Raw genomic sequence first — 288,358 nt, 5'->3', positions numbered from 1 at the left:
ACAAATATACCTATCTGATTTTATCAGAGATGGCATCAATAAGCTGCAAGCATTCTCCAGACACATTCTGATGTGTATGTGGCCAGTCTATCAAGAGAAGAGCGAAAAAGTACTCTGTGACAGCATCTGCTAAAATGTGTTAAGCCTACAAGGCATATTTCGGCATGCCTTTAGGGGGTCAAGAGAAACTCATTGCAATAAAAAAAACTGTAGAAGATAAGACGGAAAAATTTTACTTGCTTTAATAGTAAGATTTTATATTATACAAATTTTAGACCTTATAAAATTGAAATATCTTTATTTTTTATTTTCAATAGTATAAAAAATATCATATATAAAATATTTTGCATGAACCTGTTACACATTAGTTGTGGATGAAATAAGTTTATTCTTCATAATAACAAATTTATTTTGCTCTTCTGCAGGAAAGTACAGAGGGGAAAAGAGAACCATGAAGTTCGCTATTCCAAGAATTTGGCGTGAACCCAATGACCACTCAAGCAATTGCTACTTCTGCTTTGTAGTCCCTTCCAACCGTTGGGCTGGCAAGAATGCATCTGCTATCATGTATCCGGACCTTCCATCATCCATCGCTCCTGTTCCACATTGCCCTAAACTCATCTACCCACTCCGCCAAAGACAAAGCATCCATTCTCAAGATGCAGCAGCAACTCCGAATAGGAGTTATGTTGAAGATCCATATAACAATTTCAGAGGTGCAGCTGGTGCGAGAAACCCATACTACCCCAACCAAAGAGACCCCAATGACTTGATCAGAGATCTTGGTCTAACAAAGTCAAATGTTGAGACTATATTTGGGGGCTGATACATGAAAGTGATTTACATTACAGTCGCAAATCTCGAAACACTATTCACTTCTAAACATTTTTGTGTAACTTTAGTATAAATAAATGTAAATTTAGATATATATTTTGTTTTATTCAGTCCTTATGTAAATGAAAATGTGCAAATTTACATAGAAAATAGAGTAATTTCTAAATTTCATTATCCAGGTCACAAAAACAAAATTTGAAAGCAATAATGGCCATTTTCTGTACTATTACAACATAAGCAATTAAGAAATAACACATACTATTCAGGAACAACATTTGCGTTACATATAATATTATATAGTAATAAGTAATATATTTATCCAAACCTCTTACTAATCAGTTTAATTGTGTTGTTTTTATAAGGGATTGTAATTTTAATATATTTATACAATTCTCGGTTTGTCTACCATTATTCATCAATCACATTTTATGACACAAAATGCACAGCGAAAATATTTATGTAATCGAATTTTAACATTTGTTGGTTTTTATTTGTTTTTTTTTTATTAATAATACGGCTCAACACGCAATGTCCTCCTCGCCATACATGTTTACCATTTCAAATGTGACAACCAATACCATTTCTCGAGGGATAGAATAAGTCCAGAAACTGCCGGTGGATGAACGTTGACTAGTTGTTTCCATCTTGTCTATCACATTGAAATTATGGATGTCTTAAGCAGATAGCTAGAGTAGCTTTGTGTGAAATTTCGCAAACAAATAAATATCGGGGTATCTGTTGTGTGTACCGAGGCGAAGTGATAAGCATCTGAAGAGGTATTGATGACTCACTGCGGAACAGCGTAGATGTTGATACCAGAACAGTAGAAACTTCAAACTTCATAACAAAAATAGTTGCTTTCACACTCGAGTAAGTTCTCTGTTGTGCTTCAAGATGTCCACTGGCGATATGAGACAACCAAATGTTTATCACCTGAACTGTTTGTAAGTATTTTAATGCCATTATTCATAAGCATCGGTTATCGTATTAAGTAGTATAAAGTTAGATGAATGTTCAGTAAAAGTGTTAATTGAATTAAAAAGTTAATGTATCTGAAGAGATGTATGTTGGATGTAATCATTAATTATATGAAAAAGTTAATGCAGAAATATTCTTGAAATCTTATTCTTTGACTATTTCCCTTTAACGGTAAATCTTTGAGTTGGTGCCTGTGTGTTCCACACGCTTGCTAAATCCTCACTATAAATAAATAAATTGTGTAACAGGTGTATTATTCGAAGGTCTAACGATTAAGCTGAATCAGCCACTATAAGGTAAGTGAAAGGTTACGAAAGCTATCTACGCTGCAATAACAAAATGGAAGCAGGAAGAATCTTGTTCTGCTTAACGTTTCACAACCAAATTAACGGGAATCAATTCCCCATGCTGCTGTCTCCATGTAGTATGATGTAGCTGTTGCACATGAATAACATTATCATATTCCTGTATACACATGCAATCTGTAGGCAAGTCATGACCCTCTAGTTGAAGTACAACCCATAGACAGGTCTGTCGTACAGTAGTTACAAACACGTTCGTAATGTATTAAAAGTACTTTATTTCAGGGATTGAAAATATAATGAATATCGAGCTATCTGCTGTGTCTACGAGGGGAATCGAACCTGTGGTTTCAGAGATGTAAATCTTAAGATGTGTCGCTGTGTTACCGGAAGGTATTATATATTCATTATATATATTCATAAAATAAATATTAACACCAGAAACACAGAAACTTCAGATTATATTATTGAATATTTTTTGATAAAGCCCCAAATGAGACATCGCGAGATATTTTAAACGTGTAAGAGAAGTACCATACAGTGAAGTATATAAAAAATGATGATTATATAACGACGTGACTCAATAGAAACATGTTAAGAACGTTTTCACTGAATGTTTAGACTGTAACGAGCTGACGCTGCAAGGGTCAGTAAGCAGGTTATCCAAGCTATGGACACTGCATTAATTAAACTAAACAGAACCAGGAAGAATTTCGGTCTGTCTGACGTTACACAATCAAGTCTACGTAAAACAATACTCTAACCTAGCTTACAGTTATGATTATGTATATAGACTAATATCTGAAATATAGCATTAATATTTAAACATTTATTAATGTGTGAACTACTGGTAATTTAACAACCGTGTTAGTCCTGATGTTGTTGACAGTATTAGTGGTTCACTAATATGAAAATATAATTTTTGCTGTAAATTCTAACTTTACCACCTTAGAGCACACTTCATAAAATATATATCTACATACACATCAACACATTACACTATATTACAAAAAATAAGTACATTTATCAGCCAATAAGTAGTGCTTATTTCATGAAAATTCTGAATAGTTGGATAGAATCTTGCATTAAAAACGTTACTAGAATATGGTCTATAAAATATAATTGCAGTCAGTCTAACGTTAAACAAATAAAATTAGATCTGGTAGATGTTAACAAACAACTTAAAAAGCAAGTTGATTCTCTTTAAATTTAAATTGATATAAACTGTCAGGACACATGAAATACTGTTAAGCAATAAATGTGATTATATGGAACTCATCTTGGTCCAGTTTAACAGTTTTTGTATCAATTGTTTACCTTCAACTCCATTACAAAAACTAACGATTCTGACACTGTGAACCCAGCCTATTACAAGTTATTACATTTTATGCCTTTAGTATGAGACACTGAAAACTAGACACCTGAAAATATCCAGGTATTCCGTGTCTGGAATATTCATAACCGTGTCTCTGTCAACAAGTCTAATAAAGTGACAGCTAAGTCTATGGTCATTGATGGAAGGATAGAATAGGGGTCTGTCATAGCTATTCCAAAATGCTGACATATATCGACGGTTCATCTACATTTTCAGTTAAAGCTGTAAATATAAAGTTTTCCTGTACAAAATGAACGTCACAGAAAGTCGTTATAATTACACAGAAAATAGATAGTAAAAATTGTTCCACTTTCAGTCACGTCATCTCTTTAGGTATCAATATGACTTCTGAAAGATGGATTTCAGTGTGACTGAAGCATGACTGTTATTGGTGTTGGTTTCCAAAAAACGGTATTATCACAATCGTTAAAAGTAAACACCCGTTTCAATGAAAATTTATCGAAATGAAAGTAGAGTAAACCTCTTGCAGGATCAAACATACTGGTGATATAGTGGTAATTGTTTACTTTAAATTTCTCTCAAAGCTACCTGAGGGTTATCTGCGTTAGCTGTTCGTAATTTATTAGTAGGAAAAGGAAGCTAATCATCACCACCCACCGTTAACTCGTAGGTCACTCTTTTAGTAACGAATAATGGGACTGACCTTCGTTTTATTACACCTCAATGGGATATTTGAAATTATATCTTACTGTGACATCATTTAAAGTTGTCATTATATCTATGACCCTCCATTACAGATAAAACATACAGATAAGTTATGGTAGTAAATGTTTTTTTTTCTAAATAAAGCAAATAATTCAATTTTGGAATTTACATAGGATGAATATATCAGTTTACGTCACACGTACCAATGTGTACTTAACATTATTTGAAGCCATAGATCAATGGTTGATACTCTTGTTCCGGGTCTTATCCTCTTGAGGGACGGAACAGAAATGACAGGAATATTACAGGGTTAGATGTTTGCAGGTTTTTACCCATAAAACTCAAATATCGATACCCGTGGTAGGCAATGAACAAATAGCCCTTGGGTCTCTTCGCGGTTAATAACACCATGAATCAAATTTACAATAAATGTCATGTGTAGATATTTTAAGAAACTACAGCATAGCTACTCTTTTGTTTTTTTTTAAGGTGAAACAAATTATAACGAAATATCTCAAAGCAGTTGAATCGTTTATTCGGTAAAAGAGAAAGTTGTTAATACATATAGAGTACTTGATAAAACAAATATGAAAATATATGAAAATATTTTCTGTAGTTAATTATTTGGTTTTATTTACACATCATGGTTTTGTTTATATTTCATAGCTGATTGGATTTAAGTTTCATCTAAACTATTATGTTAATATTTGTGTTTTCTTTCCACTAGATCTTTAATATTAACATACTGCTGTATGTTTATTTGTATTTTACTTTGATGACAGTCATAAAAAATTCAATTTCACTGTATGTTTAATACATTGGATTCCCTGTTGACGAATATATTTTATCAGAACACATTACTTCACATTCACATTCAAGTTAACATTTTACAAACCATCTCAATTTTGTTGTTAACAAATTAATGATCACCTCCGTAATTTTTAAAACAAAATTTGTAAACTAATTAAAGCTTTTATATAAAATGTTATATTTCTATAAGTACTTTATATCACGACCTACACTAAAGTTTAATTATAAAAGCAAAAAACAATAAATATCAAGTATTTACTAAATATAAGAATAAAAAAAGATTTGTATTAATCAGTATTGATGACGCGATGATAATTAAAATGTGAATGGTCAATATTATATAAATAAACTATTAAAGAATATGTTATCATTAAATAACTAATCAACCTTTAAATAGTAAAGCGTTAATCAGAAATTATTTATTAATTATCATATCATTTCTATATGCAAACCTACATATGGCTTTATACGTCTGCCTGTATACAACCATGCGAACTATTACATAATATGACATAATGTTTAGAGCCAACAAGTAACCTGTTGGTCCATCTCGACTGTTCCATTCTCTAAGCTAAAAAAATATTTATATAAAATAATAATAATCTAAAGCCAGTCCGTATCATTCATATATCTATCAATCATTATTTTAAACTAACTCAGATTTACTACCTCCAAACATCCGAAGGCATCCCATTCCATAGGATAACCACCGTATAAGAAAAATAAAATTGTCTTAGCTGAAGTCAGCTTCAATCTTCCCTAATTCTGTATTTGTGTCTCCTATTTCTGTATTTCTCGTTATTAAATGTTAAAAAGGTTGATACATGAACATCATTAATTCCTTTTACAATCTTGAACACTTCAATCAGATCTCCTCTAACTCTTTTGTTTTCAAGAGAAAACATTTTAAGGACCTGCATATCTCCAAGGTGTGACGTCATAAGTTAGGGACGTTTGTTATAAACTTATTCCTTTCATCGTGAAGATCAGATATCACGAAAGTTTCAATACGTCATAGTGTAGTCGCTTTTTACAAGTTGGCGAAGCAGTATTAGAACTATGCGTCTTATATGATATTATTTTTAGGCCTGTTGTATTTTAAGTCTACTCTCCTTTTATAGTCCCTTAGGTGTTTTCTAGAATTGAAAAAATATATATAAATAGTACTCCAACTTTTTTCTTATTTGGAATTTCGCGCAAAGCTACTCAAGGGCTGTCTGCGCTAGCCATCCCAAATTTAGTAGTGTAAGACTAGAGGGAAGGCAGCTAGTCATTACCACCCACCACCAAGAAAGCTACTCTTTTACCAACGTCACATTATAACGCTTTCACGGTTGAAAGGGCGAGCATGTTTGGTGCGACAGGGATTCGAGACCGCGAACCTCACATTACGAGTGGAACGCCTTAACCCACCTGCCCATGCCGGGCCAGTACTCAAACAAAACAATACACACCATATAATTTCTCAATGACATGTTTCACTCAATCCACTGCTTTTCAGATTTACTGGGATACAATGTATATAGTAGTGACGAAAACGCTTTTCTTTCAAGTCATTTGGTATAATAACAATTATTATGTTATGGTTAGCAGTGGATATGTCGAACATAGTGTGGTTGGAAAACAATTATTATATGTCATTCTGATTAATGAACATCCCTAATGAGTAAGTATATTCTAAGTAACTTACCTGTGATTTTGTTGAGTATAATATTGATATTTGTATCTGTTTAACACAGTGGTAAAGGATGTTATGAGACCTGAGATTTTCAATACTGGAAATGTGTTAGATATGAGTAGAGTTTGTTTGAATTTCGCGCAATGTTACACGAGGATTATCTGTCCTAGCTATCCGTAATTTATCAGTAATAGACTATAGGGAAGGTAGTTAGTTATCACCAACTACCACAAATGAGTAGTTTAACTAATCTCACAACATAACGTTCTGGAAGGTCGAATGTGTTTTGTGTGACTGGGATTCGAGCCTGGAAACAAATATTGCGAGCGTTGAGTATCTGTGAGATATTTATTATATTATACTCTTTTAGAGTAAGTATAAAAAGTTAGTTGGTTGTAGTCAATATTGGCGTATTGTTGTAACCGATGAGTCAGTATTGTCGAATTGTTGTAACTGATGAGCCAGTTTTATTGTATTGGAGCGTGTGAGGATTGACTGTGCGACAGGTATATCTCTCGCGTTCACGTTAACAGAACAGATTTCTGTGGTTAAATATTATAAAACAGGAGTGAATGTGAAGTTAGTATTATGATATATTATATCGGTAACTGGTATTATATTTGTTATCATTATAATATTACGTCACAGATATAAGGTGATTATTATAATTTTACAATACATCAATAAAACTACTATACAGACTACTTACAAATCATGTAGTGATTTAAAAATCTCATATTATTGCTTCGTGGGTGTAGTAGATACTTTAGTGTTTTCATAAGGTTTTCAACTTCAAAACACGTTAGAGTTAACTGGAAGTAAAATATTTTAATTATATTTGTAATGTCACTATCACTTGTTTGCGGTATCGTACAGGTTGTCTGTCGTTTCTGAAGTGATTACACTGATACTACAATATACGTGTTTTAGTACCGCAAAAAGCCTGTGCTAATTATAATGTTATTGCAACATTTTTCTGATAATTATACTAATTCTGAAACACTTTTACTCTAATTCTAGTAGTACTACAGCAAGTGTGTTCCTATTATATCATTACTAGAAGTTATATGTAGTAACATACGTATTGCAACATGCATATAGTTATTGTACGATATCATAATTTTAGTCAGTATAGCAATAATTCGAAGCTACTATTTTGGTTACACTGGTGTATTGTTAATGAAATGACAAATAATTGAATAATGTTGTTTTATAACCGTTTTATTTTGTCGTTTTTTATTAATTATCAACACTAAAATAGTACCACGTATTAAGAAAGGTTTGAAGTTTTTTTATTTTTTCGCTATCATAAGCAATAATTATATTTATTTTACTAATGTAAAAATTTGTTTAAATCTTTTCTAAATTCACTGTTTAACACGATTTTAAAAAGCTAGTTACACTTAATATTAATTAATTGTATTTATATCATTATTTTATCTAAATATGTTTGAACAGATAACTGTTTTATCCAGAAAAACCCCGTCATTTTTCACATTATATGACATTTATTTATTTTTCTCGCAATATATCAAATACTAAACATTTTTATATAAATTGTGCAGGTTTGTTATAAAATGTCTTACAACGCATTACCTATAATAAATAAGTTATCCTTTGGTTATTCATGACACTGTTTATTTCTGTTTATGCGTCAGAGAAACACTATAGCACTATTCCAGAACTTGATCTCTCTGAGTTTAACTGATATAGAATTTCTGAACAAACTCTGTAACAACTTCGCTGTCATAATCCAGGTAAATCTATACATACGAAATAACAGAATATTTTCAAGTCAATGTTTCACGAAGTATTACCAGTGTCGTTTTAAGTACATTTCTCAAAATAGACTCACATTTTTCTATTCTCTGAATAAGATTTCTAATAATACTCTATTAGCTTATTGATCGTGAAGATAATTTTCACGCATTGTTGAAAAATGTTCAACAGTAAATGTTGTAGTGCAGTTATATTAAAAACTGAAATGATATACTTCCTAGCTTGACGTTTAAAACAAAATATTATATTACTTTAGTACAGTAAGTAGTCTCTGTGGTTCTGTGAAATTATAAGCATTGTAATTGAAATAAAGTATATTTAAACAGTTTAATAGCTATGTGTAACTGACCTAATCAATGACATTGGATACGGATACATGCCATGACTAAAATAAAAGTGAAATAATTAAACACTATCGGACTTATACAGTTCTATAAAAGAGATAGAAAACTGTGACGTCAATGTTAATTCACATAGAATAACACTGGGAAGATAGCGCGTGAAAATGTTAGGAACCAAACTTAATATACGTCATCAAGTCATGAAACCGACAGGTAAATTTACAGAAATATCAAACATCTCACGTACCAAGCAATCATTTTAATAAGGATACTTCGGGTTTTATTATAAAATATAAAGAAATTTTATTTTTACGTTATTAAAAAAAAAACACATATCAGACGTTGATAGCTCATGACTTAATAACTTGATATTTGAAAACTTTAAGAAGTGTATGGTATCTATTGTTACTGGGCCTCAATTTTTTTCAGACTGATTAAGATGTTCTGAAGGAGGTTAACACCCATTTATTCCTACAAACTTTCAGTTGGAAGCTGGTATCTGACAATTTGATTTCCTAAAGTTCTAACGTCAACATAATCTTTGTTTATATTTAACCATAAAGCTACACAGTGGACTGTGTGTGCTGTGCCCAACTCCCGGTGTTCATTTTAATGAAGAACAAAGTCAGTATTTTTGTTATGTATCCATCTGAACTGTGACTGTTTGTTGTTAAGTATAAAGTTACAGAATGGGCCAAATGTGATCTTTCCACCACAGATATTGAAACCCAAATTTTATCGTAATAAGCCATAACACTTACCATTGAACAATGAGACGTGTCTCACTTTAAGTGATTTAACATGTTTTATAGAGATATATTTTACTGTAGTTATTTCGTACAGATTCTACACGCAGTAAAACATATATTTTGTTTCTCTCTGTTAGGATTTATCAGTTTAATTGTATGGTTTGATTATAATATATTGTAATATTTAATATATTTATCTGTTTGCCTTCCTTTATTTATCAATCAAATTTTAAGACAAAATATTCAGCGAAACGTAATTCGAGTAATCGAATCTCAAACATTTTTTAAATGGAAGTGGTTTTTCTTGGTTATGCCTGTTATGAACTAGTGATTAAGGTGTTTGTCTTCCAAACTGCAGATCGCGGGATCGAAACCCATCGCTAAACATGTTTACCATTTCAACTGTAAATGAGCTATAATATTTGACCCATAGTGTAATCATGGTAGAAAATTTGGAAGTATGTCGGTATTATTTGTTTTGTATTGTAAATATACAACAACAAGAAATGATCAATAATATTCATTGGTGAAACATGGTTTTGGAATCAATATGCATTTATTTCATATTATTTTAACATAACAACTACAAAATTAATAAAACTGTTTAATGTTTAAGTTTTTAAGAGGTTTTCATCAATTATATTGCCAATAGATAAATTTATTGTTACATTTTCATTGATAACCATAAAGTTTTTACTTCAAATAAACATTATTATCAACGTAAAAATATTTGACTGTCGAAGTACTTCTGTTTTTTAGATACAGATATTCAGCAAATTATTTACGTGACACACCTGTTTATGTCAGTGTTACTGTTGCGATACTATAATCAGTGTCAGTCTGACTAATGTGTTATATTATGGTTGTATAATTGTGGTGAGTCCTTTTTCTGGGGGTCAAAGTCGTGTAATAAAGCCAACTAGTTGTGTTGCTGTTGGTTGAACAAAGTTTAGGACTGACACTTGGTCACCTTTGCTACTCTCTCCATGTAAAATAATGTGACCGCTGTACCTGAGAAATATCATCATATTTCTACTATATACGTGCAATGTGTAGTCAAGTCCTGGCTCTCTAGTTGAATTACAACCCGTACAAAGGGCTGTCAGACAGTCGTTAAGATAGACTTAGTTACAAAAACATTCATAATGTATTAAAAGTATTTTCTTTCGGAGAATGAAGAACATCATAAATATCAGGATATCAGGAGTGTCTACTGCAGGGAAACGATCGTCTAATTTCAGCTATGTCAATCTGAAGACGTATCGCTGTTTCACCGGAGTTCATGTTGGATATTAATACGAGAACCACAGCAGCTTCAAACTATGAGTTTAAAAAGAAGCATTTTTAATAGAGACACCACCAAGTCTACCTAAAACAATACTCCATCACAGTCCACGGTTATGATAATATTTATAATCTAGTATCTGAAATCTAGTATCAATAAACTTTTGTTAATGTGTGAAACAGTAATAATATAATAATTGTGTCAGTTATAATGTTTTAACTGTATTGTTTTGTTTGTTTTCAAATAGGATCAGTACTTCACAAGTATGAAAATACGACTTTTGCTAAAAAGTGTCATTTTAACACATTAGACCGCCATTAGCTATATATATATATATATCCACATGCACATCAACACATTATATTATCTCAGACACTGTAGGTGGGGCTTGTTTCATGAAAATGTGACTGTTTGAATAGAATACTGCATTAATAACTTTACTAGTATACGGTCTATAAAATAGAAATGTAGACGCAGTGTAACGTTTGAATTCATGCATTATGTCGTTAAACAATTAGATATAAATTATAAGCCTAATACTCATAGATTTGGTAGACGTGAACAAACAACCTAACAAACTAGCTGATTCTCTTTAACTCATCTACGTTGGTCCAGTTTAACAGTTTTTGTACAAGTCATTTACCTTCGATTACGAAAAAAGTCTGACACAATGCACCTAACCAGTTACAAGCCATTTGGACATTTCAAATTGCTAACATTTTACCTTGTACCGACGGATTATCTAAATCTTCACTCAAAGCTGTAAACAGAAAGTTTTCCTATACACAATGTGGTATTACGAGTCACCATGTTTACATCTTGAATAACAGATAGTGTAACTGATTCCGCTTTCTGTCGCATCACCTCTATAGGTGTCAGTGTGACTTCTGTGAGATCAACATGCTTATCAGAGTGACTGAAGCAAGATTGTTATTAATGTCAGTTTTGTATAAACGATATTATTACAGTAGTTTATGGTAAACAACAACTTCAACGAAACATTATTGAAACGTTATCGAAATGAAAGTCAGGTAACACACAACAGATAACACATTCCAGTGATATAGTGTTAATAGGTTTGTTTCAGTTTGAATTTCGCTCAAACTACATCAGGGTTATCTGTGCTAGCCGCATTAAATTTAGCAATGAAAAACTAGAGGCATCTAGTCATCATCACCCACCGCCAACTCTTGGGCTACTCTTTTACCAAATAAAAGAGTGATTGACTGTCACATAATAACGCTCCCACGGCTTAAAGATTAAGCATGTTTGGTAGGACGGATATTCGAACCCAAGATCCTCAATTTGGAAGTCAAGCACCTTAACCACCTGGCCATACCGAGACCCTAGTTCTGAGATGCGTGATGTAACCACGGCCTAATCATGCGGTGTGTCTTTCACGACCGTTAATCTTTCGAATGTTTTGATATATATCAAACTTCCTTGGATCTTAAGAAATGATCTTACATATTCCAATGTATTAGCAACGATGCCGTATTAAACAGGATATCTATAGAAGTTTATATAGATACATTGAAAGAAGTATGAACATATAAGGCTTGTGGTTGTTTCTATGTTTATTTGTTTCATGGAATAGCAAGTACAGTTCCTACACATACATCGCTGTTCAGCTTTAGAAACTGAAAACAGTCCTCAGTTTTCTTAACTTCGCTCGATAAACGGTGGATAATGTCTCACTCAGGGCCCGGCATGGCCTAGCGTGTTAAGGCGTACGCTTCGTAATCTGATGGTCGCGCCAAACATGCTGGTCCTCCCAGCCGTGGGGGCGTTATAATGGTACGATCAGTCCCACTATTCGTTGGTACAAAAGTAGCCCAAGAGTTGGCGGTGGGTGGTAATGACTAGCTGCCTTCCCTCTAGTCTTACACTACTAAATTAGGGACGGTTCGGTGCAGTGGGCTAACAACCTACTCACTTATATAAATGTTCATGAAACCGCAAGTGATTGCGGCCCTACGTTCCTTGACGGAATCGAGTGGTGAATGAAGGAATCAATGTCTCACTCAAGCGTGGCATGCTAGAGTAGAAAGCAACTAAAGTCATTTTCAAATAACGCTAAAGAAAGTTACTTAATAAATAATTCAAGTTTACATAATAGAAATATTTATCATGGAATAAGATGAGTAGGCCTGTCTGACTTCGAACAGATGAACCCATAGTTGTGACTAAAAAAACTATCAATTTTACATTGAATTTCTACAGAAACGTACAGAACTTTTACAAGTTGTTATATAGTATCCTGCCTAAACTGTACTGGTTGATAAACCATACGTCTAAATAGTAACCTGTTAAAGTTCTGTCAGTCGTTAAACTACACATATATACAGAAATTTGCTGAGCTTGTATCAGTGGTTAAAACATGTATATATACACACAGCTAATCTCTCAGCAGTCGCTGAATCTTACGTAATGTCTCTCAGGACAGATTTCTCCCACAGTTTTAAACAGATAGCTAAGAGTGGTTTTCTTAGGGACTTCATGTGGGTCGGTGAACGGGGTGCAAAAAATGGAATTTTTTCTCTATAATTTTGTGTGTATATACATGCGTATGTGTTTATGTGCATTTTTCTGAGGTCACGGTTTATAGCTTTCGTATTAGATTTTCAAAGGGGTTCGTGACCCAAGAAAGGTCTGCTGGTCAATAGACCTCGTCGCAAGTTATTGAACAACGCTCTTCTGACCAAAGACTTCGATTTGACCACCACAGTTTTACAAATACAGTCCTCAAAATGCGAAGCTTCTTTATTGTTGTTTTTCGACAATTTCACGTGACTCAGAAATCCTTTGTTTCTCAGTTTGAACACACAAACCTTTAGTTACACCCCACTCAAGTCAAAAAGTAAAAAAACTGGGTTTCGTTATTTACTGTTTTAGATTATTCCGAAAATACAAGTATACGAAATTATGGTTGCTCAGAGCTCATGCGAGACGATTTTTGGTGTCGGTATGAATTCTGCGAGATCAATATAGGTGTGGAACTGATCTGGTTATAGTATTATTAAAACATCCACTTTAATGTGAAAATCGAAAAACTTCATTAAAAGTTAGTGCTGATAAATGTTACATAAATCAAAATATAGTAATTAAATACTGTAACTGAATGGCATAGCCAACCTGTAAAATAACACATAACAATGATATAACTGAAACTAATAACTACCATGGAAAACAATGACTACTAATGATCAACTGGATGTTATGAGCAGTGAGTAAATAGATACTCAGGATCATATTTGATATAACAACAACTTTAATAATGTCACAAGTTAACATATTAACAATGTTCTACTGATATTGTTCTCAGCTTTTAAACAGCAAAACACATACAAAATATTTTAGTATAATGGTATGTGAAAAGATCGCTTTCAGAAAATAATAGACGTTTCTTTTATAACAAGATGTTTTTTTTTAATTTTCATTTTCATTGCGATTATTTATGTAGGAACGTAATCACATTCCTCTAATGATAGGTGGAACACAATAACAACACTGATATAGAAAACTTTATCCCCAACAATACGAGACGTCCATGATTGATATTTCTGCACGTATTACATAGTTCTTTCGTAATGTCCACAGTACTTGAAACATAATCTGAATAGAAATCCGATAGTATGAGGAAATTTCCTTTTTTTTCTTCCACCAACACTACATAACAAGCGACAGTCGTTAATATCAACATAATACTAACAAAATGAAGAATAGAGCTCTTCTCGCTGCTTTTATTTTTTTGACCTGCTGTATTTGTTACGGTGGATCACAGAGAAATACATGACTGAGTCGTTTATATTGTAGTAAGTACAAATCATCTTTGTGTTGTTCTAATGACGGTCTGTGCTAATTAGAGAAATATGTAATGATAATACGATAATTTTTTATTATATGTAAGAATGTACCAAGACATTTGTGCTAGACATAAATAATAATATTTATTACGGCGGATCACAACATAATAAGCTCTTACTTTTTTAACTTGTGATAAGTACGAATTATCTTTGTATACGTAAAAATGGCTTATATGAGTAGAGAAAGCATTATGTAGAGGAGTGATGACCGAAGAAGGTCGAAACGTTATTCGATCCTCTACATAGTGCGTTCACTATCCATACCAGCCGTTTCTACACATATACTTTTTTCTACAAGTGGGTTATCTCGTCATAATGAATTATTTTTGTGTTCTTTTAATGATGGTCTATGTTGATTAGATAGATTTCTAATCATAATACGATAACTTTTTATTATATGTAAGAATGTACCAAGACATTTGTGGTAGACATAATATTCATAAAAACAATCGAGTATTTATTGAATCTATATTTATAATTACAAATTGATAATTTCACAGCTTACAGTTCTTCCAACTAACATCCACGTTGTTTTGACAATTTACAGACGTTTTATTGTTAATATCCAAAATGTCTTCACACTACAGTTCTTGTAGTGAATAATAGTTTTTTCGCAGTATACATTCCATGGTGTTAATAGCTGCCATACTTTCACAATGTACAGTTCTTGTTATTAATATCGACAATGCCTTCACACTTACAGTTCTGGTGTTGATATTCATAATTTTTCACTGTTTATAGTTATTGTTATTAATAATTAATACTTTCACAATCATTTATAAATTATTGATTAGTCTAATAAAACGTGATGAATGATATAATTCTAATTTCGTCCAGATAACAACCACCTTACGTTCACAGTGTACAGTTCCGTTATTAATATAACAGTGTTTTCTCAATTCCTTATAAGTAATTTGTTAATCTAATAAAACACTGCTGATGAATTCACTTAGAGTGAATTTCATAACATCAAACTCTATCTATATAAACCATGTTCTACAATAACAAATGTTATGGTGTGAATGGATATAGCGAAAGTATGCATGGAATACTTTTATCATTCATTCTTCTAACGCCTAAACATTTCTAAAGGACTAAATAAAGAATGCTATGTTTGAAAAATAATAGGCCTAACAGTAATATTTTGTAAAAATAGTATAACTAAAAATTTACAACGTTTCAGATGAGGATGTCAATAATAAAACAAGAGTGAAGCGTTACGAATGTGTTGTGAACACTTCATCTGTAACTGAAGTGAGTATAACATTACTATTTGTATTTTTTTAGCACAGTGGTAAATAATGTTATGTAGACTGAGAATTATAATATCAGAGATTTGTCGGAAACACGTAGAATTTGTTCGGTTTGGTTTTTATGAATTTTGAACAAAGCTACGCGATGGTTACTCTCACTGAATCTCCTTGATATACCAGTGATAGATTAGAAGGAAATCAATTAGTACCCACTGCAATAGGACTGTACTGATTATATTTACACTGTAATATGCATGTGCTTATGATATTTATAATATAACATGCATGTGCTGATGATATATATATTATAACATGCATGTAGTGATCATATTTGTACTATATTATATTTGCAATTACTATAGCAGTACTTCAGTGCTTCTGTTGTGGTTATGCTAGTGTATTGTAATCCAAGTAACGAATAATTGAATATTGTTGTTGTATAAATGTATTTTCTTTTATTTCTTAAATATTTTTGTCATGTATTATGGATAATGAGTGCGGGTGGGTGTTTTTCTAATAGCAAAGCCACAAAGGGCTATCTGCTCAGCCCACCGAGGGGAATCGAACCCCTGATTTTAGCGTTGTAAATCCGGAGACAGATAATGAGTACACTTATGTTATCAAAGTGCAAAATGCGTTTCAATCTCTTCTGAATACATTATTTAGCACGATTCTAAGGAGGCATTTACATTTAATATAAAATAATTTGTGTTTCGTTATTTTATACACACATACTTAAATAGATAACTGTGAAAAAAGTATATTTGCTTAACTATTGTTTTCAAAGAAATTCTTGCCTATTTCTCAAATTATACGACATTTTTCTTGCAAAATATAAAAAATTGTACACATTCTTTTCACACGTTTTTCTGCAATATCTGTTACAGCGTGATAACTATAATAAACAAGTTATCTTGTGTTGTTTATCACACTGTTTATTTCTGTTTATACGTCAGAGACGCTATAGAACGATGCCTGAACCAGACCATTTCAACTTTATCAAATGTATATCAAAGTGATTCGAGTGGTGCAAGACGATAAACGTTTTTTATCTTATGAAATGATAGTATATAGACCAAATTATACTTAAGAAGTCTTATGCCGCAGGTAACTCAGAACTCTAGTTTCGAGTTATTTAGATTAAGAAAGCTTGGTGAATGATAGCAAGTATTACTCACTGAAAGTTTGTATATATAACTTTAAGTTTAAAAACGTGCTGGCGTTGTTTAACTTTGAACATACTAACCTTTATAACCTTTTATTCCCAAGGGAAATTGGAGGTTAACATAAAAGATTATTGTTTAGAGATATATAACAACATAAATGGGCTTATGATAAAGATGTTTAATGTAGCCCTTTAAATAAAAGAGAACAAGTCTTACCCTTTTGTTTAAACACAAATGTGGCAAGTGTTGTAATTTATTTTTATGTTTCTTAAAGGCGTAAAGACGTGTGAATACAAAGTTCATAATAATATTTCATAATCTAATCAAATCTAATGATTTGATTTTATTTGTATTTGAAAAGGTTTTCCAATTCAGTTTTATATGTCAGTTAGAAACTTCATGCTCAGTTTAAACGTGTAACGGTTCGAGTAATATGTCAAACATATTTTCGTATCAAGTGAGTAATATAAATCGATATGATTTCTAAACATTAAATGAATAATTTTGACAACGAGTAATTCCATATTTTATCCAGTACAGAGACAGAGGTTTCTTCAAATTGTATTCTTGGTAAGTTTATTTCATTATATATAACTATGAGTTACGCAAAATTAAACAAAATGTTAGTTTATTTTAACCAAAAACGAGCCGAAACAAAAATAAATAACTCTTCTATTATTAACTATTAGCTCTGAATCATAATAAATATGTCAAAATATTTGTTCTCGTAATGATAATCTAATCTCTAAAATTTATTGGAAAAATTTTTGTATAAATTTAAACTTTATATTTTGTTTTGTAGTTTTTCTCTCCAATAATTTAACATCTCACTTATACAAATCTATACAGTTGTTGTTCTTTTTTATGATAATCCCTACATCGAACCTAACAATGTGTATGCAATGTTCATTATCGTTGTTTTTGTTTCTACAAATAATTTAACTTAATATTATGTTTTCTTTTTTTAATACAGAACTGTGTAAAGCAGAAACCATGAACAACTCACTCTGTTTTCGAGATTGATGCTAAGAAAAAATTGTTTAATTCAGATCTAGTTATTTTATTGTTCTGTATTCTTCGGTAAACATACGTTCTGTAGCTTACTGTAATAAATCCTAAAATGTTCTTCATAAACAATGTGCAAATACTTCTTTAATTTAAATTAAAAACAACTGTTGGCCAGCGACAAATTAAGGCTCTTTATGTTTTCAGCCTATGCATTTCCAGGATATCGGAATGAATGAATAACACAGTTTTTCTTCCAGAAAAAAAATATTACAAACAAAAAACAACTCCAAGTTTCCTCTCAATATCAAATTCGTTTTCTTCGAATTGGTAAAAAATAAAACAAGAAAGAAAAATCATTTGATTTCCTCATTTTAACGTATTTAATGAGATGTTCTTTTTTCTCACACTTATTTATCTGCTTAATTATCCAATACATTATTTCAGGATCTTCAGTTTCTGTGTACCTTATTCAATTGATAAGATGGAAGCATAAAAACTATTGATATTTATGGAATTTTATGCATTGTTTTATATTGCATATAAGAGTTGTAAGCACAATTCTTTGATGTTTATATTTTTACGATGCATTTTCTAAAATACTTAAAATTAAATTAGTATTTATTAGTTGTATTTTAGACTATAAATAATAATAAAAACTTCAAGGAAACTTAAAACAATATCAATACTTAAAAGGAACCGAAAGAGAGCGCTCTTCGATATGAAGTTTGTACGTCAGCAACACCAAACTATTATTGGGTTATTCATTCTTTTAAAAAAGGACCACGTACAAAATCAGCCGGAAAGTAATACCTAAATTAATTGTTTATTTAATGTTGAAAGCAGGTTCCAGTTTGAACAGTTGTTTTGGTACCTTTGTTATTCAAGTCCTTTTATTTTCATCAGAGACATCCATGGTACATGTCAGGTTTCCGTGAAAACATATTATGTAAACTCGATTATGATTCTGTTACATAACTAGTTTGAAGTTTTTACTGATTATTGTGTAATATAGTCAAAACCAAATACATCTGTACGACTTTCCATGTTATTGGAATGATAAGTCGGACTATGTTGTTATTAAGCACAGATAGCTGAATGTGTTCTGACCACCATGGGTATCGAAACCAGCTTTCTATCAGTGTAAGTCCGCAGACTTATATGCAAATCAAAATATGTGTATATTCGTTTTTATCTGTCTGTTGCGTATCCTTTTTGCCACTGGAGGTCCAAATTCAAACTACTAACATTGTGGTTCACTTGGGTCGTAAATTTATTCGAGTTACAGTAACCATAGCTCGGATTTGGCTAAAACCTTTTGTGGTTGCTACAAGACACTTGGGGATCGTGAGTGCGGCATAAGAATGGCAGTCAAATCCCACTATTCGGTTACACATTAGTTGACTAAGAACTAGTCTATCCTTTCGAAACTATGAATAGCTGAATTGCTTTTGTATAGCGTTACACATAAATTCTAAAACATGTGAAACCAATTAGCATGTTTGAGCATTTAACTGCAATGCATTCTTCTCTGTATATCATTCTACCTATATGTCTTCGTGATTGTATGTCTGTCATGTATATATAATCCTTCTCTACCTATATATGTTTCTCCACATAACTATACGCCTGTGCGTCTGCTAACTTGCATACCATCTGTCTAAATGTGTATTTGTGCCTGTTTATGTGTCTTACCATATATAGATACACACATATATATGTTTACACTTATGTATCTGCCTGTGTATTTGCCCATTTGTATATTTATCTACCTCCATGTGATCTGTGCACCTTTCCACCTACATATCTTTGTGCTTACCTATCTACCTGCCTATCTGTCTTACTATCTGTACGCCTGTTTTTATCTAATTATATATCTTTCTCCCTAATTTTTTCTCGGAATATATCTTCCTACCTTTGCATCTGTCTTCCAATATATCTGTTTCGTATACATCCGTCTAAATAGATATCTTCCTGCTGTACATTTGTTTACCTGCATATTTATGTCTGTATATACATGCATATGCTGGTTTCTAATTTTCTGTCTGTATGTGTATCTAACTTTATATATTTGCCTATATGTCCCTTTTTTCTTGAACAGTAAATATTTTATGTGCAGTGCAGAGGTTTGACGTGAGATATATTGGAAATTCATTCTGTTTTCATAATCTATAAGAGAAACATCTGAAACAAGATACTTCTCAGGTCGTGCAGGTTAAAGAATCACGCGTGCTCCTGTGTTATCTTTTGAATATGAAATCAACTTCATGTGAGAAAAGAACTGGATAGAGGATTTCAGCGAGACCTCAGCAAGGTTCCACTGATTGTGTTATACTCAATTAAAGGTGTAAAAGTGGGTGTGACTGAAGAATATAAGGACTACCATCATGTCCATGATCCCAAGAAAAGAAATTACTTCCATTGTACACAGATTGGAAAAGGATCAACATAAAAGAGAAAGGAAGAATGCTCGACTCTATTGAGAAATGTGATGAAAAACACTCCCAAGTAAAAAGAGCGTTATGATGTGAGAGGAAAGAATTTGTCAAACTTGATAAGCCATCTGCCGGTTAGGATGGAGCTAAACACAGCCAGTCTTCCTTGTAAGAAAGGGTTCACAGACCTGGAATAAATACCCACCTGATTACAACCACCTTACTTTCGCAGTCTACAGTTCTGTTGTTAATATCCACACTGTTTTCTCAGTTCCTTAGAAGTAATTGGTTAGTTTAATAAAACACTACTAATAAGTTAATTTGGAGTTACCCTCTGCCATAAACATCTTCTAGTCAACAGTTGCTTGTCAAGGGTTATTTGAAGTTTCTATCCTTCAGCCAAGAACACCAATCAAAACGTATTAAAATTACAACTATTTACTTGTAAAAAAGCTACATGATTTCTATTTACTTAAACAGTTCAGTTATTATTACAAAGTATATTTCTTAATTACACAACAAGAACAGACAGAGCGATCTGTAACTAGAATAATATTTTATTTTTACCCAACTTATGCTCTTACAAAAACACACACATGATCATGAATGCAATAAATCTCAGGACGTTTTCCAGAATGCTTGTTTTACCCACTTCATCGAATTAGATTCTTGAACTGGAGTGCTTGACGTAAGACTGTTGTCACGAACGTTTTAAACGTAAATATTTTGTCCTGTCAATTCATGATCAAAACTGTCTTTTTCACTGTTCTCGGGTAATGTGTTATTAATTCATATAACAGAAAACAACAACAAAAATGTATGCGAGATCAAGATAAAATACTCATATCAGTTTATTTATTTCTTTTGAATTTCGTGTAAACCTGCATAAGAGCTGTATAATTTATCTAACTAGAAACAAGGCAGCTGTTCATCACTACTCACCGCCAACTTTTGAACTAATCGTTTACCAAATATGGCAGTGTTTGTTGGAACATTAAAACACCCAACTGCTAAAAGGGCGAGCATGGTCAGTGACACAGGGTTTAGAACCTCCGACCCTCATATTACCTGAACTCCATTGAAAAGAACCCCCTGCTTTCTTTCATTAAGCCACTTTTCTATACCATTACATAGCTTATCCCCCACAATAATATAAGAAAAGTAAAAATATTGACATAACTGTCCTTTTGGTAAGTTTTTTTTTTTGTTATATATATGTGTTTAGAGAGAGAATATTAATACTTTGAATTACGCAAAATAAAACAAAATATTATAACCAAAACAAAATTAAAGCTGCTATTATTAACTGTTAACTCTGAACTATAATAAACATGTCAAAATAACTTATATAATAACGATGGTTAATATATTTCATTATATTTTTTGTTCTGGTTATAATTATCTAATTTCTCAACTTTATTTTAACGATTTTTATACAAAAGTAAACGTCATAAATTTTATTTCGCTTTTGTCTTATAGTTTCATCCGTATAAAAATTTAACCTTTGACTGATAAAAATGTATACATTTGTTGTTGTTTTTAAGATAATGCCCATACTTGATATAACAATGTACATGTAAGTGTTCTTGATTGTTGTTTTTGTCTTTACAAATAACTTTGTTTTAACAAACGTCTCAATATTATGTTTTCTATGTTTTCAATAAAAAACTGTTTAAAACAGAATATATGAACAGCTTATTCTGGCTTCAAGACTGATGGTAAGTAACAACTGTTTAATTCAGATATAATAATCGTATTGTTGTTTATTCTATGTTTAATAAATGTTTTGTAGTTTAACTATAGTGAAATCTAAAATGTTCTCCTTAAACAAAGTGCAAATACTTACTTGTTTAATTTAAATTAAACTACCATTTGACGGCGACTAATTGGAGTTCTTTTTTTCACAATATGCATTTCCAGGTTAGCGGAATGAATGAATAACCCAGTCATTCTTTTAGGATAAAAACCAAAAACTTCCAATTTTCTTGTTAACATTAAATTCCTTTTATTTTATATAGTAAAAATAAAAAAGGAAGAACAATTTTTTTATATTCTTCTTCTTTATTATTAATCCGATGTTGTTTTTTTCTCACATTTTGTTCATCTGTTTCATTATCCAATAAATTATTTCAGCATCTTCAGTTTCTTTGTGACTTGTTCAACAAGTCTGGTTTGCTTTGAATTTCTTGCGAAGATAAACGAAGACTATCTGCGCTAGCAGTCCCTAACTTTGGAGTGTAAGACTAGAAGAAAGGCAACTAGTCATCACATACCACCGACAACTGATATTTGGGGATTCAAACCTGCGATTCACGAATTACCCTTGTTTAACTGATAGAGTACAAACATTGTACTCTTGAATTTCGTGGAATTTGGTGCATTGTTTTATGTTACATATAAGAATAGAGATACAGTCCCTGAATTTTGTATTTTTACGCTGCATTTCCTAAAAATACTTAAAATTAAATTCATACTTATTAGTCAAATTTCATAGAACAAATAATAATATTATAAACTTTAAGGAAACTTATAATAATATTAGTATTGAAATGTTGAGTAACTGGAAGAGGACGTTCTTTGATATGAAGTTTATACGTCAACAACATCAAAATATTACTGGGTTGTTTCTTATTTAAAAAAACAAACTTTTTTAAACTTATTTGTTTAGTTAACGTTAAAAACAGAATCCAGTTTGAAGAGTTTTTACAGTACGTTCCTTTCTCAAGTTCTATAATATGCATCTGCAGCATCCATGATACAAGTCAAGTGTTCCTGAAAATGGATTATGGAAACTCGCTTATGTTAACTGCAGCAATAAAATCCGTATCCATTATAAAAACCCTAAAGGGGTAAAATTTGTATCCAGATAATAAACATCTATGTGATTACAGTTATTCATTTCATGAGCATGTTATCCCGATCTCTACCATGAACAAAATGGTTTAAATCAAGTGATGGTGTGAAAAGTGAAAGAAAAAAGTAACATTGGATAAGTGGGCTCTGTACGAGCTGACTGTAAATCAACAAAATTGGCGTTATGAGACCTGTCAAGGATGACGCTCCAAAATCTGAATGAAATGGAAATCGAGGTTCTGTATCATCCACCTTATTCCTCAGACCTTTCCCCAACATATTTTCATTTTATCGAGAATTTTCACAACGTTTTGAAAAATAAACGTTTTTAAAACCAGACACCTGCAGAAAAGCTTTCAGGGAATTTTTAACATGGCAAATAGTGCTTACTTTGATCAAAGTATGTTTTATAACACTTGTTTATACTTTTCCAAACTTTGCTGTTCAAAAACGACATTTATTTTTTGGACAACCTAATACAAGACATCTAAATGTTTTATGCCTTCAATATGAGGCACTGAAAACTAGGTAACTGAAAATATCTGAGTATTCCGTGCCGGGAATCTCCATAACCGTGTCTCTGTTAATAAGGCTGATGAAATGACAGCAAAGTCTGTGGGCTTTGCCGGAAGGATAGAATATGGGTCCGTCATAGCTATATCAAAATGCTGACGTTTATCCTTGTCACGATGGCTCACCTAAATCATCAGTTAAAGTTGTAAACAGAAGGTTTTCCTGTACAAAATAAACGTCACAGAAAGTCGTTATACTTACAGCGAAAGGCAGCTGGTAAATATAGTTCCGTTTTCAGTCGAGTCATCTCTTTATGTGTCAATGTGACTTCTGAGAGATTGATATGGATGTCAGTGTAACTGAAGCGTAACTGTTGTTGGTGTGAGTTTTCTAAAAACGGTATTATCACAGCCGTTTAAATTAAACACGGATTTTAACGAAAATATATTGAAACGAAAGTAGAGTAACCTTCTTGCAGGAAAAGCCATACCAGTGATATAGTGTTGATTGGTTTAGTTTACCTTGAATTTTGCTCAAAGCTACTTGAGAGTTATCTGTGTTAGTAGTGAAAGACTAGAGAAAAGGCAGCTAGTCAACACCACCCACTGTCAACTTTTGAGCTACTCTTTTACTAACAAACAGTGGGACTGATCGTGGCTTTATTACATCTTTGTACCTAACAGAGTAGGCATGTTTTGTATCACAGACATTCGGTTCCGCAACCCTTATATTGGAATTTGAGTGCCGTACCCATCTGGCCATGCCGGACTAATATAGTGTTAATGATTAAAAATACAACAATACAAAGACATTATTAAATACAATTAATTTCGTAAATTTGACAAATGGCCCGGCATAACCAGATGGTTAAGGCACTCAACCGGAAATCCGAAGGTCGCGGGTGCGAATCCTCGTCACACCAAACATGCTTGCCCTTTCAGCCGTGTGGACATTATAACGTGAATGTCAATCGCACTATTCGCTGATAAAAGAGTAACGTAAACGTTGGCGGTGTGTGGTGATGACAAGTTGCCTTCCATTTGATCTTGCACTGCTAAATTAAGGATAGCTTGCGCAAATAGTCCTCGTGTAGCTTTGCGCGAAATTCAAAACAAACCAAAATTGACAAATATAAATACATTCATCATCTTGTTTTTAGATTGGTCAAGAATCATTGTAGTGAAAATATTTCAGACAAAATTTCTGAAACAGTTCCAACTGTTTAAAGACTTCAATATTTAGTTGGGATTTTGTTACATTTTTTTCCATACAGCATGATAACAATTTTGATAAAATCTTGTGACAAATAATATATGTATGATTTGAGTTATGCATAATATATAAATAATCTGAACACGTGAATGAAATACAAATGAATTTCTTCTGTTGTACATGTAAAGTACTTTTCAAATAAAAAAAAATTAAAGCTCAAATGGAGGCAAGCCATCACGTGACAACAATGACATAGCGCTATTGTGTAACACTATCATTGCATTAAAAGGTTTCACTAAGTAAGAAACACGCAAAGCGATTTTGAATGGAAAATCTTATATGTAATCCGGACTTCTCAAACATAGGCCTTACTAACGATATGAGATTTATAACGTTTGATTAAAAAGTTTGCGAGAAAAATTTCAGGCTGACAGATAGTTAAATACAAGTTATATAATTAATATGACTTAATTTAAAGGTGTTATTTATATTATTTTTCAATTAGAGTTCTTGAATAATTAATTTCAAGGATGATTCACCAGAAAGAATCAATTATCCACGTAGAAATGACTTATATCGGTGAATTTCAAAGACTGTCACAGGTAAGAGGATATGTACTGTAATTGCTGAAAGACAATGATAAGTATAGCAAATGTAAAAGGTAAGTAATTAAGTCACCCATAAATCAATAAAATCAGCTACAGAAGACGAAAGTTAAAGCACGTGGTCCCACATGGTCGGTCAGTCAGATGATGCTTATAAAGCATCCCTGTATCACAGTATAGGACATTGATGGCAGCAGCCACGCAAGATTAGCGATTATTTCTGTACTTGTTTTCGAAATCCTAATGCTTTCACTGATACGTGCCTCGATATGAATAAACGAGCAGCAAGGACGATAGAAGAATTTTCCTATTGGTTAAAAATGCGCGTGACAGCTTTGTTTCTTTTTACCATAACGTCTTGTGTTTGCCAGCTTAAAGCGACTATCGGTGTGATTCATTTTGTTATGACAGTCGGACATTTGATGAAATGTCACTTTTTATTTCCAAGCGGCTAGCTGCTGGCGGGCCGGACAAAATGACCTCGAGGGCCGTAGTTTGGTGACCCCTGCACTAGAACATAGATGAAAGATACAATTGACGAAGGGAGATTAAAGAGGAATAGCAAAGATGTAGTTTTTGTGGTACACGTAGGGACCAATGATGTAGATAAAGGAAGGAAAGAGATGGTGATTAATACATACGAGGGTTAAAGGTATTTGGAGAAGGAATCCACAACTTATCTTGTAAGGAATATTACCCAGAATTAACTGTGGGTATGAAATTATATGTAATTCACTTGGGCTAAATGATAGGGTTATATTGATATGTAAAAATGAACAGATTGACTGGTTGGACTTAAAGGATCAATTCAGTGTAAAATGGGAGCTCTTTGGAATGGGTGGTTTACATTTAAATAGGATATGGACTGGCCTGTCTGCTAAGAATATTTGCTCAGATGTAAGGGAAAGATTAAACCATGAAGAGAGCCATGATAAACTAAATGAAAAAAAAAATAAGAGGCTGAGAAAACTTTAACATAAAAATTGGTACGAAACTTGCAAGGATAGGCTTAATTGTAGTATTGTAATGCTAGAAGTATAAAAAATAGAATTTATAACAGTGGCAGCGCCAGGATATTTTCGTTGGGGTGGGGGGCTGAGGTAAACTGTGGAGGGGCTTCCCATGATGCCATCAATATGAAGGATAGATGGTAAATTATAATAATGTAAATACCAAGGTACATTTCAGAAAGGTGTGCTATTTTGAACTGCGTTTTCAATGCAGTTTTCATTGGAAACTGATACTCTGATTAACAATTCATTATTACAAATTAGAAATAATCTGTTTATGAAAATATGCATATATGTAAAAGAGGAAGCTCACCTAAATTCAACCCATGGTAATACATAATAATAAAAAAAACAATATTATCTTAGATTGAACATTTAATATACCATTAAGAGTAAAGCTACAAATCAAAAGAAATATAACATAAAGACATCGTTTACATAGCAGAAACGAATTATCCTATGTAAAGTTAATACACTCTGAGGAAAATTAAGGTCACTATCAGGCTAACTATCTTTCAACATGTTGTGTTTATAGTCAATATTACTTCAAAACAATGCGCCTGTTCTGATGATTGGTAGCAAATTTTGAATGACTGATACACAATGCAAAATGATCTCACAGAGGACACAACACCGCTAAATGCTTCATAGTTTTAACCTATACACAATACACTTATACATGCATGCTATGTTTTACTTCATAAGTGTTTTACTTCACATGTATTAATTAATATATTCAGAGGGATTTTAAGTTACATTGTTACATTACATTCTTAAAGTTTATCTGCAATTGTTCTCTAATTTGTTTCACACAACTATTTAAAAGTTATCATATTTTATCAGAATATCTCACCTTTATGATTGAAACTTTTTATATTTATTATTCATTTAAAATAATAACATTTGGTCAATCTACAATCTCGCAATGCTGAAAACAAATTATATCTAAGACAGCTCATATCCTTATGTTTTCATTATCAACTTTGATGGTTATTTTTAGGAGTCGGAGGACAATGGAAAAATTCCATACTTATAAAAATTTACTAATGTGTTCATGAGCTATGTAATAGTGGTTGTGGATTTATCAAGTGGAAACTAACACATGCTCTCCATTGAGAGCCATTGTATGGGTTTTCTGTACATTAAAACATAGCTGGCCACAGTACAATGTTTTATCTCATTAGACAGGACTTAGTGTACAAACAGTACTGGTATATATATATATTTTTTTTGTGGTCATAATCAGCTATATTTTCTGAGTAGTTCTGATACATGCTTTATTACATAGTGGGGTTTAACTACTTTGCTTTGATGATTATGTTGAGAATTTTATTTCCTGAAGAAAGGTAATTATAGCCTTTAGGTGTTAATGATCTTCCTTATCTGGTGAAACATAAATGAAGTGATCATACTGTATATCTTGTTATTTAGTGACATATGAGTTTAGTGCATTATCTTGTCACAGTATTTGATTTTTGTCCTGTTGAGATGTTAATCCTGTGTTTTTTATCATGAAAATTCTAGTCAAAAATAGTAATATCTAGATATTTTCAAACATTTGTTAACTTTTCATAAGTCTATACAATCACTGTCTTCAGCGATTTTTACTCATGAAAAAATTTGAAGGAACTCAGCATTAACACTTTTATGCCCCTGTAGAAGTGTTTTTTATGCATAACATCTGGCTCATGAAAGCAAGAACTTGTTTATCCTTTTTAATGCTACTAAAATACTAGGGTGTAAACGTTTGATCATTTTTTAGATTTTGTGATGTCATTAAAACTTTTAATTATTTTTCCATTATCTACAATTTTTTGCCCTCTTGTGAATTACAAAAAAACAATGTGCTTATTACCTATGAAGGAGTTTCTAAATGACAAGGTTTATAATTTTGTTGTTTACTGACAATAATTATATTTGCTCAGGCTGCAAGCTAAGAAGTGATACATTAAATTAATTTTGATTCTCCTTTATTATATTTATAAAGAATACTTGATTATGAGTTCCAATAAAAACTGCCAGGTTTATCAGCAGCTTTACTTAAAACCTCTAGATACCTATCTTGTAGCTTAATATTGGAAATTGTCACTACCACAGCAGCTTCTTGGATATAAAACATGACAATTCTCAGTCAGGTCTTCAAAGAAATCTATGCGGTCTTAATGACATTTCGTAAGTCCTGACATAATGTGATTGGGATTAACCTGTTGCCACTTGCTGGTAGTATTAGCATTTGGTTATTAGAGAGACTTATTGTTCTTACCATACATATACAGTAAATGCCATTGAAATAATGCACTCTATGTAATTTCAGATTACTGTACCTATACAAGCGGCTGTTTTATATAGGGTGAAATTCTCCTGTAGGGTTAAGAACCTAAAAGAACAAACCAACATTTACTATTATGGAGTATATATAGCTGCAAATCCACAGTATGACTTAAATGAGTCTTACAAATCATAAATGATCAAGTCTGATTGTAAGCACATGTCTGTAATGGCAGATTCATTGCTCTTGACTTTAAGCCTCTGTCCCTAGAAATATTTCTTGAGATGTCTCTGAACCAAGTGGTTTAGAAATAGTAGATATTTTATTTTTACCTAAAAACATTGGATGAATTTTTATTTCTTAAAAAGTTGTAGAAGTTGCTGTTTGAGATATGTTTTTTGTAGAAAAGACAAATAGAAAGTTCACTTGTATAAGTTTTATTATTAAATGATAAAGATAAAAAAACAAACAAACATGCAAATCAGGTACATATTATAGTGATGTAAGAAAAACACCAGGTAAAAAATTTAATTTAAGAAAAAAAACAAAATATAGGAGTTTGAAAGTGTTTACAAGAGGATAACTTTTTGTTTAATTTTTAAAGTATAATAAAGAGAACAGACTACTAAAATTCATTATTGTACTGATAAATTGGAATAACTGAAACGGTTCACTTACCATTTCAAACAATACAATAGTTCTCTTCCACTAGATGGTTGGTGTTTAACCTTCAAGTCCTCTTTACCTCAAGATTGATATCTGCAATGCAAAACATTTATCTCCTCAAAGTAGTACATCTTTTTTCTTGATTATTTAGTGAAAGTGTGAACAAAGAAAGCATACTCATATCAAGAATTTCAACTTACATTCTTTGTCCAGTGAATAATGTCACCTCGTTACCTTTATTCACTGACAGCATTGGTCATCAAACATTTTCAATCATTATCATTTATGGTCAACCAGGAATATTTTAGTTGTAACTCATTTAGCCTGGATTCTGTATACAGTACTGAAATATACCTAGGAGTGCAAGAGAACTAAAGATAAAACAACTAAAATAAGGCAAGTTAGTAAATTTCTGGACCTCATATTGCATTCAAGACATTGTAAAAATCAAGTAAGTAAGATTGAGGCATAATTGTTAGTGTTCCTAAGGTCTTCTAGACAATATATGTTAGTTAATCATAAGGAAAACAAGATTTTAGGTTGCATGCAGGGAAATGCTGAGTAAAGAAGAGTAAGAAGTGATCTTATGAAAGGTTATAAGATTATCTGGGAGAATTGATGGGATAAAAGATTCTAATTTCTTGTGATTATGATTTTATAGACAATAGGATGAGTGGACACATGTTTAAGATCTGAAAAAGAGAGGCTAGGCTCTAGTTGAGACATTCTATTTTTCTAACATGATGAAATGAATTGCAATCAGCAGTAGTGGAGGCCATAACTACGTTGAGAGATCTTAACCTATCATTAAAATCCTTTTCTGTCTCTAGAATAATCCTAGTAGCTCTCCTCTGAACTCTCACCTTTAATTTAATATCATTTCTTAGATAAGACAAAATCTGTATACAATTTTCCACAGGAAGCTTAATTAATGATGTGTATAGATAGAGAATTTTCTCTTTTGACTTGCAGTGAGCATGCCTATAAATATACCAAAAATTCGTCAGACTCTAGAATTTTTCCACCCTTAAAAGTGAGAATAACTAACTGATACTTTTCAGGACAACCTTTATTTTCCCATTTTAAAATTGGAATAACTCATGCATACTTCCCAAACAGTACTGCTTCCTCTCACCCAAAACTATTTTTATATTGAATTGCCCTCTAAGCATTGCTAAAATTTTGTTTGTTGATAGAACACCAATCTGTTATATCCTTTTGTTTGTGCCATTTCAAAACATGTGCATATCATGTGACTACCAACAACCAATTATACTGTACCATCTATACTAGAGCAGGTAGTTCCTCTACTAATATAGCACAATCTTCACTTTTTTAATTGGCATTACATTGTATGGATGTGTATTTACATTGCCCTGTGTGCTTGCTTCTTTGTTTGACATTACAGTGTATAGATATGTATGTACTTTGCTCCATGTGTTTGCTCTTTCATTGTGACTTAAAATGTGTGCTTTCAAATTGTAGTAACTCAATGGGACTCAAATACCTTTTTGGATTTCCATTGACTTGACCATCTCCTCCTTTTCTAGGACTCAGATTTGAAGTCTTTAATCCAGTGATACGTTTGATGTGGTAAGGCTGTATTCCTCCTTGTAGTCCCTGACATCTTGTTTGTCTCATCTGGTTGTTCCCATTCAAGCTTCACTGGCTCACGTTCCCCATGCCCCTTCTTCCTCTCCCTATTCCTTAGCCACATTTTCCCCATTCTTTCAGGGACCAGCAGTATAGGTGCTGAGATATACATATACAGAGTAGATGTGAGGAAAATTACAACATATCTCAACTGTTTGGCATATCTTTACAATGGATTTGTAAATGGGTTCTGTCAGAAAGTCTCTGTCTTCAGGTCCTCTCCTCCTATCTTCCTCTCCAGTTTTCTTCCTTTTTTTCAGGATCATGTCTTATCCAGTTGTCTCATCATATTAGTTTGGAACCTTTCACAGAAAGTAGCTAGCAAACAGGTCATGCCCACTCATCCAAGATTTTACTTCTGTCTGTTTGTTCTCCCCTAAAAGATGGGAAATTGGAAGCCCACCATAAATCTGTCATGGCTGAATACCTTTCTTGAGAACCTCAGTTCACCATAGAGCCCTATCTCTCCTTTCAGTGGGTTTTTTTTCTGGGACCCTGGATGACCAAGTTTGATGAGACAGATGCCTATTTTCATATTCTTATACTTGAAGGATCATGTTGTTTTCTTCAGTTTACCCATGTGGAATTTGCCTTTCATTTCTGCACACTGCTGTTTCATCTGCCTTCAGCTTGTTATGTGTTTTGTCAAGTGGTTCACCCATTTACTTCTTGTCTTCAGTTACTAAGTTTTTGGACTCCTCATTACATATTACATAAACAACTGGCTCTGGTTCTGGCTCAGGCTCAATCAGTCTCTCACACATGATTACTTCTTTGAGAAGCTACCTGTGTGGGATTTATAATCAAGTTAAAGAAGCCCCATCTAACCCCTTTATTCATTTACTGTTTTTTTATAATTCCCATTTAAATTGGGACTAGCTTTCTCCAGTTTGGCGTAGGTATATGGAGCAGGCAGTCACAAAGACAGTACATTCACCTTTTCTTACTGCATGAGATGTTCTATCTCTTTTGGGGACCTGAGCTTCCTTGTAAGCTCTCATTCCCTTGGGTTAGGTTCACATGTGTTCCCTTCAGTGGATGCATATCAACCAATGGAACTTCTCCCATGATCCCTTGAATTATTTGTCTCCCTCCTTCATTAGATCGGGACTGACCTTGCATGGTGGGGTTTCCATTCCTCTGTCTTGTTCTGATGCTCACCTGTTCACAAATGCTTTCTTGGCAAGTTAATGAGCTTCCTTCAAGTTCAATAAGATTTTGTGGCAGTAGTCACTCATGGAAATTACATTCCATATCAACCTCCTCAAACTTTTGGCTGTTTTTTAGGATGTATCTCATTTCCTCTTGCTCTTCCAGAGATGGCTGGTGATGTCTCATTCTGACATTTCCGCTGTTGTTGGCCATATCACTAAACAAAGGGAAACCAATTCCTGGTCTCTGTGCTTTCAGACACTTGATCTCCTGTAGTGGGTCCATGATTACAATTTAATTATTTTGGCATATCATGTTTCCAGAATTATGAATCTGATCACTGATCGCTTGTCTCATCCTAACTAAGTTCTACCTGTAAAGTGATTCATTCATCTTTCAGTATTTAGTGTATGCGTTTTTGGTTAGAAACGCCACATATAGATGCATCTGCCACTCACTGTAATGCCACATTACTTTCTGTTCGATCTCCTGTTCCACACCTTTTAGCTCTCTGGATGCATGTGTTCAGATAGAATTGGGGAGGGAGCTTTATTCATATGCCTACTCTTCTCTCAGACGAATTACTAGGGTCACTTTCATTGTTTCTATCACTTCTTGCTGTGTTTTGTTGGTTATTGCTTTAAATTTATTGGCTAAAATGTGGCTCTCTCTGCTCTGGTTCTTACTGGAACAGCAGCCATTGTCCTTACTTTTGTATAGATTGCTCCTCCTACAACCACAATCATGCATATTTCATCCAAGGATCACCAAATTCCATATTCACGCATAGAATTTGCATTCTCCCTCACATACTCACCCGCACCATTGGTCTTCCTCATTGTTTGTTGTACCAGAGATGTTGACCTACCTTCAGATAGTGGTACTGTCACTGTGGCTTCTGTCCTTCTGTTCCTCATCTTTCCCAGCTTTTACTTGGTTGTTTGAATATGGTTTGTCTATGGCAATGGTTGCTAGTTATTAGGCTGTTCTGACGATGGCCGAAGAAAGTTGAAACGTTGTTTGCTCTTCTACATAAAAATTTTCTCAACCCAAACGAGTCGTTTTTACATATATATTTTTTCTCTACAAGTGGGTTTTCTCGTCATCACTGATTGTCAAATATTTAATTTCTTCCAGTTCTGTAAGGCTTTCACCTCCTTGATTAATTTTTTCTCTTCTGTTCTTTACAACTTGTTTGTCCTCCATATCCTTTTCTTCTTCCAGATTGTGATCTTAGTCTGGATATGGATTGTCTTCTCTGTCTTATGTGTTTCTTTCATTGTTATGTGTCTTGTGCTGTCTCCTTTTGTGGTTACCGTTCCTGCCTATTTATTCCCTGACATCCCTCTCTATCTCGGGGCCTACCTCCTGTTAATCTTTCTGACTGGGTTCAGCAACTCGTATGGCTAGTGTATTCTGATTTCTTAATAGAATGTTGCTGGTTGCATGGTGTTTCATTGCATCAAATCAGTCACTTAACTATGTACTTAGCTGCATGAATTTGTCAACGTACAGAGGAGATCATTCAAGCAGGTGCGGGGTCGGCTTTCAATACACATATTGCACGCACTTTTCATGACTTGGCTATGTTTTTCTTTTTCACGTATCATCTTCCTCCTGTAGCAATTCTCCAGACATCTGTTCACCCTTGACTGGGGTAAGTTGATCTGCTATTATCTTTTTCAGTTAATATACATCATATCTCAGTGTCCCACCTAATGGTGGATGTTTTCTGAACTGATATGGTTAATATTAAGTCTTTGTACTAAATATGTATATTTCTAAGTGCTCACTGTAGAGATGTGGTATTTCTGTAATACCACTGGATGCCATCCCTTTGGTATATGTGTGTACGTGTATATACCAAACTTTTATTTTCATTTTATTTTATATAAAAGACCATCACTCATGGACTTCATGAGTAAAGCAGATGGGGATTTTTGCTCATTACCACTGACTCATGATTCTTACAATTTGGGTCTTTCTGCTTTTTAAAATAGGGAATTGCATACATCTATTGCATAGTTTCTAGTGTGATGTTCCTCCAGACTCCTCAGTGTATTTTCACTCTCTTTCTTCTAGTGGAGAATGATAGACTATAGAGGATTTCTCCTGAGTGGGATTGCACAATAGAAGAAATGGCACTCATAATTTATAAGTACTCAATCAGCAAGGAAATGACTGTCATCATTATAATTACTGAATAAGGAATAATATACTGTTCTGGATCCAAGGTACTTCCCCAAGATGTTTTATCCGGTTGGACTGCACTTTACTTACTCAGTAGAATTACAAAGTGCTTCCCCTGTATGTTTTTGTCCAGGTGGGCCACATATGGACTATATCTATATATCTTAGGTGCTTCCCCCAGTGTTTTGCTCGAGTATACCTCATTTGTGACCTCTGTATCTTATGCAAGGCCCTTTCATTGGTTGTTTTCTGACCAGATAGACCGTACTTAGCATTATCTGATGTACCTTAAGGTGCTCCCTGCAGATGTTTTTACCCTGGATGGACTGCACTTGGCATATTCGTATACAATTTACAGTCCTTTAGCTCTAGTCACTTATTATTATATCACATTATCTGGTACCTGACTATAACTAATTATTCATGTAGCACATGCTATGTCTCACTACATATGTGGATGAATAATGTAGTCTCTGCTAACAACGGACTGATCCCAAATTACCAGGGTGCAAATAACCTAGTTGCATTGCGCCATAAAACGCGAAACCCACCCACCCATCAAAATTATCAGAAAAAATTCATTACACTAAATAAGTGTAATGAATACCCTCTTTTTATGATCAAAATATTAATATACTGAAAATATTAAACTAAAATAAATGAGTGTTTCCAACTATTACGTTTTGGTCATTTCAATTATATGATCAAATCTTTACGTGATATGTACAGACAGATGATTCTACATTATATAAAAGTGTCTAATACAGACAGCTATCGCTCAAGCACATTGAAGTCTAAACTTGTCTAATACGTCGGCTCCCATATCGCAGTTTTAGAGCAAACATTTGGATCAAAGTTTGTTTATCTTCAGTTTCTCTTGATAATGTCATCGGAAAACTTGAACAACTGCATAAGAGAAACATCTTGATACACCCTGTTGAAGTATTTCTGTTGTTTTTGTGCATTTTTATTTTTGTTTTGTTAAAGATAGAAGTTCGTTTGTTCGTTTGGAGTTAAGCGCAAAGCTACACCATTAACTATCTGTTGTTTTTTTTCACAGTCCGCAGACATATCACAATCCCACTGGAGAGCATACTTCAACACACAACTAAAATACTTAGAGCTAATGCCAAATTGTGCTGAAAGGACGCACTAGTTATCAATTATATCGATGTATCACTTGATTCAGCTTTGAAACTAATTCTTCAACATGTCGGTCACTTCCGTTGAACTATAACCTGAGTGGACGAGACAGCATAAACTATCTATATTTCACCAGTAAGAAAGGGTGGCTGAAGGTAAGTAAAAAATTAAGATTGACGCACTCGAAAATTTTGCAGAGGAAAGCGTTTCATCTTCCATTACTGACGAGTAAGTATCTCAAGCACCATCTATAATAACAATGTGAAAATGTCTGAAACTGATCTAGTAGAAGATAGAACAAAGATGTTCCTAACAAACAACACAACACTTCTAAGGCTTTTCATCCAACACAGTATGTCTTTATGTAATATTTCTGAAGAGTTTCTCTTGTTACATTGATCAACAGAAGTGTACATTTTACCAAACTATCAATTTCTCTTCTCGATGACCATGGATGACCAGTTACCACCCATCAGGGCCAGCACAACTCTCTGACCGCAGAAGATGAACTAATCAGTTTTATGGGGTTTTAACAAGTGCTACGACCAACATTGTTATTGTGCCAATAATTATCTACCTAGCTACCTTGTGTACACAGGATCTCTGTAGAAATGTTCTAGAACAAAGTATCTCACTCAGTGTGAAGAAACCAACACTTCTAAATCAGATGAATAAAGTATAAAACTCAACTTTATCTTATTTTCACGAACATTTCTAGTGACACAGTTCATTCTGTTGCTGTTTTTATACTGAAAATGAGCTTAGTTCATACTTTTGTTATATATTTTATTCGTATGTTCAATAGTTTGCACCAAAATAGAATTTATCATTAAACCATTGTGTAAAGATCCATAAATGTTGACGCGTGCATGATCTTGGAAACCTATTAATTATCTATAAATGGAGAAAAACTGTAGTTGCTATTGTTACCGATATGTAGTGTTCTGTATGTGTCAAGATATGTTTGGTACTATCACTTATTGAAGCTTATATATATAACTCGGTTCATGTATTCTACACTTTATATCAGTCTGAATTATTTGAGAACAAAAGTATTCAATTGCTATTCATTCCTGTTCTGTTAATGTTCTGCGTGCAAAGTGGAATATACATAAATCATATATCAGTTATTTGAGGTTGTACATAAACCTGGACACATTCTGCCAGCTTAACTAATGTTATTTTGAATCATATGTGAACAAGTAAGGGTTTGCAATTGTTGCTTAACCTTGTATATTCATTATTTTATATTCAACTAGTTATTTGTCTTCATAAACGTAATTTGTGTGAAACCATATACACACCTTGATTCCTTTAAGGCCTCAGATGGATAATACGGCAGCGTATCATATGCATGTTCGTGTTTTTTTGGAATAAAATACCCAATAAACCATTTACGTATTTACTACTTGCAAAAGTTTTTGAATTTAAAAAAGTATGTTTATATAACTTAATAACATAACTCAGAATTGTTTGCTTTATGTTTAAGTTGCATAAAATAAGCACGATCTGCCGCAGGATTTTAATGTCCCCTCATGATTCACTGAGGCTTAATATACTAGTTAAGATTTTCCTTTATCTTAATTATTTCTATAACCACCTCAATGCACCAATTTTTAAATGATTTTTATTTTACTATTTTCCAATCTTAATTCAGTCCAACATTTTTTAAAAATAAATAGTTTTACTTTAGCTTCTCTGATTCGATTATTTTATTACTGTGATTTTTATCTGAATCTTTTTCAGTCTTCGAATTATGCAGTATTCTCTGTTTCTGTTTCCAAAACTTAGTTCACTTCAAATGTTTGGAGCTCCCAAGTTTATGTTGAAAATGGTGTACTGAGTAAGAGAGATAAAAATGATACTTTTCTATAGACCTTTACGAAGCAGAATAATTAGATTTAAGAACTATATGGCAAAAACTGGCCGATTTTGAGTCAAATCTAAGACATTGTACTTCTGTACACACCCACACTTTCCCCTTACTATGTGTGCAAAGTTTAAGGTTTTCTTCTCTTGGGTGCATTGCAGTCACACATACAACTCATCATAATGTTAATGGCTAACTCTATGGAAACAATAACTAAATCTATCTAACTAAGTTATCTAGCTCAGACAGTTCTTCTTTCAGTTTGGCTTTTGAAACATGTAAACAGATAAACTGTTGTGTCATGAACCGAAACCAGAAGTGTGTTCGTCATTAGTTTGGTGCCAAATCTTCTCACTATTTCCATATGGTCATTCCAACATACTTGTCATTCTGAAAGTCCACGGATCAACGAAACAAAAATGGTGACCAGAAAATGAACAGGTCCAGTGAGGTAAGAGATTGTACATTTCCACTAATGACAGCAACAGAAACAAACTCCTACGGTCAAGATTCTAAAGGTTGTCTTGTGGTCTTTCTACAAAACACGGTAATGTTTCCTTTTTTACCATTCAATAACTTTACTGGTGCTGTCTTCCTCATAGTTACCGGGCTACTGAAAGCTACATCTTGTAATATTTTTTAGAGAAACACGGTAAGCCAAAAATTAAAGAAAAAAACAGATAAAGAACTAACTATATCTTAGCAACGAATGACACCATGTGAACTAGATGTGCTTCCAAACTGAAATTAAAAGCAACAAGTATTTTTATTTCTTGCTTATATAGTTCATATGTCATGCTATGTTCTGGCCAACAGAATGCATAATTCTTCTTGTGATTCATGGCATGCGCGCGTTTTACTGATTTCTGGTAATCGTCTGGATAAATAGTGACCTATGTTTCTATCTCTGGTATTTGCATAGGTAAACAATCACCTGTGTTCTGATCGCTAGCATTTGCCTGGATAAATACCATTGTGTATTACGATCCTTAGCAATTGCTTGATTAAAAATATGCTCAAATTACGTTTTCTCACAATAAATAGTAACAAGTGTTCATATCTCACTCTACAGTTTTAAATACATTGTTCCCAAACTTTTAATCTGTAACAGTTGGGGATTGTAAGTGATGAAATACATCCAGATATTAGCATCATGATTACATTAAAATTTAACATTAATCATTCTCGCTAAACATTCTCCTTCTATAAATACACTATGAAACTAAATACGCACGTTTCGAACCCAAGAACCTTTATTTTGAGATCAAGTAAAAGATTAGAGGTCGTGAATCGCTGGGCTGCACTCTAATTTTCTAATAACTTATGTGCAACTGTTGTAGACTTGATATGATTCGGTATTTAAGGCGCTCGACTCGGAAACAAGGGTCGCGGGTTTGAATACCCGTCACCAAAAATGCTTGCCCTTTCATTCACAGGACATTATATGCGACGGTCAGTCCCATTATTTGCTAGTAAAAGAATAGTCCAAGAGTTGGTGGTAGATGATGTTTAGCTGTCTTTCCTTTAGTTTATGGTTGCTAAATTATGAAGAACAAGTAGAGATAGCCCTCGTCCTTCTTTTTGCACAGTAGAGATAGCCCTCGTCCTTCTTTTTGCACAATTCAAACTAAAGCGATATGTCTGTGGATTTAGAACGCGGGACATTAGGTTTCGATACTCCTGATGGGTAGAGTACGGAGAGCTCATTGTGCAATTTTGTGCTTAACTCCAGCGATTTGAAACCACATTTTATGTGTGTTCTATCCACCGCTAGGGGTGAATTTCGCAACTATACCACTAGAGGGTAAAAGCAAATCGAGTTATATCGTATTATTGGAGTATCTGGAGCTGCTCTTATGAACATGTATTTAAATATGCTGAGTTATTTTTATTATATCAACCATATTAATACTTATTTATCTAACTCGATAATTTGATTAAAATCAATAAAAATAACAATGTACGAGAAAAGAATAAAAATTTGCTAAAGCTATTTTAATCAAAGAAAAACCAGACACATTTCTTTTACTTTCCGCATGTGTTTTGCATGACATATTAAAGTTCCAATAAAAAATTCCCTACCTTTTAGTGTTATGATTCCTGATGTGTGGCAAAGTGCCGTTTGCAGCCAATTCTGTTTTTATTATTGTTTCATTTAATGAGGAACTGATTTATTATTATTTGCAACACAAGATAAAAGAAAAGTTGCCGATACCAAACGTTTTTGTAAAGTCATCGTATAGTTAACGCAAGGAAAGCAAAAGATACGATTGAAGCAAGCCTATATAATTGATGGAGTGGAGGTGCATATTCGAGATAAACAACAGTCTTTTTCAGTTAAGGTGAGTTAGAGAGTAGGTATAAATACGTAGAAGAAAGAGAGAGAAAGGGAAAAAGTACAAATGAAAGGCTCCAGGAAATTTTGAAATCATTTTAACACACAGTTGATCGTGGACAGAAATATTAGAAATCGTCACACAGAGAAGAAATTTAAATAATAGATATCTGGGTTACACATTACCAAAAATCCGCCTTTTTCAATTTGAGACCAGTTGGTGTTCAGTTTGCTTGCTATATTGATCATTTTGACCTCTGAGAATGTGGACAGGTAGGCATTGTTATTTACCGTACAAAGCTGCATCTCTTCCCCGAGTCGAAAGTTTGTAGCTTTAAAGATGTGGCAGTGCATAAAGAACAGGCCCACAGAGAGAGTCTCTTCGTTTGTCTGTTTCGAATTTCACACAAGGCTACACGAGGGTTATCTGCACTAGCGGTCCATAACATAGCAATGTAAGACTAGAAAGAAGGCAGTTAATTATCACCACATACCGCCAACTTTTGAGCTACTTTTTACCAATAAATAGTGTGATTGACCATCACATTATAAAGCCCCCACGGCTGAGAGGACGAGTATGTTTGGTAAGGCATTGATTTTAATCTGCGATTCTTAGATTGCGAATCGAGATCTCAAACCATCTGGCCACACCACAAAGAGAGAGAGAGAAATAGAGAGAAAGAGAAAATCGTACTTTTATAAATATATATATATATATATAAGCGCATAGATGAAAAAACAATAAACTAAAGATATAAGAATGCTTATTTCTTTTCGAAACATGTACACCCTAGAGTAAAAGACAAAATAAAATAAAAAACATTATTTCATAGACTGTTTAGGCAGAGTATTAGTGCTGAATCTAAGTTAAATGGACGACAACTATTCTAGAAACAAAAGTGTGGAGGAAGAAGTTTCGATATAAGATTTCACCGTCCATTCAACTTAGTTTCAAAAAATATAATAGTTTGTGGGTTAAGCTTGACCTAGTGACTTACATTTGGGCAATGCATCTAAAGATCCATGGTTCACGTCTCACCTAAATAAAAGCACGCCAGTAGTTATAATAGTGACAGTGAGATAAAAAAATTCGAATAGAGCAATTCCAGAGTTGATAGTAAGTACTGCTCATATCTATCTATCAGTTCAAAATTAGGAAAAGATACCACAAAGACCTCTTGCGTACTTATGTTCAAATATCCAAATAAAAGAAAATTTCGTCTTGTCACGTCCATAATATACTCTTCAAAAAAAGAAATGCAAAAGGCAAATTTTGAGACAAATTGTTAACAAGTTTATTCCGGGTAGTTCTGTATGACATGTGTGAAACTTTGCACATTCACTGCTGAACATCCATACTCTGCAAAGGCGAAGTTCACGCTCACTAGTTGAAGTTTAACGTCACTCAACGTCAATAACGAGTATGCCCTCCCGTGAGCATCAATAACTGCTTGGCATCTCCTGCCCATGGAAGCGATGAGATGACAAATCACATCCTGTGGAATAGCTGTGCACTCAGCCTGCAAAGCTGCTGCAAGCTGAGGTAGAGTCTGCGGTTGAAGTTGTCACCGTCGCAGACGTCGGTCCAACTCGTTCCAAAGATGTTCGATGGGGTTTAAATCTGGTGATCTGGAGGGCCATGGAAGAACGTTGATGTTGTGGTGTCTCAAGAACACAGTGGTGAGTCGGGCTGTGTGAGGACGGGCGTTGTCATGTTGAAAAACGTCGTTGACGTTTACCATGATGGGTTGCACATGGGGCCTAAGAATCTCGTCGACGTATCGTTGAGCCGTAAGATTTCCTCGAATTTGCAAAAGGTCTCTTCTGGCATTGTAGACGATGGCAGCCCACATCATGACGCTGCCACCACCAAATCTGTCAACTTCCTGCACACAGTTTGCTGCAAAACGTTCACCTCGGCGACGGTAAACACGGGTCCTTCCATCCTGCCTACGAGGCATAAAACGTGATTCATCGCTGAACCAAACATGTCTCCATCGTCGATGAGGCCATACCCGATGTGCCCGAGTCCACTGCAGCCGTGTTTAACGATGTTGCTGGGTGATTTTGACGCCTCTAACTGGACGTCGAGGTCGGATTCCTGCATCTCGTAGACGGTTGCGTACGGTCTGATCGGAAATCCTACGCAGCCCTGGTATGGTTGAGGTAGTAGACGTTGCAGTGGTGGTCCTATTCCGAAGGTGACGTAACCGGATGTAGCGATATTGTGCGGGCGTGGTCACACGAGGTCTGCCAGATCGTGGACGGTCACGAGTTGATCCATGTTGTTGGTGTCGATTCCATAGCCTTGTGATGGTGCTTGGGTGAACATTCACAGCTCTGGCAACATCTGATCGAGATTTGTTTGCATCCAAGCAACCAATGGCGTTGTTGCGTTGTGCTTCAGTCAGTCTTGGCGTAACTGTATTGCGTGTCGGTGGCTTAACACTGAGCTATGGAAACCGAGAACTCGTCACTTTTATAGGGATTTTTCACATGTTGCACTTGCAGAAGATGCAGATCTCTCAAACAAATTTATTGGAAACGAATGCGTGTTGGCGAAAAATCCGATGTTGTCCTCCGTTTTCAAAGTGCACAACTTTTATTGTCATTTTGGTCTGACAATCAGTGCCTTAACACGTGTAACATCACATACTATGAGCTTGTAACGCTATTACATATATTTCTCTTTAAAATAAAAAATATCCCTTTTGCGTTTCTTTTTTTGAAGAGTATAGTTCAGCAGGCTTACCACACTAAAATAAGGGGTTCGATTTCTCGCTGTACACAGAAAGTAGATAGCAAAATATGTAGCTTTGTGCTCACCTAAGAAACAAACAAACAATTGTATTATTACATTTCACTGTCGACACCACATCGTTAAAAATAATAATAAACCATATTTCCAGCTGCAAAATTTAAACTCAAAACAGTGTTATTAGTTACTTTCTTAAAAATAATGATAAAAATCTTCAGTAGTTGGCTCTGTTCACAGATGAAATCATAGTAAACAAGACCTTAACCGTCACAAACTCACTTCGATTTAAATTTATTACTAAATCATTGTTGCATCTGATAGATACAGCACCATGCAATTTTTTTTTCTGAGTTGTTTAAAGTTTTGAAATTATAAACAATAGGTTTGCCATTTATTTTGTTTTTCTGTTTTGTAGCGGAAAAAAGAAACCGCGTGTATTAATGTGTTAATTCAACTGCATTTTTATTCTTTATTGGAAAAACAGCTGTTCAATCTTAACTGAGGAACCAACACATTAAGTAGATTTTTCTATGACTGTCGTAGTGTTAGAGTCGCCTTCTAGAGGTAAATTAAAACATAGTTTATCGTTGTTTTTCGTGTATCGGTTCAAACGATTGGTTTACTTTATTTCGAATTTCGCGCAAAGCTACTTGAGGGCTGTCTGCGTTAGCTGTCCCTAATTTAGCAGTGATATACTAGAAGAAGAGCAACGACTTAACGACACCTATCGCCAACCCTAGGTTAGTCTTTTACCAGACATGCTCGACCTTTCCGCCGTGGAGGCGTTATAAAGTGACGATCAGTCCCACTATTCGTTGATAAAAGAGTAGCCCTAGAGTTGGCGGTGGGTGATGATGATTAGCTGCCTTCCCTCTAGTCTTACTCTGCAAAATTAGGGACGGCTAGCACAGCTAGCCCTCGTGTAGCTTTATGCGAAATCAAACAAAACAAACAAACTAACGTAAAACAACTCAATAACGGCGATAGCGAACACACAACTTGGTTCACACTATCCACGTGACTTTCTTTTGTCTGATTATGCTGTTGAAACAACTTTAATCACTTCACAATGTCTCATACTAGTAATCTAGCTTCAAATGAAAAAGAAAACTTAGAACTCTAGGTATTCTTCGCCTAAACTATTAAACCTTTTGATGCCAATGCTATCTTTAGGACCCGCAACTCCTACTACCGAACATTTAAGTTACAAAATTAAAAATATAGTTGAAAACAGTATTTATGTTCTTACACCTACACCAGATGGCTCAAAGTGGCTTTGTTTTAAATCCAACAAACAAATACATTTCTTCACACCTTTATACTTTATATAATAAAGTTTACGCTTGGGAGTAATATTTTCGAATTTCATGCTCTGTTCAATCTATTATGCTGAAAATTTAACTTAATCCTACACTACGTACAAGTTGTAGGTAGATTCTGTGATAGTGTTTGCAAGTCTTGTATGTATACTTAGGCCTATTGAGTGATACTTACGAACTATCGCTTAGATCGGAAAGCTTAGAAGCACGCCCATATTAAAGATGTACATTATGGCTACTGAAAAAGCCTACATCTAGGCCTAATTATGTAATTCGATTGGTAAGAACACGAGAATCACAAGAACAAACACAATTTGTATGCCTGTGATGCAACAAAACAATTCAACAGATCAAACTGTAGGAGGGATGATTGTATGCACCATACCCCCCACCTAAAATGAAGGGAGAGTGTATCCCACCCATCCCACCAGGGTCTACGCCCCTGGAGATAAAGGTAAGTATACCATAAATAGGTTGAAACATTGCGATATGACACCTTATGTATGCAAGAAACACACTGGAACAGTTATGATATTCCAAAGCATAAGAACATATGGAATGTTAATATATATATAATGATTTTTGTGTTGATGATAGAAATGGAATATCTATATTAGTTCGAAAAAGTATAACTATCACAGTTAGTAATATATATGATGAGAATAACAATGGTCGTATGTTGGGTATAGACTTTGTAATACAGAAAGTAACAGTATTCGTATGGAACATTTACAGCCCGAATGTTTCCCATACGCGATACCTATTTATTTGAAGAATTGCTGACAAAATTATCTAAAACCAATATAATATTTCTGCTGGGGGATTTCAATTGCGTTTTGGAAACCCATATGAATAAAGATCTTCTGACTTCTTATGACGATATATCCCGCATTAGTTTGATAGATTGCAGGAGCTAACATAAACTAGTGAATGTGTGGATAACATTCCATCCCACGGAGAAGCAATATACATGGAAAAGAATCAAGATAAAAATATTCAGTCGCGGTTAGATAAAATTTTACTTTCCAATATCAACATAAATAATGTGAAATATTGTTACATCACTGTGTGCACATTTACAGACCATGGAGGGAAGTAACATGTGACCTTGATTTTCATCGGTGACCCTGAAGATCTGGAATTTGGACTCTCGATAATTCGATCCTAAGAGACGAGGAGAACCGAGTGTGTGTATAATAAAGCCACATCAGGCTATCTGCTGAGTCTACCGAGAAGTATAGAGCGTGTGTATAACAAAGCCACATCAGACTATCTGCTGAGTCCACCGAGGAGTATCAAGTGTGTGTATAACAAAGCCCCATCAGACAATCTGCTGAGCCCACCGAGGAGTATCGCAGGACGATAAATCGTATTATTGATATTGTAGTGAAGCTTATCAATAAATATATTTCGATGATGAAATGGTACGATCAACTAAGACACAAATTTATTGTATATTTAAAAGGATATTCTATCCGATAAAAATTTTCGACAAAAAAAGGTTAACAACTGATATTTGTGTCTAGTGAAGGCTAAACGTACCAGAAACATTGTAAGAATTAAGGTCTTAGAAAAACAAGTAAAAAAATTGAATATAAGAAAACAGCAGGTGCCTTCTTAAGAGCAAAGAAGGTGAAAAGAGTTCCAAATATTTTTTCAGAGTTGAACACCAAAGACAGGAAAACATCATATATAAATAGTTTAGTAGATGAGGAATGTCATGTTTACAATGACCAACAAAATCTACAGGACTATATTACAAAATATTATACAAGTTTATACAAGTCTGACCAATTGTTAGAACAGGACATGAATAATTTTATATGTGTGTCATCCACTTGACCTTATACAGGTCAATGTTGGAATGTCCTATTAGTATTATGGATATACAGGAGACCTAAGTGCCCTTAAGACAGGCACGTCATCTGGGAGTGATAGGCTAACAGTAGAATTCTATCACATGTTTATGCCAAGATTTATTAAAGAATTTCGTCTGCTTATATCGGAAACAGGCCCGGCATGACCAAGCGTGTTAAAGCGTGCAACTCGTAATCTGCGGGTCATGAGTTCGAATCCCCGTCACACCACACATGCTCGCCCTTTCAGCCGTGGGGGGCGTTATAATGTCACGGTCAATCCCACTATCCGTTGGTAAAAGAGTAGCCCAAGAGTTGGCGGTGAGTGGTGATGACTAGCTGCCTTTCCTCTAGTCTTACACTGTTAAATTAGGGACGGCTAGCACAGATAGCCTTCGAGTAGCTTTGTGCGAAATTAAAAACAAACAAACAAATGTATCAGAAATCCACAGAACTGGTACTCTACCAGAAAGTATAAAACAAGCGATTATAGTTTTATGCTCTAAAAATGGAAATCGTCAATATCTAAAAAAAATGGCGTCCAATAACGTTTTTGAATGCTGATTACAAGGTTGTCGGTAAAATATTGGAAAACGTTTGTCAAAAAGTCGTAAATGGCTTAGTTTCTCCCCATCAATCTGGTGGAGTAAATAAGAGAGAAATTTTAGATAGAACTTTGGTTTTAAGAGATGTCATTCATTATGCCAAGAATCAGAAAGAACAAGGAGTTCTGTTGAAGATTGACCAATCCAAAGTATTTGATCCAGTTAATCGTAAATATTTATTTAAAGTTTTACGCACTTATGGATTTAGCAAATATTTTATTAAATGGGTTATAATATGTTATTTTGAAATATTTAGTCGTATTAAATTTAATGGTTTTCTCACGTCACTAATACCAATAGGTAGAAGAGTACATCAGGGTTGTTTGTTTGTTTTTTTGGAATTTCGCACAAAGCTACTCGAGGGCTATCTGTGCTAGCCGTCCCTAATTTAGCAGTGTAAGACTAGAGGGAAGGCAGCTAGTCATCACCACCCACCGCCAAGTCTTGGGCTACTCTTTTACCAACGAATAGTGGGATTGACCGTCACATTATACGCCCCCACGGCTGGGAGGGCGAGCACTCCCTCGACCCGCGACCCTCGGATTACGAGTCACGCGCCTTACGCGCTTGGCCATGCCAGGCACAGTACATCAGGGATGCGTATTGTTAGTCCTGTTCTACCTTTTAACTGCAAAACAATTTCACTACAACTTATTGTATCGTAAACTTGTACAAGAATACCTATAACAAATAAGGATATTTGTCTTCACTTTCAGCATGTGGATGACACCACAATTACGGTAAATTATGTTGTTGTTTTTAATATATGTACAACAGATTTTCTAAAGTTATGAAAACGCTTCAGGATCGAAAGTCAACTGGGACAAATCTAAAGTTTTATGGTTAGGTTACTTTAAGAATAGACGTCCAGCTGATGCGACAGGGTTCTCAATTTCAAAAAAACTTTTAGTAATGTATGGATTTATAAGCTGTAACGATAAAAACGACATGGTTGAACTTAATTGGAATAAGTGTTTAAATAAAGTACGAAAAGTCATCATAACTGGTTAAGTAGGAAATTATCTTTCATAGGTAAGGTATTAATAATTAATTCATTAGTATTATCGATTGTATGGTACATCCTGACCGTTATACCAATGTCTGACAAATATATATAGAGATTCAAAACATCAATATTACGTTTATTATGACACGATAGTATTAATTTCGTTCCTTATGAACATATCCAGTGTTGCTAATGGCGACTTGAAGTTATATGATGTTAAATTGAAGAGACAAGCATTTCGAATGAAATACATATGTAATTATCTAAGCACTACCAAATATAATGCAGTATTGTCTAAATTTATATGGATATCTAAAATTATATTGGATAGTTTTTAAATGTCATATTCAACCAACATATATGAAAGATATGCCATTGTTTTACAAAGAATTATTGTTGGATTGGCCTGATATAGGTAAACCAGGTTCTATATTTCCAGATAGTCTACAAGGTATTATGAAAGAACTAATATTTTTAGATCCACACATTAAAATATTTGACGGTAATTATTTGTACAGTAAACTAATAATTAAAAGTGATATTGTTTGTATTAATGATTTGTGTTATGAAGTAATGCCAAGATTTTTTAAACATACTATATTAATTAAATGTTTGCTGGGAAATCTTCCATCTTTAGCAAATATCACAATTAATAACTTTGAAAGATATTTTCAAACATTATGGAATGTTATTCCTCAGAGTTGGAAAAAAGCGGTCGAGAAGTTTACCTATTCACCCGAATATGGTTTGAGAGTGTTACCACATACAATTTACGTTCAAGTTAATAATAAGTTGATTGATGCTGCCAATATCTCCGTAAAAATTATTTATAAATATCGTCAAAATCAATTAACTAATAACAGAGTTAAATTTAGTTGGGATCTACTGTTCAATGTTATCGAGGCTCCACAATGGCGATCTATGTAGAAAAGTGTATATTCAGAGTATAAAGAAAACCTAATTTAGGTTTATATAGATCATTTATTTTTATATAAATCATTGATAACTAATACGAAAGAACAAAATATAAATTTAGTAGATCATGACAGTTGTTGTATTTGTAGCAAATTTAGTGAAACAATTGAACACCTTTATATGGAATGTGAAGAAACAATGTTTCTGTGGAATTACGTTAAGAATATTTTTGAACTAATCACAAAGAAGCCTGTTAGTATTAAACAATTTAAATTAACAATAATATTGGGATATCACAATAAAGAAAAATTACTACAACCCATAATGTGTTAATCAGTGATGTCGAGAAACCCACTTGTTGAGAAATTTATATGCAAAAACGGCTCGTTTGGGTTGAGAAAATATTTCTATGTAAAAATATGTAAAATATTTTCTCAACCCAAACGAGCCGTTTTTGCATATAAATTCCATAATGTGTTATGCCATCTCGTTAGTCAAATATGCTATGTTTACATTTAGGAAAATAACAAGAAATGGTAAAACTAAGCCTAATCTTTTTTGTATATTATAAAGCCAAACTTAAGAATAAAATATATTTTGAGGTTCAAGTTCAAAGACAATGTACAAATGTTTATCCACTGGAATGTGGGTACAGGTGTAGCAGAATTACAAGAATGTGAAATACAAATCTAATTACCATATAACAAAGTAGTTTATTTTTAATATGAAAGTGAAAAGTTTTCTGTAGTATGAAAATATTTTTGTAAATGTTACATGTCTGTGTGTATGTATTTCTGTATATATCTACATATGTATTGGTTTTTATCTTTCATCTTGAATGAGAGTAATAAAAAAGCACTCGCTTCGCACGTAAGATGCACCGGGATTGATACCCGGCGTTTCCAATCTATCATTTTCGAAAGGTTCTATAGCTACTGGACTTTCATTCCGTAAATAACTGTCTGTGTGTTATGATTTCACAAGTGCTTTAAAATTACTTCTCAAAAACAACAACAAACAATATCCACAAGTTTCTTAGTCCAGAGTCAGTATTACGTATCAAGACATAAATGTTTAAGTTCAGTTTTTATATAAAAAAAAAGGTTCTATTGTTAAGTATTATGTATTATAAACGTACACACTTTGTTTCCTTTTCAGTAAATCATAAGTCAATGCTTCTATAGGCCTTTCTTTATTTCTTTTGCATGATAAAATTCCCTGTCACTTAATATGCTGTCATCCAGTTATCGATGACCCAGGCCTTGCTGTTTAGGATTTAGTTAAGTTTACACACAAGGACTTAACAAAACTTGAACGCTAGCCCTTACAATTTAAATATTTATAAAGCCATTGTTTGAACTCCTTAAATTTACTGCTTCCACTTCATTCGAAGACAAACCAATTCAAAGACTAAGTGACCTCTTAGAAAAACAAAATTGTCTTGGCTGAATATCACCTTAAGTCTACTGTAAGTTTATATTTGTATCCGCTAGTGTTATCATTAAGTAAAACAAGATAATACATCAGCAATATTCACACCTAACAGTCTTAAACCACTCAACCAAATTGTCTTCAACCATTCTTTTTTTACAAGAGAAAAACACACCACAGATTATAGCCTGTAATTGTAGGATAACTTTTTCATCTCAAGTATAATTCTAGTTGTCTTTCTATGAAATGTTTCCACCAACTCAATGTACTTTTTAAGGTATGTAGTCAAAGACTAAACACAATACTCCAAATGTGGACAAACCACTGACCTATACAATTAAATTATAGCCTCTTTACATTTATATTCAATATTTCTGTAGATACAACCTAAAATCCTATTTGCCCAACCACTAGAAACAGCAAACTACTTGAATGGCTTTAGAGACTGATCGACTATTACACTAATATCATTTTCTTTCATAACCTTGTTTAGGTTATTAAAATTAAAACCCATTTGTAACTTATTTGCACAACTCACTAATTGATCTAAATCCTTTTGTAAAGCAGCAGCAACACCAAAGATCTTGATATCATACCATATTTAAGTAACTTTTTTACCATTCTTTCATCTTTATCATTAATGTAAAACAAAAAGTACAATGGTCCTAAGACTGAGCCCTGAGGTACACCACTTTCAACATTAATTGAATTTCACTGATCTCCATTTATAAGAACCCTCTGAATAATTCCATCATATCTGCTGTAAAGACCACATGTCTACAGCTTTTCTCTTGCCAGTACTAGTGATCCAATGGTTGTTCCGTCCTTTTGGTGTAGTGTCCTCTTCCAAGTTCACTGAGATTGGTTACTTCGTAGTAACATGAATCTTACTGTTTTATGGGAACAACTAAACCTTTACTTTCATCAAAGTCCACGACAGATATTTACTCTGCTATTGACTCTGTGTAAAGAATATAGCCTAAGAAACTTAAGACGTCTTTTGTACATCAACCACTTCTGTTGTTAACAGTGTCAGTTTCACTTACATCATAAGTGTCTACCATACTACCCAATTGGATCATAAAGGGTTGGACTAGCCTATCACATTGAATAACCTTCAATGACCACAACTTTGAATTTTACACGTTTGGTATTTGTCTTTTCTCTTCTGGGAGCCACACTACTACTGGAAATATTAAGGTTGTCCGTGAACACAGCTTCACGTGGTGAGTGAAACCATTCACATTAGTAAATAATCAACATGGGACTGACATGAATACACCTCCTTCTAGATACTTCAGATATGTTAAAGAAAGACAGATAACACAAACTAACATTAAGTCTTTTTCCCTAATAGGATTCTTTAGACTTATAAAATCGCGAGATTCCAAGACGTACAGTTAACTCTGAGTTGGTCATCGCTGTTAACAAGATAAAGTGATTAGATAATTTTGAAATAAAATATCACAAAGAGGAAGAACTGTAAACATGTTTATTTGGTTATAAACCGACAGACTTAACTGTTTTATCTCATGGTGTGGAGAAGATGAATATTACTCTGTATTATTAGTAACAACACTGTTAACTTTACATCGTTATTTAAGCACACAAGGAACATACAACCGGTAGTAGGAAGATAAAACAAAAATGTTTTATATATACCAGATTGTTTTCATACACCAGTTGAGGTGTTTCTTTTCAGAAGTTCTAGATTTGGCTAATAAACAATAAGTTTCTAAACATTTGAACGCAGTGATAAGTTAATGGAAATACATTACATTGTACTTGTTTCTCTAACTAATCAGTCTAATTGTATGGTTTGATTGTAATAAAGTGTAATATATAATGTATTTATCCAAGTCTCTGTTTGTATCCTTTTATTTATCAATCAAACGTTAAGCCATAAAATGCTCAGCTAAACGTTTTTCTTGTGTTCGAAACTCCATGTTTTTTTACTGGAAATAATAAGATGTTAGCGACGCCTAACATGACCTAGTGATCAAGGTGCTTGTTTCGTAATCTAAAGATCACTGGATCGAAACCCATCTTAAACATGTTTGCCATTTCTACTTTGAAGGCGTTAAAAATGTGACGGCCAATCCCACTTTAGTCTGTCGCTTCAAGAATTAGGGACGAGTAAAGGAGACATCTGTGGAAGAAAATCAGTAAACAAACCACCTGTTAATAACCCATGATGTATTCATGGTAAAAAAATTGAAAGTTTCTAGTTATACTTTGCTTTGTTTGATGGATTTAAAGCAAAACAAGAACAAATGTTTAAAAAATGATTTATTGGTAAAAGATTATTTCGGAATCAATAAGTTTAATTTTGTGTTAAAAAATCAATGTGTTTAATTTTTTCTTTAACGTAACCACTTCGTAACCACTATTTTTATGGGTTTCAATGGTTTAATGGGTTTCATTACTGCAACTGTTATAGATGTCACTGTGACTGGCTTGTTTCTATATGTAGGTGTCAGAGTAACACAGAGGAGACCGTTATAAAGGTTATGCACCTGGCCGGCTTTGTTTATTCCGCCATACAGGACCTAATAACAAATTCATGAAATAATAATGACCCCATTTTCAGTTAAATACTTAGAACTGAATCGCGTAATAATACCAGTTGGTTGTGATGCTGTTGGTTGAAAACATACAGGGTTGACCTTTGGTTATCTTTATTGGTGTCTTCATGGAGAATAATGTGGCTGCTGCACGTAACATTATCACATTCCTGTTATACACGTACAACGTTCAGTCAAGTTCTGGCCCTCTAGTTGAACTACAACCCAAACAAAAGGCTTTCGGACAGTCGTTGTGACTGACTTAGTTACAAACATATTCGTAACGTATTTAAAGTGTTTTCTTTCGGAGAATGAAATTATCATGAATATTGTGCTATATGTTGTGTCTACCGAGAGGAATCGAATCACTGGTTTCAGAGATGTACATCTGAAGATGCACCATTGTTTTATCGGAAGACATCACGAATATTAATATTAGAACCACAAAAGCTTCAAAATCAGAGACATTTTTTGATACATACCCAACCAAGCCTAACTAAAACAATACTCCATCCCAGCCCACAGTTATTATTATATATATAGGCTAGCATGTGAAATATAGCATCAATATGTAACTTTTGTTAATGTGTGAACTACTGACAACTTAATAACCGTGTTGGTCCCAATATTTTTACTATTTTACTGTCAAACAGGATCAGTAGTTCACCAATATGAAAATATAACTTTTGTTATAACTTGTAAGTGTTGAGTCGTTTTAACACATTAATTACACATATATGATCAACACATTATATTATCTCAGAAACTGTAAGTATACTTAGCAGCCTGTAGGTGGTGCTTGTTTTACGCGAAATGTGAATATTTGGATAGAGTCATACATTAAAAACTTTACTAGTATATAGTCTATAAAATAAAAATATGTACATGCAGCGTAACGTTAGAATACAAGCGTTATGTAGATAAACAATTAGATCTAGATTCCAGGTCTAACGTACCGGCACAGCCAGGTGGATAGGGTACTCGACTTGTAAGCGGAAGAAAACGGGTCGAATCCCCGTCACAACAAGCATGCTCGCATTTTCAGTCGGGTGGAAGAGTTATAAAATTCGTCAATCCCAGTACTCGTTGGTAAAATAGTAGTCCAAGAGTTAACGATGGGTGATGTTAACTCACTGCTTTCCCTCTGTTCTTAAACTTCTAAATTAGAGACGGCAAGCTCAGATAGTCTTTGTGTAGCTTTGCACGAAATTTTAAAAACAAACAATACAGGTCTAACACTAATAGATGTGGTAAACTTTATCAAGTAATCTGACAAACAAGTTGACTCTCTTTAGGTAAAGAAAGATATCAACCATCAGCACACATGAAATACTGCTAGGTAAGTAAAGGTGATTATATAGAACTTATCTAGGTCCAGTTTAACAATTTTTGTACCAGTTCTTTACTTTCGACTACATTACCAGAATGAACGAGTCTGACACTGTACACCCACAAAACATCTAAACTTTTTTTACCTTCAATATGAGGCACTGAACCCTAAGTAACTGAAAATATTTAGGTATTCTGTGTCTGGAATGTCCATAACTGTGTCTCTGTGAACAAAACTAATGAAACGGTAGCTAATTCTGTGGTTATTGTTGCAACGTTGGAATAGGAGTTCGTCATAGACATTCCAAATTACTAACATTTTACCTTATCTACATCATCAGTCAAAGCTGTAAACACAAAGTTTTCCTGTATGTAATAAACGTCACAGAAACTCGTCATACTTACACACAAAATGTCGGATAATGAAACTAGCTCCGCTTTCAGTCACGTCACCTCTACAAGTGTCACTTGTTTGTTTGTTTGTTTGTTTATTTTTGAATTTCGCACAAAGCTATTCGAGGGCTATCTGTGCTAGCCGTCCGTAATTTAGCAGTGTAAGACTAGAGGGAAGGCAGCTAGTCATCACCACCCACCGCCAACTCTCAGGCTACTCTTTTACCAACGGATAGTGGGATTGACCGTCACATTATAACGCCCCCACGGCTGAAAGGGCGAGCATGTGTGGTGTGACGGGGATTCGAACCCGCGACTCTCAAATTACGAGTCGCACGCCTTGACACGCTTGTGTTGATAGTGATATCTATTATGTCAAAAATTTGTAAAGAAGTACAATAAAAAGTGTGAAAAACTATCTCTTTCTGACGGGTCACTTGATAAGTGTAGTGTGAAAGTCCTACTGAGCTTCCTTAACATTAGTGTGGTTACCGAACATCTACTGTCGTTAATGGCTTGAAAAATGGATGTACATACTCGAAAACAAGAACGAAAAAAAAAGAGAGCGATGGAGTCGAATATATAAATCAGTGGTTCTCAACCTCAGTAGCGGCGCCAGGGGTGAGCTTGGGGGCTTCAGCCCCCCAAAATGAGCCAATCCCCCTCAGCACCCCAATATTGTTACCTACATATATTCATAAAATATGGAAAACACAATCGTCGTTGTTGCTTAACAGTTAACATCATTAATGTTATTCTTATGATTAGTTAATAACTGACCAAACAATATTTCTAAACAATTCTAGAATGAATTTTAAAATAGTCATTGGGCTATTTAGAAGTGCCTAATTTAATCTAATGTAGTAGTTACATTATTGTAACAGGTGCTTGTCACACTTATGATAATAAGAACAATATCACAATCACAGTTTGGCCTGTATGAATAATGTGAACTGATGAAGAAACCAGCCTTTCTGTGAAGGTCAACTGGGTGGAATTTAGGTGAGCTTCCTCTTTTACATATACGCATATTTTCATAAACAGATTATTTCTAAGTTGTAATAATGAATTATTAATCAGAGTATGAGTTTCCAATGAAAACTGCATTGTAAACGCAGTTCACAAATAGCACACCTTTCTGAAATGTACCTTGGTATTTACATTATTATAATTTACCATCTGTACTTCATATTGATGACATTTTGGGAAGCCCCTCCACAGTTTACCTCAGCCACCCCTCCAACGAAAATATCCTGGCGCCGCACATGCAAAATATGCAAGAACTACAGTACGGTTATTTATATTAACTATTTTGTAATGTTTTAAATAATATAGTCATTAACTACGATATGGTTTTTATATTTACAGTTCTGTAATATATAAAAAAAACACACACAAGAAGTACGATATGGTTATTTATATTTAATTTGTGTAATAATTGAAATAAAACACAACAACTACGATATGATTATTTATATTCAGAGTTCTGTAATGTTTCAAATACAATAAACAACTGGTACAGTATTGTTACTTCTATTTACAGTTCTGTAATATTTAAAGTAAAATAAACAATAACTATGGTATGGTTATTTATATTTAAGATCGGTAATGTTTCAAATAAAACACATAAGTATAGTATTGTTATTTATATTTATAGTTCTGTAATATTTCAATTGAAACACACAGCAAGAACAGTATGGTTATTTTTATTGCAGTTTTGTAATGTTTCGAATAAAACACACAATAAGTACAGTGTGGCTATTTATATTCAAGTTCTGCAATATTTGGAATGAAACATACTACAAGAACAGTATAATTATTTATATTTACATTTCTGTAATGTTTCAAATAAAAAAACACAACAAGTACAGTATGGTTATTTATATTTACAGTTCTCTAATGTTCGAATAAAACACATACCAACTATATTAATGATATTTATATTTAGAGTTCTGTAATGTTTGAAATAAAACGCACAATAGTACAGTTTGTTTATTTATATCTACAGTTTTGTAATGTTTTAAATAAAACACAAAAATTACAGTATGTTTATTTATATTTAAAGTTATGTTATGTTTAAAATAAAACACCCAACAAGAACATATTGGTTATTTATATTTAAGTACTCTAATACTTAAATTAAAGCACACAAAAAGTACAGGATGGTTATTTATATTTTAGTTCTGTATTATTCTAAATAAGACACACAACAAGAACAGTTTATTTACAGTATTTAATGTTTCAAATAAAACACACAACAAGTTCGGTATGGTTATTTGTATTTAAGTTCTGTAACGTTTGAAATAAAAAACACAACAACTACGATATGATTATTTATATTAGCAGTTCTTAATTTTTCAAATAAAACACACAAAAAGTAAACTGGAGTTATTTATATTTACAGTTCTACATTTTTTTTAAAAATAAAACACACAACATGTACAATATAATTATATTTGCAGTTCCATTATGTTTCGAATAAAACACACAAAAAGTTTAGTATGGTTATTTATACTTACGTTCTGCAAAGTTTCAAATAATACACTCAAGAAGTATGGTACCCTTATTTATATTTAAGCTCTGTTATGTTTTTAATAAAACATCATCTACGATATGATTATTTATATTTACAGTTCTCTGATGTTTCAAATGAAGCATACAACACGTACAGTGTGGTTATTTATATTTACAATTCTGTAATGTTTGAAATAAAACACACAACAATTATAGAATACTTTTATATATTTACAGTTCTGTAATGTTTCAAATAAAACAGAACAAGTATAGTAGAGTGTTTTATATGTATAGTTCTGTAATGTTTCAAATAAAACACACAATAAGTACAGTATATGGTTGGTTGGTTGATTGATTTAGTGTTTTATGGCACAAAGCAGCTAGGCTATCTGCGCCAAACATCTGGTGAAAAGTTAAAAATAAATTTAGTAAAATTCACAAAAGAAAATTAAGATAAAACAAAACAAAGTTTATAAAAACACATAAATAACATACAACCAATGTTTACATCTAGTCTACAACGTCGAGAGAAAAACTACAGTAATTCAAGTTATAAAGGATTTTCTGTTGCGTAACTTTATTAATCATGACTCGTCTCGAAGACTAACAGGTAGGTACAAAAACACCATTAGTCACCTGAAGTTTGGCTTTCCAGTCCTGGTTCCGAGTTATTTGACGTTATGACCATTTTCAAAAAGGAAAATAATAAAAAAGTTTTAAAAGACGTGTAGCAAAATTATAATAATAACTCACCAGAATGACTAACAGGTAGTTCAAACAACATTGTTAGTCACCTGAAGTTGGCTTCTGTAGTCCTGGTTTTGAGTTATTTAATGTTACGGCCAGTTTCTAATTTCAAATCAAACTAGATGAACTGTGATTTTTAAAATGGAGTCACATTAAAAAGGTGTAATGTTTAAATTAAAAAAACTTAAATGGTATTGAAAAGATTAATGGCTTTTCAAAAACTAAAAACATTACCAAGGTGGACAGTGTCACCATCACCAATAACCTGTCTAACGTCATGGACAAACCTTGGGACAGAACGTGTTGAAAATGGTGCCATCGTTGAGAATCGTAACGATGAAAAGAAAGTAAAATGTGGCATATTGTGACCCGAGTGTTACAAAAACGACACACTGCATCACTTCCAGATAAAAGAAAACGATGAGTTAAAAAACTGTGACCAATGCGAAGTCTAGTTAGAACAACTTCCTCTTTCCGATTCTTACGGAAGCAAGACGGCCAAAGTCCAATAGAGGGTTTTATTTGGAAAAGCTTGTTTTCGGGTTGCTCACTCCAAGTCGACTGCCAGCTGGCACGGAGCCGAGCCTTGAACACAGGACCATAGTCCATGTATGGAACAGGCACAGCGGTGATAATGCCAGAACAGATAGATTTAGCTGTAGTGTCGGCGAGCTTGTTCCCGCGAATACCAACGTGGCCTGTTATCCAGAAAAAACTGGATAGAAGTAGATGTTAAGGAGAAATGGGCCATCGGTTTTGAATATCGGCGCGAACAGGGTGTGAACTCACATGAAGCGATTCCAGGAAAGGTAGAGAACTAAGCGAGTCAATATAAATAGTGTAGTTTGAGAACTGCTTAGCTTTTATGTGATTCAGGGCAAGAGAAATGGCATACAGTTCAGCAGTGACTATAGAAGCTGCAGAAGGGATTCTGCGCGCAACCACCAAACCACAACAAACCATGGCAGAGCCCACACAGTCATCTCATTTAAAAAACACACGCACACACAACATGTATTGTATGGTTATTTATTATTACGGTTGTGTAACGTATCATACACTGCTTGAAATAAAACACACAACAAGTACAGTATTGTTATTTATATTTATAGTTCTGTAATATTTCAGTTGCAACACACAGCAAGTACAGTATGGTTATTTTTATTTACAGTTTTATAATGTTTCGAATAAATTACACAATACGTACAGTGTGGTTATTTTTATTTGCAGTTATGTAATGTTTCAAATAAAACACGAAAAAGTACGATATGGTTATTTATATTTAAGTTCTGTAGTGTTTCAAATAAAACAAACAACATGTACGGTATGGTAGAACTGTAACATAATACAGTTTTGTTATTTATATTTACAGTTCTGTTAAGTTTCAAATAAAATACACAACATTTACAGTATGGTTATCTATATTTTAATTCTGTAATGCTACAAATAAAACACATAACAAGTAAAATGTGGTTATTTATATTTTAGTTCTGAAATGTTTTAAATAAAACACACAACAAGTACATATATGGCTACTTATATTTACATTTCAATAATGTTTGAAATAAAACACACAATACGTACAGTATGGTTATTTATATTTACAGTTCTGTAATGTTTGAAATAAAACGCACGACAAATAAAGTATTGTTATTTATATTTACGTTCTGTAATGTTTCAAATAAAACATAAAACAAGTACAATATGGTTATTTATATTTTCATTTCTGTGATGCTTTCAATAAAACACTGGCCTGGCATGGCCAAACGCGTTAAGGCGTGCGACTCGTGATCTGAGGATCGCGGGTTTGCATTCGCGTCGCGTCAAACATGCTCGCCCTCCCAGCCGTATTGGCGTTATAATGGTACAGTCAATCCTACTCTTCGTTGGTAAAAGAGTAGCCCAAGAGTTGGCGGTGGGTGGTGATGACTAGCTGCCTTCCCTCTAGTCTTACACTGCTAAATTAGAGACGGCGAGCACAGACAGCCCTCGAGTAGCTTTGTGCGAAATTCCAAAACAAACAAACTTCAATAAAACACACGACAAGTATAGTATGGTTATTTATATTTACAGTCCTTTAATATATATGTAAAAACGGCTCGTTTGGGTTGAGAAAATTTTTTACGTAGAGGAGCGAACATCGTCAGGTTCACAAAAAAAGGAAGAGGTAACTGACGGAAGCTGACCACATGTTTGAAGAGGGTTATGTAACTGAGTGTCGGAATGTAGAGGGCGTGCTTAGATGTTTGAATATATAATTTTAAATTATTCATTTTATTATTTTTAATATAGGTATAAAGGTGTTCCTTTGTATTGGTTTATTTTGAGTGTGAGTTGTTGTATAAGTAAGGCTTCTTTAATTTTGCATTTCTTTATATTTGTTTCTTTATTTAGTATTTGAGTATTTTCTATGGTTATGTTGTGTTTATTTCACTTGCAGTGTTCGTAAACGTGTGAAGGCGACTTTTTATGTTCTTTGAATCTTGTTTCCATTTTTCTACTTGTTTATCCAATATAGAAGTCGTGGCAGTTATCACATTGTATTTTATAAATAATGTTGGTGTGGTGTTTGTCAGTATAGTTTTTACATTGTATATACCTTAGTTTTATGCCTGGTTTTTGAATAAATTTGGTATTCACAGGAATGTCATATTTTGTTACTAGTTTTTGCCAAATGTTGGTTATTTTTCTGCTGATGTCGGGAATATATGGTGTGCAGCAGTATATGGTTTCGTGATTTTTTGATTCGTGAGATATATTTACTTTTGTTGGTTGATTTTGCTTTCTGTCTAGGTGTGTGTGTATAATGTTTTCTACGGTTTGTAGAGGAAACTTATTGATGTTGATGAAGTATTGTTTTATTTTGTCTAATTCATCGTTAATTTTATCTGGTGAGCATAGTTTTATGGCTGTGTTTATTTGGTTTCTTAGTGTGTTGAGTTTTTGTTTTGTTTCATGTGCTGAGTCCCAAAAAATGTATATTCCAGTATGGCTGATTTTTCGGTGGATTACTGTTTTAGATTGTGTATTGGTTCTTGTAATTTTGAGGTTAAGAAATAATATTTGATTGCTTTCTTCTTGTTCACACGTGAAGTTGGTGTTGGGATGTATAGCGTTAATGTGATTGAAAAAATTAAGTGTGTGTTCTGTAGACGTGAATCCCGCAACCGTGTCATCTACATTTCTGTACCAGTATAGTGGTGGATGTAATGCTGTGTTAATTGTTTGTGTTTCAACTTGTGTCATAAAAATATTGGTTAGAACTGGTGATACTGGGTTGCCCATGCTTAGGTCATTAGTTTGTATATAGTTGTGGTTGTTGAACATGAAGTTTGTCTTCATCGTAATGAATTCTATGAGGGTTGCTAATTGGTTGCTGGGAATATCTATAAATGAGTTAGGGTCTCGGATATAGAGTTCTAAAGCTATCTTGCAGACTTCAGCGGTTGGAACTTCTGTAAAGAGAGATATAACATCGAAACTGGCCATTAAAGCTTTCTGATTAAGTTGATTAAGATTAGACTTGAAATTAAAAGAGTCTTTGATGAATGAGCTGGCTGATGTTACATATTTGGAGAATGCCCATGCTATGTATTTACCAAGATTGTAATTAAACGATTCATATGTGGACATTATGGGTCGTAATGGACAATCTGATTTATGAGGTTTGGGGATGCCGTATATTTGTGGTGTGCGTGAGTCGGTTTTGCGTAGGTAGAAATAAAGTGTTTGTGAAATTGTGTTGGCATTTCTCATTTTTAGTGGTATTCTGTTTAGTTGCGTTTCGTGTGTCTTTGTTAGATTTGTGTGTATTGGTTTAAATTTGTTTGTGGTTGATAGGATGTTCTTCATTTTTTGGATGTATTCATTCGTGGTCATTACGACTATAGCGTTTCCTTTATCTGCTTTTAGAATTTTTATGTGTTTGTCTTGTTTTAGGTTTTAATGGAATTAATGTCTCTTTTTGTAAGGTTGTTTTTTAGTTTTCTGTTTTGTGAAATTATGTTGATGGTTTTGTGAGAAAATTCTTTGAAAAAATCGTTTAAGATGTTGTTTTCCTGAAAACATATATATTTTTCTCTACAAGTGGGTTTTCTCGACATCACTGATTACAGTTCTGTAATGTTCCTCATAAAACAGACAGCAAGTACAGTGTGGTTATTTATATTTAAGTGCTGTAATGTTTCAATTAAAACATAGATAAAGTACAGTACGGTTATTTATATTAACTATTTTGTAATGTTTGAAATAATATATACATTAACTACGATATGGTTCATTTATACTGATTATTTCAACACTGTTTGTCTTCAAATTCACTGTCTGTTTCGACACTATTAGTCTTCGATTTCATTGACTGTTTGAAAAATGTTGATATTCAATTCCGCTAGCTTTTTAACACTAAAAAACTTAAATTTCACTCTCTGTTTCAACAGTGTTGATCTTCACTTTCATTCTCTATTTTAATACCACTGGGCTTCAATTTCACTGACTGTTTTAACACTATTGGTCTTCACTTTCACTGACTGTTCCAACACTGTTGGTTTTTAATTTCACTGACTGTAGCAACACTATTTATCTTCAGTTTCACTGTATGTTTTCACATTTACTTCCATTTCAACACTGTTGGTCTTGAATTCCACTGACTCTTTTCACCCTGTTGGTCTTCACTTACACTGTATGTTCCAACACTGTTGGTTTTAACTTTCACTGTCTGTTTCAATGCTGTTGGTCTTCAGTTTCACTGACTCTTTAACACTATTCGTTTTATATTTCATTGCCTGTTTCAACATTTTTGTTCTTCTCTTTGAGTGTCTGTTTCGACACTAATGGTCTTCAATTTCACTCTGTTTCAACAGTGTAGTCTCAATTTTCAGTTTGTTTCAACAGTCTTGATCTTCACTTTCACTCTATATTTTAACACTACCTGTTTTCACTTTTGGTGACTCTTTCAACAGGTCTTCAAATTTACGGTCTTTGTCAATAATGTTTGACTTCACTTTCACTCAATATTTTAATAGTGTAGGTTTTCAATTTCATTGGTTTTTATCAACACTATTGGTCTTCGATTTCACTGACGGTTTGTGCAGTGTTGGTGTTCAATCTCACTCTGTATCAACAGTGTTGGTCTTCACCTTCAATGACTGTTTATCAGTGTCGGTCTTCAATTTCACGGTCTGTTTCAACAGTTTTGGTCTTCACTTTCACTGAATATTTCAACAGTGGATATCTTTAATTTCACCGTCAGTTTCAGCACTGTTGGTTTTCAATTTCACTCTGTTTTTGAACAGTGTTGGTCTTTAATTGGACTGTTTGTTTCCACAGTGTAGGTCTTCAATTTCACTTTCTCTATCAACACTATTGGCTTCCGATTTCACTGACGGTTTGAACAGTGTTGGTGTTGAATATCGCTGTGTTTCAACAGTGTTGGTCTTCACTTTCTCTATATATTTAACACTGCTTGTCTTCAATTTCAATGACTATTTCCTCAGTGATAACCTTCATTTTAACTGTTTTCACACTATTAGTATTCAATTTCACCGGCTGTTTCAACACTTGATCTTCACATTCATTGGCCATTTTGACACTGATGGTTTTCACTTTCACTTTTTCAAAACTGTTCGTCTTCAGTTTCACTGACTCTTTAACACTGTTGGTCTTGAATATCACTGTCTGCTTCAACCCTACTGGTCTTCAATTTCAATGTCTGTTTTAACTCTAGGTGTTCAGTTTTACTGTCTATTTTCACCCTGTTGGTCTTCACTTTCACTGTATGTTCCAACACTGTTCGTCTTCAGTTTCACTGTCTGTTTCAACACTAATGGTCTTCAATTTCACTCTGTTTTAACAGTGTAGTCTCAATTTCCACTTTGTTTCAACAGTCTTGATCTCTACTTTCCCTCTACATTTTAACACTACTGGTTTTCACTTTCAGTGACTGTTTTGATATTGTTGGTCTTCAATTTTATGGTGTTTCAACAGTGTTGGTCTTCACTTTCACTGAATGTTTCAACAGTGGATATCTTTAATTTCATCGTCAGGTCTTGAATTCCGCTGACTGTTTCACACAGTCGGTCTTCACTTTCACTGTGTGCTCCAACACCTGGTTTTCAATTTCACTATCTGTTTCAGCACTGTTGGTCTTCAGTTTTACTGTTTTAAAACAATTGGTCTACACTTTCACTTCTGTTTCAAAACCATTTGTCTTTAGTTTTAGTGACTGTTTTCACACTGTTGGTCTTCACTTTCACTGTGTGCTCCAACACTAGATTTCTACTTTACCGTCTTTTTCAACACTGTTGGTGTTCAGTTCAACTGTCTGTTTCCACACTGTTCGTTTACACTTTCACTTCAATTTCAACACTATTGGTCTTGAGTTTAACTGACTAATTTCACACTGTTTGTCTTCACTTTCGTTGATAATTTCAATACTGTTGGTCTTCAAGTTCACTGTCTGTTTCAACACTATTGGTCTCGACTTCATCGACTGTTTCAACACTGTTGCTTTTTAACTTCACTGTCTCTTTCAAAATTATTGGTCTTCAATTTCATTCTGTGTTCATTACCTGACATTGAATTTCACAGACTGTTTTAACACTATTGATCTTCACTTCCACTGACTGTTCCAACACTGTTGATCTTCAATTTCACTCTGCCTTTCAGTACTATTTGTCTTCAGCTTCACTGTTGTTTTCACACTGTTGGTCTTCACTTTTACTTCCATTTCAACACTACTAGTCTTGACTTCCATCTACTGTTTCAACACTGTTGGTCTTCAATCTCACTGACTGTTTTCACACTGTACGTCTTCACTTTTACGGTCTGTTTCAACAATCTTGGTCTTCACTTTGACTTCCATTTCAATACTATTGGTGTTTACTTCCACTGTCTGTTTTCACACTCTTAGTCTCCACTTCCACTGGCTGTTTCAACACTGTTGGTTATCAAGTTTACTGTCTGCTTCAACACTGTTGGTTTTCACTTTCACAAATTGTTTCAAAATGGTTGGGCTACAACTTCACTGTTTTAACACTGTTGGTCTGCAGTTTCACTGGCTGTTTCAACACTGTTGGTATTTAATTTCACTGTCTGTTTCATTATTACTGGTCTTTAGTATTACTGTCTGTTTCAACAGTGTTGATCTTCACTTTCACTTTACATTTTAACACTACTGGTTTTAACTTTCATTGACTGTTTCAATAGTGTTGGTCTTCAATTTTACGGTCTGTGTCAACAGTGTTGGTCTTCATTTCCACTGCTGTTTCAGTGTTATTGGTTTTCACTTCCACTGTCTATTTTTACACTGTTGGTCTTCACTTTCAGCACTGTTGGTATTCACTTTCAGCACTATTGGGCTTCACTTTCACTGACTATTTCAACAGTGTTGATCTTCAATTTTTACTGATTGTTTTCATATTGTTGTTCTTCAATTTCATTGTCTGTTGCAACATTACTGGTGTTACGTTTCACTGTCTGTGTCAACACTGTTGGTCTTCATTTTCAATCTCTCTTTCAACACTATTGGTATTTACTTCAACTGGCGTTTTTCAAATTATTGGTTTTCACTTTCACTTCTGTTTGAACGCTGTTGTTCCTCAGTTTAAGTTACTGTTTCAACAATGTTGGTCTTCAATTTCACTGGCTATTTTATTCCTTTTTTATTATGCTGTTGAGACTTCTCGCTGCTGAAAACTCATATTTGTAGTGTTCTGGTTACTGAAATCTTACGTTCGTCGTGTTCTGGTGAAACTTCTCGTTGCTGAAAACTCATGTTATAGTTTTACTCTGGTGAGACTTCAGCTTACTGATAACCCACATTTGTCATTCTCTGATGGGACTTCTGGTAACTAAAAACTCCTGTTTGTAGTGTTCTGGTGTGACTTATGGGCAGTGAAATCTCATATTTGTTGTGCTTTTGTGAGACTTCTGGTTACTTATAACTCATGTTTGGAGTTCTCTGGTGGGATTTCTGGTTACTGAAAACTCATATTTGTAGTGTTGTGGTGAGACAAAAGGTAAGGAAGTGTACAGTGAAGGATCAGGAATAGACAGGATAACTGTGTGCTGAGCAGCTAAACTGAACTCAATTGGTCAGCTTTCCAAACATGTCCCAAATATTCCAAAGTCTCTAAATCCAGATAATGCAAGTGAGAATAACTATAAGTTAGAATAAAAATATAAGTAAAGTGAGTGCGTTAAAGAAATTTGGGTTTTCTATGCTTGATTTTTGTATAGGAAGTGTTCTGCTAAGAGCCACTTAACAATAACTTACCGTTACGTCACATGTTGATATGTTAATGATAGTGTTATTAATTCATAACAAGTTAGTGTAGAATATCCTGTTTGTTGTCAACATTATTCGTACCTGTTCTTTCGTTATTTAAAAAAGTTAATGTTGAACTTTGACTTCATCCGCTTTTTCAAACTCAGAGCGAGAAAAGGCCACCACAAACAGGAGACAGAGATAAATTGATGGACAGACACCACTGTTCATGATATATATAAAATAAGTAGTGCATAATGTTCTCTGTCCAATCACATTCAAATATTGTCTGCAGCTACTTTCAAAGCCGGTCTTCACTAGCTGTTGTGCAGATCCATTCTGTAATATCATACAAGAGTAAAATAAAAAGATTGTCGTTAGTAAACCACTGAGAAAATTGTACAAAAAACGAAACATGAGTAATTAGTTAACAAATACAATCATACGATTTGGAATTAGGAGTTAGAAAAACAATAGGTAGATTATCTACTGGAGAAACTCGTGAGAGTTTACATGTTAACAAACATGAAAGTCTGGGATTGGTGTTACTTCTTCTTTGTGACATGCACTGAATGAATGTTACAAAACTAAAGAGTCTAAAATATTTCTGAGTAAAACTGTTAGTATACATTTAGAATTATGTTTTACTTAAAGTTTAAAAGTTGATACGTGGGTTGTGCAGCCAACATCTGGAAGGTGCTCCCAAATCGGGGTAGTATAAAAAAAAGCAGTTAGAAAGATATATTAAAAAAACAAAAAGATAAAAAACATAGATAATTGCTTTTTATAACTCACAAATTATGTTATAGTTCAAAATTAGTTTTAACACCATATTACGCATTGGATTTTTCCTGACTAAAAATATCCGAATTTATCTTTATTCATGGCTTGTACATATTTCACGAGTGAAGACGGAAAAGCCTGTTATATTAAAAAATCCGAACGCCATCTAGTAGTACGAGTTAATAAAATATTGGATTGTTCATGAAAATACTCGGAAAAGTTGAGTAACTCATAGTTTTCGTTTATAAGGCAAAATAGTGAAGAAACAGGACACGAACTTTAAAATATAATTATATTTTGTAAGGCTAACACTGATCTGGAATTAGTACTTAAAGAAACCATCCATATCAAATAACTTTAACCAACACCGAATATAATGTAGTCTTCATTAAAATAGCACATTTTAAAATATTTACAGCATTTTTATTGTCAGTAATTTACTTTCTATGTATTTTAGTTTTGTTTAAATTATTATTAATTCAGCAATATATCTTATTTATTTAGTTAAAATTATGTATTTTTTATTTTGAATACTGAAGTTGGAATATGTAAAATATTGAAAATTTTATCTGTCTCAGGGTTCGAAATTTTCTATTTAAAGCCAAACATGTCCGTTAAAAAATCAACTTTGACTGGCACTTTCCCATCTATCATCGGACATCGTGACCGTTGGTCATATTCCTAACATATCGGACACAAATACATCGTCCCCTCAAAAATAAGTGAGGCAAAAGCTGTGTATGCACAGCCCAAAGATTTTGCTTAAAAGTATATTCTATAATGAGTGGAAAATAACTTGTACAATTTAAGATTTAATTCAAGAAAAAAAAAAGCAAATTTTAAAAGACAGTCGTGCACGCTCACAAAATGCGCTTTTTAGGTCGCCTTATCCGTGCTGTCCCAGATAGTCACGTGGCTGCCAAACATTCACGACGATCTGAACACGGCGTCTGATAGTAAAAAAAATGGGAAAGTCTCACGATCTCTTTCAGTTTGGCTTCACGAGCAAGACTAGTGAATCAGAAGACAAAACTACGTAATCCTGAGTAAAAAAAACCCAAGCTTGTTGCACCAAGCCCAAGTGTTAAAGCAAAAACTGTTATCGCTAGTTCTGGCGCTAAGCCTACTCGTCGTTTCCAGGATGAATGGAATAGAGGCCGACCATGGCTGGAGTATAACAACGCTACCGGACTGATGTTTTGCTCAATTTGTCAGGAATATGACCAATGTAGCGGAAGGCAGAAGAACATCTTCATAACAAGATCTTCCAACCTGAGAGCAAGTGCTGTTGAGGAGCATGAAAACAGTCGCACCCACAGTCTAAGTTGTCAAGCTAAGACAGCAAAAGAAACACCTGATTTAACTCCCATGATGAAAGAATTGAGCAAAATTAACCAGACTGAGAAAGATCGTTTGCTTGTGCTGTTCAGGGCTGCCCTTTATATGGCTTTGAATGCCAAACCATTCAGCGATTTTCAAGAGCTTCTGTTGCTGCAGGAGCACAACTTTCGTATGAACTTAACAGAACATTACGCCAATGACAAACAAGCAGTTATCTTTACGAAGCATATTGCAGAAACAATTAGAATTAATGTCAGATCTTGTATGCACACCTCATTATTCTTTGGCATTATGACTGACGGTTCAACAGACACTGCCAACATTGAGCAGGAGATAGTCTATGTAAGATACTTGGACAGTGACTGTTACCCAGTAACCCACTTCCTGTGTCTGCAGTCAGTTAAGAAGGCTGATTCTGAACATTTGCTACAGGCACTTAGTTTAGGTAAAGGTTTCTTAATTACCTGGGATGAGAATTTTCTGGATTTATCCTGAATTCCTAATTAAGAAAAATTAAAATGGACAATATTTCATGTACATGTGTGTTTTAATTCAGGTTTACATTGTCATTTTATTATTAATATATATCAGTGAAAACTCAAGCATTTTTCAATTGATTTAAACCAAGAAGAACCACGTATTTATCACTGACAGAATTGGAGCTTAACCTAGCACAACTAGCGTAACAGATAATGGAACAATTGAATTTTCCAAAGTACAAATTTACATTTTGTTGTTTTTTACAGAAAGTAACTAATATTGTGTACTAACGTTTTGTACTTGCAGCATTGTCCAGAAATGGCAAATTTCCCGACTGTCTTGAATCAATTGTATGCCTGACAGCTGATGGGGCAGCTGTCAATTTTGGCACAAATAAAGGGCTTGTCAACAGACTGAAGGCGCAAAAACCTTATTTGATAGGGATCCACTGTGTCAGTCACAGATTGGAACTTGCAATTAAGAAGACCATCAAGGACATCCCTTACCTTGATAGTATCCAAACCTTTTTAGAAAACCTATGGACGTTTTATGACAATTCGCCACAGAACTGGGCTGACCTCAAAGAAGCTGGAAAAGCCATCAAAAGGGGACAGGAACCTAGTGGGTGGCCACAAAGAGCGTGCTCTGGAGTCAGTTTCTCATCACTGGCCAGCTTTAGCAGAGCATTTGTATGAAGTAAAGCTGCATGACAAAGGGGAACGTGTACAGAAGGCTGCAGGCTTATACAGTACTTTGACAAACCTTAAATTTATCCTGTACATGGACAAACTCTTGGCAGTTCTGCCTGTTTTGACATCTCTTAGTTCAAAATACAAGACAATTCTGCTACTGTTAACATTGTTTCTGACAAACTCACTGTTTGCAAAGAGAAGCTGGGCAATCTGAATCATGTTGAGAGATCCCAGAAAATTGTTAAAGAGCTCACAACATGTGAACAAACTGGCACGTGGTTACTTAGAGGAAAGGTGATTGTTATTAGTGGTCAGACAAGAGCCAGAGGCTCAAAAAGTGCCACAAAGAGACAGTTGCTCAATCCGTGGTTGAAGAAACTGCCATCTTCATAGGTAAAATTGTCACATATCTGAATGAGAGATTTGAAGAATTTTATAAGTATTTTATTGGTGTCTTTCAAATTTTTGAACCAAGCAACTGGCTTAAAAGCAAGGACGTATTGTCATCTTATGACCATAATGAACTCCAGACACTATTGGACCACTTTGGTGCTCTGCTAGAAGTTAAGGGTTTCAACATTGCAGCTGATATTTGCCAAGCTGACTTACAAGAGACACTGCTCAAAGCCACAAGATTTGTCAAATCAGATGAGTCCCTGGCTAGTAGTGCAAGTGGATTGTAAGCCCACATGTTAAGTCAAATTACTGTTGAAGACGGTGAACCTTTCCCTGGATCAACAGTGTTGGCCTTGGTTTGCTTCATGCAGGTGATTTTCGTGTCATCTGCTGAACCAGAACGTGGATTTTCCCAGATGGCAGTTATTAAGGATGAGTGGCGGTCCAAACTAATAAATGATTCTTTTAATAACTTGATGACAATAAAATTCGCTAAGAATAAGACCTGTGATCTTGCAAGAACAGAATTACTATGCAAGTCTGTAGAATCCTGGTGGAAGGACAGTAAAAAAAACAGATGATTTGTGAGTCCACATGGAACTCACACACACAGAGACAATAGAGACACTGAGTCTACATCAGCTGATATCTTAATGCTGGATGACTAAAAATACCAGTTTGATTGATGTGTCATTTTTAATGGATACAAGGCTTGTTGCCACTTGCTTTGAAATAATTTTTCAGTGCCATAAATAAAATGATTCTGTTTTATATAATAATTGTTTCTACTTGATTTTTTGCTTTCGGTAATGTCCAGTGACAATTTTGAGGTGTCCTGCTAAAATTTCAAATGTCCGGCAAGTTTTACTGTCCAGCAGGACATGTGTCCTGCTGAAAATTTAGAATATTTCTACCCCTGCTGTCCCCTTCTGTTATATCAAAGTATTTCTTCATCTTCAATATAGTTATACTATTAATCGTCAAATATCGTTTTCCTTCGATACACTGATTGCTAATGTCTTGAGATGACCATATGTAAATGAACTGTATGCTGTGCCTCTGCAAAATTAAAGTTCAAAAAGAAAATCTTGAAATTTGTTTTCTTTCAGAATGCAAACTTTGATACATTATTCCAAAGTTTCTACATTTTAATGAACGAAACCAAACTGAAAAATTCGTTAGCTTATCAGATTTGTCTAGAGACTATTGGTTTGTTTGAATTTGGCTAAATGCTACACGAGGGCTATCTGCTATAGCCGTCGATAATTTAGCAGTGAAACAAAAGAGGAAAGGCACGGGGCCCGGCATGGCCAAGCGCGTTAAGGCGTGCACTTCGTAATCTGAGGGTCGCGGGTTCGCGCCCGAGTCGCGCTAAACATGCTCGCCCTCCCAGCCGTGGGGGCGTTATAATGTGACGGTGAATCCCACTATTCGTTGGTAAAAGAGTAGCCCAAGAGTTGGCGGTGGGTTATGATGACTAGCTGCCTTCCCTCTAGTCTTACACTGCTAAATTGGAGAAGGCTAGCAGAGATAGCCCTCGAGTAGCTTTGTGCGAAATTCCAAAACAAACAAACAAACAGGAAAGGCACCTAGTGATCACCACTCACCAACGACTGTTTCATAAAGGAACTGTTGGATTGATTGTAACAATATACCGCCTAGTCACGCGTCATAAAGGGTGAGCATGTTTGGTAGAGCAAAACTTGGATCAAGAATTTCGAACACAACATCAACAGAACATAAATTTTACTGGAAAAGTTCAAAGTGCACTGTACTAACCTTAGAATCGTTGATACCAGTGTTGATTACACCAATGTACTAAACAAGTGGAACAAATGGAACGAAGACAAATTGCTCGACGTGATCATGTCCAAAATTGAGGCTGAGTTGACTGACTAACAGCATTCAATCCTAGTGACCAGATTGTTAATCTATGTAATTATAACATAAATAATCAGTGTAAATTAGTCCTATATAAAATTGTTATTTTAACTAAAATGACAACTTGATCAAAATATTGCTTATTGTTGTAAACTCTACCACATTATCAATTCTCCTCAATTGTGTGTCATCCAACGTGAGAAAATGTTCCAGACACAGCTGAGAGAACTTGGAAATAGAAATGTCGTAAACATTTTAGTAATGATGATACGACATCAGGTGAGCCATCACAGTACATTAGGTTGCTGTTGTGGGTTATATAATTATAATTATCAAACTTTACAAATATCACGAACTAAAAGCAAAATTAATTAATAATACAACAACATAGTATAAGTTATGTATTAACGACTATAGCATGATATATTGTTGAAGATATATATTTTTGGTAAATCCAATATATAGAATTACGTCATATTTTTAATATTACTATAATATGGCGTTTATATCTGTATCTATCTACCGAAACAATAAATACATTATGGCAGATCTATCAAATGGCACCACAAACAAAAATCTATTTAAAAATTCCCACTTTTGGTATTCTAAATTCAGACAATTATAAAAGTAAATACGATACTATAACATTCCTTTCTTTATCACATATAGAATGTTAAGTTCTCTCCTTGTAACAAGAACCCAGCTTTCACCAGGACTGAACCTAAAGGTTTGATTGTATTTTTATCGATGTAATTTATAGTTTTAAGAAATGGAGTTTAAAAGAAAAAAAATCTTTTTTTCAATAAACGATAGCACGTTTATCAAATAGAAAATGACCGTTTCTATCAACACGGTCGAACACTTTTCCCCTACTACACTTACCGTAAAAAGAATTTTTTTTTTCTCAGAAAATGTTCACTTTTTCTAAATTTTCCAGCACGGCGTTATCTAAAATAGCCCAATATTTGCTAACCCTAATTGCTTAGCCTCTCACAGGTTGTAGAGTAACATGAATGTCACTTACCAATTGTTTAACTTTTGTTTCTCATTCAAGAATTTAAATCAGAGTTATATAATGATCTTACGTGAATATACATTTAAATTATTTATACAAAACCTTATACCTAGAAATTGTACTGGCCGAAATACCCATGAAATGCAAGGTACGTTAGAATACAAAATGGTTCTTTTTCTTCGCACAGTTCGGTTCTCACTTTAATATGTTGTCACCTTAGTTACTACACGCAAATATTCAATAATATTATGGTTCCATTTTCTTGTCATCTTTCTCAGTTTGTATTGGTTAGAAGCGTAGCAATACTTGTCAATCAATTGTTATAAATATATGACGTACGAGAAAGAGAAGGAAAATGAAGATAGAAATATAAAACAGATAAATACGGGATAGCAGTTGGAAAAGACAGATGTTCAAAGTGGAGTTATAAAAAAGACAATTTCTCCTTAAAACTTATTTAACAAATTGTATCTAGAGTATGAATAAAGGGTCGTTATTCGCGATAACGTGTATAACAGTTTGTTGGTGTGTATTTCAGAGCAAAACGTTTGAGATGTGACAAGTCATACATGTCGTCTGAAGATTTACATATGTGTATGTGTGTGTGTATTATACAGTCGTATTATGTGAAATATAAAAATATAAAGAATCACAAAATGTTTTATAATTAGATTAAAGTACACAAATAGATACTACAAAGAAACAAACATATAAAATTGAAAGGATACACAAGTTACTACAAGTGATAAAAACAAATTGTCAGATTTTGTGATACTCTAGACTAAATGTGTCAAAATGGTTTTAGTTTTCTATGTTTGATGTTCCATGCCTGTATTGGAAGTGTTCTGTTAAAAGCCACTCAACAATAGCATACCGTTACATCACATTTTAAAATGTGAATGACAGTGTTATTAATTCCTAACAAGTTAGTGTAGAATATTCTGTTTGTTTTCAACATTATTCGTACCTGTTCTAAGGTTATTTAAAAAGTTAATGTTGAACTTTGACTTCGTCAACTTTTTCAAACTCAGCGGGAGAAAAGGATACCATAAATAGGAGACAGAGATGAGCGGACGGACAAACACCACTGTTCACGATGTATATAAAACAAGTAGTAAATAATGTTCTCTGTCCAATCACATTCAAATATTGTCTACATCTGCTTTCAAAGCTGACCTTCACTGATTGGTGTTGATATTGAATTCTGTAATATCATAAAGGGGTACGATAAAAAGTCTGTAGAAAGTAAATTACTAAGAAAATTGTGCCAAAAACGAGGCTTGACTATTTACCATGTCAAGAAAAAAGAATTAGTTAACAAATACAATAATAGGATTTGGGATTAGGAGTTAAAAAACAATAGGTAAATTGTCTATTGTTAAAAACACATCCATAGGCTGTGGGATTAATGGTTAAAAACAATAGGTAAATTGTATACTGGGGAATTTCGTCAGACTTTACATGTAAACAAACATTAAAGTCTCGATTGGTTTCTCACATCTTTGTGACTTACACTGAATAAATCTAACAAAATTATAAAGTCTAAAGTATATCTGAGTAAAACTGTTCGTACAGATTCATAATTATTATTTTTATTTAAAGTTGTATGTTATTCAGAGGTTTCAGTAAAGTAGTCAACCAGGAATGTACGTTGTTCAGATGTATCAGTGAAGTAGTATGCCAGGTGAATTAGTGACCAGGCATGCATGTTGTTCAAAGGTATCAGTAGTCAACCAGGCATGTATGCTGTTCAGAGGTATTAGTTGTCAATCAGGTATGTATATCGAACAGACGTATCAGTAAAGAAGTCAACCAGACATGTATGTTGAACAGAAGTACCAGTAAAGTAGTAAACCAGGCATATATGTTTTTCAGAGGTATTAGTAAAGCAGTCAACCAGGCATGTACGTTTTTCAGATGTATGAGTAAAGTAGTCAACCATGCATCTATGATGTTCAAATGTACAGGTAAATTAGGGAACTAGGCATGTATGTTGGTCAGATGTATTAGTAAAGTAGTCAACCACATATATGTTTTGTACAGATGAACCTGAAAATTACTCAACCAGGTATTATGTTGTTCAAATGTATAAGTAAAGTAGTCAACCATGTATATGTTTTGTACAGATCTACCAATAAACTAGTAGACCAAGCATATATGTTGTTCAGGTGTAAAGTAGTCAACCAGGCATGTATGTTGTTCAGACATATCAGTAAAGTAGTAAACTAGGTATGCGTGTTGCTCGGTTGTATCTGTAAAATAGTCAACACGGCATGTATGTTGTTCGGTTGTATCTGTAAAATAGTCAACACGGCATGTATGTTGTTCAGATGTATTCAGATGTACTAGTAGAGTAGTCAACCAGACATATATGTTGAACAACAGTACCAGTAAAGTAGTCAACCAGGCATATATGTTGAACAACAGTACCAGTAAAGTAGTCAACCAGGCATTTATGTTGTTTAGATGTATCAGTAAACTAGTATAACAGGCATGTATGTTGTTCAGATATATCAGTAAAGTAGTCAACCAGGCATGTATGTTGTTCAGATATACCAGTAAAGTAGTCAACCAGGCATGTATGTAGTATAGATGTACCAGTATGCCTAATCGCATAGTTGAGTGCCCTTAGTGAAAATTACGGTTCGCCTGCCAGGGCAGTTCAGGGTGTAAATTTGGCCCTTCTCTTAGCTATAGGTTAGCTAAAATTGGGGGGAAAACCTTCTTGTGGTTCCATATACGGCACTGAAGATAGCAGTTTGCCCTTGTTTTGACAGTAAAATAACTATGTTTTATTTCATCAATGACTGAATAACTTACCTTGTCTGTTTCTGTATTTAATTAATTCAAACACTAAATATTAAAAATGTGTCGATAAAAGAGTAACATGCAAGTACTTACCGTGAAGAACTCGAGAGGACTGTATCGATACGACTTGTGTATCTGTATGAAATTTGGCAAACTTTCAGTATACATAATATATATTTGTTATGACATTTAGTGATTCAATAAAGATGAACATTGAGTAGTACATTTGTCTTCATTTGTTTGATAAAAAATGTTACCTGCAAAGTAAAACTTACTTTGTATGTAATGCTATTAAGTAACACAACAAATTATCAATGAGAGAATGGACATACAAATATTTTTATCGTGGTTTTGAATCGTGTGTCGACGACACCCGTGAACATCGATCAAGAAAGCTCCTTTCGGCTATGATCTGTCCAGCAGTGTCTTGAAAGCAAAAGCAATACATTCCCAATGCTTCGTCACACAGTTGAGTGCGCCAAGTTTATTTTACAAAAGTCAGACAACTAGTAACATTCACTTTACTCTGCAACCTGTGAGAGGCTTAGCTTCTTTGTTTAGAATTAAGCACAAAGCTACACAATGGCAGAGATGCCAACCATTACGATTTGAGCGTAATCGTTACAATTTTGGTGCATACATTACGACTATACACTCATACAGACAAATATTACGACTTGTTGCAACTCCCAAATAATTACATGTTATATAGGCCTATACAATAAAGTAATAAACTGTTCCCCAAGGGCTTGGAAGGGGTGAAAAGAAAAATTCTAGTGAGATACAAATACATTTTGATAATAAATAAAAGAGATAGTCCAAATGGCTACTTGTGATAATCATGTTTGTGCTTGAAATAATAAAAATATTTGTATCTCCAATGTTTACCAATAGTTTGAGTGCGGTACTTCTCCATACTGGGTACGTGGGGGAATCCATAGTTACGTCATCAGTGCTTATCAGCCAATCAGCGCTCGCGTAGATGGTTATTTCTCGTTTTCTAAGCGACATAGAAAGACCAATGCGATCGTTCACAAGATGGAAAAAAAGAGGCCTTGTTCACCAGATTGTCTTGTTTCTGGAAAATCTAAAAGGACTAAAACTGTGAAAGGGCTCTGTCTACAATCATTACGCTCAGTCATTTGAAATAGTTGGCATCTCTGCAATGGACTATCTGTGCTCTGCCCATGACGGGTATCGAAACCCAGTTTTTAGTGTGTATGTCCGCAGACATACCACTGGGGGTCTTAGGGTTTGCACATACTGGGCTGTTTTAGATAGCGTCGTACTGAAAATTTTCGAAAAAGAGACCATTTTCCAAGACAAAAAATATTATTTTTTACAGTAATTAATGCAGTGGAAAACTGTTCTCATTGTGCTAAGCAAACATTATTTTTGGTCTATTAAGTATGAAATATACAAATAGAGAGAACCACAAATGATTTAAGATTAGATTAAAGTACATAAATAGATGCTACTAAGAAACAAACATTTAAAGTTGAAAGGTATACACAGTTTACTAACAGTGAAAAAAACAAACTGTAAGATTGTGTGATACTCGTGGTTTTTTAAACTATGCTTCATGGAGCCCTTGAAATCAATGTATTTCTCATTTACTTTCTATGTTTTAAGAAATATAACGGCCTGGCATGGCCAAGCGCGTAAGGCGTGCAACTCGTAATCCGAGGGTCGCGGGTTCGCGCCCGCGTCGCGCTAAACATGCTCGCCCTCCCAGCCGTGGGGGCGTATAATGTGACGGTTAATCCCACTATTCCTTGGTAAAAGAGTAGCCCAAGAGTTGGCGGTGGGTGGTGATGACTAGCTGCCTTCCCTCTAGTCTTACACTGCAAAATTAGGGACGGCTAGCACAGATAGCCCTCGAGTAGCTTTGTGCGAAATTCAAAAACAAACAAACAAACAAACAAATATAACTAAAATGTAAACATTATTGAATAAATAGTAATATGCATGTGTATATTATACAGTAACGCACGGCAGCCGAAGTAGTACAGTTTTGTAGGCAAATACGTAGTTAGGCCTATTGCATTTGTGTTATTGTCTAAAGTAAGGTAAATTTAACACCAAATTATACCACCTTCAAAACTTGTCAACTTTAAAACAAGAGGATAGTAAATTTTATGAGCAAGTGCACAAATAACACCTTCATACACATATGCTGCGAAATTCGACAGACATAAAATAGATGAGCAGTAGCACTGAAACACCTGCGACCTCAGATCCTACAGTGTTTACTGAACCGACGAAACTTTGAACCATATAATAAATATTTTCACACATTTTAATTACAATTTTATTAACCTTGGAAATTTCGTTTGTAAGTGTTGTAGGAAACATAAGACGCTTAGTCCAATATTCGACCTTTCACTGGGAATGAACGTGAAAATGTGATTATATCTTTAATGGTGTAATTTATGTAGTTTAAGGAATGGATTTTCAACAAACGATAACACATTTAATAGATAAAAAATGCAGTTCATATAAGCACAATCCGAACACTTTTCGCCTGTGGTACTTGCTGTAAAAAGAATCTTTTTTTCTTATAAAATATTCACTTTTACTAAAGTTTTCAGTATAATGCTATCTAAAGCAGCCCAATGTTTGCTAACCCTAATTGCTAAGCTTCACACAGGTTGTAAAGTAACGTAAATGTTACTTACAAGTTGTCTAACTTTTGTTTCTTACTTCAAGAATTTCATTCAGATTTATACAAAGAACTATGTGAAGATACAATTAAAATACTTGTACAAAACGTTATACCTACAAATTGTAGTGGCCGAAGTATTCATGAAATGCAAGGTGAGAAACTTTTGACCATAAAATTTAGTTCTTTCTTCGCACAGTTCGATTCTTACTTTTAGATTTCGTCTCCATATGCAAATATTCAATAATATTTATGCTTTCATTTTATTGTTGTTTTTCACAGTTTGTATTCGTCAGAAAAGAAGCAATACTTGTCAATCAGTTGTTGTAAATATATGACGTAAACGAAAGAGAAAGAAAGACACAAATATAAAACACATAAGTGAGGGATAGCAGTGGGAAAAGACAGATGTTCAAAGTTGAGTTATAAAAAAGACAATTTATCCTTTAAAGTTAGTTAACAAATTGTACCTAGGTTATAAATAAAGGGTTGTTCCTCGCGATCACGTGTATAACGGCTTATTATATTTCAAAACAAGTTTTAGATGTGACAAGTTTTATTTGTCGTCTTTAACCTTATATATATATATATGTTTGTATTATATGAAATAAAAATTTTGAGAGAACCACAAATGTTTTATGATTAAATTAAAGTACACAAATAAATGGTAATAAGAAACAAAGATTTAAAGTTGAATGGATGTACAATTTACTAGAAGTGATAAAAACAAATTGTAAGATTGTTTGTGATACTCTGGAGCAGGGGCGGCCAAACTTGTTTGGTGTAAGAGCCACATACGATAAACTTCAGATGTTTGAGAACATGAACAAATATTACACACACGTTTTTAATGTTACATACACATTGTGTTATGTAAACTGTATATAAATATTAATAAATGCATTATGTAATGATATTTATTAATGTGTATAGTTTTCAAACTGTTAATTTGTATCAGTTTCAATAACCACAAAGTACACCCGCACACACACATATATATACCAAATGTTTTCAAAATCCTGGCTGATTATTACTTCAACTATATTGAGCGTACTTAATACGGAAACATCTAAGAAAAATATTCAAATTTGCAATAAGAGATATTTTAATTAGATACCACCTAACAAAATTTTAGTCTTGTCATAATATTTTTCTAACAGAGACATTCACACAATTATCAGGCTATTCACTGCTAGTAGAGGTCTTGTGAGTCCTTGAAATTCTGACTGACATATTGTCAAGGCTGTACGAATTAGCTCTGGCAGGTGTTAATTTGTAAGGATTGCACGATGCTTCAACTTCACAAACTTCATTACAGAATACAGTGATTCACAACAGTAAGTTTTGCTGAAAATTGAGATGAGTCGCACACGGGCTTCCTTCAGGTCAGGATATTTTATTTCTGGAATTTGCTTCCAGAACTCAATTGTAGAATGGGATTTATGGGTCATATTTAGACCCGGGTCCTCCACTAGTTCTATTAGTTTCATTTCCACAGCAAAGGATTCTGTAACTAGTTCGAGAATTGGATAACCATCATTGATCACATCAACTATGAATGAAGGTATAAGAAAGGTGAAGCAGGGCTTCTGCAAGTCCTCAAACCTGTGTAGGATATTATCAAGAAGTCCTTGTAATTTATCTTTGTATTCTTCCAATTTGTGGCTTTTTATTTCAATATCAAGGAATGTATTTACTCTCTTTTTGAGATTGGGAAAGTAATTGAAGTTTCTTCACAATATGTCTCTTTAAAACAAATTCTTATTTTGTTCTGAAAGTTGAAAATTGTCTGAGTAAGATTAGAAACAATATTATCCTTCCCTTGTACTGCTCAGTTGAGAGTTTGCAAATGATTCATTATATCATTATGTCAGTAAGGAAGATTAGATCTTGCATCCATTCATAATTTTCCAGTTGAGAATGGAATCTTTTCTTTTCTTCAAGAAAAGTAAAAATAAGTTCCATCAGATCCACAAACCTATTTAAGACATTGCTGGTTGACAACCACTTCACAATGCAAAAGAAAGAGACATCACTGGGTTTATCTTCAAGTTCCAGTTCTTTAATAAAACCTTTGAACTATCGGTGGATCTTCCCATTTAAGCGTATGGAATTGACAATTTCACAAACATTTAAAGAAGCATCAAAAACAAATTAATAAATGTGTTTCTTTTGAATAAACCTATTTGTAAAAACTATGTGATTTGAAAACGATTAATAATTATAGAATTTTTTTCATTTTCAAACTGTGATACATGCACATACACACAAAAAAATTTCAAATGTTTTGTGACAAAGTTACTTTTAAAGTTTCGTTTGTTTCAGAAGATTTCACGCAAAGCTAATCAAATAAGGTTCTACGCATAGCCGCTCATAATTTTGAAATGATAGACTAGAGTTTGCTTATTTGATATCTGAATTTCGTATAAAGCTACACGAGGGCTATTTGCGCTAGCCTTCCCTAAGTGTAAGATTACAAAGAAGCCAGCTAGTCATCACCACCCATCGCCGACTCTTGGACTACTCATAATACGACTGTGATTCCAGCCCTCGACATGCACTGCACGAGAAGAGCGCACTAATCACCTATTCATGCCAGGTCAATAGATTAAAGCGAAGGCAGTTAATTAATAGTAAACCAATGCCAAAGTTTTTTTTTAAATTAGTGTTGTTTAAAAAAAGTAAGGTGTTTTGATTGAAATTATTGTAGATACGAAACTGTATGGGGATCGGAAATTGGATGGCTCCTTCTCATGTCTTACTGAATCACTATGTCAAGTTTGGTGCTCTTTTATCAATAAATGTGGAAACGTTTAATAAACAGATGTACACGTATAGTGACGTTTATTTAAATAGAAGATGAAGGTTCCAACTTACCCCTTCATGACTTTCCTCAAGTCATCGTACGTCACTGTGCCAAGTTTTGTGTTTATTGATCAAGAAATGGAGAAACGTGGAAGGAAAAATTATTCAATGACAGTTACTGTGTTTGTAAATACAGTGTACTTGGCTGTTGTCGTTTATTGATAAAACAATGTATTACGTAACAATAATTAAAAAGTAATGCTTTTTCTTCACAGTGTATGTGAACATTTTGTGAAGGAAGCTGACGTCATCAAATTATGAGAAGCAAAAGTATGAAGATGAAAACAGAAATTTTAAGCCAGAATGTGAGGAAAATTTTGCATTCACTGTTAAAGGAGGTAAATCTTTGTATATTACCTGCAACGTGTTACTAAGTCATTACAAAGCCAGTAACTTGAAACGCCACTATGAAATAAATCACAAAAACTTTTCATCTGATTATACACCTAAATCAGAATTACGGAAAACGAAGTTAACTGTTAAAATACCATTAAATAGCCAGCACAAACTGTTTACAATATTCAGTAAGGAAGTTGATACAACGACTGAAGCTAGTTTTGTTATATCATGGAATATTGCTCGTACTAATCGCCGATATTCTGATGGTGAATTTGTTAAGAAGAATATAGCTGAAGCTGTTGCAGTGTCACATCCAAATAACACAAAACTTCAGTGATTAATAGCACAACCAGTAGCTTCACGCTACACTACAGAGTGACGTATCTCCCAGATCAGTACTGAAGTTGCAAGCAAACTGCAAAATGATTTAAAGAATTCTCTTGTATTCGTTTGTTTGTTTTTTGTTTTTGAATTTCGCACAAAGCTACTCGAGGACTATCTGTGCTAGCCGTCCCTAATTTAGCAGTGTAAGGCTAGAGGGAAGGCAGCTAGTCATCACCACCCACCGCTAACTCTTGGGCTACTCTTTTACCAACGAATAGTGAGATTGACCGTCACATTATAACGCCCCCACGGCTGAAAGGGCGAGCATGTGTGGTGTGACGGGGATTCGAACTCATGATCCTCAGATTACGAAGTACACGCCTTAACGCGCTTGGCCATGCCGGGCCCTCTTGTATTCAGCTTAGCCCTTGACGAATCTACAGACATACAAGACAACCCACAACTGGCGGTATTTATTCGTTATGTTTCCTCTGATGTAACCGTGAAAGAAGAGATGTTGGACTTACTGGCATAAAAAACAACAACTCGTGGTGTTGACATTAAATATGCGTTTGACAGAGCCTTAACAAATGCTGATATTCCACTAGGTAAACTCGTCAGTGTTGCAACAAATGGAGCACCCGCAATGGTGGGGAAAAATGCAGGATTAATTCCACTTATGAAAAGTGGGCCCGGCACGGCCAAGTGTGTTAAGGCGTTCGACTCGTAATCCGAGGGTTGCGGGTTCGAATCCCGGTCGCACCAAACTCTGGGGGCGTTATAATGTGACTGTCAATCCCGCTATTCGAATTTAAAATGTAGTCTACCACCTCCCAGTCTGGTGTATCTTCAATCTCACCCCCCCCCCCCACTTAAACAAAATTAAAGTTAAAGATAAACTAAATTATAAAAAAAAGCTAACTGGCCACTATTTGAAACTGTCATAAACCAAACTTTACCAAGTGAAGTACTAAATTTTGCCGCGGATGCATCAGATATAGATGTGTATAGTCATATAATCTCTGAGTGTCTGAAACATGCAGCCAACAGCTCGGTATCGAAACAAAAACACTTCACAACAACACACTCATGGCAACCACATCAAGAAATAATACACCTAATAAAAGACAGAAGAAAAGTACACAGACGGTATATACAAAATCGAAACCCCACACTAAAAACACTGTAAGAAATAAAATAAGACATCTAATCAGATAACAAAAACAAGATAGTTGGGACACCTTCTGTTCAGAACTAAATCTCAAAACATATCCAAAACAATTCTGGACACACTTGTAAAGATATACGAATACAGGAAAAACAAACAAAGAATACTCATCACTCGAACTAGATGGAAAAACAGCGTACACTAACATAGAAAAAGCTGGTATATTTAATAAAACACCTAGAAAACACGTTCAACACACATCATGAACCAGACATGAACAAATACTTCTATAATAAAGTCGATAACTTTATTGATCACAACAAAACTATATACTTGCCAAAATTCCCAGTAAACACATTAATAAAACCAGAAAAAACAATAGACTGGGGCACTCATCAACTAATAAAAGATATAACAGTAGAAACAGTATCAAAAACACAAAAACAAAGCTCCTGGAGATGATGGTATCCAATCCTCCTAAAACACAGCACTCAGAGATTATATGAGCACCTAACAGCCTTATTTAACTTATCATTATCAGCTAAATATATCCCTGTTTCTTGGAAGGAAGCAGTAATATTAATGTTCCAGCAAGAAGGAAAGCAAGCGAATAAACCAAACAACTACCGCCCAATAGGCTTTACCTCAAGGAGTTATTCGCTGGCTATACAACTTCCTGGAAAAACAGAACGTGTAAAGTAGATGTGAATGGGGCCCATTCTAGGTCCTTTTCACCCGAAGCAGGAGTCCAGCAGAGAGGGGTAGTTAGTCTTATATTATTTATCATGTATGTGAGTAATATGCCACTGTCGGACCTAAATTTAGGTTTTGCATCACAGTTTGCTGACGAAATAGCAGTCGGGAAAAGTGTCCCCACTCCTTCAATTGCAGCAACAAACCTCCAACCAGTCCTAAATAATATAGAAGAATACTGCCAGAAATATAGAATAAAAATTAATATTCCGAAAACCGAAATAATATTATTCAGCAGATTAAATAAACAAACAAACAAAAAAAAGGATCCACCCAAGTTATACATGAATAGATCACTTTTACTGACTGCTACTTCTGCTAAATTTCTAGGATTAACTTATGATACCAAATTAACGTGGATACAGCATACAAACAATATCCTGATAAGAATTTGAAAAAGAGCAAATTATGCAAGTCTTTCAGGTAAAAAATCAAGGAACATCACCTGATAATAGAATACGCATCTCCTGTCTGGATAAACATAACACAAAAACAATTACAGAAACTACAAAAAATACAAAATTCAATCTTAACTTCAGGTTATAAAGTACCACGTAGTACTTCATGCACAAGTATACAAACACAGAAACAGTATCTGAAAGACTCTTGCATAATGCACTAAACTATTTTAATAAGGGTCGCGGGTTCGCGCCCGAGTCGCGCCAAAACATGCTTGCCCTCCCAGCCGTGGGGGCGTTATAATGTGCCGGTCAATCCCACTATTCGTTGGTAAAAGAGTAGCCCAAGAGTTGGCGGTGGGTGGTGATGACTAGCTGCCTTCCCTCTAGTCTTACACTGCTAAATTAGGGACGGCTAGCACAGATAGCCCTCGAGTTGCTTTGTGCGAAATTCCAAAAACAAACAAACAAACCTCTCTCCTATAAATATATATTTAAGAAATACAAATCAAGCTGGTCACCATGCACTAGACGCTTAAAACTAGTTTTATTTTATTGTACCTTACTTTATTTTTATTTATTTATTTTTTAATATTTTATCATTATTATTATTTCATTTATATGGAGAAAAAAGATTATGAATATACAAGTGAAGAAAAAATAAACACACAAGAACACAAATGGAAATATTGAAAAAAAAAAACAAAAACTTTTCAAGACTATGCATGGACATTGCCCTGAAATGGGCCTGAGTACGGTGTAATACTCTGGCCCAAAGTTCTACCCAATAACACACACTAAAGAATAAACGATATCAAAGTTAGGGATGGAGGAAGAGGTCTCGTGCACCTGAAACTCCTGGGTATTCAAAAAATCAACATATCTAAATACCCACACAGAAGAAGCAAGCAAAATGTAGTCTATGTGGTGTTGTCACAAAAGCTACTTGACTGTTATTGGCCAAATTGATTCAAAGGTGAAAGTTGTGAAATCAGGAGGCATGCCTGAGTTGGGATATGATTTGTAAGTGTAGTCATTGAAATTTGTAGTTAACGTTAATCACCTGATTCTTGTTAATTAATTTTTTTTATGTATTACCACACTAATATATTGTTAATCTGCGCTTACTAGAATATCTTTGATATGCGGACATATTTGATACTTAAACTTTAAAGAAAAGATAGATTATTACTCAGAATCCGATTCAAACTGAATAAATTCGGATGTCTTATTCGATTTCGAGCCAAATTTAGCTATCTGGAAACTGAAGTGACACACCAACTTGTTATATATATGTAGGCCTCTTGTGTCCAGATTTAGATTTAATTATAATTTTAAGATGTAAATGTACATAATGTAAGTTGTTAGTAATAAAGCGCGAAGGTAGTTGTAACAATGTGATAAAAATGTAGTAATAATTAAGAGTTTGTTTGTTTTGAATTTCGCGCTAAGCTACTCGACGGCTATGCGCTCGTCGCCCCTACTTTAGCAGTGTAAGACAAGAGGGAAGGCAACTAGTGATCACCACCGACCGCCAACTCTTGGGCTTCTATTTTACCAACGAATAGTGAGATTGACCGTCACCTTATAACGCCCTCACGGTTGAAAGGGCGAGCATGTTTGGTGCGACGGGGATTCGAACCCGCGACCCTCAGATTACGAGTCGAACGATTTAACCCACCTGGCCATCCCATGCCACTAAGTAAGAGTAAGACTTAAGATAATTTGAATTAGGTTGGTTAAGAATCCCAGTGGTAGTGATACTATATTAACAATAATTTGAGTAAATGAATAACATATATTGCCTATAACATTTACATGGCCATTTTTCTATATTTTTATGATTTGAATTTTGTTAGTTTAGTTCTTGTAAATTAAACCATGAATTATGATGTTCTTGCTTCATGCTTGAGGTTTAACAAATAGCTTAATATTTAGTATTAAATATTTGTACTGACAGTACAATAATGTTTGATACTTAGAAGATTTTACAATGTTGATAAAGTGTTTATTTTCTTACTAATTTGTGATATTGCTTGTGAGGTTTATGCAATTTTTAAAGGTATTATCTGATGATGTTAATCATTTTAATATTTTTGTATCATTCCGAATGAAACTTAATTATTGTATTAGTCGGAAGAGTTTCAGAAGTGAACAAAAATTTGATTAAGTAGGAAAAAGAGTATGGTATAAAGTATACATCATTTGATTAGAATAAACATTATAATTTCTTTTAAATTTCTTAGTCTTATTTTGAGACCTTTGATATTTATATGTATCAAAAGCTTGTTTATATACTTCGGGGGGAACTGCATAGGCTTAAATGGGGAAACCTTAAAACTTGCAAGTTATACCTTTTTCTTTCATTAATGATACATTAGTAAAGGCAGAAATTGAATATCAGTAATCATAGAAATGACGCATGTTAGTTTGTTATAACTCGAAAACAAATTAAATAAAAAATGCTGCATTGACTGAAAATATCCCAGGGTACAAGCTACTGTGTGGCATCATAATATGAACCCTAGGTTTTGGAGGTGACTGAAGAAATAGGACCCATATTGCAGTGGGAAGACACTGTCTATCAATCTCAACCTCCATTTACCAGACTCATTTAAGAAATAGAGTTGTAATAGATATAGAATTAGAAACGGAAGTTAGGACAGTGAGAAGTGGGTGCTCAAGCCCACAACTTCCTACATGTGAAAACAATGTGGGACATGTTTTTACACATAAAAACTACACACATGATTTATAAAATACAATGCAACAACTGCCATAACTTCTATATTGGGGAAACAAGCAGAAAAATGGAAACTAGATTCAAAGAACACAAAAAACACCTTCACACATTTTTGAACAGTACAAATGTAATGAACACATTATCATAGGAGACATCCAGATGCTAAGTAGGGAAACAAATGCAAAATCAAAGAAGCCCTACTTATACAACAAATAAAATTAAGCCAATATAAGGGAATACTATACTAATTAACAACCTTACATCCAACTGCAACACCAACTCACAATCCTGTACTTGTTTATACTCTGATTTCTAAGACGTGTCCAGCATTGTTCAGTTGCAAACTTTCTCTATTAACCTGAAGGTTTCCTAGGAAGGCCAAAATGTTGTTCTCCACTTATTAAAAGTGTCAATACCCATTCTAACTATTCTGAAATACATTTGTGTTTCAAGTATGTTTCTTGTCATCAAAAAATCTTAATATCAACTAATAGTAATAATTTAATGATTCATTTAAGTGACTGTTTATTAATATTTTACATTGCACTAAAAATATTCCAGAGTACAAACTAGAGTGTGGGATCATAATATGTACCCTAAGTTTTGGAGGTGACTGAAGAAATAGGACCCACATTGCAGTGGGGATACATCATTTATCAGTCTTAATCACCATTTGACAGTCTCACATAAGAAATAAAGAGTAGCAATAAATATAGAATTGGAAATTAGGAGAGAGAGGTGTGGGTGCTCAAGTCCACAACTTCCCACATGTTTTTGAGTTATAACAAACAAGTATAATGAGAGGTTTAGCTTTGCTGTTTTTAATGCAGTCCTTCCTTCTGATTTTACACATTTCACTATTTAACTTCATTAAAATGTATTTATTTTCACTAATACATATTAATGATTGTGGTAAAAATACTGACAGAAACAGGTTGTACATTCATGTTGCATAACTAAAGTTGTTAGTGTAAAATTTTATAAAATCACAAAAAATGAAAATCAAACAAATTCAAATATTTGGAAAGACTTGAGACCTACTAGAGCAATTACTGTGATGATAAGATGATGCTTTTGAGAAAGTCTTTAATTTAAAAGGTTTAATGAGTGAACATGAATTTGGAAAATGTTTTTCACTGATAAGATCAACAGGAGAGTTGTTTTATGGAGGATTAGACACTTGTTCTGCAAATATTAAGGCTAATTTGTGACACCTTTGCTATTTTTCTTATAAGAGCAAAGAAAATTAATTAGCTTATTAAAATACACTCTATGATTTCAAAAATTTAAGAATGGGTTTCTCATGGTGAAACATACTATCTCATGACATCCATCATAAGTATGGTCTTTTATTGTCTTATCATCCTTACTTTCAGACATGGGATGACACAGAATTTTGGGAGCGAGTCAACTTGTCAACTAAAATTAAGCAGAAATGGTTTTTGTTGGTATTAAGTTTTGTAGTCAGTGAACAAATTCTCAATATCTTGTACATATGTGAACAACTATTTCAGTCCTTATCATGAAGCTAGAAACAATTAAGGAATGTTATAGAGAAAAAAGTATTTAAATGTGATTGTTTGGAAATTTTTGAAACATTCTGTTGTGTATTTGATTTGGGGGAAGGAAGTGAGTTTCTTCTGCAAGTTGAATTTTAAGTTTAAGAATTAAGAGGATTTTCTAAACTTTCAGTAGGTGTGAAAAAACCTATTTTACATCATACGTATACAAAAATTGCATTATTAGGGTATTGTTTGTTTATTAAATATAACCTTCCAGTGTCTACAAACAATTTGTGGTCTATATGGAAATGACTTCAAGTTTCCCTCTTCATATTATTGTAGCATGTATTTTCGTGCCACTCGATGCTAAACAACTGAGAGAACTGTTTAGAACTGGAAAATGTAATTGGTTACCTTCAAGCAGCATCTACATTGCTTAGGTTTATGCAGTCTAATCAAAACTATGACTAAATCAGTTGTAACTATAATAATAAACTAATTGCAAATAGAGATAACAACTTTCTCTATTTTTGGTAATTATATTTATCCAAGTAATAAAAATGTTACTTTGTTTGCTGCTGAGCACAAAGCTGCATAACTGACAAACTAAATCATGAACATCCAATAATATTAAACATTTAATAATAAATATGTTTTAATGTATAGTTTATCAACATGCATGATTAATAAAGTTCAGTTCAATTTTGAATATAACTTATAAGGTGCACTTCAACTGAGCTTAGACTGCATGATTAACCCATCCTCATGATTCAATTCTTCCATTCTTGAAGTCATCCTAGTAGCTCTTTGAATACTTTTGAATAAATACTATCCTTTCTTACACAATAAGAACAGGATTGTAACAGAAACTGAAGTGACCTTAACTAGTGCACAGATTGTTTGCAAGTCCGTTAATAACAATATTTTGCTTTCTCTCATCCAACCTTTCTATAATCTCGCAAATGGGAGTTTTTAAAACTCTTTGGATGCTATCATTGGATTTATCTGACTTGACATTTAAAGCTGTTTGGTGTGACAAGTGGATTTACCCAATGGTGTTGCAAAAATATTTCCTAATGGTGCAACAGTTGGGTTACCCACGTATCCTTGTAATTCCCACACTAGTACTGGGTGCGCATACATCATGAGAAAAACGTAATGCTGTGTAAACACACATTTTATTGTTTCCCAGTATCACTGAAATAACAAAAAAATTATTTTGCAGTTTGTGAAGTTTAAACTGTAGATCTATTTCTGTAATTTGAAACTTTAAGTTATGGTTCTTGTTTCTATTAAGAATCAAAGGAGTTACTTTGAGTTAATTTGCAAGTTTACTGCTGTGAGGAACTTTTTTGGCATGCTAATATTATTTTATTTATGAAACAGATTGAGCTTGTAATATGTTTAGATTAAATTTCTGATTTGATATAAATGTGCTCTTTTGCTTCCACAGTTTCTAAATGAAGATGAAATGAATTCCGACTTTGAAAAGTTTTCGTGTATTCCAAGTGTTTTAACATATTATGTTAAATTATTATCATATTTTAAAATTATTTCACATACAATTAAATTATGATTTGCCTGTTTTTTTAACCATTAAAAATGTTTAATGTGATTGTTTCACTATTGCTCATGAAAAGTCGAAGCAAACCTTAGAATAAACTTTAGTATGAAAGTGGTTTTTTTACATTAAGAAGACTTTTTCATTTTTTAAGAAAGAAATATGCCATCTAAGTCCAGCTGTTATGCAGTTCTTGAAAAGCAGTACTCACTCCATGAAACTATAGGAAGAACAGGTATGCATTGGATTCATATAGTTTTGGAAATTAAGTTTTGAAACTGTTTGAAAGACTATTTGTTCTACAATTGAAGCATAACATCTGTAAACTAGTGTTCATGTGTATTGACATAAGGTCATAACTATTTATTTAGTAACGAGTGCATGGAGGGGTAGCACTGTTGGTTGATCAGCATGCGCCCAATCTGTCTTTGCCACTGGACACATCCTTGGAGAACGTAGCAATCCGTGTTTCCTTGGGTCATACCATCATTATTTGTTCTCTCTACCTGTTGTCTGGAGAAACCTATGATCAATTGGACCTTGATCCTTTGATTGAACAGTTGCCATCTCCCGCTTTAATCCTGGGAGACTTTAATTGACATCATCCCCTCTGGGGAAGCGCTGATATTGACAGGAGGGGTTGCTCTGTAGAGCATATACTCTCTGGCCACAACTTATCTCTTTTCAATACTGGTTCTTCTACTTATTTCCAAACACCAAGCCAGTCCTTTACTGCTATTGGTCTCTCAATTTGCTCCCTTTCATTATTCTCCCATTTTTCATGGAGGGTTAACAATAATCCACAAGGCACTGATGATTTTCCTATAATCTTGAGAGAGACTAACCGTGGTTAATGCCACACGACCAGCGTGTTCCAGTGGAAGCTAGATCATGCAAACTGGCCCTCTTTCACTGCTCTCGCAGAACTTAATCCTGCCATCGTTTGTCAGCTCTCAATAGATGACTGTCTGGCAGCAGCAACTGACTGTATTGTATAAGCAGCTGCTCAACGTATTCCTAAATCCTCGATGCGTTTTCCACTATATCCTTGTCCGTGGTGGAATTCTGCCTGCCACATGGCACAGAAGACTCAGAAATGGGCCTGGGATACTTGCTGAAGATATTCCACACTCCCAAACTGCATTGCTTTTCGGCAGGCCCGTGCACATGCTTGTTGGGTAAGACATCAAAGCCAGAAGGATTCTTGGATTAAGTTCAGAAATGACATATCTTCTACCATCTGTTTCAAAGTCATATGGGACGAGATTTGAAAGGTCAGTGGGCAATATAATTGTGTTCCTCTCTCAATCTTGCCGTCTGATGGCAAGTAACTGATACCCTGAGCATCGCTGATACTCTAGGTGAAAGCTTTTGCTGGGTATCTAGTGCTTCTGCTTCTTCTTCCACCTTTCCTTTCGAGGTGATTGTCTCTATAACTATAATTGTCCTTTTACACAGGTGGAACTGAAACTGGCCCTTCATTGGTCTGGCAGTACATTGGTTGGACCAGATGATGTACACTATGACATGCTGCACCATCTATCTCCTGCTTCTCTTGATATTCTTCTAATTGTTTTTAACCAGATCTGGCAGGAGAATGTTTTTCCTAATGCCTGGCACCAGGCTATTATCTTACCTTTCTCTCTAAGCCTGGGAAGGATCCCAAGATTCCTTCAAACTACCATCCAATTGCTTTGACGAGCTGTCTCTGTAAGGCCTTAGAGAGGATGGTTAATGCTCGTCTTGTTTGGTTTCTCGAATCAAAGAACCACTCGCCTACCCAGTGTGGGTTCCGATGACAACACTCAACCATGGACCACCTGATTCGACTTGAAACGTCAGTCAGAGAAGCTTTTCTCAAACAACAACATCTTGTATCAATATTCTTTGACATTGAGAAGGCTTGTGATACAACATGGAGGTATGGCATGTTACGAGACCTCCATATGTATGGGTTACACGGCCATTTGTCATTTTTATTAAACAATTTTTTTAAAGGACAGGTGATTCCAAGTTTGTGTGGGTTCAATACTTTTCTGTTCTTTTCTTGGAGTCCCTCAGGGCTGTGTTCTGAGTTTCACACTTTTCAGTATAAAAATTAATGCCATCACTTAAACTTGGCTTTTCAAAAATTATTTTGATGCTACAAATTTAGATGAAATTAAATTTTAAAAGCATTTGCCCTAAAAAAGGATTTTTGATTAAATTCTAACAACATACATAGAAATTAATATGCATCCAGTAAATTCACTCTTAAAAAACCTTGCACCTATATATATATATATATATTGTATTGTAATAATAACATGTAATTGTTTTTTGCCTGTCTTTTTTTATTTTCTTATTTGTATGCAGTGGACAGACATCCATATTCACAAATAATGTTATCCTACTAGTAAAGTGAGTGAAAATTTGATGAAATATATAAAGTTGACATATTAAGTCACAGTCTTAAACTTATAACATTTGAATTTATGTTTGGAAACTTGTTTACAAAACTTCCTTGTAAACAAAATTTTCTATATTTGTGTGTAGTAACAGAGATACTAGCTTGGTGGATAAGTATAACTTGTATAGAGCTTTCTAAAGCTCACTGAGATAGAAAATTGGCTCAGCTAAGTGCAAATCTGAAAGCTATCTGTTTTTTTTTTCAAATTTTGTTATTGTAAGGTGTATAGTGTTGTTACATTTAATAAACAACAACAAAATAAAAATCAAACTTCTTCAAAGCCTCTGTTTGTATGTAATTATTATTTAAATATGGTATGAGAAAGATTTAACACCAAACTTAAAAAACTAAGTAACATTATGTGCTAGTGAACAAATTTTATGCTGTGTCTTTTTGTGTTAGTATTAAAATTCATGTGTGGATTAAAGGTAAAAAAAAGTAGTTATATTTTTGTGTCTTTATTTTTTCTTTCAGGTAAATAAAAAGTATTATATTTTGTCAGAAAATGAGATAGAAAAATAACACTTTCCATTTAATATATATTAATTAGAGCATAACTACTATTTTATAACTTTGATCTTCATATACATATTCAGAGTAAATGAAGGGATCATTTGTATATAATTTTTGAGATACAAAATCTTTGAAAATGAAGAATAAGTTTTTTTATAAACAAGTACTTGTGTTGAGCTGTACCTCATGTTTAAATGTTTTAAAGCTGTGTTTTCAGGTAATCATCCAGATAAATTATGATTCTAGCCTGTCTAAAAGTTCTAGTTGGATTATACACTCCTTTCTTATATGTGGTAAAGCAGAATTTTGTATTATATCAGTGGTGTTGTGTCATGACTATTTGCATAAACAGAAACAAGCTTCAACAAGCTGGGCATTGTCTATGTGAATTGAACCATCTGCCAAGATTCTATGATTTTGAACGTATGTTAGGACACTCTTGTAAGTGGAATATAAGTTAATTTCTATAGTTTTTAGTGTCTGCTTAGATTCATGTAACTTTAAGAAGTTTAAGCATTTCAAGTAACTTGTCATTCAGTTTGTTGAAAAATTTTTGGTACCATTCAGCAGTTTAATTTAACCAGCATTTAGTTATCAGCATGTTAAGGTAATTAAAAAGCAACACTAGCCAAAATGAATAGTGATATTTATACATATTTAAATAGACCAAAATTTCCATGTTAGTTGCAGGCAACTCACTGAGTTATTTTTTGAGTCTTGAAAGTTTAAGTTGTCTTTATTAATAATTAAGTAAAGCAGGTGAAAGTAATTTGCTTCAGTTTAAATAATTCAAGTTTTGAATAAGGCTTAATAGGAACTGAGATTGTCTTTCTATATGTATATTTTAATTTATAATACATTTTCATATTCCTGTCTTTTAATAATAAGTGAATATTGTTTTTGACTGTGTGATGTAAATGGTAATGTATAATTAAAAAAAAAAAGGAAATGGGATATAAACATTGTTTAATGAAATTTAGTCAACTTATTCTAACTTTGGTAGTGAGGAAAGCTGTAGAATACTAGTGAATAAAAGGCTGTTACTGATGGAATTTTTGGCAAGCCATAGTTTTAGCATAGTTTGTTGTATACATAGAACAAACTGAAAGAACCTTAAAATTTAGAATGAATAAACATAAGTAAAATGTTGGGAAAAAAAAAGTAATTCCTACATGATGTGAACATGCATATTATATCAGTTTTATCATTCATTGGAAAAGAACTGTTATTTTTGATCAACTGAATGAAATAACAGCTGGAAATATCAAATCATCTACAAAAGAAATGAAAGTGAAAGGAATTATAAATAAAGATAAAGGGTTGGCAAGTCAACCAGTATATGAATGGTATTTTTTCTGAAAGATCAGTGTATAAATTAAGTACCTACATGATCAGTAGCTTTTTACATATTTATGGTTTGCATGTGAAATACCTGGTTAGAAACTATATAAACTTTCAGAGAAACATTGATCACTTGAGTGCCTTAATTAAACTGTACCCTTGTTATTTGTGAAGTACCTGAGGGTCAGTGTTGGGCTTTTGTTCTTTCATGTTTACATTAATTATATTACTGGAAGCATGTCATGAGAGTTTACTGAGTTATATTCAAAATTTAATTAAATTACTTTTATTATCATGGCAAATAAACTTGGTATCAAAATGTAGCTTGTAATACAAATTTGGAAACTATATAGTTTTAATTTTTTAGTTTTATAAGACAACATTTAAAAATGTCTTCAATTTTCCATTGTTTCAGAATTATGATATTTTCCCTTTAAGTATTTCCCCTTTTCTTATTTCTTGACCACTTGTCCAAGAAGTACAAAATTTAACATACGTTGCTCATTATAATATTGTTATTACTCAGACAAAGTATAATTTTTTATAGCCTTCAATCTTATTTGGTTACAGTGTAATAAACTAGAAAATCAAGCCCCTTTAGCCATGCCCGTACATTATGTTTTCTCTTTCACAAGTTTCCAATATTTAGTTTTCTTTGATATTTAAAACTATATTACCTATAACCAATAGAAATCCAAATATTTAATCTAACACACTGCATATCATGTTGCATTGTTTTCTGTATAGCAGTTTGTCTATTTTGCTTCCAGTGCAAATTTTATTCCCTGAGGAAACACATTGGCAAGTTTAGCTAAATTTTTATTGGGTCTTATTAAACAGTAAGAAAGTATGAAAAATTTGATAGACCTTGGACAGCATGTTATTTTGTATTCTTTGTTGCATTTGTGATTAACTAACAATCATTTAGTGCAGTAATACCATTATAATAATAGTTAGTTTTAATTGAGAGTTGAAAACAAAAATACTCATTGAAGTACAATATTTCTAGTTTTTCATGTGTATTATTTATATAAGTTTTAGATTAGGTTAAATGAATAAAAAAAAACATTATTATTTTATTATTATTAGTTAGACACAGTTTATAGAGCAATAAAATTTAAACATAAATATACATATATTGTTAAGGGCTTAAAGCTATTTAGGATAAAGAAATGTGTCATGAAGTCATTCTAGAAAATAAAAAGGGCAATATGTTTTCATGGTATGTGAGGTGTAGAGTTAGAATGGGGAAAATAACATAAAACGTAAAGTTTTACTGAAAAAACACACATTGAAATTCCAATGCAATTGCCCACCCTTTCTCACAGTTATAGCTATTTTTCATATGATTTCCTTCTAGTGCACAGATTAGCACTCACTACGAGCTATGAATTACTATCTAATTACATGTGCATGCCATGTGCCTCAGTTGTGTTTGTGTGCAATTTAACATTCAACAACCCTTCACCAATAGGAATGTAACACATCCCCCTATTGCAGCTGATTCCCTCTATGCAATAAACTTAATTTTCACTTTTTGTTTTAACGTGACAATGTCAGACATTTTTATTTTATAGTGTGGTATTTGGTGGGCTTCCAGACACCTTGGAGTTCCATGTTGTATCAGGTAGATTGCACAGTTTCCTTACTTTTCATTGCCTCAGCTTTCTCTTTCATCTCTTTCACCAGTTCCTTCTCTCTTGACCATGTCAACATGTTATGCTGTTGTTCACTGATACCTTGTATGATGTCTCCAATTCCGGTAACTACTCATTGGATTCAGATTCTACTGGAGCCAGGTTTGCTTATATTTCAGAAGTGTGGGAGACTTTTACCACTAACTCATGGATTATTTGCATTTTGTGAGAAGGATTGAACCACCTTTTTCCCACATTTCTCATGTAATCCCCTATTCTAATTTCTTCCCCCTATTGAGATCCCATTTTCTACTAACATCTCACAAAAGCAGTTAAAAACCTTCTTATCAAAGGTGTCATCAAACAGTTTTGTCTTGTGCTTTAAGGATTCTATTCCTGAATTTGTCACCCCTAGAAAAACTGGCTATTGGTGTCCTGTTTTCAGTCTCTTCCATTTCAATTTCTTCCTTGATATTTCTTGACCTACCATGGAATTCTCTCTCTCAGATTGACCTTTTTTCCAGGGTTTTGGACATGACAGTTATGAAGCATTCCATCAACTTATTTGTTGTTTTACACCACCCACTTAATGTGGATTCCTGTACATGGTGAGGGGACCTCCCAGAGAAGGTTCTGTTCTTTCAGTTTACCTCCTCTGGGATCTAAACATCCACCCACATGTTTGCTCTGCTTGGTAACCCATGAAAGGGAGGAGAGAATCCTGGTGGTTGAGGGGTCAAACACTAACATGCCACTTTGGCCCTGAATTCCTGTAGATGGGCAGCCTTGGGATGGCCCTCCTTGGGTCAGTCAGCTCGTCCACTTGGGCTCGGGTCAACCAAGTACCAGTGTTGGTTGTTTTAAACAGCTGTTGTGGACATTGTATGTATCTGATGCTGGTGTTTGGGTATAGTGCTCATGAAATCCTGGCATTGCTGCACTGTCCTTGTTTGGCATTGTAGTGCATCCACTCGTTGAGCTTTGGAGGGTGGTGGTTAGTGGGTATCAAAATATTCCTTTTTTTTATTATGGATCCTCCAAATAAAAATTTAAATGAAATAGTGAAAAAACAGTGTGTAGGTAAACTACCATGTCTTGAAGATTCTGAAGATACCATGTCTTTGGCTCTCCAAAGTCAGTAAAGAAGCTTTGCCCTGGAGACATATTGGTGGAAACATTCACATCTCTACACAGTGAACTCCTCTTACATTCAAAAGCGATTAGGGATATACCTATTGAGGTTACACCTCATGCTACTTTGAATTCATCATGAGGAGTTACTGTTGAGAGGGGTTTGAAGAACATCCCAGAGTCAGAGATACTTGCAGGTTTCTCCACTCAAGGAGTTTCTGCAGTGAGGCATATCTCCACTCGTAAAAATGGAGTTACATTGCCGACCAATATCCTCATTCCGACATTTACATCACTACGTGCACCTGCCACCATCAAGGCAGGTTATCTTAATTGCAGGGTACGGCTGTACATTCCAAACCCTCTCCAATGTTACTACTGTCAGAGGTTTGGTCACTCAAAGACATCACATTACATGTGCTCGTTGTGGTGGCAAGGACCATGATGCCTATGAGTGTGAAATGGACCCACATTGTGTCAATTGCAATGGATCTCACTCGTCCTACTTTCGTTCTTGCTATAAATCATTGGAAGGAAAAGAGGTGCAGCGTTTGAAAACAATTCATAACATTACTTATCCTGAGGCTAAAAAATTGCTGTCCACCACTTCATCTCAGACATATACTGCTACACTTTGTTCCACAACTACAGCGGGAATGCAGACAAATGTTTCTGTGCCTCCAAGAGAATTGTTCTTAAAATAAATGAAAAGCCTTTTGACCTCTATGGTTTAAAAAGTTGATGAATCAACATATACACCCATCTCTGTCCCTTCCATACATTCCAACAAACCCCAAGATCCACATTGTTTGGTTCCAGATACAGGCTTTTCTTCAGATACCTTTTCTTCTCCCACCCCAAGATGCAAAACAATAATTCATTCATGTCCTCAGTCACTGGAATCCCCTTCCAACAGCAAAGATGTGCCCAATCAACCCAAATAAGGACAGTAAGGAAAAAGGCGTGGTCGTAAACAGAAGTGTTCTCCACCCAATTTGCCTACACATCATTAAATATGGCCAATTGATAGAATGGAACTGTTGAGGTTTATATTCTAATCTGGATGACATCAAAACACTGATTGCTTTCTACCATCCTGTATGTCTTTCCTTACAGGAAACATTTCTGAAACCTGCTAATACAGTTACCTTTCGGCATTTTTCTTTGTACAGAAATGACAGGCTGTGTGATGGAGGGGTGGCCCTGTTGGCTGATCAGCATGTGTCCACTCTGTCTTTGTCACTCAACACAGCCTTGGAGGCCATAGCCATCTGTGTTTCCTTGGGTCATACTATCACTGTTTGTTTTCTCTCTACCTGTCACCTAGAGAGACATATGATCAATCAAACCTTGATACTCTCGTTGAACAGTTGCAGTCTCCCTTCTTAATCCTGGGGGACTTTAATGGACAACATTCCCTGTGGGGAGGTGCTGTTGTTGATAGGAGGGGTTGCTCTGTAGAGCATATGCTCTATGATCACAACCTGTCTCTTTTCAATACTGGTTCTTCCACTTATTTTCACACACGTAGTCAGTCCTTTACTGCTATTGATCTCTCACTTTTCTCCCCTTCATTATTCTCCAATTTTTCATGGAGGGTTGACAATAATCCATGAGGTAGTGATCATTTTCCTATACCTTTTGACAGAGACTGGCTGTGGCCGATGCCAACCAACCCGCATGCCCTGGTGGAAGCTGGATCAGGCAGACTGTTCCACTTTCACTGCTGTTGCAGAACTTGATCCTGCCATCGTCTGTCAGCCATCAATAGACGACTGTGTGGCAGCAGTAACTGTCTGTATTATACAAGCAGCTGCTCAATGTATTCCTAAAACCTAGACATGTTTTCCACTATATCTTCGTCTGTGGTGGAACCCTGCCTGCCACATGGCATGGAAGGCTCACACTTTCAAACCGCATTGCTTTCCAGCGGGTCTATGCATATGCTAGGTGGGTAAGACATCAGAGCCAGAAGGAATCTTGGATTAAGTTCACAACTGGCATACCTTCTACCACCAGTTCCAAAGTCACATGGGACAAGATTTGAAAGGTCAGTGGGCACTACAATTCTGTCTCTACCTCTCAATCTTACTCTCTGATGGCCAAGAAGTAGCTGATATTCAGAGCATCACCGATACTCTAGGTGAAAGCTTTTGCCGGGTATCTAGCACTTCTGCTTGTTCCTCCACCTCCTTGGCCATCAAGACTCAGGCTGAGCAATCACCTCTTTCCTTTTGAACTGATTGTTTCTGTGACTGTAATTGTCCCTTTACATTGGTGGAACTGAAACTGGCCCTTCATTGGTCTGGCAGTATATTGGTTGGACCAGATGATGTACACTATGACATGCTGCTCCATCTATCTCCTGCTTCTCTTGATATTCTTCTAATTGTTTTTAACCGGATCTGGTAGGAGAATTTTTTTCATAATGCCTGGCACCAGACTATTATCTTACCTTTTTCTAAGCCTCGGAAGGATTCCAAGATTCCTTCAAACTACCGTCCAATTGCTTTGATGAGCTGTCTCTGTAAGACCTTAAAGAGAATGGTTAATGCTCATCTTGTTTGGTTCTTCGAATCAAAGAACCTCTCGCCTACCCAGTGTGGGTTCCGATGACAACCCTCAACCATGGACCACCTGATTTGACTTGAAACATCAATAAGAGAAGCTTTTCTCAAACAACAACATCTTGTATCAATATTCTTTGACATTGAGAAGGCTTATGACACAACATGGAGGTATGGCATTTTGTGAGACCCACATATATATGGGTTACATGGCCATTTACCCATTTTTATTAAATATTTTTTAATGGTCAGGAGATTCCAAGTTTGTGTGTCGGTTCAACACTTTCCCCTTCTTTTCTACAGGAACTTAGAGTCCCTCAGGGCTGTGTTTTGAGTGTCACACTTTTCAGTATAAAGATTAATGTCATCACTGAAGAACTCCCTCGCACTGTTGCAAACTGGCTCTATGTCGACGAATTTCACATCTTATGTCATTTGTTGAACCTGAGATATAGTGAGCGGCAGCTACAAACTGCCCTCAATCATGTACTTTAGTGGACTATGGCAAACGGCTTTAATTTCTCTCTCCCCTAAAACTGTTTGCATTCACTTTTGCCACCAATGGGGTATTCACCCTGATCCTGTATGCTGTATCGGTGAAGATTTGCTGCCTGTTGTCCCTGAGACCAAGTTTTTGGGGCTTATCTTTGACCGTAAGCTGACCTTTATACCACACATTAAGCAGCTACAGTTCAAATGTACAAGAGCACTGAACATCCTCTGTGTCCTCTCTTCCACCAGTTGAGGAGTGGATCGATGTTCTATGTTAAAGATATATCATTCTCTTATTCGATTGAAACTCAACTATGGATTACTGGTCTATGACTCTGCGAGACACTCGGCCTTAAAGATGCTGGATTCCATTCGTCATCAAGGACTTCAGCTCTGCACTGTGGCTTTCTGCACCTTCCAGGTTCAGATCTTATACGTAGAGTCTCATGAATCTTCTTTGCACCTTCTCCGTTTGCAACTGTCTTTACTATATGCTTCGAAACTTCGTTCCTTACCAAAGCATCCCTCCTGGAGTTGTGTTTTCCTTCCTCAGTGGGACATACTTTTTGAGAACAGATGATCTGCCATTGCTCTTTTTGGCTTTCATTTCCAGGCAGAGTTGGATGAATTGGGTAACATAAGACAGTGTTATTGGTGATGGTGATACTGTTTACCTTGATAACGTTTTTAGTTTTTTAAAGGCCTTTAATCTTTGTAATGACATTTAAGTTTTGTAATTTGTACATTAAACCTTTTTTAATGTGGTTTCCTTTTAAGAATCACAGTCTCTCTAGTTCAATTTGAAATTAGAAACTGGCCATAACATTAAATAATTCGACACAAAGACTGGAAAGGCCAACTTCAGGTGACTAACGCTGCTGTTTGAACTACCCCTTAGTCATCGTGGCGAGTTATTATTAAAATTTGTCTACATGTCTTTTAAAACTTTTATTTCTTTACTTTTTGAAAATGGCCATAATGACACATAACTCTGAACCAGGACTGGAAAGGCCAACTTCAGGTGACTGATGGTGGTTCTTGTACTTACATGTTAGTCTTCCTGCTGGGTTATGATCATTACCATTATGCTACAGAAAGTCCTTTACAACATTTCTGACTGTAATTTCTCTCTTAACATTGTAGACTAGATATCAACATTGGTTTAATGCTATTTATGTTTTTAAACTCTGTTTTGTTTTACCTTCATTTCCTTTTATGAATTTTACTCCATTTACTTTTACCTTTTCACTGGATGTTATCCTTGCTGCTTTGTGCCATAAAACACTAAATCAACCAACCAACCATATGAAATTAAATATAGTCATATTGCTTCAGATTCAGTCAGTAAATCAAACCATCCCACCCATCCACCCAAAAAAAATATATTTACCAAAAAGTTTTGCCTATTTCAAAGGCTTCTTCATGTTACTGAAGGGAGAAGAGTTATGACATTTATAAAAAGATATTATACACCTAATGCAGAAAATGCTAAATCACATGTTTATTGCAAATTTAAACACTTTGTATAATCTTATTTGAAAAGAGACCAGAAAATACAGAGAATGGTGTTTCTGATTGTAAATATTTCTGGGGGAGTATGCCTCCGGATCTTCCTACCTTAAGGTATTGTGCCTAAAATATGGTGTAGAGTTATAAGTACACTAACAGGATTACCTGCCTGATTCATTAGTATCACCCACTTACTCGTAAACATATTGTAAACCTTGCCTGTTGCTCTTTTCTGAAGAGATCTTAATATAACCTTTCCATTCCTGTAGTAATTTTAGTAACTGTAGTGTGAACAATTTACAACAAATCAGTGTCATTACTCAGACAAAGCTCACACAATATTTCAAGTGAAGACTATTGAAGATCAACTAGTGACTTGAATAGAAAGATAACTTCTTCTTTTTTATTTGATAATCAGTTCAAGTTGCATCACCCTGAACACTATTCCTTCTTGTATAATTAGACCAAAGCTGTACACTTTTATAAGTATTTGGTGGATCAGAGCAAGATATATTGATTATCTTTCTCATGAAGTCGTTTGATCCTAGAGGCACTTGACACCTTGTAATTCAGGAGTTACTTTTTATTTCATAAATGTTTAACAGAATTTGAATTAATAACGTTTTCTTTAATAATGTTTTTATGTAAACCACTAAGATTTTCTATACATAATCTTTACCCATAGAAAAGGATTTTAAGATTATAAAATTTATTTATTTTATTATAATTTGTTCAAAAAAGATATATGATTTGATATAAAATTGTAGAAAGACTTGCCAACATTATGGTTAAGAATGTAACTGAAATATGTCTGAGATACTTAACCACCTCAATACAAAAGTATCCAATACCAAATAATTAGTAGTAAACTGTATTTTAACAAAAAGATTAATTATGGGACATTGAAAAACAAACTACATATTATGTATTATAAACATTCTCCCTGATTTTATTTCTCACTTATGTTTAAAATTAGTGTAGCAAATAAATTTAGAGAAAGTAATTTTTTACAGCATCCAATCAAAAGCAATTTTCCTGATGAAGTCACTGGTGGTGTTTTATCAAAAGTGAAAAGAAAATTAGGCTTACTAGAAGTTTCCAAAATGGTAAGTGTATCTAAGGAATTTGAAAAAAAAAAAGCACTTCAAACTAAAACATTTAGGCTACTGATTGTGATTCACATACATATTCCATTATCAATTAAATTATAGTATATTGAGCCTGTATATGGGCTTGGTCATTCTGATCAGTTCTGTAATATCCATTTAACGATGAAACTACATAAACTACTCTAATGTTCTAAATATACTAAGTCTATCATCATGAGTTTTCGCAAATGTTTATGTAGACATTACAAGCTTTTTATAAACGGATACTATATTTTGAGTAAATTGCTTTTGGAAAACATTTATCCATTAATTTATGAATTCTTTATTAAGTAATTCTGAGTAAAGTGTGATTTTTCATGCTAAGAACAAAATTACTTATGTTCACCTTATGGTTTTCATGTTTAATTTACATTACTCATAATATCTTGCAAATGAATATCATTTTTGTTATTTTTCATAGAACTTTATACTTGCTCTCATCTTCAATACCATAACACTAACTGTAATGAAAATAGCAAAAAAAATGTTGAAAGTACAAAATAACTGCAGATTCTGAAATACAATTACAATTCTTATTTTAGCAAAGCCTTAGTTTTCTAAACATTTCCTATTTGGCTGCTTTTGATTTTATTACTTTAAAATGTCTTTCTGACCCAATATAATGATATAACTGTCAAATATACACAGTAGTGAAACATAACCAACTGACTGAAATACAAAGTGTACAAGAGCACTGAACATCTTCCATCTCTTGTGGAGCAGATTGATTTTTTGTTCAAAACTGGACTATTTGTCTTTTATCTATGTTTCTGCCAGGACCTTGGCCTTGAAAGATGCTGTACCCTATTCATCATCTGAGACTTCAGCCCTGAATAGGGCCTTTCTACACTTCTCCAGTTCAGAGTCTGTACACTGGGTTCTACTAGCTATACTTTTTGGGAATATACAGTCTGCCATTCTTCCTTTCAGTCACCATATTTAAGTGCAGTTGACCGAGGTATGTCATAGATTGATGTTGCTGTCTCCACTGATCAGCCTACCACACTGTTTTATTACCACCTCTGCCTGTTACCTTTCTCTGAGTCATCTGAGGTAGATTGAAACTTTCAACTGTTTGTACTATTTTCATTGCCAAACATATTTTGAACCATTCTTCCATTCCCAATTATACAGATGATTTGAAATCAGTCAAGTCTATGGGATCTGCCATGGTTTGTTGTAGCTAGGTGGTTTTGTACAAAATCCTCTCTACAGTTTCTGTGTTCACTGTCATGTTGTATGGCATTTCTCTTGTTCTGGATGATATAGAAGCTACGCAGTACACTTACTGTACTATTTACACCAACTCTCTTAACTCTCTACTGGTCAGAGAATGCTTTGTGTTAATTCTCACCTTGTTCTCACAATATTCAACACTGGCTGGCCTATTTTTCTTCTATCTTCTATTCACATCCAGTTTTCCTGGATAACTGTCCATGTTGGTGTTCACAGGAATGAGTTCACTAACACTAAGTCAGTCTGTTCTGGTGATATCACTGTCATGCTTGTTCTGTACATGAACTACAGTACTATATTCAAGGCTCAGCTTCATACCAGTTGGCAGTCATCTTGGAATGAGCAATGTCATAAGTTTTACTAAATTAAATCTTCTGTTTATCTTTAGCCATCTTGTTTCAGTAAGGATTGGAAGTTGTCCTGGCTAGGCTATGCACTGTCACAGTTTAATAACCAATAATTGTTTTTTATTTGGGAATGATCCACCAATATGTGGCTTTTGTGACATTCAAATCTCAATAGTTTACATTTTACTGTTGTGCTGCTATGAATCTGAGTGATGGTGCCATTTTAGACATGCATTTTTCACAGGTTTACCTCTGACCATGGACAATGTCATTATCAATGGTGACACTGTCGAACCTACTTGTGTTTTCATATATTTATGGGACATTGGCCTTTTTAATTCTATTTAAGTTTTTTAGCTGCCTTTGGAACATTATTTGGTTTTTAACTTTATTTTTAATTTGTATAATATTTTACTTTAGTATTTTTACCACTTATTTGCGCAGATAGTGTTGTTGCTTTGTGTCATAAACCACCAGTTGACAAACCAATCAATGATAAACTACAGTTATGAAAAATGTGAGTGAATTTATGTACTTTATCTATAAAACCTTTTTATGATGGACAAATTCTTCTGTATCAAATAAGTAAACATCGTAATATAACTTGTTTGGAATATTCCTATTTACAAATTAAAATATTATAACTTTAATAAAAGTTTAACACAATTAATGATGGTGATATCTAAATCTAATTGGATTACTTTATTTTTAGCAGAAAAGTTTTTTCTAGAGTGAGCTCTGGTATATATTAAGAAAGCTGTGCCCAGAAAACCTTAATAATTTGATATAATATTATCTATATATCTGCACAGCTTTACTATAGTCTGTCTAGTAAGGTTTGCAATGTAAGGAAATTTTGGTCTAAATAAATATAGATCTGCAGCATGTAGACTGAGCTTAACACTCATTGGAGTTTCTTACCAGTTTGAATACATGTTGACCAAATTGCGTAAATGTATTATCAAGTAAAAATATCATGGCCTGTGAAAATGTACTTAACAGAAACAGTGGTAATTTTTGTAAGTGGTGTGCCATATACAGTCCTGTGTTTACAGATGCAGAAAAGCCATAAACTTAAGTAATCCAAAAACTAAAATATTTCATCAAACTTCCTAATTTTATTAATAGGAAAATTGGTGTAAAGATTACTGAACTCAAAAGTTTATACTGTCACAGCTTCAAAGTTTTTAATTTTCTGTTAACATTAAGCAGAATTACCATTGATTACACATTGAGTGATACTTGTTCTCTTTTACTCTCTCTCTTTTTATTTTTAATAACATTGTATTATTTCTTTAAAAGTTGTTTGATATAATTCAGACCATTACCTATAATAATTGACATTTCCTTGGTTATAGTTTTTTATTGCTGTAATAAAACTTGTATTTTTATAGTATTTTTATGTAATTTTAGAATCTAAAGTAATGCAGGTTTAACAATATTTGGTCTGAACAAATGTATATTAAAATCTAATGAAACAGAAATTTCAGTTTTATTGTTTATGAACTTTTAATACCTGGATGTTTTAATGTATTTGAATTTGCTAAGCCTTGTCATATTTTACACCTGGAAGATATAAAACAAAATGATATTTCTAGGTTTTATATATGCATTTTAAAACAAGTAAGTATTGCCAATTACTCTATCAATATTGCAGCATTCCACTGTGACTTGTAAAACTTACTAACTAATCTGTATTTTGGTTTAAAAAAAAAAAGTACTGTTCTTTTGGATAACATTTTTATTTTTTCCTTCCTATTAAGATGCAAAACAAATACTCTTGAAAACTTCCCACTTTTTGAAGACTGAGTGAACCATGTGGATGTCAGTATTTTGATATTTCAGATGATTATTCACATGTTAGAGGCAGAAGTAGGTGTACATAAGCAGGTATTTACAAAAAATGAAGATTTGGGCAGTACCAACGATATTTGATTTGTTAAATTTAGTGATAACTCTGGAAATAGAAAAGATAGGAAGTTCTTAATTTACACTCTAGCTTTTCAGTATTGGTAATTTGAGTTTTTAATTCATTAGAAACTATAGTTGTTATATTTTAACATCACAAACATTTATTATCTACCAAAGCTGCAATCAACATACCAGGTGGCACACAAAATTTGTTATTAAAGAACTTTGTTGTGAAACTTGTCTTTAAATTAAGAAATTAATTAATGTGTAATTCTAAAATTTGAATTATAATCTGTAATGTGACACCAAACTTACTGAAGTACATTCATAAAATTAGGTCACTAAAAGTTCTAATGTAAGTCTACAAAGATGATGAAAACCCCTTTGATACCTGACTATAGGAAGACCTGTAGTGAGAGGGTTAATTAATTTACCCTTTAAACAGCAACAAAGTCCATCAGACCAATCTTATAACCATTTTCACTTGTCACAGTTTACGTACCACTAACTTCTAATATGTTAATTGTGTCTTCACAAAATTTGGTAGACTTTATTAAATATTACAAGGCTTTTGCACGTGAAAAACCAAGTTTTTTAATGAAGTAATTTTTAATAGTTTAATCTACCAGGGTTAAAGGCTCCCTTTTTACAGCCCTTACATTACTGGAGTGAACCACATGAGCTTTGTTCAACTGAACAATATTTGAATTCACATTAATGTCCTGTATTGACATACTCTCTTATTCTAAAATTTAAAATTACTTTATTCAAACTATGAAACAGCCCATTATTTAGCAGTAAGTGCAATACTTATATTCCTGTGAAAAGTAAACTCTTGGGACAGGAACAGTTTCATTTTATAGATAGAGTGAGTAGTGAATTTTAGGATAATAATATGCAAAGTTTTTTTTTTCATTTTTGTGGCATTACTCATTGAAAAAGCAATTTATTTGACAAAATGAACTTCAGTTTTTGATTGCTGGAAAGAAGATGTAAATATATCAGATGTTTTGTTGAGATGGTTGTAAAATATTAAGAAAATTAGTGATAATAGGCTAATAAAATAATTTTGTTTTTATTTTATCAAATAACTTATTTTAGTGAAATAGTGCACCCAAGAAAAAACTGTGATTGCTATCATAATGACTTGATGAATTGAGGTTTTAGTTGTGATTTGTGTAAAGGATGTGTATTTCAATTTTGTAATTGTTTCTGGAGTGGTTTATTTTGATTTTAGTTTATATGAACCATTTTATTTGGAACCAGTCCTAGGCTTTGGTCCTGTCAGTGCCTACTTCTCTCACTTTATCTCCCAGTCTTCTTTCTTCTGTAGCAATCCTGAGATTTTGTATCTCATCATTTCAATCTCCTTTTTTCATACATTACCTTTCTTGTGTTTTTTTTTTTTTATTGATCCTCTGTATCTTCATTATTAACAGGGAAAATTATAGAATTTGTCTCCCACTTTACTCGGGACTGTTATTCAAGTCTTTTTGTTGTCCCTATAAAGTTGGGGGTTTTTCACCCTGTCATTTCTTTATCATCTCTGAATCACTCTTTTCATTATTCCTCAGTTCTGTGTGTACAGCTTTCTTGGTCTGTATTGTACCCTCTTTTCCAGGCTTGGTTTAACCAAGCTAGATATTTCAGATATCTTTCCCCACATTCTTATTAACAATGCCAAAGCCAGACCGCCCCGAGTTTACCAAATTCTGTAACAACGTGACTACCAGATTTGAGGTAAATATACTCATGAGAATTAACAATTATTTTCAAGACAATGTTTACCAAAGCATTACCTGTTTGTTGTAAGAATATTTTTCAAAATAATTTCAAACTTTTTTCTCTTCTGAATAAGCATTCTAATAACACGCTGTTTGTTTATTTTCCACGATAATTTTCAGGCACTGAAAAAATTCAAGAGGAAATATGATAGTATCTTTGGATGAATAGCCAATTATGCATGTTTGCACTAATAAAATAACAGTAAAGATAATACAATAATACGATTTGTTTCATTTATTGTTTGTATAAGTACAAAGTGTTTCTAGTGGCACAAGCTGTTTGATAAACGTTGCTTTTTTAATCTTGTGAAATGAAGGTACATAACTCAAATTATACAAAGATCATGCCCCAGTTTCGAGGAACGCAGATTAACAAAGCTGGGTGAATGATAGCAAATAACGGTCAGGGAAAATTTTTTTATATAACTCTTAAGTTTAAAAACGTACTGGTATAGTTTATATTCGAATTCACTTACCTTTATAACATTTTATTCCCAAGGAAAATTGGAGGCTATTCAACGTTAAGGGTAATTCAGAATTTTGTTTTGCAAATGTAGATCGTACAATGATTATATTGTCACTGATTATAATTTAGAAGTATATATTAACACAAATAAACTTATGATAAATATGTTTTTTTTTTCTTTGGGAATTTCGCACAAAGCTACTCGAGGGCTATCTGTGCTAGCCGTCCCTAATTTAGCAGTGTAAGACTATGGGAAGGCAGCTAGTCATCACCACCCACCGCCAACTTTTGGGCTACTCTTTTACCAACGAATAGTGGGATCGACCGTCACATTATAACGCCCCCACGGCTGGGAGGGCGAGCATGTTTAGCGCGACGCGGGCCCGAACCCGCCACCCTCGGATTACGAGTCGCACGCCTTACGCGCTAGGCCATGCCGGGCCTAATAAATATGTTTAATGTAACCGTTTAAATAAAAGACAACAAATTTTACCCTTTTTCTTGAATTTTATTTCAGTTTTATATTTGTTTAGAGAAATATACGGTAAGTGTTGTAATTTATTTTTATGTTACATAAAACAGTAAAGACGTATAAACACAAAGTTCATAATAATGTTAGATAATCCATGGGATGAACGATTGGTTAAATAACTTGATTCTCTTTGTATTTCAAAAGTTTTATATGTCAGGTCGAAACTTCGTTCTAAGTTTAAAGGTGTAATGGTTTCCGTAATATGTTAAACGTATTTTCGTATCACATCAATTATATAAATCAATATGAATTCTAAACATAAAATGAACAGTTTCGACAAAGAGTAATTCCATTTTTTATCCAGTACAGAGATAGAAGTTTTGGTCCAACTCTATACTTCGTAAGTTTATTTTATTATATGTATTATTACTATGAATTACGTAAAGTAAAACAAAATCTTACTTCATTATAACCAAAAATAAGCCGAAACAAAAAAAAAAAAAATAACGCTGCTATTATTAACAACTAATTCTGAACTATAAGAAACATATCAAAATAAATCACATAATACAAAATTAAATTTTATCAATTTTACTTTGTTCTGTCTTACAGTTTTACCTCTGTAATAATTTAACATATATATATATATATATTTATAATTGTTTTTTTAACAATTCCTACACTTGACATAACAATGTTTGTTTGTTTGTTTTGGAATTTCGCACGAAGCTACACGAGGGCTATCTGCGCTAGCCGTCCCTAATTTAGTAGTGTAAGACTAGAGGGAAGGCAGCTAGTCATCACCACCCACCGCCAACTCTTGGGCTACTCTTTTACCAACGAATAGTGGGATTGTCCGTCACGTTATACGCCCTCACGGCTGGGAGGGCAAGCATGTTTAGCGCACGCGGGCGCGAACCCGCGACCCTCGGATTACTAGTCGCACGCCTTACGCGCTTGGCCATGCCAGGCCCTACATAACAATTATATATTCAAACATCTAATACCGCCCTCTACATTTCGACACACAGTTACACAACCCCTTCCAAACATGTGGTCAGCTTCCGGTCAGTTACCTCTTTCTTTGTGAACCTGACGATGACCGAAGAAGGGCGAAACGTTGTTCGCTCTTCTATGTAAAATATTTTCTCAACCCAAACGAGCCGTTTGTCCATATAAATTTCTTAACAAGTGGGTTTCTCGACATCACTGATTCCTACATAACAATGTATAGGTAAGTGTTCACGATTCTTGTTTTGGTTTTTACAAGTGATTTAAATTTGCTTTAACAAAACTTCTCAATATTATATTTATTATTTGTTGAATACAGAACTGTTTGAGGTAGAATCACGTTATTCAGGCTTCGAGATTGACGGTAAGAAACAATTGTATAATTCAGATCTAATAGTTATATTATTGTTTATTCTATGGTTAAGACATGTTCTGAAGTTTACTATAGTATAACCTGAAAATGTTCTTTATAAACACTGCAAAAATATTTACTTGTTTAATTTAAATTAAACTACCGTTGGCCGGTGACTAATTGGGGATCTTCTTTTCACTCTATGTATTTCCAGGTTAGCGGAGTGAATGAATAACACAGTTCGTCTTCCACGAAGAAAACAAAAAAAACTTCAAAATTTTTGTCAACTTTTAATGTCTTCTGTTCTAATTAGTGAAAAATAAACCAAGAAATAACAATCTTTTTATTTTTTATTTCTATATTATTAATCAGATGTTGTTTTATCTTACTTTTGTTTATCTTTTTAATTATCCAATAAATTATGTTTGCATCTTAAATGTTCTCATTTTCTGTGTGCCTTGTTTAACTGACAGAGTGGAAATATAAAACCTTTTGATATTCGTGTAATTTGGGGTATTATTTTATGTTGCACCTAAGAAAAGATGATACAGAGATACAATTCCTTGATGTTGTGTTTTCACGTTGCATTTTCTATTTTTTAAAATACTTAAATTTAAATTAATATTTATTTACTTATAAATCAGTATTTATTTAGCTTGTAACAATATTAGTATTGAAATTTTCAGACTCATAAAGGGCGTTCTTCAGCTGGAAGTTAGTATGTCAGTAACATGGTTTGTTCTTTGTTTAAAAAACAAACAAACTTTATTTACAATCAGCTTGAATTTAATGTACGCAACTTAACTGGTTAGTCAATGTTAAAAACAGAATACAGCTTGACTAGTAGTTACAGTAAGTTTGTTATTCAAGTCTTATAAAATATATCAGCAACCTCCTTTGTACAACCCAAGTGTTCCTGAAAACGAAACGCTTCAGGTAAGGTAAACATTAACAATGAAATGTATATCCATTAAAGAAAACATAAAGGGGTGGATATTGTGGCCAAGAAAGAAACATATTATTATTGGCATATTTCTGTTATTCAAGACTTTTCATGCTTTCGTATTTCGTGTGGCTGATATATTAATATCAAATAATTTATTAAAAGACTTGCTTGCACTATAAAAATTTGCATATTATGTGAACTTCGAGAACATACTCGAAATAATTCACATAGAATATTTAGATTATTTCTGACCGGATAAACTTTAATAACAGAAACAACTGAAGTAATGAATGATTCCAGCGATTCTTGTTATCTTTTGTTATCCCTATCTGTATTATGATTGGTCAGATAGTTATAGGAACAAAAATAGTTTAAATCAAGAGATGGTGTGAAAAGTGACAAAATGTAACATTGCAGGTTTTTTCACTGCTACATAACTAGTGCAAGGTTTTTACAGATTAACATGTAACAAGTCGGACAATGCTGTTATTGAGCACAGATGGCTGTGTGCTCTCTGCCCACCACGGATATCGAAAACAGGTTTTCAGAAGTAAAATCCGCAGACTAATATAAAGAAAAAGAGTATCTATATGTTCGTTTTTATTTTTGTGTCTGCATATCCGCCGTGCCACTGGAGGGCCTAATTGGAACTACAAAAATTGTGGTTCACTTTGGTCGTTAATTGACCCACTTTACAGCAAGCAGACCTCGGATGTGGCCGAGATCTCTTGTGGTTGCTATAAAAAAATTTGGGGAATGTGGGTGCAGTATAAGAATGACAGTCAAATTCCTCTATTTGGGCACACATTAGAAGCCTAAGAACTGAGGGTGAGAATCTGATGTCTAGCTACCTTTACTCTTGTCTATCCTTTCAATACTATGAACACCTGAATTCCCTTTGTATAGTGTTGCACAGAAATTCCAAAACTTGTGAAACCAATTAACTTATTTGAACGTTTAATAGCAATGCATTCTAGCGTTCAATATATTAATCTTCCTGGCTGTATATCGGTCTTCCTATATATTTACTTCGCTGTATGTCTGTCTACGTACATATCTTTCTGTACGTATATATATTTTTCTATATAAATATATGCCTGTGCGTCTGCTAACTTGTATATCGTCTGTCTAAATATATATATGTTTACCTGTTTATCTGTCTTACCACAGATATATGTCTACATTTATACTTTTCTGCCTATATACATATATTCCCATTTGTATATTTGTCTACCAACATGTCTATTGATTTGTGAACCTTCCTACCCATATATCTCCATATTTACATATCTAAATGGATGTCTATGTGTCAAATTATACGTTCGCCTGTTTGTATACTTATCTAATTATATATCTTCCTGCCTAATATTTTTTCTACGTTTTTACCTACTTCGTGTATATTTGTTTAAATATATATCTCCCTGACTGCACATTTGTCTACCTGCATATCCGCCAATATGTATATTTCTATATGTTCGTTTTTATTTCTCTCTGTACATGTGTCTCACTTTATATATTTGTCTACCTGTATACAATTGCTTGCCCGTGCACATGCTTGCCAATATATTTGTTTCATTTTAATAGAACTTGTTAGGTAAACCGTTACTTAAAGAAAATGATGAGTGTGTGTGAGTATTGGTTTATATAACTGTCGATCCCCTGTAACGATATTCACCAGATCTGGTTTACATCCTCTGAGGAGTAGCCTAAGGGTGTCAGTGTTTGAAATCAGATCGGGTACATTATTTAGCATCTGCTCTGTAAAAGCGGATTTTCTCGGGGTAGTTCCGTTTCTCTTTCCCTCCAGCTAATTTAAAGGTAATTAATTTACACATGCCCGACAACACTAGACCATGAAAAGGGGCCGTCACGTTATTGTCGAATATTATCGTGTGACAAACTTTCAATCCTCTGCTGTCGACCATTTTTCTCTGACTCCATCTACAAAATTCTAAGTTTAATTTCCATTCCTGAAGTAACCTGATGCAAAACTTAAACTTCCATGATAATATTATTATTCTGACTCGTAAGCAGGACGAAGGGGAACACCAATAGAAAGAAACGTTTATTTAATCCTCAGGTTCTCACTATTCAAAAAATTCATGAAAATGAACAGTATCTCATACATATTGATCTCATTAATTAGGAACAAATTAAGGTTTAACAAAATTTTCATAAAACAGACAATACGAACAATCTTTACATAGTGTACCTTGTGAAACAGTTTTGTGAAGACGTGCACGCTACACTTCATACAGCGGTAATTAAATGGATTTACAACACTAAAATCAGGGGATCGATTCCTCGCGGTGGACTCCGCCGGTAGCCCGATGTAACTTTGCTATAAGATAACACATACACACAGTTAGAATAAATATGCATCATATTTAACAATTTACCATAACGGGTATTATAGACACACTTCACATAATCATAATTTAGAGGTTATTCATGTTCATGTTTTAAACTTGATGTTTCACAGAATACAGCTGCTGTCATTCGTGTAGGTGGACCTCTTCTAATGTACAAAAAACAAAAGTCTTATAATTGTAATAATCCTTAGGATGTATAAATAAAAAAAAATCATCAAAAAACTCAACATTATTATTTGAAGTGACACCTGACTGTCTATAATCCACCATATTTATTTCTATATTCAGCACATAATGACTTATAATTTCGACGAATCATTTTAACCCACACACGAAAATATGCTGTAAGCAAGCATACACTGAGCATCTATTTCCTGGTTGTAAGAAGGGATTGGAAGGTCAATATTATGAGCTTAATTACTGAATTTTATACTATTCAATACTAATATTTAATACCTATAAAATTATATATACTTTTCTAAAAAAGAAACGCAAAAGGCAAAATATGAAACTAATTGTTAACAAGTTTGTTCCGGGTAGTTCTGTATGACATGTGTGAAACTTTGCACATTCACTGCTGAACATCCAAAGTCTGCAAAGGCGAAGTCCACGCTCACTCGTTGAAGTTTAACGTCACTCAACGTCAATAACGAGTATGCCCCCCCCGTGAGCATAAATAATTGCTTGGCATCTCCTGCCCATGGAAGCGATGAGATGACGAATCACATTCTGTGAATGGCTGTCCACTCAGCCTGCAAAGCTGCTGCAATCTGAGGTAGAGTCTGCGGTTGAGGTTGTCGCCGTCGTGACGGTGTGAAAAGTGAGAAAAATAACATTGTTTTTTGTATTTATCATTGCATTTATAGATGTTAGTACGTTATAATGGAACACGTACTGAAAAGAAATAACAACACAGGGAAAGCTCAGTTTAAAAATATCCGTTATATCTGTACTTAGTCACGTAGAATCTCATATATGAATATGGTACTTAACTGTGTAACGTTTTTATCGATTAACGTGTGAGATAGTATCACCTTTTTTGACTCACAATTACATCTGCAAGACCTCCTACGTTATTATAATTACAAGTCGGGCTGTGTTTGTTTTTAAATACGGGGGGGTATATGTTTAATTCCCACCTCGGGTAGCAAACCCCAGTTTCTAGCAGTATAAGTCTCTAGACTCATATACAGACAAAAGTATCTGTATATATGTAGGTTTTTATTTGTCTACGTATATCTACTTCACTACAAGAGGGCCTAATTTGGACTTTTAAAGTCGTGTTTCACTTTAGTCGTAAATTGACTCGATTTATAATTACCAAAACTCGTGTGGCCAAGTGGTCAGTATGATCGAATTATGATTTCTAGAGCTCTTGTGGTTGCTATAAAAACTCGTTCCAATCATTTAGCGTGGGTGAGCTGTGAGAATGACAGTCAAATCCCACAATTTGTTCACACATTAATAAACTGAGGATGAGCAACGTATAGCTAGTTACCTTCCCTCTAGTCTATCCTTTCAAAACTATAAACAGCGGAACTTCGTCTGTAACTCAACTACTAAGTGTTATTTAGTTAGATTTGTAACCATATAATAAATATTCATCATAGTTTACAATTTACCATAACATGTACAATAGACATAATTCACATAAACGTTATCTATAAGTTATGTCCACGTTTTAAAGTTGGTGTTTCACAGTATACAATTCTTGTCATTCATGTAGGTAGACTTCTTATAATCTGTAAATATTGTTAGTGATGGACATATACAACTTTTCACAGATTACAGTTTTATTTTTTTTATAAGGAATGTACATTTCTTCTCTACAATTTACAATTACTTTTGTTAATGGACGTTTTCTTCGAATTCAGAATTGGTATCGGTAATTTTCGATAAACAAGCTACGAAGACCAAAACTTTTGTTCGGTAATTAATATTGATAATTTAATAAACCATTGTTACGTATGGTAATTAAAACACATTGAGTTAAAACATTTATACAATCCTCCTTAACCACATATAGTGACCGTTAAAAGTACATTAGTAGATGCTTAGTGTAACTTAACATCTAATATAAATCACTGAAGAACGTGATGCTGTTTGTAGACTGAACAAAACATCAAAACAGTCGAAATATGTAAATGATGAATAGAACGGAATGACAAAGATTACAGCAATAAAGAAACAACAATAATACCGAATAAGTTTATTAACAGAAACTAACAACGAACCCAAACTAATGACGAAATATTGTAAAGATGTTGAGTAGGTTCTATTAAAACGGTTTTGGAGATTCACCACGTCGTTACAGTACATGTTGTCACATTTTCTCAAACTCTCTCTTTCGTGGTAGTCCTAATGCCCCAAGTTGATCACTATTTATCTGTTCTCCATTAAGATAAAAAATACAACCGTCATGGTAATACAAATCTCTGATCTGATCACTTATTTATGCTCAGAGTTTATGAATATTTTACGTTGGAAAGAGCTGTTTCAACCCTTTTTTTAACAGTTTTCTATTTTCGGTAACGACAAACAATGTTAAACATTCTGATACACACCGTTCCACCGCGGATTTATATCATGTTTGTCACATGACGTTCTGATTTCCATCATCATAATTCTTTTAATATAGCTGTTATCTAAGGAACTTTTAAACACCTTGTATTAACTCTAGAGTGAGATGAAACTAACGGTAACAAAACTAACAATTCTAACTGAAGTTTATCTGAAGTCTTTTTACACTTTGTAGTTGTTGTTGGTGAAAAAAAAAATCACTTTGTTTTACTATTTGAGGTTCTTATATTTATTGAAGATGACTTCTCACAATTTGAAATTCCTGTTATTGTTAAATATGGACATTTTTTGTTTATATTTAGTTTACAGTTTTTATTGTTTGTATAGCTTTACAGTGATTTCTTAGTGCTTTGTCAAGAGGCCTAAAATGGTCAGGTGATTAAGGCAATCTGGGGGTCGTGGGTTCGTAGCCCCATCCCATCAGTTGTGCTTACTCCTTCAGCCGCGGGGTGTGTTATTATGTACTAATTAGTCCCCCTATATGCTAGTAGAATGAGTAGCCCAAGTGTTGGCGGTTTGCAGTGATAACTAGTTGCCTTTCCTCTAGTCTTACGATGCTAAATTATGGACAGCTTGCGCGAAATTTAAAACAAATCAATCATTTTCAAATAGTAAAGCACTTCACTCGTAATCCCATTATTCTTTGATAAAAGACTAGCCCAGAAGCTTTCGTGTAGCTTTGCGCGAAATTCCAAAACAAACAAACATATTCGTAATGTATTGAAATTTGGTTTCCAAAGAATGAAAGTATAATAAATTTAGGGCTATATGCTGTCTCTACAGAGGGGAATCAACCCTCTGGTTTCAGCGATGTAAATCTTTAGAAGTTAACTGTCTCACCGGGGGACATCATGAATACTAATATCAGAAACTTCAAACTATAGGCTTGAACATTTTTTGATACAGCCTCAACAGAGACATTGCTATATATTTTAAAAGTCTGACAGAAGCACGATACAGTGAAGTTTAGATACAAAAGTACATTAAAATTGATGATTATATAACGACGATGACTCAAGAGAAACACGCTAAGAAAGTTTTCACTGAATGTTTAGACTGTAAAGAGCTGACTCTATCAGGGTCAGTAAAAGGGTTATGAAAGCCATGGGCGATGCATTAATTAAACAGTACCAGAAAGATAATCGGTCTGTTTGTTTTGGAATTTCGCACAAAGCTACTCGAGGGCGATCTGTGCTAGCCGTCCCGAATTTAGCAGTGTAAGACTAGAGGGAAGGCAGCTAGTCATCACCACCCACCGCCAACTCTTTGGCTACTCTTTTACCAACGAAAAGTGGGATTGACTGTCATATTATAACGCCCCCACGGCTGGGAGGGCGAGCATGTTTGGCGCGATTCAGGCGCGAACCCGCGACTCTCAGATTACGAAGCGCACGCCTTAACGCCCTGGGCCATGCCCGGCCTATCGGTATGTCTAACGTTACACATGTCTAAAGTTATAATTATGTATCTAAACTAGTATCTGAAATATAGCATTAATACTTAAACTTTTATTAATGTGTGAACTACTGGTAATTTAACAACCGTGTTAGTCCTAATGTTTTTAACAGAATCAGTAGTTGACTAAAATGAAAATATAACTTTTGCTGTAAATTGTCGCTTTGAAACATTGTGCCACCGTTAATAACACATATATCCATATATACATACATCAACACATTATATTATCTTGGAAATTATAAGTACAAACATATTCGTAATGTATTAAAAGTAACTTTTAATAGAGTGAAAATATAATGAATATCAGGCTATCTGCTGTGTGTACCGTAAGGAATCAAACCTCTGGTTTTAGAGATGTAAAGCTAAAGACGTATTTCTGTCTCACCGGAAGACATCATAAACGTTATAACACATAATACCTTATATATAACTGTTGCTGTAAATTGTCGCCTTAAAACATTAGACCACCATTAATAACACATATATCCACATACACATCAACACATGATATTATGTCAGAAATTGTAAGTATATTTAGCAGCATACATGAAGTACTTGTTTAAGGAAAATTGTAAATACTTGAATAGAACCATGCATAAAATACTTTACTTGTTTATGGTCTATAAAATATAAATGCAGGTGTAGCCCAGCGTTAGAATTCCTGTGTTATGTCATTAAACAATTAGATCTATATTACATGTCTAACAGCGATAGATCTGGTAGACATTAACAAACAATCTAACAAACAAGTTGATTATCTTTACATTTAGAGCAATATAAACTGTCAGGACACATGAAGTACTATTAAGTAATAAAGGTGATTCTATAGAATTTATATGCGTCTATTTCAACAGTTTTTGTACCAGCTGTTTACCTTCAACAATATTACAAAAACTAACGATTCTGACACTGTGCAACCAGCCTATTACAAGGTATCAAAACTTTTTATGCCTGGAAAATGAGGCAATGAAAACTAAGTAACTGAAAATATTTGGGTATTCCGTGTTGGTATCATTCATAACCGAGTCTCTGTCAACAAAACTAATGAAATGACGGCTAAGTCTGTGGTCATTGCAGCAAGGATAGAATACGTGACCTTCAGAGCTTTTCCAAAATGCTGACATTTATCCTAGTGACGATTGTTCAGCTAAATCCTGAGTAACAGTTGTAAACAGAAAGTCGTCAAACTTATACCGAAAGGTAAATAGTAAAAATAGTTCTGCTTTCAGTTACGTCATCTTTTTAGGCGTCAATATGACTTTTGAGAGGTCAATGTGGATGTCAGTTGGATTGAACCTTTTTGTTCAGTAAAAACAGTATTATTACAGTAGTTTACAGTAAACCCCCACTCCAACAGAATGAAAGCAGAGTAAACCTATTTGAGGATAAGAGATACCAGTGATATAGTGTTAATAGGTTTTGTTTACTTTGAATTTCGATCAAACCTACCTGAAGGTTATCTGCTTTAGCTGTCCCTAACTTACATGTAAAAAAGGCTGGATTGGGTTAAGAAAATTTTAATGTTGAAGAGCGAACAAAGTTTCGACCTTCTTTGGTCATCGTCAGGTTCGTTCCTCTATATAAAAAAAAAAAAAAATTTTCAACCCAAACCAGCCGTTTTTACATATATATTTCTCTTCAAGTGGATTTTCTCGTCGTCACTGTCCATAATTTAACAGTGAAGGAATAAACAAAAGGCAGCTAGTCAATACTACCCACCGTCAAATCTTGAGCTACTCTTTTAATAACGTATAGTGGGACTGACCGTCGCTTTATTAATCTCAATAGCTAAAAGAGTAACCATGTTTTGTAGGACAGAAACTGGAGCCCGCAACCCTCAGATTGAGAATCGAGTGCTGTACTTATCTGGTCATGCCGGACTAATATAGTGTCAATGATTATTTTTCATGTCTATTACATACTTCCATTAAGATTTAAAAATTGTTTGATAGAATCTTTAAAAAGCCTATCTAATAAATAAACAAAATACAAAGACATGATTCAGTATTATTTCTTTATTACTTAAAACAAAATTTAGAAGTTAATTAAAGTTTTCATATAAAATGTTGCATTTTTACAATGGTTTTATATGACTACATCCACAAAAGATTAACCATAAAACCAAAAACAATAAATATCAAGTATTTATTGAATACAAAAATAAAAAAAGATCAGTATTAAAACGTGCCCTCTGTTGTTGATGACGCGATCACAATTAAAATGTGATTAGTCAATTTAATATTAATTAAGTATTAAGGAATATGTAATCATTAATTTGCATATCTTTTAAACCTAATTAATTAATCAGCCTTTAGATAGTAAAGCGTCAATTAGAAATTAGTTATTTATTGTCATATCATTTGTTTATGCACATTTGCAAATGGCTTCACACTTCCGCCTGTATAGTACATTGTAAACTATATACATAATATAACACAATGTTTAGGGTCAACAAGTAACCTGTAATAATTTAAAGCCAGTTTGTATCATTCATATATCTATCAAGCATTATTTTAAACTTACTCAGATTTACTACCTCCACAACATCCGAAGACATACAATTCCATCGGCAAACCACTTTATTTGAAAAATAAAAGTGTCTTAGCTGAAGTCAGCTTCTATTTTCCCTAATTCTGTATTTGTCTTCCCTACTTTTAAATTTCTCGTGTGAAAAATGCTGAAGCATGAACATTATCTTTTACAATCTTAAAAACTTCAATCATATCCTGTCTAACGCTTTTTTCTTCAAGAGAAAAAAGTTTTAAGGATCTCAGTCTCTCCTCATATAAAAACCTCTTGATCCAAGATACCATTTTAGTAACCCTCATCCGAATCATTTTCAACAATTCAATATCTTTCCTTAGGTAAGATGCAAATATTTTATATGTTGCCTAACCAGTGGCATATACAATGAAATTATAACAATTTTTCACTTGTTTTTATTATTTCTGTTGATATGACCTAAAATCCTTTTTGCCTGACCACCGAAAACAGCATACTCCTTTGATGGTTTTAAAAACTGACAGCTGCCACACCAAGATGCCTTCTTTTCATGAAGCTATTAAGGTTATTTGAACTATTTTGCATTTATTACAATTAAAAGGCATTTGTGATTTATTTGTCAAACTCACTAAATTATCTAAATCTTTTTTTTAAAGCAGGATCATCATCCTAGATCTTGATATCATCAGTAGATCTTAGTAATTTATTGACCATTCCTTGACCTGTGTCATGAATGTAAATCAAAAAGAGCAATGGTTCTGAGATTGAGTTCTGAGGTACACAACTTACAACATTAATTCAGTTTTACCAAAATAAATTTAAAACAAAGTGGCTTTCTTCAACCAAGCCACTCTTCTGTAGAATTAGTTAATTTTTACCTCACACCTATAAAGATAAGCTTCTCTACAATTCTTTTATGCAGCACGTTGTCAAATACTTTCTGAAAATCCAGATACACAATACTTATATAAACCTTTACTCTCATATACGTATGCAGAAACATTCAGAAAGCACATCAAAAATATCTAAATCAAGATATTCCCTCAGTGAAACCATGCTAACTAGTCGAAAAATTCTAAATTTGCAAATTATCTTCAATGTCAGACTAATAGGCCTATAATTACTTGAAGAGTTGAGTGAATTAACCAGTTTCAAATTAGTACTTGTTCCCTATTCAAAGACTTAAAAAAATAATGGCAAGTGGCTCACATATCCAGTCATTTATCTGTATTAAAAGTAAAATATTATCTGTTCTAGTAATTATTTTCGTTTTACCCAATTTCATTTCAACAAGTTTTATGTAATTGTTGTCTTCAACTTAGTTTTCATCCATCAGTTGAAGAAGTTAAGTAATACTGCTTAAGTTATCATTTGTAAAAATTGAAGAAAAAGTAGAATTTAATAACCTAGTCATTATATAATCATCAGACGAAAGCCTTTCTTTACCATCTTTCAAGGATCCTATCCTCATCCTAACATTCTGTTTACCCATAACGTACTTTGAAATCCTTACTGTTAATACTTTCTTAATCTTCTGTGATATTATAAATATTCTATAACACCAGTAAGTTTAAAATTCTTACAATTATGATGCTTTTCTTTAATTTTATGTTTTATAGATTTTGTGAGCGAACCTGTTTCTCTACTTTCAGCTACCTTTTTCTCTGTACGGAATATATTTGTTTAAAATATTCAGAATATTTCTCTACGAATTTTCCACATTTTCTATGTGGCTCCAAATAACTTAGCTGCCCAATTCGCGTTTCTTGTTGTTAAATTTGGAAATTTCTCTATGCAGTAAAAAATCAAACCTGATACAAAAATGATCACTTATATCTAGGTGTTTCAAAAGATCAACTCTACCAACCATTTCTACTTTAGAAGTTAACAAAGAATCTAAAATAGAATTATTTCTATTGGTTTTTTTAGATAATTAGTAAATAAATCCATCTTGAAGATATTCCAGAAACTTTTCTTCTTCTCGTTTGACTCTAGTTTTTCACAACAAATATGTTTGAAATGAAAATCACTAATAATTATGTTTTCATTAACAGCTCGAATCTTAATCTCTCTGTAAAACGTCTCAATAATTTCATCAGTTTCATCTGGTGGTCTGTGACAAGTTCCAACTAAGAGCTTTTTCCCTTCTTATCCACTGACAGAAACTCAAATGGCTTCAATTTCTTTGCTATTATCCTTAATATTCTCAATTTAACATGATGTATCTCATGCTTTACACATATACAGGCTCGGCATGTCCAGGTGGGTTAAGGTGTTCGACTCGTAATCTGAGGGTCGTGGGCTCGATTCCCCGTCGCATCAAACATGCTCACTCTTTCAGCTGTGTGGGAATTATAATGGCACGGTCAATCATACTACTTTGAAAAAGAGTAGGCCAAGAACTGGCGGTAGGTGGTGATGACTAGCTGCCTTACCTCTAATTTTCCACTGCTAAATTAGGAACGGCTAGCACAGATAGCCCTTGAGTAGCTTTGCGCGAAATTCCAAACAAAACCCTTACTCCTGAATTAATAGTCTTTGGAAACATGTGACATCCTTTCCCACTTTAATGTATACCATCCACTCTAAATTTCATTTCCACAATTAGTTCCATTGCCTTAATATTTAAGAACGTCTTATTCATATTTATTAGCTCCTCTGACTTACTCTTCCATATATGGTTAGCCTCTACGTGTACAAAAAATATTGCATAATTGCCAGCCCCATTCGTAATATCCCTTGCCGCGTTAGTTATATTTTCCACTTGTGCACTAGGGTAGCAAAATTTAATTCTTTTTTTTTTTCGTATTTACCTCTCAGACTTCATTCGCTGTGTCAAAGAATCACCCATAAATATAGCATCTTTAAGTTCATATTCCAATCCTTTTACTTTCCCTCCCTCCTATAGTTCCCCTTCTATATTAGCTAATGACTCAAACCTGTTCTTCAATAAAATAAGGTCTCTGCAATTAAGATCAATTTTAACCATAAAATTATCCTTTCTAATTGGTGCCAGTGTGACACGTGTAGGACTTATGAAAGTAAGTGTGATTGATTCGGGTCTTTATGGGTTTCAGTGTGACTGGTGTTAGTCTATTATGGGTGTCAAGGTCTGGCGAGAGACTGATATTCGTGTCAGTGTTACTGACGTGAGACAATTATGAAGGTCAGTGTGAGGTTTACGAGATTAATAAGAGTGTTAGTGTGACGGAAGAGAGAGTGTTATTGTTTTCCGTTGGGCACAAACAGTAATAGTACTCAATGCAATATTTTATGTAAAAACAACTTTAACAACGTTCTTCTACTGATAGTGTAATTAGCTTTTAAACAGGAAAACACGTACAAAATATTTTAATGTAATGGAACATGAAAAGGTCGCTTTCACAAAATAATAGACGTTTATTTGAATAATTTTTTTTTTTTAGTTTTCATTTCATTGCCATTATTTATGTAAGCACATGAACATATTTCTATAACGATAGATATAACACTATAACATCAAGGATATAGAAAACTATATCTCTAAGAGTACATAGTTCATTCGTAATATCCACAGTACTCGAAACACAGACTGAATAGAAATCAGATAGAATGATGAAATTTTCTTTTCTTTCTCTACCAACATCATATAACAAGTAACAGTCGTTAATATCAACATTGTACAAACAGAATGAAGAATAGAGCTTTTCTCGCTGCTTATTTTTTTCTGACCTGCTGTATTTGTTACTGTGGATCATTGTTCAGTTTTACATTTTGTGATAAGTACGAATCGTCTTTGTGTAGTTCTAATGATGGTCTTTGTTGATAAGATAGATCTGTATCCATACATTAGACACATTTTTATTATATGTAAGAATGTACCCATAATCTTCTCATAGAGACAATTCTCGTAAAAATAAACGAGAACTAATTGTAACTAAGATAATGATAACAGAATGACAATTTCACTGATTACAGTTTTTGTTGTTAATATCCACGGAACTTTCAAGGTTTAAATTTCTTGTTGTTGATAATTGTCATAGTTACAGGATGACACTTCTGTTGATTATATCAATCTTGTTTTCACAGTGTGCAGTTCTGTTGATAATATATATGGTGGTTTACAAAGTACAGTTCCTGTTATTAATAAGCTATACTCCCACAGTCACCTATGTATTATTGATTAGTCTAATATGAAGTAATAGATGATTTACTTTACCTTACTTTCACGCTGTACAGTTCTGTTGTTAATATCCATAGTGTTTTCTCAATTTCTTATAATTAATTGGATAGCCTGGTAAAACACTACTAACAAATTCACTTGAAGTCGGTCTCTACTATAACCACGTTCTTCTAATCATTCAGCCAGAAGCTGCTTGTCAAGGGTAATTTCTAGTTGTTATGATACAGTCAAGAACACCTTCTAAACGTATTAAAATTACGACTATTTACTCGTATGAAAGCTACTTTATATCTTCATGGTTACTGTAGCAAGATATAAAACAAGAAGCACAGTTTATTTGTTACCACAAAATAAGTATATTTGTTAATTATATGAAAAGAAAAGATAGAGTGATTCAAAATCTAGAATAATATTTATTTTTACCCAAAGTATGCCATTACTATACACTCACATGAGCATTAATACAATAAACTTTAAACCTCAGGACTTTTTTCCACAATGCTTGTTTTTCCCACATTGTCGAAGTAGATTCTTGAACTGAAGGGCTTAACGTTAGACCATTGTCACGAACGTTTTTAACGAAAATATTTAGTCCTACTCAATTTATGATCAAACTTTCTATTCCATTGTTTTCGGATGATGCGTTACTAATTAATATAACAGAAAATAACAATAAAAACGTTAATCAAGGTGAGATTTCGGGTAACAAAAGGTTAATATGTAAAACAGAACAAAATGAAGCAGAGAAAATACAGAAAATGGAAAACAAATGTATGAGAGATCATGATGAAATTCTCATATAACAATAATACTCATATCAGTTTTTTCTTTTAAATTTCGTCCAAATTTACATGACGACTATCTAATTTAGCGATGTAAGACTAGGGACAAGACAGCTATTCATCATTACTCACCGCCAACTCTTGCGCTACTCTTTTATCAAAAATGGTCGTATTTATAGTTGCATTATAATGAACAACTACTAAAAGGGCGAGCATGGTCGGTGTGACGGGGATTAGAATCTTCGACTCTCACATTAAGTGTTAAATGCCTTTAACTATTTGGCCATGCCGAGCTAATAATATAATAATGTCCAACACAGTAATAAAAAAAGAACAATATTTTTTGAGAAATAACAGTAATAGTTCAACCAGTTTTCTCAAAAATGTGACTGAAAACATGTGCATTTCTTATATTAGTTGTTATACCAATGAATCTTTTTGATGTTATAATATGACAACCCTTGCATTCAAGGTACCATATTTGTAACCCTTTTCTAAACCATTTTCAAAAATCTAATATCTTTCCTATACCTATTTCGTATATGGCCTAACCAATGACTTACACAATACCATTTATTTGTCCCACTCAATAAAGGATCTAAATCCTGTTGTAAATCAGTAGCATCCTCTTCACACCCATTAACACCCAAGACTTTAATATCATGTGCAAATTTAAGTAATTCATTTACCCTAGTTTCAACTGTGTCATTAGTGTTAATCAAAAAGAGCAATGACCCTAAGACTGAGTCCTGAGGTATATCACTTGTACTGTTAATCCAGTTTGACTGCACTCCATTGATAACAGCCCTCTGCGTTCTTCCATCCTGCCGCTCTTCTACACAATTCCATTATTTATCCTCCACACTTGTAGATACAAGTTTCTTCACAAGTCTTCAAAGTGGAACTTGGTCAAATGATTTCTATACATCCAGAGAAGCCAAATCAACACATTTATCTTAATATCCGTAGGCAGTGAAAATTTCAGACATGGAACTCTACCTATTGAAACCATATTTTACAACATCAACTGTTATTGTGTGAACGTAAATGGATATGGCGAAAGTGTGCTTGAAATACTATGATCATTTATTCTTCTGATACATGAAAACGAGAGTGAAGCGTTACGAATGTCTTCTGAACAATTCACCTCTGACTAAAGTGAGTATAATATTACTATTTGTTTGGTTTCGTTTATCATGAATTTTGATCAAAGCTACACAAAGGCTACTTTCGCTGGCCGTACTTAATATAGCAGTTAGGGATTATAGGTAAGGCACTTAGCAAACACTGCAACACGACTGCACTGATTATATTTATACTGTAACATGCATGTGCTCATGATATTTGAACTATATTATATTTGTACTGACTATAGAGTACTTCAGTGCTTCTGTTGTGGTTATACAAGTGTATTGTAATCCAGGTGACAAATAATTGAATACTGTTGTAGTATAAATGTATTTTCTTTTGCTTCTTATGTATTTTTGTCACGTATTAAGAAAGATTGTTTAATACGGTATTATAGATAACGAGTACACGTGTTTTGTTAATTTGTATAAATGTCTTCTGAATTTATTATTTAGCACGATCCTAAAGTGGTAATTATCTTTAATATGAAACAATTCTTTTGGTATTATTATTTTACGTACATGTAAATGTGAAAAATAGAATATTTCCAGAACCTTTTTATCAAAGATATCCATGTCCATTTCTCAGATTATAGGGTATTTTATCTTGCTTAATATCAAATTATTTAGATATTTTTAACACGTTTATGGGTAATATCTTACAGCGCAATAAGTATAATAAATAAGTAATCCTTTGTTTTTATGACACTATTTATTTCTGTTTACACGCTAGAGAAATGTTACTGAACTATGCAAGAACCAGACCGCTCCGAGTTTATAAATGTAGAACTTCTGAACAAAATCTATAACAACGTGACTTGCAGATTCCAGGTAAATCTACACATTCGAATTAACAGGTTATTTTGAAGTCAGTGTTTATTCAAGCGTTGCCAGTTTTGTTTTAAGTACATTTTTCATAATAATTTCAAAATTTTCTCTTTTTTTGAATAAGTGTTTTAATAATACGTTTGTTTATTATTTGCCACGGTAGTTTTCAAGGACTGATGAAAAAAATTGTGAACAGAAAATATGTTAGAACCTTTGTGGGAATGGCTCATTATGAATATTCGCACTAATGAAACAACAACAAACACAATACGATAGAATTCTTTGTTTTCGGATCTTGATTATACTTTGTATCAGTACAAAGTGTTTCTTGTGGCGCAAGTTGTTTCGATAAACGTCTTTTATCTTGTGAAATGAAAGTATGTAAACCAAATTACCCTTAACAAAGTTAATGCCATAGGTAACTTAGAACTATAGTTTCGAGTAATTTATATCAACAAAGCTAAATGAATGATAAAAGCTTCGGTCAGTGGAGATTTGTATATATCTTTAAGTTTAAAAAAACATGCTAATGTTCTTTAAATTTGAACATACTCACCTTTATAACCTTTTATTCTCAAGAGAAATTAGAGGTTATTCAACATTAGAGATAAATTCAGAATTGGGTTTTACGAAAGTGGATCTTACAATGGTTGTATGTTACTGATTATAGTTTAGAAAAAATGTATTAACACAAATAAACTTGCGATAAAATAAAAGACAACGAAATATTTTTTGAACAGATCTGACCCTTTTTTTCAGTTTCAAATTTGTGTAGGAAATGACCTGGTAAGTGTTGTAATTTAATTTTACGTTACATAAAACAGTAAAGACGTATAAACACAAAGTTCATAATAATGTTAGATAATCCATGGGATGACGATTGATTTAATAATTTGATTCTCTTTGTATTTCAAAAGTTTTTTTTTTCAATTCACTTTTTTATCTCAAGTCAAAACTTCATTCCCAGTTTCAAGGTGTAATGATTTCCGTGATATGTTAAACATATTTTCGTAACAAGTAAATTATACAAATCAGTATAATTAGAATAAAACAAAGAAGCAATGTAACTTTTTTTTCACTTTTTACACCATCACTTGATTTAAACTATTTTTGTTTCTATAGCTATCTGACCAATCATAATACAGGTCGGGATAACATATTCATGAAATGGATAACTGTAATCACGTAGATGTTTAATATCAGGACACAACGTTCACAGATTTTGGTTTCTTATTATGGATATAGATATGATTGTGACAGTTTACATAATCCGTTTTCAGAAAAACTTGACTTGCACTATGGATGCTGCTGATGTATATTATAGAACTTGAATAACAAACGTACTATAACAACTGTTCAAACTGGATTCTGCTTTTAACATTCAATAAAAAATTTAGTCAGGAATATTACATTCTAGCTGATTGTAAACACAGTCTTTTTTTTAAATAAAGAACAACCGAATAATGGTTTGATGTTGTTGATGTACAAATTTCATATTGAAGAACGTCCTCTTTCGGTTACTCAACATTTAAATACCAGTACCGTTAAAAGTATTCTGATAATAAGGATGGTTATTATACTTTATTATATTTTTTGTTCTGGCTATAATTATCTAATCTCTAAAATTTATTGGAACGATTTTTAATAATACTTTTTCACAAAATATTAGTTTCAGGGTTATTATTTTTAAACATTTCATTCTTTTAATCTTTTAGAAATTTTAATGTATTAGAAGAATAAATGATCATAGTATTTCAAGCATAATTTCGTCATATCCATTGACGTTTACACCATAACAGTTGATGTTGTAAAACATTGTTTAAATAGGTAGAGTTCCATGTTTAAAATTTTCACTGCATACGTATATTAGGGTAAATGTGTTGATTTGGCTTCTCTGGATGCATAGAAAGCATATAATAAAGTACCACTCTGAAGGCTTCTGAAGAAATATGTCTCTTTTAGTGTGGCGGGTAAATTATGGAATTGTATAGAAGAGTGGCAAGATGGAAGAAAGCAGAGGGTTTTTATCAATGGAGTGCAGTCAAGCAGGATTAACAGTACAAGTGATAAACCTCAGGACTCAGTCTTAGGATCATTGTTCTTTTTGATTAACACTAATGACACAGTTGAAACCAGGGTAAATGAATTACTTAAATTTCACATGATATTAAAGTCTTGGATGTTACTGGGTGTGAAGAGGATGCTACTGATTTACAACAGGATTTAGATCCTTTAGTGAGTGGGACAAATAAATGGTATTGTGTAAGTCATTGGTTAGGCCATATACAGAGTGTTGTGCTCCTTACTATTGGAAAGATATTAGATTTTTGGAAATGGTTCAGAAAAGGGTTACTAATATGGTACCTTGGATGCAAGGGTTGTTTATATTATAACATCAAAAAGTTCATTAGTATAACAACTAAACTAAGAAATGTACATGTGTTTAGTCACATTTTTGAAAAAAACTGGTTGAACTATTACTGTTATTTCCCAACAAAATATTGTTCAAAAATATTTTTAAGGGAGAATATTATTACTATGTTGGACATTATTATATTATTGGCCCGGCATGGCCAGATAGTTAAAGGCATTTAACACTTAATATGAGGGTCGAAGGTTCTAATCCCCGACACACCGACACTTTTAGTAGTTGGTCGTTATAATTCAACGATAAAAGAGTAGTGCAAGAGTTGGCGGTGAGTAATGATGCATGTAATCAGTGAAAGTGTCATTCTGTAATCATAATCTTAGTTACAATTAGTTCTTGTTTATTTTTACGAGAACTGTCTCCAAGAGAAGATTCTGGGTACATTCTTACATATAATAAAAATGTATTCAATGTATGAATACAGATCTATCTTATCAACAAAGACCATCATTAGAACTACACAAAGATAATTCGTACTTATCACAAAATATAAAATTGAACAGTGATCCACCATGAAAAATAAAGCAGGCCAGAAAAATAAAAGCAGCGAGAAGAGCTCTATTCTTCATTCTGTTAGTATTATGTTGATATTAACGACTGTCGCTTGTTATATGGTGTTGGTAGAGAAAGAAAAAGGAAATTTCATCATTCTATCAAATTTCTATTCAGTCTGTGTTTCGAGTACTGTGGACATTACGAATGAACTGTTAATGCTGTTAATGAAGTCATAATTATTAGTGATTTCAAACATATTTATTGTGAAAAGCTAGAGTGAAACAAGAAAAAGAAAAGTTTCTGAAATATCTTCAAGATGGATTTATTTACTAATTATCCAAGAAAACCAATAGAAATAATTCTATTTTAGATTCTTTGTTAACTGAAGTAGAAATGGTTGGTAAAGTTGATCTCTTGAAACACCTAGATATAAGTGATCATTTTTATATGAGGTTTGATATTTTATTGCATAGAGAAATCAGACATAATATTTCGATTCCAAATTTAACAACAAGAAACGCATGATGAAGGAATGCAACATAAATTATCTCTTGCGAATTGGGCAGCTGAGTTATTTGGAGCCACATAGAAAATTCGCAGAGAAACAGTCAAACTGGATTGACTGTTTGATTAAAATTCTGAATATTTTAAATAAATATATTTCGTACAGAGTAAAAAGGTAGCTGAAAGTAGAAAAACAGGTTCACTCACAAAACGTATTAAACATAGAATTAAAGAAAAGGATCACAATTTATATAGAGGAACGAACTTGACAATGACCAAAGAAGGTCGAAACTTTGTTCGCTCCTCAACTTAAAAATTTTCTTAACCCAATCCAGCCTTTTGTACATATAAGTTAGGGACAGCTAAAGCAGATAACCTTCAGATAGATTTTATCGAAATTCAAAGTAAACCAAACCTATTAACACTATATCACTGGTATCTTTTTTCCTCCAAGAGGTTTACTTTACTTTCATTTTGTTGGAATGGGTGTTTACTAGAAACTACTGTAATAACACTGTTTTAACTAAACTCACGTCAATAACAGTCATGCTGCAATCCTATTTACATCCACATTGACCTCTCAGAAGTCATATTGACGCCTAAAGAGATGACGTGACTAAAAGCGGAACTATTTTTACTATCTATCATTCGGTATAAGTTTGACGACTTTCTGTTTACAACTTTTACTCAGGATTTAGCTGAACAATCGTTACAAGGATAAATGTCAACATTTTGGAAAAGCTCTGAAGGTCCCGTATTCTATCCTTGCCGCAATGGCCACAGACTTAGCCGTCATTTCATTAGTCTTGTTGACAGAGACTCGGTTATGAATGATACCAACACGGAATACCCAGATATTTTCAGTTACTTAGTTTTCAGTGCCTCATATTCTAGGCATAAAAAGTTTTGATACCTTGTAATAGGCTGGTTGCACAGTGTCAGAATCGTTAGTTTTTGTAATATTGTTGAAGGTAAACAACTGGTACAAAAACTGTTGAAATAGACGCAGATAAATTCTTTAGAATAACCTTTATTACTTAATAGTACTTCATGCGTCCTGACAGTTTATATTGCTCTAAATGTAAAGATAATCAACTTGTTTGTTAGATTGTTTGTTAACGTCCACCAGATCTATCGCTGTTAGACCTGTAATCTAGATCTAATTGTTTAATGACATAACACAGGAATTCTAATGCCGGGCTACACCTACATTTATATTTTATAGACCATATACAAGTAAAGTATTTTATGCATGGTTCTATTCAAGTATTTACAATTTTCCTTAAACAAGTACTTCATGTATGCTGCTAAATATACTTACAATTTCTGACATAATATCATGTGTTGATGTATATGTGAATATTTGTGTTATTAATGGTGGTTTAATGTTTTAAGGCGACAAGTTACAGCAACAGTTATATATAAGGTGTAATGTGTTATAATATTTATGATTTCCTTTGGTGAGACAGAAATACGTCTTCAGCTTTACATCTCTAAAACCAGAGGTTTGATTCCCCACGGTACACACAGCAGATAGCCCGATATTCATTATATTTTCATTCTATTAAAAATTACTTTTAGTACATTACGAATGTGTTTGTACTTATGATTTCTAAGATAATATAATGTGTTGATGTGTATATGGATATATGTGTTATTAACGGTGGTACAATGTTTCAAAGCGACAATTTGCAGCAAAAGTTATATTTTCATTTTAGTCAACCACTGATTCTGTTAAAAACATTAGGACTAACACGGACTGTTAAATTACCAGTAGTTCACACATTAATAAAAGTTTAAGTATTAATGCTATATTTCAGATACTAGTCTACATACACAATCATAACTTTAATATGGGTTGGAGTATTGTTTTATGTATACTTGATTGTGTAACGTTAGACAGACCGAGATTCTTCCTGGTTCTGTTTAATTAAAGCATCGCCCATGGCTTTCATAACCCTCTTACTGACCCTGATAGCGTCAGTTCGTTAGAGTCTAAACATTCACTGAAATGTTTCATAACGTGTTTATTTTGAGTAATCGTCGTAATATAATCATCAATATTTAGAAACGTTTCACAAGGTTACAATCAAAATGGCGTTCGTTTCCTCTCGATGATCAGAGTTTACACACATTGTGGAGTAAAAACTAAAATACGTTGTAAATATTTCTCAACACAACTTTATCACAACAAATAATTATTAAAACTACTGATCATTTCGATGAATTTGTTACTTATTTTTACGATTCGCTCCAAGACATACAAGAGTTATTTACGATAGTGTTCCATAAATAAAAAGTGCACGGCCAACAGCATCCTACGTCAACTAATGGCAACACGTAATGGTTTTTCCATTATTCAAGAGAACTTATCTTTTGACCATAGTAGATGAACCTAATAAAAAGGTATAAAAACAACAAATACAATCAGTTCTTTTATTCAAACGCAAATTAAACGGTATTTTGATATTGTACGTTTTTTTCTTATGATTTAGTGCATGACCAAACAGAACAGATTACACGATAACAAGCCTTCAGTACAAGTTGCGACTATTAGATCAGAAACAAGACCGAGCTACAAATCAGAAAGAATCTCAGAGTCGCAAAAACCACATTAACACTGAAGCTGACTAATCAGAAAATCGACACTGGAATGTGGACACCCCGTTCTGTATGTTGATTGCAAAAGCTTACAAAAGTTCAAGCAAGGAACGCGAGAAGTTGACCACTCAAATAAACTGGTTCAGTAACCAAGCTCTACAACACCACACCTTGAAGTTTTCACACGAGCTCATGCGCAATTCAGATGTTTCAAACCAGATTTTGAAAAGATAAAAACTCACTGTCCCAGAACAAGGGACATCTTTTTACGAGTATTAAAGGTAAGAACTAACGACAAATGACGTGTCCCACATTGTATAGGTGTTGCGACACAGTATAAAATAGAAACCAGTACGTTCCACTTGAGAGAGAGAGAGAATAAAAGACAAAAACGTCTTTCTGTTTACACTTAACTATACGTGCGGCTAACCATGCAAATACATGACACGTTCTCTTCGACTTTGATTAAACTATACTTCTAAACCTTACTGTGGTACAAACAATTTAACTGAGTTAGCGACGAGCTTTTGCAGGACTTATGGCTAAATTTGGTTCGTTTAAAATTGTACATAAAAACTGGCTAGATAAACTTTAACATCATAACTGAACGGAATAAATCGATGTAAACATTCATGAAAAGAGACTGGGACAGAAGAACACATTTATTGAATGAATTAAAATTTTTCAGAATATCTTTTTATCATTATTAAAAATAAAAATAACTCTTAATTATACGATTTTTTCAGATGGAAGCTTCATGGCTAATGCCACTAAAATTCTGGGTTCTATCCTCCCCATTGGACAAAGTGCAGATAGCATATTATGTAGATTTGCTGTAAAACAATACCACTGGATATAAAGAACGACTTTTTCTATTCACTGTGTCTGAAAAAAACTTAAAATTGTTTTTCAATAAAGGTTTCTGCGAAAGAAATAATAACGACATTATACAGGGAAAAAATGTGAAGGACAGCAATAGAGATTAGAAAAAAAATGTTCAACCACACGCACATATTGGTTTCTTATGGAATAACAGTAGATGTCATTTTTCTCTCTAATGATGTTTTATTAAACTCTCATCATTTACTGCGTGTATTATATCCACTAAAAATAATTTGAGAAAGAAAATACGAACGAACGTAATATTAAAAATAAAGCATGAAAACATTCAATTTTTATTTCTCTCTTTCGTACACGCTCGACAAATCTCATCTCAGCGCTTTAGTTTCCAACTACAGGTTTATTTGTGAATAATTAAGGTGTAATTAAAAGTTATAATTTCTATTCTTTCCCGTGTTCAAGCACCAGTTGTCACAAACTCGTTAATGTTTTGTCAAACAAGATCACAAGTTCTTCGTCAGTGTAGACACACAGTAAATAAATTCCTGCAGTTGAGTGCGAGTGGTTCGCCCCGTTGTTATCAGTATCCTCAAATAAAAATTTAAGTCGGTACAATTACTGTTGCGTTTATAGACTTAATTTTCTTTGGTATGAACATTCTAGAGGAAATTGCTGCTATCAGAATTGTGTGACCGGTGGGACAGCGGTAATTCCGGACTTAAAGTTAAAATTCAGGGTTCGATTACCTTCAGTGTACCTAGCAGATAGGTCGATGCGGAGTTGCTCTAAAAACAAATCAAATCAAACAAAAAAAGCTTTCAGCATTTAAACAGAAATGATTTGCGATTTATTAGTAATAACATGAAAGAAAATCGTGAAGGTTTGGTTCTCAGGTACACTGGCAGCCAGTTATAGGTAACCCTACAGATGTGGTATTAAGTACACTGACAATTATTTAAGCATCAACCAGTATCCACATTCAGGAACTAAAGTACAGAGTAAAGTTTGAAATAGGGAGAGAAAACTCATGTAAACAAACATGTGAAATCTTCATTCACCAAACTGCACTCACATATTACAAAATTGGCGAACTTTTCTTTCAGTTGGTTTTAACTCTTGGTGGAGAAGCTTTGTAATAGTTGTTTTGAAATAGGAGAACAAATGATCATGAAATACGCATTTTTTAATCAGCTGGAGAGTCTATACGTAAAATACCATAACTCAAAGCTAGGTATTTCAACAAGTATTCCGAAACTTGTAGGGAGGAGAGCCTCTATCCAAAACTCGTACCAATTTGAAAAGCTAACTGTCCCACTCTTTAAAATAGGTTTATTCAAACTGGGGTTTGATGTTCATGTTTACAGAAACTAATGAGATTGTTTCATAAATATTAATAGAAACAAAACTTCTACAACAAGCTACATATCTCGACACATTGTACAGGATTCTGAAGTAAACAGTAATGTAAATAATGTTGGACTTATTTCCCAATCAGTGATAAATTTACATTTTAAATACACACTCACACACACATTCGATACAATCTTATATTTTACTGACTTTCGAACTTTAGATCACGTGTTGGTACTCTGTCATATGAGAGGATCAGGTTTCAGGTTTGCAGCCCGTAGTGGTTCAGCGTTAAGTTTGGGGCTTATTATGCTAAAACTGAAGTTATTATACCAGGTTTGAGAAGATTATGGATAGCCTATTGTGTAGTTTTACGCTTATAAACCTTCAAGAAATAAAACCTTTCTCACAATACCTAATACTAGCTTCATCTGTATGTGAACACTCAGACAATTAATTAAAACTTATAATATTCTATTCGAGCTTTACAAGAGATGTGTTTATAACACGATTTTACATAGTCAATTGCAACAAAGAATTTAGAAACCAATACGCCAAAAAACTCTTCAACATTAATTTTGGCAGTTTCCAAATGTCTCCGAAGTCGTCCAACTTTCACACTGATATCTTTACCAGAAAAGTCAATGACAATATGAGTCAAATCTGGCATTCACTTCCAAAGTTCTTTTTCTGTTGTTACAACTATTGTTTGGATGAATAATAACTAAGAGTGACAGAATTTGATCCATCGCCTTTGAACAAGTCTCCAGTTCTTGATGAAAGAGATCAAGATATTCAAACATAGCCCTTTTTACTTAATGTCAATGTGAGACCAGCATTCTTTGCTGTCTCTCCTGGTATACTTTTTCGGAGCTTTACTCTCCCTCTTCTCTCCATAGAAATGTCCATATCCTCACATAATTTTTTCTTCTTGTCAATTGCTGCTTGATAACCTTCATCATTAGTTTTTTGAAGCTTCAACCCTGCTCCCTTGGTCTTTAATTTCTCCGTGCATGAGAGATGCTGCTCAGAAGTCTCATTGTCAGACACCTTTTGGTTTAGTTTACATCTTACTTGAAATCCAATGACAAAGCTGGATGTTCCAATTCATTTGTCATCAAGAGCAAACAGTCTGCAGCAAAAGAAAACAAACTTCCTTTTCATGGAACGTGAACCATTCACGTTCTCAAAACATTCTCGCCTTTTGGCAAAACCTTATAGAACCACGCAGTAGTAAACTATCGACTCTTCCCTTTAGTCATCCCTATGTTGGAAGAGTTCACTTACCCTCTTAATAAAACCAACTCAATCATTTGAAACCGGAATTGGCCAAGCAGCGACATCAGAATAAAATAAAAAATTATATGTCTTTTTTTGTTCATCAGAATCTTCCTCCTGTTGGTGTGGACTTCTGCTGGCGTCTTCTTCCTCTTCATCAGTTTCGCGGCTTTTAGAAGAGGAATTGCTACATCAAATCCTTGCTTTCATTTCCATTTGAATGCTTTTGTGAAGATGCTTCTTGTATTTACTCTTCACATTCACAAAGTTGAATATCTTCAGAATTTTCTCCTATTGCACTTGATGTAGGCAGTGTCAAGTGAACAAGACTTGGAATGTCTATTGCAGCAAGCTGGAAAAACACAACAAACTGATGACTAAAACGTCAATAAAAGTTCGTTTATCGATGTAGTTTTTATCAAACATTTAATTTTTCGTTTGTAAATTTTATATTACCAATAAACTTTTATTTTATAGTTTAAATTAACATCAAGTTTTGTAACAGTTTCAACGTTTTAAATTTTTGTTCTTACTTTGGCGAATTATTCATTTGGTTTTAAAACTTGTACTGGTATTTTAATTCTACCGATAGCACCTCTCTCCTGCCTGTCACCCGGGATAGACTGTTTTATTTATACCACCCTTAGTAGGCCATTGGATAAGGTAGTATATTGTAAATTTCTAATCGCTTGAGCAATTTTGTATAACGTGCTTGTAAGACAACAACAACTCAGCTAACAAATGTAAAACCCAACCATTAAAACTGAAATTTTTAGTTTAGTTAAAAACATACGGTAAACAGTTTTTCAGTGAATAGAAAATCATTTTGATTGTGCCATGGCAAGTGATAATGAAGTGGCAAAAGAATTATCAGCTTTTTAGTATAACCAGTATCAGAAGAGATACACATCTGGTTCGTAACGAACCTTAGGACAAGCCAATCATTGCTGCACAAGAACAAATGCTTTTGAAACAGTTCAGTTTATTCATTAGGATATTTAATAGCAGTGTATCTTAACGTGTAAATTCCTCTCAGTGTATTACTTTCAACCACTAATGAGAAGTTATTCAAAGTTAAAATTTGTTTAAACCTCATATTGTCAGTTTCCCAAGGATGCCACAGAAATGACCACAATGTTTATTTTAAAGAGATGTCGCAAAGAAGTTGGACTTGCTGAAAATTTTATTGGAATTTGCAGGCTTTTTAATGTTGTAACTATTAAAGTGGCAGTTATTTATTTTATTCTATTTGTGCAAAGTTATGTGCATTTCTAAATATGTATAACTTAAACATCGATATTAAAATAGATATATGATAATAAATTTATCACACAAGTTATAATATGTTTTATGTGAAATGTGCCTTGAGTTATACATATTTAGAAATGCACATAACTTATACTGTTAAATGTGTATTGCGAAATTCCCGCCTGTTCACTAAATTTGTAGAATATTTTTGAGTGTAAGAATAAGCAATATACGTTGTGTTAAAGCACTAGTTGTATCATCAGTACTGTAAAGCAAGCTGAAATTTCTAGAAACTCTCAAGCTTATAAAATTTACTAAACAAAGCGCGCCAAAAAACAGTATGCATTTTTGGTTTGATACAGTTGGTATACTATAAATGTCAGAAGGTATAACTGTGATTAATACTTGCAAATCAGAAAAAGTACAAATATTTGACCAAAACGTTTATAGATTTTTAACATTAAAAAACCGTTTAATTGCAATGGATTAACACCAGACGTTAGTATTTTTACGAAAACATTGTACAACTTCAGCGGTGAAAAACTCGTGTGTGATTACCGAAGAGGTAGCTAGCTACTCGTTAATGAAGTGAATTGTACCTCCATCAACTCAGATTTATTTTGCTCATTGTGAACAGTCAATAAAATATCCAGTTCCTGACAAAATGGAAGACTCGGTATTGTTTGTAAATTAAAATATACAAATAAAATATTAAAACATAAAACTGTGTATTAGTTTTGCTAGAAATGATTAAATTTTATACTTATCGACATTAAATTGTCTGAATTACAATTTAACTCAATGATATGCTACTTGAAATCGTAATATCAAACATAGACTGGATGCTCATCCAAGATAAATTATGGTACGTATCCAATAGACAGCAAATCTTGTGAAACATTTCCTATAAAGACGTTAATATTTTCTGTAAATTTTAACAAGTATGAAGTTGTTTCAATTGCTAGGCTCATTCTAGAAGACGTTGAAAGAGTGCAAGACGGTTTGCGAGTGTCTTGGCACGCAGTACATATTGCTTGTTTCATCAGTTTCTAAACAGTGGCCTAATCAGTCATTCCTTTGTAAGCTAAGAGATGACAATTTGTTTTGTTTTTGAATTAGCTGAACTCGCTGTTTATTATGGAGTATTGTAAGACTAGAGGGAAGGCAGCGACTTTATCACACCCACCACCAACTCTTGGGCTACTGTAATCAACGAATAGTGGGATTGACTGCACATTATAACACCCCCATGGCATGTTGGATTCCTAAGTGATGACACGTGATACTGTATGTTTCGTTACCGTTTGAAGTGTCAATCTTACTAGGAAGGTTAATGCTCCTCCTTTCTTTATGTATCAGCTTCAGGGTCAAGAGCTACGAGCTGAAACAGCTTCCTTCCAGGCACAGTGAAAACAATTTACAACACGGGTGTAGTTTAAATTGTCAAGGACAGTGACTAGCTTTGATGACACTTGAAGTACACCAGCAAGACTGTACCTTGCACTAACAGCTAATTATTTTTGTTGTTCAACTGTTATAATGAAGAGTTGTGGTGTCACTGTTATTCCAAAATTAAGTGACCGATTTCTGTTTCGAACAACAGCTGTTTTGCATCTTACATTCTAAATCTGTGCTTTAATTTTGACATTTAAACTTTGAAGGGAATCCAAGGCACTTACAGCATCTGCACTTTAAAACACAAAAACACTGAGAAAAAAGAATTTTGATACTAAAATTCTTTTATTCATAACATTTAAGTACGTGACAAACTCAGCACAGCTTCTAATTTAAATTGTTTTGTGTGATCAGTTAAACGATATTCAGTTCAGTTTTAACGGATGTAATTTCAAAAATGGAATACACCACATTACGGGCACATTGTGTAACTACGTTTACATGCATAGAGTGACAGGACAAGAACTACTGAGACCACACTTCTGCACGTTTTTCAATTATTAACGACACCTGCTTGGCTTAAATTAGTTCTAGTTTATTATAATATTCAAGTGGTACCTGTTAAAAAATACGAAAATTTATTTAGCAAAATGAATGATCTATATTCTAATTTAAACCTAGCTTAGCTCTGTTACAATATATTCATTTTTCACTGTAGCTTATTCTACGATAACTAACGTGTCTTTTACTCTTGGCTCTTGAATTAGTAATAGGAGGAAAACGGAATTATTAGTTTTACGACAACAAACTTAACGAAAAAATTTCGTGTTTTTAGGTTTAATTTTTTAAAGGAAAGACTTGTGAAATCACTTTGAAGTGGTATGGACATTCACTTTGGGAAATTCTAATTGAATAGAATAGTGTATCAGTTTCAAAATATTTATTATTAAGAGAAGAGAAGATGAAAGTTGTGCCAGTCAAGAGGAACACTATGGTCTCCTGACATTTGTGTACAGTACAAAGTGTTTCTAAATTACAACTTTATTTATTATGAGTTATGACAAAGTGATTATATAAAAGTGTGATAAAAACAAAAAGCTTCTCTCCCCTCTCACGATAGGCTTATAAGACTAATAATCTGGTTTAAATACACGAAGTTGGAATAGTACAGACAATCTATCGTGCAGCTTTGCGTTTTACAGCATACAAATAAAAGATTTAAAAGCTTGAGAACTTTGGAATAGAAATTTGCTCATTTAATACAGAAAAAAAACAGCTCATTCCAGGTTAAACAATGGACAAATCTGTGAAAGTCTCAGATTTTGTATCTTTTTAACCATTTTAACAGGTCAATAATCAATAATAATGTGTTGTTCTCGGGTCTGTTGACATAAATTGGTTTACGCCAACTAGCTGCAGTGTTATTGTTGTTTTAGTTTTTTTTTCTTCTTTTTCCTCACGTGCTGATTCGCTTGCACATTCAAAATCACACAATTATACAGGTTTCGTAGTTAATATGTTTATATACTTCTTCAAATGACTTATAAACACTTAAGAGTCACTGTATATCGACAATTAAAAGGATCGAAAAGTGTCCTACCTTGGTCTCTGAGCAACGGTAGAAACGGAAGTTTCTCAGTACATGAGCGAGACAGAGTTTAGCTTCTAACAAGTGTTTATGTGTTTTTTCGTACAGCAAAGCCACAAAGAGCTATCTGCTCAGCCCACCGAGAGGAATCGAACCCCTAATTTTAGCGTTGTAAATCCGGAGACATACAGCTGAACTAGCGGGGAGCGGCTTCTAACAAAGCGAATCTCATTCCCAAGCAGTTCCTGTGACCAGCACCAAATGTTAAGTAAGTATCAGGGTGACGACGTTTCTTGTTCTCTGGAAGGAACCTACAATAAAACCGATGAACGTGATGTTTAAAATATAAATAAACTATTTTTAGTTTACGAAACACTGAAGTGGGGGACATTTTGATGAATACTACAAAATTGATTTATCAGAATCGAAGAGGTTTAAGAAAACAATGACATCATTCCATAAGTCACCCGGATTACCGCTGGAATCTAATGTTGCAACGCCATTTACTAACTTATTACTGGCATATCTCTCATTTTTAAATGATATATGTTGCCCAAATTATTAATAATAATATTTTTATATACCTTAAAGGAAATACTTCGACATAGAGGAGAAAACGAACCTTTCCGAGTCGAAGATGTTAGGCTCAGGATAATACTTTGGGTCATGGTGAATTGCGTAGATAGGAATTTGGACGATGGTCCCTTTTGGTATCGCGACTTCCATGTCTCCTAACTCTTAGTAAATGTTAGCCCTTCTCTCGAAGCTGGTGAGGATATGAAAATGTAGTTACATAAAAATAAATATGTGTCACCTGAATATTTTTCATTAGAACAGTTTAACTTATAACTCTACTTACAAGGAGGCGATTGTGTGGAGTCGTAACGTCTCTGACAAAACACAATCAAGGTAGACCATTTTCCCTATCTGTTCGTAGTTAATTCCACCCTGAAAATAAACAGTTTGGTTTTCTCACATATCTTTGTAGTAAACTTACATATCAGGTGCATCGAGGCAGCTGTGGTAACAAACGAAGAAAAAGAATGAAATATTACCAGTTGAAAATTTTCAGTGACGACTACAGAATAGAAACGATTATGTAAAATCGACGAAACTTCAGAAAGAAAATTAAACAGTGTTCAAACATGTAAAATACACATTTGTTTTTATACTGAATGTTTTATCTCTCATAAGTAAAACATATTTCACTTTGGTGCTATTAAGCTATAGATATTAGACACACATATGTCAATATAGTACTAGAAAATAAAGCGCAGTGCAAATATTTTATCAAACGAACTACAGATTAAGATATTCATTTAAAAGATACTATAGTTACTATGGGTCTTTCAAACTTAATAGTGCAATATAAACATTAAAATATACCATTGTAATAGGAAGCTTGAAATATATATATATATAACAAATGGGGCCCCGGCATGGCCAAGCGTTAAGGCGTGCGACTCGTAATCTGAGGGTTGCGGGTTCGCATCCCCGTCGCGCCAAACATGCTCGCCCTTTCAGCCGTGGGGGTGTTATGATGTGACGGTCAATCCCACTTTTCGTTGGTAAAAGAATAGCCCAAGAGCTGGCGGTGGGTGGTGATGACTAGGTGCCTTCACTCTAGTCTTACACTACTAAATTAGGGTCGGCTACCATAGATAGCCCTCGAGTAGCTTTGTGCGAATTGCAAAAAACAAACAAACAAACAATATAACATATATATATATATATTAATTAAGTTCCGTTGCACTACAATGTTCATGACAAAACTAACTGTCAACATACAATAATGTAATGTAAGTATATATATGTATTTGTTATTGATGTCTGTCGCAACACATACATGAACGTACCGTGTAAGCTGTAAAATTATGCCACTTGTGTGAGAGCATAAATTTTATTTTGAAATGAAAACGTCTTCGGCCATATCACCCAAAAGCATAGGTGACTTTCCAACTTAGACAAAACAATCAAAACAGATACTAAATTAGAAACAAGGTAACAGATTTAATAAGGACCAACAAATTTGAATTTTTGCTGGTAAGAAAAACATTAAACTTAGTATTTCTTTTTTCTATATTCACGTCTATTATATATACCCACACACATACACTAATATCTTCACATTATATCAGTGCCTTAAAATTTCTCGAAGACGTATTATTCAAAATTCACTCACTTCTTGGTTAAATTAAAACTGGTTACAGACGTAACTTACGTGTTCTTCCCAGATGTGATCAATTTCTTGGATCAGTTTCTCTTGGCACTCTTGGTTGAGAGCCAAACAAGACGCACAGTAGGTTAATGCACTGGCTGTTGTGTCGTAGCCAGCCAGGAAAAACAATATGCTATTGGCCAAAATGTCATCTCGTGTCATAACTACGAAAAAAACATCGGGAAACTTTACAGAGAAGAAAGCGATGCTATACGTCAGTTTTCACTTATCGTTCTGTTTCGATATTTTAGCCTGCCGTTTTCAAACAGTGCACAGTTGATTGATATTTATTAGAAGATAAACTATAATGACAACAATTTTTTGAAATAACGACTCGAAATATTGCAAGTAAAAAAAAATCAAAGTTCACTAACTAGATTTAGGTATTCTTTACCTCAAGGTCAGTTTAATATTATTTAGAGAAATAGAAGAGAGGTTTGCATACTTCCTCTTACTACCACTCATTGTATCATGTGAAAAACTTGATAACCAAAGTTATTAGGTTCTTCTAGCGAGAGTTATTCTGGTGTACATCATATGGATCACTTCGCAACTTGAAACGGACCCCTAAGTAATATCCTTCTACGACAGAATATTAATTTTAGTTTTTTGTGTTTTTTTACAGTTGCAAACTTTCAGATGTCTCAAAGGGGAGATATTAAAATAAACGATACAAACAAAACAAATACATATTCAAACACATTCTTGTTTTTACCAGTTTTTCCCGTTTATGCTTTTATACTAACATTTCTTTCAATCAGTTGACGAAGAATGTCTTAATTTTCCTTTCGTTAAATTCCCTCATAAAAAGAAACATTTTTGTTATTAAAGTTACTTTTAAATTTAACCGTTCAACATATATGTAGACTGATCATTCGATGTTGATTCCAATATCAAATATAATAAATTATCAATAATTATAAATTTTCCGGTAATTGCCAGGTTGTTGTTTGTAATTAAACACAAAGCTACACAGTGAGCTATCTATAGGTATCAAAACCTGGACTCTAACGTTCTAGCTTCGCATACATACAGCTGTGCCAATAGGGGGCCTATCGAACAGAACCACTTTGATACATTCTACTGTTAACTGTTCAGAAAATAGAACACACACACAAAACTAAGAGATTCTTAATTAAAATTGCAATATCCACAACTTTGCCAAAACTCCCATGAAATATTCTAACATTTTATAGAGTATCTAATTATTCTACTTATGTTCAGTTTTACTTGTACATTACAGAATGAGAAAATTAATCCACACTTTGAAACAATGTTGTTTGTGTATGAGTAACTATATAACAAAAGTTTGAAACAATACGATTTTTTTTTCATGAATCTACATGGAACTTTTAGGACTGCAACTGAAAGCCAGAAAGTTATTTATTTATTGTTACTGTAATGCTACACTACAGGTAGTAAGCACTCTGTCTAGTATAGGGTATCAAATCTCGCTGACCCAATAAAGGATATTAATGTAGTAATACTTAATCAACGGTAGATTTCAGGTTGTGTGAATCTAGGTGCTAATAATTTTTGTGGGCTCTACATCCCATGTAATTTTACATAGAATAAAACTATCAATGGGCCTACATTAAGACCATGGGATCTTGGGCTCAGCCCCCTCTAGCCCTTACCAAAATAGATCACTGTACTTAATGCCAACAATATAGCATTATTTTAGAGTAGTTGTTCAAACTGATATGAAAGTAATAAATAAGTTTACTCTAACGTTTGGATGGTTTTACCATAAATTAATTATTCTCATCTTCATAGCCATATTCACTGTCCATTAAATTTGTGACTTTATCAAGGACATCTTGAACTTCTTGGGTAGACTGCTGAGCATTTAGCATGAGCTGAAGAAAATCATTTCGTTTCTACAGAAAGGAAAAAAAACACACTTCTAAGAAGAGTTCTAGATGAAGGAGAAAATATAATATGTGTATAGTTACAACTATCACGGATACTGTAATTTCAAATCCTCCCAAAATGTGTGAAGTTTAAAGTTACAGGAAATAACTTACAATATACATACATACATACTTACATACAATATAGTGTGTATTGTAACTTGAATTAAATAAAAAATTAAGATTATACCCGTTTAATAAAAGCAAAAAATGATTGTAAAGAGGAAAGTTACTTGGACTTGCTCTTTATAGCAAGATTACAAACATCTGATTGCTTGTATAATCAAAGTATACAGTTTTACTTCAGACAGGATGAAAGGGCATTCTCCTTATGTAATTAACCTTTTATGTTCTATAAGCAAGAAACTGGGAGGTTGACAAATAATAATAACAATAATAATGTACTACTCCTGTTTGAGTACACCCTGCTTGCTTACCAGAGTTATTTTGTGTACTAGAAATACAATTTCCCAGTGCCCGTTTCAAAAGTGCAGTCGAAATATAATCCATAGGAGTTATGTCTAATGTCTCGACCAGTGTTCTCTTTGTGGGGAATAGCATTAAAACCAAATTCATTACTCAGATGCTTGAGATATTCAATGATTGAAAAGAATATGTTTCTGAAGAGAACTATCTTATTGAACACACACCATGTTAACACGATTTCCATAAGACCATTCTTTATTATGTTATGTATTATTGTTTGGGAAATATTGACGGATCTTTCTTTGACCTTAGTATTTGTGGGTTCTTACCTATTACAGAAAGCTTTGTTGTTTTTTTTATTCTTTTTAAATTTTTGTGCAGAGCTAACAGAGCATTATCTGTGCTAGTCATTCCTAATTTTACAGTGAAAGACTGGAAGGCAGCTGGTAATTTCGGCCAACCGCAAGTTGTTTGGTTATTATTTTATCAATGAAGGATAAGGTGGACCATCACATCATAACATCCCCACACCTAGGGAGACACGTATGTTTATAGGACAGAGATTAGAACTCCTGACCTGCAGATTGTAATTACCATAATCACCAAGCCACGATAAGCCATTACAGAAGGTAACACTGCTGGGATATGTTTTATTGTAGGGCTTTATGTACATGTCTTAACTTCAAGTTGATACACATACTACTAATTTTTTTAATAATGTCTTTAAAATATAAATGTTATACCCACGTTGGAAATTCAAAATATCCCCTCTGAGCATCTTTATGATGTTCACATGAGAATATTTTACCCCAAAATATTGTTCAATATTCAGTGACATCACATTATCCACAAAACATGAATTATTTTCAAAACGTATTTCTTATACATTCCAATCCACCTAGAAAACATGTAATTTGTTGATGCCATGAGATTGAGTTCTATTGGTAAAAATCGTTTGAATATAATGTACTCAATCCTCTGTATACACAAAGAAAAACAATAAAGATGTTTAAATATCGATCTTACCTCTTTCTGTTCTTGCCTGTATTCAATAATTTGATTGCTGACATTTTTGAAGAAGTCAATAATTTCTTTGCTAATAAATCTGATACCAAAAAATCGAGCTAATTTCGGGTTGATAACTATTAGAAGAAAGAAATGCAGAAAATCGAAACATTTTAAGGTAATTAAAAGTAATAGAGACACGCAACACATTAATTTTTACTTAAAAAGCGTAACCGTGCGCTTAACACGACACTTTAAAAGTAAAGAAAATTTAAAGGAAATCTAATCAAAACTAGTATTTACTTTATCTAATTTATATAAAAAATATTCAATAATGTATTTATGCACATCACTAGAAGGAAATTTATTAAATTATTTATAGTGGTAAAGATAAGCACTTTATCTCGCTTTTGTTGACAACGATAAAATCAGGGGTTCGATTCCCCTCGAATGACTCGGCAGATAGCCTAATGTGTCTTTGCTATAAGAAAAGGACGCATGTACTCTTTCTTTCGCCTTTAAACCACGTTTATCTAAGATTACAGTGACCCCTAGCGATTTAGACGTTTTCATGTGTAGCTCAGTCTTTTTCGTCTATATCAATATTTTACGAAATAAAAATTCTTAATTTTCTATATATGTGATTATAAGAGCTATAGAAAACTATTTCTTACGCCCTAGAACTTGCGTAAATGTGATGTCTCTGTTGAACTGTGTTCGTGCGTAAGTAACGAAAGGGTTGTCAAGGTTTTTATACGAATCAATACGAGTTCCAAAGGCACAAGTTGCAATGGTATCCATGGTAAAGGCGCCAAACAATCTAAGGCATTTTACAAAGAGCACATTTTCAAAAATAAAACACACATAAAACTTTGTATAAAGATCTAATAAATATCATCCCTATTACTATAGTTTTTTTTAATGTTTAATGATCAACATAATCGGTTTCCGAATAAAATCCAACTGGTTGAAAGACAAATACATTTAGTATTACCTATTTATATTTTCATACTTTCGCAATTAAGATTGTACATGGGTAACAATTAACAAGGTATATTCACAATGTTCAACTTAGAATACATGATGCTAATTGTAGAACAATATAATGCAATATAATTGCTAGCAGTGGTTTTTCACTTCACGTGGTTATTCATATGAAATTTCACAATATTTAATGAATTACACCTGTCAAAAGTATTTATAACACCTAATTTTAACGTAATATTTCAGTTTCAATTGCATCACCATGTCCCAATAATTAGGTTCCATTTCTAGGACATTTGATGTAATGACATCAGATTATGTCAACACCCCAGCAATGTGGACCAACCACATATAAACAAATAGAAATGTTTAACTTAAAACGTACTTTATTATTTGTATGTAATTCCTAGATGGAGAGTTCAAAAACCCAAGTTTATTTTACGATTCTACATGCCTGTAGTAAGTTGTTTCAAAACGAGCCGTTATAAACATTACACACGCACTTACATTGTTCATGTAGTTAAGTGATTTACCATGACAGAAGTGGTGTTGAAGTTTACTCTAAAAACCATCTGTGGCGGATTTATATACGAGTTCGGTTTAAATATCTTTTGCATAACATGTAATATTTTTAAAGATGTGCTTATATTATTCCAAGTGTATTTTTGTAGTTTAGGGACCAGCTGTACAGTACTTAGATGACAAGATATTCGTGTTGTACGGATAGCACAGAGTTCTAACGAACCTTTTGCAGTCAATAACTTTATTTTCATTGGCAGCTTCCTCAAGGTTTCGAATTAAGCTTTTCACAGTGTCTTCAACGAGCTCAGTCATCTAGAAGTCCCAAACAACACTGATTATATAAGATGAAACATTTACAGAATATTAAAAAAATAACGTAAAAAATCAACACCAGAGAAAAATAAAAGATGTAATACACCAGGTTTCGCACGATCACTTCACATCTATATGATAAATTCGAATTATAGGGAACTGAAGAAAGACAGTTACCAGAAACTTCGATGTATTCATAATTCTTCAATGTTCTATAATGCTTTTCGCTCACTTCTCATTCTTAATTTAATCCCATACAACAGTTTATTTATTTTCACCGACATATAGCAGAAAAGAAAATTAAAATTACAATATATCGAGTAAATAGACATTTTTACAGTAACACATGACTAATAATGATACCTTTTTTATGTTACTGGGGCTGAATGTTGGAGAAATGACACTTCTGGTTTGTTTCCATTCTTCCCCACACTGGATTGATAGAAATTTGCTGAGAATGGGATCATCAGCCGAAAATACCTGAATCAAAGTAAAATATAAGAAATTCTAGAGGTACAATGGCAATAATCCACTAAAAGACAAACATACGAAGGAAAGAAAGGAGTCTTAGTAATAACATCTTATTTTTTCAGTTATGATCGACATATTACAGGAAATAAAAAAAAACTAGTCGATTTTTTACTAGAGGAGTACAGCCATGTGCTGTAAAACTGGTAGGTTTCATTGAATTCGGTAGAAAAAGTTTGAAACACAAATCATAGTGTTAGGTTGAACAGAAATAAACGTTGATTTTGAACTGCGAAGACAGTAAAAATATAAACCAGTGTTGTAAAACCTGCTTTAAACAAAGTAAGCACTATTTGCTTCAACACACTTTTGCCAACATGTAACGATGCTGCTTACGCCCTTGATATAGAAATCAGAGTTTCTATGATCAAAATTTCTTGAAAGTTTCTCTGCAGCTGGCTGGTTTTGAAAGCGTTTATTCGTTCAAAAAGTTGTCAAAGAACTCGAAAAAATATAATTCTGTAGGAAAACGGTCTGGGTAATAAGGTGGATGACGAAGAACCTCGATTCCCAATTCATTCCGTTTTTGCAGCGTCATCCTAGACAGGTCTCATTACTACGATTTTGTTTATCTTCATTCGACTTGTACAGAATCCACTTATCTACCTTTTTTCCTCACACTCAGGTGGTTGGCAGTAGTTAATTTGCTTGTCCCTTGCTTTTTCTGCATTCTCACATATTGTTCTGCGAGGGTCTGTCTCAACTGCTTTCCTCAATGTGTCTTCGACTGAGGATAGCTTCCTTCCACGACCTTCGTCGTCTTCAAGACTTTCACTTCCATGTTTAACCTTTTGGAACCAACGCTGAACTGTACGTTCAATAACACAAATATGGCAAAATGCCTGACTGATGTTCCGTCTTGTTTCAGTAACTTTTCGTCCAAGTTTGAAGTCATAGAGAAAAATCAGACTAAATTCATTTTTTTCCATGTTGCCTTGCGGTTGCGAAACTTACTCTGTGTAGAGTTGAAACAGCAAACAATTAAGACACCTTGTAGGAGACAAACGTTGGATTAAACCAACTAACCAAAGATAAGTTACTCAATATTCAGCTTCTAAATGTCATCGGAGAATTCCGACATTTATTTCTGGACAACCTAATATTTCAAATAGAAAAAATTACATAAACAGGTACAGAATTTATTAGGTGTTGTATGAAATCGCTTTGATTACGATTTGTTTAGTGTCAGCATTAAACATGAGTTGGGTGACACTTTTTGGGTTACAAACTGACATCAAACTCACACTTCTAGTATAAAATTAGTTACGCAGATTGTTTTAAAAAATCATAGACTTAGAAATGGAGTTATTATTTAAGTGAATAAATCTGTAAAGAAACCAATTATTAAATCTATTCCGCATATAAACTGTAAACTTATATTTGAAAAAGCACTGATTAAAAACAAATCACTTTAGACATATGACGTACAATAAGTTAAAATTATACTACGTAAAGAAAAGTGTCACGTAATTTATGAACAGATAAGACTAAATTACACGAGTTAATATTTTAAATAAAACGATTAAGGTTAAGTTTTCAACGACCGGATTAGAGCCGCTTTTATTTAACATTAATATCTGAAGACAACGTTAAGTTCTGCCACTAGAGGTGCAACCATTATTTGTTAAGGAGAAAGGTAAGAAAACACAGGAGCCAGGTAACTGGTTGAGAAATCATATTTTAGATGCTACAATAAATGGTTGTTTATGTAAAGATGGCGAATAAAATATTTACTTACTCGACGATCGATGAAAGCATGAAAATCCTTGATCGTAATCAACTTTATAAGGTCTGGATCTCCCATCACTAACACTGGGTTTGTTCCTTCGAATTTCCTTGAATACATATTTCAAGACTGTTGATTATAATCACTTACATAATAAAACTAGTGAAAAAGTAATTCAGTTTTCTTATAAAATCTATTTTTGTTTTTCGAAACGTATGGAAAATTGAAGATGTTTGGCTCATATTTTAAAAGTTAAAATACGTTATTAATGTGTAAACAAATTATTATAACAGTCGATATCTGTCAGTATTTATTAATGACCAAAATGAATGAACGAACTCAATTAACCTTCTGCCTTAACACGAGTCTCGAATGATACTTAAGTTAAATTTTTCAGATAAAGGATGTCACAATCTTACTTCAATTTAATCTACTCTTTGTGTATTCACGAGTTTTAAGTTACATTGGAGACATCCCGTAACGATCACTAAATATGAAGTTTATTTTTACAGGTGGTGCAACTGTCCATCGTTGCACTCTTGATTACTAAGTTATTATCATCAATTTTATGTTGTGTGTGTATGTGTAATTTAAGGGTTAGTACAAATGAAGAAACATCAAGCACTTATTGAGAGTATGCGCAGTGGATACAAGCTTCACAAATTAAGCAGATACACAAGATGGTTATTTTTCATATTTCTTAAAAGAAATTGATACAAAACACTGACTTTTTGTGTATACATATATATACGTTTTGGAAGTAAAACTGTGTTCTGTTGGGTTCTGTTGCTCAGCGTAACGTCTGAAGATCATTATATAAAAAACAGGGTTTCAGTACCTGTTTTGAGCACAGGACATCTAACACATTTTGTAGCTTTATGCTTGAACAAACATTCAGTTAGAAAGTTTATAATTTCATAATATAAGTTGTTTAAATACTAGAACTTCACATATAAATTGTTAAATTGAAATATAATTACTGCGCATGCTCTGTGTCGCTATACGACTGGGGTAATAACACTTAATTGAGTAACATGGGCAACGGTCTTCTCTATTGGAGAGGGTCTTGGGCATATTAGAGACAATAGCAACAAAATTATACAATTACGAAACTTGATTTTGTAATATATATTGATATTTAAAATACCTGTCGTACCAAACGTTTTATACATACATACCTGATTACTATTAAAAGGACTGCATTTGATATATTAACAAGTTTTATTAATTAATACGAGCATCTTTATTTAACACTAACCCGATACACTATCAAATGGAGGCATTCTTCTTTAAACACGATATATCGAAATAAAATATTCAAGTTCTGTAAAACACCATGTTTTACTGCTACCAAATGAATTAAACTGAACTATACCCATAAATATTTCCATATTTATTGTATCTTTCTTCCTCTACTTCATGAACAGGCTGGAATGGAGAAAAATATTCAGGTTGTTAAACACTTGAAGTTTGAGTTTTACGAAGAATGAAAACAAAAAATTAGCATGTAAAAATTGTTTAACTAAAATCAAATATACGTTTGTCTGTTAAATAATTCACTTGCCAGTTTGGTTAAATTTTATTTTATTTTTGGTTGTGCTGTTTACTGTTCTTAAGCTCTTATACAAGGTGTTCGAAAAGTCACTGTGCACTAACATATTTAATAACAAACATGTTTCAATACAGAATACAGGAGGAAAACATATATGACAATTATAAACAACGTTGAAAGTGACCACCGTTGTTATCAATACAGGCCTGGATCCTTCTTATTTTGTTTCTAAACACCGCAATCAGTTGCTGGCTTAAAAAAGACTGAATAAAATATGAATACAAATCTGCACAGTGACTTTCCGAACACCTTGTACATAAAAAGTTCAAGTATGGATGAAGAAATGACAATTGTAAAAACTCACATTTTATCTTTATACCAAATGATAATGTAATATGACTAACTTGCTCAAGTTATACAGAACACTTTCGTATGGATATCTGTTTTCGATCTCTTTTATTCCCATTCTTTTACAAAGGCCAACATTCCTTGTGAAATACCTAGGAAGTTACAGTAGCAACGTTATTAAGGATACCTCACGTATCAAACGTATCCATTTACTGTACACAACGCAAGGATTTAAACAGTAACTCATGATACCTTATTCAATGTTGTAATGTTGTATAATAAATTATTTATTTAAAAAAATATTAGAAGCTTTCTGTAAATAGTGTTCAGTTGTAATAAATTTACGAACCCACGCTAGAAACGTGTCACAAGGTTACAATCAAAATGGCTTTTGTTCCCTCTGGATAATTAGAGTCTACGCACGTGACTACTTACAGTACTCTACATAAATTTTCCAAACTTACATAAATACAGCTGCTCGTATAAAAACAACAAATACAATCAATTCTCTTATTCAAACGCAAATTAAACGGTATTTTGATATTGTAAGTTTTTTTCTCTTATCATTTAGTACATGACCAAACAGAACTGATTACACGACAACACTTCAGTACTAGTTGTGACTATTAGATCAGAAACAAGACCGAGCTAGAAATCAGAAAGAATCTCAGAATCAGAAAACCCACATTCACACTGAAGCTGCCCATCAGAAAATAGACACTGGGATGTGGACATTCCGTTCTGTATGTTGATTGCAAAAGCTTACAAATGGTCAAGCAAAGAACGCGAGAAGTTGACCACTCAAATAAACTGGCACAGTAACCAAGCTCTACAACATCACACCTTGAAGTTTTCACACGACCCCATGCGGAATTTAGATGTTTCAAATCAGATCTTGAAAAGACAAAAACTCACTGTTCCATAACAACGTAGTATTTTTTAGTCCCACATTGTATCAGTGTTGCGACACAGTATGAAATGGAAACCATTTCACTTGAGAGAGAGAATGAAAGAAAAAAAAACGACTTTCTGTTTACACGTAACTGTGTGCGGCTACCCACTCGAGTTATGCAAATACATGACACGTGCTGTTCGACCTACTTGATTAAACTATACTATTAAACCTTACTCTGGTCAAACAAATTAACTGAGTTAGCGACGAGCTTGTGCAGGACTTAGGGTTAAATTTGGTTCGTTTAAAATTGTACATAAACAACTAGCTAGATAATCTTTAACGTCAAAACTGAACGGAATAAATCAATGTAAACAGTCATGAGAAAAGACTGGAACAGGAGAACACGTTTATTGAAAGAAACAAAATTTTCAGAATATCTTTTTATCATTATTAAAAATAAAAATAACTCTTAATTATACGATTTTTTCAGATGGAAGCTTCATGGTTAATGCCACTAAAATTCTGGGTTCTATCCTCCCCATTGGACAAAGTGCAGATAGCATATTATGTAGATTTGCTGTAAAACAATACCATTGGCTATAAATAACGACTTTTTTCTACCCATTTTGTCTGAAAAAAAATTAATTTTTTTTCAATAAAGTTTTCTCCGAAAAAAATAATAACAACATCATATACAAAACAAATGTGAAGGACAGCAATATAGATTAGAAATAAAATGTTCAACCCCACGCACATATTGGTTTCTTATGGAATAACAGTAGGTGTCATTTTTTGTCTCTATTAATGTTTTATTAAACTTCCGTTGTTTAGTGCGTGTATTATATCCACTAAAAACAATTTGAGAAAGAAAATCCGAACGAACGTAATATAAAAATAAAGCACGAAAACATTCAATTTTTATTTCTCTCTTTCGTAAACGCTCGACAAATCTAATCTCAGCACTTTAGTTTCCAACTACAAGTTTTTTTGTGAATATTTAAGATGTAACTAAAAGTTATAATTTCTATTCTTTCCCGTGTTCAAGCACCAGTTGTTACAAACTCGGTAACGTTTTGTCAAACAAGATCACAACTAATTCATCAGTTTAGACGCACAGTAAATAAATTCCTATAGTTGAGTGCGAGTAGTTAGTCCCGTTGTTGTTGTTTTTTTTTTTTTGGAATTTTGCACAAAGCTACTCGAGGGCTATCTGTGCTAGCCGTCCCTAATTTAGCAGTGTAAGACTAGAGGGAAGGCAGCTAGTCATCACCACCCACCGCCAACTCTTGGGCTACTCTTTTACCAACGAAAAGTGGGATTGACTGAAACATAATAACGCCCCCACGGCTGGGAGGGCGAGCATGTTTAGCGCGACGTGGGCGCGAACTCGCGACCCTCGGATTACGAGTCGCGCGCCTTACGCGCTTGGCCATGCCGGGCCAGCCCCGTTGTTATCAGTATCTGAAGTACTAAAATAAAAATTTAAGTCGGTACAATTACAAATGCGTTCATAGACTTAATTTTCTTTGGTATGAACATTCTAGAGGAAATTACTGCTATCAGAATTGTGTAACCGGTGGGACAGCGGTAAGTCCGGACTTAAAGTTAAAATCATGGTTCGATTACCTTCAGTGTACCCAACAGATAAGTCGATGCGGAGTTGCTCTAAAAACAAATCAAATCAAACAAAAAAGGCTTTCAGCATTGAAACAGAAATTATTTGCGATGTATTAGTAATAATATGAAAGGTTTGGTTCTCAGGTACACTGGCAGCCAGTTACAGGTAACCCCACAGATGTGGTATTAAGTACACTGACAATTAGTTAAGTATAAACCAGTATTCACATTGAGGAAATAAAGTACAGAGTAAAGTTTGAAATAGGGAGAGAAAACTCATGTAAACAAACATATGACATATTCATTCACCAAACTGCACTCACATATTACGAAATTGGCGAACTTTTCTTTCAGTTGATTTTAACTCTTGGTGGAGAAGCTTTGTAATAGTTGTTTTGAAATAGGAGAACAAATGATCATGAAATACGCATTTTTTAATCAGCTGGAGAGTCTATACGTAAAATACCATAACTCAAAGCTAGGTATTTCAACAAGTATTCCGAAACTTGTAGGGAGGAGAGCCTCTATCCAAAACTCGTACCAATTTGAAAAGCTAACTGTCCCACTCTTTAAAATAGGTTTATTCAAACTGAGGTTTGATGTTCATGTTTGCAGAAACTAATGAAATTGTTTCATAAATATTGATAGAAACAAAACTTCTTCACAAGCTACATATCTGGACACATTGTACTGGCTTCTAAAGTAACTAGTAATGTAAATAATGTTGGACTTATTTCCCAATCAGTAATAAATTTACATCTTCAGTACACACATATTCACATATTAGATGGATCTTATATTTTACTGACTTTCGAACTTTGGATTACGTGCTGGTACTCTGTCATATGAAAGGATCAGGCTTCAAATTTGCAGCCCGTAGTGGCTCAGCGTTAAGTGTGGGGCTTATTATGCTAAAAGTGAAGTTATTATACCAGGTTTGAGAAGATTATGGATAGCCTCTTGTGTAGTTTTACGCTTTAAAACCTACAAGAAAGAAAAGTTTTGTCACAATACCTAATACTGGTTTTATGTGTATGTGAACACACAGACTATTACTAATAAGTATTGCACCAGTATATAGGGTTAGGTTTACCTGTAGAAACAAAGAATGGAATAATTATACGTTTTTTATATTTACTCTTTACTATGGAAATCAGCTTGGACGTTTTGATGAAACTTCAATCGTCTGGCTGGTGTGTAGAAGTGAGGAGGTGCACACAGTCAATAACAACTACAAGGAGGTTTAAGCTTATTAAATAACACATAACATCCAGCTGTCGAACCTGTAAGTTGCTGTTGATCGTTATTTGTTTAATGAGGCGTAGGTTAATAGATATCCATTGTAGAGTAGTGTAACACAAATAATTTAATTCAGAACTCTTAACGTTTGTGTGTATACAAGAATCACAATAAGAAACATACTCAAGGTAACATGACAGTTACTCACCAATGTACAGCTAAAAGAGCTGCAATAATGTATACCAGCCAGTTGGGGACAAACAGAAACCCTAGTATCTCCATGTGTCAAGAATCTCCAATGTGTAGTTCTGTCTAACTGAACTCCTTCTATACCTGTGAAACTATACCTACATGTACATATAATACTATATAAATCGTTTATAAGAAAACTTAATTGATGACATTCATGAAACGACATACACGTCGTTTTATACACTGCTCAGAAAGGAAATGGTTCGAGTTCATTATGCGTTGAAGGGGTGTTTATGTACTTGAGGGGATATAAAACAAATCGTGGTTTTGTACATTGTTACAAGAAATAGTACAACAAAGAGAAAAAGTAGTTCAGACAGAAATGGAAATAATTTATTTGTTTTGAATTTCTCTCCAAGCTGCCAGAGAGCTATATGCGCTAGCCGTCCCTAAATTAGCAGTGTAAGACTAAAGGAAAGCAAGATAGTTATCACCACACACTGCCAACTCTTGGGCTACTCTTTTAACAAAGAATAGTGAGATTGACCATCACATCATAACGCCCCCATGCCCGAAAGGGCGAGCATGTTTAGTGTGACGGGAATTCGAACGCGCGACCTTCGTATTACGAATCGAGCGCCCTAACCATCTCATCATGACAGGCATTTTCAGTGATGAAACATCGAAGAGTTATTACAATATATTATGTTTTCCCAGTTGTTTTTTCTTTAAAGGACGAACACAAAATTTGAAGAACTGAGAAAAGAGCTGTAACTGAACGTTGAACGCTTGATGAGGAGAAACCTACTCGAAATTAAAAATGTATCTCAGAACGATTGGTATGGGTATTAACACTTTCACTGATAAGGAGAGGACAAGATTTTTTAACCTGAAGGTGAACTAGAAAGGTCGAAACGTTGTTCTCCTTATCAGTAAAAGTGTTAATATCCATACCAGCAGTACTGAGATACGTGAATGTTGAACTGATGTCGAAAAACCAAATAACAAAGAAAGACTAACAAGAATCCGCCTTCTGAATCTAGGGCTGCGGTTCTTCTTCCCGAATTTCCCTATTTTACAGCACTACAAATCTTGGTTCGATTTCATTCGGTGGATTCATCAAATGGTTACTATGACTTTTCTGTAAACCAAACAAATACGCCATCTTTCAAGTTCAGCCAAAACTTGCCAGAACATTTCATCCTATTTACAGTTAACCCTAACTCACAAAGCAGAACTTCAGTTAATGCAGTCTTATAGGGTCAGGCTCACTAGCAGAAACAAAAAACTCTGTTCGTAAAAATGACGTCATTATGCTCTCAATGGAATGTGTTCACTCACTGATCCTAAAAACAACATTGTGATGTTATTAATGTAAAGTGTTAACTTATCCCATCTAAAACGACGTAACAATACCATTATCACAAATATTAACTCACTGAATCTAAAAATTATTTCATAATGCAAATAATGTAAAAAGTTGACTCGATGTATCTAAAAGCAACATGACACAAATAATGTAAAGTGTTTGTTTGTTTTGAATTTCGCAAAAAGCTACACGATTGTTATATAAGCTACTCGTTCCTAATGAAGCAGTGTAACACTATATCGAAGGGATTGACGATCACGTTATAACGTCCTCACAGCTGAAAGGATGAATATATTACTAAAAATGATGTTATGATGCCATTAATGTAAAGTGTTAACTCACCGTTCCTAAAAATGACAATTAATGTTAAGTTTGTTCGTTTGTTTGTTTTGGAATTTCGCACAAAGCTACTCGAAGGCTATCTGTGCTAGCCGTCCCTAATTTAGCAGTGTAAGACTAGAGGGAGGGCAGCTAGTCATCACCACCCACCGCCAACTCTTGGGCTACTCTTTACCAACGAATAGTGGGATTGAGCGTCACATTATAACGCCCTCACAGCTGAAACGATAAACATATTACTAAAAATGATGTTATGATGCAATTAATGTAAAGTGTTAACTCACCGTTTCTGAAAATGACAATGTATGTTAAGTGATAACTCACTATTACTAAAAATGACATTATGATGCAATTGAAGTACTATACTAATTCAATATTCTTAGAAATGACGTTATGATGCAATCAATGCAAAATCTTAACTCACTGTTATTAACAATTCAGTCTATGTTCACTATCTCAATACTGCATCTTAATTTGATATTTATATTTTACATGTGCGTTTTTATAGAAACAAAAACTTCGCCTCATGATGAACACGAAGAAAACGGACTGTTTTAAAACAATTTGTAAAGTAATTGTTTCTACATCAAAAGTGTTCGTTATTTGGAGGACAGCTGCCAGTTTCAAACGTTCATATATTTAATGTTTTGAATTTTTGAACTCTAGTAAGGAAAACAATCTCTTATTTTTAGTTTAAAATTTCAGTATCCTGTTCAGTCAAAATTAATACAGAATAACCATAGTTATAATGAGATTATTGTGATTTAGAAGTTCTCGGTAATAGCTACTCAACAGGTCAAAAATACACGGGTATATATATGTAAAAACGGCTCGTTTGGGTTGAGGTTCACAAAGAAAGAAAGAGGTAACTGACCGGAAGCTGATCTCTTTCTTTGTAAACCTGACGATGACCGAAGAATATCGAAACGTCGTTTGCTCCTCTACGTAAAACATTTTCTCAACCCAAACGAGCTGTTTTTACATATATATTTCTCTACAAATGGATTATATCGACATCACTGATTATAAATACACGGTTAAGATTTCTCAAAGTGTGTGAAATTTTATTATAATGTATTTTTGTGTGTTGTGAATGTTAACATGATAGATTAGAAATAAAAGGAAAACGATTACATACCATACACTTACAGAAGTAGGTCAGATTTCTAAATGTCGATTACTCATCAAAAACTGACCAAACATCTTGTAACAGATAGATAGTTTAAACACTAGAGACCAACCGAGTAAGATGTTGTATATATAAAAGTACATTACAAAAATTGATTAATTCATTCTTTATAGTTTTAAGGAAATATAAATGAAAACTTTTGGTGTTTGTTGTTTTACAATCTCCAACGTCATGCATTCAATATTCTAATAGCTGTAATTTTTCACATTCCATGTTAATTAGTGATATATTAAGTAACTTTGAAACAAAGGAATGTGTTATTGATTTGTTTCATAAAATTGCAGTTGTATCAACTAACAATCAAGTTTTGAGGTTGTTTACTTACATGTTCACCCTGAATCCACGTAACCAATCAATGTGTAGGAAAAAAATAAATTATGTGGTGTATACTAAACTGAATATTTTACAGGCATTCTTAATATCTGGCTGTGTTTATAGTCAAATGAAATAAGATCCCTCTTGTGTAATTATTTTGAACTACTGTTTTTACTAGTCCTGCTACTAAAAGTAAATAGCCTTTGTATAATTATTTTAAACTTCTGCTCAAAGTATCCCCAGATAGGTTGAACTCACTCACCTTTTCTCTAGAAATATATAAAATAAGAAATAATATTTTCTCTATTAAACGACGTAATTACATGTTAACTCCGTCCTTGCACCCCGCTAGTACAGCGGTATGTCTCCGGATTTACAACGCTATAATCCGGGGTTCGATTCCCCTCGGTGGGCTGAGCAGGTAGCCCTTTGTGGCTTTGCTAAAAGAAAACACACACACACACACACACTCCGTCTTTACTAGTAGTGAACTTTTACATACTTCATTCTAATCCAAACTAATAATTCGTTTGATTGTACAAATGTTAATTCACTTTATTTACTGTATATTGATTACACAAGGTCATTTTCTGAAACAGTCTAGAAAGTCCGCCGTTCAATAGAAAACCACGGCTTTCACCTAACCATTTTACAATTACCTACTCACTCTGCTCGTTTATTAAATTAATTACTTTGTTTTACTGCCTTTATAATAAAATTACTGTTTTGAGAAAATAACAGTTTGTTATGTTGAAAATCACGCAGCCAACATTGTTTTTGTACGACGATAGGATGAAGATGTCCCCTGCTGGTGCAGACTTGAAAGTCTGAAGGTATGGTGCACTTACCAGATGTAAGCTACCTTGAAACAATGTGAGATAAACACTGATATAAGTTTGTTTACTAACTTCACTGGTAATTTACAGTTCTTTCGGCAGAAGGATTTGCGATACATTATTATCAGAGTATATATTTTTCTATCGGTATTAAATATCAAAATTGGATCTATGCAATTTAGTAATTAAGTTCACAACACACGGATAGTCTTTTTCGCAGATATATACATTAAATTTTATAGTATTAGTGACAACAATATAATATTGAACACAAGTTTTGTTTGAGGTGTTGATAATTCATAATATATTTTTAGACGATATTTAAGATTTAAACTCAGGTGGAAATATGGTAAGTTTGTTTTGTTTGTTTTTTGGAATTTCGCACAAAGCTACTCGAGGGCTATTTGTGCTAGCCGTCTCTAATTTAGCAGTGTAAGGCAGCTAGTTATCACCACCCACCGCCAACTCTTGGGCTACTCTTTTACCAACGAATAGTGGGGTTGACCGAAACATAATAACGCCCCCCACGGCTGGGAGTGCGAGCATGTTTAGCGCGACTCGGGCGCGAACCCGCGACTCTTAGATTACGAGTCGCACGCCTTAACGAGCTTGGCCATGCCGGGCCAGAAACGGGGTAAAATTGGACACTGATCAAATTAGAGTTTGCACATGAAACAGATACAGGTAACAATGCTATAAATATTTTTTAAGAAGTGGAAAAAAAAACACATTAAAACTTTCATGGCTTGATACAGCGACTAACGATTCCTTTCTTTTAACTACGAAATAGTTACGTGCTCAGCGAACACATGTTCATTACACTTTTTCCTGTGTCGCATGGAATGATCCATTGAAATTTATAAATTATACTATGCCAAGTGTATAAATAAATATACCGGAGTACAAACAGTCAAGTGTCACTTTAAATAATAAGAATGAGTTTTGTGATGATATTTTTATGTAAAGATCACAAGGATTATTAAAATAATATGACTTTAGTCTGGTTTACCACACATAATGCGATTCTTGCATATGGTCACAGTATAATTTCTCTCTCAGAGAAAATCAGTTTTAACATACCAGCGTTCCACGTAAATAAATGTTTTTTTACTTCTTTCTGAATAACGTTAAAATCACCTTGGGCAACAGTAAGAACTTCAAAACGTATGGTTAAGGTCTCTTACTGATCCGAAGTTTCATCACTAGTCATAATTTCTTGTAAATTGTACTTTACTTCCAGCAATGCGTGATTTTGTGTTTCATCTAAAGTAACTTTCGTCACCAGTTTTCTATCATTCTGTAAATCCAGAGGAAAGAAGATAAAATAATTTATTGTTGGGTATCATCTGAAGTTAATAAAAAGTAATTATTAATAAATTCTTAATATTAAAAATAAGGTATGAAAGTTGGTTTAAATTATGTTGTTACATAGTTTGAATACATCCGAATAAACAATTATATCCACTGACTGTGAAATCGGGATTTACCCTACGGGCACCACAGAAAAGTGCTCTTAAACTCCAATAATGGAGAATATCCTCTTCTCGAAATAATCGCTAATCTTGCGTGACTGCTGCCATCTATGTCTTATACTGTGATACAGGGATGCTTAAAAAGCATCATCTGACTGACCGACCATGTGGGACACGTGCTTTAACTTTCGTCTTCTGTAGCTGATTTTATTGATTTTTGGGTGACTTAATTACTTAGGTGTTACATTTGTTATACTTATTATTGTCTCTCAGCAATTACAGTACATATCCTCTTACATGCTAACATGTGACAGTCTTTGAAATTCACCGATATAAAGCATTTCTATGTGGATAATTGATTCTTTCCAGTGAATCAGCCTTGAAATTAATTATTCAAGAACTTTAATTAAAAAGTAACATAAATAACAGCTTTAAATTACGTCATATTACTTATATAACTTGTATTTAACTATCTGTCAGCCTGAAACTTTTCTCGCAATTTTTTTATTCAAACGACATAAATCTCATATCGTTAGGAAAACCAATGTTTGAAAAGTCAAACATTACATATAAGATTTTCCATTCAAAATCACTTTGCCTGTTTGTTACTTAGTGAAACTTTTTAATGCAATGATTGTGTTACATAATAGCTCTATGTCATTGTTATCACGTGATGGCTTGCCTCCAATTGAGCTTTAATTTTTTTTATTTGAAAAGTACTTCTCAGGTACAACAGAAGAAATTCATTCGGATTTTATTCATGTGTCCAAATTATTGATATAATATGCATAACTGAAATCATACATATATTATTTGTCACAAGATTTAATCAAAATTGTTGTCATGCTGTGCGGAAAAAAAATGTAACAAAATTCCAACTAAATATTGAATTCTTTAAACAGTTGGAACTGTTTCAGAAATTTTGTCAGAAATATTTTTACTACAATGGTTCTTGATCAATCTAAAAACAAGATGATGAATGTATTTACGTTTGTCAATTTTGGTTTGTTTTGAAATTCGCGCAAAGCTACACGAGGACTATTTGCGCTAGCCATCCTTAATTTAGCAGTGCAAGATTAGATGGAAGGCAACTTGTCATCACCACACACCGCCAACGTTTAGGTTACTCTTTTATCAACGAATAGTGGGATTGACTTTCACGTTATAATGTCCACACGGCTGAAAGGGCAAGCATGTTTGGTGAGACGAGGATTCGCACCCGCGACCTTCGGATTTCCGGTTGAGTGCCTTAACCATCTGGCTATGCTGGGCAATTTGTCAAATTTATGAAATTAATTGTATTTAATAATGTCTTTGTATTGTTGTATTTTTAATCATTTACACTATATTAGTCCAGCATGGCCAGATGAGTACGGCACTCAAATTCTAATATGAGGAACCGAATTCCTGTGATACAAAACATACTTACATGTTAGTTACAGAGATGTAATAAAGCCACGATCAGTCCCACTGTTTGTTAGTAAAAGAGTAGCTCAAGAGTTGACAGTGGGTGGTGTTGACTAGCTGCCTTTTCTCTAGTCTTTCACTACTAACACAGATAACTCTCAAGTAGCTTTGAGCAAAATTCAAGGTAAACTAAACCAATCAACACTATATCACTGGTATGGCTTTTCCTGCAAGAAGGTTACTCTACTTTCGTTTCAATATATTTTCGTTAAAATCGGTGTTTAATTTAAACGGCTGTGATAATACCGTTTTTAGAAAACTCACACCAACAACAGTTACGCTTCAGTTACACTGACATCCATATCAATCTCTCAGAAGTCACATTGACACATAAAGAGATGACTCGACTGAAAACGGAACTATATTTACCAGCTGCCTTTCGCTGTAAGTATAACGACTTTCTGTGACGTTTATTTTGTACAGGAAAACCTTCTGTTTACAACTTTAACTGACAATTTAGGTGAACCATCGTTACAAGGATAAACGTCAGCATATTGGAATAGCTATGACGGACCCATATTCTATCCTTCCGGCAAAGCCTACAGACTTAGCTGTCATTTCATCAGCCTTGTTAACAAAGACACGGTTATGGACATTCCCAGCACGGAATACTCAGATATTTTCAGTTACCTAGTTTTCAGTGCCTCATATTGAAGGCATAAAACGTTTAGATGTATTGTATTAGATTGTCCAAAAATAAATGTAGTTTCTGAACAGCAAAGTTTGGAAAAGTATAAACCAATGTTTTAAAACATACTTTGATCAAAGTAAGCACTATTTGCCGTGTTAAAAACTCTCTGAAAACTTTTCTGCAGGTGTCTGGTTTTAAAAGCGTTTATTGTTTAAAAAGTTGTGAAAGTGTTCGATAAAATGAAAATATGTTGGGGAAAAATCTTAGGAATAAGGTGGATGATACAGAGCCTCGATTTTCAATTCATTCAATTTTTGGAGCGTCATCCTTGACAGGTCTCATAACGCCAATTTTGTTGATTTACAGTCAGCTTATAGAGATTCCATTTATCCAACCTTTTGTCTTTCTAATGGCACACAGGTGGTTGTAAATGCTTGATTTCCTTGTGCCTAGCTTTTCTGCAAGCTTATGTACTGTTGTGCAAGAGTCTGTCTCAACTGCTTCTCTTAATGTGTTTTCATCTAAGGTTTTAATGTGCATGTGGATATACGTGTTATTAATGGTAGCCTAACGTGTTAAAGTGATAATTTACAGCAAAAGTTTTATTTCCAAATTTATGAGCTCCTGATTCTGTTAAAAACATTAGGACTAACGTGATTAATAAATTACCAGTAGTTCACACATTAATAAAAGTTTAAGTATCAATGGTATATTTCAGAAACTAGTTTATACACATAATCATAACTGTTAGCTGGGTTGGAGTATTGTTTTATGTATACTTGATTGTGTCACGTTAGACAAGCCGAGATTCTTCCTGGTTCTATTTAGTTAATGCAGCGTCCATAATATACGTAACCTTTTTACTGATCTTATAGAGTCAGCTCATTACAGTCTAAACATTCAGCGAAAACTTTCTTAACATGTTTTTATTGAGTCTTCGTCGTTATTTAATCATTAATTTTTATATACTTCACTGTATTGTACTTTTTTTACACATTTAAAATATCTAGCGATGTCTGAGTTTTGACTGTATCAAAGAATGTTCAAGCCCTTAGTTTGAAATTTCGGTGTTTCTGGTATTAATGTTTATGACGTCCTCTTGTAAGACATCGATACAATTTCAGATTTACATCGCTAAAACAAGAGGTTCAATTTCCCTCCTTAGATGCAGCAGATAGACCGATATTTATTATATTTTCATTACCTAAAAGAGAGTACTTTTAATACATTACGAATATGTTTGTAACTATGTAAATCCAAACAACTGACCGACGGTCCCTTCTATGGGTTGTAGATCAACAAGAAGGTTAGGACTTGACTACACATTGCACGTGTTTAACAGGAACATGATAATATTACTCATGTGCAGCAGTCACATTATACAACATGGAGACAGGAGCAAAGATGGCCAAAGGTAAGCCCTGTACTTTGTTCAACCAACAACAACAAAACCAATTGGCATTATTACACGATGCTGTTCTGAGTATTTCACTGCCAGGGTCACTGTTATTTTACTAATTTGTTCTTTCATCCAATATGGCGGGATAAACAAAACTGGTCCAGCGCACGATCGACGTCACGTGCATAACCTGTGTTATAGTCTTGTAAACGTTACCTTGACACCCCTAAAAGTCTTGTACAATCAACTAACACCCATAATATAAACAGATTTAATACTATTTCCATATCTTTGTTTGTTTCCGTTTAATATATATTTATATATGATTTAATTGGAAAACAACATAATTTTGACCAGGAACGTTTGTGAATTTTGAACATTTCAGACTCCAGTCGATACTATTTCTACAAAAACATGAGGAAAAACCTTACGTCAAGCCAAATATTCGTGTCAAGTGAAGTGTATGTATGTATGAACATAAAAGTAATTTGCGCTTCCTGATCAATTACAACTGTCCTGGTGCATGACGTCATTTAGTTTCAAATAATTTTGATGACTTAATATTGTCTGTTAGTTTGTAAAACTCTTGTATATAAATCGTTATTTGTAATAACATTTATTATAAATTGTATTGTTATTTTTATATTAAAATATATTTGTGTTAAAAACATATCATCATACATATCCAGATTTAGTTAAGTTCTAAATTAAGATTAAACTTTCCGACTATTTGAAATCGTAATACGTAACACCTGGAAGATGTAACGCAAATATAAACAAGTTATTTACAATCTTCTTTTCTTAAGACAGTTACGTTTACACCCGTGTGCTGTTAATTAGAAACAATATGTGTGATAGGTTCTGTTTATGAATTTTTCTAACTTCTGGTAAATAAATATGTTTAATTTTCATTGTCATATTGTTTATTAGATTCAATTAAAACTAAAATTTGTAACGTATTCTACAGGTGGCAGTGTTTTTGTTTTAATTATAATTTGTTTATTATCTTTGTTAAATGAAAGAAAATCTTATTGTATTTAACGACGGCTAATCAACTCTGATTAAGTGTTTTATTTACTTTTAACATGTTAATCACCGTTACATTACAGATAGGATGTGTTTATTATTCAAGTGAGTTTTCGGCTTTAAAAATGATTCAATGAATTGTTTCAATGCTTAAGTTAGAATGTTTAATTCTCTTTAACTTCAACAACTATCACAATTTATTTTGAATAAATTTCTAGAGAATTCCTTAGTTCAGACTAATTAGTCATGTATCTATAAAGTCTGGACCCATATTCAGGAGAATGCAGTCATGTTTGTAGAAGTTTTCAAGAACATGAGACATTTCTTTGAAGTTACCTTTATTTCTAATATGCAAATTAGCCATACCGATAACGTTACACAACATGTGTCAGAATATGTATATGTGTCTATTTCAATATATTTTCACACAAAAAGTGTAGTAAAAAATATGTTTGTTTTTCCGATATAAACACCAAAGTCTAGCTAATACTATGTCAGGATATGAGCGACCTAATATATAGTTTGAAAGTGATGTTGTATTTAGGTATCTTCCGCAAAAGCTGTAAGTTGTCTTAAAACAACGTGTGGTGAACAGAAGGATTTGTGAAATGTTAATGTAGAATATATAATTTTTTATCAGTATTGGACCGTATAGAATTCAGTAATTAAGCCCACAATACAAAGATAGTCTTATTCGGTTGTACAAACATGAAATTTTATTGTCACCACAAAAAGAACATAATATTGAACAAAACAATATATATGTAAACACGGCTGGTGAGGGTTGAGAAAAGTTTTATGTATAGGAGCAAACAACATTTCGACCTTTTTTGGCCATCGTCAGGTTTCCTCCTCTACATACAAATTTTCTCAATCCAAACCAGCCGTTTTTACATATATATTTTTTGATAGAAGTACGTTTTCTCGTCATCATTGATTAAGCAGAACAGTTTTATTTCCAGTATTGATAGTAATTCACAACAACTTTTAAGACCATATTTAAGTTTTAATCTCAGACGGAAATGAAAAAAATTGGAAGTATAAGACACTGATTTATGTCATAAATATTTTTAAAGCAAAAAAAACACATTAAAACTTAATAAACTCGAATATTACTTTACATTATGCTTTGAAACATTCACTGTTTAACATAGCGACCAACGAATCGTTACTTACAACCAGGAAATAGTTAGTCGCTCAGAGTATGCTTGCTCACTAAACATTTTTGTGCCGTTTAAAATGATCCGTCGAAATTATAGGTCATAATGTGCTGAATGTAGAATTAAATATACTGGACTATAAACACCTGGTGTCACTTCAAGTAATAAGGTTGAGTTTTTGATAATGTTTTATTTATACATTCCAAGGATTATTGCAATAATACGACTTTTGTTTCTTGTACATTAGAAGAGGTCCACCTACACGAATGACAACAATTTCCAAGTGTGTAGTTACAAACATTCTCACAGAATCCTACACCAGAAACACCATAAAAAGTGTTAATAGACACATATATTATGTGCAAATACTTCCATTAGGAATACGAATTGTGGTGTGCATTGTTACATACGTTTTCACAAAATCGTTTCACAAGGTAAGATGTAAAGATGTAAAGATTGTACGTATTGTCTGTTTTATGGAAAATTTTTGTTAAACCTTAATTTGTTCCTAATTATTAACATCAATATGTATGAGATACTGTTCGCTTTCATGAATTTGTCAAGTTGTGAGAATCTGAGGATTAAATAAACGTTTCTTTCTGATTGGTTTTACATGTTTTAAAATGTATGTGTAACGCTATACAAAGGGAATTCAGGTGTTCATAGTTTTGAAAAGATAGACGAGCGTGAAAGTAGCTAGACATGAGATGTTCACCTTCAGTTCTTGGGCTACTAACGTGTAATCAAATTGTCATTTGATTTTAGGGATTTGACTGTCATTCTTATAGCGCACCCACGTTCTCCAAATCTTTTTTATAGCAATCAGAAGAGCTCTAGGCCACATCCGCGGTCTGGTTACTGTAAATCGAATTAATTTAATAAATTTAATAAAAATTTAATAGTTCAAATTAGACCCTGGAGTGACCCAGCGGATATGCACACAGACACATAAAAACGAACATATACATACATGTATGTAAGTTACACTGCGAAAAACATGGTTTCTACACTCCTGGTGGCCAGAGCTCATATAGCTGTGCTTCATAACAACAGAGACCGATTTATCATTCCAGTAACGTGAAAAGTCGCACAGACGTATTTGTTACTCTATTTCACATGTTAATCAGTAAAAACGTTACTCTAGTTTCGAAGCAGAAACATGCGAGATTCTGAGATACAAAATACACATATAACGGATATATTTTTTTAACTGAACTTGTCCTGTATTGTTATTTCTTTTCAGTACGTGTTCCATTGTTAAGTATGAACAGCCATAGTGCAATGAAAATAAAACATACAAGCAATGTTACTTTTTTTCTTTCACTTTTCGCACCATCACTTGATTTAAACCATTTTTCTTCAAAGTACAGATCGGGATAACATGCTCATGAAATGGATAACTGTAATCACGTAGGTGTTTAATAATGGTTTGATGTTGCTGACGTACAAACTTCACGTTGAAGAATGCCATCTTTCGGGTACTCAACATTTCAATACTAATATTGTTATAAGTTTCCTTGAAGTTTGTTATTGTTAATATTTGTACTACGAAACTTTACTAATAAGTACGAATTTAATTTTAAGCATTTTTAGGAAATGCAACGTAAAAATACAAAAATTCAGGGATTGTATCTCTATTCTTATATGTAACATAAAACAATGCACCAAATTCCACGAATATCAAGAAGTTCTATGTTTGTACTCTATCAGTTAAACAAGGGTAATCCGTGGGTCGCAGTTTCGAATCCCCATCATACGAAACATGATCGCTCTTTCAGCCGAGGGGCGTTGTAATATGTAGTCATTCCCACTATTCCTTGGTAAAAGAGTAGCCCAAGAGTTATCCGTGGGTGGTGATGACTTGTTGCTTTTCCTCTAGTCTTACACTGCTTCATTAGGGTCTACTAGTGCAGATAGCCTTCGTTTATCTTCGCGAGAAATTCAAACCAAACCAGTTACACAAGGCACAAAGAAACTGAAGATACTGAAATAATTTATTGGATAATGAAACAGATAAACAAAATGTGAGAAAAAACAACATCGGATTAATAATATAGAAAAATAATATAAAAACACTGTTCTTCCTTCTTTTATTTTTACTATATAGAATAAAAGGAATTTAATGTTGACAAGAAAATTAGAAGTTTTTAGTTTTTATCATTCCGCTGACATGGCAATACATATATTGAAGAAAAGAACCCGAATTAGTCGCCGTCCAATGGAAGTTTATTTAAATTACCATTAAACAAATAAGAATTAAACAAATTAAACAAGTATGTATTTGTACAATGTTTATGAAAAACATTTTAGGTTTTACTACAGTTAGCTACAGAACATTTCTTAAACACAGAAAACAACAACAATACGATTATTATATCTGAATTAAACAGTTGTTTCTTATCATCAGTCTTGAAGCCAAAGTAAGGGGTTCATAGATTCTGCATAAAACAGTTCTGTATTGAAATAATAGAAAATATAATATTGAGACGTTTGTTAAAACAAAGTTAAGTTATTTGTAGAAATAAAAACAAGAATCACGAACACTTAAATATACATTGTTATGACAAGTGTAGACATTATCTTAAAAACAACAACAAATATATATATTTTTATAAGTCAAATGATAAATTATTATAGAGATAAAACTAAACAAAAAGAAAATAAAATTTATAAAGTTTAATTTTGTATAAAAAAATCGTTCAAGTAAAGTATAGAAATTAGAAAATTATAACCAGAACAAAAATATAATGAAATATAATAACTATCCTTATTATATGATTTTGACGTGTTTATTACAGTTCAGAGTTAATAGTTAATAATAGCAGTTCGGTTTGTTTTTGGTCATAATAAACTAACATTTTGTTTTATTTTCCATAATTCAAAGTATTAATATTCTATATATATATATATAATAAAATAAACTTACCAACAGAACATTTATATCAATATTAATAATTTTCCTGTAAGCTCTAAGACTGTTCAGGAAGGAAAATGGAGATTCTCTTTGCCCAAACTATTGATTTAATCTTTAGAAATCATATTGATTTATGTAATTTACTTGATACGAAAATACGTTAACATATCACGGAAATAACAACACCTTTAAACTGAGCACTGATATATAAAACTAAATAGGAAAATCTTTTCAAATATAAACAGAATCAAATCATTAAACCATTCTATCATCCCATAGGTTATCAAATATTATTATGAATTTTATGTTAATACGTCTTTACTGTTTTTGTAACATAAAAATGAATTAAAACACTTACCGGCCCATTTCGTACACTAATTTCAAACTGAAATAAAAAGTCAAGAAGAAGGGTCAGATTTGTTTAAAAAATCTCTCGTTTACTTTTACTTAATTGGTTACATTTTACTAATTTTTCATAAATTTATTTGTGTTAATATATACTTCTAAGCGATTTTCAGTAACATTATAATCATTGTGCGATCTACTTTTGTAAAACATAATTCAGAATTTATCTGTAACGTTGAATAAGATCCAATTTTCCTTGGGAATAAAAGGTTATGAAAGTGAGTGTGTTCGAATTTAAACTACACCAGCATGTTTTTCAAAATTAGAGATATATACAAACTTTCACTGACCGATACTTGCTATCATTCACCAAGCTTTGTTAATCTATGTTACTCGAAACTAAAGTTCTGAGTTGCCTGCAGCATAATACTTCTCAATTTTAATTTGATTTATATGAGATAAAAAAAAAAACGTTTATAGAACAAGTTGCATTACTAGAAACACGAGCTACTGATACAAACGAAAAACTAAATGAAAATATTTATAATAAGCTTCCACACGAAGGAACTACAATTGTTCCTCATGAAATTTTTTTTTCAACAGTGCCTGAAAACTTTCTTGGCAAATAATAAACAAACAGCATGTTATTAGAACGCTTATTCAGAGAAGAGAAAATTTTGAAATTATTTTGGAAAATACACTTAAAACAAAACTGAAAATGCTCAGATAAACAATGACTTGAAAATAATCTGCTAATTCGTATGTGTAGATTTACCTGGAACCTGGTAGTCACGTTGTTACAGATTATGTTCAGAAATTCTGCATTTGATAAACTCGGAGCGGTCTGGTTCTGACATCGTTCTATAGCGTTTCTCTGACGTATAAACAGAAATAAACAGTGTCATAAAACCAAAGGATTACTTATTTGTTATAGTGATGGCGCTGTAAGAGATTTGCAACAATTGTGTAAAAAATATGTATTTGATATTTTGCAAAATAAAATGTCATATAATCTGAAAAATAGACATCGATATCTTTGGTAAAACAGTCCTGGAAATATTATATTTTTCACAATTACATATTCAAATATATGTATATAAATTATTATACCAAATGAATTGTTTTATATTAAGTAAACTTAACTGCATAGAATCGTGCTTAATAATGAATTCAAAAGAGAATTCAACAAATTTGCATTATGTATAATATAATAATAAGGTATTAAAACATATAAGAAACAAAAGATAATACATTTATACAAAATGAATACACGTATTCACACACGTTACTATAGCAGTACGTAACTACAAATATAATATAGTACAAATACCATAAGTACATGCATGTTATAATATAAATATAATCAGTACAGTCGTGTTGTAGTGTTTACTAGTTGCCTTACCTATAATCTGCAACTGCTTTTTTAAGTACGGCCAGCGAAATTAGCCTTCGTGTAGCTTTGCTCAAAATTCATAATAAACCAAACCAAAGAAATAGTAATATTATACTAACTTCAGTCAGAGACGAATTGTTCAGAATGCATTCGTAACGCGTCACTCTTGTTTCTTCAGCAACATTCTAATCTGAAACATAGCAAATTTTTAACTGTACTTTTTTACAGAATATTAGCGTTAAACCTAATATTTTTAAACATTGCATTTTTTATTTAGTCCTTTAGAAATTTTCATGTATTAGAAGAATAAATGATTGTAGTATTCCAAGCACACTTTCGCAATATCCATTGCCGTTCACACCATAACAGTTGATATTGTGAAACATGGTTTATGTAGGTAGAGTTCCATGTTTGAAGTTTATCACAGACGAGAATAATGGTGTTGGTTTTATGAATGTAGATTCTAAGAAAACATTTGACAAAGTGTCATATTAAATGTTTGGGAATAAACTTGACTTTATTATTGTGGGGGATACATTATGTAATCGTATAGAAGAGTGGCTTAATGGAAGAAAGTAGGGGGTTCTTATTAATGGAGCTCAGTCAAAATGGATTAATGTTGTAAGTTATATTTCTTAAAGTTCAGCCCTAGTTCCATTGTTCTTTTTGGTTTACAATAATAAAACAGATGAAAGAAGGGTAAATGAATTACTTAAATTTGTACATGATATTAGAGTATTCGGTGTTACTGGGTGTGAGCAGGACGCTGCTGATTTACAACAAGATTTAGATCATTTAGTAAGTGGGACATATAAAAGGTATATGGGTTTTAATTGTAATAAATGCAAGATAATTAATCTGAATTATTATAGTCTTAATTATAAGCATGATTTGGATGGAAATAACATTAAAATTTCATGAAAGAAAAAAAATTTGGTGTGATGGTTGATCAGTCAAAGAAGGATTTTAGATTATATCAACAGAAATAGTGAATGAATACAAGTCTAAGGAGGTTATAATTTCATTGTATAGGCTACTGATTTGGTCACATACGGAATATTGTGCTCCTTACTTTAGGAAATATATTGAATTGTTGGAAATGGTTCAGAGGAGTGTTACTAATATGGTACCTGGGATAAAAGGGTTATTATATTATAACTTTTATTAAAAAAGTTAAGTAGTATAACAACAGATATAAGAGATTTACATGTTTTTGACATTTTTCGTAACATTTTTGGAAAACTGTACACTGTGAAAACAACAATGATATAATCAACAGAACTGTCACCCTGTAAACATTGTAGTTATTAACAACAAGGAATTTAATCCTTAAAAGTTCCATGGATATTAACAACAAGAACGTAATAAGTGAAAGTGTTATTCTGTAATCATAATTTTAGCTGCAATAAGTTTTCTTTTATTTTTACGCGAATTGTCTCTAACAGAAGATTCCGGGTACATTCATACATATAATAAAAATGTGTCAAATGTATAGATACAGATCCACTTAATCAACAAAGTCCATCATTAAAAGTGTCAAAAGATAATTCGTACTAACCACAAAATATAAAATTGAACAGTGATCCACCGTAACAAATACAGCAGAACAAAAAATAAAAGCAGCGAGAAGAGCTCTATTCTTCATTCTGTTGGTATTATGTTGATATTAACGGCTGTCGCTTGTTATTGGTTGAAGAAAGAAAAGGAAATTTTCTCATACTATCGAATTTCTATTCAGACTGTGTTTCAAGCACTGTGGACATTACGAAAGAACTATGTAATACGTGGAAATGTATTAATCACGGACGTTTCGTATTGACAGGGATAAGGTTTTCTATATCAGTGTTGTTATTGTGTTCTACCTATCATTAGAGGAATGTGTTTATGTGCGTACATAAATTATGGCAATGAAAATGAAAACTATAAAAAACATCTTGTTATAAAAGAAACGTCTATTGTTTTGTGAAAGCGACCTTTTCACATACCATTACACTAAAATATTTTGTTTGTGTTTTGCTGTTTAAAAGCTGATAACAAGCTGATTGAGGATCAGATTTCAGTTTTTGGCTAATATGGAAGGGGAACTATAGGAGGAAAGAAAAATAAAAGGAGTAGATTATGAAGTTGAACATATTATATTTATAGGTGATTCCTTGACACAGCGTATGAAGTTTGTACGAAAAAAACAAATTAGATTATGCTATCCTAGGGTACAAGTGGAAAACAATTGACAGAGCAAAAGATATTATGAAGGGGCTGTCAACTTTGCAGTTTTGATTGTACACGCAGAGGCTAACCATATATGTAAGAGTAAGTCAGAGGAAGTAATTAATAAATATAGGACGTTGATAAAATCATTTAAAGATAAAGGCCATAGAATTATTGGTGGAAATGAAATTTGGAATAGATGGTTTACATTTAAGTAGGAAAGAACTATTAACTGAGATGTAAGGAAAGTTTTAAATTAGGACTGCATAGTGGTGAGGGCAAAGACAAACTAAATGAAAGAAAATTGAGATATAGATGAAAGTTTAGCACAGAAAATCTGTATAAAAGTAGTTTTAAGAGTAGGCTTAGTTGATACTCTTGTAATGCTAAAAGAATAAGATATAAAATAGATTAATTTAAAACAGAAGTAGGAATAGAAGGTTTTTATGACAGAAATTTCTTTATAATAGATGGTTATATGTTATTTAATAGGGACAGAGTAGTAAAGAAAGGGGGTGGTTGTATATGTAAAGTGTGAGTTACATTATGCTGAAGTTGAGAATATTAAGGATAGTAGAGGAGATTGAATCAGTTTGGATTTCTGTTTGTGGATGAAAAGGGAAAAAGCTCTTAGTTGGAACTTGTTACAGACCACTAGATGAAAGTGATGAAATTATTGCTAAACTTTACAGTGAGATTAAGGTTTGAGTTGTTAATGAAGTCATAATTATTGGCGATTTTGATTTTAGACATATTTATTGCGAAAAGCTAGTGTCACACAATGAAGAAGAAAGGTTTCTGGAATCTTTTCAAGATGGATTTCTTCACCACTTGTGTAAGGTAACCAGAAGAAATAATTATATTTTAAATTGTTTGTTAACTTTTAAAGTAGAAATGGTTGGGAGAATAAAGATTTTGGAACACCTAAATACAAGTGATCGTTGTTGTACTGGATTTGATGTTTTATTGCACATGGAAATCAGAAATAATGATATTTTTACTACAAATAAAAAAAAATACTTGAAGGGATGCAACATAAATTATCTGTTGTGAATTGGGAAGCTGAGTTATTTGGAGCCACTTATAAGATGTTGTTAATTCGTAAAGAAATGTTCTGAATATTTAAACAAATATATTTCGTACAGAGAAAAAAGGTAGAAAAACAGGTTCGCTCACAAAACGTAAAAAAACATACAGTTAAAGAAAAGCATCACACTTGTAAGAATTTTAAACTAATTGGTGTAATGGAATATTTATAATATAGAAGATTAAGAAAGTTGGTCAAACAGAAAGTTAAATCATCGAAAAATGTATGAAAAATTGGCTGAAAACAAGAATTAACAGTAAGGATTTTAAAGTACGTTATGGGTAAACAGAATGTTAGGATGGGGATAGAATCCTTGAGGGGAGATAAAGGAAGGATTTCATCTGATGATTATATAATTACAAGGTTATTCAATTATACCTTATTAAATTATTCCTCTTATTCAGATTTAACGAGATATAACGAGAAATGTAACAGTGGAGAACACAAATATAGTACTAGGGAAAATATAAACTGTCTTCTGCTGAGACAATTTTATTTTTCAAATAGCGATATTCTTTTCGATGTTGTAGAGGTGGTAAATCTGAGTTAGTTTAAAAGATATATTTAAAAGATTTAAAAGATTACACAAATTCTGAAATTGTTAAAATAAAATTGGAAAAAAGGACAAGATTACTGGACCACATAATATTTAAACTTTAAAGTAGTTCAATGATTTGATATGTGAGCCACTTGCCATTATTTTTTTATAAGTCTTTGAATAGTGAACAAGTAATAATTAGAAACTTATTATTTCACTCAACTCTTCAAGTAATTTTAGGCGTATTAGTCTTATATCAATTTGCAAGTTAATTTATCAAATTTAGAATTTTTCGACTAGTTAATATGGTTTCGCTAAGGGAAAATCTTGATTTAGATATTTTTGATGTGCTTTGAAAATGTTACTGTATATGTAGATGAGGGTAAAGGTGTATGTAAGTATTGTGTATCTGGATTTTCAGAAAGCATTTGACAAAATGTCTCATAAAAGGCTTGTATAGAAGTTTATGTTTATAAGTGTTAGGTATAAACTAACTAATTCTACAGAAGAATGGCTTGGTTGAAGAAAGTAGAAGCTGTTTTAAACTGATTTCAGTAAAACTGAATTAATGTTGTAAATGGTGTACCTCAGGATTTAGTCTCAGGACCATTGCTCTTTTTGATTTACATTAATTACATAAATAAAGGAATGGTGAAAAAAATGTCTTAAATTTGCTGATGATATCAAGATCTTGGGTGTTGATCCTGCTTTACAGAAGGATTTAGATCATTTACTGAGTTTGAAAAGTAACTTATAAATGAGGTTTAATTGTAATAAGTGCAATGTAATTAGATAATTTGAATAACCTCAACAGCTTCATGAAACGAAGGGATTTTGGTGTGATGATTGATCAGTTTCTGAAACCATCAAAGTAGTCGGTAGTAGGTCAAATAGGATTTTAGGTTGTATCTACATAACATAGTTATAATTTCATTTTATATATCACTGTTTCGGCCACATATGGAGTGTTGTGCTCCTTACCTTAGAAAAGACATTGAATTCTTGGAAATGGTTATAAAAGGGTCATTAAATTGATGTCTTGGATGGAGAGGTTGTTATATGAAGAGAGATTCAGATCCTTAAAATGTTTTCTCTTTAAGAACACAGGTTAAGAACCACTGATCTAGTGGAAAGGAAACACAAAGTATAACATCATTGTTTAGATTAAACTTTGTATAAATCCATTCAGCTAAGAAATATAAACAAAATCAAGAGGTATAAATAAAACTAAATCACGAACTACAGAGGATATCCTGATGTATTACCATATTTGTTTTATGAAGTTATCTGTATGTATTAATACCTTTCTCTTTCAGTGATAACACGATACAACTGTTTTTGGATATTTCCTTATTGCTTGTGTCATTTAAGAAAAACAACAACAAAAAGAGTTGTTATGCTGTAGTTTCTTAAAATATCTGCAGATGGCATTCGGTGTACATCTGGTTTTTGGTGTTATTAATAGCGAAGCGACACAATGAGCTATCTGTTTTCTGCCCATCACGGGTGTCGATTTTGATAAACTAGCAGATTTCTAAAACTGTAATATTCCTGTCATTTCTGTTCCGTACCTCAAGAGGATAAGACCCGGAGCAAGAGTATCAATCATTAATCTGTGGCTTTAAATAATGTTAAGTTCACACTGGTACATGTAAGGTAAACTTATATATTTATTCTGTTGTTCGTAAGTTAGAAAGTAGAATTATTTGACTTTCTTTATTCAAAAGAGAATAAATCGGATTTTATTCACGTGTTCAGATTATTTTAATACGCATAATAGAATTCATGTTCGTGATACAAAATTTTATGAAAATTGTAAGTATGCTGTATGGACAGAAATCTAAAAAAAACTACAAAAATTGAATCATACAAACAGTGAATAGACATTTTGTCGGAAATATTTTCACTACAATGGTTCTTGAACAATCTAAAAACAAAATGATGAATATATTTACATTTGTCAATTTAAATACAACCATGTACTGAAAGTATAAATAAATAAATAAATTGTATTTAATCATGTCTGTGTATTGTTATTAGATGAATTTGTTTAAAATATTGTCACAAGCATTTTTTAAGTCTTAATGAAAATATGTGATGAACATAAAAAATAATCTTTAACACAGTTTTAGTCCAGAATGCCCAGATGAGTAGGGTACTCAATTCCCAATTTGATGGTCGAGGGCTCGAGTTCCCGTCCTGTAAAACATGATTATTCTTTAGAGCCATTGAGCTATAATAAAGCGACGGTCAATCCCACTATTTGTTAGTAAAAATGTAGCCAAAGAGTTGACGGTGGGTGATGAGGACTAGCTACCTTTTCGTTACTAAATTAGTGACATCTAACGCTGATAACCCTCAGGTAGCTGTGGGCGAAATTAAATGTTAATCCAACCAAATAACATTGTATCATAGGTAAGGCTTATTCTGCAAGAGGTTTACTTTCATTTCGATATATTGTAATTTAAACGACTGTGATAATACCATTTTTAGGAAACTCGCATAATAACAGTCACGCTTCAGTCACACTGACATCTATATTGATCTCTGAAGTCACATTAACATCCAAAGAGATGATGTGACTAAAAGCGGAACATTTTTACTAACCACCTTTCGGTGTAAGCATGACGACTTTCAGTGACTTTTATTTTATACAGGTAAACTTTCTGTTTACAGCTTTAACTGAGAATATTTAGGTGAATCATCGTTACGAGAATAAACGTTAGCATTTGGGAATAGATATGACGGACCCGTATTCTGTCTTTCTGGCAATGACCACAGACCTAGCTCTCACTTCATTAGCCTTATTGACAGAGACAGAGTTATAAACTTTCCCGACACGGAATACCTAGATATATTCAGTTACCTAGTTTTTAGTGCCTGATATTGAAGCATAAAAATTTTAGATACCTTGTAATAAGCTGGTTGCACAGTGTCAGAATCGTTAGTTTTTGTAATGTTGTTGAAGGTAAAGAATTAATACAAAAACTGTTAAATTGGACCTAGATGAGTTCTATATAATAACCTTTACTGCTAAATAGTACTACATGTGTCCTTACAGTTTATATCGTTCTAAATTTAAAGAGTATCAGCTTGTTGTTAGATTGTTTATTAACGTCAACCAGATCTATCAGTATTAGGACTCTAATCTAAATCTAATTGTTTAATGACATAGTGTAAGAATTTTAACGTTACTATACATCTACATTTCTATTTTATAGACCATATACTAGTAAAGTTTTTAATGCAAGATTCTATCTAAGTATTCACAGTTTTCATGAAACAGGCACAACATACAAGCTGATAAATGTACTTACAATTTACGATAATATAATGAGTTGATGTGTATGTGGATATGTTATTAATGGTGGTCTAACGTGTTAAAGTGACAATTTACAGCAAAAGTTATATTTTCATATTAGTGATCTACTGATCCTGATAAAAACACTAGGACTAACACGGTTGTTAAATTATCAGCAGTTCACATATTAATAAAAGTTTAAATATTAATGCGATATTTCAGATACTAGTCTGTATACATAATCATAACTGTGAGCTGGGTTGGAGTATTGTTTTACGTTGACTTGATTGTGTAACGTTACACAGGCCGAGATTCTTCCTGGTTCCGTTGAATTAGTGCAATCTCCACAGCTCCCATAACCTTTTTAGTGACCCTGATAGCGCCAGCTCGTTACAGTCTAAATATTCAGCGAAGATTTTCTTAACATGCTTCTCTTGAGTCATCGTTGTTGTATAATCACTATTTTTATATACTTCTGTATCTGTAAGTAACTGCATCGTCTTTCTCTCATACATTTAAAATATCTAGCGATATCTCAGTTGGGGCTGTATCAAAGAATGTTCAAGCCCATAGTTTGAAGTTTCTGTATTTCTAGTATTAATATTTGTGATGTCCATCGGTGATACAACAAAATGCCTTCAGATTTACATCGCTAAAACCACAGGTTCGATTCCCCTCGGTAGACACAGGAGATATCCTGAAATTCGTTATATTTTCTTTCTCTCATTAAAAAGCAACTTTTAATGCATTACGAATATATTTGTAACAATATCAATCCCAACAACTGTCCCACAGAACTTTCTATGGGTTGTAGTTCAATTAGAGGGTCAGGACAACACATTGCATATGTGTAACAGGAATATGATAATGTTACTCACGTGCAACAGACACGTTATAGTGCATGGAATCAGCAGCATGGAGTATTGATTTATATGAACTTGGTTATATAATATTAGACAGACTGAGATTATTCCTGGTTCCGTTCAATCAATGCGTTGTCTAAAGCTTGCAAAACCTTTTACTGATCTTCTAGTTGCTGATTCGGTTTAGTCGCTAGAGATTCGACTAATACCACCTGTAACACAACTGATTTATTTTTAGTGAGGACGCAGTGGGCGTATGGTGCACACAGACACTTACTCGAAGCTTCACAGTTAAAGGAAAATAGTCTGAGACTACGATTTCTAGAATACTTCTGTATTAACGTTTTCCAAAACTTAATGGTTACATCCAACATACATATCTTCAAATAGATAAAAGTTTTAGTTAAATTAACACATTTAGTAAACAATCATTTATCTTTATACTACTTAATACGATAACCGATGCTTAGGAATAATAGCATTAAAATACTTACAAAGAGCTCAGCCGAGAAACAGTTGTTTTTTTCATATCGGAAGTGGATATGTTGAAGCAGGGCAGATAACTTAGTCAATTCTGAAGACTGGTGCTAAGGTGTCATTAAATTAATGTTAGAGATGGTTTGAAGTGTGTTTAATTATATGTCACACGATAAAACAAACACACTAAATATTTAGATATCATGCATCATCATTGCTCATTCCATTCGTGGTAGTCATGTGACTTGCTCAGTTGTCCATTTTAAATAATTTTAGCATAACGTATTTCACCATTTCTAAAATAATGTTAATCTTAACTTCACGTAGATCCATATCCAGGATTTGAATGGTAAACAGGAAATAAATTCAACAATTCCTATATTCCTCACAAATGGATACGTTGTATCTGTTCCAAACTAAACTAAGGTAATAAAATTTGAGGCGAAGATGGCGGATTAACTGGATTAGAAAACATTCCTTGAAATTTATTATTAGTTCTTTGAAAAAAAGTCTCATAAATGATAACTTGATTTTAAGTATTTTAGACAATGCAACGTGAAAACAGACATGAATTTCTTTCATAAAACTGTTGTTGGAATATTTTATTTTTCACAATTATTTATTCAAGTATATTTATATAAAATTGTGATACAAAATTAATGGTTTTACATTGAGTATAATTACATTGTTTAGAATAGTACTAAATAATGAATTCAGAAGAAATTTAAACGAATTTTATACATTGATAAATGCATGTAATCTTTATCTACAATACCGTATTAATACAATCAATAAAAAATAATACATTCATATAACAACGATATTCAATTATCTGTTACTTGATTTACAATAGAAGCGTGTTCACTGATGTAATCCCCCTCGGTGGGCTGAGCAGATAGCCCTTTGTGGCTTTGCTATACGAAAAACACAAACACACACTGATGTAATCAGTACCGTCGGTTGCAGTGTTGACTGGCTGTCTTCCTTATACCACAACTGAATAAATTTGGCCAGCGAAGGTAGCCCTTTCTTATATTATAATTCTCAATCGACATAACATTATTTACCATTGTGCTATAGAAATACAAATACTCACTTCGGTCACACATGTTCAATACACTTCGTAACGAGTCATTCTTGTTTCTTTATCAACATTTGTGATCTCAAACATGGTACATTTGGAATTATAATTGTATGCTTTATTTAGTCTTTTAGAAATGTTCAGGTGTTAGAACTATGAATTATAATCGTATTCCAATCACACTTTTGCCATATCCATTCAGAAAATAATAGGTGATGTTGTAAAAAATGGCTTATATAGATAGAGTTCCACGTTTTTTATTCTTTCACTTTGCTTGAAGTAAACTTAAAATATCAAAATAATTGTCAACAGGCCTCGGCGATAGTTATGAAAATTCGTTTATGAAACGTTATCGTAGGTGGATTAGAAGTTGCTTCCCTGATATGTAATTGTAAAAAAATGCAAAAACAAACACAAAAACTGCAAAACACAATGCCGAAAATTTGCACGTATCTTCTCACTTTCAAAATAACATTCATGAAAAATTTGGAGAAGACCCACGAACGCCTGTTTATTCTAGTAACATGATTAGAGTATTAACGTAGGCCTAAACCGATTTACAACAGTTTGAAAGCACTTTAAAATTCTGGAAACGTTGAAAGGAGGAAATAAGCTGATTTTTTAAAACTCAACGGACCGAACACCGAAGTATTTTTACATACTAATTTAAAAGAACCTAAGAGAAAAGAATTGTGATATATTTTCGAACAACTAGCGTTTCACGTACTCGACAAAATTACTGCACAAATTATAGAAAAGTAATAATGGAATGATTTTTTTTAAGATAGAATAATTTCTGAAAGCAGGATAATAATGACATTATATACGTAACAGATGTAAAGAACTGTAAGACAGAAGAAAAATAGTTCGACACACTAACAAGTAAAGATTTGTTTCTTCTGGAACAACAGTAGATGTATTTTTTTCATATGATAACCATACACAATGACATGTGAAACTTCCATCGTTTATTGCGCATTTTAAATCCACTGAAAATAATTCGAGAAAGGAAACCCGAAAGAGCGTACTATAAAAAATAAAGCACGAAAACATTCTAATCTTCGCACTTCAGTTTTCAAGCACAGGTTTTCTTGTGAATATTTAAGATATGATAAAAGTTATAATTTCTACTCTTTCTCGAGGTGAAGACCTAGTTGTCACAAACTCGGCAATGTTCTGTCAAACAAGATCACAAGTATATCGTCAAACTAAACTGTACGGTTATTGAATTCCTACACTTAGAGTATGTGTAGTTAGACCCGTTGTTATCTGTGTTCGGAGTACTTAAATAAAAACTTATGTTGATACAATTACAGTTACGTTCACGGATTTCTTTTGGCTTTGTAAGTAATGATAACCTTTAAAACATTTGTTAGTAGTGTGTTTTGTGTTTTGTTTTATAGTTACAGCTTCTAAGTAAGAAAGAAATACATAAGATACACTAAGGCAACGAAACAGTACGTGCAGGAAAAACACAAGGCGGTACATAAACTGTATTGTTAACCATGTTGTTAATATTCAGAGTTGTCTGATCGGTGGGACAGCGACGAGTCTAGACTTACAATGTTACAATGTTGTATCAACGGAAATACTGAATACAAGTCTAAAGAGGGTATTAATTAATTCTACAGATTACTGGTTAGGCCTCATTGGGACTGTTATGCTTTTTATCTTGGGAAAGACATTGAATTGCTAGATGTGGTTCAGAGGAGGGTTACCAAAATTGATACCTGGAATGGAAGAGCTGTTATATGAGGAGAGATTAAGGTTCTTCAAATTGTTTCGTTTTGAAAAAAATATGGGATAAAGGGGATCTCATTGAAGTATTTGAGGTTGTAAAAGGAATTAATAATACTGACGTATCAACATTTGGTAGGAAACAACAAATCTACAATTAGGTAAAGCAGAATCTGTCTTCAGGTAGAACAATTTTGTTTTTTTAAATAAAGTCGTTATCGTATGGAACGAGTTTTATTCGGATGTTGTGGAAGCAGTAAATTTGAATGAGTTTTAAGGAAAGCTTGATAGATATATAAATGATAAGGACTGGTTTAAATATTTTTAAAATTTATTTATTTAATACTTTTATTGTGGCTCAGTAGATAGGACAGCTGATATGGACCAACAGTTCCGGCCCGGCATGGCCTAGCGCGTAAGGCGTGCGACTCGTAATCCGAGGGTCGCGGGTTCGAGCCCGCGTCGCGCTAAACATGCTCGCCCTCCCAGCCGTGGGGGTGTATAATGTGACGGTCAATCCCACTATTCGTTGGTAAAGAGTAGCCCAAGAGTTGGCGGTGGGTGGTGATGACTAGCTGCCTTCCCTCTTGTCTTACACTGCTAAATTAGGGACGGCTAGCACAGATAGCCCTCGAGTAGCTTTGTGCGAAATTTCCAAACAAACCAACGGTTCCCTTGTTGTTCCTAAATACTGCGTTATGCTAGTGTGTTTATTGTCACCCATTAGGCCTTAAAATGTCTGGATTGAGCTGAACGCGACGTCATTAATGAACATGGCGAATAGATGTGCGGTTGGAATATTATAATTATACAGTTTTATAATTCTTGAAAATTCCTAAGGGACTACACAAAGAATGTTGTGTCTAAACATCTGACAGGCCTGATACTAATATCTCATGACAAGTATAGTTGTAATCTTGCTTCACCATCTTGTAAAAGACGTTTACATAAAGACATATTGAAATTTTGCGTGATATTTGGTCTACACTATACAATAAATAAGCTTCAACAAATGTTCGTAACTAATAGCTTCACGACTCGAAGAAAACATTTGTTTTTCGTTACGTCAAAACTATCTTAACATAAAAAAGTTAATTAGTAAAACAACTAATAGAAGAGATTTACAAGCTTTTAGTAATATTCTATGTATCATAGAATAATATTCTATGAGTGTCTTATTTTTATGTGAGAATATAACTGTTATGTTACGATATTGATATGAGTGGCCCGGCATGGTCAGGTGGTTAGAGCCGTTTTACACGTAATGTGAGGATCTCGAGTTCGAATCCTCATTATACAGAACATGCTCTTCCTGTCAGCCGTGAGATTATAATTGTAACGATAAATCCCACTATTCATTGGTGAAAGACTGGTTCAAGAATTGACAGTGGGTGATGATGACTAGCTGCTTTCCCTTTAGTCTTTCCCTGCTATGTTAGATAGCCCCAAAACAATGAAACAGACTGACCTGAGTATTATTATTTAAAAGGAAACATTTTGATATGACTATTTCATCTTGATGTCTCAGACATTTGTCTGCAATTTTTATATATTTTGTTCTGTTTTACATTCCCGCTTTCGGTTACCTGAAATCTCACCTTGATTAACATTTTTGTTGTTATTTTCTGTTGTATTACTTAAAAACACCTCATCAGAAAACAATGGTAATAAAAGTTTGATCATAAAATGATATGACTAAATATTTACGTTCAGAACGTTTGTGAGAACAGTCTTAAATTACGCAACCAGGGTTCAAGAATACACTGTCTAATTGGGTAAAACAAGAAGTGTAGAAATAAGTCCTGATGAGTTTATTGTATTAATACTCATGTGTATGTACAGTAATAACATTGGTTGAGTAAAGATAAAATATTATTCTAGTTTCAGATCAATCTATTTATTCTTAGCATTTCATTAATAAATATACTTATTTTGTATTAGTAAACAAACAGTGTTTCTTACTTTATATCTCGTCACAATAACTAGATAGAAATAATGTAGCTTTCATACAAGTAAATAGTCGTAATTTTAATGAATTTTGAAGAGTATTCTTGAGTGTATCATAGTAACAAGAAATAGCCCTTAACGAGCATCTTCTGGCTGAATAACTCGCGGAAGGTGCATGGTTGGAGACTAACCCCAAGTGAATTAATCAGTAGTGTTTAATTTGACTAACAAATTACTTATAAGGTATTGAGAAAACACTTTGATATCAAAAAGAGAACTGTGCACTGTGAAAGTAAAGTGGCTGTGATCTGGACGAAATCAGAATTAAATCGTCCAACACGTCTTATTAGACTAACGAATACTTTATAAATGATTGTGAAAGTAAGAGTTATTAACAACAATAACTGTAAACCGTGAAACAACATGGATATTAACAACAGATTGTGAAAACATGGCAGCTAGTAACAACAAACAATGTCCACTGTGAAAACACTAGGTATATTCACTACAAGATTTGTAATGTGAAGATATTGTGGATGTTAACAATAAATTATCTGTTAACTGTGAATACACCGTGGATGTTAGTAAAAAGAACTGTAAACTGTGAAAATATCAAGTTGTAATCCTCAACAAAGAATCAATGAATACTCAATTATTTTTACGGGAATTATGTCTAGCACAAATATATTGGTACATTCTTACGTATAATGAAAAAATATCGTATTATCATTACAAATTTCTCTAATTAGCACAGACCATCATTAGAACAACACAAAGATGATTTGTACTTACTACAATATAAACGACTCAGTCATGTATTTCTCTGTGATCCACTGTAACATATACAGCAGGCCATAAAAATAAAAGCAGCGAGAAGAGCTCTATTCTTCATTCTGTTAGTATTATGTTGGTATTAACGACTGTCACTTGTTATATAGTGTTGGTGGAAGAAAGAAAAGGAAATTTCATCATACTATCGGATTTCTATTCAGACTGTGTTTCAAACACTGTGGACATTACAAAAAAACTGCGTAATACGTGGAGATGCATTAATCACGGACATCACGTATTGTTGGAGATATGGTTTTCTGTATATGTGTTGATATTATGTTGTACCTACCGTCAGTAGAATGCGTTCATGTGTGTACATAAATATCGTCAATGAAAATGAAAGACATACAACAATATTGTTACAAAAGAGACGTCTATTATTTTGTGAAAGCGATCTTTTCTTATTCAACTACGTTAAAATATTTTGAACGTGTTTTCCTGTTTGTTTGTTTTTTGGAATTTCGCACAAAGCTACTCGAGGGCTATCTGTGCTAGCCGTCCCTAATTTAGCAGTGTAAGACTAGAGGGAAGGCAGCTAGTCATCACCACCCACCGCCAACTCTTGGGCTACTCTTTTACCAACGAATAGTTGGATTGTCCGTCATATTATACGCCCCCACGGCTGGGAGGGCGAGCATGTTTAGCGCGACACGGGCGCGAACCCGCGACCCTCGGATTACGAGTCGCACGCCTTACGCGCTTGGCCATGCCAGGCCATTTTCCTGTTTGAAAGCTGAATACAATATCAGAAGAAGAACATTGTTAATTTGTTAAATTATGACATTATTAAGTTGTTTTTATATCAAATATGACATGGAGTGTTAATTTACCTACTGCCCATGATATCCTGTTGATCATTACCAGTTATTGTTTTCCATTGTAGTTATAAATTTCAGTTATACAGTTGATATATGTCAGTTTTGTATCTTCATACCTATTTTTATTTTTATATATCTATTTGTTGGTAAAAGAGTTACCCAAGAGTTGGCGGTTGGTGGTGATAATTAGTTGCCTTCCTCTTGGTCTTACACTGCTAAATTAGGTAACGCTTGCACAGATAGCCCTCGCGTAACTTTGCGCGAAATTAAAGAAACAAACAAACAAATGGGAACTAGAATACAAACACAGGAAGGTAAATAACATGTCATTCATACCTTACATCAGTCTAACAAGTTAAAGTAGAAATTATCTCATAAATTAATATATTTGTTTAATTTAAAACTAATTGAACACCTATATTCAACGAACACCACTGTCCCAATATCATAAACATTTACAAGATATGTTAAGAAATTTGAATATTTATTAAGAAAAATTAATAAATTACCTTTTACATGATAATAGTATATAAATGTAGTAAATCAAAGTTCTCTTGTGATTTTTGCAAATTATCTGTAGTATTTTGTTTTAACAGGATTTTAGCTATATCACACAGCAAATCTTAACATGTAACATGATTCTGGAATGAGCTAAAACCTTATTTTTTTGCGTTTTTAGGTTGAACTACAATTTCCTACAGAGTTTTACGAAAACATTCGCAGAGTTAGTGACCATATTACAAGTTTGATTTCCTTAGTATACAAAAGTAAACTTATTCTTAAAAGACGCACTTACAACGTTAAAATCAGGGGTTCGAAATAAAATACTTAAAAAAAACATTATGTTTGTAAATCATCAATCACGACTCTCCGACAGCCATTTGTGTGGGTTGTTTGTAGTTCAACTGGAGGTTGATGACTTGACAGTGTTAACCCACGTGCAGCGACTACATTATTTTACATGGAAACAGCAGCAAAGATGACCAAAGGTCAGCCCTGTATTTTGTTTAAGCAACAGCAACACAACCAATTGGCATTATTACACGATTCTTTTTATTTAAAGTAAAAACTCTATGATTATGATTAAATATGTAACAAAAAATTTACGTTTTGGCAATATAATTAACCAAAATCTCTTAATAATTTAAACTGGATTATAGTTTTATTGATTTTATATATGTTATGTTAAAAATAATATCAAATTAATACTTACTGATTTCGAAATCATGCTTTACTAATGAATATTTTTAACCACTTGTTGTTTCCTTTTTCTATGTATTTATCATACAAAAGTCAAAGTACAACTGGAAACTTCCAAACTTTCCACCATGAGTACATCATAGATCGTTAACAGGTTGTTTGTTTGCCGTTTACTATAGTCGTCCCTAATTTTTGAAGTGATAGACTAAAGGGAAGGCAACCACTCAATATGTACACACAGCCAATTATTGGTTTGCTGTTATCCCACGTAAATTGGGATTGACCGTCACATTGAATAGCACCTTCACAGTCGAAATGGTAAACTTGCTTAACGGTGGATGTCGATCCCGCAATTTGCAGACTGCAAGACAAACGTCTTAATCATTGGGTTATGCCACGCATCACTAACAAAAACATTTCCAGTAAAAAAATTACTCGAATTACGTATTGCTGAAGATTTTATGTATTAAAGTTTGAATGATAAATAAATGGAGTTTAATAGAGACTTGAATAAATAAATAAAATATTACAATGAAACCATACAATTAATCTGATTAGTCAGACAAGTGGATAAATACATTGAATATTACAATATATTATAATCGAACTGTGTGTGTGTGTGTATTTTTTTTCTTATAACATATTGGGTTATCTGCTGAATCTACCGAGAAGAATCGAACCCCTGATTTGAGCGGTGTAAATCCGTAGACTTACCGCTGAACCAGTGGTGGACTGATAAACGTGATTAGTGAGACACGTAGATAAATACACTGAATATTACAATATATCATAATCAAACCATACCAGTTTATACTGGTTAATCCTAACAAATAAAATCAAATATATGTTATTAAATTTTGTTAATTTAACATATTTAACGTAACACACCATTCACTTAATAAAGTTTTCAAATATCAAGTTATTAAATCATTAGCTATAATTGACTGAAATGTGTTTACCAGAAACAACGCAAAAATAAATTTCCTTTATATTTTTATAACAAAAAAAACAAAGTGTCCTGATTAGAATGATTTCCTGGTATGGGAGATGTCTGATATTTCTGTAAATTTACGTGTCGGTTTCATGATTTGGTGACGTATATTAAGTTTTGTTCCAAACATTGTTACTCGTTATATTTACATTGTAATTCTCAATAAATTAACATTAACTCATAGTTCTCCATTTTTTTTTCATAGAACTGTGTAAGTCCGACAGTGTTGTATTGTTTATATAACTTTATTTTAGTAACATCATCTGTCTGTATACAATGTCATAGTTTATGCCACTCACCCAAAGTTACTAAACTGTTTGAAAATATTTTCCTGAATCACAATGCTTATAATTTTATAAAAATTGTCCATTATCATCAGAGTAATAGATAATATACAATATTAACTAAGTGGTACATTTCAAGATGTTGTTTATTCTGTCACATGTATGGTAAGAAAGTTTTTCATATAAAGAAGATTGATGAAATGATTTTTCTGTTAAACTAGCTGCGTGTAAAATTCAGTTGGCAAATATTATTCTCCATATGTATTTTCTGTCAGTTATATCTACGTTATCATGGATAAATCATATATAATAAATAGTATATCAACTATAAGTCTTTGTCTGTTTGTTTGCTTGTTGAAGAGCATAGTCACATTGAGTTATTTGTTCTCTCTACCGCGGGAAATCGAACCCAAGATTTTAGTGTTGTAAGTCCATAAACTTACTGCTGTCCACATGGGGACTAATCATTGCTGTGTCTGTTTGTATCTCATTCGGTGCCAGGAATTCTATTACTGTGTTAAAAAACATCGATGTCATTCAATGTCACAGATATTGTTTGGTTGACATTTTATTATACGTTATTCTCTACTTTTATTGATAAGTTATTATTGATGTTGGTATCTATTTATTAAACATTAAGGACAATTAATTAGTGATATTGTGTAACTATTTAGAAACATACTGACTATTAGCCACACCTAAAACGTCTGAAAAGAAAGGTGTTAAAAGCCATTTCTTTTGATGTTTAAAACAATCTGATATTTGATACAATTTAATGTCAGTTTCTTGCTACCGGTTGCATATTATTATGTACTTCAGTAACGGTGTAAAGCTAACAATGAATTTGATAATCGTACATGGTGCTATTCATTTCTCTTCATGACGAACCTAATGAGCTAAAAGAGTTAAATATTCCGGTTAATAACAAAAAAAAAATGTTTAGAGTTCTTCAATTTTTGTTATATCTTATAAAAAAATTGTCTAATCACTTTCTATTGTTAACAACGTTGGTCGACTCAGAGTGAACTCTACATCCGGAGTGTCGCGTCTTTTAAAACTCTAAAGAATCCTATTAGGGAAAAGGCTTAATGTTATGTTGTCTTATCTATATTTTCTTAACGTGTTTGCGTCACCTAGAAGGATGTGTGTTCATATCAGCCTCGTGTTTATTGTTTTAATAATATGAATGACCTGACTCACAATATCAAGGTGTGTCTGCGGTCAACTTTACTATTTCCAGCAGTATTGTGGCTTTTAGAAGAGAAATGACAAATACCAAAACATGTAGAAATAAAAGTTGTGTCCATTTTAGGTTATTCAATGTAATAGGTTGGTCTAACCTTTATGTTTCAATAAGAGCTGTATAATATACACTTATGAGGTAAGTGAATTTGGCACTATTAACAATAGAAGTGGTCAAGGTACAAAAGCAATTGCAGGGTCCGGCATGCCCAGGTTGAAAGGCGTTCGATTCGTAATCTGAGGGTCGCAGGTTCAAAATCCCATTCTACCAAATATGCTCATCATTCCCGCCGTGGGAGCGTTATAATGTTATCGTTAATCCCACTATTCGTTGCTAAAAGGGAAGCCCAAAGGTTGGCAGTGGCTGGTGATGACTAGCGGCTTTCTCTCAAGTCTCACACTGCTAAATTAGGAAAGGCTAGCGTAAATAGCTCTCATTAAGCTTTCTGCGAAATTCAAACCAAATCGTTTTCGTATTCATAAAAATATGAAGTACTCGTATTTATATATGATTGAACAGATGAATTCCAGTTCTAATTGATGGTAAACAATCAACAAGAGTTTGTTCAACGGGGAAGAAGAGAACAAAATAATGCTATTTTAAAACTTACTTTTAGTCTAAAATATTCGTAGGTGTTTCATAAATAACTGTTCATTATACAATATTAAAATTTGATCAGAACAAACTACCTACAATTAGGTCAAAAATAAAAATTAATCCGTGAAAGAGTATGTCTGACTAAATGTAGTGTTTTTGTATTATTACCTATAAACATATGAACGCATTGTTTTGAAAGTTATTATGATATTTTCTACCGTCATTAGACAAATGTCAAACACATTGTTGAGAACGTGCTTTGTTTTCACTATGAGAAAAACCTATACACTGGACTCAGACTTCGAGATTAAAGAATTTTCGGAAAACTAAGTATATTTTTAACAAACCAACATATTAAGAGAGTTAGTCAGTTAAAGTAAGTTAGAAAACAACAAAATATATCTTACTTATAAACCCATTAAACCACAATATATTATTTTTATCAAGATTACTCTAACTAGCTGTATAATATATCCAGAGATTACTGGGTTCAATTAATTTATCAGCCAAACGTGTTTCATTTAAATGCACATCGAAGTTCTTGAATAACAAAAATATGCTAATAAATAATTCTTTTTTCTAAGTGTGTCGAGTATCCTTCGGGGCCCTCTTCTGTGAGATACTAAATATACAATTAATATGTATTGCCTAAGCATTACGTATGCGAAAAACATTCACGTTACGATTAACAGTCAAACTGTATCCTGTTTTGTACATTTACTAAATAATGTTACATATGTTACATTCTAGTTTATTGTAAACACTTTTTAATGAAGAACAACCAATAATGGTTTGATATTGTTGACGTGAAAACTTTATATTGAAGAACGCCCTCTTCCGATTTCTAAACAATGTCAAAAGATTTCTTGTTCTATTATTTTTATTTTCTTTGAAAACTGTCTCATAAATATCAATTTGATTTTTAGTATTTTAACTAGTAAAACGTAAAAACACAACAATCAAGGGCTAGTACATTCATGTCATGGATACAAGATAAAAGAGCATATGAATCCCACGATTATAAAAGGTTTTACGTTTCTACTCTATCAGTTAAACAAGGCAAACAGAAACTAATAACATTTAAGATACTGAAATTATTTATTAGACATTTAAAGGATGAACAAACTGTGATAAAAACAAATCCTTTGTTTTATGATATTATAATTAGTAAAACTGAAAGTTTTCTTGTTTTATATTTGCTCAATTAAAGAAACAATTTCATATTAATAAAGAACTTTTTTGTTTTTGTTTTCTGGAAGAAGGACAATACTATTCATTTCACTGTATGGAAAAACAACAGAGGGGAAGAACGAGCTCTAAGTAGTCGCTGACCAATGGTAGTTTTATTGAAACGTGGTGTAAGTTTTGAGATAGTGTATTCGAACATTTTATTGGGTGTCTGTTTTCTTATATAAAAGCCACGTCGGGCTATCTGCTGAATCTACCGAGGGGAATCGAATATCTGATTTTAACGTTCCATATCCGTAGACTTACCACTGTACCAGCGAGATACTAGTGCTTTAATTTCACAAGTTCCAAGTCGTTTGTTAACCACGGAATAAAACAACGATATTATTATGAGACATGAGTTATATAACTGTTTTCTTTACCATAAATCTTAAAGCCAGAGTAAGTCATTCAAGGAGTCTGGATTAAACAGTTCTCTATTTAAAAAAACAAAACGAGATGAAGTTAAAAATGTTTGATAAAGCAAAATTAAATCAATTGTAGACAAAAAACCAAAGTAAGGAATACACACATGTACATATTGAATTGTTATAAAAAGTGAGGGCATTATGTACAAAATAATAACAAATGTATACGTTTTTATATTTACATGTGAAATGTTAAATTATCGTAGAAATAAAATCATAAACCAGTTGAAAATCACTTTCTGTAACAAAATGTATTATATCACATTCAGGTTTACTATGATATATATATATATCAGCTACATTTACATTTCTTTGTGACGAGAAAGTGACTTATCTATATATCATGATGAAACGTTTTGTTGATTTGTTTTTTGTCGTAAAAATTCACAAACGATCTGTGTCACTCGTCCCTAATTTTGAAGTGACAGACTGTAGTGAAGGCAGCTAGTGAACATCACCAACTGACAAGCCTTGGACTGGTCTTCACAAACGAATACAGAGATTAACCCTCACTGTTTATCGAGTTATCGGTTGAAAGAGCGGCCATATTTGATGACAGTTTTCGCTACCGTAAATCGAAGTTTGGTAGTCAACTGTCAGGTCGATCGCGAAGATATTATCTTAGAGAACATTTTAATATTAAACCACATAATAAAAGAAGATATTATCTATTGTGTTGTTCAATCATGAAGAGAAGTGTCCCTTCACGTTTATATTACAGCGTTGACAACGTTCTTGAATAGAAATGTAGAATGTCCTTACATGTGTTTTACTGTTGTTCATGTAAACGATTCGTGGAATACTGTTCTTAGACACCCAATATTTCAACGATAGTTAAAGGGTTAAAACAGGCATTTATCTTAAACCTCTACCTAGTCAAAGCTTGTAACTACAGTACTACAGTTAATAGGTTTACGGCAGAAAATTTACGATACGAAACGTTTCATCGTATTAATTACTACGCCAATTATATTAATTATTTCTGAATAATTTCTGAAAAGAAACTATATATTTGTAAAGAGAATCTATGTTATAATATTACGCAACATTATGTATCATACCTTCAATATTTTAGGATCTGAATGTCAAGGAAAAGGTTCAACAGTTGCATCCCACAAAAATTAAACACCAATTTGATCCAAAGAAATAAAAGCAACAAAATGTTCTTAAATAATAGTAAATAGCTAAATAGTCTGGAAATTTTTGAAATGAGCAGAATCAATAAAAAACAAGTTCAGTAAAATATAAACGACCAAACCAACTTAAGCTCCGCCCCACTCATATCAAAGTAATGTCAAAGTTACTTCCGGGTTTTCCTTTAAACAAATATAAACCTATTTACAAACCCGTATCGTCGTCCTGTGTTGATCCAACAAGCTGTAAGTAGGGCGGACATAAAGCTTCGACAGCCACTGTCAAATAACCAATCATGAAACACAAAGGTCTATTAGCGCGGCCCTTTCATACTTTCTCCTAGATGTGACATTTTTCAGTTTCATTCACAAATACAGTTATTGTTATATATCTCAAAGTAATCCACATGAAACACGATGTTATTAAAGACTTTCAAATTTCATGGCCCCTAACATTCACAAACAAGCTGAAGAGGGTCACAGTTCTCTGACCTCTCCAGGACACGATTTTTTTTTTCCTAATATTCCAACACCCACCAAGGAGGTTAGAAAAATTTTACATACATTGCTATAAACAGGTTTTAGTAACAAGAGACTGGGCATATACGTGTTGCAGTACTACTAGAATTAGAGTAAAGGAGTTTTAGTATTAAACTAATTAGTACAGAATTGTTGTAATAGAATTATAATCAGCACAGACTTGTAGAATTAAAACACGTGTATTGAGTACTAGTGTTACCACTACAGAAATGTCAGAGTACCCGTACGCTCACTGTAACAAGTGACAGTAACATTATAACTGTAATAAAAAACCTCATGAAAACACTAAATTATCTACGACACCTACCAAGTTATAATACTAGATTTTCAAATATAGTACATTATTTGGAAGTAGTCTGTAAAATATTTTTTATAGATGTATTGTAGAATTTGTTAGGAAGAAAGGTAAGAAAACACAGGAGCCAGGTAACTGGTTGAGAAATCGTATTTTAGATGATACAATAAATGGTTGTTTATGTAAAGATGGCGAATAAAATATTTACTTACTCGACGATCGATGAAAGCATGAAAATCCTTGATCGTAATCAACTTTACAAGGTCTGGATCTCCCATCACTAACACTGGGTTTGTTCCTTCGAATTTCCTTAAACATATATTTCAAGACAGTTGATTATCATCACTTACATAATAAAACTAGTGAAAAAGTAATTCAGTTTTCTTATAAAACCTATTTTTGTTTTTTGAAACGTATGGAAAATTGCAGATGTTTGGCTCATATTTTAAAAGTTAAAATACGTTACTAATTTGTAAACAAATTATTATAACAATCGATATCTGTCGATATTAATGACTAAAATGAATGAACGAACTCAATTAACATTCTGCCTTAACACGAGTCTCGAATGAAACTTAAGTCAAATATATCAAATAAAAGATGTTACAATCTTACTACAATTTAATCTACGTTTTGTGTATACACGATTTTTAAGTTAAGGTTACATTCGAGACGTCCCGTAACGATCACAAAATATTAAGTTTATTTTTACAGGTGGTGCAACTGTCAATCGCTGCACTCTTGATTAATAAGTTATTACCATCAATTTTATGTTGTGTGTGTGTGTGTGTATGTATGTGTGTGTGTGTGTGTGTAATTTAAGTGTGAGTACAAATGAAGAAACATCAAGGACTTATTGAGTGTATGCGCAGTAAATACAAGCGTCACAAATTAAGCAGAAAAACAAGATGGTTATTTTTCATATTTCTTAAAAAGAATTGATACAAAACACTGACAGAACTGGAATTAATATCTTTTTTTTACTTTTTATGTATACATATATATACGTTTTGGAATTAAAACTGTGTTCAGTTGGGTTCTGTTGCTCAGCGTTAGGTCTGAAGATCATAATATAAAAAACAGGGTTTCAGTACCTGTTGTGAGCACAGGACATCTAACACATTTTGTAGCTTCATGTTTAAACAAACATTCAGTTAAATAGTTTATAATTTCATAAGATAAGTTTTTAAACACTTGAACTTCACATATAAATTGTTAAATTGAAATATAATTACTGCGCATGCTCAGTGTCGCTATACGACGGGGGTAATAACACTTACTTGAGTAACATGGGCAACGGTGTTTTTTTTTTGGACGGGGTCTTGGGCATATTATAGCCAATAGCAACAAAATTATACAATTACGGAACTTGATTTTGTAATATATATTGATATTTGAAATACCTGTCGTACCAAACTTTTTATACATACATATCTGATTACTATTAAAAGGACTGCATTTGATATATAAACTAGTTTTAATAACTAATACGAGCATCTTTATTTAACACTAACCCGATACACTGTCTAATACAATGTAGACATTCTTGTTTAAACACGAAAAATCGAAATAAAATATTCAAGTTCCGTAAAACACCATGTTTTACTGCTACCAAATGAATTAAACTGAACTATACCCATAAATATTTCCATATTTATTGTATCTTTCTTCCTCTACTTCATGAACAGGCTAGAGGGGAGAAAAATATCCAGATTGTTAAACACTTGAAGTTTGAGTTTTACGAAGAATGAAAACAAAAAAATAGCATGTAAAAATTGCTTAACTAAAATCAAATATACGTTTGTTTGTTAAATAATTCACTTTCCAGTTTGGTTAAATTGTATTTTATATTTGGTTGTGTTGTTTACTTTTCTTAATCTCTTATACAGAGTATTCGGAAAATCACTGTGCACCTATATATTTAATAACAAACATGTTTCAATACAGAATACAGGAGGTAAACATCAATGACAATTATAAACAACGTTGAAAGTGACCACCGTTGTTATCAATACAGACCTGGATCCTTCTTATTTTGTTTCTAAACACCGCTATCAGTTGCTGGCTTAAAAAAGACTGAACAAAATATGAATACAAATCTGCACAGTGACTTTCCGAACACCCTGTAGATAAAAAGTTCAAGTATGGCTGAAAAAACGACAATTGTAAAAACTCACATTTTATCATTGAACCAAATGATAATGTAATATGACTACCTTGCTTAAGTTATACAGAACACTTTCGTATGGATATCTGTTTTCGATCTCTTTTATTCCCATTCTTTTCCAAATGTTGGAATGTTGATTCCTTGTTAAATACCTAGGAATTTACAGTTGCAACGTTATTAAGGATGCCTTTCGTATCAAACGTATCCATTTACTGTACACAACGCAAGGATTTAAACAGAAACTAATGATACCTTATTCAATGTTATAATGTTGTATAATAAATTATTTATTTAAAAATATTAGAAGCTTTCTGTAAATAGTGTTCAGTTGTAATAAATTATCGAACCCACGCTAGAAATGTGTCACAAGGTTATAATCAAAATGGCTTTCGTTTCCTCTAGATAATTAGAGTTTACGCACGTGACTACTTACAGTACTCTACATAAATTTTCCAAACTTACATAAATACAGCTGCTCGTATAAAAACAACAAATACAATCAATTCTTTTATTCAAACGCAAATTAAACGGTATTTTGATATTGTAAGTTTTTTTCTCATCATTTAGTTCATGACTAAACAGAACTGATTACACGATAACAACACTTCAGTACTAGTTGTGACTATTAAATCAGAAACAAGACCGAGCTAGAAATCAGAAAGAATCTCAGAGTCAGAAAACCCACATTCACACTGTAGCTGCCCATCAGAAAATAGACACTGGGATGTGGACATTCCGTTCTGTATGTTGATTGCAAAAGCTTACAAATGGTCAAGCAAAGAACGCGAGAAGTTGACCATTCAAATAAACTGGCACAGTAACCAAGCTCTACAACATCACACCTTGAAGTTTTCACACGACCTCATGCGGAATTTAGATGTTTCAAATCAGATCTTGAAAAGACAAAAACTCACTGTTCCATAACAAGGTAGTATTTTTTTAACGAGTATTAATGGTAAGAACTAACGACAAATGGAGTGTCCCACATTGTATCAGTGTTGCGACACAGTATGAAATAGAAACCATTTCACTTGAGAGAGAGAAAAAAAAACGACTTTCTGTTTACACGTAACTGTGTGCGGCCACCCACTCGAGTTATGCAAATACATGACACGTGCTATTCGACCTACTTGATTAAACTATACTATTAAACAGTACTCTGGTCAAACAAATTAACTGAGTTAGCGACGAGCTTGTGCAGGACTTAGGGTTAAATTTGGTTCGTTTAAAATTGTACATAAACAACTGGCTAGATAAACTTTAACGTCAAAACTGAACGGAATAAATCAATGTAAACTGTCATGAGAAGAGACTGGAACAGGAGAACACGTTTATTAAAAGAAACAAAATTTTTCAGAATATCTTTTTATCATTATTAAAAATAAAATTAACTCTTAATTATACGATTTCTTCAGATGGAAACTTCATGGTGAATGACGCTAAAATTCTGGGTTCTATCCTACCCATTGGACAAAGTGCAGATAGCATATTATGTAGATTTGCTGTAAAACAATACAATTGGCTATAAATAACGACTTTTTTCTATTCACTTTGACAGTAAAGTTTTCTCCGAAAAAAATAATAACGACATTATATACAAAACAGATGTGAAGGACAGCAATATAGATTAGAAATAAAATGTTTAACCACACGCACATATTGGTTTCTTATGGAATAACAATAGGTGTCATTTTTGTCTCTAATGATATTTTATTAAACTCTCATCGTTTACTGCGTGTATTATATCCACTAAAAATAATTTGAGAAAGAAAATTTGAACGAACGTAATATAAAAAAATAAAGCACGAAAACATTCAATTTTTATCTCTCTCTTTCGTAAACGCTCGACAAATCTAATCTCAGCACTTTAGTTTCCAACTACAGGTTTATTTGTGAATATTTAAGATGTAATTAAAAGTTATAATTTCTATTCTTTCCCGTGTTCAAGCACCAGTTGTTACAAACTCGTTAATGTTTTGTCAGACAAAATCACAACTAATTCATCAGTGTAGATGCGCAGTAAATAAATTCCTATAGTTGAGTGCGAGTGGTTAGCCCCGTTTTTATCAGTATCGGGAGTACTCAAATAAAAATTTAAGTCAGTACAATTACAGTTGCGTTCATAGACTTAATTTTCTTTGGTATGAACATTCTGCTGCTATCAGAATTGTGTGACCGGTGTGACAGCCATAAGTCCGGACTTAAAGTTAAAATCATGGTTCGATTACCTTCAGTGTACCCAGCAGATAGCTCTATGCGGAGTTGCTCTAAAAACAAATCAAATTAAACAAAAAGGCTTTCAGCATTGAAACAGAAATGATTTACGATGTATTAGTAATAATATGAAAGAAAAGCTTGAAGGTTTGATTCTCAGGTACACTGGCAGCCAGTTATAGGTAACCCTACAGATGTGGTATTAAGTACACTGACAATTAGTTAAGTATAAACCAGTATCCACATTCAGGAAATAAAGTACAGAGTAAAGATTGAAATAGGGAGAGAAAACTCATGTAAACAAACATGTGAAATCTTCATTCACCAAACTGCACTCACATATTACAAAATTGGCGAACTTTTCTTTCAGTTGGTTTTAACTCTGGATGGAGAAGTTTTACAGTAGTTGTTTTGAAACAGGAGAACAAATGATCATGACATACACATTTTAAAATCAGCTAGAGGGTCTATACGTAAAATACCATAACTCAGAGCTACGTATTTCAACAAGTATTCCGAAAAGTGTAGGGAGGAGAGCCCCTATCTAAAACTCGTACCAATTTACAAAGCTAACTGTCTCACTCTTTGAAATGGGTTTATTCAAACTGAGGTTTGATGTTCATATTTGCAGAATTTAATGAAAATGTTTCATAAATATTTATAGAAACAAAACTTCTATACAAGCTACATATCTCGACACATTGTACTGGCTTCTAAAGTAACCAGTAATGCAAATAATGTTGGACTTATTTCCCAATCAGTAATAAATTTACATCTTAAGTACACACATATTTACATATTAGATAGATCTTATATTTTACTGACTTTTGAACTTTGGATTACGTGTTGGTGCTCTGTCATATGAGAGGATCAGGCTTCAGGTTTGCAGCCCGTAGTGGCTCAGCGTTAAGTTTGGGGCTTATTATGCTAAAATGAAGTTATTATACCAGGTTTGAGAAGATTATGGATAGCCTATTGTGTAGTTTTACGCTTTAAAACCATCAAGAAATAAAAGCTTTCTCACAACACCTAATATTGGCTTCATCTGTATGTGAATACACAGACTATTAATTATAAGTATTGCACAAGTATATAGGGTTAGGCTTTCCTGCAGATAAAAAGAATGGAATAATTATACGTTTTTATTTATTTACTATTTGCTATGGAAATCTGCTTGGACGTTTTGATGAACTTCAATCGTCTGGCTGGAGTGTAGAAGTGAGTCAATAACAACTTCAAGAAGGTTTAAGCTTATTAAATAACACATAACATCCAGCTGTCGAACGTGTAAGTCGCTGTTGATCGTTTTTTGTTTAATGAGGCGTAGATTAAAAGATATCCAATGTAGAGTAGTGTAACACAAATAATTTAATTCAAAACTCTGAAAGTTTGTGTGTATACAAGAATCACAATAAGAAACATACTCAAGGTAACATGACAGTTACTCACCAATGTACAGCTAAGAGAGGTGCAATAATGTGCACCAGCCAGTTGGGGACAAACAGAAACCCCAGTATCTCCATGCCTCAAGAATCTCCAATGTGTAGTTCTGTCTAACTGAACTCCTTCTATACCTGTGAAACTATACCTACATGTATATATAATACGATATAAATCGTTTATAAGAAAACTTAATTGATGACATTCATGAAACGACATACACGTCGTTTGATACACTGCGCAGAAAGGAAATGGTACGAGTTCATGATACGTTGAAAGGGTGTTTATGTACCTGAGGGAAAATAAAACAAATCGTGGTTTTGTACATTATTACAAGAAATAGTACAACAAAGAGAAAAAGTAGTTCAGACAGAAATGGAAATAATTTATTTGTTTTGAATTTCTCTCCAAGCTACCAGAGGGCTATATGCGCTAGCAGTCCCTAAATTGGCAGTGTGAGACTAGAGGAAAGCAAGACAGTCATCACCACACACCGCCAACTCTTGGGCTACTCTTTTAACAAAGAATAGTGAGATTGACCATCACATCATAACGACCCCATACCCGAAAGGGCGAGCATGTTTGGTGTGACTGGAATTTCAACGCGCGACCTTCGTATTACGAATCGAGCGCCCTAACCATCTCGTCATGACAGGCATTTTCAGTGATAAAACATCACTGAGTTATTGCAATATATTATATTTTCCCAGTTGTTCTGTCTTTAAAGGACGAACACAAAATTTGAAGAACTGAGAAAAGTGCTGTAACTGAACGTTGAACTCTTGATGACGAGAAACCTACTCGAAATAAAAATGTATCTTGGAACGATTGGTATGGGTATTAACACTGTCACTGATAAGGAGAGGACAACATTTCTTTAGCTGACGGTGAACTAGGAAGGTCGAAACGTTGTTCTCCTTATCAGTAAAAGTGTTAATATCCATACCAGCAGTACTGAGATACATGAATGTTGAACTGATGTCGAAAAACCAAATGACGAAGAAAGACTAACAAGAATCCACCTTCTGAATCCAGGGCTGTGGTTCTCCTTCCCGAGTTTCCCTATTTTAAAGCACTACAATTCTTGGTTCTATTCCATTCGGTGGATTCAGCAAATGATTTACTATGACTTTTCTATAAACCAAACAAATACGCCATCTTTCAAGTTCAGTCAAAACTTGCCAGAACATTTCATCTTATTTACGGTTAACCCTAACTCACAAAGCAGGTAATGCAGTCCTATAGGGTTAGGCTCACTAGCAGAGACAAAAAACACTGTTCGTAAAAATGACGTCATGATACGATCAATGTAAAGTGTTCACTCACTAATTCTAAAAATACACATTATGATGTTAATAATGTAAAATGTTAACTTATCCCATCTAAAACGACGTAATAATACCATGAAAACAAATATTAACTCACTGAATCTAAAAATTATTTCATAATACAATTAATGTAAAAAGTTGACTCGATGTATCTAAAAGTCACATGACACAAATAATGTAAAGTGTTTGTTTGTTTTGAATTTCGCGAAAAGCTACACGATTGTTATATAAGCTACTCGTCCCTAATGAAGCAGTGTAACACTATATCGAAGGCAGCTAGTCATCACCATACACTGGGATACTCTTTGACCAATGAATAGTGGGATTGACCATCACGTTATAACGCACTCACAGGTAAAAGGATGAATATATTACTAAAAATGATGTTATGATGCAATTAATGTAAAATGTTAACTCACCGTTCCTGAAAATGACAATTACTGTTAAGTGATAACTCACTGTTACTAAAAATGACATTATGATGCAATTGAAGTACTATAATAATTCAATATTCTTAGAAATGACGTTATGATGCAATCAATGCAAAATCTTAACTCACTGTTATTAACAATTCAGTCGATGTTCACTATCTCAATACTGCATCTTAATTTGATAATTATATTTTACATATGAGTTTTTTTTAGAAACAAAAACTTCGCCTCATAATGAACACGAAGAAAACGGACTGTTTTAAAACAATTTGTAAAGTAATTGTTTCTACATCAAAAGTGTTCGTTATTTGGAGGACAGCTGCCATTTACAAACGTTTATATATTTAATATTTTGAATTTTTGAACTCTAGTAAGGGAAACAATATCTTATTTTTAGTTTAAAATTTCAGTATCCTGTTCAGTCAGAAATAGTACAGAATAACAAGAGTCATAATGAGATTATTGTGATTTAGAAGTTCTCGGTAATACCTATTCAACAGGTTAAAAATACACGGGTATATGCGCTTCGTGATCTGAGGGTCGCGGGTTCACGCCCAAGTCGCGCCAAACATGCTCGCCCTCTTAGCCGTGGGGGCGTTATAATGTGACGGTCAATCCCACTATTCGTTGGTAAAAAAAGTAGCCCAAGAGTTGGCGGTGGGTGGTGATGAGTAGCTGCCTTCCCTCTAGTCTTACACTGCTAAATTAGGGACGGCTAGCACAGAAAGCCCTCGAATAGCTTTCTGCGAAATTCCAAAAAACAAACAAACAAACATTGTGTATGTTTATCATAAGAAAAAAAAATCTACTGTTATTCCAGAAAAAAAAAACATCTCTACTTCTTTGTGTGTCGAACTCTTTTCGTTTGTCTTACAGTTCTTCACATCTTTTCCGTTGATAATGTCATTATTATCCTGCTGTCAGAGATTATTCTATCTTTAAAAAATAATTTATAATTACTTTTCCCTAATTTGTGCAGTAATTTTGTCGAGAACGTGAAACACTAGTTGTTTCACAATTCTATTCTCTTTGGCTCTTTTAAATTTGTATGTAAAAATACTTCGGTGTTCGGTCACTTTAGTTTTAAAAAATTAGCTTATTTCAACATTTCCACAATTTTAAACTACTTTCAAACTGTCGTAAATCGGTTTAGGCCTACGTTAACACTCTAATCAAGTTACCAGAATAAACTGATGTTCATGGGTCTTCTCGGCGCGAAGAGGATACTTTTTTGTTTGTTTGTTTGTTTGTTTGGGAATTTCGCACAAAGCTACTCGAGGGCTATCTGTGCTAGCCGTCCCTAATTTAGCAGTGTAAGGCTAGAGGGAAGGCAGCTAGTCATCACCACCCACCGCCAACTCTTGGGCTACTCTTTTACCAACGAATAGTGGGATTGACCCTCACATTATACACCCCCACGGCTGGGAGGGCGAGTATGTTTAGCGCGACGCGGGCGCGAACCTGCTACCCTCGGATTACGAGTCGCACGTCTTAATATGCCAGGCCAACGAAACTTAACTCCTAACAAAATATTTAGTAGTTGTTAGGTTAATAGACTTTTGGCTTATCCTATTGACATTTTATTTCTTTTCTTTTTTTCACTTAAACCATTAACTGTATTTTCAAATAAACATGCATAATATTAGAATAAACGTTGTAGTGAAATTTCCCTACTTAAATTTTGACAAATACTGAAATCAGTATTTAATTTTCTAGATATTCGACAATAGATGACACCAGATTTTAAACACCCAAGATGTATCAAGTGAACGATCAAATAATTTTTAATCCATTATTTATATCTTATATTAGACAAAGAAACCTGGTGTTCTGATTATTGCAGCAACAAATAAAAAATTATGTCACTGCTGCTTTGCTGATAAAAATAAACTTGTTATGTTTTCATACATATTTATGTTTCAATAATTTCAAATGAAATACAGACATTTGGTCCTAAGTAATAACAACATGTTTGTGTCATGTTCGGCATAACACATTCAAATCCGTTCTGAAATAACAGCAATATTTTTTCCCAACAGTAATAACTTTGGTCTCATTTTCTAACCTAAATATAGGTCATACAAAGTCAGTTTGGTTGCTTTTATAAAGCAACGTTTGTATAAAAATGTTTAACCCTGAAGCTAACTTTACAATTTTAATTTAAATAACTGAATATAATTTGAATTCATATAAGCTGTTTGGTCACTTAAAATTACAATAATGATATAGTAAGTCCCTAGTTAGGTCTGGAAGTAGGAGTTTCTTTTATTGTACGCCTGCTGGTGGGACAGCGGTAAGTCTTAAGAGTTCTAACTTTAAATTCAGGGGTTTCACTCCTCTAGGTGGACATAGAAGACAGTCACAAATGGATTTTCTATAACTAAACACACACATCTTTCGGTCCAAAGTGAAACTCCTTTCATGTGTTACTTAAGTACCCAGTGACGAAAAAAATATTTTGGAAATACGTAATGGTTCAGCTACTACCACTGCAAATAAACATAAAGTATGAAAATGTTATTTCCGTATGTATTACACAGTGTTACCTAAGTAATTATGTTGTGAAAGGCTATAATCAAATAATGGATGAAAATAAATGTTAATAGACAAGAGGTACCTTTTTAGACCATTGTTTTCTTTGGTGACAGGACTGGAACCTGCGACCCACAGATTACATATTGAGTACCCAAACCTACAGGAGATGAAGTAAATATCTTATCATCTTTGAACAACTGTTATCTTTGTAAGGAATTTCCTATTATGTATTTATTTTAATACTGATATTTGTTTTAGTTAAATATATATTCAGAAATGCGTGTTTTTCGGTCATATAAAATCGTACCACGTAACACCAGAAATATGTCACGTAACTCTAAACAAGTTATTTAAAATCTTCTTTTTGTAAAACAGTTATATTTACTCCCGCGTACTGTTCAATTAGAAATTAAAAGTTTGGTGGGTTTTGTTTGTGAATTTGTTTACTAAAATTTGTAACATTTTTAATAGGTGGCAGTTTTTTATTTTAATTACATTCTGCTTACTATCTTTGCGAAATGAAAGAAAATGTTATAGTATTTAACGACAGCCAATCAGCTCTGATTAAGTGTTTTATTTACTTTTACCATGATAATCAGCCTTAGATAGTTTGTCTTTATTACCCAAGTACATTTTCAGGTTTAAAAATGATTCATACAAAAAACATAGGATGAAGATGTCCCCTGCTGGTAGTCTAAAGGCACGGTGTACTTACCAGGTGTAAGCTACCTTGAAACAATGTGAAATAAACACTGATATAAGTTTGTTTACCAACTTCACTGGTAATTTACGATTCTTTCGGCAGTAGGATTTGCGATACATTATTATCAGAATATATATTTTTCTATCTGTATTAAATATCAAAATTGGATCTACACAATTTAGTAATTAAGCTCACAATACACGGATAGTCTTTTTCGCTGATATATACATTAATTTTATAGTATTAGTGAGAACAATATAATATTGAACACAAGTTTTGCTTGAGGTGTTGATAATTCATAATATATTTTTAGACGATATTTAAGATTTAAACTCAGGTGGAAACGTGGTAAGTTTGTTTTGTTTGTTTTTTGGAATTTCGCGCAAAGCTACTCGAGGGCTATCTGTGCTAGTCGTCCCTAATTTCGCAGTGTAAGACTAGAGGGAAAGCAGCTAGTCATCACCACCCACCGCCAACTCTTGGGCTACTATTTTACCAACGAATAGTGGGATTGACCGTACTTTATAGCGCCCCACGGCTGGGAGGGCGAGCATGTTTGGCGCGACTTGGGCGTGAACCCGCGACCCTCAGATTACGAAGTGCACGCCTTAACGCGCTAGGCCATGCCGGGCCAGAAACGTGGTAAGATTGGACACTGATCAACTTGGAGTTTGTACATGAAACAGATACAGGTAACTATGCTATAAATATTTTTTAAAAGTAGAAAAAAATATTAAAACTTAATAAAATCGAGTATTACTTAATATATTAAAACTTTCATTGCTTGATACAGAGACTAACGATTCCTTTCTTTTAACTACGAAATAGTTAAGTGCTCAGCGTACACTTGCTCATTACGCTTTTTCCTGTGTCGCATGGAATGATCTAGTGAAATTTATAAATGATAATATGCCAAGTGTATAAATAAATATACAGGACTGCAAACAGTCAAGTATCACTTTAAATAATAAGAATGAGTTTTGTGATGATATTTTTATGTAAAGATCACAAGGATTATTAAAATAATATGACTTTAGTCTGGTTTACCACATATAATGTGATTCTTGCATATGGTAACAGTATAATTTGTCTCTGAGAGAAAATCAGTTTTAACATGCCAGCGTTCCACGTAAATAACTGTTTTTTACTTCTTTCTGAACAACATTAAAATCATCTTGGGCAACAGTAAGAACTTCAAAATGTATGGTTAAGGTCTCTAACTGATCCGAAGTTTCATCACTAGTTGTAATTTCTTGTAAATTGTACTTTACTTCCAGCAATGCGTGACTTTGTGTTTCATCTAAAGTAACTTTTGTCACCAATTTTCTATCATTCTGTAAATCCAGAGGAAAGAAGATAAAATAATTTATTTTTGGGTATCATTTGAAGTTAATAAAAAGTAATTATTAATAAATTCTTAATATTAAAAATAAAGTGGGAAAGTTGGTTTAAATTCTGTTGTTACATAGTTTGGATATATCCGAATAAACAATTATATCCACTGACTGTGAAATCGGGATTTACCCTACGGGCACCACAGAAAAGTGCTCTTAAACTCCAATAATGGAGAATATCCTCTTCTCGAAATAATCGCTAATCTTGCGTGACTGCTGCCATCTATGTCCTATACTGTGATACAGGAATGCTTAAAAAGCATCATCTGACTGACCGACCATGTGGGACACGTGCTTTAACTTTCGTGTTCTGTAGCTGATTTTATTGATTTATGGGTGACTTAATTACTTACTTGTTACATTTGTTATACTTATCATTGTCTCTCAGCAATTACAGTACATATCCTCTCACATGTGACAGTCTTTGAAATTCACCGATATAAGTCATTTCTACGTGGATAATTGATTCTTTCTGGTGAATCATCCTTGAAATTAATTATTCAAGAACTCTAATTAAAAAATAACATAAATAACAGCTTTAAATGAAGTAATATTAATTATATAACTTGTATTTAACTATCTGTCAGCCTGAAACTTTTCTCGCAAATTTTTTAATCAAACGTTATAAATCTCATATCGTTAGGAAGGCCTATGTTTGAGAAGTCCGGATTACATATAAGATTTTCCATTCAAAATCACTTTGCCTGTTTGTTACTTAGTGAAACATTTTAATGCAATGATAGTGTTACATAATAGCGCTATGTCATTGTTATCACGTGATGGCTTGCCTCCATTTGAGCTTTAATTTTTTTTTTATTTGAAAAGTACTTCTCAGGTACAACAGAATAAATTCATTCGTATTTTATTTACGAGTCCAGATTATTTACATAATATGCATAACTGAAATCATGCATATATTATTTGTCACAAGATTTTGTCAAATGTGTTATCATGCTGTACGGAAAAAAAATGTAACAAAATCTCAACTAAATATTGAATTCTTTAAAGAGTTGGAACTGTTTCAGAAATTTTGTCTGAAATATTTTCACTACAATGGTTTTTGGCCAATCTAAAAACAAGATGATGAATGTATTTACATTTGTCAATTTTGGTTTGTTTTGAATTTCGCGCAAAGCTACACGAGGACTATTTGCGCTAGGCATCCTTAATTTAGCAGTGCAAGATTAGATGGAAGGCAACTTGTCATCACCACACACTGCCAATGTTTGGGTTACTCTTTTATCAACGAAAAGTGGGATTGACTTTCACGTTATAAAGTCCACACGGCTGAAACGGCAAGCATGTTTGGTGTGACGACGATTCACACCCGCGACCTTCGGATTACCGGTTGAGTGCCTTAATGGCTATGCCGGGTCATTTGTCAAATTTACGAAATTAATTGTATTTAATAATGTCTTTGCATTGTTGTATTTTTAATTATTAACACTATATTAGTCTGGTATGGCCAGATGAGAACGGCACTCAAACCCCAATATTAGGGTCGCGGAACCAAATTCCTGTGATACAAAACATGCCTACTCTGTTAGTTACAGAGATGTGATAAAGCCACGATCAGTTCCACTGTTTGTTAGTAAAAGAGTAGTCAAGAGTTGACAGTGGGTGATGTTGACTGGCTGCCTTTTCACTAGTCTATCACTACTAACGCAGATAAATAACTTTGAGCGAAATTCAAGGTAAACTAAACCAGTTAGCACTATATCACTAGTATGGATTATCCTGCAAGAGGGTTACTCTACTTTTGTTTCGATATATTTTCGTTGAAATGGGTGTTTAATTTAAACGACTGTTATAATACCGTTTTTAGAAAACTCACACTAACAACAGTTTCGCTTCAGTTACACTGACATCCATATCAATCTCTCAGAAGTTGCATTGACACATAAAGACATGACGTGACTGAAAACGGAAATATGTTTACCAGCTGCCTTTTGGTGTAAGTATAACGACTTTCTGTGACGTTGATTTTGTACAGGAAAACTTTCTGTTTACAACTTTAACTGAGGATTTATGAGAACAATCGTTACAAGGATAAACGTCAGCATATTGGTATAGCTATGACGAACCCATATTCTATCCTTCCGGCAAAGCCCACAGACTTAGCTGTCATTTCATCAGCCTTATTAACAGAGACACGGTTATGGACATTCCCAGCACGGAATCCTCAGATATTTTCAGTTACCTAGTTTTCAGTGCCTCATATTGAAGGCAAAAAACGTTTACATGTCTTGTATTAGGTTGTCCAAAAATAAATGTCGTTTCTGAACAGCAAAGTTTGGAAAAGTATAAACCAGTGTTTTAAAACATACTTTGATCAAAGTAAGCACTATTTGCCGTGTTAAAAACTCTCTGAAAACTTTTCTGCAGGTGTCTGGTTTTAAAAGCGTTTATTGTTTAAAAAATTGTGAAAGTTCTCGATAAAATGAAAATATGTTGGGGAAAGGTCTGAGGAATAAGGTGGATGATACAGAACCTCGATTTTCAATTCATTCAGTTTTTGCAGCGTCATCCTTGACAGGTCTCACAACGCCAATTTTGTTGATTTACAGTCAACTCATACAGAACCCACTTATCCAACCTTTTGTCTTTCTAATTGCACACAGGTGGTTGGAAATGCTTAATTTTCTTATGTCTAGCTTTTCTGCAACCTCACGTACTGTTGTGCAAGAGTCTGTCTCAACTGCTTTCCTTAATATGTTTTCATTTAAGGTTTTAATGCAAGATTTTTTCCAAATATTCCAAATTTTCAGGAAACAAGCACAACTTACAGGCTGATAAAAGTACTTACAATTTTTAAAATAATAAAATGTGTTGTTGTGTATGTGAATATATGTGTTATTAATGGTGTTCTAACGTGTTAAAGTGATAATTTACAGCAAAAGTTTTATTTTCAAATTAATTAGCTACTGATTCTGTTAAAAACATTAGGACTAACGTGATTCATAAATTACCAGTAGTTCACACATTAATAAATGTTTAACTATTAATGGTATATTTCAGATACTAGCTTATACACATAATCATAACTGTTAGCTGGGTTGTAGTGTTCTTTAAGGTATACTTGATTGTATCACGTGAGACAGGCCGAGATTCTTCCTGGTTCTAATTATTTAATGCAGCGTCCATAATATACGTAAATCTTATAGAGTCAGCTCATTACAGTCTAAACATTCAGTGAAAACGTTCTTAACATGTTTCTATTGAGTCGCGTCGTTATATAATCATCAATTTTTATATACTTCACTGTATTGTGCTTCTCTTACACGTTTAAAATATTTAGCGATGTCTCAGTTGGGCACCCCAAAGAATGTTCAAGCCCTTAGTTTGAAATTTTGGTGTTTCTGGTATCAATGTTTATGACGTCCTCTTGTAAGACATCGATACGTTTTCAGGTTTACATCGCTAAAACCAGAGGTTCAATTCCCCTCCTTAGACGCAGCAGTCAGACCGATATTTATTATATTTTCATTACCTGAAAGAGAATATATTTAAACACATTACCCTTCTATGGGTTGTAGATCAACAAGAAGGTTAGGACTTGACTACACATTGCATGTGTTTAACAGGAACATGATAATATTACTTATGTGCAGCAGTGACATTATACAACATGGAGACAGGAGCAAAGATGGCCAAAGGTGATGCCTGTACTTTGTTCAACCAACAGCAACAAAACCAATTGGCATTATTACACGATGCTGTTTTGAGCATTTCACTGCCAGGGTCACTGTTATTTCACTAATTTGTTCTTACATCCAATATGGCGGGAAAACAACACTGATCCAGTGCATGTACGACGTCACGTGCATAACCTATGTTATAGTCTCGCAAACGTAACCTTGACACTCCTGGTAGTCTTGCACAATCAACCCACTCCCATAATATAAATGGATTTAACACAATTTCCAAATCTTTGTTTTTTGTTCAGTTTAACATATGTTTATAAATGATTTAATTGGAAACTATAGATAATTGACCAGGAACGTTTATAGATTTTGCAATTTCAAACTCCAGTCGATACTATTTCTACGAGAACATTAGGAGAAACCTTACGTGTGAGGAGTAGAGCAAGCTAGTATTCGCGTCAAGAGAAGTGTATGTATGAATGTAGTATATTAAAATATATTTGTGTTAAAAACATATCATAAATTTCATACATACCCAGATTCAGTTTAGTTCTAAATTAGGATTAAACTTTCCGACTATTTGAAATTGTAATTCGCAACACCTGGAAGATGTAACGCAAATATAAATAAGATATTTACAATCTTGTTTTCTTAAGACAGTTACGTTTACACCCGTTAACGTTAATTAGAAACAATATGTGTGATAGGTTCTATTTATGAATTGTTCTAACTTCTGGTGAGTAAATATGTTTAATTTTCATTGTCATATTGTTTATTAGATTCAATTAAAACTAAAATTTGTAACATATTCTATAGGTGGCAGTGTTTTGATTTTAATTATATTCTGTTTATTATCTTTGTTAAATGAAATAAAATCTTATTGTATTTAACGACGGCTAATCAACTCTGATTAAGTGTTTTATTTATTTTTAACATGTTAATCACCGTTACATTACAGATAGGATGTGTTTATTATTCAAGTGAGTTTTCGGCTTTAAAAATGATTCAATGAATTGTTTCAATGCTTAAGTTAGTATGTTTAACTCTTAAACTTCAACAACTATCACAATTTATTTTGAATAAATTTCTAGAGATTTCCTTAGTTCAGACTAATTAGTCATATATTTTTAAAGTCTGGACCCATATTCAGGAGAATGCAGTCATGTTTGTAAATGTTTTCAAGAATATGAGATATTTCTTTGAAGTTACCTTTTGTTTTCTAATATGCAAATTAGCCATACCGCTAACGTTACACAACATGTGTCAGAATATGTATTTGTGTCTATTTCAATATATTTCCACACAAAAAGTATAGTAAAATATGTTGTTTTTTTAAATATAAATACCAAAGCCTAGCTAACGCTATGTCAGGATATGTGCAACGTAATATTTAGTTTGAAAGTGATATTGTGTTTAGGTATCTTCCACAAACGTTTTGTAAACAGAAGGATTTTTGAAATGTTAATGTGGAATATATAATTTTTATCAGCATTTTACCGTATAAAATTCAGTAATTAAGCCCAAAATACAAGGACAGTCTTTTTCTGTTGTACAAATATGAAAGTTTATTGTCACCACAAAAAAAACATAATATTGAACAGAACAATATATATGTAAACACGGCTGGTTTGGGTTGAGAAAAGTTTTATGTATAGGAGCAAACAACATTTCGACCTTTTTTGGCCATCGTCAGGTTTGCTCCTCTACATACAAATTTTCTCAATCCAAACCAGCCGTTTTTACATATATATTTTTTGATAGAAGTACGTTTTCTCGTCATTACTGATTAAGCAGAACAGTTTTATTTCCAGTATTGATAGTAATTCACAACAACTTTTAAGACCATATTTAAGTTTTAATCTCAGATGGAAATGGTAAAAATGGAAGTATAAGACACTGATTTATGTCATCAATATTTTAAAGCAGAAAAAAAACATTAAAACTTAATAAACTCGAATATTACTTAACATTATGCTTTGAAAAATTCACTGTTTAACATAGCGACCGACGAATCGATACTTACAACCAGGAAATAGTCAGGTGCTCAGAGTATGCTTGCTCACTAATCATTTTCGTGCTGTTTAAAATGATCCGTCGAAATTATAGGTCATAATGTGCTCAATGTAGAAATAAATATACCAGACTATAAACACCAGATGTCACTTCAAATAATAAGGTTGAGTTTTTGAAAATATTTTATTTATACATCCCAAGGATTATTACAATAATACGACTTTTGTTTCTTGTACATTAGAAGAGGTCCACCTACATGAACGACAACAATTTCCAAGTGTGTAGTTACACACATTCTCACAGAACTCTTCACCAGAAACACCATAACAAGTGTTAATAGACACATATATTATGTGTAAATACTTCTATCAGGAACACGAAATGTAGTGTGCATAGTTACATACGTCTTCACAAAATCGTTTCGAAAGGTACGCTATGTAAAGACTGTTCGTATTGTCTGTTTTATGGACAATTTTTGTTAAACCTTAATTTGTTCCTAATTATTAACATCAATATGTTTGAGATACTGTTCGCTTTCATGAATTTGTCAAATAGTGAGAACCTGAGGATTAAATAAACGTTTCTTTCTAATTGGTTTTACATGTTTTAAAATGTATGTGTAACGCTATACAAAGGGAATTCACCTGTTCATAGTATTGAAAGGATAGACAAGAGTGAAAGAAGCTAGACATCAGATTCTCATCCTCAGTTCTTGGGCTACTAATGTGTGATCAAATAGAGGGATTTGACTGTCATTCTTATAGCGCTCCCACATTCCCCAAATGTTTTTAAAGCAACCACAAGAGATCTAGGCCACATCTCAGCTCTGGTTATTGTAAATCGAGTTAATTTACGACCAAAGTAAACCATAAATTTAGTAATTCGAATTAGACCCTTGAGTGACTCAGCGAATATGCAGACAGACAAATGAAAACGAACATATACATACATATAGAATTTTATCTGTATATAAGCTACACTACGAAAACATGGTTTCTATACTCTTGGTGGCCAGAGCTCATATAGCCATCTGTGCTTAATAACAACATAGACCGATTTATTATTCCAGTAACGTGGAAAGTCGCGCAGACGTATTTGTTACTCTATTTCACATATTAATTAGTAAAAACATTTACTCCAGTTTTGAGGCAGAAACATGCGAGATTCTGAGATACCAAATACACATATAACGGATATATTTTTTTAACTGAACTTGTCCTGTATTGTTATTTCTTTTCAGTACGTGTTCTATTGTTAAGTATGAACAGCCATAGTGCAAAGAAAATAAAACATACAAGCAATGTTACTTTTTTCTTTCACTTTTCGCACCATCACTTGATTTAAACCATTTTTCTTCAAAAGTACATATCGAGATAAAATGCTCATGAAATTGATAACTGTAATCACGTAGGTGTTTAATAATGGTTTGATGTTGCTGACGTACAAACTTCACATTCTTTATAGTTTTAAGGAAATATAAATTAAAACATTTTTTTCATAATCTCCAAAGTCATGCATTCAATATTCTAATAGCTATAATTTTTTCATATTCCATGTTAATTAGTGATATATTAAGTAACTTTGATACAAGGAAATGTGTTATTGATTTGTTTCATAAAATTGTATTTGTGTCAAGTAACAATCAAGTTTTGATGTTGCTTACTTACATGTATCCCCTGAATCCACGTAACCAATCAATAAGAAGTCAAAAAATAGATTATGTGGTGTATGATAAACTGGATATTTTACAGACATAAGACTTTTTGTTTAACTCATTGACATGTTCTTTCTTTTTTCAGTTCAAACATTAACTGTATTTTTAAATTTACATTCACAACATGAAAATACACGCTACAACGAAATTACCCCTCTTAAAATTTGTCAGCGTCAAATTCTTAAACTGACATTTAATTTGCAGATATTCGGCAATAAATGCCGCCACAATTTGTAATCAATTTATACATATCTCATATCAGACCCAAAAACGTATTATTCTGCTTATTGTGGCAACAAGTCACAAATTCTGTGACTGCTAGTTTGTTGGCAAAAATATTGTTGTGTTTTTCGTACATATTTATATTTGAATAGTTTCAAATTAAATACAGATCTTTGGTTCTAATTAATAAGAGAATGTTTGTGCCATGTTCGGCATAAGGATACTGAAATCCCTTCTGAAAGAACCGGAACATTTTTTCCCTGCATGTAACATACCTAATCTTTTTGACCTAAGTACAGGTCATACAAAGTTTTTATAGAAGAATCAGTTTGAATGTTATGATCCTCATATAGCAATGTTTGTTTCAAAATGCTTAACTATAAAGCTAGCTTTACAATTTCAATTTAAATATATATCATATTAACGCATATAAACCGCGTGCTGTGCGTCAAATTACAATAATAATGTAGCAAGTCCCTTTGCAGATTTCAAATTAGGGATTTCTTTCATGGTGCGTCTTCCAGTGGGTCAGCGGAAAGTCTGGAATATACAACGTTGAATATAGTGGTTTGATTCCACTCGGTGGACGAAGCAAAGAGCTTGATTTGGCTTTGCTCTAAGAAAACACACACACGCACTCAGGTGTACATAATTCACAATAACCTTTTAGACCATATTTAAGATATAAACTCAGGTAGAAACGTGGTAAGATTGGACTCTGATAAACTTGAAATATATAAATAAAACGGACTCAGATAATTATGTTATAATTTTTGTTAAAGCATAAAAACCACATTGAAACTTAAAAAATCGAATATTTATTTTCATTATACATTGTGACTATCATCTTTTGGTAGTACGACTGACGAATCTCAAATTTCAACGACGAAATAGTTCCATGCTCAGTGTATGTTGCTTACCACACATATTCGTGTGTTGCATGAAATAATCCGTTCAAATTTATAAATGATAATGCGCCAAGTCTATAAATAAATATACCGGACTACAAACCGTCAAGTGTCACTTTAAACAATAAGAATGAGTTTTGTGATGATATTTTCATCTATAATCACAAGTATTATCATATAATATAACTTTCGTCTGGTTAACCACCAATAATGTGATTCTTGCATACGGTAACAGTATAATTTGTCTCTCAGAGATTAACAGTTTTAACAACCACAAGAAACAATAAGATAAAGTTATTTATTAAAGCTCTGACTTCTACGTTTAATTTAGTTTCTGATTTGCTAAGAATTTGTAGGTGAAAGCGAAAGAGGTGTATATTGTAAATGCTTAACCATCTATATCTCTCACAACAACGGTCGTTATGTAATTAATTAGACTGAGTTTAGCATATCATCATACAACACTTACAAGACCTAATGTATTGTTTGCTTTACTTGTGACTATCATCTTTTGGTAGTACGACTGACGAATCTCAAATTTCAACGACGAAATAGTTCCATGCTCAGTGTATGTTGCTTACCACACATATTCGTGTGTTGCATGAAATAATCCGTTCAAATTTATAAATGATAATGCGCCAAGTCTATAAATAAATATACCGGACTACAAACCGTCAAGTGTCACTTTAAACAATAAGAATGAGTTTTGTGATGATATTTTCATCTATAATCACAAGTATTATCATATAATATAACTTTCGTCTGGTTAACCACCAATAATGTGATTCTTGCATACGGTAACAGTATAATTTGTCTCTCAGAGATTAACAGTTTTAACAACCACAAGAAACAATAAGATAAAGTTATTTATTAAAGCTCTGACTTCTACGTTTAATTTAGTTTCTGATTTGCTAAGAATTTGTAGGTGAAAGCGAAAGAGGTGTATATTGTAAATGCTTAACCATCTATATCTCTCACAACAACGGTCGTTATGTAATTAATTAGACTGAGTTTAGCATATCATCATACAACACTTACAAGACCTAATGTATTGTTTGCTTTACTTTTCTTCAGCTCTTGTGGTGATCGTAGGTGCCTCACCAGTCTGTTTTCTGTTTGGTTTCTTCAAACTTCTACTGCGTGGCGTATTACTTATCGCGAAGCCATTGATGGGTGATTTTATACACATGGCTACAATATCACTCTCTTCTGTTCACCCACCACTGGTTTTCGACTTCTACTGGTTATTATTATACTTGTCGATTACATTCCCTCCATGGGCTTCCATGTAATGTTCTGCCAGCTTGATAATCCCGTTCATGTCTTTCGCTGCTTTCTCTTTTAGGAACAATGACATATCAGAAAGGCACATGGCCACATAGTAAGTACATCTTGCAGTGTTTGAAAACTGTCGTCATACAAAACACTGTCAGTTCATGTTGTAAAGTATTGTCGTAGTTATGTCACATATTGAAATACAGTGTCTCCAATGTCAGGTATGAATTTTTTGATTTTCTGCCAAAAACCTTTCTCAGTAAGTTCATAGCATTTCAGTAAGGCCACTTTTAATTTTTCATAATCCATGTACCTTATGATGTCATGTCTGCATATACCTACTTCCAGGCCTTTCTCTGCGAAAATTGTACTCGAAAATGGTTCATCATATTTGGGCAACTTGAGTTGGCTAACCCTGATCCTATTTTTATTCTTGGGTCCTCTATCTTTCTGTTATATTGAGCTGGATGATCGCATTTTGTGCTCTAATTTTCCCTATTTTCACTGTCCGCTCTCTCTCACAATATTCCTTCTAAATTTGTGCTCTTATTTTCTTTATTTCAAACTTTCCTTTCTCCTCTTTTCTTCTTTTTCTTGTTGTTGTTTAATAAATTCTGGTAGATCAGCACCTTTAAGCTGTAGTCGCTTGTGCCTTTTGATCCCCTATAATCAAATTTATTTGATATTGTTAGATAATGTGATTGTGACCTTTACAATATTTTCGGTATTACTAGAGCTATACATATATAGATCTTTTACCCGCTATTTTTTACATCATATTCTATCACCATTTACCATTTGGCTGGCTCATCATGACAGGTTTTTAAGACCGGATATTTTTAAATTGGTGTCTGCGACTTCTTGGCGATAAATTACAATAATAGACAAACAACAGTTACGTATTATAATTTTGTGTGTTTTGTGTTTTTCGTTTAGCAAAGCCACAACGGGCTATCTGCTGAGCCCACCGAGGGGAATCGATCCCTGATTTTAGCGTTGTAAATCCGTAGACGTTCCTCTTTACCAGCGGGGGCATATTATAATTAATTCTGGACGAATCTGCAATTTATTATCTTACGTAGGTCGCGTTATATGATTTCAAATAAATTGAAATCTTAATTCAAATTTAGAAGTTAACTGAATGTCAGTATGCATCATGTTTATATTTGTTAACAAGATTGATACACAGAAGTTTCTGTATTAACATAAATATATATTAACAACAAAATAATGTATAATAACAGTTATCACAAACAGTTATTACAAATTTCAGTTAAAACAACAATACTGGTATTTTACCTACACACATCGTATATTGTTAATTCTTACACTCGAATATCTGATACAAATTCATAGAATAGTTACTTGTATTTCTAAATATATATTAAACTGAAAGAAAATAGATATTAAAATAAATAGAAAATGTTAAATCTGTTGCCCAATACAAAACTTACTTGCATTAATATAATATATTGAAATAAGTCAACCGTATGTACATATATTCATTACACTGGTGATTATCGCAATTGTATTCAAAGGCGGACCACTTATTTTAGAGCACAGTTTGAGAAAATAATTATTCAGTCTTCTCCGTTATAACAATACAGTTTGTGATAATTTCACTTAAAAGATTCGTATACACTCTTTATGGCTAAACTCACAGTAATTTACTCTAGCTCTATCACTAACTAAATTTTCAACTCATATTTATATTCCATTATAGGTCTAGAACTTCTTCACACAATGAAATATTATGATGCAAATATAAGAACTTCTAAACGTACATTTAGGTTCTATAACTGATCCAAGGTTTAATCTATCTTTAGTCGTATTTTCTGTAAATTGTGCTTTACTTCCTCAAATGCAAGATTTAGATTTTAACTAAAGTAATTTTTGTCTCCTTTTTTCTATCATTCTGTAAAAATAGAGAGAAGACAAAAGAACTTGTTGTTGTGCATCATATGACATTAGTGAAAAATAAGGATTAATTATTAATTAATTTGTAATATAAATAAGAGAGAATGGCAGTTTGTTTTAACACTTTTGCTATGTAGTTTGAATAAATAATTATATCCACTGACTGCAAAATTGAGATTTTACTCCACGGTTACCAAAGAAATGTTTTCCTGATCTCCAACATGGAAGAATACCCCCTGAAAACAATTGTCAATTTTTGGTGCTGCCATCTTTGGCCTATACCGTGAAGCATGAATGTTTATTCGCATCAGCTGACTGACAACGTAGTAACACGTGCTTTAACTCTCCATGTTTTGTAGCTGCTGATTTTATTTCCTTATGCGTGAGTAACTAAGTTACGTGTTACATATGTAACAGTCACTTTCAGGAATTACAATATATATCCTCTTATTGGCTAATTTATGAGAGAGGCTTTGTAATTTGCAGATATGAGGCATTTGTATGTGGATAATTGACGCTTGAAATTAATTATGCAGTAACTCTAATTAACACGAAACATATATAACAACTTCAAATGAATTCAGATTATCTATATAAAAATATGCTTGTAATTGACCGACGGTCCGTTTGAAACTTATCTTGCAAATTTCTAAATCAAACGTTATAAATCTCATATTGAAATAAAGGCCTTTCTTTGAGAAGTTTCGTTGGTAAAAAGAGTAGCCCAAGAGTTGGCGGTTGATTGTGATGAGAGTTGCCTTTCATCTAGTCCTAGCTGGTTGATATGTAAGATATGTAAAATATAGAAAAGGGAATATAAACAGGGAGACAAACGTAAGCGTAAACATATACATATATATATAAATATATATGTGATAAGATAGATAAACAGGGAAACATATACATATTTAGACAGATAATATACAACTTAGAAGACATACAGGCATATAGTTATGTAGACAAACTATTGAACTCTCCAACAAGTTAATTGATTTTACATGTTTTAGAATTTTAGTGTAACGTTACACAAAGGGAATTAGGCTTTTCATAGTTTGGAAGGGATAGACCAGAATGAAGGTAGTTAGCCACGAGCAGACTCATTTGAGCCATTGATGTGTGACCGAATAGTGGAATTTGATTGTCAGTCTTATAGTGCACCCACGGTTCCCAAATGTTTTTATAACAACCACAAGAGCTTTTGTCTGCACCCGAGTTCTGGTTATTGTAAATCGAGTCAATTTACGCCCAAAGTGAACCACAATGTTAGTAGCTCGATATGGGTCCTCCAGTGCCACAGTAGATATACAGACAGACAAATAAAAACGAATATTTGCAAACTTTTATTTGTATATTAACCTGCGGACTTATACTGCTACAAACCTGGTTTCGATATCCGTTGTGGGCAGAGCGCATGTAGCCATTTGTGCAAAATAACAGCATAGTCCGACGTGTTATTCTGGTAACGTGGAATGTCGTGGAGACGTATTTGTTAGTCTATTTTACATTTAATCAGTAAAAACGTTACACTAGTTTCACTTTTCACACCATCACTTGATTTAAACTATTTTTGTTCCTATAGCTATCTGACCAATCATAATACAGGGCGGGATAAAATACTCATGATATAGATATGATTGTTACACTTTACATAATCCGTTTTCAGGAAAATTTGACTTGTCATACGGATGCTGCTGGTGTATATTATAGGACTTGAATAACAAACGTTTGTTTTGTTTTGAATTTCGCTCAAAGCTACTCGACGGTTATTCCACCCACCGCCAACTCTTTGGCTACTCTTTTACTAACGAATAGTGGGATTTACCGTAACATTATAAGGCCCCCACGGCTGAAAGAGCGAGCATGTTTGGCGCGACGGGGATGCGAACTTTTGATCCTCAGATTACGAGTCGCACGCCTTAACACGCTTAGCCATGCCGGGCAGAACTTTGAATATCTTCTGAGTTTTCCCACTACTACCCCTTCACAAGTTTTATTTTTTATCATTTTCCTCCTCTTTTGCTTACGTCATTTCGTTACGACAAATGATTCAAGACTATCGTTACACTTGCAACCAATACAAACTGTGAAGAAAGACAACAATAAAATGGAACTACAGTGTTACTGAATATTTGCATATAGTAACTATTATTAAAATAAAAGCCAAACTTTGAGAAAAAAGATAATTTTAATACTGATATTTTTTTCTGTATTTAATAAATACTTGATATTTATTGTTTTGATTTAATGATTAATCTGTTGTGGATGTAGTCGTTTAAAATCATTATAAAGATATAACATTTTATATAAAAACTTTAATTAACTTCTACATTTTGTTTTAAAGTTATAAATTAATTGTATTTAATCATGTCTTTGCGTTGTTGTAATTTATTAGATTGGTTTTTCTTTAGATTCTAACAAACAATTTTTCAATGTTATTCAAAGTTTGTGATAGACATTAAAAATAATCATCAACACTATATTAGTCCGGCATAACCACATAAGTACAGCACTCGATTCTCAATCTGAAGGTCGCGGGCTCCAGTTTCTGTCGAACAAATCATAGTTACTCTTTTAGCTATTGAGATGTAATGAAGCGACAGTCATTTCCACTATACGTTATTAAAAAAGAGTCGCCCAACATTGGACGGTGGGAAGTGTTGGCTTGCTGTCTTTTGTCTATTCCTTCACTACCAAATTAGGGACAGATAAAGCAGATAACTTTCAGGTATCTTTGAGTGAAATTCAAAGTAAACCAAACCTATTAACACTATATCACTGGTATCCCTTATCCTCCAAGAGGTTTATTCTACTTTCATTTTGTTGGAGTGAATGATTACTGTAAGCTACTGTAAAAACTGTTTTTACTAAACTCACACCAATAACAGTCACACTGACATCCACATTGACCTCTCAGAAGTCACTTTGACGCCTAAAGAGATGACGTGACTGGAAGCGGAACTATGTTCTCTATCTACCGTTCGGTATAAGTTTGACGACTTTCTCTTTACAACTTTTACTGAGGATTTAGCTTAACTATCGTTTCAAGGATAAATATCAGAATTTTGGAAAAGCTCTAAAGGTCCGGTGTTCTATCCTTGCTGCAATGACTACAGACTTAACCGTAAATTCATTAGTCTTGTTGACAGAGATTCGGTTATGAATAATCCCAACACGGAATACCCAGATATTTCAGTTAAATAGTTTTCAGTGCCTCATATTCTAGGCATAAAAGGTTTAGATACCTTGTAATAGGCTGGTTCCACAGTGTCAGAATCGTTAGTTTTTGTAATATTGTTGAAGGTAAACAACTGGTACAAAAACTGTTGAAATAGCCCCAGATGAGTTCTATATAATCACTTTATTGCTTAATAATATTTCATGTGTCCTGACAGTTTATATTGATCTAAATGTAAAGAGAATCAACTTCTTTGTTTACGTCTTCCAGATCTATCGCTGTTAGGCCTATAATGTAGATCTAATTGTTTAATGACATAACACAGGAATTCTAACGTAAGGCTACACCTGCATTTATATTCTATAGATCATATACAAGTTAAGTTTTTTCTGCAATGTGCTATACAAGTATTCAAAATTTTCATGAAACAAGCACTACATATAAGCTGCTAAATATACTTACAGTTTCGGACGTAATATAATATGTTGATGTGTATGTGGGTATATGTCTTATTAATGGTGGTCTAATATTTTAAGGCGACAATTTAGAGCTACAGTTATATATAAGGTATTATGTGTTATAATATTTATGATGTCCTCCGGTGAGACAGCAATACGTTTTCAGCTTTCTAAAACCAGAGGTTTGATTCCCCACAATACATACAGTAGATAGCCCGATATTCATTATATTTTTCATTCTCAGAAAAAAAAAAAGACTTTTAATACATTACGAATATATTTGTACTTATAATTTCTAAGACAATATAATGTGTTGATGTGAATGTGGACACATGTGTTATTGTGGTCTAACGATATATTTTCATATTAGAGAACTAGTGATTCTGTTAAAAACATTAGGACTAACACAGTTGTTAAATTACTAGTAGTTCATATATTAATAAAAGTGTAAGCATTAATGCTATATTTCAAATACTAGTCCATAAACATTATCATAACTGTGGGCTTGGCTGGAGTATTGTTTTATGTGGACTTGATTGTGTAACGTTAGACAGACCGAGATTCTTCCTGGTTCTGTTTAATTAATGCATCGCCCATGACTTGCATAACCCTTTTACCTACCCTTTTAACGTCAGCTCGTTACAGTCTAAACATTCAGCGAAAAGTTTCTTTACATGTTTCTCTTGAGTTATCGTCGTTATATAATCATCAATATTTATATACTTCTGAACCTATGCTTCACTGTATCGTACTTTTACAATATCTAGCGATGTCTCTGTTAGGCCTGTATCAAAAAATGTTCAAGCCTATAGTTTGAAGTTTCTGATATTAATATTTATGATGTTCCCTGGTGAGACAGTTATACTTCTACAGATTTACATCGCTCAACCCAGAGGGTTGATTCCCCTCTGTAGAGAGAGCAGATAGCCCTTTATTTATTATACTTTCATTCTTTGAGAAAAAAAGTTTAATACATTGCGAATATTTTTTTTTGTTTTGGAACTTCGTGCAAAGCTACACGAAAGCTCCTGGGCTACTCTATTTACCAAAGAATAATGGGATTACGAGTCAAGTACTTTACTATTTGAAAAAGATTTATTTGTTTTAAATTTCGCGTAAGCTGTCCGTAATTTAACATCGTAAGACTAGAGGGAAGGTAACTAGCTATGACTACCAACCGCCAACGCGTGGGCAACTCATTCTACTAGCGTATAGGGGGACTAATCGGTACATAATAACACACCCCTCGGCTGAAGGAGTGAACACATTTGGTGAGATGGGGCTACGAACCAACGACCCCAGATTGCCTTAATCACTTAGTCATTTTAGGCCTCTTGACAAAGCACTAAGAAACCACTGGAAAGCTATACAAACAATAAAAACTGTAAACTGAATATAAACAAAAAAAAAATCCATATCAAATAATACCAGAAATTTCAAATTGTGAGAATTCATCTTCAGTAAATATAAGAACTTCAAATAATAAAACAAAGTGATTTTTCTCACCAACAATAACTACAAAGTGTGAAAATACTTTAGATAAACTTCAATAACAATTATTAGTTTTGTTACCTCTAGTTTCATCTCACTCTATAGTTAATACAAGTTGTTTAAAAGTTTCTTAGATAACACGCTGTATTAAAAGAATTATGATGATGTAAATCAGAACGTCATGTGACAAACATGATATGAATCTGTGGTGGAACGGTGTGCATCAGTATATTTAACATTGTTTATCGTTACCGAAAATAAAAAGCTGTTAGAAAGGGTATGTAACAGCTCTTTCCAACGTAAAATATTCTTAAATTCTGCACATAAATAAGTGATGAGATCAGAGATTTGAATTACCATGACGGATGTATTTTTCGTTCTTAATGGAGAACAGATAAATAGTGATCACCTTGGGGCATTAGGACTTTCACGAGAGAGAGAGAGAGTTTGAGAAAGTGTGACAACATGTACTGTAACGACGTGGAGATGCTCCAAAGCCATTTTAATAGACCCCACTTAACATGTTTATAATATTTTGTCATTAGTTTGAGTACGTTATTAGTTTCTGTTAATGAATTTATTTGGTATTATTGTTGTTGTTTTTTAGCTGCGATTAGACAAATAAAAACGTACATATACATATAGATACTTTTGTCTACAGACTTATACTGCTAAAAAGTCGGGTTTGATAGCCGAGGTAGGAATGAAACATAAAAACAAACACAGCCCGACTTGTGATTACAATAACGTAGAAGGTTTTGCAGCTGTATCTGTGACTCAAAAAGGTAGGCTGTTTTACACTTCAATCGATAAAAACGTTACACAGTTATGTATCATATTTATATATGAGATTCCAGGTAACTAAGTACAGATATAACGGATATTTTTAAACTGCACTTTACCTGTGTTGTTGTTTCTTTTCAGTACGTGTTCCATTATAACGTACAAACATCTATAAAACCAATGATAAACAACAAGAAACAATGTTATTTTTTCTCACTAATATATACTAATATAGAGTATAATCAGTGACAATATAATCATTGTACGATCAACTTTCGTAAAACTCAATTCTGAATTTACCTATAACGTTGAATAGCCTCCAATTTTTCTTGAGAATAAAATGTTATAAACGTGAGTGAATTCGAGTTTAAACTGTACTAGTACGTTTTTAAACTTAGAGTTCCATAAAAAATTTCCCTCACTGTTATTTGCTATCATTCACCCAGCTTTGTTAATTTAAGTTCATCGAAACTGAGCTTTGTTAGTATAATTCAAGTTATGTACCTTTATTTCACAAGATTAAAAAAAACGTTTATCGAATAACTTGCGCCACAACAAACAATTTGTACTTATACAAACCACAAACAAAACAAACGGTACTATCGTATTATCTTTGTTGTTGTTTTATTAGCGCAAACATTCATAATGTACTATTTATCCAAAGGTACTATCATATTTCCTCTTGAAAATTTTTTTAACAGTGCTTGAAAACTACTGTGGGAAATAAACAAACAGCGTATTACTAGAACGCTTATTCAGCAAAATAAGAATTGAAATTATTTTGAAAATTATTCTTAAAACAAACTGGTAATGCTTGGGTAAACATTGTCTTGAAAAATATTCTGTTAATTCTTATGAGTAGATTTACCTGGAATCTGGATGCTAAATTATTACAAAATTTGTTCAGAAATTCTACATTTGATAAACCCGGGGCAGTCTGGTTCTGGCAGAGTTCTATAATGTTTCTCTGACGTATAAACACAAATAAACAGTGTCACTAACAACAAAGGATGACTTATTTGTTACAGTTATTGAGTTGTAAGAGATTTGCAACAAACGTGAAAAAATGTAATATAATTGATGTTTTGCAAGAACAAAATGTCGTATAATATGAAAAATAAACATTTATTTCGTTGATGAAATAGTTCTGGAAATAATCTATTTTCACATTTTTTTTTACTCAAGTATAAAATACTAATACAGAACTAATTGTTTTATGTTAAGGATAATTACCACTTTAGGATCGTGCTAAATAATGAATTCAGAAAATATTTAAACGAGTTTTATACATTAAGAAATTAAGTATAATAATTATCAATAATACCGTATTAATACAATCTTTCTTAATACGTGCAAAAATGTGTGAGAAATAAAGAATACACTAGAATAATCACAACAGAAGCTATAAAGTACTGCGATAGTAACTGGAAGTACAATATTGCACAAATATCATCAGAACGTGCGTGATATAATACAAATATTATCAGAACGTGCATGATACAGTTTAAATATAATCTGTCACTGCTGTATAAAGAACGCGCATCGAGGGTAGCCATCGTGTAGCTTCGCTCAAAAGTCATAAGAAACCAACGCAAACAAATTTTTCGCGTGTCTAACACATCTCTAATATTATAATTTTCAGTCGAAATAACATTCTTTACCACTGTGTTAAACAAATACAAATAGTAAAGTAATACTCACTTCAATCACAGACGAATTGTTCAGAAGACATTCTTAACGCTTTATTATAGTTTCTTTTGTAGCATACCGACCTGAAACAGTGTAAATTTTTAATTATACTTTTTTACAAAGTATTAGTGTTAGGCTTAATATTTTTTAAACATTGTCTGAAAGCGATCTTTTCATGTTCCATTACATTAAAATATTTGTCCGTGTTTTCCTATTTAAAAGCTGAATACAGGATCAGTAAAAGAACATTTATAATATGTTAAATTATAAGATTATTGAAGTTGTTTTTATATCAAGTATTAATTTACTTACTGCTCATGACATGCAGTTGATCATTAGTAGTTATTATTTTTCATGGTAGGTATTAGTTTCAGTTATATCACTGTTGTGTGTTATTTTACAGGTTGGCTATGTCATTCTGTTACAGTATTCAATTACTATGTTTTGATTTACATAATTGCAGTGACATTTATAAGCACTAACTTTTAACAAAGTTGTTCGATTTTTACCTCAATATGAGTTCGTTAAAATGAATGTTTATAATACCATAACCAGATCAGTCACACACCTATATTGATCTCGCAGAATTCATAACGACACCCATAATCGTCTTGCATATACTCTGGACACCCATAATTTTGTATACTTGGATTTTCGGAACGATTTAAAATAGTAAATAACGAAACCTTGTTTTGTTTTGTTTACTTTTTGACTTGGGTAGGGTGTAACTAAAGGTTAGTGGGTTCAGATTAAGGATTTCTGGGTCACGTGAAATTGACGAAAAAAACAAACAAAATAGAAAATACGTATTTTGAGGACTGAATTTGTTAAACTATGGTGGTCAAATCCAAGTATTTGGCCAAAAGGACTTTGTTCAACAACTTGCGATGAATAATATTGAGTAGCAATCTTTCGAAAAGTCCAGTGCAGCTTAACCTTTCTTGGGTCACTAACCCTATTGAGAATCTAATACGAAAGGTATGGACCCTGTTCCCTGTAATATGCACGTAACTACATACACATGTACATACACTGAAAATAAGAGAAAAATATTCAATTTGTTGCCCCCTGTTCACTGACCCCATGTAGCCCTTAAGAACGCAACGTTAATCTATGTGTTTAACCATAATATTAGAACACTGTATTTGAGAGAGACTTCACAAACACTTTACTAAAGAGCACTATATTTGAGTTTGATTTTTAACAATAGTCCACTGTAGAACACTATTCTCGAACAGGAGTTTGCGCATAGTTTGCAAAAGAACATAACGATTGAGGGGGAGTTTACTTGGTAGAAGTGAAGCGACATTCCCAACTAAAGTGAGTACATAAGCTGTTGTAATAAAGTGAGTTCATACGTTGTTTTTAGTGGTAATATAAGTACTTTTCATTGTGTATTACACATTGTGTAGAATCAGTTTATTATTGCTTAGCATAAACTCAATTGGTACATATTCAACAATATTCTGTGATATTTATATTACTCAATATGTACTAGTTGAGTTTATGTTAAGGAATAATAAATGAAGACATTTTTTTTTCTGCACCAAGAGTTTTAGACTTTTAAAAATACAATAGTGGCAGTTTAATATTGTATTATTAGGTACTGCAGCCGTTTCACGTTCTTTCTTTATACTATTGTCCATGTGGCCGAATGATTAGCATCTACATCTGTGCACAGCAGGTCTGAAAGTTGGACTTCATGCTTGGCACTTTCACCTGCTGGTACGATATAAGAGTGATAGTCAGTCCCGTTACTCGTTTCTAAGTTATTGTGGTGGCGATTACTATTTAATGGCTCATATTCCTCTGATTCCGTAATTCAAAAATCAAGGACAGTTACAGCCACACAACATGGATTTCTGATATGATTTTTGACTACGTGCGTATAAGTAGCATTCCTAACCCTAGAGGTTTTGATGAACCATAACTGATTGGCATACTCAACGTTGAAATTATCCACAGTTTGATAGATCCTCTTAAGAGGGAGTCTTTGTGAGTTACATATCATTAAACTAGTTAAGTCAGTTTCTTCTGAGATTTATTGGTTGTATAATAAGATGTCATTCACAAAGAATGATAGATTAAAACTTTCTCATTTTAATGGTGTTACTTAACTGATCATACAAATAAAGAAATCGACAAGAATGATCAATATGACGTGATTTTTGCTTTTCTAAATCTGAAAGTGAATATTTTCACTAGAACGGATGACATCAAAGATTACGCTGGAAAACTGATGACTGTTTTCAGTTTCTGAAGCTGAACAGTGGTGTATGTGTTGGAACTGCACTTGATATTCCACAAAATAAATAAAGAGAGAAACAACCACAAGCCTTTTAATTTATTTGTGTGGTGGCAGATAGCTTAATGTGGCTTTGCTCTAAGAAAAGACACTTGTGTGAACTTCTACAGATATCCTGTTTCGTACGACTTCGTTGCTAATACGTTACAATATGTCATACGAAACAGGCTTACTCTTTTAACCGTAAGGTTTTTATGAAGTGACGGTCAATCCCAATATTCGTTGGTAAAAGGGTAGCCCAAGAGTTGGCGGTAGGTGATGATAACTAGCTGCCTCTAGTGTTTTACTACCAAATTAGATACGGCTAGCACATATAACTTTGATGTATATTTGAATGAAATTTAAACTAAATCATACCAATTAACCCTATATCATTGTTATGTGTTACCCGACTTTCATTTCGACAACGTTTCAATCATCATTAGAACAGCTCACCACTTTCTGTTTGTATATTAGCTTTTAAGCAAAAAGAACTACACAATGAAACTCGCCACTGGTATCGAAACTGTATCTTTATTGTTCCAAGACTTGAGACTTACAGCTGAGCCACGAGCGCTATTTTTTTCATAACAAGTCCGACTGTAATATGTTTGTATGCTAGTCTTGAGGCTATTATATTTAAAAACTGTAGAAATACACCATACGGCATTTGGATGTTGCAGAGAATCAACTGAACCTGAAGTTATCTCCTCCTGTATAGAAATTAACTCATTCAACTTGGTACTCTCTGTGATGTCGACCCAGAGCTGTGTTTGTTTTACTACATAAAAGCACCGTCTCTATGGAGCTTTGAAAACCTTTCGACATTTCTGTTCTCATTGACTTCGTAATCATTAAAGTGCGGAAACTCAATGGTCAAGTGATTAAGTAATTGGCATTAATGAAGGGGTTCCCACCTATTATAACAAGAAGCAAGTAAGTACAAGTTCATTTATGACAAACCCAGAAGTCACTGTATTGGAGTGTATTGTGATAAACTTAATATGAAGCTCATAAATTGATATTATTGTATGTTACGTTTTTGCATGATGTAGTGATGACGTATGACGTCTGGAAATTCTTCAGGTATCAAGATTCGACGTTATGTTTCGGATTCTATAGAAAGTTGTTATACATGTATACTTTTTAAAGCATTATGTAACGAAATTATTATGTGTATCTGTCACGTCTAGATTTTTTTACAAACTTGGGATAAAACATTAAAATAATATAAGTATCATCGAGTTAGTAAGCAAACAAGTGGCCAGTAAGCTAGTAGGTGAGTTAAGCACTGTACATTTTTTGTACAAAGTTTGTTCCATGAAGAGTCTTGTAATGATATTCACATCATACCAATAATGTCACGTTTTGAAGAAATAAAACATTTTTTTAAAGAGCTTAATAGTATTCAAAACTTTAATGACCACACATAACACTGTTATGTGTGAAAGTTTATTTGTTTGTTTTTGAATTTCGTGCAGATTTATTCGAGGGCTATCTGCGTTAGCCGTCCTTAATTAACAGTGTAAGACTAGAGGAAAGGCAGCTAGTCATCACCCCACACCGCCAACTCTTGAGCTACTCTTTTACCAACGAATAGTGGTATAGATCGTATTATAACGCCCCACGGATGAAAAGGCGAGCATGTTTGGCGCAACGCGGATGCGAATCCGCGACCCCCAGATTAAGAGTCGCACGCCTTAACACGCTTGGCCATGTCGGGCGTATGTGTAAAAGAAATGGAACTTCAGTAAAACCTACAAATAAAACATATAAACTGATATTTACAGATTACCATCAGTTATGTTGTGCCACGTGTTTATGGGATGGCGAGAAAGACTCACAAAATATACTCCAGATATAACTTCAATTTTGTCTCTCCACTGAAGAAATATGTTAACGTCCGACTGACTCAGTAAGAGCAACGTTCTGCTTTTGTGCGACATTAGATCCCAGGTTTAAACTTTACTGGTGTTTAACTAGAACTATTGTCTATAAATCCAATCGAGCTCTCCTGCAGCATTAAATCAAGAAACTCTCTACAACATCTGGTCCTGCAACCATAGAACCAAAAGAGGGATGTTCCACCCTTGGAAGAAAAAAAAAGCTACATAATTTATTTGCTTCCTCCAAGACACCAGACGCCTCATCTTTAGATTATACGGAGTTGAAGACCTACCTCGATAGTCCTCACATTGCTAAATAAAACAACTTTCTAGATTATTGGAAGAACCATGAAAAACACTTTCCTACACTATATCTACTAGTTAAACAATGGACAGACATATATTCTTGTTCTGAAACTTTGTTATTGGAATTTGAAAAATAAAGTTATTGAAATGTTTATTATCTGTTAATTTTTTGTTTGTTTCATTTTGCAAAACAAAATGTTTGATAAAATAAAGTGAATAAAAGTGCCTATGTTTATTGTCTGCAATTTTAACATTATTGTATATTACCTGACAAGGTGTTCATGAATACATCCCTGTGATTCGTTTTGGAATATTTTACATTTTTGCTGCATCCTTTTTGTATTCATAAAAATATGAAATATTTGTATAGGTATTTGATTGCACAGACGAATCCCAGTTCTAATCGTTGGTAAATAATCAACAAGAGTTTGTTCTACAGCTAAGAGGAGAACAAAATCATACTATTTTGAAACATACTTTTATTCTAATATATCCGTACGTGTTTCATAAATGACTGTTGATTATTTTTTTTAACCTCCGATCAGGTGACAAATAAAAATCAACCATGGAAAGTATATGTCTAATATATACTTTTTTGTATTATTACCTATAAATATATAGGTCAGCTATGACAATATTTTCAGCCATCAACAGACGAAATGTCAAACATGTTGGTGAGAATATGCTTTCAATTCACTATAAGAAAAACCGAAACATTGGACTCAAACTTCGAAATAAAAATAATTCTGAATATTTTTATATTTTTAATTTTGACGGAAGCATGATACAGAATTATTACAATGTAAGCCATAGACATCTGTCAAAACTTAAAATTAACTTTCTAGAAGCTTTTTATGTTAATTTTCTAAATATCTGAAGAAATTGTTATGTTTACTATTATTTATTTGTGATTACTTGAAAAATTTACTCTTATGATTTTCAGACATAAAAATCCCTTATTTTGAAACTGATGTATTTTAGTTATCATTATATGAAACAGTAAGAGAAACTCGTGAATATTTTAGGTAAGTCATTTAAACAGTGTAAAGTATTTAAAATGTATTATTTAAGTTCACATGATACGTATATATTTATATTACAACAAATGTTTTAAATTAATATATCAGCCAACATGATTCATTTAAATGCTCATCAAAGGTCTTGAATAAAGGAAATATTCTGAAATAGTTTTCCTTGGTTTGTTAAGTATTTTACGGCGCTCTATTTTGTGAGATTGTATCTTACACTGGACATTAAATATACAATTATTATGTACAGGTACAAGAAACCTGCATATTGCATATAACAGTCAAACTGAATCCTGTTTTAAACGATTTCCAAACAATAATGTTTTATTTGTATATATATTAAATTCCAGCTGATTGTAAACAATATCTAATAAACAACAACCAACAGTGGTTTGATGTTGCTGACGTATAAATTCCATATTCAAGAACGCTTTCTCCTGGTTTCTAAACTCTGTCAAAAGTTCCATTGTTTTATTCTTTTTTTTACAAAACTTTCTTTTAGAAAACTGTCTCTTAAATACCAATGTGAAATTAGATGATTTAGACAATAAAACGTAAAAACACAACCATCAAGGGATAGTATATTCATATCATGGATGCAAGATAAAACAGTTCACGAATCCCACGAATGTCAAAGTAAAACAAGACACACAGAAACTAACAACATTTAAGATGCTGAAATCATTTATTAGACAATTAAAGGACAAAAAAATATGAGAAAAAGCAAATCCTTTATTTAACATTTTTCCTTTTAATTGCTAAAATAGTTTTTTTTATTTTTCCTTTTCTTATTTTCATCTTTTGAAACTCTACTCAAATAAGTGGTTGAGTCTAACAACGCAAAATACATATTTTTTCTTTATGTTCATTGGCTTTAAAATTTTGGCCAGCCGTGTGTATATATATCAGTTACAATTATATTTCTCAATAAAAAGACTATTTTAAGTAACTTATCTGTATATCTTGATGAAGCGTTTTGTTGATTTTCTTTCTGTCGTAGCAATTTACAGACGGTCCGTGTCAGCCGTCTCTAATTTTGAAGTGATAGGCTGTAGTGAAGGCAGCTAATGAACATCACCAACTGCCAAGTATTGGACTAGCCTTTTCCAACAAATAGAAAGATTAACTGTTGCAATATAACGAGCTCACGATTGAAAGAGTGACCATATTTCATGACAGGTTTCGCTCACGTGACTGGCAGGTTGTAACTCGAGCTCCCTTCACACCAAACTTTGTGAGATCCACCACGAAGAAAATATCTCAGACAATATTCTTATGTTAGTCCACATAAATAGAATATATTATGTATTGTGTTGTTGAATCATGAAGAGAAGTGTCCCTTCACGTTTATACCACAGCGTTGACAACGTATATTAATTGAAACGTAGAATGTCCTTATCTGTGTTTTATTGTTGATTTGTGGAATACTGTTCATAGACACCGAATATTTCATCAATGGTTACATGGTTTAAACATGGATTTTTCTTAATTCTCTACCTATTTCGGCTTGTTACAACAGTTAATAGGTTTACGGCAGAAAATCTAAGATGCAAAACTTTTCATCGTATTAATTACTCTTCCAATTATATTGATTATTTCTGAATATTTTTTACAAGACAACTACATATTTGTAAAGACAGACTAAAAGTTATTTTTATAATATATTAAGCAACATTATATATCAGCCCTCTGATATTCTAGAATTCGAATATTGCGGAAAATATATTCGATATTTGCATTACACTTTACTGAAACTAAACACCAATTTGATCAGGAAAAACAAAACTGCAAAATTTTACATTTCTTAAACAGTATTAATAAAAGACACAAATGTAAAAAAAAATTTAAACGACCAAACCAACTTAAGCTCCGCCCTACTCGTACATGTCAAGGTTACTTTCAGTATATTGTAAAAAACTATGTTGAACAGCATATTATCAGAAGTCTACTTGTGTTTAAATATATATAGTAACAAACTATCATCAACAGCAATATTATCAGAAGTCTACTTGTGTTTAAATATATAAATAACAAATTATCATCAACAGCAATATTATCAGAAGTCTACTTGTGTTTAAATATATATATTAACAATCTATTATCAACAGCAATATTATCAGAAGTCTACTTGTGTTTAAATATAGATAATAACAAACTGTCATCAACCCCAATATTATCAGAAGTCTACTTGTGTTTAAATACATATAGTAAGAAACTATAATTAACAGCAATATTATCAGGTGTCTACTTGTGTTTAAATATATACAGTAAAAAATTGTCATCCGCAAAAAAAGAAAAATCCTCACAATTCTACTTATGATAATATCCATTTTCAAATTATCATCAACAACAATATATTTAATGTACGACCTATTCTCGTAAGTCTCATTCAAGAATTTACATGAACTATAGTTATCAATCTGTTGTGACAAGAAATGTATTAACAACATTTTCATTTATATAGTTTCATTTCACCAGATGACAAACGTTTGTTTCAAGTTGCACCACAAGTAACACTTAGTAGTAATACACACTATTCGTTAGGTACGAAAACAAAGAGTATTATATTACCTTTTTTATTGTTGTATTGAGACAAATATTCATGATGGGCTATGTATACTAAGTTCACCGTGTGAAATCATACTCCACAGTTTAACCAAAGAGGAAATAATCTGAGACAAAGATTTCAATAATACTTCTCTATTAACTTTTTCATATAATTAATGGTTACATCCAACATGCATCTTTTCAAATACATTAACTTTTTAATTTAATTAACATTATTGTTCTAAATGTTTATCTAACTTTATACTACTTAACATGATAACCGATACCTAGAAATAGTGGCATAAAAATACTTACAAAGATTTCAGCCGTGAAATAGTTTGCTGTCTGATATCGCTAGTGGACATGTTGAAGCAGGTCAGAGAAATTACGTGAGTGTGAAAGTAATTATTTTTGTTGAATGTTTGAAGTTTCTGCGGTTCTGGTATCAATATCCACGCTGTCCTTCAATGAGTCATCAATACGTCTTCAGATGTTCATCATTTGACTTTGTTAGACCAAGATCTCTAATCAAGTCATTGAGGTATCTTTGGTTGGGGTAGTATGGGTTTCTCTCACCAGCTGCACCTCTGAAATTGTTGTATGGATCTTCAACGTAACTCATATTCTGATTTGCTGCTGCATCCTGAGAATGGTTGCTTTCTCTTTGGTGCACAGGGGCGATGGATGATGAAAGGTCCGGATACATGATAGCAGATGCATTCTTGCCAGCCAAACGGTTGGAAAGGACCACCAAGCAGAAGTAGCAATTGCTTGAGTGTAAATTCTATGTAAATTTTCACATTTTCATTTACATAAGGTCTGAATAAAGCAACATATGAATCAAAATTTACATGTATTTATACTAAAGTTACACAAAAATGTTCAGAAGTGAATAGTGTTTCGAGATTTGCGACTGTAATGTAAATCACTTTCACGTATCAGCCCCCAAATACAGTCTCGATATTTGATTTGTTAGACCAAGATCTCTGATCAAGTTATTGAAGTCTTTTTGGTTGGGGTAGTATGGGTTTCTCACACCTGATTGGGTTCACGCCAAATTCTTGGAATAGCGAACTTCTTGGCTCTCTTTTCCCCTCTGTAACATCCTGCAAAAGAGGAAAATAAATTTGTTATTATTAAAAATAAATTTATTTCATCCCAACTAATGAGTAAGAGGCTCATGCAAAATATTTTATATGTGATATGTTTTATACTATTGGAAGTTAAAATATTAAAGCTATTTAAATTTTATAGGTCTAAAATTTGTATAATATAAAATTTTATTATTAAAGCAATTAAAAATTGTCCGTCTTACCTTCTGGAGGTTTTTGCAGTGAGTTTCTCTTGACCCTCTAAAAGCATGCCAAAATATGCCTTGTAGGCTTAACACATTTTAGCAGATGCTGTCACAGAGTACTTTTCCGCTCTTATCTTGATAGACTGGCCACATACACAGCAGAATATGTCTTGAGAATGCTTGCTGCTTCTTGATGCCATCTCTGATAAAATCAGATAGGTCAATGTGTTCACTTAGGCAGCTGGAACTAAACTGAAGTTGTGAGTGGTGAGCCCCTGTATATATATTGGTATGGAAAGTTCGAGAAAATTCTTATAAGTTTTACAACATTCTACAAAGTTCTTGAAAATTCTCCATCAGCTACTCAGCTCTGAATCTTCCTGGAAAATGTCATTTCATTACCCATGTCACAAAAGCAATGTTTGATGAGAAAAAAATAGGTATTTGGCATTTACTTTAGGCATAAGTATTTAGGAAATAACATTTTCTGCCCAGGAACAAGAAAAAGTAAAAATGTTGTTGCATAGTGTTATTATCAAACCTTACAGTTAAATTGATTAGTCCAAACAAACAAAACCCAAAATATGTTATTAAATTTTGTTCTTTTCAAAATAACACTGTATTCATTTTTTCTGTTTTCTTTGTCCTATAATCTGTAAGAAATAACTACAGTAAAATATTTCTCTAAAACACGTTAAATCATTCATGGAGAGACACTTCCGATTGTTCAACGGTAAGTGTAAGAGCTTATGACGCTAAAAAGTGGTATCGATACTATTAACAGGCAGAGCACAGATAACCCATTGTGTTACTTTGCGCCTAAATTGAAACACATAGAATGAAGCATTGTGAAGGATTAGTAGTAGTTTATGTTTGTATTATATTAACAGTGTCAATGATACACACATAATTGGTGACATCTGATTGTTGCAAGTTAATCGTGTAATTTTCTTGTATTTTTCTGTATATTATGCTCTTTATGAACCTACTTTAAGTTTAAAATATCCATAAGAGTTTCATATATTTATGTCAATCACATAATACTAGCTGTATTACTTGTCCGTTGGGAAGAAGGAATAAAAACTCGTTAGTAACAAAGGATTCTATTATGAGCTTATATTTTGATTCTTATGTAATAAACATTAAGTGCCATAACAATATATAAAGATACCAATGGTGAAAAGAGAAAGATAATGTTTTGAATAATTTTATAAATATCAAATTAGATAGGGGAGAGACAATCACCATTGTGACCTTGTTAACCTGTATCACCGTGTTAACCTTTGCGGATTGAGTAGTTTTTGGAAAATAGATCAAACTACCTACATGTAAGTCAAAAATAAAATAAATCTGGTAAAAGTATATCTAACTGAATATACTGATCTTGCATTTTTACCTTTTTGATGAAACAATTTTTTCTTAACTCCAAGTCTCTCAATAAATGTTAAGTAGTAGTCAAAGACAAGGCTGCATCAATGCATCCACTAGCCATGCAAACAGTGTCACTCTTATAAAACACCTATAACTGAAAGAGTGGGGGATATTTTTAGTATGACACGGGTTAGACCCTGACTCGCCATTTTAAAAATCCAAAGCTTTACAACTAGGATAACCTGGAACCAGGTGTACGCAGTTAATAAAAACTTCAGTGGTGTTACAGCTCATTAAATACTACATAACGTCCAGTCTTTGAACGTATAAATCACTGTTTATCATTATCTGTTTAATCAAGTAAAGATTAACACATCTCCATAATAGGAGTGTATCACAATAATCTAATTTAGAAGTCTGCAAATTTATGTGTATAGTAGAATCACAATAAGAACAATTACTCAAGGTGATATGACATTTTTCACACATACACAGCTAACAGAGCTGCAATAAAGTACACCATCCATATGCGGACTAAAAGAATCCCTTGTATTTAACCGATGACATACGTGAGAAAACACCGTCGTTTTACACATGGCGCTGAAAGAAAATGGGTCGGGGTTTATAATGCATTGCAGGGACGTTTATGTATATGAGAGAAAAGAAAACAAATCGTCGCTTTGTATATTCGTACAGGAAATAGTACAAGAAAGAGGAAAAGTAGTTCAGACAGAAACAGAAAGGATTTATTTGTTTTGAATTTCTAGCCAATCTACACTTGAGCTATATGTGCTAACACTCCCTAATTTAGAAGTGTAAGACAAAAGGGAAGGCAAGTAATCATCACTTCTTATCATCCACTCTTAGACTCCTCGTTACCAAAAAACAGTGGGATTTACCTAACTTTATAATGTACCTCATTTGGAAGTTCGAGCATATTTCGTGAGACGGAGATTCGAACCCTCGACCATTATATTACAAAACGAGCGCCCTAACCGTCTAATCCTTTTTAGGCCTTCTCAGCGATAAAATATCGCCAAGTTATTACAATATTTTCCCAATTTCTTTCTTCAGATATTTTGACAGAAAAACTGACAAGACAAACGAGCACTAAATGTACGTTGTAGTGATGTTGAAGAGTCGAATAATAACGAAGAAAGTTTTTATTTCGAAAACCAACGAAAATTCGCCATTTGAATCCAGGATTGTGGTTCTCCTTTCTGAGTTTCCTTGTGAGACTGTGGTAAGTTCATGTATAACCAGCGTTAAAATTATGGGTTCGATTCCATTCGGTGGATATAGCAAATTGTTTAGTATGGCTTTGCTAAACCAAACAAATACGTCTTTTTCCTAGTTTCATCAAAACTTGCCAGAACATTTCATATTATTTACAGCTAACCCTAACTTACAAAGCATATCTTCAAGTAATGTGTCATCTTATAGGGTTAGGCTTACAGGCAGAAACGAAGGACACTGTTCCTAAAAATGACGTCACGATGCGATTAATGTAATGATTAATTCACTCACTGATCCTAAATGGCGTCATGGTACAATTAATGCAAAGTTTTAAGTCACTCTTACAAACAATTCAGATAATGTTAAGTGTTAATTCACTATCTCAAGAATGCAAATTAATATGATAATTATATTTTACGGTATGCATATAGACTGTTTTAAAACAGTTTGTTAAGTTGGTGTTTCTACATCAAAAGTGTTTGTAATTTGGAGAACTGCCCAGTTCCACACGTTTATTAATTTAAAGTGTTTTAAATTCTTGAACTCTCGTAAGGGAAACAATCTATTATTTTTAGTTGAAAGTTTCAATATCCTGTTCAATCAGACTTAGTACAAAATAATCATGATCAAGATTTTATCACTTTAAGCACAAAAGCACATGACTACACTGAGAATATTGACGTCACGTTAATCGCCATTGCTTGCGTTAAATGGAAGACGTCTGCAACGTTTAACACTTAGCGAAATAATGTAGGCTAAAGCCATGCAGTAATTTTACTTTTATGCGTTAACCTTGTTATAATTATCTGGCAGTCTTTGAAAACTGTCTTCACACAATACAGAGTCAGTGTTGGGAAGTATCGTCGTAGTTATGTCACAAATTGAAATACAATGTTTCCATTGTTAGGTATGAAATTTTTGAATTTCTGGAAAAAACATTTCTTAGTAAGTTCGTAGCATTTAAGCAAGACCACATTTAATTTTTCATCGTCCATGATACCTTCTGACGTCATCCCTGCTTGCAGGCCTTTCTCTGTGAAAAGTGTACTCAGAGAGACCGCCTGGTCATTTGTGTCTCAGTTCTACCTTTATACAAATCTTTCTCACCTAACCTGAAAAGCATCCATGTTATCTTTAAATTCATCATATTTGGGCAACTTGAGTTGGCTAGCCCTGATCCTTTTGTTATTCTTGGGTTCTCTATCTTTCTGTTATGTTGAGCTGGGTGATCACATTTTTCTTATTCTGTCTATTTCAATGTCCGCTTTCTCTCACTTTATTCATTCTAAATTTATGCTCTTATTCTGTTTATTTCCAACCTTTCCTTTCTCTTCTTTTCTTCTTTCTCTTGTTGTTAAAAAAAATTCTTGCAGATCACCATCTTTAAGCCCTAGTCGCTTGCTCCTCTTGGACCCCCTCTTATAAAATTCAGTTGACATCGTTAGATAATGTGTTTATAATCTCTACAATATTTTCGATACCGCAAGAGCTATACATATATAGATCTTTTTGCCGCTGTTTTTTACATCATATTCTATCACCATTTTCCATTTGGTTGGCTCATCATAACAGTTTTTTAAGACCGGACATTTTTAATGTTGGTGTCTGCGACTTGTTGCGTATAAATTTGAATAATAAACAAACAACAGTTACGTGTTATAATTAAACTTGGACGAATCTGCAATTTATTATGTCACGCAGGTCGCGTTATATGATTTCAAATAAATAGAAATTTTAATTCAAAATTTGAAGTTAACTGAATGTCAGTGTGCATCAAATTTATATTTGTTAACAAGATTGATACACAGAAGTTTCTGCACTAATATAAATATATATTAACAACAAAAAAAGTTTATAATAATGGTTATTACAAACAGTTATTTCAAATTTCAGTTAAAACAACGATACTGGTATTTTACCTACAGACATCGTATATTGTTAATTCTTACACTCAAAAATCTGATACAAATTTATAGAATAGTTACATGTATTTATAAATATATATTAAACTGAAACAAAATAGATATTAAAATAAATATAAAATGTTAAATCTTTTACACAATACAAAACGTACTTGTATTAATATAATGTATTCAAATAAGTCAGACTTATGTACATATATTCATCACACTGGTGATTATCGCAATTGCATTCAAAGGCGGTCCAGTTATATTAGAGTACAGATTGACAAACGAATTATTCTGTCTTCTCTGTTATTACAATACAGTTTGTGAAAATTTCACTTAAAACATTCGTATACATTCTTTACGGCTAGACTCACATTAACTCAGTCTAGATTTATCTCCAACTAAATTTTCGACGCCAATTTATATCCCATTCTAGGTCTAGGACTTCTTCACACCATGAAATATTATGATGCCAATATAAAAACTTCTAAATGTATGTCTAGGTTCTTTAACTGAACCAAAGTTTCATGTATCACTAGTCGTAATTTCTTATAAATTATGCTTTACTTCTTCAAATGCGGGATTTAGAATTTGATCTAAAGTAATTGTTGTCTTCTTTTCTCTATCATTCTGTAAAAATAGAGAGAAGACAAAAAACATGTTATTGTGCATCATATGAGATTACTAAAAAATAATGATTAATTTTTAATATAAATAAGAAAGAATAACAGTTTGTTTTAACTATTTTGCTGTGTATAATTATATCCACTGACTGCAAAATTGAAATTTTACCCCACAGTTACCAAAGAAATATTTTCCTGAATTCCAACATGCAAGAATATCCCCTTCAATGAAAACAATCGTCAATGTTTCGTGCGTGCTATGGCCTATACCGTGAAACATGGATGTTTGTACGCATAAGCTGACTGACAACGTAGCAGCATGTGCTTTAACTCTCCGTGTTTTTAGCTGATTTTATTTCTTTATGGGTGAGTTACTTACTTACGTGTTACATTTGTAATACTTATCAGTCACTTTCAGAAGTTACAATATATATCTTCTTACAGGCTAATATATGACAGAGGCTTTGTAATTCGCCGATATCAGGGGTTTGTATGTGGATAATTGACACTTGAAATTAATTACGTAGTAACTCGAATGAACACGAGACGTATATAACAACTTCAAATGAATTCAGATTCTCTATATAAAAATTTGCTTGTATTTCACCGTAGGTCCATTTGAAACTTATCTTCAAATTTCTTAATCAAACGTTATAAATCTCATATCGATATAAAGGCCTTTCTTTGAGAAGTTTCATTATCATCACGCGACGACTGACTTCCATTTGATCGTTAGTTTTTTTTTATTTTAAAAGTTCTTCACAGATACAACACTCGACCCGAAGGTAACTTCTTGAAAAACAACAACAATAACAAGAACAAACGTCACACCAAATAAAATTTCTACACTTTGTTGGCCTATTTTGGTTAAAAATATATGTTTCTAGTTCTTTAACTTAATAAACTAATTACTTTGTAAATATCTATTCAGACGTTTCTGCATTCTCAGTTATATTTGTTTTCATTACCTTTAAAATTACTTTACTTTAGAAAAGTTTAGTTCAATTTCGTTTCATATACTTCTATAAAAATATTTTAGCTATTTTTTCGTCTTTACTATTGGTTTTATTCTTGATTTTGTCAGTTTCTTTGTTTCATTTTCTATAAGTGTATCGTACACTGAATACTCATAACTGTTTCGTAAAATTAATCAACCTGAGTGTATTTGTCACTCTAAGTAAATATTGCTTAAAACAGACCACGAATTATTGATTTAATACCTAATACTTACAAGAAATGTTGTGTGTGTAACTGATAGTGTGAGAAAGATTGAAACAAAAGACATGAAAACTACCGTACATATTTTGTGAGTCACAGCTGGTTGTAGAATAATATTTTAGTTGTAGGTAAATAGTTTGTAGTGTGGTTTATCTATACATACAACTGGATTAAACGTAAACATTATCGGCAAAGTAGGCTTATGTTTTTCAAATATTCTCTCATCTCTGATGGTTACTTTGAAAACTGTCGACAATGATCTACATTATGAGATTATTATCGGTGTTCTGGTCATTTTTTGCTTGACCTGTGAAGGTCAGAGGCGATTCTAGACCTTTCCATTCCTTCTTGACGGTTTATTTATCTATAGTTAAATACTAGGAGAATCATCGCACAAGATCAGGTTTCAAACATTTCACTGATTATTACACTTATGCTACGTTTTTCCCTCTATATAAGGACACTTTTCACCACTCGTCACAATTTGATTTAGTGATATCCTACTCTTTATAAACAGTTCATTGACATGTCATCATATTTCACTAGATTAAGTTATTACAAAGTATTTGACACAACTACACTTTGGGTAACAACATTTGACATATACACCTTTCCAATACACTTTTGGTAACAAAACCTAGATAATAGCATAGAATATAGCGATCTAGGATGACCTGTTCTAACATTGGTAATGTTCTATTCTATCGTGTATTTTTAAACGTGAAAACTCACGAGACTCTGTTTATGTCAGAGATTATAGATATGAACTGTTTATAGACTATCGTGGAAAGTTAAGTACTGCTATCTTGTTGTCTCAGTAGTTCTGACGTTCACTGATAAAATCAATCATCACTTATCACAGCTGGTGTTATCTTATCTACCGTGTTAAAAATAAATTTACACATGTTTTTGATATGTCTGAAGGCGGTGTTTTGCTGTTTTTGTTTGTTCTAGTGAGATGTTTATTTATTGTGTGATTGTGCACTTCTGTTCCATATTATTATAAAATTATGAGTTTTGTTATTGGTGTCGAAAGAAGTGGCGTCTTAGTAGCTAATTGACGTGTGTGGTTTGTTTCCACACGTTGTGTATTAGTTTGTTTACTTTGATTATTATTCTTATTTTGGACGATCTTTGTAATCTCCAACGTGATGTTCCTTACAATTACAATAAAATGAATTTTAGTGTTCTTACGGGCATATTAAGTTATAACGATTTCTGCCCCAGCCCACACATCTTGGATTTATAGATTACTTGAGCATGTTCTTATCGTAGGCTGCCGAAACATGACCTTATTGTTAACAAATGGACCATTGTGTCACACCAACTTGAAATCTTTCATATCAGCGAAAAATACCGTTAGGTTACTTTGTTTTAGAATTAAGCATAAAGCTATGTGATGGGCTATCTGTGCTCTGCCCACCATTGGTATCGAAACCCCGTGTCTAGCGATAAGAGTCCTCAGACATATCACTGTGCCACTGGGGAACAAAATACCGTTAGATATTAGACCGTGGTTATCCAGTGTTTCGTGTTCATGTACTTTAACCATGTTGGCTGGGTGTGTCTGAGTCTTACTTGAGGTGATTTGTTTTACATTTCTGTAGTGAATATTGTTTTGTGATAGTTCATCTGGGATCTGTTCTGTGTCTGTGAGGTAGTGTGTTCCATTTATTTCTAATATTTTGACGTTATGTTTGGTTCTCGGTAAAGATATTGTTATATGTTCTTGATAAGAGGCGTCTTTGAGTCCATTATTTAAATATCTCTTTGACCAGTATTCTGGCTTCAGCTACCAGTTTGATAGCAACAATTTCAAAGTTTGATTTCATCTCTAGATGTGTTTCTGCACGTCATAGTGATGACTTCTACGATGATATTAGGCAGTTGTGTGTTGTGATCGTTGATAGAGTTCTTTGTGTTTTCAATGAGACCACTCGTCACTGGTTAATCACAACCAACACTTAAGACGTTCACACACATATTTTATATACTCACTATTTTAATTTATTCACTGTAAAGTAATACTATCCAAATAATCGTTCCGTAACCTAACAATAGTAGTATAGCTGCAAAATAACACTTCAGTTCCACAGTAATTGTAGACACGTTTGATTTATTGGACTTAACCACAAAGCTAGATAATGGGCGTTCCGTCTTCTGCCAATAAAGACGAGCTGAGCCCGATTTCTACGACTTGAGTCCGCAAACATACCGTTGTGCCACAGAGGAGCTATAGGTCTGTTATATTTCTAGTGTCGACACATGATAAATCACCACATACATAAAATACCAATATTTTCGTCATAGGTGTGTTACAGGATCACTATAATCATCGTTTGTACTTGTGGTACATATTTATCAATAACAAGAATTTTAAACTGTTAAAAGTACATCTCTTGCAACAACAAGAACTTGATATAGTAAAACAAAGTGATTTTTTCACCAATAACAATAACTAGAAAGTGTGAAAAGATTTTATATCAACTTTAATAACAATTATTAGTTTTGTTACCGCTAGTTTCATCTCACTGTATAGTTAATGCAAGTTGTTTAAAGTTCCTTGGATAACACGCTGTATTAAAAGAATTATGATGATGCAAATGAGAAAGTCATGTGACAAACATGATATAAATCCGCGGTGGACAGTATTTATTTATGGTTGTAAGTCAGAACTTACCACTTCGTAGTTCCGTTAGAAACGAATAACGGCTCGGCATGGCCAAATGATTAGGCGCTCGACTTCTAATCTAAAAGGCATGGGTTCGAATCCCCGTCACAGCGTAAATTCTCACTCTTTCAGCCGTAGTATCGTTATAATGTGACGTTCAATCCCACTATTCGTTTGTAAAGTGTAACCCAAGAGTTAGCGGTATGTGATGATGACTATCTGCCTACCTCTAAGCTTATATTTCTAAATAAGGGACTGCTAGCGCAAATAGCCATGGTGGAGCTTTCCGTGAAATTTGAAAACCAACAAAAGCATCATCGTTATGGCGTAGAGTTTCATCATATCACTGAGGCATACAGTTTTAAGTAATGGCCTTAAACGCAATGGTAGGGTGTCTTAATCATTATAGAAATATGGATCAAATAACATGTTATTAATTAATATTTTACACAACGTATATAAGGTTTATTCACTAGGTGTAAGTAATACATATTATTTCTGTGATCAGTTTACTCTGTTTTATTTATAATTCTCTTAAGACGATATAATGTGGCGGTCAACCCCATTATTCTTTCCTAAAAGAGTAGCCCAAGAGTTGGCGGTTGGTGGTGGTAATTAGCTGCCTTTCCTGAAGTCTTACACAGCTAAATTAGGGACCGCTATTGTTGACAGCCTTTTTGTAGCTTTGTGCCAAATTAAAACAAATAAACAAAACGGTGTTTAAGGAAGACATTTTCTATATATAGCACCGAATGTATTGACTTCGATATTAATGGTTGCACATGAGCACTGCACCTAACATCTTTCCACCAGAAACCCTGTGATAAATGTGTACAGCTATACAAATAGTTACAAGATCCTTCTAACAGATACATCAGATACCTGATCAAAGAAAAAAGGAGACATAGCAGGGCAACTCCAATTTTTTTATATATTTATATCTTGGCAGGGATTTAGTTTCAAAGCGAAAGTAAGACTTTCATCCTGCTCACGAGTCAGTATAGTAATATTATCATGGAAGTTTAAGTTTTGTACTGGGCTACTTACTTTGGTCATGGAAATTAGTTTTAGAATTTTGGAGAAAAGTGATCGACGAAATAAGAGGCAAACTTTGACAGATGATAATAATCGATCATAACGTGACGGCCTCTTTTCAGGGTCAAATGTAGCAATCATGCTTAAATACATTACATCGAAATTAGTTGATGGGAAGGCGTTGAATAATCTACCTGATCTGACTTCAAATATTGATCCCCTAGTCTGCTCTCCAGAGGACGTAAACCAGATCTGGTGAATATCGTCACAGGGAATCGACAGTTATATAAAGCAAAACTCACAGACACTCATTATTTTCCTCATGTAATGGTTTAGTTAACAATTTCTATTAGAAGATAACAAATATATAGGTTGGTAAGTATACTGACAAGCAATTGTATATAAGTAGGTAACTGTATAAAGTAAGGTACTATACAGAGAGACAAATTAAAACGAAATTTACAAATACACAGACTAGCAAATATGCAGGTAAACAAATGTACACACAGGGAGAGATATATTTAGACAGATATACATGAAGCAGATATATAGAAAGACAGATATAAAAATAGGAAGATATATATGTAGAAAAATATTTAGGCAAGAGGATATATAATGAAATAAGCATACAAACAGGCAGACATATAGATAGGCAGATACACATGCAGGTAGATATGTAAGTATACAGGCATCAAGGTTGAAAGGTGCACAGATCAAAAGACATCTCGATTGGAAGAGAAATATAGAAATCGGGATATAAACAGGGAGACCGATATAAGTGTAAAATATATATATAAGTCTAGTAAGACAGATAAACAGGGAAACATATACATATAATATATACAGATAATATACAACTTAGAAGACATACAGGCATGTATGCACCCAAACTACTGAACTCTCAAACAAGTTAATTGATTTTACATGTTGTAGAATTTACGTGTAACGTTACACAAAAAGATTTCAGCTGTTCACAGTTTTGAAAGGATAGACCAGAATAAAAGTAGTTAGCTACGAGCAGACCACCATCACATCTTGAGCTACTAATCTGTGACCGAATAGTGGAATTTGTTTGTCAGTCTTATAGCGCACCCACGGTCCTCAAATGTTTTATAACAGCCACAAGAGCTTTTTGCGGCACCCGAGCTCTGATTACTGTATGTAAATCGAGTCAAGTTACGCCCAAAGTGAACCACAATGTTAGTAGCTCGATATGGGTCCTCCAGTGTCACAGTAGATATGCAGACCGACAAATAAAAACGAACATTTGCATACTTTTGCTTGCGGACTTATACTGCTAGAAACCTGGTTTCGATACCCGTGGTGGGCAGAGCGCATGTAGCCATCAGTGCTTAATAAGAGCATCATGCGACGTATTATTTCAGTAACGTGGAAAGTCGTGGAGACGTGTTTGTTGGTCTATTTTACATTCAATCAGTAAATACGTAACACCAGTTATGTAGCAGAAAAATATGTGTGTGTTTGAGTAACTAAATATGATGGATATTTTTAAACCGAACTTGTTTTGTGTTGTTATTTCTTTTCAGCTCTTGTGTTTCACCGTTAAGTATGAACAGCCATAGTGCAAAGAAAAAACAAAGAAGCAACATGACTTTTTTTTCACTTTTCACACCATCACTTGATTTAAACTACTTTTGTTTTTATAGCTATCTGAGCAATCATAATACAGGTCAGGATAACATACTTTTGAAATGGATAACTGAAATAACGTAGATGTTTAATATCAGGCCACAACGTTCACCCATTCGGGTTTCTTATTATGGATATAGGTATGATTGTGACAGTTTACATAATCCGTTTTCAGGAAAACTGTGGATGCTGCTGATGTTTATTATAAAACTTGAATAATAAACGTACTATAACAACTGTTCAAACTGGATCCTGTTTTTAACATTAAATAAACAATTAAGTTATGTATATTGCTTTCCAACTGATAGTAAACACAGTTTCTAAAACAAAGAACAACCCATTAATGGTTTGATGTTGCTGACGTACAAATTTCATATTGAAGAACGTCCTCTTCCGGTTACTCAACATTTAAATATTAGTACTGTTACAAGTTTACTTGAAGTTTCTTCTTATTATTATTTTTACTGTGAAATATGATTAACAAGTACTAATTTAATTTTACGTATTTTAGAAAATGCAACATATAAACATAATGGAATTTTATCTTTACCTCTTATATCCAACATAAAAGAATGTATTAAATTTCATGAATATCAATAGGCTTTATGTTTCCATTCTATCAGTTAAACAAGGTACGCAGAAAGTGAAGATGCTGAAATAATTTATTGGATAACTAAAGAGATAAACAAAATGTGAGAAAAAATACATCTGGTTAATAATATAGAAAAATAATATCAAAAAGATTGTTCTTTTTTGTTATATTTTTTACTAACTAGAACAAACGAAATTTAATGTTGACAAGAGTGTCAGAAGTTCTTTGTTTTTCTGAAAGAAAGATTGTATTATTTATTCATTCTGCTAACCTAGAAATACATGGAGTGAAAATAAAACGTCAAATAGTCGCCGGCCAAAGTCAGTTTAATTTGAATTAAACAAGTAAGTTTTTGTACATTGTGTGCGAAGCTACAGAACATTTCTTAACCATAAAATAAACAGCCATACAATTATTAGATCTGAATTATACAATTGTTTCTCACCTCCAATCTTGAAGCTAGAGAAAGCCGTTCATGGGTTCTTTACTGCTTTAAACACTTTTGTATTCAAGAAATAGAAAATATAATATTGAAAAGATTTGTTAAAACAAAATTAAATTATTTGTAGGAACAAAACCAACAGTCAAGAACACTTACATATACATTGCTATGTCAAGTGTAGACATTATCTTAAAAAAAACCATCAAGTGTATACATTTTTATGAGTCAAAAGATAAATTATTGCACAGATAAAACTACAAGACATAACGAAATAGAATATATGAAGTTTAATTTTGTATTAAAAATTGTTTCAATTGTTTATTTTTCCTATAAATTTTAGAGATTAGATAATTATAACCAGAACAAAAAAAAATAAAATATAATAACCATCCTTATCATGTGATTTATTTTGACATGTTTATTGTAGTTCAGAGTTTATAGTTAGTAATAGCATCGTCTTTTATTGTAGTTTCGGCTTGTTTTTGTTTACAATAAACTAACATTTTGTTTTGTTTTACTTAACTATTAGCATTAATATTCTTTCCACACATATAAATATATGTATATCTAATGAACAAAATTTACCAAGATAGAACCTCTATCTGTGTACTAGATGTAAAAATGGAATTACTCTTTGTCGAAACTTTTGATTTAACGTTTAGAATTCATATTCATTTCTATAATTTAATTGTTACGAAAATACGTTTAACATATCACGGAAACCATTACACTTTTAAACTGAGAACGAAGTTTCCACCTGACATATAAAACTGAACTGGGTCAAACTTTTGAAATACAAAGAGAATCAAATTATTAAACCAATCGTTCTTCCCATAGATTATCTAACATTATTATGAACTTTGTGTTTACACGTCTTTACTGTTTTATGTAACGTTAAATTAAATTACAACACTTACCTGGTTATTTCTTACACAAATTTCAAACTGAAAAAAAATCGAGAAAAAGGGTGAAATTTGTTCAAAAATGTGTCGTTGTCTTTTATTTTATCGCAAGTTTATTTATGTTAATACATTTTCTAAACTATAATCAGTAACAGTACAATCATTGTAAGATCCACTTTCGTAAAACGCAATTCTAAATTTATCTAAATAAATTTATTTATTATTATGTCCAAAACAAAGAATACTATCGTATTGTGTTTGTTGTTGTTTCATTGATGCAAATATTCATAATGAGCCATTCGCACAAAGGTACTAACATATTTCCTGTTCACAATTTTCTCAACAGTCCTTGAAAACTACCGTGGCAAATAACAAACAAACGTATTATTAGAACACTTATTGAAAAAGGAAAAAAAAAAATGTTAATTTGAATGTGTAGATTTACCTGGAATCTGTTAGTCACGTTGTTACAGATTTTGTTCAGAAGTTCTACATTTATAAACTCGAACGGTCTGGTTCTGGCATGATTGTATAACGTTTCTCTAACGTATAAAGAGAAATAAATAGTGTCATAAAAAAAAAGGATTACTTATTTATTATTGTTATTGCTCTGCAATGTATTTCGCATAAACGTGTTAAAAATATGTAAATAATTTGATATTTTGCAAGATAAAATATCTTATAATCTGAGAAATAGACATGGATATCTTTGATAAAACAGTTCTGGAAATATTTTATTTTTCACATTTACATGTACGTAAAATAATAATACCAAAAGAATTGTTTTATATTACCACTTTAGGATCGTGCTAACTAATAAATTCAGAAGACATTTATAAAAAATAACAAAACACGTGTAGTCGTTATCTATAATATCGTATTAAACAATCTTTCTTAATATGTGACGAAAATGCATAAGAAACAAAAGAAAATACATTTATACTACAACAGTATTCAATTATTCGTCACTTGGATTACAATACTCTTGTTTTACCACAACAGAAGCACTGAAGTACTCCTATAGTAATTACAAATATAATATAGTTTAAATATGATCAGAACATGCATATTACAGTATAAATATAATCAATACAGTCGTATTGCAGTGTTTACTAGCTGTCTTACCTGTAATCTGTAACTGCAACATTAAGTGCGGCCAGCAAAGGCAGCCTTTGTATAGCTTTGACTCAAAATTCATAATAAACCAAACCAAACAAATATTCTACTAACTTCAGACAGAGGTGAATTGTTCAGAAGACATTCGTAACGCTTCACTCTTGTTGCTTAAGCAACTTTCTGATCTGAAACATATTAAATTTGTAATTATACTTTCTTTACAAAATATTAGTTTCAGGGTTATTATTTTTGAACATCTCATTTTTTTAATCCTTTAGAAAGATTCATGTATTAGAAGAATAAATGATCATAGTATTTCAAGCACAATTTTGCCATATCCATTGCCGTTCACACCATAACAGTTGATGTTGTAAAACATTGTTTAAATCGGTAAAGTTCCATGTTTAAAATTTTCACTGCATACGTATATTAGGATAAATGTGTTGATTTGGCTTTTCTGGATGTATAGAAAGTATTTGACAAAGTGCCACTTTGAAGACTTGAGAAGAAACTTGTATCTGCAAGTGTGGAGGATAAATAATGGAATTGTGTAGAAGAGTGGCAGGATGGAAGAACGCAGAGAGCTTTTATCAATGGAGTGCAGTCAAACTGGATTAACAGTACAAGTGATATACCTCAGGACTCAGTCTTAGGATCATTACTCTTTTTGATTAACACAAGTGACACAGTTGAAAGAAGGGTAAATAAATTACGTAAATTTCACTTAATATTAAAGTCTTGGATGTTACTGGGTGTGAAGAGGATGCTGCTGATTTACAACAACATTTAGATCCTATGGTACCTTCGATGCAAGGGTTGTTATATTATAACATCAAAAAGTTCATTAGTATAACAACTAATATAAGAAATGTACATGTTCTTAGTCACATTTTTGGAAAAAAACTGGTTGAATTATTACTGTTATTTCTCAAAAAAATATTGTTCTTTTTTGTTACTATGTTGGACATTATTATATAATTGGCCCGGCATGGACAGATAGTTAAAGGTTATTTAACACGTAATATGAGGGTCGAAGGTTCTAATCCCCGCCACACCGACCTTTTTAGTAAATGGTCGTTATAATTCAACGATAAAAATGACTATTTTTGGTAAAAGAGTGGTGCAAGAGTTGGCGGTGAGTAATGATGAATAGCTGCCTTGTCCCTAGTCTAAATTAGATAGTCTACATGGAACTTTGCACGAAATTTAAAAGAAACAAACTGATATGAGTATTATTGTTATACGAGAATTTCATCATGATCTCTCATACATTTGTTTTCCATTTTCTATATTTTCTCTGCTTCATTTAGTTCTGTTTTACATAATAACCTTTTGTTACCCGAAATCTCACCTTGATTAAAATTTTTGTTGTTATTTTCTGTTGTATTAATTTGTAACGCATCATCCGAAAACAATGGAATAGAAAGTTTGATCATAAATTGAGAAGGACTAAATACTTACGTTTGAAACGTTCGTTACAACAGTCTTACGTTAAGCATTCCATTTCAAGAATCTTCTTCGACAAATTGGGTAATACAAGCATTCTAAAAATGAGTCCTGAGGTTTAAAATTCATTCTATTAATGCTCATGTGAATGAATAGTAATGACATACGTTGGGTAAAAATAAAATATTATTCTAGATTTTGAATCACTCTATCTTTTCTAGTCATATATTGAACAAATATACTTATTTCGTAGTAGCAAACAAACTGTGCTTTTTGCTTTATATCTTGCTACAGTAACATTCAGATATAATGTCGCTTTCTTACAACTAAATAGTCGTAATTTTAATACGTTTTGAAGGTGTTCTTGACTGCATCATAACAACCAGAAATAACCCTTAACAAGCAGCTTCTGGCTGAATGATTCGAAGAAAGTGGTTATTCCAAGTAAATTTAGTAGTAGTGCTTTACTAGATTTTCGAATTACTTATAAGGAATTGAGAAAACACAATGGATATTAACAACAGAACTGAACACTGTGAAAGTAAGGTGGTTGTAATCTTGACTAAATCCGAATAAAATCGTCCATTATTTCTTGTTAGTCTAATCGATAATTTATTAGTGACTGTGGAAGTATAGCTTATTAGTAAGAAGAATTGTAACTTGTGAACCACCATATATATAAAAAACAGAACTGTACACTGTGAAAACAACATTGATATAATCAACATAAATGTCACCCTGTAAATATGGGAGTTATCAGCAACAAGAAATTTAAACCTTGAATGTTTCGTAGATATTAACAACAAGAACTGTAATCAGTGAAAGTGTCATTCTCTAATCATAATCTTAGTTACAATTAGTTCTCTTTTAGTTTAACGAGAATTGTCTTTAAGAGAAGATTCTGGGTACATTCTTACATATAATAAAAATGTATCTAATATATGGATACAGACCTATCTTATTAACAAAGACCATTATAAGAACTACACAAAGATAATTCGTACTTGTCACAAAATATAAAACTGAACAATGATCCACCGTAAAAAATAAAGCAGGCCAGAAAAATAAAAGCAGCGATAAGAGCTCTATTTTTCATCCTGTTAGTATTATGTTGATATTAACGACTGTCGCTTGTTATATAGTGTTGATTGAAGAAAGGAAAAGAAATTTCATCGTTCTATCAGATTTCTATTCAGTCTGTATTTCGAGTACTGTGGATATTACGAAAGAACTATGTACTGTTAGAGATATATTTTTGCATATCCTTGTTGTTATAGTGTTATACCTATCGTTAGAGAAATGTGTTCATGTGCTTACATAAATAATGTAAATGAAATGAAAACTAAAAAACAGATATTGTTATGAGAGAAACGTCTATTGTTTTGTGAAATCATCCTTTTCATGTTCCATTACATTAAAATATTTTGCTCGTGTTTTCCTGTTTGAAAGCTAATTACACTTTTAGTAGAAGAACGTGGTTAAAATTGTTTTAAATAAAATATGACATTGAGTACTATTACCGTTTGAGCCCAACGGATACCAATAATACCGTCTTTTTAGTCACACTAACACTCCTAGTAATCTCGTTAAACTCACACTGACCTCCATAACAGTCTCACACCAGTAACACTGACATGAATATTAGTCTCGCGCCCGACCTTGACACCTACAATAGACTGACACTAGTCACGCTGAAACCCATAAAGACTCCAATCAATCACACTTACTTTCATAAGTCCTACACGTGTCTAACTGCCACCAATTGGAAAGGATAATATTAGGGTTAAAATATTATCTTAATTGTAGAGGCTCTATTTTATTGAGGAACAGGTTTCAGTCATTGGCTAATATAGAAGGGGAACTGTAGAACGTAGGAAAAATAAAAGCAGTATACAAGAATGTGGATTATAAACTTAATGTTGTTATATTTATAGGTTATTCTTTAAGATAACGTATGAAGTCTGAGGGGTAAATCGGAAAAAAAAGAACTAAATTATGCTACCGCAGGGCACAAGTGTAAAATATAACTAACACGGCAAGAGATATAATGAAGGGGGCTAGACCTATACAATATTAGTTGTACACGTAGAGGCTAACCATATATGGAAGAGTAAGTCAGAGGAGCTCATTAATACGTATAAGACGTTCAAAAATAAAAAACAATGGAACTAATTGTGGCAATGACATCAACATCGAAGTACAGTGCCGACTGTATTTTACGAGATGGCTGCTATTATCATATATTTCATTTTAGAGCCGAACGCCCACATCGACGACCACTCAAGAATGGTTCAAACCAAGCACCCAGATATCGCAAACAACCAACGGAAATCTTCCAACAGGAAAATACCAAAATACCGCCGAGTCCAGACCGTATTAGAAGAAACACGAAGACGGATTCAGACAACCCGACTCAGAAGAAGACAACACCCATTGTTGGCAACACGCCAAGTTCCAGTAGTTCAAGAAAGAAAAAGGACAGTTCCTGCGAGACTTCAATCCCAGTTCCACAGAACTCAACAACCAGCCAGACTCAAACCATTACGAAGATAACCATCGACGCGACAGCACAAACTGAAAACAATCTACCTCCACGCAGAAAACTCAAACCAAAATCTCGAGAAGAAACAAAGCATCACAGACCAGCGAAGAACAACTCACCGAAGAACAGCCAGTAGTTCCACCACCAAGACCACGTTTCTCAGTTGCACCAATGGGCTTCAAGTGTGGAAACAAGTTCATGATGAAGTTACCACCCGATCTACAAGACTGCAGCTAACAGTTTTCACGTACACCATCAACGTAGTTCATCAGTTTTCTTTTTTTTTTTAATTTTGTGGTTTTTTTTCTTTTTTTTTTTTTCCCCAGCTACTTCCGGGCACGGTCTGGCTAGACTATTCGGCGCCCAGGCCGTGAAAGTGGGTTTTCTCGGGGTACTCCCGTATCCCCCCACAGCAAAATCTCTGGCATCGGACCTGTAGGTCCCAGCCTAATTCTGAAAAGGGCCGTATACCCAGTCAAGGGTATCTAATCAATTACATTAAATTTTAAAAACCAATTCGCCAGCCGCCAGGGTTCTCCATCCTAGAGCCAAAGTCTGGCTCACTTCACTTTCGCTGCTTTCGTCCAGTTCTCCCGTCCTTCCTCTCACTCACAAATATATTTTTGAAATGTTAAAAATAAAGTAAAAATTCCATGGATATTTTAAAACATTTCTCACGTAAGGGGACGAAGAGGAACTACAAAGTTCCTGAACACCCCAGTTGGAGAGAGAACTCTTCTGATTTCTCTCTCTCTAAACTGAACCCCTGCCACGTTAGTTTAGTTTAGTTTAGTGGCAATGAAATTTGGAGTGGATGGTATACATTAAAATGGGAAAGGGTCTCACATGTTTTCAAGGACTATTAACTCAGTTGTTAGGGTTTTGTTTGGAATTTCGCGCAAAGCTACTCAAGGGCTATCTGTGCTAGCCGTCTCTAATTTAGCAGTGGAAGACTAGAGGGAAGGCAGCTAGTCATCATCACCCATCGCCAATACTTAGTCTACTCTTTTACAAACGAATAGTGTGATTCACCGCAACATTATGGTACCCACACAGCTGAAAGAGCGAGCATGTTTGATGCGACGGGGATTCCAGCCCACGACCCACAGATTACGAGTCTAACTCCTTAACCCAACTGGACATGCCGGGCCTGAATATGTGTGAATAAGTTTTACAGTGAGATTAAGAGCTGTTAATAATGTCATAATTATTAGTGATTTTTATTTCAAACATATTTTTAGTGTGAAAAGCTAGAGTCAAACGATGAGAAATAAAAGTTTTTGGAATCTCTTCAAGATGGGTTTATTTACTAATTGTGTAAGAAAACCTATAGAAATAATTTTATTAAAGATTCTTTGTTAACTTCTAAAGTAGAAATGGTTGGAAGAGTTGAACATTTGAAATGCCTAGATGCAAGTTATCATTTCTGTTTGATGTTTTACTGAATAGAGAAATCAAAAGTAATATTTCGATTTCAAAGTTAACAACAAGAAACGCTTGTTGAAGGAATGCAACATAAATTATCTGTTGTGAATTGGGCAGCTGAGTTATTTGGAACCCCTTAGTGAACGTGGAAAATTCATAAAGAAATGTTCTGAATATTTTAAACAAATATATTTAGTACAGAGAAAAAATAGCTGAAAGTAGAAAAACAGGTTCGTTCACAAAATGTATAAAACATAAATTAAAGAAAAGCATCACAATTGTAAGAATTTTAAACTAGCACAGATAGCCCTCGAGTAGCTTTGTGCGAAATTCCAAAACAAACAAACAAAGTTATAGAATATTTATAATATCATAGAAGATGAAGAAAGTATTAACAATAAGGATTATAAAGTGCGTTATGAGTAAAGAGTATTTAGGATGGGTGTAGGATACTTGAAGGATGATAAAGGAAGGCTTGTATCTGATGATTACATAATGACTAGGTTATTGAATTCTACTTATTTTTCAGTTTTTACTGATGATAACTTAAGCAGTATTCCTTATCTTCAACAACTGATAGATGAAATCAAAGTTGAAGAAAACAATTACATAAATTCTAAGCTTCTAAAAATAAAATTGGGAAAAACGAAAATAATTACTAGAACAGATAATATTTTACTTTTAATACAAATCAATGACTGGATATGTGAGCCACTTGCCATTATTTTTTGTAAGTTATTGAACAGTGAACAAGTACTAATTTGAAAAAGGTTAATTCACTCAACTCTTCAAGTAATTATAGGCCTATTAGTCTTACATCAAAGATAACTTGCAAATTAATTTAACAAAGTTTAGATTTTTTCGACTAGTTAGTATGGTTTCACTAAGGGAAAAACTTGATTTAGATATTTTCGATGTGCTTTCTAAATCTTACTGCATATGTATTCTAAGGTAAAGGTCAGTATAAGTATTATGAATCTGGATTTTCAGAAAGCATTTAACATAGTGCCGCATAAAATACATAAAAAAAGCATATCTTTATCGGTGTGAGGTATAAATTAACAAATTCTACAGAAGAGTGGTCTGGTTGTAGAAAGCAGAGGGTTGTTTTAAATTGATTTCAGTAAAACTGAATTAATCTTGAAAGTGGTATACCTCAGAACTCAATCTCAGGACAATTGCTCTTTTTGATTTACAATAATGACATAGGTGAAGCAATGGTCAATAGAGATCTTGGGTGTTGATCCCGCTTTAAAAAAGATTTAGATAATTTAGTGAGTTTGACAAATAAATCACAAAATTATTTTAATTGTAATAAATGTAAAATAACAGAAATAACCTTTACAGCTTCATGAAAAGAAGGGAACTTGAAGTGATAGTTGTTAGTTTTTAAAACCATCAAAGGAATATGCTGTTTTCGGTGGTCGGGGAAATAGGATTTTAGGTCGTATCAACAGGAATGTTGCATACAAGTCAAAAGTTGTTATAATTTCATTGTATATGTCACTGGTTAGGCCACATATGAAATGTTTGCATCTTACCTAAGGAAACACATTGAATTGTTGAAAATGGTTCAGAGAAGGATTATTAAAATTGTATATTGGAAGAAGATGTTTTTATATGAGAAGAGATTGAGATCCATAAAACTTTTTTTCTCTTGAAAAAAAAGCGTTAGAGAGGATATGATTAAAGTTTTTAAGATTGTAAAAGATAATGTTCGTGCTTCAACATTTTCGCACAAGAAATGTAGAAGTAGGGAAGACAAATACAGAATTTGGGAAGATAGAAGCTGACTTCAGCTAAGACACTTTTATTTTTCAAAAAAGTGGTTGGACGATGGAATGGTATGTCTTCGGATGTTGTGGAGGTAGCAAATCTGAGTTAGTATAAAATAATGCTTGATAGATATATGAATGATACGGCCTGGCTTTAAATTATTATTTTTTTATATAAATATCTTGCTTGGCTTAAAGGATGAGACTGCCGAAATGGACCAACAGGTTACTTGTTGACCTTAAACATTGTGTTATGTTATGTATATAGTTCACAATGTACTATACAGGCGGAATTTGCAAATGTGTATATACAAATGACATGATAATTAATAACTAATTTCTAATTAACGCTTTACTATCTAAAGGCTGATTACTTAATTAGATTTAAACGATATGCAAATTAAATATTACATATTCCTTAATAACTTATTAATATTATACTGACTAATCACATTTTAATTATGATCGCGTCCTCAACGACAGATGGCAGGTTTTAATGCTATTGGTTTGTTTGTTTTTTGAATTTTGCACAAAGCTACTCGAGGGCTATCTGTGCTAGCAGTCTCTAAAATAGCAGTCTAAGACTAGAAGGAAGGCAGCTAGTCATCACCATCCACTGCCAACTCTTGGGCTACTCTTTTACCAACGAATAGTGGGATTGACCGTCAATTTATAACGCCCCCACGACTGAAAGGGCGAGCATGTTTGGCGCAACAGATGGCACGTTTTAATACTGATCTTTTTTTACTGATATTTGTTGTTTTTGGTTTTATGATTAATCTTTTGTGAATGTGGTCGTATAAAATCATTATAAAAATACAACATTTTATATAAAAACTTTAATTAACTTCTAAATTTTGTTTTAAGTAATAAATAAATTGTATTTAATAATGTCTTTGTGTTTTTGTATATTTATTAGATAGGTTTTTTTAAGATTCTAACAAACAATTTTTAAATCTCAATGAAAGTATGTGATAGACATTAAAAATAATCATCGACACTACATTAGTACAGCATGACCAGATGAGTACAGCACTCGATTCTCAATCTGAGCGTCGCAAGCTCCAGTTTCTGCACCAACAAAACATAGTTACTCTTTTAGCTATTGAGATATAATGAAGCGACGGTCAGTCCCACTATATCAGGGGTTCCCAACCTTTTGGCACTCGCGACCCCTTACCTAAAAGTTTGAAACCCATGTGACTCCCTACTTAGGGCTTACTATCAGTAGCTTAATTTTTCTTTTATTTTCTGTGAAGGAGAGGGAAAGAAACATCTAAAAAAATATTTTAAAATTCTGTAATTATTTATTAGTAAATTAACTCACATTGGTCCAACCTGAATTCACAAAAAGAACATATATTTCTTAAAATAATATTAACATAGGTTTGAACAGCTATCCAACCCAGCTAGTGAGATGCCTGATGTTGCATTTCATCAGCAAGCTTTGAAATTCGTGGCCGAGCGTTTGTTAGAGCCAGTTTCATGTCATCTCCAACATCCAATCTGTTCCTATTCTTTGTTTTTATATTGACAAGAGTGGAAAATCTTGCCTCACACAAGTAGGTAGAAGCAAATGGAACAAGGACACGTAAAGCTATCATGCTGACTTTGGAGTATGATTGATACATAACGCACCAAAACTGAGTCACGGATTTCACCTTGAAGAGATCACGAGCGCAAGAGTCGTTCCTCAGATCCAGAAATTTATCTTGGATATCATCTGGGATGCTAGATACATCAGGTTCAGTACAAAATGGGTTCCTTACCAGGGCCTCCTGTTCCTGTGATAGCTCAGGGAAGTAACGCTCGACTTCCTTTAATAGAGACTAAAGATGTTCGGTAATCTCATCCTTGAGGAACTGATCCAGTTGGATCTGAGACTCATCTGTCACTCCACAAAGTTTTTCAAACATAGCGATGTTTCCTAGATTGGTTTTCCGACGCCAGTTCTGCAGTTTGGAAACAAAGGCCCAAAGACTATCATGAAAAAGGAGAACATGTGTTTCTCTTCCTTGAAGCTTCAAATTGAGCTTGTTCAGCTGGTCAAAAATGTCGGCTAGGTACGCAACCCTTTTATTCCATGCTTCATCTTCGAAATGAGCTACAAGATCTTTCCTTTCTTGAGTCTCCAGGAATAGCTTTACTTCATCTTTTATTTCAAAGACACGATTAATAACGTTTCCTTTCGACAACCAACGTACTGCTGTGTAGAAAAGAAGGACTTCTTTGCATAGTTCTTTGAATAGGCGAGTGTTGAGTGCTTGAGTCTTCACATAAAATACAATTTTGATTACAGATTCAAGCACTTCCTGAAGAGAGGCAGACTGGTCAATGTTGAAGGTAAACAGCTGGTACAAAAACTGTTGAAATAGACGCATATAAATTCTATATAATCACCTTTATTGCTTAATAGTACTTCATGTGTCCTGATAGTTTATATCTTTCTAAATGTAAAGAGAATCAACTTGTATGTTAACGTTTACCAGTTCTACTCGCTGTTTGATCTGTAATCTAGATCTAATTGTTAAATGACATAACAGAGGAATTCCAACGTTAGGCTACACCTGCATTTATATTTTATAGACCATATACACATAAAGTATTTTATGCAAGGTTCTATCTAAGTATTCATAATTTTCATTAAACTAGTACTATATGTAAGCTGCTAAATATATTTACAGTTTCTGACATAATATAATGTGTTGAAGTGTGTGTCGATATTTGTGTTATTAATGGTGGTCTAATGTTTTAAGGCGACAATTTACAGCAACAGTTTTATATCAGGCATTATGTGTTATAATATTTATAATGCCCTCCGGTGAGACAGCAACACGTCTTCAGCTTTACATCTCTAAGACCAGAGGTTTCATTCTTCTCGGTTCATACATCAAATAGCCCGATATTCATTATACAGGGTGTTCGGAAAGTCACTGTGCACTTATATATTTATTAACAGGTATGTTTCAATATAGAATACAGGAGGTAAGTATGAATGACAATTATAAACAATGTTGAAAGTGACCCCCGTTGGCATCAAAACAGGCTTGGACCCTTCTTTTTTTTTTCTTTCTAAGCACCGCTATCAGTTGCTGGCTTGAAATAGACTGAATGAATGCTGTTATCGCTGCTTTTAAGTCATCCAACGATCTCGATGCACTGTAGATTTTGCTGCTCCCCATAGATAAAAGTCTGGTGGATTAAGATCTGGTGAGCGTGGGGGCCACACGTATTTGGAAATAATGCGGTCTCCTAAATATTCCTTTAATAGCCACATAGATCTGTGAGATTTGTGTGTAGTAGCACCATCCTGCTGAAACCATGAGTAATTGATTTCATCACTTGTCATCTTACCGATAAAGGTATGAAGAATCTCCGAACAATAGCGCCTGCTGTTGATTGTGTTCATAAAGAAAATAGGGCCAACAATTCGACATCTGTAATACGCAATCCACACACCGACCTTAAAATCATGTAGGGGTGTTTCGTGCAAACTGTGAGGATTATCGGATGAACACAATCTTGAATTTTGTAAATTAACGTAACCCGAGAGATGAAACCATGCTTTGTCGGTGAAAAAGGTCACATCCAACACATTAGCTGTATTCTCTTCGATAAATCGGTTAAACCATCTGCAATAGCGTATTTGTTTTTCATTGTCATTTGCTTCCAGTTCTTGTACAGCCATTATTTTGTATGGGAAGAGCTTTAATGTCTTTCTGACGGCCTTATGAGCAGTTCCAAGACCAATGTCATGCTGCTGAGCTAACTTTCGTAATAATTTTGATGGACTCTGCATCACACTGTCAGAAATATCCAACAGTTTCTCCTCCGATAGCTTTGCTGGCCTTCCATAGCGTTTGGCATCATCCACTGACCCTGTTTGCCGAAACTTATCACAAGGTTACGAACTGCATTGCGATGTGGAACAGGTGTATCTGGGAATTTTTCAGCAAATCGCTGTCGCACCACATTTGTGTATCTACCACCTTCTCGGAATACGTGTTCGACGAGCCAAACACGTTCTTCAGTTGTTAAAACCATGTTGGGATCAAAATTAGAATTATAATAACATATGATTACAAAATTGCACAGTGACTTTCCGAACACCCTGTATATGAAACAATACGGAATAAAGATCTCTTAGTTTTTCAAGTTAAATCACTCTATATTATGGTTTTTAAATAGTGTTATAAGCAAAATTGTCAGTGTCTTTATTTAGATGTTTGTCTTTTTAGAGAGATTTAGTCATTACGTCATGACGTAGAAGTTCCATGTCCTATGTAGAAATAAGAGTACGCTATAAATATTGGTGAAGTATACAACGTATTAAAAAAGAAAAAGTATATTTAGATTTAACATCAAGTTAGACAATGAGAATCAGTGCCTCTCTTTCTTAGTGAATTATTCAAACAGCATATTTGTTGTCGATCAGTTACAGAGGAAATTCTGCAAGTTTATATGTCAAGTAGGTATTACGTACCATTAGTTTTAAAGGTTTTGTTGAAAAGTTTGCATTTGAAGTTAGGCCAAAAAGTGAAAATAGCTTGTAGCAGATTAATTTCGAAATAAATCAATTTGATATAACAACCTGGACTGCACTTGCAATTATTTTTACCAAATAATTCAAAATAAACCGCCCATGGAGAGAACACGATAAAATAATAGTTACTTACAGATACTGATTCGATCTGTAATATTTTAAAAATTATATTAAATTTGTCATACGTCCGAAAGACGTCGCATTAGTAATTTTTAGCGGTTTAAGTATTTATGCAAGGGTTTGGTTTGTTTTGAATTTCGTGCAAAGCTACGCGAGGGATATTTGCGCTAGCCGTCTCTAATTTTGCAGTGTAAGACAAGAGGGAGGAAAGCTAGTCATCGCCACCCACTCCCAACTCTTTTACTTACGAATAGTGGGGTTGACCGTCATATTATAATACCCCCATGGCTCAAAGAGCGAGCATGTATGGTGTAACGGGGATTCAAACCCGCGATTCTCGGATTACGAGTCGAGTATTTAAACCTTCTGATGTTATAATCTTACGGTCAATCCCACTATTCGTTGGCAAAACAGTAGCCCAAGAGTTGGCGGTGGATGGTGATGAATAGCTGCCTTCCCTCTATCCTTACACTGCAAAATTAGGGACGACAAGCGCAGATAGCCCTTGTATAGCTTTGCGCAAAATTCAAACAAACAATCATAGACCTCAAATCTGTGATTTTCCTAACATATTGAATTGAAAACCTGTGCTTTTTGTTTTCCATTATATAGCTTGATATTTTATCCACAAATAACACTGCAACAATTTTTTTACTTTGCCTTATACCTGGGCAGAAAATGTGATTTCCCAATTGCTTATGTCTAAAGTAAATGGAAAAGACCTATTTTTCTCTCCAAACTTTGCTTTCATGACCTGGGTTATGAAATTTTCAAATTTACCCATTTTTCAGAACATTCCAGTGCTGAGTAGCTGACAGAGAATTTTCTCGAACTTACAAGAATTTTCAAGAACGTTGTATAATGTTGTAGAACTTACGATAATTTTCAAAAACCCTTATATATATATATATATATAAGGGCTCACTAATCACTACTTAGTTCTAGCTGCCTAAGTGAACACATAGACCTATTTGATTTTATCAGAAATGGCATCAAGAAGCTGCAAGCATTCTCCAGATGCATTCTGCTATGTATGTGGCCAATTTATCAAGACAAGAGCGAAAAAGTACTCTGTGACAGCATCTGCTAAAATGTGTGAAGCCAACAAGGCATATTTCGGCTGCCTTTCGGGGATCAAGACAAACCCTGACACCTCATTTTACATGCGAGCACTGTAAAAAACTTTAGAAGGTAAGATGAATAATTTTTGCTTGCTTAAACAGTAAGATTTTATATTATAGAAATTTCAGATCTTTTAAAATTCGGTGCACCTCGAAAAGGAAAACAACAGCGTCAAGACCTTACTATAGTCATTGAAGTATGATGAGTATGGCTGGGAGGTTATCGGAGTCTTCAATATGGTGGCATTCCTGATGGATCTCCAAGGAAACTTTACCAAGTTTCCCTGTTATATTTGCCGTTGGGACAGCAGAGACACCGCAGCGCATTACTACAGGAACACTGGCTACAACAGACCGAGTTCTCTGTGGGGAGGCACAATATCAAGTGTGAGCCACTAGTATACTCCAGATGGTGTTGTTCCCACCATTGCACATAAAATTGGGTCTTATGAAACAATTTGTCACAGCTCTTGATAAGTAGTATGCAGCTTTCAAGTACCTTCGATACTTCTTCTTTAAGTTGTTTGAGGCAAAGATTAAAACTGGTGTCTTTGTTAGACCACAAATAAAGAAGATCCTGGAGTTCACAGAATTCCCCAAGAAGCTGAGCAATCACAAGGCCGAATATTTTGTGGAACTGGTTGAGGTTCTAGTCAAGAACTATAGCGAAATGGGCTGCAGGAAGTCCATGGAAGTCCATATCTTTGACGGTAATCTTGATAAATTCAAGAACATGAGAGCATACTCATAGGAGCAAGGCGAGTGTTTCCATCAGGATATACTGGCCTTTGAACGCCGCTACCAAGGAGCATATAACGAAAACATGATTGGAGACTATATTTAGGGGCTCATACGTGAAAGTGATTTATATTACGGTCACAAATCTCGAAGAACGACTCACTTCTATACATTTTTTTCATTTTTGTATAACTTTAGTAAAGTACATGTAAATCTTGATTCATATGTTATTTTATTCAGATCTTATGTAAATGAAAATGTGCAAATTTGCCCGTTTTTACACTAAAAATAGGTTAATATTTAAATTTCATTATTCAGGTCACAAAAGCAAAGTTTGAAGGGAATAGTGGCCATTTTTTATATTTTTACAACATAAACAATTAAGAAGTAACACATACTATCCACGAAGAAAATTTGTGTTACCTTGTGTAATTAATGGCAACTATATGTTTAGACAAAATCTGTGAATTCAGCTCATCATAGATATAATGTAAAAGTGATAAGGAAAAATACATTTGGTGGTTAGAAACAAACTTTCAACTAAGCTAATCACTGAGCTCGAGATTAAATTATTGCACGAAATATTAATAAACATCATTAAAATAAAGGCCCGACATGGCCAGGTGGTTAAAGCGCTCGACTCGTAATCTGAGGGTCGCGGGTTCGAATCGTCGTTACACTAAACATGCTAGTTCTTTCAGCTGTGGTGACGTAATAATGTGACGGTCAATCCTACTATTCGTTGGTAAAAGAGTAGCCTAAGAGTTGTCGATGGGTGGTGATGACTAGCTGCAAACCCTCTAGTCTTACACTCCAAAAATAGGGACGGCTAGCGCAGATAGCTCTCGTGTAGCTTTGCGCGAAATTCAAAACAAACGATCATCCCAAAGTAAAATATACAAATTGATTTATTTTCTAATTATCAGAATGTACTGATCTCAAACAATAAAATCAATAACCATAAACTTCTTTTAATGTATAACAAAACAACATAAAGCACAGGCAACATTTCATCAGATTAGTGTATCCTAGATCATTTATACCTACTTATAACATTTCTATTTTAATAATACAAGTGTTGTACTCTACAAAAGCGTTAAGATTTGTGTAATGATAAAATAAATATACTGAAGGTGTGTAGTTCTTCCTATTGCAACAACAAAAGTTATAACAAGAAAAATCTTACAGAACACTAAGTTTAACTATTTACAGCTCAAAATCCGGACTTTTCAAGCACATTTGTAGCATTAGAATTGTTCATTTCTGTGAGAAACAAAATTCCAGGATACCAATTTTTAAGCTAGCATATGTGCTACTGTTTTCTGTCATAACTCGTATTGCTTCCTGTTACATAAAGGCTATTATTTTCACACGTTTAGACGTTTATATCTACAAAGACATCTTATCTCTAAATATATATACCACTTAATCAGTTTTAATTGATCAACGTTGAATTATTTTTCGAACAACGTAAATGTACTTAGCCTCTGGAAAATCAGGTTGAAGACGAAAAGGTAGGTGGGTCTTTATGGCTCCTGGACGTTTCATGTCTTTTGCAGAATCAGAACCCATTAGTTCAAAGAAAGGAATCGCTTTTTGAAATTCGAGAAAATCCGAGAAAGGGATCCCTTTGTTGAGGATTAGAAGAACGACGTTCTGCATTCAGATGGTGCCACACTTGGGATACGTAACGATGAAAAGGTCATCTTTTCTAGGTTCATACTGCAGAACTACTCGAAATATATCGGGGGAGAACATGGCAACCAATCTGAGGCCGTCTATATCCTGGTAATCTGGCTTCTTATGAACAATGTAAGCTGAGAAGAAATATTGTAATTTTCAATATTAATTTTGTACATACGTTTATTTGATTGTTGAACATTTCTACAGTTTTTAACAAAACGATTTGACATTGTACATGTAGGCTCTTGACCTTCCTCCCAGATAATATAATCAATGAAAACTATTCTAAACAGTAATCTAAAGTTTATATTAAAAAAATTAAATATCAGATATTCAGTACAAGAATCTAGTTTCATAATTTGGAAAAGTCTTCAATTTCGGACCTTCCCTAGGTCCAGGAGTTTCAGGAATTCTCAAGATTAGCTGCAGCAAGTTATATAAAAATTAATAATTTAAATGATTATTGTATACTTTGTATACAAGTACACAATATTTGTACACTTTTTACACGATTTTTATTATTGTGAATTGACATAGATTTACATTTACTAGAATATACGTGAACAATTTGGCCAAAAGCTAATAGCATCCTTCACTATGCGACAGAGGGAAGGGATTAGGATCGGGCTCGATTATAAGGCAACTATGAAGTTTAGTCTAATTATTAATCAAAAATCATCACCTTATAATCGGGTCAATATGGTAAATATATTAAATCAGGCTTAAGTTCAATCACCTGAACAAACAAATAAAAGAATACAGTTAATTTCTCAACATGCAAAGACTACCAGGAGTACTATCTCTACTGCTATCACAATATACATGTATGTCTGCATGTTAAGAAAACTTGATATTTGTGTTCAATGTAGTTTTTCTGGTTATCTTTCACTAAAAGAAATAAAAAAACAAGAGAAAAACTAACAAAACATGTTTGACGTTTATTTTCGTGAAACTCGAACATTTTGAAACAATTGATAATGTTTATTATATGGAATAGATTAAGGTACGCAACTAAATATTAAGTTCATACAAGGCCATAGGTCAAACTGTACCTAGTGTCTGTTGTACCCAAAATTGAACGTTTTTAGGTTTACGTTGAATATAAACGTTTCATGAATATTCCGTCACGACGAGAAAACCCACTTGAAGAGAAAATATATGTGTAACAACGGCTGGTATGGATTGAGATCCAACACATTAAAAATCACGAAACCATGCACTGCTGTGAACCATATATTCCCGATATCAGCAGAAAAATAACCAACATTTGGCAATAACTAGTAACAAAATATGACATTCCAGTTAATACCAAATTTATTCAAAAACCAGGCACAACACTAAGGTCTATACTATGTAAAAACTACACTGGCAAACACACGCCAACATTATTTATAAAATACAATGTGATAACTGCCACCACTTCTATATTGGAGAAAGAAGTAGAAAAATGGAACCCAGATTTAAAGAACACAAAAAGTCACTTTCATACGTTTTCGAACACTGCAAATCAAATAAACACAACATAACCATAGAAAATACCCAAATACTAAATAAAGAAACAAATATAAAGAAACGCAAAATTAAAGAAGCCTTACTTATACAACAACTCAAGCCCAAAATAAACCAATACAAAGGAACACCTTAAATCATATACCAATAAATATAATCAAACACCTAAGCACGCCCTCTACATTCTTACACTCAATTACACAACCGACTTCAAACATGTGGTTTGCTTTCGGTCCGTTACCTCTTTCTTTCTTTGTAAACCTGAGAATGATCGAAGAAGGTCCAAACGTAGTTCGCTCCTCTAGATAGAAGTAAAGAAGAAGGCCACTTAGCGGCCAAGTGTACAGCGATTGTGTGCCCTAAGTGTGACGGAGTCGGTCACTCATCCAGGGATAATAAAAAAGGGTGTAAAAATGTGGAGAAGAATACCTCCACAAAGTGTAAAAATAAATCTTTCGCTGCAGCCCTTAAATCGGGTGAGGAGAAAGATAAAGTAGAAAAAGTAGTTGAAGAAGTCGTGAAATATATGGTTGAGAAAGTTCTAGAAAACGAAGGGAACAACATGGAGGTAGAAGAAGAAACAGAAAAAGTAGTTGAGAAAGTAGATGAAAACGTAGTAGAAAAACAAGAAACAACCAAAAAGGAAGAGAAACAAGAAACAACGGAAGAGGTGAAGAAATCGGAAATAACAGACATGGAAAAACATGAAAAACAAGTATCTACCGATGGGGAAAAGGATGTGAAAGTGAAAACAACATCAGAAGTTAATTCAGGAAAAGAATGGGTGATTCTAAAGAAGAAGAAAAAAGAAAAACAACAGCCAAAACAGTCAGTAGATAAGTACAAACAAAGTAGATCGGGAATAGAGCTTCTTGTTAAAGAGCTTCTGCTGTCGGAGTCATCTTCGGACAGCGAGGAAGGTATGGAAGAAGAAGAAACCAGACCAAAAAGGTCACGATCAGCAACATCGTCCGAAAAGAATACAAAAAAGTACAGAAGAAATGAAAGTAGGTAATTCCTTATGTAGCCGTAGGAGCTTCATTGTTTAATTTTAAATTGTAGTTCGCTCTAATTTCCTTCTTCTTTCCTTTTTATCTATTTCTCACTCTGGGGCTTATTATAAAATATATTTATTTAATTTCAATGCAACTTAAAATAATAACTATAAATACTCAAGGTTTCCTAAAACCTTAAAACAACAGATGGTAACTGATATGATGAAGGAGATGGGGCTGACATTCTGGTGGTACAAGAATGTCATCTCAATAACGTTCATCCGATCAGGCAACTTAATGAGAATCATAATGTCCTATCGTACTGGTCATTGGGAAAACCTGATGAAGCAGGCGCAGGCATTATAATAAGTAAAAATTACCCAGGTAAAGTTAAAGCTGTAAGATACGATTATTATGGTAGATTAATATATATATATATAGATATAGAACATAATAGCCAGAAAATAAGATTAATCAATGTATATGCCCCAGCAGATCATACTATTAGAGCAGTTTTTATAAGAACCTGAAACAATACCTATATGCCACAAATGAAATTATTCTAATGGGGGATTTTAACTGTGTGTTAGATCGTCTAATAGATAAAATAGATCCCGGTTCTAAATCTTTAAAAGATATTATAGATAATTTGCAATTGAAAGACTTCTGCCTGGAGACACCTGGAAAATGATAACCTAGGTTTAACCTTCTGCAGTCGTAATGGAGTGGAATGTAGATTAGATAGATTCTATGTGTCTGAAGCCCTATTCCTAAAGACAAACAGAATAACAGTTAGACCAGTAGGTTCCCCAAACAACTATGTCAGCGACCATAGTTGTGTAACTTTAGAATTTAATATCGGTGAAACACAACAAAGAGGCAAGGAATGTTGGAAGCTTAACGTATCTCTGTTAGAGAAAAATCACGTCATAGAGGAAGTTAGCACTTTGCTGTTAAAGCTTTGTGACATCACAGAACACGATGCTGATTGGTGAGAAGATGTAAAAAACAGAATAGCATCTAGGTTCCAACATCTCGGTAAAACGATAGCAAAAGGCAATAGAAAAAAATTCATAAAATGGAAAGACAGCTAGCTGACCAGCCTATCAAGATTTTCATACGGTGACTCAAATTTTCTAGAGTCAATAGAAATCTTAAGACACGAATAAGACAACTTATATCGCGAAAGAATGGAAGGACTTAAAATAAGACTAAATATAAGGGATTTAAACAGTGAAGAAACTTTTAATAGTGAATATTATAGACAGTTCAAAAACAGACTGAATAAATCCAACATAACAGTATTAAAAAACCCAGAAGGACATACTACCACCAACCAGAAAAAAATAGAAGGGATAACAGTAGCATTTTACAAAGACTTGTACAAACCTAAATAAACTGATGAAAGGAAGTGAGCAGAAGTTACATAATTTCTCCCCTCTCTTTCATCAGAAGGAAACAATCTTAGTGAGTCGTTTCAATTAGCAGAGACCACTACTGTTATGAAACGGTTCAGCAGGAAAAAAGCTCCAGGACCGGATGGACTCCCAGTGGAATTCTATGAACGTTTCTGGTGTATAATAGGAAAACCTTTCGCAGAAATGATTAACAATAGCCTAGAAAGAAGTAAGTTACCTTCATACTTTACGGAAGGTGTAATCAGTCTGCAGTGCAAGAAGGACTCTTCGGATCTTATAAAACATTACAGACCTCTTACACACTATAAATTATTTAGTAAATGTATAAATAACAGAATTGTAAGTGTATTGAATCAACTAATAAAATCAGCTCAAACTTCTGCAGTACCCGGAAGAGATGTACTTTTTAATGTCAATATGATCCGGGATATAATACAAATATCTAATAGCAAAGGCACTCCTATTTGTAAGATCTCACTAGATCAGGAGAAACTTTTGATAATATAGACCATAAATTTCTGTTATATGTTTCAAAGAAATATAACTTTCCGTAGAAATTAATTAGCTGGATAAAACTAATATATAAAAAGGTGACTGCTGGAATAAATATAAACGGACACTTGACAGACAAGTTAGAAATTGATACAGGATTAAGACAAGGTTGTCCCCTTTCTCCAACTTTATATGTTTTAATAATCGAAACTTTTCTCAGTAGTGTTAACGCAGACCCAGAAATAATAGGAATTCACATTCCAGGCAATTACGGCACTCAGCAAAAGTGCCTTGCACACGCTGATGACGTAACCCTGACTTTAACTACAGAAAAAGCAATAGATAAAAGCATGCTGTCATTAGAAACGTATTGTAGTGCGAGTGGAGCAAAAATAAATAAAAAAAATCCAAAGGGTTCTGGCTGAGTAGATGGAGAATCAGAAATGACTCCCCATCTAATATTAGCTGGACAGAAAGCCCCATAAGAATTTTAGGAATATGGCTGGGTCCATACGACCCAATAGCCCATAACTGGAGACTCAAAATTGCAGAAATAGAAGAAAAAGTAGAAAACTGGAAATAAAACGAGCTGTCTTATCAAGCTAATACACAGGTCATAATACAAGTCATATACCCAAACATCATATATTTAGGCAGAACACTTCCGCCCCCAGAGACGGAAATCAAGAAAATAAATAGGATAATATACAGTTTTATATAAAATTCAAAAAGAGGACGCCTCTCTCGTGAAATAGTCAATCTCCCAACCAACGAAGGAGGCCTAGGTTTACCCAAGTTGAACAACTACCTGACAGCAGTTACGATTCAGAACACGTGTAAAATTATGGGATCTGAACACAACTGTGCTCTTTTCCATAACTACACAGTTGGTTTCAATGCCAGATTTTACGTAAATAAGACCAGACCTCAAGCACTACGAGCAGAAACTCCACCAGCCAACCTGAAAATGATGATTGCAGAAACAAAAAAGATGACAATAAAAATCCCAAAAATTGAACTACATAAAATGTCAACAGAAAAGATATATGAAAAGTTAACAGATAAAATACAGCCAAAATAGTACAGCAATATCTGCATATAAACTGGAAGACAGCATGGTCCGCAACAAGTAACAGGAAAATTGAAACCAAAAGAAGAGACCTCAATTACAAAATAGCACATGACATAGTTAGTACAACAGAAAGATTAAACAAGCAAAAAGTTTTAAAAACAAATAAATGTCCTTAATTCCAGTTTATAGAAAACAACAAAGCATGCTTTCTATGACTATGCATACGTTAAAGTACAATGGAGGAAAATATCTGATATTTTCCACATGGGCCTGATAAGTTACGCTACAGTCCTCTTTAATACCCCACTAACAGTAAAAACCAATCAAAAATTTTCCTTTTTCTTTTTGTTCAGTGAATTTAAATACTAGATATGGTCCGCAAGGTGTAAGGCAGTGTATGAAAGGAAAGCGTTTCGGTGGTAATGAAAAGAGTTATAGCTAACACAAGAATTAGGCTTAAAATCGATAAACATCGATTATCGGAAGTAGAATTTAACAAGAGATGGGCCCCGGAAGAGTCGAAAATCATGGAAACGAATGGCAAATTCATAGATTTGAGATTTTAAAATTCACTATGTTGAGGCAAGCATCACATGCTGACTTCAAGTGAACGACGGAGGAGGGAACCACGGCGGATCAGCCAACGCTGGAGGCGCAAACCTAGTTAGCGAGTGTGTTTGTGTACTTCATATGTGTAGGTGCTAGGACAAATAGCTCATGGACCGTAAAAATAGTGACTTTGACTACACATGTGAAGTTGTGTATCGTGTTCCCCAAATGTGCTCAACAAGAAATCAGCATAGACAAAAAGTCAAGAGGCTACTACGACAAAGGAATTCTACTGTAATAGATGTAAAGGAAACTAAGGTAAGTGGGGTAAGTATTTTCTATAACTTACTTTGTGTTGACTGGGGTTCTTTAAGCTGAAGGAACGGAGGCGTGGTCCAGGAGATGGAGTTAGGATGCCTACCGCTAAGGTATTGATCGCATCCGGGGGCGTGACAGATGGCAGACTTTCCTCAGCAGCAAACAGCGTAGGGAACCCTGCGGAGTTAGCTGTCGAGTTGATGGTTCGTCATACTGGCGGGTGTTGCGTACAAGGAGGTGAACCCGGAATTCTCAGGTTAGTGAAGGAAGCCGACTCTTTCAGAAAGAAAAAAAAGACCTACAGGGTCAAGTACTGACTTGGAATATGGCGACCACACAAACTTGATGACCCGGAGTAACAATCCGAAGTCGCTCAGCATAGATAAGAGTTCAAATTCCGAGCAGAAATGGAATGTAGACTACAGCGGAGTTCCAACGGCAAGGCCAACACGTAAAGTTAAAACGTTGATGTCATTGGCAAATGTAGTACTTAATATAAAAATACGTAATAGTTCCCCTAGCACAGGGTTCTGGGTGTCAAAGAGCTATCTCATTCACTCAAGCCTCTAGAGTGCTTAGAGGAAACATCTGTAGGAAGATGACGTTGAAAAAATAGGAAACGATTGGTAAATTTTAGGTAGGGTTACGTAAGCGTGTTGCCCATAGAAACATCGCTCCTCTACATAAAAAAAATTCTCAACCTATAGAAGCCGTTTTTACACATATAGTTTCTTGAATATAAACTAATTTTAATTCACACAGTTATAGATAAAAAAATAAAATAAAACGATCTCTAGAAATTTAAAGCAGACAACATAACCAAGATTTGATAATATCAAATCTTTGTTACATGCGCACGCAGGCAAAGCTCAACATTCAGTTTTGGAATGAAGATAGAACAGGCATAAATAATATTAATGCCAAATTTCATTCCGTAAACATAATATTCTACACTACTAGTGCAGGATATTTAAACTTGTTACCTGTTACTACACTCAGAGACTAGCATTAAACTGTGTTTAGTACAGGAAATTTATAATGGAAGAACCAAATATCAACAGATACAAAATAAAGGAAACCATTTTTAAGAGAACAAAAGAACTCCATTCTAAACCAATACTTTAGGGTATAAAGATACCTTTACCTCTTTGTTCCATACTGTAAATATATTCCTGTACGTGTGCAAAATTCTTTCATCTGGTTGTGATATAATAGTTGTAATCAAGTTTTTGTTTAATTGCCCACTGAAGCAGTCCCATTTTTTTATATTTATACAATATACCCTTAAAGATCTATATGAATATTTATAGAAAATATGTTTCAAAAAGAATTTACTACTGTGGCAGTATTATCAGATTTATCTAAATCATTTATCTGAAGGAACAATAAGTTGTTTAAAACGTATAACAATGATAGGAAACAAAAAGTATAATGCATAATTTATTCAAAAATGGTTTAAGCAACAAAACATCGGATGTTAATGTACATAATCCATATTCTTCACAACTCCTTTTCTAAGACCAATTTCATCCTCGTAAAACAATTTAATTGAAAATGTCAAATTTATTGTAATTTAAATGTGTGGTTTATTGATTTTGTTTATTAATCTTGAACGGAAAGAATTTGTTCATTTTCCTAGTAAAATTTAAAATGTACAGAATAATAAATATTATTTTCTTAAAACAAAGCCACAATTGGGCTATCTGTTGAGTCGATCGACGGGAATCGAATCTTTAATTTATGCGTTGTAAATTCGTAGACTTGCTGCTGTACAAACGGGGGACGTATTCATATGATTGGAACAAGACTTAAAGATGTTCTACAGCAAACTTTCTGTGTATAACAATTGAATAAATAATACATTAAAATAAACATGTTAAAGTTATAAATTTACAGGTGTAATAACTGACATAATTAAGTAATAGGGAAAGTGTCATAAGTTAATGTTATTTATCAACATGAACTAATATTGTTTTGGGTATTACTCAGAATATAATATTTTTGCTGTGGTTATAAATAACAAATGAAAGAATAATCCTCGTCTTAAATTATTGATATTTTGTTTGTATGTTTGTTTATGAATTTCGCGCAAAGCTACACGAGGGCTGTCTTCGCTAGCCGTCCCTAATTTATCAGTGTAATGCTAGAGGAAATGAAGGTAGTCATCACCACCTACCGCCAACTCTTGGGCTACTCTTTTACGAAATAATAGTGGGATTAACTCTAACATTATAACGCTCTCACAACTGAAAGGGCGAGCATGTTTGGTGTGATGGAAATTCGAACCCGCGACCCTCATATTACGAGTCAAACGCCTTCCCAGCTGGCCATGCCGGGTCTCAATCTTGTCTGATTCATGGTCGAGTGAAATATATATTTTTTATCAATTTCAATTTGGAAAACTTCTTTCACATGAATCAACAGACACACATACAGCCAAAAGGAATATCAAACACAGTGGCAAGCTTGACAGAGATTAACGAAAATCCCATTTCACAATACTCTAGAAAGTGCAATGCTTTCCATTTCTATGACTCTTGAACATTAATTCTGGCAGTTCCCAAATGTCTCCGAAGTCGTCCAGCATTCACACTGATATCTTTACCAGAAAAGTCAATGACAATATGAGTCAAATCTGGCATACACTCCAAAGTTCTTCTTCTGTTGTTACAACTAGTGTTTGGATGAATAATAACTAAGAGTGACCGAATATGATCCATCGTCTTTAAACAATTCTCCAGTTTTCGATAAAAGAGATCAAGATATTCAAACATAGCTCTTTTTACTTCCTGTCAATGTGAGACCAGCATCCTTTGCTGTCTCTCCTGGTTTCCTTTTTCGGAGCTTTACTCTCCCTCTTCTCTTCATAGAAATGTCCATTTCCTCACAATTTGTAGTTGCATAATAAATGACTCTTCATAGTTTCATTGCGCTGACCTTCAAAATCACTAAGAGCTTGAAGCTTCCCACTGCACTGTTGACAACTGGTTCCAAATGTTTTCAAACAATTTTGTGTGAAATTATTTTTTTTCCAGAACTTCACACCAAAACGAAAGGTAACACAAAAAGCACATTCAGGAACAAATGAGCTTATTTACTTGTGTCCAAGAAGGAATAGACTCTCTAAGGTCCCAAAAAAGTCAAACTTTCAGAGAATCACTTGCACGAGGCACACACAAAGCCTTGGAGTTAATCTAATTTTGATTGAACACGACCATGAATCCCAGCAATAGTTGCAGTATTGTTCTATCCTTGACCACGACACAGGTTTATATCCAGCCCATCTCTCTCAGAGTCTCAGAATATCCTCTGTGAGCTCAGCAGCAATCTTTCCGGGAATATGGAAAAAGCCCAAGAATAATTCATTTCCAACAACTTTGTCACATTCAACACGCACGTATCAGATCACTTTACACATCTGATCAGTGTGGGACGCATCAGGAGTGCTGACATAAAGAACCCCAAAATACTTTACTTTCTTGATATCAACCACTATTTTCTCTTTGACGTAATTCTCCAAAGGACAAATGAACTATTTCTGAATTTTTTGGAGACAAATACGAAGCCACGTTCCTCCCAGATAGAATATAATCCTTGCTTTCATTCTCATTTGAATACTTTTGTGAAGATGTTTCTTGTATTTGCTCTTCAACTTCACCAGGCTGAATATCTTCAGGACTTTCTCCGATTGCACTTGATATAGACAGTGTCAAGTGAACAAGACATGGAATGTCAGTTGCGGCTAGCTGGCTATACAAAACAAACTGATGACTAAAACGTCAATAAACGTACTAACATTTCTTTCAATCAGTCGACGGAGAATGTCTTATTTTTCCTTTCGTTAAATTCCCTCATAAAAGAAAAATTTTTGTTATTAAACATACTTTTCAATTTAACCGTTCAACATATATGAAGATTGATCATTCGATGTTGATTCCAATATCAAATTTTATAAATTATCAATAATTATCAATTTTCCTGTAATTGCCATGTTGTTTTTCCAATTAAGCACAAAGATACACAGTGAGCTATCTGTTCTCTGCTCACCATAGGTATCAAAACCCAGACTCTCACGTTCTCACTCCGCAGACATACCGCTGTGCCACTAAGGGATCTTTCGAACAGAATCATTTTGATACTTTCTACTGTTAACTGTTCAGAAGATAGAAAGCACAACACACACACACACACACAAAGAGATTCTTAATTAAAATTGCAATATCCACAACTTTCCCAAAACTCCCATGAAATATTCTAACATTTTATACAGTATCTAATTATTCTACTTATGTTCAATTTTACTTGTACATAACAGGATGAGAAAATTAATTCACACTTTGAAACAATGTTGTTTCTATATGAGTAACTATATAGCAAAAGTTTGTAGCAATACGATTTTTTTCCATATAGCTACAGGGAATTTTTAGAATTGCAACTACAACCCAGAAAATTATTTATTTATTCATTGTTATTGTAATGAAACACTACAGGTTGTACGCACTTTGTATACTATAAAATATCAAATCTCGTTGACCCAATAAAGGATACCAATGTAGACATACTTAATCAAAGGTAGATTTCAGGTTGTGTGGATCTTGGGGCTAATAATTTTTGTGGGCTCTACATCCCATGTAATTTTACATAGAATAAAATTATCAATGGGCCATGAGCTCAGCCCCTCTAGCCCCTTCAATGTAGATCACTGTACTTAATGCCAACAATATAGCACTATTTTAGAGTAGTTGTTCAAACTGCTATAAAAGTAATAAATAACTTTACTTTTCCGTTTGGATGGTTTTAACATAAATTCATTATTCTCATCTTCATGGCCATGTTCACTGTCCATTAAATTTGTGACTTCATCAGGGTCATCTTGAACTTCCTGGGTTGACTCCTGAGCATCTAGCATAAGCTGAAGAAAACCATTTCGTTTCTTCAGAAAGGAAAAAAAAAACACGTCTAAGATGAGTTCTATATGAAGGAGAAAATACAATATGTGTATAGTTACAACTATCACGGATACTGTAATTTCAAATCCTCCCAAAATGTGTGAAGTTTAAAGTTACAATAAGCATTAGTATGTATTGTAACTTTAATTAAATGAAAAATTAAAATCATACACGTTTAGTAAAAGCAAAAATAAACATGTTTGTAAAGAGGAAAATTTCTTGGACATGCTCTTTATTGGAAGATTACCAACATCTGATTGTCTGTATAGTCAAACTATTCAGTTTTACTTTAGACAAGATTTAAAAAAGCATTCTTCTAATATAATTAACCTCTTATGTTCTGTAAGCAAGAAACTGGGAGGTTGACAAATAATAATAATAACAATAATAATAATAATGTACAACTCCTGTTTGAGTGTGTTATACTAACAGTTTTGGGTCCTCAAAATGCGTTCAAGTTCATGCAGTCAATGTCCATTCACGATCTACCTGACTAGTAGCCCTGCAGTTTCCATTGTAAAATACTCCATCATAAGTTGTCATATTAAAAGCACCTCACCCTGCTTGATTTCCAGAGTTATTGTATGTACTAGAACTACAATTTCCCAGAAGACCATTCTTTATTGTGTTATGTATTATTGTTTGGGAAACATTGACAGATTTTTCATTGACCTTAGTGTTCGTGGGTTTTTGCCAATTACAGAAAGCTTTGTTGTTGTTTTTCTGAATTTTTGTGCAGAGCTAAAAAAGCATTATCTGTGCTAGTCATTCCTAATTTTACAGTGAAAGACTAGATGGAAGACAGCTGGTCATTTCTGCCCTCCACAAATTGTTTGGTTATTATTTTACCAATGAAGGATGAGATGGACCATCACATCATAACATTCCCATACCTAGGACGACAAGTATGTTTCTAGAAGAGATATTAGACTTCTTGACCTGCAGATTGTAATTACCATAATCACCAGGCCACGATAAGCCATTACAGAAGGTAACACTGCTGGGATATGATTTATTATAGGTCTTTATGTACTTGTATTAACTTCAAGTTGATACACATGCCCCTAATTTTATTTTAATAATCTCTTTAAAATACAAAACTTATTCCCACGTTGGAAATTCAAAATATCCCCTCTTAACATTTTTATGATTTTCACATGTGAATATTTTACCCCAAAATTGTTCAATATTCAGTGACATCACATTATACACAAAACATGAATTATTTTCAAAACGTATTTTTTACACATTCCAATCCACCTAGAATACATGTAATTTGTTGATGCCATGAGATTGAGTTGTTTTGTACAAATCGTTTGAATATAATGTACTCAATCCTCTGTATACACAAAAAAAAAACAATAAAGATGTTTAAATATCGATCTTACCTCTTTCTGTTCTTGCCTGTATTCAATAATTTGATTGCTGACATTTTTGAAGAAGTCAATAATTTCTTTGCTAATAAATCTGATCCCAAAAAATCGAGCTAATTTCGGGTTGATAACTATTAGAAGAAAAAAATGCAGAAAATCGAAACATTTTAAGGTAATTAAAACTAATAGAAACACGCAACACATTAATTTTTACTTTAAAAGCGTAACCATGCGCTTAATACGACACTTTAAAAGTAAAGAAAGTAAAGGAAATCTAATCAAATTACTGGCAAATTACGTTAAAATTAAGTGTTATAAATACTTCTGACGGGTGTAATTTTTTAAAATATTTTTAATCTTCATATGAATAACCACGTGAAGTGAGGGAACTACTGCTAGCAATAATGTAACATTATGTTCTTCTACAATTAGCATTATGTATTTTAAATTGAACGTTATGTATATACCTTTTTAATTGTTACCCTTGTACACTCCATTTGTCGATGGTTCTTACAATTAATACTCGTAAAAAATACTACATATATATACCTTGTTCTGGGACAGATTTTATCTTTTCAAGATCTGATTTGAAGCATCTGAATATCGCAAGAGCTCGTGTGAAAACTTCAAGGCGTGGTGTTGTAGAGCTTGGTTACTGTGCCAGTTTATTTGAGTGGTCAATTTCTCGCGTTCCTTGATTGACCTTTTCTAAGCTTTTGCATTCAACAAAGAGAACGGAGTGTCCATTTTCTGATTTGTCAGCTTCAGTGTGAATGTGGTTTTTGTGACTCTGAGATTCTTTCTGATTTCTAGCTCGGTCTTGTTTCTGATCTAACAGTCACAACTAGTACTGAAGTCTAGTTATCGTGTAATCTGTTCTGTTTAATCATGCACTAAATGATAAAAAAAAACTTACAATACCAAAATATCGTTTAATTTGCGTTTGAATAAAAGAATTGATTGTATTTGTTGTTTTTATACCTTTTTGTTAGGTTCATCTACTATGGTAAAGATATAGGTTCTCTTGAATAATGGAGAAACCGTTACGTGTTGCCATGAGTTGGCGTAGTGTGCTGTTGGCTGTGCACTTTCTATTTATAGAAGACTGTCGTAAATAGCTCTTGTATGTCTTTGTGCGAATCGTAAAATAAGTAACAAATTCATCGAAATAATCAGTTGTTTTAATAATTATTTGTTGTGATAAAGTTGTGTTTAGAGATTTTACAACGTAGTTTTGTTTTCTTAAGATTTCTTAAGTTGACATGTTATTCTACGGTTTATTGTCACGTTTTAGTCAGTGCACGTTTAGATAAAGTGTTCTTAAAAGTAGATCTCAGCTAAATCTGTCATATTGCATGGTGTTCCTATGGTTGTAAATGGATGTGTCACATCGTAAGTTGGAAATGATTTGGTTTAAGACGAAGAAATTGTGATGTCGATATGAGCCCCTCCAATGAGAACTTTTGTTGAAAATTGAGTGTTCTTCATTTAACCTAAACGAGCAGCTGTATTTATGTAAGTTTGAAAAATTTATGTAGAATACTGTAAGTAGTTATGTGCGTAAAATTCAATTATCCAGAGGAAACGAACGTCATTTTGATTGTAACCTTGTGACACGTTTCTAGCGTGGGTTCGTAAATTTATTACAACTGAACACTATTTACAGAAAGCTTCTAATATTTTTAAAAGCAAATAATTTATCATACAACATTGTAATATTGAATAAGGTATCATTAGTTACTGTTTAAATAATCCTTGCGTTGTGTAAATATACAAGTGCACAGTGACTTTCCGAACACCCAATATAAGAGCTTAAGAAAAGTAAACAGCACAACCAAAAATAAAATAAAATTTAACCAAACTGGAAAGTGAATTATTTAACGGACAAACGTATATTTGATTTTAGTTAAGCAATTTTTACATGCTAATTTTTTGTTTTCATTCTTCGTAAAAGTCAAACTTCAAGTGTTTAACAACATGAATATTTTTCTCCCCTCTAGCCTGTTCATGAAGTAGAGGAAGAAAGATACAATAAATATGGAAATATTTATGGATATAGTTCAGATTAATTCATTTGGTAGCAGTAAAACATGGTGTTTTACAGAACTTGAATATTTTATTTCGATATATCGTGTTTAAAGAAGAATGCTTACATTAGATAGTGTATCGGGTTAGTGATAAATAAAGATGCTCGTATTAATTAATAAAACTTGTTAATATATCAAATGCAGTCCTTTTAATAGTAATCAGGTATGTATGTATAAAACGTTTGGTACGATAGATATTTCAAATATCAATATGTATTACAAAATCAAGTTCCGTAATTGTATCATTTTTTTGCTATTGTCTCTAATATGCCCAAGACCCTCTCCAATAGAAAAGACCGTTGCCCATGTTACTCAAGTAATTGCTATTACCCCATCGTGTAGCGATTCTGAGCATTCATGTAGTAATATATTTCAATTTAACAATTTATATGTGAAGTACCGGTGTTTTAAACAACTTGTATCATAAAATTATAAACTATCTAACTTAATGTTTATTTAAACATAAAGCTACGAAACGTGTTAGATGTGTTGTGCTCACAATAGGTACTGAAACCCTGTTTTTTATATAATGATCTGTTGTTCAGACGTAACGCTGAGCAACAGAACCCAACTGAACACAGTTTTATTTCAAAAAGGTATATATATGTATACACAAAAAAGTAAAAAAAAAGATAATAATTCCAGTTCTGTCAGTGTTTTGTATCAAATTGTTGTTTTAAAAAAATATGAAAAATAACCATCTTGTATACCTGCTTAATTTGTGAAGCTTGTATCTACTGCGCATACTCTCAATAAGTGCTTGATGTTTCTTCATTTGTACTAACCCTTAAATTACACATACACACACAACATAAAATTGATGGTAATAACTTAGTAATCAAGAGTGCAGCGATGGACAGTTGCACCACCTGTAAAAATAAACTTCATATTTAGTGATCGTTACGGGACGTCTCCAATGTAACTTAAAAATCGTGAATACACAAAGCGTAGATTAAATTGAAGTAAGAATGGGATGTCTTTTATTTGATATATTTGACTTAAGTTTCATTCGAGACTCGTGTTAAGGCAGAAGGTTAATTGAGTTCGTTCATTCATTTTGGTCATTAATAAATACTAACAGATATCGACTGTGATGTTAATTTGTTTACAAATAAGTAACGTATTTTACCTTTTAAAATATGAGCCAAACATCTGGAATTTTCCATACGTTTCGACAAACAAAAATAGATTTTATAAGAAAACTAAATTACTCTTTCACTAGTTTTTTATGTAAGTGATTACAATCAACGGTCTTGTAATGTGTGTTCAAAGAAATTCGAAGGAACAAACCCAGTGTTAGTGATGGGAGATCCAGACTTCTAGAGTTGATTACGATCAAGGATTTTCATGCTTTCATCGATCGCCGAGTAAGTAAATATATTCTTCAAAAAAGAAACGCAAAACGAAAAATATAAGACAAATTTTTAATAACTTTATTCCAGGTAGTTCTGTATGACATGTGTGAAACTTTGCACATTCTCTGCTGAACATCCAAAGTCTGCAAAGGCGAAGTCCACGCTCACTAGGTGAAGTTTAACGTCACGCAACGTCAATAACGAGTATGCCCCCCGTGAGCATCAATAACTGCTTGACATCTCCTGCCCATGGAAGCGATGAGATGACGAATCACATTCTGTGGAATGGCTGTCCACTCAGATTGCAAAGCTGCTGTAAGCTGAGGTAGAGTCTGCGATTGAGGTTGTCGCCGTCGCAGACGTCGGTTAAACTCGTTCCAAAGATGTTCGATGGGGTTTAAATCTGGTGATCTGGAGGGCCATGGAAAACGTTGATGTTGTGGTGTCTCAAGAAGACAGTGGTGAGTCGTGCTGTGTGAGGACGGGCGTTGTCATGTTGAGAAACGTCGTTGACGTTCACCATGATGGGTTGTACATGGGGCCTAAGAATCTCGTAGACGGTTGCATACGGTCTGATCGAAAATCCTACGCAGCCATGGTATGGTTGAGGCAGTAGACGTCACAGTGGTAATCCTATTCCGAAGGTGACGTAACTGGATGTTGCGATCTCATGCGGGCGTGGTCACACGAGGTCTGCCAGATCGTGAACGGTCACGAGTTGATCCATGTTGTTGGTGACAATTCCATAGCCTTGTGATGGTGCTTGCGTGGACATTCACAGCTCTGGCAATATCTGATCGAGATTCGCCTGCTTCCAATCGACCAATGGCGTTGTTGCGTTGTGCTTCAGTCAGTCTTGGCGTAACTGTATTGCGTGTCGGTGGCTTAACACTGAGCTATGGAAACCGAGCACCCGTCACTTTTATAGGGATTTTGCATATGTTGCACTTGCAGAACATGCAGATCTCTCAAACAAATTTATTGGACACGCATGCGTTTTGGCGAAAAATCCGATGTTTTCCTCCGTTTTCAAAGTGCACAATTTTTATTGTCATTTTGGTCTGACAATGAGTGCCCTAACACGTGTAACATCACATACTCTGAGCTTGTAAAGTTATTACATATATTTCTCTTTAAAATAACAAAAATATTTCTTTTGCGTTTCTTGTTTTGAAGAGTATATTTATTCGCCATCTTTAGAAAAACAAGCATTTATTGTAGCATCTAAAATATGATTTCTTAACCAGTTACCTGGCTCCTGTGTTTTCTTACCTTTCTCCTTAACAAATAATGGTTGCACCTCTAGTGGCAGAACTTAAACTTGTCTTCAGATATTAATGTTTAATAAAAGCGGCTCTAACCCGTTCGTTGAAAACTTATCCGTATCTCGTTTTATTTAAAACATCGGCTCGTGTGATTTAGTCATATCTGTTCATAAATTACGTGACACTTTCCTTTACGTAGTACAATTTTAACTTACTGTACGTCATATGTCGAAAGTGGTTTGATTTTAATCAATGCTTTTTTAATATAAGTTTACAGTTTATATGCGGAATAGATTTAATAATTGGTTTCTTTACAGATTTATTCACTTAAATAAGAACTCCATTTCTAAATCTATGATTTTTTAAAACGATCTGCGTAACTAGTTTTATACTAGAAGAGTGAGTTTGATGTCAGTTTATAACCCAAAAAGTGTCACCCAAGTCATGTTTAATACTGACACTAAACAAATCGTAATCAAAGCGATTTCACACAACACCTAATAAATTTTGTACCTATTTATGTAAATTCTTCTGTTTGAAATATTAGGTTGTCCAGAAATAAATGTTGGAATCTCACGATGATATTTAGAAGCTGAATATTGAGTAACTTATCGTTGATTGGTTGGTTTAATCAAATGTTTGTCGCTTACAAAGTGTCTTTATTGTCTGCTGTTTCTACTCTACACAGAGTAAGTTTCGCAACCGCAAGGCAACATGGACAAAATTAATTTCGTCTGATTTTTCTCTGCGACTTCAAACTTAGACGAAAAGTTACTGAAGCTAGACGGAATATTAATCAGGCATTTGGCCATATATGTGTTATTGAACGTACAGTTCAGCCGTTTGTTCCAAAAGTTTATTCATTGATATGACAGTCTTGAAGACCACGAAGGTCGTAGAAGGAAGCTATCCTTAGACGAAAACACATTGAGAAAAGCAGTTGAGACAGACACTCGCAGAACAAAACGTGAGAATGCAGAAAAGCGAGGCACAAACAAATTAACTGCTGCTAACTGCCTGAGTGTTATTGGAAAGACAAAAAAGGTGGATAAGTGGGTTCTGTATAAGCTGACTCAAGATCAACAAAATCGGAGTTATGAGACCTGTTTAGGATGACCCTCAAAACGGAATGAATTCGGAATCGAGGTTTTCCTCATCCACCTTATTATCCAGATATTTTCCCAACAGATTTTTATTTTTACGAGTACTTTGACAACTTATTGAACGAATAAACGCTTTCAAAACCAGCCAGCTGCAAAAAAATTGTAAAGGAATTTCGACCATAGGAACTCTGATTTCTATCGCAATGGCGTAAGCAGCATCGTTACATGTTGGCAAAAGTGTGTTGAAGCAAATAATGCTTACTTTGTTTAAAGCAGGTTTTACAACACTGGTTGATACTTTTCTGTCTTCGCAGTTCAAAATCAACGTTTATTTCTGTTCAACCTAACACAATGATTTGTGTTTCAAACCATTTCAACTGTATCCAATGGAACCTACCATTTTTACAGCACATGGCTGTACTCCTCTTATAAAGGATCGACTAGTTTTTTTTATTTCATGTGATATGTTGATCATAATTGAACAAATAAGATGTTATTACTAAGACTCCTTTCTTTCCTTCGTATGTTTGTCTTTCAGTGCATTATTGCCATTGTACCTCTAGAATTTCTTATGTTTCACTTTGATTCAGGTATTTTCGGCTGATTATCCCATTCTGAGCAAATTTTTATCCATCCAGCGAGGGGAAGATGGAAACAAACCAGAAGTGTCATTTCTCCAAATTTCAGCACCAGTAAAATAAAAAAAAGGTGTCATTATTTGTCATTTTTACTGTAAAAATGTCTATTTACTCAATGTATTGTAATTTTAATTTTCTTTCCTGCTATATGTCGGTGAAAATAAATAAACCGTTGTATGGGATTAAGAATGAGAAATGAGCGATTGTATCGGTGTTGCGACACAGTATGAAATAGAAACCAGTACGTTCCACTTCAGAGAGAGACACAGAGAGAGAGAGAAAATAAAGGAAAAAACGATTTTCTGTTTACACATAACTACTTGCGGCTACCCACTCGAGTTATGCAAATACACGACACGTGCTGTTCGACCTTGATTAAACTATACTATTAAACCTTACTGTGGTACAAACAAATTAATTGAGTTAGTGACAGGCTTGTACAGGAGTTAGGGTTAAATTTGGTTCGTGTAAAATTGTACATAAAAAACTGGCTATTTAATCTTTAACGTCGTAACTGAACGGAATAAATGAATGTAAACAGTCATGAGAAGAGACTGGGACAGGAGAACACGTTTATTGAAAGAAACATTCTGAAGTTTTTCAGAATACCTTTTATCATTATTAAAAATAAAAATAACTTTTAATTATACGATTTGTTCAGCTGTAAGCTTCAGGGTTAATGACGCTAAAATTATGGGTTTTTTCCTCCCCATTGGACAAAGTGCAGATAGCATATTATGTAGATTTTCTGTAAAACAATACCATTGGATATAAAAAATGACTTTTTTTCTATTCACTTTGTCTGAAAAAAACTTACTTTTTTTCAAAAAGGGTTTCTTCGAAAAAAATAATAATGACATTATATACAAAACAGATGTGAAGGACAGCAATAGAGATTAGAAATAAAATGTTCAACCACACAAATATATTGGTTTCTTATGGAATAACAGTAGGTGTCATTTTTGTCTCTAATGATGTTTTATTAAACTCCCATCTTATACTGCGTGTATTATATCCACCAAAATTAATTTGAGAAAGAAAATTCGAACGAGCGTTATATAAAAAATAAAGCCCGGAAACATTCAATTTTTATTTCTCTCTTTCGAAAACGCTCGACAAATCTAATCTCAGCACTTTAGTTTCCAAATACAGGTTTATTTGTGAATATTTAAGATGTAATTAAAAGTTATAATTTCTATTCTTTCCCGTGTTCAAGCACCAGTTCTCAGAAACTCGGTAATGTTTTGTCAAACAATACCACAAGAACTTTGTCAGTGCAGACTCACAGTAAATAAATTCCTACAGTTGAGTGCGAGTGGTTAGCCCCGTTGTTATCAGTATCGGGAGTACTCAAATAAAAATTGATGTCGGTACAATTAGAGTTGCGTTCATAGACTTAATTTTCTTTGCTATGAACATTCTAGAAGAAATTGCTGCTATCAGAATTGTGTGACCGGTGGGACAGCGGTAAGTCTGAACTTAAAGTTAAAATTCAGGGTTCGATTACCTTCAGTGTATCCAGCAGATTGGTCGATGCTGAGTTGCTCTAAAAACAAACCAAATCAAACAAAAAGGCTTTCAGCATTTAAACAGAAATGATTTGCGATGTATTAGTAATAATATGAAAGAAAAGCTTGAAGGTTTGGTTCTCAGGTACACTGGCAGCCAGTTATAGGTAACCCGACAGATGTGGTATTAAGTACACTGACAATTATTTAAGCATCAACCAGTATCCACATTCAGGAAATAAAGTACAGAGTAATGTTTGAAATAGGGAGAGAAAACTCATGTAAACAAACATGTGAAATCTTCATTCACCAAACTGCACTCACATATTACAAAACTGGCGAACTTTTCTTTCAGTTGGTTTTAACTCTGGGTGGAGAAGCAATAGTTTTTTGAAACAGGAGAACAAATGATCATGACATGCGCATTTTAAAATCAGCTAGAGGATCTATACGAAGAATACCATAACTCAAAGCTACGTATTTCAACAAGTATTCCGAAACGCGTAGGGAGGAGAGCCCTATCCAAAAAACTCGTACCAATTTACACAGCTAACGGTTCCATTTTTTGAAATGGGTTTATTCAAACTGGGGTTTGATGTTCATGTTTACAGAAACTAATGAGATTGTTTCATTAATATTAATAGAAACAAAACTTCTACAACAAGCTACATATCTCAACACATTATACAGGATTCTGAAGTAAGCAGTAATGTAAATAATGTTGGACTTATTTTCAATTAGTAATAAATTTATATTTTAAATACACACATATTCACATATTAGATAGATCTTATATTTTACTGACTTTCGAACTTTAGATCACGTGTTGGTACTCTGTCATATGAAAGGATCGGGCTTCAAATTTGCAGCCCGTGGTGGCTCAGCGTTAAGTGTGGGGCTTATTATGCTAAAAAGTGAAGTTATTATACCAGGTTTGAGAAGATTATGGATAGTCTATTGTGTAGTTTTACGCTTTAAAACCTACAAGAAAGAAAAGCTTTGTCACAATACCTAATACTGGTTTCATCTGTATGTGAACACACAGACTATTACTAATAAGTATTGCACCAGTAAATAGGATTAGGTTTACCTGTAGAAACAAAGAATGGAATAATTACACGTTTTTTTACATTTACTCTTTACTATGGAAATCAGCTTGGACGTTTTGATGAACTTCAATCGTCTGGCTGGTGTGTAGAAGTGAGGAGGTGCACACAGTCAATAACAACTTCAACGAGATTTTAGCTTATTAAATAACACATAACATCCAGCTGTCGAACGTGTAAGTTGCTGTTGATCGTTATTTGTTTAATGAGGCATAGATTAATAGATTCCATAATAACAGTAGTGTAACACAAATAATTTAATTCAGAACTCTGAAAGTTTGTGTGTATACAAGAATCACAATAAGAAACATACTCAAGGTAACATGACAGTTGTTCACAGATGTTCAGCTTAGAGAGCTGCAATAATGTACACCAGCCAGTTGTGGACAAACAGAAACCCCAGTATCATAGTGCCTCAAGACTCTTCAATGTATATTTCTGTCCAACTGAACTCGTTCTATACCTGTGAAACTATACCTACATGTATATATAATACCATATAAATCGTTTATAAGAAAACTTAATTGATGACATACGTGAAACGACATATACGTTGTTTTATACACTGCGCAGAAACGAAATGGTACGAGTTCATGATGCGTTGAAGGTGTTTATGTACCTGAGGGAAATAAAACAAATCGTGGTTTTGTACATTGTTAAAGGAAATAGTGCAACAAAGAGAAAAGTAGTTCAGACAGAAATGGAAATAATTTATTTGGTTTGAATTTCTCTCCAAGCTACCTGAGGGCTATATGCGTTAGCCGTCCCAAGATTAGCAGTGTGAGACTAGAGGAATGCAAGATAGTCATCACCACACACCGCCAACCCCTGGGCTACTCTTTTACCAAAGAATAGTGGGATTGCCCGTCACATCATAATGCCCCATGCCCGAAAGGGCGAGCATGTTTGGTGTGACAGGAATTCGAACTGCGACCTTCCTATCACGAATCGAGCGCCCTAACCATCTCGTCATGACAGGCATTTTCAGTGATAAAACATCACAGAGTTATTACAATATATTATGTTTTCCCAGTTGTTTTTTCTTTAAAAGACGAACACAAAATTTGAAGAACTGAGAAAAGAGCTGAAACTGAATGTTGAACTCTTGACGACGAGAAACCTACTCGAAATAAAATGTATCTCGGAACGACTGGTCTGGGTATTAACACTTTACTGATGAGGAGAGGACAACATTTCTTAACCT

The 288,358-nt window shown here is 33.3% G+C and overlaps 4 protein-coding genes and 2 long non-coding RNA genes across 7 annotated transcripts; 1 reads left to right on the top strand and 5 right to left on the bottom strand.

Annotated features, from left to right (window-relative positions):
- The first annotated feature begins 14,514 nt into the window (after window positions 1–14,514).
- On the top strand, window positions 14,515–18,192 carry LOC143239022 (uncharacterized). Its single transcript, XR_013020912.1, has 4 exons — window positions 14,515–14,612; window positions 15,847–15,917; window positions 17,618–17,652; window positions 18,056–18,192. It is a non-coding gene; the product is annotated as an uncharacterized LOC143239022 (long non-coding RNA).
- Window positions 18,193–140,450: 122,258 nt separating this feature from the next.
- On the bottom strand, window positions 140,451–140,988 carry LOC143236189 (cytochrome P450 3A19-like). The gene is made up of 2 exons (XM_076474476.1): window positions 140,877–140,988; window positions 140,451–140,565 (listed from the first exon to the last, which is right to left on the bottom strand). The coding sequence occupies exons 1-2, from the start codon at window positions 140,978–140,980 to the stop codon at window positions 140,451–140,453; spliced, it is 219 nt and encodes a 72-aa protein (XP_076330591.1). The 5' UTR covers window positions 140,981–140,988.
- Window positions 140,989–142,433: 1,445 nt separating this feature from the next.
- LOC143236188 (thromboxane-A synthase-like) lies at window positions 142,434–283,024 on the bottom strand. Its single transcript, XM_076474474.1, has 4 exons — window positions 283,015–283,024; window positions 278,108–278,223; window positions 276,550–276,703; window positions 142,434–142,636 (listed from the first exon to the last, which is right to left on the bottom strand). Exons 1-4 carry the CDS (start codon window positions 283,022–283,024, stop codon window positions 142,449–142,451), a joined length of 468 nt encoding a protein of 155 aa, XP_076330589.1. The 3' UTR covers window positions 142,434–142,448.
- On the bottom strand, window positions 144,218–155,957 carry LOC143239221 (cytochrome P450 3A9-like). Of its 2 annotated transcripts, XM_076480114.1 has the most exons (9): window positions 155,748–155,957; window positions 151,846–151,940; window positions 151,264–151,318; window positions 149,901–149,997; window positions 147,998–148,114; window positions 147,546–147,634; window positions 146,491–146,636; window positions 145,838–145,953; window positions 144,218–144,352 (listed from the first exon to the last, which is right to left on the bottom strand). In XM_076480114.1, the coding sequence occupies exons 1-9, from the start codon at window positions 155,819–155,821 to the stop codon at window positions 144,227–144,229; spliced, it is 915 nt and encodes a 304-aa protein (XP_076336229.1). In that variant the 5' UTR covers window positions 155,822–155,957; the 3' UTR covers window positions 144,218–144,226. The 2 variants fall into 2 exon arrangements, with proteins under 2 accessions (XP_076336229.1, XP_076336230.1); XM_076480115.1 differs by lacking the exons at window positions 151,264–151,318; window positions 151,846–151,940 and having other exon boundaries at window positions 155,748–155,956.
- On the bottom strand, window positions 168,911–173,229 carry LOC143239363 (uncharacterized). Its single transcript, XR_013021149.1, has 5 exons — window positions 173,145–173,229; window positions 171,706–171,776; window positions 170,969–171,067; window positions 170,207–170,233; window positions 168,911–169,387 (listed from the first exon to the last, which is right to left on the bottom strand). It is a non-coding gene; the product is annotated as an uncharacterized LOC143239363 (long non-coding RNA).
- Window positions 178,142–197,168, bottom strand: LOC143239858 (cytochrome P450 3A24-like). Its single transcript, XM_076481437.1, has 4 exons — window positions 196,629–197,168; window positions 196,049–196,101; window positions 194,625–194,721; window positions 178,142–178,267 (listed from the first exon to the last, which is right to left on the bottom strand). The coding sequence occupies exons 1-4, from the start codon at window positions 196,689–196,691 to the stop codon at window positions 178,142–178,144; spliced, it is 339 nt and encodes a 112-aa protein (XP_076337552.1). The 5' UTR covers window positions 196,692–197,168.
- Window positions 283,025–288,358: the final 5,334 nt, after the last annotated feature.

The sequence above is a fragment of the Tachypleus tridentatus genome, chromosome 13 (assembly GCF_004210375.1).
Source record: "Tachypleus tridentatus isolate NWPU-2018 chromosome 13, ASM421037v1, whole genome shotgun sequence".
NCBI lineage: Eukaryota > Metazoa > Arthropoda > Merostomata > Xiphosura > Limulidae > Tachypleus > Tachypleus tridentatus.
This window is presented reverse-complemented; position numbering and strand designations above follow the sequence as displayed.

Bases quoted from the DNA above. Each gene is read 5' to 3' on its own strand.
- LOC143239858 (XM_076481437.1), bottom strand. From the start codon at position 196,691: ATGGGAATAAAAGAGATCGAAAACAGATATCCATACGAAAGTGTTCTG. The intron at 196,102-196,628 runs GTAGTCATATTA...TCTCCCCTCTAG, and splicing joins TTCTGTATAACTTAAGCAAG to CCTGTTCATGAAGTAGAGGA. The intron at 178,268-194,624 runs GTAAGTAAATAT...GAATATATCTAG, and splicing joins ATGCTTTCATCGATCGTCGA to GTATTCCGTGTCGGGAAAGT.
- LOC143239221 (XM_076480114.1), bottom strand. From the start codon at position 155,821: ATGGAGATACTAGGGTTTCTGTTTGTCCCCAACTGGCTGGTATACATT. The intron at 151,319-151,845 runs AGTTAGTCATAT...TTTCTCCATTCC, and splicing joins TGTTCTGTATAACTTGAGCA to AGCCTGTTCATGAAGTAGAG. The intron at 149,998-151,263 runs GTATAGTTCAGT...TATGTATTCAAG, and splicing joins AAATATGGAAATATTTATGG to GAAATTCGAAGGAACAAACC.
- LOC143236189 (XM_076474476.1), bottom strand. From the start codon at position 140,980: ATGGAAGTCGCGATACCAAAAGGGACCATCGTCCAAATTCCTATCTAC. The intron at 140,566-140,876 runs GTTCGTTTTCTC...GTTTTATTGTAG, and splicing joins AACATCTTCGACTCGGAAAG to GTTCCTTCCAGAGAACAAGA.
- LOC143236188 (XM_076474474.1), bottom strand. The intron at 276,704-278,107 runs GTAAGATCGATA...TCCTTTCTGAAG, and splicing joins ACAGGCAAGAACAGAAAGAG to AAACGAAATGGTTTTCTTCA. The intron at 142,637-276,549 runs GTAAAGTTATTT...TTTTTTTCGTAG, and splicing joins AAAACCATCCAAACGGAAAA to TTATGACACGAGATGACATT.